Source organism: Carassius carassius, chromosome 25 (genome assembly GCF_963082965.1).
Source record: "Carassius carassius chromosome 25, fCarCar2.1, whole genome shotgun sequence".
In the NCBI taxonomy this organism is placed as follows: Eukaryota; Metazoa; Chordata; class Actinopteri; order Cypriniformes; family Cyprinidae; genus Carassius; species Carassius carassius.
The window spans coordinates 22,492,825-22,781,182 of NC_081779.1; the positions used below are offsets into that span (position 1 = coordinate 22,492,825).

General features: G+C 38.0%; 12 protein-coding genes, 1 long non-coding RNA gene and 1 pseudogene across 19 annotated transcripts in view; 11 read left to right on the forward strand and 3 right to left on the reverse strand.

The window, feature by feature from the left end:
* The first annotated feature begins 56 nt into the window (after nt 1-56).
* On the forward strand, nt 57-6,033 carry LOC132104419 (uncharacterized). The gene is made up of 2 exons (XM_059509881.1): nt 57-1,817; nt 4,720-6,033. Exon 1 carries the CDS (start codon nt 864-866, stop codon nt 1,791-1,793), a length of 930 nt encoding a protein of 309 aa, XP_059365864.1. The 5' UTR covers nt 57-863; the 3' UTR covers nt 1,794-1,817; nt 4,720-6,033.
* Nucleotides 6,034-7,698: 1,665 nt separating this feature from the next.
* Nucleotides 7,699-14,405, reverse strand: LOC132104420 (E3 ubiquitin-protein ligase PPP1R11-like). The gene is made up of 3 exons (XM_059509882.1): nt 14,017-14,405; nt 8,592-8,700; nt 7,699-8,306 (listed from the first exon to the last, which is right to left on the reverse strand). Exons 1-3 carry the CDS (start codon nt 14,092-14,094, stop codon nt 8,125-8,127), a joined length of 369 nt encoding a protein of 122 aa, XP_059365865.1. The 5' UTR covers nt 14,095-14,405; the 3' UTR covers nt 7,699-8,124.
* Nucleotides 14,406-15,363: 958 nt separating this feature from the next.
* LOC132104888 (valine--tRNA ligase, mitochondrial-like) lies at nt 15,364-26,998 on the forward strand (annotated as a pseudogene).
* A 15,645-nt stretch (nt 26,999-42,643) lies between these two features.
* On the forward strand, nt 42,644-57,083 carry LOC132104421 (alpha-1,3-mannosyl-glycoprotein 2-beta-N-acetylglucosaminyltransferase-like). 3 transcript variants are annotated; one of them, XM_059509884.1, is made up of 3 exons: nt 42,644-43,025; nt 49,675-50,588; nt 55,069-57,083. In XM_059509884.1, the coding sequence occupies exons 1-3, from the start codon at nt 43,016-43,018 to the stop codon at nt 55,768-55,770; spliced, it is 1,626 nt and encodes a 541-aa protein (XP_059365867.1). In that variant the 5' UTR covers nt 42,644-43,015; the 3' UTR covers nt 55,771-57,083. The 3 variants fall into 3 exon arrangements, with proteins under 3 accessions (XP_059365867.1, XP_059365868.1, XP_059365866.1); XM_059509885.1 differs by lacking the exon at nt 42,644-43,025 and adding an exon at nt 44,382-44,483; XM_059509883.1 differs by lacking the exon at nt 42,644-43,025 and adding an exon at nt 46,288-46,456.
* Nucleotides 57,084-59,236: 2,153 nt separating this feature from the next.
* LOC132104423 (spliceosome RNA helicase DDX39B) lies at nt 59,237-68,176 on the reverse strand. The gene is made up of 11 exons (XM_059509886.1): nt 68,038-68,176; nt 67,059-67,291; nt 66,034-66,161; nt 65,818-65,910; nt 64,690-64,873; nt 64,398-64,516; nt 61,479-61,610; nt 60,318-60,427; nt 60,096-60,240; nt 59,849-59,996; nt 59,237-59,465 (listed from the first exon to the last, which is right to left on the reverse strand). Exons 2-11 carry the CDS (start codon nt 67,288-67,290, stop codon nt 59,449-59,451), a joined length of 1,308 nt encoding a protein of 435 aa, XP_059365869.1. The 5' UTR covers nt 67,291; nt 68,038-68,176; the 3' UTR covers nt 59,237-59,448.
* Nucleotides 68,072-69,771, forward strand: LOC132104424 (DNA-directed RNA polymerase I subunit RPA12-like). Of its 2 annotated transcripts, XM_059509887.1 has the most exons (5): nt 68,072-68,226; nt 68,324-68,443; nt 68,551-68,654; nt 69,344-69,453; nt 69,626-69,771. In XM_059509887.1, exons 2-5 carry the CDS (start codon nt 68,326-68,328, stop codon nt 69,648-69,650), a joined length of 357 nt encoding a protein of 118 aa, XP_059365870.1. In that variant the 5' UTR covers nt 68,072-68,226; nt 68,324-68,325; the 3' UTR covers nt 69,651-69,771. The 2 variants fall into 2 exon arrangements, with proteins under 2 accessions (XP_059365870.1, XP_059365871.1); XM_059509888.1 differs by lacking the exon at nt 68,072-68,226 and having other exon boundaries at nt 68,233-68,443.
* Nucleotides 69,772-71,177: 1,406 nt separating this feature from the next.
* Nucleotides 71,178-77,931, forward strand: LOC132104755 (general transcription factor IIH subunit 4-like). The gene is made up of 14 exons (XM_059510305.1): nt 71,178-71,321; nt 71,559-71,674; nt 72,396-72,500; nt 72,717-72,848; nt 72,923-73,108; nt 73,206-73,314; nt 74,649-74,717; nt 74,876-74,959; nt 75,728-75,896; nt 75,995-76,125; nt 76,211-76,258; nt 76,904-76,982; nt 77,408-77,469; nt 77,577-77,931. The coding sequence occupies exons 2-14, from the start codon at nt 71,559-71,561 to the stop codon at nt 77,685-77,687; spliced, it is 1,401 nt and encodes a 466-aa protein (XP_059366288.1). The 5' UTR covers nt 71,178-71,321; the 3' UTR covers nt 77,688-77,931.
* An 832-nt stretch (nt 77,932-78,763) lies between these two features.
* Nucleotides 78,764-86,622, forward strand: LOC132104425 (SH3 domain-binding protein 5-like). Of its 2 annotated transcripts, XM_059509891.1 has the most exons (7): nt 78,764-79,009; nt 79,092-79,344; nt 79,575-79,637; nt 80,808-80,936; nt 83,478-83,639; nt 85,314-85,487; nt 85,877-86,622. In XM_059509891.1, exons 2-7 carry the CDS (start codon nt 79,099-79,101, stop codon nt 86,498-86,500), a joined length of 1,398 nt encoding a protein of 465 aa, XP_059365874.1. In that variant the 5' UTR covers nt 78,764-79,009; nt 79,092-79,098; the 3' UTR covers nt 86,501-86,622. The 2 variants fall into 2 exon arrangements, with proteins under 2 accessions (XP_059365874.1, XP_059365873.1); XM_059509890.1 differs by having other exon boundaries at nt 78,765-79,344.
* Nucleotides 86,623-105,309: 18,687 nt separating this feature from the next.
* Nucleotides 105,310-232,523, forward strand: LOC132104426 (gamma-aminobutyric acid type B receptor subunit 1-like). 2 transcript variants are annotated; one of them, XM_059509892.1, is made up of 24 exons: nt 105,310-106,085; nt 139,241-139,324; nt 144,669-144,733; nt 145,061-145,199; nt 149,319-149,504; nt 149,605-149,622; nt 170,432-170,592; nt 179,171-179,305; nt 181,179-181,349; nt 188,078-188,179; nt 189,056-189,121; nt 189,259-189,450; nt 191,162-191,407; nt 192,524-192,587; nt 202,473-202,550; nt 208,323-208,473; nt 209,145-209,277; nt 210,875-210,991; nt 214,568-214,678; nt 214,818-214,911; nt 218,367-218,494; nt 228,866-228,994; nt 229,992-230,135; nt 231,768-232,523. In XM_059509892.1, the coding sequence occupies exons 2-24, from the start codon at nt 139,249-139,251 to the stop codon at nt 232,050-232,052; spliced, it is 2,991 nt and encodes a 996-aa protein (XP_059365875.1). In that variant the 5' UTR covers nt 105,310-106,085; nt 139,241-139,248; the 3' UTR covers nt 232,053-232,523. The 2 variants fall into 2 exon arrangements, with proteins under 2 accessions (XP_059365875.1, XP_059365876.1); XM_059509893.1 differs by having other exon boundaries at nt 214,571-214,678.
* Nucleotides 172,193-174,431, forward strand: LOC132104756 (uncharacterized). The gene is made up of 3 exons (XR_009423592.1): nt 172,193-172,241; nt 173,711-173,997; nt 174,354-174,431. It is a non-coding gene; the product is annotated as an uncharacterized LOC132104756 (long non-coding RNA).
* Nucleotides 232,524-239,090: 6,567 nt separating the features above from the next.
* Nucleotides 239,091-241,272, reverse strand: LOC132104757 (tumor necrosis factor-like). The gene is made up of 4 exons (XM_059510306.1): nt 240,985-241,272; nt 240,876-240,903; nt 240,716-240,787; nt 239,091-239,568 (listed from the first exon to the last, which is right to left on the reverse strand). Exons 1-4 carry the CDS (start codon nt 241,141-241,143, stop codon nt 239,129-239,131), a joined length of 699 nt encoding a protein of 232 aa, XP_059366289.1. The 5' UTR covers nt 241,144-241,272; the 3' UTR covers nt 239,091-239,128.
* Nucleotides 241,273-256,128: 14,856 nt separating this feature from the next.
* On the forward strand, nt 256,129-266,102 carry LOC132104427 (phosphatidylinositol-3-phosphatase SAC1-A). Its single transcript, XM_059509894.1, has 20 exons — nt 256,129-256,256; nt 258,524-258,621; nt 259,660-259,734; nt 259,859-259,986; nt 261,269-261,418; nt 261,789-261,848; nt 261,922-261,955; nt 262,208-262,309; nt 262,385-262,470; nt 262,576-262,662; nt 262,835-262,903; nt 262,990-263,069; nt 263,559-263,657; nt 263,756-263,894; nt 264,155-264,224; nt 264,310-264,382; nt 264,459-264,552; nt 264,636-264,728; nt 264,898-264,955; nt 265,702-266,102. Exons 1-20 carry the CDS (start codon nt 256,228-256,230, stop codon nt 265,836-265,838), a joined length of 1,761 nt encoding a protein of 586 aa, XP_059365877.1. The 5' UTR covers nt 256,129-256,227; the 3' UTR covers nt 265,839-266,102.
* Nucleotides 266,103-271,484: 5,382 nt separating this feature from the next.
* On the forward strand, nt 271,485-282,293 carry LOC132104428 (zinc finger and BTB domain-containing protein 18-like). Of its 2 annotated transcripts, none has more exons than XM_059509895.1 (5): nt 271,485-271,753; nt 272,177-272,399; nt 276,922-277,116; nt 280,318-280,509; nt 280,707-282,293. In XM_059509895.1, the coding sequence occupies exons 2-5, from the start codon at nt 272,190-272,192 to the stop codon at nt 281,712-281,714; spliced, it is 1,605 nt and encodes a 534-aa protein (XP_059365878.1). In that variant the 5' UTR covers nt 271,485-271,753; nt 272,177-272,189; the 3' UTR covers nt 281,715-282,293. The 2 variants fall into 2 exon arrangements, with proteins under 2 accessions (XP_059365878.1, XP_059365879.1); XM_059509896.1 differs by having other exon boundaries at nt 276,925-277,116.
* A 3,997-nt stretch (nt 282,294-286,290) lies between these two features.
* Nucleotides 286,291-288,358, forward strand: part of LOC132104429 (zinc finger and BTB domain-containing protein 12-like) — a 9,659-nt gene continuing 7,591 nt past the window's right edge. The window contains exon 1 of the mRNA XM_059509899.1: nt 286,291-286,581. The gene's annotated coding sequence lies outside the window, so the exon portion shown is untranslated. The remainder of the gene's footprint in view (nt 286,582-288,358) is intronic.

The following is a 288,358-nucleotide window of genomic DNA, read 5'->3' on the forward strand; positions in this document are numbered from 1 at the left end:
ACAGCATGGATTAAGTTATCTCAGTCAATCTTTTGGACTTAAATTTTGGACTCTGAATCTTTTGGATTTAAACTGGACTGTATTTTCGCATATTGTCGAGCTGTTTACGTGCTGAAACGGTTTTTTTAAACACGTTTCTGCCGGGTGCTGATGAACAGGAATGTGAAGCTGGCTTCGATAAGTGAACTCAAATGTTGTTGTTTTTTTAAGTGAAGCAGAGAGACTGTGATGTCTGGAAGATGTATCTGCTTGTCCTGACTGCAGTCATATAAAACTGAAGATTTGGGGTCGCAGATATGTTTGATTCTCCGGTCGCTAGTGTTTCTTCGTTCAACATCGACACAGTTTAGCGTTTAAAGGTGCGGAGTCGCTCGGCTTGTTCAGACATGCTAACCGACGCCGTTTCGCCTGAGGAAAATGCTTGGAGAGCTAAAAAATAAACGAAAACCCTTTGCCGCAGTAATATTGTTTAGTTTTCTTTTTAATTAAAAATTATATAATTTTCCTGTCATTGAGTGATTTGCACAGGTGTGGCCTTCAGTTGTTTTATTTATTTGCTTTAATACAAACACGCCTTAATACAGGTCTGTTGAGGTCTCATTGTTTAGATGCCTTCTTATACTTGTGGCAGTGTAAAACTTTATATGTCTTATTAAAGGGACACTCAATGTCGTTTTTTTTTTACTTTTTAATAGCTATACCATTAGATAAAGAGGTGGCTGTGCTTATTTCTGCTTTATACTATAGTTATTAATGTGTAATTATCAATTATATCACCCTTTCCCCCCACACATTCTGAAATTGTTGTTATGTTATAACATTTTAATTTCCTTCTTTGTGCATTATATAGTAGTAGTGCAGACATGACCGCAGTTGTAGGGCGAGTTTGGGGGTGGGTCAGTCCAGCGAATCTGTACTCCTCATGGGGCAATAATGCCAAACCTGAGAAACCCACAACAACGGAGATTCAGACTAGAAGCAGATGGGGCTTATGGGGACTTACTGCCTGGGTTTGGAGGGGCAAGAACACCAAAGAGGACCAAAAGACAATCACTGAGGAATTCTGGGAGGCAGAGGAGACTATCAAGCCATTGGACATTGAAGAGCTGAGGGCTGATGTTGAGATTGAGAAAGCAGCCGCCCAAAGCCCCTCGCACTGGTGGAGCCGAATGCTTCCATCCAGATACTTTTTCTGGCCCCGATGGTCGGTGTCCTCCATGCTCCGCCAGCAGAAATGTGCCGGGTGGAGTGAAGGTACATGGGACGGTGATGTAGTCGATGGGCAATCAGACTATGGGACACCCCCTCCGTCCCCCATGCCACAGAAATCTGCATTCCAGTTCTTTTCTCACTCGTGGACGGGGGAAATCATGCCTGAGCACTACGATATTTGCTTTAATTTCCTCCGCCACTTCTTTGACTTGTTTGTGGTGGGCTTCCTGACCACCGTATCTCCTCCGACCAAGTTTACTTTGGACGTGCTGGGGGTGCAGGGCGCCCTGAAGCTGTGGCTCCATGGGATGGCCATGTTTCTGGTGTCGTCTGTTGGGATGGCCGGACTGCTGTGGGTGGTACAGGAGTACCTGCTGCTGTTTGCGCTGGTCTATGGTATCGTGCAAGCGCTGGTCATCTCTGTCAGTGTACGCCAGAGTGAGGCTTCGGCAGAGGGGGATGATGGGAAAGCTGACGGAGAAGACAGAGAGAGCGAGGAGGAACAGATTGACATTTGGGAGCAGAATGAGCCACAGCAGACAGCTGATGAAAGCAAGAAAGGAGTTACACAAAGCAGCTGATGTCCTGGGAAAAGTGTATTTTGGGTAAGTAGCAGTCTCTGCCCAAAAACCTTATGCTGTTGTCATAAGGGAAAGGGTTTCTTCTTATCAAATTACGCAAGAAATGCGTTGTATAAATCTATCCCCGAACAGTATGTAGTGAGGCACCGATATGAATTTTAACGAAAACAAAACTGAAATTAAAAGTTTTATTTAGCTGAAGACCTAATTGTTAACATATTGTTTTAATTTCATTAGAAATACTGACGGATGATTTGAAAGCTCAGACTTTTTCATAATAAAGTTGCAACGCTTATTGTGATTACTGGAATAATGTTTAGTAAAGTTTGGTTCATGCATCAACTTAAGACAGCATTGACTAAAAGATCTATGTTCATCAAAATTAAGATCTATTTCAAATGATTAACTGATATTGTTAATCCCGTCCACACAATCCAAAACTTGTATTTTCCTATTGTTTGGTGCACACTTCAAGAACATTAAAGTTATAATACCGGGTGCAAGACACCTGCATGACAGCTGACATAAAATAAGGATCGGGTTTAGGAGATCCCATACCGATTAGTAAAAAAAAAAAACATAATTGATCCCGATCCTTGAAATCAGCTCGGTACATCCATACTGTGCACAAAAAGACACTGTCACATACCATCAGAGAAGTGCTAATTAAATGTCAGTGTTTTTGGTTAATGTTTGGTCAACGAAACTGGAAAATTAATTTTCAAACAAATATTTTTGGTTGCTGGAAATTTGTGCGCTACTGCTTTCTAGTATAAAGTTTGAAAAATAAGTTTCACTTTTACTATCATAAGGATTTGAACAAACTTGTAACAGTAGGTATTGAACTTAGGTTTGTCATACGTCCAGCTTTTATACATGCATTAATATAAAATCAAATATAGCTCAGTCTGGAGGCTTGTTGAAGAAGGGTTTGCTGTTACTCTAAACCAGGGATGCTCAAAGCTTTTTGCCTAAAATATTTGCTTGAAGTATATCCTTTTAATTTAATAATTCAGTAAACACATTTGCATGTTCTTGCTTGTTTTTGACATGGTTAACTGTTGCATGTAACCAAATAAAATATATATATATTTTTTTTTAAGTATTTTTTTTTATTTTACATTATTTTAATTGTAAATTTTTATGATTATTAATAATTAAATTTTAATTAACTACGAACCCCCTTCAGTTCTCTCGCAAACCCCAGTTTTGGAAACCCTGCTCTAAAAGTTTTCGCCCCATTTACTTGTGTCGTCACAAACACAGCAAAGTGCTTAAACCCACCAAGAAAACTTAAGGTGCTTGGCAGCCACCCACAATGCCAAAATATGAGTTTTGCACTCACACCTTAATGGTTATGGATTACTGTATGATTTTTGGATGGCTATTTCTCTATCTCATGTTTTTTTTATATATATACAAGCATCCTAACCTTTGCTGTGAGGCTTGTGGTATAAATCTTTCACCCAGAGAAAAACAAGCATGACATTTTCAGAGAGCTGTGAAACCTCCTTGTGGTTTTAAACCGTCCATCATTTCCCTGCTGATATGATTTCTGTCTCTCTGAGATGCATTTTCAGATATTGTCCTCCCCAAAGTGACTCTCTATGGGGATGTCAATATATGGGGATATATAACCATTTTAATTTCTTTGTACACAAATGTATGTTTTGACCTCTTGCTTAAAGGGGTAGTTCATCCTAAAATAAAATTTTAAAAAGTTTCTACTTTTCTCTTCCATCAGTTAATAAAAAATATTTTATTTCATGACATGCAGATAAACAAATAATTATTTTTTATTTGGATTTAAAATTTAAACCACAGCCTGTGCTACTATTTCTTTTCCCTAAAATTACAAGGAATATGGATGCAAAAACACATTAAGTTTCATAAATGTAGTCCATACAACTATTTAGTTACATCTCAAGTTTTCAGAAGTAGAGCAGCGAGCAATATGGTAAAAAATATTATCAAATACTTTTTTCCATATTAGACCATATTGAAAATGTATCACAATATTCACTTAGGGGAAAAATGCTTTGCACATTTTTGTTAGACCGTGAAAATGAATGTAAACATAACTTGTTTGTTCACAGTTAAACTCTTCGCAGTAGCTACCTTTTAATTTGACATCAATTACATTTTTCCCCAAATTCTGTGTTTTCCATTTTATTAAAAATTTTTCTGGTTTATGTGCTTTATGATTCAATACAATGTTGAGCAAATTAAATGAATTAACAATTTAATCAATCTTTTAAAATGCAATCAAATTAAAATTTGAAATGAAAACATTGCATTTAATTATTTTATTTTTTTGCTAAAAAAGATGCTGCACAACAATGTATTTATTAATGAAAAAATATCTTGGTTGAATGATATTCCTCAAAAACACAAAATAATATTATGAATGAGAAATTGCATTTTAGTATACAGTAGTAATATGTTTCTGTTATAATTTAGTAGTAAGAGTAGTAATATAATTCTGTTATAAGTTAGGCCGAACAGGCGGGTTGTCATGAAGATCTCAGTGTGTATTTGGTGGTAGTTTCTCTCCGAGTAAAGCGTGTAAAGCTGGTGAAGTGATTCTCAGAGCAGCTCTGGAGATGAAGTTGATTTAGATTAATCCATATCAAGTCAAATGTCCAGGGCTTATCATCATTATCGACATAAATTATATTGCAATCTCGATATGATAGTATTTATTGCTCAGCCCTATTACGAAGTTATACAATAACTTTGTGACAAACTGTCCAAGATTTGAACCAATATTGACTTTAATCCATTCTCTCCAGCATAGCTCAACTTTAGAGTGAGTCAATTATGTCAGAATTGTCATTTTTGGATGGACTGTTAAAAGTAGAACACACAAATCTCAAGCTTTTTTTTTGTACTGCAGTGAATAAGCACTTCTGTGTTTCTATCACAGATTGTTGACATGCTGATCGTCCAGTACCCAAATCTTCCACTGAGGATTCGACCTCATGAACGATGGAAGAGCACCCTAAATCTACCAGCATCTCTTTATTACCACCTGTGGATTTTTTTTTGCTCACTTTAAAATGTACTTTTAATTTTTCCGAAAACTATTTTTTACGTAACACAACAGCAGGAGAAGTGGACGAGTAAAACAATAGAATCTACAGCCACAGCGATAAAACGACATCTGCCATCTACAAACCATGAAGAATCATGTACAGAAAACTGAGCATCCAGCAGTCACTGATTGTCTGGGAGTTTCTGAAGGCTGAACCAGTCCAACCACAATTTGTTTGTAACTAAACATTACTTTTATATGGTGATTAATAGCTTTGCGACTCCACAATGTATGTGCCGCACATCTGCATGTGACACTTTACTGAACTCATAGCTCAATGTGGCCTTTAACTTCATCTTTGGATTGTTTGTATCTGATTGTTCACATGTGCCCTTTCATCTAATGGGCTGAGTCCATTATATCGCCCATCCTTAATTAGTCCATTATACCAATCACAGGCAAACTTGCTGTTCTTTTTGAGTGCACTTATAAAGGAACTATTATATCACTTTTTTGCATACAGCAAACCTACGCATTGTTTTTCTGTACTTACGTTTTGGGTATACGTCATTAGAGCCATTCTGTGTTTGTTGTGTATTTATGTATACAGCATGTCTAGATTGATTTCTTTCTTGATTCATTTCTGTTTGAGTTGCTTATATCTTTTGTGCCTCGAAATATATGGCACTTTGGCTAGTTCACAGGGAATTATGGGCAAAGAAATTAGAAGTAATTTTGCACAAGTGCATACTGACAGCCAATGCTTAATTGCACATGCATTTCTCTCGCTTGCAAGAATAGCTTTCTCTTCCTGAATGTGTTCAACGGCGTTTTATCTATGCATGAAACTTGTGTCGTGAATTACTTTTCCTTTGTGGTACTGGTTTATACATTTCTAAGTTGTTCATGTCAGTTATTTAAGCATTAAAATGTAGTGCTAGAATTGTTTTCCCACAACCTTGACCAATGTAAGAATACGTGTGACCTTTGAAGGTTCTTTAAAATGTGTTTTTACATTTTTGCAAGCCCTGAGTCCATTGAAGTGCAGGCCACTGCTGAAACCAGACAGCTGTGAATAGAAAAGTCTGCTGTAGAGAGAAATGGATTGCAGCTCAAGGTTGTGAGATCTGCATCTACAGTTCTTAAGTGTTGCTCACTGCGTCTTTAATTGTCCTTACAGCTAAAATAAACATAATTTTCCCCATTTTTCATGTCTGGAGTATGTTTGTTTATATTAGAGCATGGATACATGTGGACACAGATTTGATCTGTTATGGGTCAGTCCATCTCAAGTATTTGAATAGTTATTTTATTTCTTCAGTTAACAAACAATTATTGTTAATAATAACACCACTGATCCACATCTCCGTTCTATGCTGCCAATTTAATTTATTTCTCACTTTCCACATGACTAATCAGAAACGTATTAGCTTCTGAACTCTTAATAAAGCACCACATGGATCATTATATTAATGCACATTCCATAAGGACTAAACAGAATCAGGATAAGAGTCAAACACAATCAGGTTGCCATTAAGCATTTAATAGATATAAACAACAATTTAACATCTTGTTTATTCATGTTAAATCCATTCTATGACCATTGCTATGTACATACAGGTGCATTCACAGTAAAGGGATGACAGAGGGATGTGAATGCTGGGATACTGATAACTGCAGTGACGGTCCTGATGGGAATCAAATGTATGTGACATCAGAGGAGAGATGATGCTATGGGTGTTTGGTCTTGGCCAGCATCTGGCCATGCACTCTCCCGTGCTCTTTATACCACAATTAATCCGTTTACACCTTAAAACTCAAGTCAAACTACATACACCTCACATGTCACAGGGTGATCCTCTTTATCACACACAAAACATTGCCCCTTTATTTTGTGAAAGGCATGCAAATGAAAGGAAAATATTCTAAATCTACACATTTTAAGATCAATTGCACTGTTTAAAGTAGAAGTAGCTCACCCAGAAATGAAAATTTGCTGAAACTTTACGCACTATCAGGTCATCCAAGATGTAGATGAGTTTGTTTCTTCATCTGAACAGATTTGGAGAAATGTAGCATTACATCACTTGCTCACCAGAGGATCCTCTGCAGTGAATGGGTGCCGTCAGAATGAGAGTCCAAACAGCTGATAAAAACATCACAATAATCCACAAGTAATCCACAACACTCCAGTCCATCAATTACTGTCTAGAGAAGTTAAAAGCTGCAAATTTCTAAGAAACAAATCCACCATGCATATTTCTCTCCTGATTCAGACAACATGACTGTTTCACTGGAGAAAGCAACATTATGGATTATGGCCTCATATTTTAGCCACAAGCAGTAGTTTGAAATAAAAAAAAAAAAGTATTAAAAAAAAAAAATCTTTTCACTTCACAAGATGTTAACGGATGGACTGGAGTATAGTATGGATTACGTGTGGATTATTATTATGTTTTTATCAGCTGTTTGGACTCATTCTATTCTTTAATTTCACTGCTGCGGTTTATTTTCGGTAATTATCAAGCTGATGTTCTCAACTCGCATTCAGAATGAAGTCAAGCATCACAGATGTTTCTCTGTCCACTTCACTAAGTTATAAACACATCGATGTCTTTGCACACATGCCGAGTCTCTGACTGTAGTCTGATTGTCTGAGGGGAGTCTCACTACAACTCAATCAAACTCATGACGGCTGATGGAGATGGTTTAATGCGCCCTTGTAAAAAATATCCAAAGGGCTGAGTTCCTGAACCTTGTCATGTTTTAAATTCACTACAGCACACAACACATATTACGCTCGAAGGGATATGAAGAAATACTGCTGCTAGAATTGTGACACAGCAAGGCAAATTATATTTGATAGAAAAGTCTGTTTTTATACTGCGTTTATTCCTTTAAAATCCGCTTGATTCAAACTAAAAAGGTATTACCCTCCTGAATCATATTTTAATCCATTAATATATTGATGGTGGACTCAAAACTGATAAGATCAAGTTGTTAAACGCAAACAAATAAATATAGATTTAACAAAAGAATTAAAAACCAATATCCTATGTACAACAAATTTTCTGCAGCATTCAGATCGCAAAAAGCATTCAGATCGTCTTCTCCTGGTCATCAAACTAATGACGGAGGAGAAAACGAATCACATTGCAATGCTCTACAAGCTTTCAATCATCAAAAAGCCTTTGACACTCAGTGATGGTGTGATGTAATCAGATGTGAGTGAGGGATTATGAATGTAGTGCCCACGCCGTCCATTACCCTTCCTCCAAACCGACTCGCCCTTAACTACTAGTGAGGGTTTGTTCCCCCAGAGCTAGGGGGCGCTGTGTTCCCTCCACCCTCCCTCTGTCCATCGCCTCTTCTCCCGTGTCCCAGAATGCAGTGCGCACTTCCGCAACCGTCCTCATCATCACCCTCGCTTTCCGAGGAAGACTCGCCGAACTGTCGAGGCTTCTGGTAAACACAGCAACCTGAACACATCAAAGCCATTGTAGAAGAACGTGAAACACAAATAAGCAGAGGACGTTCTATTTAAAGAAACGAAGCATATTTTCAACAGGCCGCTTTGAGAAAATGCAGGCCACTTAAAACCTGATTTTCAAGATCATCTTTTTCAAATCTGGCCCAAATGAAGATCCGTCCCAAACTGTTTCCAAGAAGCAGATTCTCATTTTCATAACAAATCCTCGATGATTATCCAAAGTGAAGGAGCATCCATAATGGATTCAGAGCTACAGTAACACAACAAGACTCACACTTTGAAGACCTCCGGCCCAGATGCTCATTGTCCACCGTGTCACTGGACCACTCCACTTTCTTCTCCGTCTTCCTTTTCCTGAGCTTGATGGTCAGGCTTCTGCCCTCCTGGAAGCACACACAACCAGCCCATCATACGGAGGATATTACTTACATTATTAAATGTTACTACAGATAAGAGTAAACATTAATAGTTAGACGATGATGATGATGGTGACAATGACAGCTACATTTTTCACCTCAACCATTGTTTTGGCTTTATGTTACTACTGTAAACAGCAATAAATGAACATGGGGTCTTACTAAGGAACTGTACTATGGTTACACCAACATCTGCTAGACACAGTACACCACAGCAATATCTACAATTCTTGAAATTCATGTAAAATACCATGCATGATGGTAATCCTTTAATATTATGATATGACTATTTTGTCACACCATTTCAGTATTTTTCATAAAAAATTTGAAAAATAGTAAACTTTAAATAAAATTAAACACACGCACATACATACATACATACATACATACATATATATATATATATATATATATTTTAACAACAGTACATTAACATATAGTTTTTTAACATTTGGAATTAGTTTTTATTGACATTTTTCGCTTGCATTTGAATTTCCTCTAAAGTTTTAGTAATTTTGTTGGATTTGTCATTTTTATTTTACATTATATTCATACACAAGTTTTTATTCATTTTAGTTTTCAGTTTATCAAACTTAATGAAAATGTCTACATGCAAATGAGAAAAGTTTCCTTGGCAACCAGCTAAAATGCGCATTTTATTTTAAAGGGTTAGTTCACCCAATAATCAAAATTATGTTATTAATAACTCATCCTCATGTTGTTTCAAACCCGTAAGACCACCGTTTATCTTCGGGACACAGTTTAGATATTTTAGATTTAGTCCAAGAGCTTTCTGTCCCTCCATTGAAGCTGTGTGTACGGTATACTGTCCATGTCCAGAAAGGTAAGAAAAACATCATCAAAGTAGTCCATGTGACATCAGAGGGTCAGTTAGAATATTTTGAAGCATCGAAAATACATTTTGGTCCAAAAATAGCAAAAACTACGACTTTATTCAGCATTGTCTTCTCTTCCGTGTCTGTTGTGAGAGAGTTCAAAACAAAGCAGTTTGTAAAATCCGAATTTTACGAACGAATCACGAACGAATCATTTGATGTAACCGGATCTTTTTGAACAAGTTCACCAAATCGAACTGAATCATTTTAAATGGTTCGCGTCTCCAATACGCATTAATCCACAAATTACTTAAGCTGTTAACTTTTTTAATGTGGCTGACACTCCCTCTTAGATAAAACAAACCAATATCCCGGAGTAATGCATGTACTCAAACAGTACACTGACTGAACTGCTGTGAAGAGAGAACTGAAGATGAACACCGAGCCGAGCCAGATAATGAACAAAAGATTGACTCCATCTCGAGTCATGAACCGTTTCTGTCGGACGAGTCCGATTCGAGAACCGAGGAGCTGATGATACTGCGCATGTGTGACTCAGCTTGAAGCAAACTGACACACAGAGCGTCTGAACTAAACTGATTCTTTTGGTGATTGATTCTGAACTGATTCTGTGCTAGTGTTATGAGCGCGGGTAAACCGAAGGCTTGAATCAAGGGCAATCATAGCAAATGACGCCATTTCGTCGAGCGCAAAAGAACCGGTGCACCGTTTTCTTCAACCGGTTTATTGAATCGAACTGTCCGAAAGAAGTACTGGTGATCCGAAAACCGATGCAACCGGTTCTTGACTCGTGAACGAGTCAGTCTTTTGTTCATTATCTGGCTCAGCTCTGTGTTCATCTTCAGTTCTCTCTTCACAGCAGTTCAGTCAGTGTACTGTTTGAGTAAATTAATTACTCCGGGATATTGGTTTGTTTGAACTCAGAGGGAGTGTCAGCCACATTAAAAAAGTTAACATCTTAAGTCATTTGTGGATTAATGCGTATTAGAGATGCGAACCGTTTAAAACGATTCAGTTCGATTTGGTGAACTGGTTCAAAAAGATCCGGTTACATCGAATGATTCGTTCACGAACCGGATATCACAAACTGCTTTGTTTTGAACTCTCTCTCACAACAGACACGGAAGAGAAGACAATGCTGAATAAAGTCGTAGTTTTTGCTATTTTTGGACCAAAATGCATTTTCGATGCTTCAAAATATTCTAACTGTCCCTCTGATGTCACATGGACTACTTTGATGATGTTTTTATTACCTTTCTGGACATGGACAGTATACCGTACACACAGCTTCAATGGAGGGACTGAGCTCTCGGACTAAATCTAAAATATCTTAAACTGTGTTCTGAAGATAAATGGAGGTCTCACGGGTTTGGAACGACATGAGGCTGAGTTATTAATTACATAATTATGATTTTTGGGTGAGCTATCCCTTTAACCCCTTTGCTTGCAAGCATGGCCAACGGCCCCAGTTTAATATTGTTTCACTTTCACAGCACATTAAACATCACTCTACTTGATTTGGACAAACTGTGCATCAATTGAAAGTATAAAGACTCTAGCTTCGATATTTGACCAATGTTTTGATAAAACATTGTTGCAGTGACAGTTATTTAGTAATTTATGTCAGGAGTGCAAAATAATAAATCCGTATTATGCCACATTTTGAATAGAAATTCACCACTCATTCATATTCAGTCACGTCTGCAGCGGTTTATTTGTGTTCACAGACTCACTGAAGTGAAGTGAAGTGACATTCAGCCAAGTATGGTGACCCATACTCAGAATTTGTGCTCTGCATTTAACCCATCCGAAATGCACACAGACAGAGCAGTGAACACACACACACACACACACACACTGTGAGCACACACCCGGAGCAGTGGGCAGCCATTTATGCTGCGGTGCCCGGGGAGCAGTTGGGGGTTCGATGCCTTGCTCAAGGGCACCTAAGTCGTGGTATTGTAGGTGGAGAGAGAACTGTACATGCACTCCCCCCACCTACAATTCCTGCCGGCCCGGGACTCGAACTCACAACCTTTCGATTGGGAGTCCGACTCTCTAACCATTAGGCCACGACTTCCCTAAACAGTGAACAGTGTCAATAAGGATTTATAGACCAAAGATGCATATCAGCGGGGATATATGGATATATTTACTGATGTTTACTCCATATTTCTTCAGACAGAATAGTCATTTCTATTCATTTTCTGCTGATTTACGCGATCTGATGATAAACTGCCTCTCCCAGCGCTGTCTCTCTGTGTGTTTGCTCCTCCTCAGTGCTCATGTGTGTGTCAGACAGACTCTGATTGGTCCTTCGCCTTGTCAATCTTTAGAGTGTCATAACCGGACACCGCCACATCGTGTCACATGGTTTGTGAACACTTCCTGGTAGTTATCTGGCCATAACAACACTGAAACACCTATGTACACACGAAATATCCTAATAATAAACCAGTGATTACGACAGAAAAGCTTGGTATGAGATTTTCTTGAGATCTGAGGCGTTTTTATAAAAAAGTTTGAAAATTTACATCTGAAATGCTAACTTGTGCAGTGATGTAAAAGGCTATAAATAAATAGCATATTTTTACAACAGTAAACAACCAAATTCCACCCGTGATCGCTAAAGGATGTTATTAAAAACACTCAATCTGTGTTTAAAGTGAGTTTTAAGTAAAAGTGTACTAATAATTTCATAAATTGTCTGATGTAGCTTGATGCTAACATTAGCTCTAATGCTACTAATAGCAGGTGCATTTCTTCATAATGCATTTCTGTCACAATAATTCACGTAAGGTCGTAAGAAAATGTTTTGTTGTATTTTTATAGTAAGACTTTTGATAAATAAGGACTAAATGCATACTGAGATTAAAGCGAGATTGCAGTTTAGTGGATTGTAAAGCTTGAAATAACCACAACAAAGGCTGATAAAGGTGGAATAAAAGCAAAAGAATAATGATAAAAGAATAATGCGGATAATGTGACATACCTGGCGGAGGTGTGAAAGACTAGTTTGGTGAGAACAATAGAATCACGAATGGGTTTGCAGAGACAAAAACACAGACAAAGCACACAGGAGTGTTTATATGTGAGATCTTACAGAAATGACAAGTGCCATAAATCAATCTGATTAGCCTTCTCTAAAAACACACATGACATGGCCTTAGAAAATATTTCTTAAAATTCACAGTTTTACAGATTAGATTATGAAAATTTCATTTGAAGCTTTGGTAGAATTGTGGCTTTAGCTACACTGTTTCTCTAAACTCATATCTTACATCAACAATTTTTTTAATACATTTAATAAATATGTTTTTTATTTTTATGTTTGAGCTTATATATCTCTATTATCATAACAGTCTGATTACAGAGTGATTCTGATTCCTGACCAGTAAACTTTGAAGTTTCAGCTTTGTGAACAAATTATGATTACCCTATTTTTCAAACTATAAGTCGCGTATAAGTATAAGTCGTATCAGTCCAAAAATACGTCATGACGAGGAAAAAAACATATATAAGTCGCACTGGACTATAAGTCACATTTATTTAGAACCAAGAACCAAGAGAAAACATTACCATCTACAGCCGCGAGAGGGCGCTCTATGTTTTCAGTGTAGACTACAGGAGCACTGAGCAGCATAGAGCGCCCTCTCACAGCTGTAGACGGTAATGTTTTCTCTTGGTTCATTTCAAATTAATTTTGATAAATAAGTCGCACCTGACTATAAGTCGCAGGCCCAGCCAAACTATGAAAAAAAGTGTTACTTATAGTCCGGAAAATACGGTATGTATCTAGTCAGAAAGAATCATGAGCAGAAACCTTTTTATTTTGGGTATGTCATTCCTGTCTCCATGCCAAAAAATGGGGGGTGACTGGTAAGGGGTTAAACTATGTTCCGAAGATGAATGGAGGTCTCACTGGTTTGGAACAACATGAGGGTGAGTTATTAATAACATAATTTTGATTATTGGGTGAACTAACCCTTTAAGTAACAAAAATGTTTATTTTTAAGGTTTTATATTTAGTTATCTGTAATAACCCTAATACTATCCCCTGCACTTTTTGTGCTGTAAATGTTGTAAGTGTTCAAGTGCTGTAAAAAGCTTTCATGACTGAATTTATTTTTTGACGTCAGTAATAATAACAATCGCAGTAACTAACCTAACCGCGGTTACCACGGTACATATCTCACAGAGGATGTCTGTTGTGATCATAACACACTGTCAAACCAGAAGATGAACCCTGCTGAACATGCTGCTCACTGACCAGGCCTTATGCTGCTGTCTAGACAGTCTATAAACCACTCAATGTGCGAAGCACAGAACGATGAGTTAATAACAAGAGCCCTTGGAGTTCTTGAGCCTGAGTGATTCGGTATAAGTGTGTCTCGGGGTGGTGTCTACACTAAGTAGGGCACAGTACCTGCTGGGGTGGAGGCGGTGTGCCCGTCTGAACGGTCTCCGTTATCGTCTCACTCGACGTCCTTTGCATCTCCGCCATAGCGCTGATCAAACCCCGATAAACCACGGTCGACTAAACTGATGAAAGTCTGCTCTCGGTTTAAAGGATATTAAAAACGGTTTGCGTGTCAGGATGTCGAGCTGGACCAATATGAATCAGAGACGAACGCATGAGATGAATACGCACCAGTCTAATCATTCCTCCTCGGAAGGACGCATTTACGGATGGACCGGTTCTCGAAGCTGACTGTGTTTCAAAAACAAGTCAGCTGACTACCTAGACAGGATTTTTAGACAATATAGTAGTGCTTGGAGTCAACTCAGCTGACTTGTATATTTAAATATACTGTTGACGCAAAAAACACCCACAAACGCACCGATCTCGTAACGCGCAACGCACCCTTGATGCGCACTAATGCTGTCTAGATAGTGAGCTCGTCAGATCTTGAGACGCAGCCGCTGAGTGCTCCTTTAAAAACTATCCGATAGGAAACAGCGGCAGTATAATCCAAGTACAATCCAGTGCAATTTAACTTTGATTATTTGCAGTTTTTTATTAGTCACTTATCTGCGGTTTTTATCAAAACCTTTTAAGTCAAATGGAATTTTAAACCTAAAAATATTATTGTGAAAAATCACTGCCGTATCCACAATATGTCTGTGTCCTGTGACAGCACACACTGAGTGAAGGTACATTGATTTTATACCTTTTATTTGTCTTTTTCATACTCAGCATTTCTCTGATCATATTTTTAGATGTGTATACTATAAAAGACGCATGTCATGAAGTTGCAGAGTGCGTGTATTCATAACATTTTCAAAAACACGAACCTTCATTGCAAATACATTTTACACTGTATTTAAATGTTTCATATTTTATGTATTGTTTTGCTTCGTTATACCGTTAAACTCAATGATTAGCATATTCATGTTCTATTGCATTTAGGTACTCCTAGCAGTGTTATTTTCGTATTATTTATTTGTTACAGTATTTATTAACATTTTGAATTAGCTCCCCTTTTTTATTTTTTATTACATTTTAGTTTAAGTTTTAGTCTTTTTGTTATGTGCTTTTGTCATTTTTAACTGTTTATTTTCCATTTCTATATAACTTTTATTTTTTATATTTAATTCGATTTTAGGTTTTAGTATTTGAAGTAGTTAATTAACCTAAACGTATTTCAGTTACCTGCCAGTGTGACATTGAAAAGTATTTTAAGTTTGTTTTTCAACTGATATTTATAAAACATCAGTTTAAAAAAAAAATCTATGACTGAAAATATCTTAATAAATGGACTCTTAATCCAAGATGATAATTTTATCCAGGCGCTGAATGCAGGGCTACAAGGAGCTGTGGCTTCCTGGCTGCGAACATGTTGGGATTGCAACACAGGTACCCCATCTCTTTTTCTGTTAAATGGTAAAAAAGCATGCTTAGGTGTCAGTTTGTATGAACATTAGCTGTTCCGAATGATCTGTGATGTGTCTGTGTGTAATAGTCGGTGGTTGAGAGGAAGCTGATGAGGAAGCAGAGGAAGTGCAGACAGGACTACAGTAGAGAGGAGTTCCTCAAACAGGTCTGGAGATGGAAAGATGAGTAAGTCTCTGTCTATCTGTCTTTGCTGTGCTTCTTTTGTCCTTACATTCAGAGCCTTGGAGTGGTTTAGGGCTTATGTGTGCTACTAGTGCATCTATTGTATTATTGTATGTCCAAATGGTAACTATAAGGACTGCTTTCAGTTTAATTCAACTCAACTCACCTTTTTTTTCAGAAATGAGATTTATTATCAGCTCAGAAAACTAGGTGCATCTCTTGACTGGAGCAGATCCTGTTTTATGATGGATCCGGTAATAAAAAGCTATTCTCAGTTTTCTTGCAGTATGCACAAAATGCATTTTGTCTCTGAGAATGACCATACATTCTCCTGTGATAAAAGTACACTTTAACATACAATTTTTTTTTTTAAAGTGCCTGGATTAAAGTTCCTAATATTGTTTTGGGAGTCTCCTACAGTAGGGTTTCATGCATGCATGCAAACATTACTTTTTCAGTTTGCTCTGTTTCTACAGATATAATTTTATTCATTTGGTTCTAAGGTGTGATTTATTTATTTTATATATATATATATTTAGAAGGAGAAGTTGCAGTTTCAACCACTCGTCCATAGATGATGCGGGGAGACATGGCCATTGCTGATCATCCTTATGACCCTCGATATAAAGTTAGAAAAAAATGGTTACGCTACAATGGTTTTTGAATGGATTGTTTGTTGTCTACTCTGTGCTTATGATAGGACTTTACATGATGGTACTTGTGTTCAAATAGGATATTACTGTACTACTCATACTACATGTGATTAATCTAGTATGCAATATGTCTACCATGCTAAAGTGACTTAGATGCCTGAATAGCTTTAGTTTTATCACTTTTCCCCACCATATTAATTCTTTTCTCATCAGGATCATCACAGCAAACACTGCAGGCCTCCATTTCCAGAGCACTTATGACCCATTGTCACTTACTCTATGGTGGATGTGACATTTGGCACATTTCATTCATTTGTGCATTGGGAATTTTATCTGTTGGAAAAAACTGTATCTTTTATTGTAAAATTTTTATTTTTGCTCTGCAAGCCAATGTTCCAATGTTGTTGTTGTTGTTGTTGTTTATTTTTAAGGTTGCTCATATTAACTTGACACTGATCCTTTATTATAAGGTGATTTCCGATGACAGCACTGGTCAGTGCATTTGTTGCCCCCGGCTTACAAGCGGTTTTTGAAAGTAAAAATAACTTACTTGTTTACAACCCCGTTTCAGTCTCTTTCAACATAAACGTTTTTACTGCTGACTCACTCGTAAAAACTTGCAGTAAATTTGCAGAAAGCTTTAAGATGCTGGGTCAAGGTTTAAAGTGACTTCTGTGTGAGCTGTGCTTCATACATCGCTACACTAGTGACAATAGACTGTGAACATTTTTTGCCTGTAAAATTTGTGACTGCACCTTTAGTCTCAGCTCCTGTCTTTCAACCTTCCAACTTCCTGCTCTCCCAAGCCTCACTGTGATTGGAGGATATGGGATCATTATTTTCACAAAAAAGTGGAGTGTTCCTTTAATACTTGAGACTTTTTTTCAAATGGTGGAAAAAAATACATTACTTAATACTTAATACCTGTTTAAGAACAATTAGTATTTGAGTGCCTTCACCAGTGGACAATAAAGTTTTGTTTATTACAAGCATACTATGAAGTTGGCTGTCAATGTTTTTAATCGTTCATCAGCTGGAATAATTATTCTGAAAGCGATTCCAACGATATTTTTCCACTGTTTTGTTATCGTTATGGCTGTGATGTGTTTTTCCATATTCTCAAAAAATAGAATCAAAAGTATTCAAATGATTGATGATTACAAATTTAGATTTATAGCTGTAGTTATAGTTATTGGTGTGAACATCGATCTGTGTTATTCACACAACGAAGCCCGTTCAGTCTTTTCTAGCATGTTGGAAAGACTTTTTTATAAATGTCAAAGAGACTGCAGGCATCTAAATGTATGTATTACAGGGGTCAGTGAGGTGTAGGAATATCTCAGGATTGTGTAAGAGGGCTCTGAGATGAACAAACTGAAGGTCTGTCTCAATGGAAAGACTTTTATAAAGGTCAAAGCATCTGTACTGCGGGCCTCTGCACATGCATTAGCGGTATGTATTACAGAAGGTCAGCGAGCTGTAGGAATATCTCAAGATCAATAACTACAGTGAGTACGAAAGGGCTCTGAGATCTACTCATACACATTCAGCCTCCTAAAATTGTGGGAAGTCTGGTCTAGAAAGTTAAAGCATATATAATATGCTATCCAGGTCTAAATGTGCAACCCTGCCAACTCAGCATGTTACCGAAATTCAGCCCACATGTCTAAATGTGCTTTCAGATCATTATTATATATGCTAACCATTATACTATATTATATTATTGATTCAAGTCACTGTAAATTAAATGACAGTTATATCATGAATTGCAGTTATATGCATTAGAAATAATCTCCAAAAGCAGCTGAATGATCATGACAGCTCTAGTCTTAAGATATCTACAGTATATAAGGAATCTGTAAGAGGCTCTATATTTAAAAGAATGTTTCTATGGATATTTGGCACGAAACATTTCTGTCTCTTAGGGTGTTAAGTGATTTGATGCCAGGCAATGAGTAATTACTGCACCGGTGGAGAGGAAGCTGTTCAGAGGAAAGAAGAAGCATCCTGTGTCATTACCAGTCTGCAGGTAAACTGATATAACCTGGTCCATAAGCAGTAAACCTTTCCTCGTCCTCTTACTTTGAATAGACTTACAGGCTCCTGGGTTATCTGGCTATATTACATTACATTTTTATGTACTCAGGCAGATCAGTCCTTTCAAACATTTTTGTCATGTTCCTTGGACTAAAAAATGACCTTTTGTCCTCTCTTGATTTTATTCCACCCACATAGTCGTTCTGGAGATGTCATTGAACCCTTGCTGAAGAAACCGTGGTTTGTGCGAAGAAATGAGCAGAAAAGCAATTCAAGTGAGTGAGCGTGACTTAAATGTGTGGTTGCATCAGATAGATATAGTGCAGAACTGTTAAACCACACAGGAACTCTGTCTTTCTCATAGTTATAATAACGCTCGCAATTAAATCATATTTATATATTACTTATTATCACTCACAGTGTTTTCAACACTGATAATTATCAGAAATGTTTCTTGAGCAGCAGATCAGCATATTACAATGTTTCTGAAGGATCATGTGACACTGAAGATGGGAGTAATGATGCTGAAAATTCAGCTTTGCATCACAGGAATAAATTGCATTTAAAAATGGAAAACAGTTATTTTAAATTGTAAAAATATTTCACAATGTTACTGATTTGACTGTGAGTTTGATCAAATAAATAATGCAGCCTTGGTGAGTATGAGAGACTTCTTTAAAAAACATGAATGAAAATCTTACAATCCCTAAGCATTTGAATGCTTAAGCATATCAAACATACATGCACATTCATAGTAAATGGTTAGATTGACATTATGCTGTTTTTGTTGAAGTGTGTGTGTCAATACTCCCTCAAACGCATAGCTGCTTGTCATTGGGTTATAAGCGTGTCCATCTGACCCGTCCTTCTTAGTACGACAGCCAATCAGATATTGTCTTGGGCGGGACCTACGCCCTGTTCTCCGGTTCTTGCATGTAATTAGCGTAATGTCCACGTGATCGCGTGTGTCCAAACTTCTGAGAGTTTAGTTTAAACGCTTTAATAAGCAAACTTAATAGTTTAAATATGGTGCATCCTACACACATCTACTTTATATCAAAATTCTAGAAGTCATTTACCCATCAAGTAGGTGCCAAACTTCCCATAGTTAAGGTGCAAGTAAATAAGGATTTAGCCGTGATAAGTGTTTAACACACAAAATTACCACGACTGTACTGTTTGAGTAAATGAATTACTCCGGGATATTGGTTTGTTTGAACTCAGAGGGAGTGTCAGCCACATTAAAAAAGTTAACAGCTTAAGTCATTTGTGGATTAATGCTTATTGGAGACGCGAATCGTTTAAAACGATTCAGTTCGATTTGGTGAATTGGTTCAAAAAGATCCGGTTACATCGAGTGATTCGTTCGCGAACCGGATATCACAAACTGCTTTGTTTTGAACTCTCTCTCACAACAGTCTCAAGGGTTTGGAACGACATGAGGGTGAGTTATTAATGACATAATTATAATTTTTGGGTGAACTATCCCTTTAATATTCTTGAAGTTATTTTATGTCATGTATATCTCCACTTTGCAGCGATTGGTGTATTTCCAGACAGCTTTGGTGGGGTCATCAGATATCAGATAATCATGTGACACTGCAAAACTCAAAGGACACAGAAGAGGTGGGGTACTATCATAAAATCTGTAGGCCAGAGAGGCTCTTAACGTACCTGCTACAGCATAATGCATTTATGAATTTAATTTATTTGATTATAAATACAAAAAATATAAAACTGAAATACTGTGAAATATCTGTTTTAATGTGTCGCGAAATGTAATTAATGGGTTAGTTCACCCAAAAATGAAAATTACCCCATGATTTACTCACCCTCAAGCCATCCTAGGTGTATATGACTTTTTTTTCTTTCAGATGGATACAATTGAAGTTATATTAAAAAATGTCCTGGCTCTTTCAGTCCTTATAATGTCAGTGACTGGGTGGTACAGATTTTGAAGCAAAATAAAGTGCATCCATCCATCATTACAAGTGCTCCAGATGGCTCCGGGGGGTTAATAAAGGCCTTCTGAAATGCGTTTGTGTACGAAAAATATCCATATTTAAAACTTTATAAACCATAATCTCTATCTTCTTTTAATAGTATTGTCTATTTCAATATATTTCATTGAAAGAAAGAAATTAATTATCTAAGATGTATATAGTATAGGAATCATAATTTATGTTACCAATTTATGTGTTCTTTGTGGAAACTTTTTATCTTCCGTCTAATAGTGACTCTACTAATGACTATGCACTTTTTTAAACCACATGAATGAGATTTGAGAGTGTTCAATGAATAACCTAAACACTGGTTAGTTCTTCACACAAAGCTGTTATATGTTTTCAGAATGGATGGAGTAGAATTAACTTTATTGTTGCATTCTAGGGAAATTTGTTTTAGACATCAAATGACAGCCAGTATGTAATCAGCATTAGACTCACGTAATATAATAATAATAATAACAAACTTTATTTTCTATAGCGCCTTTTAATGTAGATCTCAAAGCGCTGAACAAAAACAAATAATACACTATATAAAATAATACAACAAGCAAAGATATGAAAAGAAATACAAATCAAAACAACAAATAAAAACAATAAAAAAATAAAATATATAATAATACAAATGTTTAATTAAAAGCTACCCTAAAATTGAGTTTCAAGGCGAGATTAAAAAATGCTAAGAGTTTTGGCTTGCCTTATCTCAATAGGTAAAGAATTCCAGTTTTGGAGCTAATGAAGAAAGAGCCCTATCACCCATCAATCGTAAACGGGTTAAAGGAACAGTTAAAAGGGCAGTTTCAGATGAGCAAAGGTCACGTGTTGGAGTATAAGGAATTAAAAGCTCAGACAAATATTGAGGTGCCAACCCATGCAAAGCCTTGTAAGTAAGCATCAAAATGTTAAAATCAACCCTAAAGCTAACAGGGAGCCAATGTAAAGACTCCAAGACCGGAGTAATATGATCTCTCATCCTAGTTCTAGTAAGGATTCTAGCAGCCGAATTTTACACTACCTGCAATTTGTTTAAGGTAGCTTTTGACACCCCCGCCAACAAGGGGTTACAATAACCGATCCTGGTAAACACAAAAGTGTTAATCAGCCTTGCAGCAACAGGAAAAAACAGCATTGCACGTAGTCTGGAAATATTTCTAAGATGAAAAAAGGAGGTTTTAACAGTGTTTTGAACATGTGGCTCAAAAGTTACATTTGAATCGAAAATCACCCCTAAATTCTTTAGTTTTGGTTTAAACTCCATAATTGAACCATCAACGTAAACACACATTGCATAGATCACTACACGATAAAATGAAAATAAAAGAGTGCAACAATCCAAATATATATTACAACATACTACATACCAATGTCTTCAAAAGTTAAGAATTCTCTGTTTTTACATTGAAGAAGACTTGAAATATAATAGTTTGGGCTGCTCGTATGATACTTCTATGGCACTATTTTAGCCCCTGGTAACGGTTTATTATTAATAATAAACAGATATATTTTTTACTATTTTTAGCAAGTGATGTAGTTCAATAATGCAGGTTGTTCACTGCGCTTCTGTAGCGATGAAATCTGACTTTTTGAAATGTTTGTTTCAGACCCAGATGTGCTTGATACTCGGTTCTCTTCTGGTCTCTTCTCGTTCGCAATGCTCAGCTGGCCTCAGAAGGTTCTTCATTTTAAACTCCAGTTTTCTATCAGCTTCATAAACTCATAAAAGAGTCCAGACAAAAAAATCTATATAGAAAGTCTGTGTATTATTGACATCCTGGAGATGAACCTGCTTTGATCTGACTCTATCCTCAGACAGAAGACTTGAAACACTTCTACCCCAGTTCTATTCTGGAAACAGGAAGTGACCTCATCTTCTTCTAGGTGGCCAGGATGGTGATGCTGGGCAGAGTTGACTGGCCAGCTGCTCTTTAAACAGGTTGGGTTGATGGCTTATTGCTGAGCTCATAACTCTAAATGGCATGTAGTAAGTTTGGCAGGAACTGAAAATTTATTTTGTGATGTGCGTCGTATAACAAAAGTATCCAAAGTGTCACTGAGAAATGCTACCGTCTGTTTTGCCATCAATATGTCTCTGTTTGGTGCAGCTCTGACTGTTCTCTCTCTGCTTTATCACTGTGTCAAACAGGTGCTCTTTCACTCTCTGGTGGGAGATAAATATGGGCGGAAGATGAGTAAATCTTTAGGAAACGTCACTGACCCTCTTGATGTCATCTCAGGGGTTTCTTTGGAGGTACAGACACATATGCACTCTCAGCCTTCAGACCTGTTCCAACAGAGTACAAAACATGAAACTGATGCTGTTTCGACACATTTTTACTGTGGAAACTAGACGTTGGGGTGAGGCCAGTCAAAGAGCGTGTCTTCATTTTTAACAGCTTTTAGTGTATGCACAGCATTGATCATTATTCACTACTTAATATCGCTGGTCAGTTGCAGGGGGTATCAGTGGGAGGGGCTTTCTCATTCTAGAGAGCATTTGATTGGACAAGATCTGTATGTGCGATGAGTCATCAATATATTTGGTCCATGTTTCAAAGCTAATAGTGGGGAAGCCCAATGCATATGAACCAATAATAGAGAGTTTTAATTGATCAGTAATTGTTGATGTTGAATATTTAATTGTGCACACTCTATTTTTACATTTATATTACCTTTGCTCTCATCTAACACTCACTTAAAGTTAATCTTGAAAAATACTTATTTAATAAGAATGATAATGGTAATCTTTAAATTCTTTTATGTAAACGAAAATCTCAGAATTAATATAGATGATTTGTATTATATATAATGTTGTGCTTCTTAATTTCACTTGTTGCATTTAAACAAATTATTTTAGTATTTAGTTGTTGTTGTTTAATGTAGAAAATAAATAGTATAGAATTTTAATATCATAATTTCATGTTTATGGGCCATGAAAATAATTATTGACTTATATTTGCCAGATTTTAATATCAGTACATTGCAAACTATTACTGGACTCAAAACTTCCATTTTGAAAGAAAAATCTTTGGTAACACTCTCTATGAAGCCCGTATTTATAATACATTATAAGGGTATTCTTAAGACATTATAATGAATTCATAAAGCATTATAAAAAAAACCTTATAATATGTTGTATCATCTCATGAATATTCATAAGATCAGTTTTAATATATTATAATATTTACTTATTTGTGGTTATAGCGTTTAAGAGTATGATGATTTATAACACAATGAACACGTTGCATCCACTTTTACAATGGATTATATTTCTCACAGTTATAATGTATTATAAGTCTCTTATCTTGCCATTTTTCTGTACAATGTCAAGATATGTTACAGTCCATTATATAAGATATGTTATAGTCCATTGTTGTTATGATTATTCATGAGTAGATATAACATATTATAAGTTTTTTTTTAAAATGCATTATACATTCATTATAATGCCTTAAGAATACATTTATAATACACTATAAATACGGGCTTCATGGAAAGTGTTACCAAATATTTTTATAGCAAATTTTTAATGAATAATTGCCTACAGATTCAGTGTGACCAGTGTTGTTATTATTAACTTAAACTTTAAAAAAAAATGTTAATTAAAGTAAAGCTAAAAAAAAAATGTAAATATAAATATTCAATGAAAACTTGAACTTAAACTTTAAAAAAAAGTATAAGAAGTGTTGCCTTGAGAGCTAACAAAAGTTTAATGTGAAGTACTAAAATTACTAAAACTAAAATAGAAACTGATATTATAAAAATAAAATCTATTTATAAAAAAGTATAAATACTACACAAGCATATAAATAATACTTAAATAACACTGAAATATATTTGGGTAAAAATTTATTTTTAATACACTTCTGTAATTTCATACCATTAGACTATCATTAGACTTTTTTTTGTTTGTTTGTTTGATTTCTCTATTCCCCTTTTCACTTTCTATGAACACTGAATCCTCAGTATATTAATAAAAGACTTCATCTTCATGTCAGTCACATTCTGGTTTAATCTCTGTAGAGACTTCAAGAGAAAGTCAGAGAAGGAAACTTGGATCCGTGGAGGCACAGGTCAGCTCCAGGTTCGCTCTAATCCACTGATCCAGTCATTTCCAAATGAGCAAGTTCAGTTCAATTCCTGTGTCCTTCCTGCAGAAGACAGATTTCCCCAAAGGGATCCAGAGACGGGACAGACGCTTTGAGGTTTGCGCTCTGCTCTTATAAAGCCCAGGGTAAGTCACCCTAATTAGAGAGACCTTCAGATGTACCCAGATCTCTTCGCTCCCCCTGACGTTTTCCTCGAACCCTGTCTCAGGAGAGGACATCATCCTGTCTGTGTCTCATGTGCTGAGCTGTAGACATGTCTGTGATAAGATTTGTGCTTCACCCTCGCCACGCTGCATGATGCAAGTTTACCGACATCATGAGCAGAGGTACGGCAGCCAATATATCTTTATTAAATCAATAAAGCAACCCAGACCAAATTATAAAAAGGAGGAGAGTGCCAGTAAGAGTGACTTGTAGGAGCAAATGTCAGAAAATCAGTTTGAAGGGTGAAGTGTCAGTTCTTCAGTGAGATTGAGTTTCAGTGTGCTTGTGTCAGTTACCAAATCTACTGGAAGCCTGCTTCAAATATTTTGGAGGGAATTTTGAAGAAGTAAGAAATGGAAAGTAAAAGTTAAATATATATTTTAAAATTATATATATTTTACAATTATAATTTCAGCTGTTCGATTTGTGCCCTATTTGCTGTGTTTTTTTTATGTATACACTGTCATTCTAAGTTTTTTTTTTAGAGAAATTAATATTTAGCAAGGACACATTAAATTGATCAAAAGTAGTAAATACATTTATAGTTTTACAAAAAAATTTATATTTCCAATAAATGCTGTTCTTCACCATAGCTCATACTTTGCAGTGTTTAGTGGCGCAATGTTTAAATATTATGTATATACCATTGTACTATTTATTAATATTTTGAATTTACTTACAATTAAATCTAATCTAATCTTGACAAACTATATATCGTTGGAAAGGTCTAAGACTCCCAAATATATATTTTACCAATGTTTTTTGTTAAAAATGATGTAGGAAAAGTAATCGATTAATTTATGACAAGAGTGCACCCTAAAAAATCTACATCATAACAGGAGTTCTGCCCTTTGTTAAAAAAAAAAGACTTCTTTGTTGCCTTTTTCTCTATCACATTTTAGAAATCATCAGAAATTATATATCAACTGAAAATTTAAAATCTCAAAATTCATCCTTTAAAACTCATTTTAAAATCAGACATTGCATTACCATGTAAATGGTACATCAATATCATGTTACAAAATGTTTTATTCATGAATTATAAAAATGTAGGTTTGGATCGTGCACTACAAAGTCTATGTTCAAAAATGTGAGTGACAGTTAAGGGGTTAAATGAAAATGTAAAATATAATATTAACTGTAATTAAAAGTACCTCAATCATTAAAATAACACTGTTTTCAAACGTGTGTGCACAGGACCAGGCCGTCTGCACGCTGGGCAGGATCTCAGCGCTTCATCTACACTGTCCAGAGGCAGGCTTCTCCGACTCTCCTCCTCTACCTAAGGCCAGTGCTGTAGGGGTGGTGGATCACTCCATCTGCTTACCTCTCAGTGTTCAGGTAATGCAGTAACGATGTGTCTATATATAGACTGCTGATGGCTCTTTCTCTCTCTGTCAACCTTCAGAATGGTATTATTGCTGACAAACAGAGAGCTTTCCTCTTTCAGCGCAGAGAAACGCTGGCCTCCAAACTCAAGCAAGCCCTTGCTTACACACAGAAGCCCAGCTACACAGAAAAAGTACCTGATAAAGTCAGAAAAGACACAGAAGAAGGTGGGTACAGAGAAGAATGGGCTGATGCACTTCACTAAAAATTGTCAAAAAAATCTTATTTTACACAAAATTAAATAATATTTGATTGGAAAATATATTTAGCGTGAACAAAATAAAGCTTATTAAATATTTTTTGTCTTTTTCATTTTTGTGTTTTTTCATTTTTTCATTTTTTTGTTTCCCCCAAATTGTGATGCAAAAAAATAATAATAATAATGAAAAAAAAAAAAAAATTACATACTGGCATGCCTCATTGCACAATTCTTTACATACACTGTTGTAATTCCATTTTTAATAGAAAACCTCATTTATTTTGTGTTATTATAGTTCAACTGGAGATTAACCACATGTGTTTATGTTGATAGAAATGTTTATGCATGTACTGAATATTATTCATTCTGTATATCCCGTGAGAAAGCTTCACCCTTGTCAATACAGTAATATATTTCAGCAGCTAAAGGAGCTTGCAAGCATTTATTGTGTTCTGAAATAACAGAATGCAACTATAGAGCAGGAGCTGAAGAACATCGAGGACCAAATTTTGGCTTTGGAAGATACAAGGAAAGAAATCTAATGGACATACTGATCCGAATATTGAATCCAACCAATAACCAGTGCAAAATAATACTTTGTTCTCTTTTTATAAATCTGATAAGGATGCCTTTAAACTGACAATGAGGCACTATTTATTGAAGAAGAAGAAATAAGCTGGTGTATATTTCTGAAGTTGGTTTGAATGTAATATAGATGTAAATAAAATTTGTTTAATTATTTTCTTTCTTCCTTTAGTGTTACTTGTTTGCATCCTATACAATCATAGAAAATAAATAGAAACACTTTAAAATACACTTAAGATCTCATCTATGCTTTATTAATTAGACAGTATACTATTCTGTGCATAAAGACATGAAAGGTAAAAACAAGACAAAATGACACATTACTGTTTTTTTCTTTTAGGGTGAATCAGAAGAAAAACAAGGTTTGGCATAATGACAATGCAGCCTTTTATATTATTATGCAATATATTGTGTTAATATATGTATACATTTATATGTGTGTTTATGTATATTATACTATGTTGTTATTATTAATTACACAGGGGTTAGACAAAACAATATAAACACCTGGGTTAATATCATTTGTGCTGACTATAGTAAACAAAACAAACATTTCAATTATTCAATTATTTCAATAGACATAAATCAAGGGGGAGAAGAATTGTTGAATTAATTATTTTTTGTTTTCTTTGGGCTCAAAGTATTCTCGTAGTTTTCAGCCACTGATGTCACATGGACAGTTTAACCGATGTCCCTTACTACGTTTTTGGACCTGGGTACACTACAGTTAAGTTCCTGTCTATGCAGGGTCTGAGAGCTCTCATATTTCATCAAAAATATCTTAATTTGAGTTCTGAAGATGAACAAAGGTCTTACGGGTTTGGAATGACATGAAGGTGATTAATTAATGATAGAATTTTCATTTTTGGGTGTACTATCCCTTTAAGGCAAGTCATGTCACTTCCATGGCGGCCATCTTTGAAACGCCTCTCTCGGGCATGGAAGTGCAGGTCCTATCTCTTTAAATGAGGAATTCTCCAAAACTGTTTGCCAAGCTTACGATTCAATTTTATATTTGAAATCAGCAATAAAATCTGATAACAACAGTCTCATAAATCTTATGCTAGACCCATAGATTTACAAATGGCCATGCCCATTTTTACAGCAAGAAAAAGTTGGATAGCAACCGGGACTTCTAAAGGCAGCTTCGGTGGACTTTACCGAATAGCGATTGGCTCTTTTACTCAGGAGGTGGGGCTTCCTTCAATACAGTAGCCATATTGAGCATTGCACTTTCCCCCATTCAAAACTATATGAGTGAAATGTCTTGGGTATTCTGTAGTCTTTGATTGTGTTCAGCAGTGTTTAGGACAAGCCATGGGTGAAACAGGTCAGACTTCCAAAAATGACAAATCATTAATCACTTTAAAGAAGACACTGGTGCTGAAATGAGAAAAACATTGTGCCATAATCCTAAAACATGGAAAGCTGGAGCATGAAGATGACCTTCAACACCTGCTTGGGTCAGACAAATCCCAAGACTTAAATATCACAAAATCACTGTAGATGGCTTTGGAGAGATAAGTGAGAAGCAGATTCTCTGTTCTGACAGTTCAGTTCAATTTATTTATATAGCACATTTAAAAACAACCATGGTTGACCAAAGTGCTTAACAATGTCTAGAAAAGAAAAATAGAGAGTCACACACAAATAAGACAAATACAGTAAAAACATCCCAATGTCACAGCTCAGCTTGATATAAAAGCCAAGGAATACAAGTGTGTTCTAACAGTCTGCGCAGTTCTTATGTGTACAGGTAAACTATTCCACAAATTAGGTGCCACCACTGAAAAAGCCCGGTCACCTTTATTTTTTAACCTAGTTCTTGGAACACTGAGGAGCACCTGATTGGATGACCTCAATGCTTTAACGGGGGCATGGACATGTAAAAGCTCTGATAAATACTCAGGCGCCAACCCATTTAAAATCTTAAAAACAAACAATAAAATCTTGAAATCAATCCTGAAGCGGACAGGAAGCCAGTGTAGTGAAGCTAGGACTTTTTAGTCCCAGTCAAAAGCCGAGCTGCTGCATTTTGGACTAACTGTAAGAGTTGAAGAGATGACTTATCCAGACCAACATATAAAGAGTTACAGTAGTCTAGTCTAGATGTTATAAAAGCATGAATTACACTTTCAAACTCCTTACGTGGCAGGTAGGGCTTGACTTTAGCCAACAGTCTTAGTTGAAAGAAACTGGCTTTTACAACAATGTCAATGTCACCTTTACTTATATAGCGCTTTAAACAAAATACATTGCGTCAAAGCAACTGAACAACATTCATTAGGAAAACAGTGTCAATAATGCAAAAATGAGAGTTAAAGGCAGTTCATCATTGGATTCAGTTATGTCATCTCTGTTCAGTTAAATAGTGTCTGTGCATTTATTTGCAATCAAGTCAACGATATCGCTGTAGATGAAGTGTCCCCAACTAAGCAAGCCAGAGGCGACAGCGGCAAGGAACCGAAACTCCATCGGTGACAGAATGGAGAAAAAAACCTTGGGAGAAACCAGGCTCAGTTGGGGGGCCAGTTCTCCTCTGACCAGACGAAAACAGTAGTTCAATTCCAGACTGCAGCAAAGTCAGATTGTGCAGAAGAATCATCTGTTTCCTGTGGTCTTGTCCTGGTGCTCCTCTGAGACAAGGTCTTTACAGGGGATCTGTATCTGGGGCTCTAGTTGTCCTGGTCTCCGCTGTCTTTCAGGGATGTAGAGGTCCTTTCTAGGTGCTGATCCACCATCTGGTCTGGATACGTACTGGATCCGGGGTGACTGCAGTGACCCTCTGATCTGGACACAGACTGGATCTGGTGGCCACGGTGACCTCGGAACAAGAGAGAAACAGACAAATATTAGCGTAGATGCCATTCTTCTAATGATGTAGCAAGTACATAGGTTGTTATGGGAAGTGTTTCCGGTTCCGGTTTACCTAATTAATGCAGCCTAAAAATCCTTTAACGGATTTGGATAATAAAAGCATATTAGTATGTTATGTGTATGCCAGGTTAAAGAGATGGGTCTTTAATCTAGATTTAAACTGCAAGAGTGTGTCTGCCTCCCGAACAATGTTAGGTAGGTTATTCCAGAGTTTGGGCGCCAAATAGGAAAAGGATCTGCCGCCTGCAGTTGATTTTGATATTCTAGGTATTATCAAATTGCCTGAGTTTTGAGAACGTAGCGGACGTAGAGGATTATAATGTAAAAGGAGCTCATTCAAATACTGAGGTGCTAAACCATTCAGGGCTTTATAAGTAATAAGCAATATTTTAAAATCTATGCGATGCTTGATAGGGAGCCAGTGCAGTGTTGACAGGACCGGGCTAATATGGTCATACTTCCTGGTTCTAGTAAGAACTCTTGCTGCTGCATTTTGGACTAGCTGTAGTTTGTTTACTAAGCGTGCAGAACAACCACCCAATAAAGCATTACAATAATCTAACCTTGAGGTCATAAATGCATGGATTAACATTTCTGCATTTGACATTGAGAGCATAGGCCGTAATTTAGATATATTTTTGAGATGGAAAAATGCAGTTTTACAAATGCTAGAAACGTGGCTTTCTAAGGAAAGATTGCGATCAAGTAGCACACCTAGGTTCCTAACTGATGATGAAGAATTGACAGAGCAACCATCAAGTCTTAGACAGTGTTCTAGGTTATTACAAGCAGAGTTTTTAGGTCCTATAATTAACACCTCTGTTTTTTCAGAATTTAGCAGTAAGAAATTACTCGTCATCCAGTTTTTTATATCGACTATGCAATCCATTAGTTTTTCAAATTGGTGTGTTTCACCGGGCTGCGAAGAAATATAGAGCTGAGTATCATCAGCATAACAGTGAAAGCTAACACCATGTTTCCTGATGATATCTCCCAAGGGTAACATATAAAGCGTGAAGAGTAGCGGCCCTAGTACTGAGCCTTGAGGTACTCCATACTGCACTTGTGATCGATAGGATACATCTTCATTCACTGCTACGAACTGATGGCGGTCATAGAAGTACGATTTAAACCATGCTAATGCACTTCCACTGATGCCAACAAAGTATTCAAGTCTATGCAAAAGAATGTTGTGGTCAATTGTGTCAAACGCAGCACTAAGATCCAATAAAACCAATAGAGAGATACACCCAAGATCAGATGATAAGAGCAGATCATTTGTAACTCTAAGAAGAGCAGTCTCAGTACTATGATACGGTCTAAATCCTGACTGGAAATCCTCACATATACCATTTTTCTCTAAGAAGGAATATAATTGTGAGGATACCACCTTTTCTAGTATCTTGGATAGAAAAGGGAGATTCGAGATTGGTCTATAATTAACTAGTTCTTTGGGGTCAAGTTGTGGTTTTTTGATGAGAGGCTTAATAACAGCCAGTTTGAAGGTTTTGGGGACATGTCCTAATGACAATGAGGAATTAATAATAGTCAGAAGAGGATCTATGACTTCTGGAAGCACCTCTTTCAGGAGCTTAGATGGTATAGGGTCTAACATACATGTTGTTGGTTTAGATGATTTAACAAGTTTATACAATTCTTCCTCTCCTATGGTAGAGAATGAGTGGAACTGTTCCTCAGGGGGTCTATAGTGCACTGTCTGATGTGATACTGTAGCTGACGGCTGAATGGTTGCAATTTTATCTCTAATAGTATCGATTTTAGAAGTAAAGTAGTTCATAAAGTCATTACTGCTGTGGTGTTGGGAAATGTCAACACTTGTTGAGGCTTTATTTTTCGTTAATTTAGCCACTGTATTGAATAAATACCTGGGGTTTTGTTTGTTTTCTTCTAAAAGAGAAGAAAAGTAATCGGATCTAGCAGTTTTTAATGCTTTTCTGTAGGATATGTTACTTTCCCGCCAAGCAATACGAAATACCTCTAGTTTTGTTTTCCTCCAGCTGCGCTCCATTTTTCGGGCTGCTCTCTTTAGGGTGCGAGTATGCTCATTATACCATGGTGTCAAACTGTTTTTCTTAACCTTCCTTAAGCGTAAAGGAGCAACTTTATTTAAAGTGCTAGAAAAGAGAGAGTCCATAGTTTCTGTTACATCATCAAGTTGTTCTGAGGTTTTGGATATGCTAAGGAATTTGGATACATCAGGAAGATAACTTAAAAAGCAGTCTTTTGTGTTAGAAGTGATGGTTCTTCCATACTTGTAACAAGAAGTAGAATTTACAATTTTGGCTATATGAATTTTGCAAAGAACTAAATAATGATCTGAGATATCATCACTTGGCTGAATAATTTCAACACCATCAACATCAATTCCATGTGACAGTATTAAATCTAGAGTATGATTTCGACAATGAGTAGGTCCTGAAACGTGTTGTCTAACACCAATAGAGTTCAGAATGTCTATAAATGCTGATCCCAATGCATCGTTTTCATTATCAACATGGATATTAAAATCACCAACTATTAAAACTTTATCTGCAGCCAGAACTAACTCGGATGTAAAATCACCAAACTCTTTAATAAAGTCTGTATGGTGCCCTGGTGGCCTGTATACAGTAGCCAGTACAAACATAACAGGGGATTTATCATTAACATTTGTTTCTTTGGATAATGTTATATGAAGTACCATTACTTCAAATGAGTTATACTTGTAGCCTGCCCTCTGAGAAATCCTGAAAACGTTGTTATAAATTGAAGCAACACCTCCACCTTTGCCTTTTAGACGTGGCTCATGTTTATAACAGTAATCTTGGGGGGTGGACTCATTTAAAATAATGTAATCATCAGGTTTTAGCCAGGTTTCTGTCAAACAGAGTACATCTATATTATGATCAGTGATCATATTATTTACAAAAAGTGTTTTCGTAGAAAGGGATCTGATATTCAATAAGCCAAGCTTTATCATTTGTTTATCCATATTGCTTCTGTTTTTTATTTGTTGAACCTCAATTAAATTGTTAATCTTAACAATTTAATTGACAAACTAATCTAATCAACAAAACTAATCTGTTTTTCAAATTTAAAAGCACTGTCAAAAATCACACCGAGATTCTTGGTAAATGGACGAACATATAACCCTAAATTACCAAGTGCATCTACACAAGCACTTAAATCCCCAGGACGACCAAACACAACAATCTCAGTCTTATTTTCATTAAGACAAAGAAAGTTCTGATCCAACCATATTTTTTAATCTTTCAGGCAATTCAGTAATGACAGAAACGAAGCTTTGTCATTAGTTTAGACAGGCAAATAAATCTGTACATCATCTGCATAACAGTGAAAAGTGATATTGTGCTTTCTAAAAATATACCCCAAGGGCAGCATATACAAAGAAAACAACATAGGGCCCAATACTGACCCTTGAGGGACGCCACAAAAAAGAGGGTGGCGAAGATGGCGAAAATTCACCAAGGTGAACAGAAAAACTTCTGTCTGTCAAATATGATTGAAACCATTTAAGGGCTATGCCCTTAATGCCGACACAGTGTTCAAGTCTAGATAAAAGAATAAAGTGGTTGACCGTATCAAAGGCCGCAGTCAAATCCAAAAGGACTAAAACAGAAGAGTTACCAGTCCACAGTTAAAAGAAGATCATTAGAAACTCTTAAAAGAGCAGTTTCTGTACTGTGACGGGGCTTAAAACCAGACTGAAAATTTCCATATATACTAAATTCATTGATAAATGACTGAAGTTGATTAAAAACAACTCTCTCCAAGACTTTCGATAAAAAGGGGAGTTAAGATATAGGTGTAAAATTAGACAAATTGGAAGGATCCAAGTTATTCTTTTTCAGTAGTGGTTGTACAATGGCATGTTTAAAAACAGTTGGTACACACCCTGAGCTGAGAGATCTACTGACCAAAGATACAATGCTTTGCCCAACAGTGTCAAAGAGATCTTTAACCAAAAGTGCAGGAATACTGTCAAGGGGGCAGGTCGCAGGACGTAGCTGTTTAACTATGTCAAAAAGATAGGAGAATGTAACCGGCTCAAATGATGAAAGACAGCTGGGCAAAAAGAAAAATCGGGGGAGTTACTGATAACTGTAAAGGGTGGAAAACTGAGACCAGCAATTTTGTCCACAAAATGTTTCAGAAAGTTTTCACATAACATTAAATATGGCACAGTACAATCTGAATCACGTGGGTTAACGAGATAATTAAATACATTAAAAAGAACCTGAGGCCGCTGGCTGTTACTGGCTACGAGGTCAGAATTTTTTTTAGTTTTAGCCGATTTAACTGCTCTCTGGTATTTACATAATGCGTCCTGCATCATTTCGAACGAGATTTTAAGTTTATCTCTTTTTCCACTTTCTCTCAGCTACTCTGCAGGCACGTCTGAGAGAGCGGGTAGTGTCATTTAACCAGGGTTCTGAAAGAATTTGGGACGTTTTTTCCTCAACGGAGCGAGAGAGTCTAAAATCTCAGTACAAGTAGGGCCGTGAATTCTTCTACACTGAGATTACAGTCATCAAGATTATACAACAACGAATCCTTAAAAACATTAGAAAACTGTGAAGCAGTTAAAGGGTTAATTGCTTGCACACTAGGTTGCGCAGAAGCACAGGGCGAAATCTCAGAATTGGGAACAACCAGAGTAAATAAAATAGGCAGGTGGTCTGAAATACTTGTGTCACATATTTCAATGAGAGTAATACATAAACCATACGACAACACAAGGTTGTCTGACAGACAACATTTAAATGGAGACTAAAGCTGTATTAAAGGAAAATGGTGGTAAAATGCCTTAGTAAAGAAATTTTGTCAGCGTATGACAGCACATTCCTCCATCTTGAGTCAGTCAAAGAAGAAAAGTCATCAAAGAAATGACCACAGGTGTCTCTCTCTTAAAATCGAATACGGAATGACATCATTGCAGCCCTTGCTTTGTACATTTGAAAAGTCATACGCAGTAACTTTCCAGTTTTACTCGATGGAACCAGGGAATGTGCCCTTCAAAAGATAGTGAGTAGCACTATCAGTCGACTAAGAGACCTAAGGACTGAGGAGGAGTTCAAGAGCCACTAGCCATGCTGAAGCAGCAGGTATTGATGTTCCTGATGTCATTCCTGGGCATGGACGATGAAGAAAAATACCTGCTAAAATGTATGCAATGTTCAACATCAGCAACCGAAGATCATGAGCCACAGAGACTTGAAGAATTTTACAGGGTTAGACATCTCTACAGATTTTTGGATGTGTTTGCAAGAGCTTCAGAAGCGGTTTTGAAGGGAAAGAGAAACCAAAAATACAGATAAAGACTAACAAGATCATAAAGACACTTCATACACACAGATACAGATACATCTAACTGGAAAGGTGTTTTGGAAGATGAGGCCAAGGAAGCTGCTCATATTCTCTGCAGCTTCTATGGATTTGAGGAAGAAGAACAGCTGCTTAGGGAAGTCAGGGTGTTTCATTCTGCCTACAATTAGCCTTTCGCCGGCCCCTCCCCCAAAACGGTCATTGTCCAATCACACATCATAGCAACCGTTACTATGTGAGGCAGTTCCGACAAACTTTGACTCCAAGCAAGATGGTGAAGCAGTGCGCCCATGGCGTTTGTAAATCGGACACTAGAATAGAGCTGTAATCAGGCCTTAAAAGTTACGCCCGACAAGACCCGAGCCCGACAGATTTCGGCCAGAGTCAGACAAGTACATTTTGATTGACAGCTTTTTAAAAGCCCGAACCTGTTTACAGCCCGACATTATTCAAATGTACGCACGCACACAGCTCTTTTGCCTTTTGTCAAGAATGAGTCATTTATACATGTTTAACATAATTTATACATGACTAACGTAATAGGCCACTTGGAAGTTTGAACAAATAAATAAAATAAGTCCTCTGTGACATCGTAACATCTCAGAACTCTAAATAGCCCTAGGTATAGACTCATTTAGCCTACAAATAGGCCAACGCACCAATAAAAACGAGTCTTTCTTAAAAATTTTAATTAAGATAAATTCTAAATTAAGATGGGTATTTGGCAATAACGAAATTAATTAAGATAAAGACTCTGCCTTATTTGCTTCGCCATAGCAGCTGAAATTTATTAAAGAATAATGCCAACATTAGCCTTTATAGGCTTGCCTATATGTCTACATTATGCATTTAAGACTCAATTAGTATTTAGTTATCATTTTTAAAACCTTTACTCACCAAGATAATAATAAAAATAGCTACCCGCAAGAGACAATAATAGACCATAACATATGAAAGAGAACTTTCCCGGCAGTGCAAGAGCATGACTGGTACACAATGCTGTGCTGGTTGCATTTGAGGTACAGGTCATGGTGTTTCTTAGATTTCGCTTTTTTTACCTCCACGGCATACTGTAACCCCTTTTGCCTCGATCTGGAGGATATCGCGGAGGTATTACTCCAAAAAAGGTCACTGACACGCATGGGTATACCTCTTCCCGTCATGGCAATCTGTCGCGCTGGTCGTGTTTGACCATTTGTTTGTCGGAAGTAGCAACAGTAACTAAGGGGGGGCGTGGCTCGGCGAAAGGCTAATTGTCCAGTGAGAAGTGCCAAGGCAATGTTGGTGAGTTTTAAAGCCAACACCTTGTGTTCCTGGCCTTATATCAGCTGGTGAAAATATATGCTACACTACCAGTTTCAATTCATTCTCGAAGCTGAAACTGGTTGAGTCCATACTGAGGAGTCTCCGTGGACAGAAAAGTCTGTCTGATTTACTGCTACTTGGCAGGAAGAAAGTCATCTCTAAAGTCATCAACATCTTTGAACAAATGGTTCCCAAAAGAAGGTTAAAACTGTGAGACCAAAAAGCCAGTTAACAGTGTTACAGCAAAAATCATTTTTTGATAGTCTGTCCAGATGTGGACACGCATATGTTTTATTAGGGGCCAAGCACCGAAGGTGCGTAGGCACCTATTGTATCCGTTAGGATTCTTATTATTATTCTGCTTCTTCTTCCGCCGCAAGTCTATGGCAGCCCATAGAACCGCTTGTGGGAAAGTTGTGCAATTTGGCACACTGATAGAGGACAATATCAACATTAACCACAGCACGTTTAGAGAGTCCAACTCTCTAGCGCCACCACTTGTCCAAAGATTAAATGTTTCTATGCTAATAACTTTTGAACCGTAAGCCACAAAAGTACAATTATTTTTCCTTTGAATCCTTGGCTTATGCCAAGTCGAATGAACACCAAAATTCAAAAATCGCAAGGTTTAGTTTTTTTGCTATATTTTATTGAAGAGTCTACTGAAGAGTCTAAGGTAGCGTTCACGCTCACACTATTATCTGGCAAGGCTGCCTTATGGGGGACGGCGGTGTGGGAGAATCAACACCCGTGTTGTGCCTCGTTCCACGCTCTATCAGAAGAGATGAGGAGAGTCTTCGACCGGGCCGCGACCGGCAGGGAGGCCGCCCATCGCCTCTCGGAACTCCGGCAAGGATCTTCTTCCGTCACCGACGATCTTCTTCCTGTTGACGATCACGAGCCCATGCAGGTGGGTAGAGCTCGGCTGTCCCGGAGGGAGAAGGAACGGCGGAGGTCCCAAGGACTGTGCTTGTACTGTGGAGGCTCGGCTCATAACACTAACTCATGCCCGGTAAAAGAGCCAGCCCGATAGTAAATCTGAGGCTACTATCAGGTGGGATCTCCGCTGAGAAGTCCTCATCAACATCATCGACCCTCCTTCCGGTGAGACTGCGGTGGAGGAATCAACATTATGAGTGTCAAGCCCTTCTGGACTCCGGAGCTGAAGTTAATTTCATTGATTCCTCACTTGCACATCACCTGAACATTCCTGTCCTTCCTGTGTCTCTCCCCATCCATGTCACCGCACTCAACGGCCAGGAACTGCCTCACGTCACGCACCATACAGAACCCATCACACTGATCACGTCTGGAAACCATCAAGAAACCATATCCTTTTTTCTCATGGACTCCCCTGTTGCTCCCATTGTTTTAGGTCACCCCTGGTTGTCCAAACATAATCCACGAGTGGAATGGGGTTCTAAGACTGTCACATTGTGGAGTGAAAGTTGTCATTAGTCTTGTCTGGTTTCTGCTTGTCCTGTTGTTCCGTTTCTGTCTTTCAGAAGGAGACCATGGTTTTGCCAAACGTGCCCGTTGAGTATCTGGACCTGAAGGAAGTGTTCAGTAAGTCCCGTGCTGCTTCTCTGCCTCCGCATCGTCCCTACGACTGTGCCATAGACTTAGTGTCAGGTAAGTCTCCGCCTAAGGGCAAGTTATACTCTATTTCTATTCCTGAGAGGGAGGCCATGGAGAAATATGTTTCTGATTCCTTAGCCTCTGGGTTCATCCGTCCTTCCCCTTCTCCAGCGGGGGCGGGGTTCTTTTTTGTGGGTGAGAAGGATGGTTCGCTGCGACCTTGTATTGATTACCGAGAGTTGAACAACATTACTATTAAGAATACTTATCCTTTACCACTCATGTCTTCAGCTTTCGAGAGGTTGCAGGGAGCATCTATATTCACAAAATTGGATTTACGTAATGCTTATCATTTGGTCCGCATCAGGAAGGGGGATGAATGGAAAACCACCTTTAACACCCCTAGAGGGCACTTTGAGTACTTGGTGATGCCGTTCGGGCTCTCCAACTCGCCCGGGGTTTTCCAAGAACTCATGAATGTCGTGTTGAGAGATATGGTAGATCAGTTTATATATGTCTACCTGGATGACATACTGATTTTTTCTTCATCTCTCCAGGAACACGTTCAACACGTCAGACGAGTGCTCCAGAGGTTACTAGAGAATGGGCTTTTTGTCAAGGCGGAGAAGTGCGTATTCCATGCACAGTCTGTTCCCTTCTTAGGGTATATCGTTTCGTCCGAGGGAATACGTATGGACCCTGACAAATTTAAGGCTGTGATAGATTGGCCATCTCCAGACTCCCGTGAGGCCCTACAGCGGTTTCTGGGGTTCGCCAATTTCTATCGACGTTTCATTCGTAATTTCAGCCAACTAGCCTCACCTCTGACAGCCTTGACCTCCCCCAGTACTCCATTCAGGTGGTCAGACGCAGCTGAAGCTGCGTTCACTAACCTCAAGAACCGCTTCATTTCGGCTCCTATCCTTGTGGCCCCTGATCCCACACAGCAGTTCGTGGTGGAGGTTGACGCGTCAGAGGTGGGGGTAGGAGCAGTTTTGTCCCAACGTGCTGCTTCGGACGATAAGGTACACCCTTGCGCGTTTTTTTCACATCGATTATCTCCTGCCGAAAGTAATTATGACATTGGCAAAAGAGAGTTGTTCGCGGTCAAATTAGCGTTAGAGGAGTGGCGCCACTGGTTGGAGGGTTCAGGGGTTCCCTTTATTGTTTGGACCGATCACAAGAATTTAGAACACATCAGAACTGCCAAAAGACTCATTTCCAGGCAGGCTCGGTGGGCACTTTTTTTCGGTCATTTTGAATTTACCCTATCGTACCGCCGGGGTTCCGAAAATGTCAAACCCGATTCTTTGTCACGTCTTTTTGATCCCTCTGCCCGTCCCGTTACTCCCGAGTGTATTTTGCCTGAGAAATTAGTGGTCTCAGCACTCGTATGGGAGGTCGAGTCGAAGGTCAAGACGGCCTTAGAAGGGGTAACGCCTCCATCCGGTGCCCACCGAACCGTTTATTTGTGCCAGAGGAGTTAAGGTCTGAAGTTGTCCAGTGGGGTCATTGTTCTAACGTGGCTTGTCACCCAGGGATAAGTAGAACTAATGGGTTGGTTAGACAACGATTCTGTTGGCCACGTATGGCTCGCGATGTCCGCGATTTTGTTTTGGCTTGCTCAGTTTGTGCCAGTGGTAAGTCATCTAACCGACCTCCTGATGGGCTTCTTCAACCGCTGTCTGTCCCTTCGAGACCCTGGTCCCATATCGCTCTAGATTTTGTTACCGCCCCCCCCCCCCCCCCCCCCCCCGCCCTCTAATGGCATGACGGTCGTTTTGACCGTAGTGGACCGGTTCTCGAAGGCGGCACATTTCATTCCCTTGCCCAAATTACCAACAGCCAAGGAGACAGCGGTGACTGTTTTAGATCACGTCTTTCGGCTTCATGGCCTCCCGGTAGACGTGGTTTCGGACAGGGGATCTCAGTTTATATCCAAATTTTGGAAAGAGTTTTGCAAATTGTTAGGGGCATCAGTTAGTTTGTCGTCGGGTTATCACCCCCAAAGCAACGGACAATCGGAGCGAGCCAACCAAGATTTAGAGAGGACGTTGCGATGTTTGGTCTCCAAGAATCCTTCTTCCTGAAGTCAACAACTCTCTATGGTGGAGTACGCCAACAATTCGTTGCCAGTGTCAGCTACGGGCCTCTCTCCGTTTCAGTGTAGTGTAGGGTACCAGCCACCAGCGTTTCCCAGTCTGGAATCTGAAGTCACGGTCCCCTCCGCTCACGCGTTTGTCCAGAGGTGTCACCGCACCTGGACCAGAGCCCGCGAGACTCTGCTCCGGGTGAGGGAGCGCACTAAGGCCAAGGCCGATCGCCACCGGTCAAAGTCTCCCGTCTACGCCGTGGGTCAAAAAGTGTGGCTTTCTACCAGTAACATTCCTCTGCGATCCGTTTCTAATAAATTAGCTCCCAAATTTATCGGCCCATTCACTATCAACAAAATCATTAGTCCGGTGACAGTCCGCCTCAAACTACCTCCTGCGTACAAGAGGATACACCCCACCTTTCATGTGTCCAAATTTAAACCTGTGTTTTATGCATGTATTAATCCGCCTACTCCGGTTCCCCCGCCGCCGCGTCTCGTAGATGGGGAACCGACATATTCGGTTAATCGTATTCTGAACTCGAGACGGAGGGGACGAGGATTCCAGTATCTGGTGGACTGGGAAGGTTACGGTCCGGAGGAGAGGAGTTGGGTACCTGCTAGGGACATATTGGATCACTCCCTTATTGATGACTACAATCAGCAGGTAGGCCCTTCTGGGAGGGCCCTCCGTTTCGCGCGTTCACGTGAAGGGGTAGGGGTGTCTCGATTCTCTTTTGGTTGGAGGGTAGGGGAAAGGGGAAGGGCCAGATAGCCCTTCAAACGAAGATTTTTCTGGACCACACTTCAAACGAAGGGGTATGAATTATCTCGGAAACATGCCTGCTGAAAGGGTAAGGGCTAAGGGGTAGAATTGGGATTGGGCCTGGGCCAAATAGTGCATCAACAAATTTGCTGGAAGGGTGCCAAAATGCATTTGAGGCTATATCTCTGCAATGCTTTGACATATTTGCACCAAACTTTGTATGTGTCATCGTCACCTCACACTGACCATGCCACATAAATTTGGTAACAGCGCCACCTATTGGTCAAGAGTAATAAACCATTCCTTAATGGTTAATAATTAGACTTATTAAAATGCTAATAACATTTTATTGCATTAGCCTATTACAATGTAACTGGTCTCAAAATATTCCCTGGCTTATGCCGATACCATAGATACCTAATATGCAAGAGTAAGCAGAACATCCTGTCCGCCATTTTGGTTTATGTTGAAAACCTACTTTTGTGAACTCCTCATCAACCGTTTGTCCAATTTTCACCAAAATTTAATCAGATGATCTTTAGACTGTGCTGACAAAATGTTATAAATTTTGTACCGATACACAAAACCGTTTTCGCATACCACCGCAACGAATTTGAGGCATCATGCCAAAATGACACTTCAGCCTATATCGCTGCAATGATTTGGCATATTGACACCAAACTTTGTGTGTGCCATTGTCATCTCTCACAGAACATGCCAAAATGATTTGATAACAGCGCCACCTCTTGGTCAAAAGTGATAAGCCACTTAATTATATTACTAGTGGTTGTATTTAGCATTTTTCAGCCATTTCAATTACAATCATCCTATAATTGCTGTAATTGCTCACTGTTGCATTTGATGTGGTCCTTCATGCTATGCTTAGCTCCTAAATTTGCCGGTGGAGTGCTTGGCCCCGTAATTGCTGCTTGTTTCATAATGTTATTATAATAATTTTTTTTTTACTATAAATTCAATTCATATCTCTACTATTTTTTTCTATTTGTTGTAATTAATGTATTCTGGTCATTGAAGAAAAAGGTCTATTTCAGTAGTCTTGTATTCATTAATTGTTAACACACAATCTTTTAATGTCTACCAGGGTGATCATCTATTTTATTATTTGCAATTAAAATTAGAATTATTGCATGGTGATAGATGCCTCTTTTTTATTTATTTATTTATTTATTTTATTTTTTACATTTGAGCCACTGCCCCTGAAACACTATCTTCTTGTCCCTTACAATGCATTAATAAAAGCTATCAACTACTCTATTTTTTTTTGTTTCTGAGTTACACAAGCTTCAGTCTGGATCCAGCCTTTACAAAGATTTGAGATGACCGAATTAATATCTCTGAAGAGATGATGCCAACCTCTCAGACATCATACAAAACTACCAAATTTTGCCATAAGTTTGATCGCAACATATAATTGCTGTTAATAATGTTTACCTTCTGTTTGATTACATGACATTGATTACATAACTGCTTGATTTTTACCTGCCAAATGGACATCAACTTGAGACACTCACCAATGGTAAGCCATCACTAAATATAATGCAGAACTTTATTTTTCTGTAAAGCTGCTTTGCAACGATTTGCACTGTATAAAGCGCTAACTTATACAAATCAACTTTAATTGAATTGGATAATAACCATCATCATCCGAATGGAATAAACTATAAATATGTTTATTTACTTATTATTATAATTACCCAGACATCCACCGTTTATGGGTCTATCTAAGATAATATCAAGCATTCAGCTTCCCATAAGCGCCTCGCGACGGTTGCTAAGGCATCTTGTTGCTAGGGAAATGGCGAATGGGGCGGGTCCTACTTAATGAGTCAATCCGGAAGTGGAGAATCGCTTTGCCTGTACACACACACACACACACAGCGGTAGCGGCGTCAAATGAAAACCTCCATCAGCGCACAACCGCAAACACGGCCGTTATAAAAATCCTCCGAGACCGAGATCCCCGAGACTCTGACATCGTTGCAGACCGTACCGGATGTGACCGGGACAGAGACCGAGCGCGCGCACACACACGGGGAGTACAGGGACATGGGCGACAGCTGCAGGAGCGGAGAAAGTCAAATATTGAGAGCAGCGCCGGGTGAAGGCGACCGATGAGGATGAAGAGTGGAAAGTGAAGCGCTCGTTCGGACAGTCTGCATCTCCTCGGTCGCCGCCATCGCGCAGTTTAACTCCATCCTGTCCAGAGATGATGAAAGGTGAGAGGAGGGACAGCGGTTAGCGGTGTGTAGAAGTGTTAGCCACTCTTACATTAACAGCCAGTGTAAGTGTGAATGCGAAACTGTTTGTATTAAAAACAGAATGCACGTGTGAAAACGTCCTTTTCGGTGTGACTCTGGCATGAGGTGTAGCTTCAGGCAGGTTTAGTGCAGTGAATGAGCTCTTTTTGTGGATTAAAGGGGAAACGCGAAGCTTTAACACCCCGTCCGGTCAGTTCCGTGTGCTCTGGACCTCTGCTGGCGACAGACTTCAGCAGTGGGACCACTGGTCTATATATGAGTATCTCTATTATAGATCAGTGTGTGGGACTCACCGGTCAAACGTGGACCACCATGATGCCACGTCATCTAGCGCTGTAACTAAACACACAAACACATGAAGATCAGTCGAACAAGACTTTGAGCTTCTTAAGTGGCATGTAAAAAAAAAAAAAAAAATTAAAAAGTTGTAGTTGGTTACCCATGTTATACATATAGTTTAAAAACTAGTATAATGTATGCATTGTGCGAATGTAATGTAAAACGTGAATTAAAAAATGTTATAGTGCTTTATAAAACGTAAAACTATTACAAAAAATAATTTTAGTTAATTGAAATAATGCTGGAATAAAGTAAAATAGAAAACTAAAAAAAATAGACGAAAATGTGCTAACTAATAGAAATAGTTTTAATTTGAAGTACTAAAAATTATTAAAACTATTTTAAATAAACCTAAACACCCCATGGAATATATATTAAAAAAAATGCTAAAAAAATGACTAAAATGAAATCCGGAAATATAAAAATAAAAGCTACTTCAAAATATTCATACATAAAATAATAGTAAATAAATAATACTAAAATAACACTGACTGTACATTGACAATGCTGTAGAAACAATTTTCATTCAGAAATTGCTAGTAAATTTCATAAATATAAAGAATCCGCAAGTAACGCATTGAATTAAACACAATTACACAGTCTTTGTTTTATTTACAATGTTGCACAATATACACAATTTTTGCACCATATATATTAATGTACAATCATAATAAATGATATGGGGTCTAAAAGTTTCTGAAATCGGAAATTTTCGCTGGTTCCCACCATTTTATTTCTGACACCATAACTGTATCAAAGTCATAACAATAATTATGGTTCCCATCGAGCATTTTTGTTGGAAAATGGACTTGTAATTCTTCACTTTGACCTAACATTTCTAAACATGTGTTCTAAACACCTGAACTTCCTTCGTAATAAAGGAGTGAATGAAAGTTTCAGCGTGTCACACATGTTAAAGCCTGTGAAGGAGGGTGTTAAATGTACTTTCCATGGGCACAGTACTTCCCTCCCCTTTCCTTTCTCCTCCCCTCCTCTTTGGTTCATCTGTTTCTTGCTGATCAGCTCCTTGTGGATAGTTTGGGGAGAGACGTGGAACATAGTCTGCTCTGTGTCCAGGTAATGCTTAACAGTACTTCTTAACAGCTGCACACTGTCCACTACCAATCAAGAAACTTTGGAGCATCTTGTTTCACTTTGTGTTTGATGTGTTCTTCTTGGAACTTCATGATCTCTGGGCGTCTCTTGCTTTTTGTATATATATTGTTTTAGCCTGTTGCTCATTCGGCACACTCTTTCTTTTTATGTTTTACCGATCTTTGCATGAACAATCTTGCATTTTGCTTGTTTAAAAAGTCTTGTCTAGTGGACACCTTTGATTCCAGATGTTTTTGATGAAGCTTTATGCTTTAAAGCATATGTGCAGGCGCAATGAATTGTGTTTTTGTGACTGTTTATTCCTCAAGAAAAGCATGATGAGAAGTTTCAAACCCATCGTGGCCTAAATGGTTTGCATCCGTCCTGCTGATTGTAGATGTGTGAGTGAGGAGCACTTAGATGTCTAAAAGGGTTAAGTGGAGATTAGTTAGTTGCAGCCAGAAGATTACTGAGGTTATTAATGGCACAGCAGACACCTTTCCTGTACAAAGCACTTTATTAGGTGGTCTTTAGCACTGATTGTGTATGAAATGGAAACGTGTTTAAGGTTGAATCTGTGGCCGCTGACAGTGTTACATGTGTGGTCTTGCACAGAATGACGAGCAGTCTTATGACCCCCGTATTGACTTTTGTGTGCGGCTCGGTGTCTGTCACAAACAATGAATGGACTTTGTTATTGCAATTTTTTTTTCACTAGCTAAGCCGTAGTTCTTACTAGTGTGAGAAAGGAGAGCAGGTCGTTTTTAGTGGTAGATTTCCTGTGGAAAGTTTGTGCTTCAGTTCTTTCAGATGCTTCAGTTCTTTCAGATGCAGATGGTTACATTTTTTTTAACCTTGTTTCTTTAGTTTAACCACATGCCACCAGTTCCATAGCTGTCAATTCAGCAGTGAATAAAAAATAAGCTGTTGACTAGTTCTAAACCATGATTTCATGAATATAATATAAATATAAAACATGCACTCCCTGACAGATCATGTATTCTACATTTTTTTTGTAAAAAATATTTTAATTATAATGTAACCATTATAGACATTAATAATTATGTTGTGTAAAATAAATGATGATTTATTTTATTTTGTGTACATTTCATATGCTATCTTTAAATGTAATTGTATCTATGTACATGCACACTACTGTTCAGAAACTTGGGTTAATTTTTTGAAAGTAATTATTCCATTCAACAAGGATGCATTGAATTGATCAATTGAAAATAATCCGAAATGTTTCTTGAGCAGCAAATCATCATGTTAGAATGATTTCTGAAGGATCGTGTGACACTGAAGACTGGAGGAATGATGCTGAAAATTCAGCTTTGATCACAGGAATAAATTACATTTTAACATATATTCATTTAGAAAACAGTTATTTTAAATGGTAATAATATTTCACATTATTAATCTTTAAATAATGATTAATGTTTTGACTTCCTTCAAAAACATTATAGCTACTAAAAATAAGAACCCCCAAACTTTTGAACAGTATTGTATATCATCATCGCTGGCATGTGTATTGACCAGTGAAAACCCCATAAAGGTTGTCCACTAGTAGAAATTACAGTTAGGAATTAAATTACTAGACTTCATGTGAACTTTGCAACTAGAATTTCCTCTCAGGGATCAATACTGTCAGTCAGTCTGTCTTAATTTCAGCAGCAGCGTGGGATGTTTGGTGTTACACAACATTTGCACTAATGCCTCTATGTGCTGGAGTCCACATGGATAATACTGTTTTCCTGTGTGGATAGTGTCTGCATAATTCCCACCATTCTTCATGAGTGCCATGGGTTTTGTGTCTAATGAAAAAGAGCTTCCTCAAATAATATTTATGACCTCATAAATGCACACAGGAACCACTGGGCAATGCCACGTTTCTGTTTCAGGATGGATGTATGTTCAGTTCTGCCGGACTGTCAGCGCGCTGAGACTCTTCTTTTGTAAGTCTCAGACTTCTGTTCATTGGCCACGACGCATGGTAACATAAAACCAGACATGGCACTATGGTGCAACTAACATCATGAGACCGAATCTTTCTAAATTTCACTCTTGAGAATTGTAGGCCTTATTTAGAAGGAAATTACGGTCTGGCATACAAACTATGTTGGCTAGGCTAGCTCTTGTTCGTAGCCTGACCCTGCCATCCAAAGACTTGTGGGGTCTTGAAACGCATCATCTAATTGGGATCCAGAACTGATATCTTAGCTGTGATTTTTGGTTCAGCTCATCTAACTGTCAAAAAAAAAAAATCACCATTGACTGTCACGGTAATTACAGAGTACTCTTTTGCAATAATGGCACACGGCGGTCGGATCAAACTGTCAGTTTTAATTACTCTGGAGTGCCCTCAGCCTGCCAAGAGCTGGGTTTGCATTTTCAAAGCATGCTGGGAAGTTTGTACTTCCTAAAGCCCTCCTGTGTGGAGTGGGGTGAATGAAATGCTTTAATTTGTGTTTGAGATGAAGGCATCTGTAGTACAGATGAAATATAGGTGAGGCCAACAGGGAATAAAAGATATAAGCGCAATCATACTGTGATAAATGTCTTTATGGCCTAATATTTCCCAACCAAACCACACTACGACGAGATCTGAATGTAAAGACAAGACATGCAGTGATAAATGTAGTTGGAACCGTTACAACAGGTTGTGGATGACTTGTGGGTAACTGGCTGCAATGGGTGATTCATCATAACTACAGTCAGCAGTTTTTAAGACAAACTCTCCACTTCGGTTAAAATGACAGAAATGCTTGCTTGTACATTACTTACATCTATTGTTGTGTATTCCATCAGTAATGGACCTTAGGCAGGGTTAACAGTGACACTGTAAATCCTGACATATGAAGTAAAAATTAATATAGAAATATTATTATAATTTAAATATAATTCTTAATATTTTGAAAGAATTTTTTTTTAAATGAAGGTGTTGAACCTTGAGACAAAAATGTTTTTTTTATATTATGTTTGATGCACCAGGCTTTAATTTATTCATCAAAATTTATTAAGAAAAAAAAAACTATTTTGTACGTTAAATGCTTTTTTTAAACGTTTATATTTATTAATTCATACATGATTATGATCAACCTAGTAGTCAAACAAAGGTGCCAACAAATGATAAAACTTGGTTATATTATGAACAAATCATATATATATATATATATATATATATATATATATATATATATATATAATATAAATATTACACATTGAATGATAATAATATTAATGAAAATAATCTCACTTCACAATAACAATATAAAAATACAAATAAGTATCAAATAAGTAAATATTTTTATTAATTAACCTGCTTTATCCCAAATATAAGTTTCTTAAATGTATCAAATTATAATTGAATGATACGTTACTCTTTCCCTTACTTTATCAACATCAGTAAATATTTCATAGCAAAAAGGCGTGCATCATTTTTCAATTAAAATATCATATTTGGATAGTTTATAGTACAACCCGAATTCCGGAAAAGTTGGGACGTTTTTTTAATTTTAATAAAATGAAAACTAAAAGACTTTCAAATCACATGAGCCAATATTTTATTCACAATAGAACATAGATAACATAGCAAATGTTTAAACTGAGAAAGTTTACAATTTTATGCACAAAATGAGCTCATTTCAATTTTGATTTCTGCTACAGGTCTCAAAATAGTTGGGACGGGGCATGTTTACCATGGTGCAGCATCTCCTTTTCTTTTCAAAACAGTTTGAAGACGTCTGGGCATTGAGGCTATGAGTTGCTGGAGTTTTTGCTGTTGGAATTTGGTCCCATTCTTGCCTTATATAGATTTCCAGCTGCTGAAGAGTTCGTGGTCGTCTTTGACGTATTTTTCATTAATTGATGCGCCAAATGTTCTCTATAGGTGAAAGATCTGGACTGCAGGCAGGCCAGGTTAGCACCCAGACTCTTCTACGACGAAGCCATGCTGTTGTTATAGCTGCAGTATGTGGTTTTGCATTGTCCTGCTGAAATAAACAAGGCCTTCCCTGAAATAGACGTTGTTTAGAGGGAAGCATATGTTGCTCTAAAACCTTTATATAACTTTCAGCATTCACAGAGCCTTCCAAAACATGCAAGCTGCCCATACCGTATGCACTTATGCACCCCCATACCATCAGAGATGCTGGCTTTTGAACTGAACGCTGATAACATGCTGGAAGGTCTCCCTCCTCTTTAGCCCGGAGGACACGGCGATTTCCAACAAGAATGTCAAATTTGGACTCGTCTGACCATAAAACACTATTCCACTTTGAAATAGTCCATTTTAAATGAGCCTTGGCCCACAGGACACGACGGTGCTTCTGGACCATGTTCACATATGGCTTCCTTTTTGCATGATAGAGCTTTAGTTGGCATCTGCTGATGGCACGGCGGATTGTGTTTACCGACAGTGGTTTCTGAAAGTATTCCTGGGCCCATTTAGTAATGTCATTGACACAATCATGCCGATGAGTGATGCAGTGTCGTCTGAGAGCACGAAGACCACGGGCATCCAATAAAGGTCTCCGGCCTTGTCCCTTACGCACAGAGATTTCTCCAGTTTCTCTGAATCTTTTGATGATGTTATGCACTGTAGATGATGAGATATGCAAAGCCTTTGCAATTTGACGTTGAGGAACATTGTTTTTAAAGTTTTCCACAATTTTTTTACGCAGTCTTTCACAGATTGGAGAGCCTCTGCCCATCTTTAATTCTGAGAGACTCTGCTTCTCTAAGACAAAGCTTTTATAGCTAATCATGTTACAGACCTGATATCAATTAACTTAATTAATCACTAGATGTTCTCCCAGCTGAATCTTTTCAAAACTGCTTGCTTTTTTAGCCATTTGTTGCCCCCGTGCCAACTTTTTTGAGACCTGTAGCAGGCATTACATTTTAAATGAGCTAATTAAGTGGATAAAAGTGTAAAATTTCTCAGTTTAAACATTTGCTACGTAATCTATGTTCTATTGTGAATAAAATATTGGCTCATGTGATTTGAAATTTCTTTAGTTTTCATTTTATTAAAATTTAAAAAACGTCCCAACTTTTCCGGAATTCGGGTTGTATTTGGATATTTTCTCTACCTCACTCTTTTCTGAGATTGTTAATTTATTTCATTTTATCCATTGCTCTAAATTTACATCTTCTTTTCTCCTATTTCTAGCATTTTCTTCACTCCAGTCCCTCTTGTGGTGTCACTGGGCCATGGTTCGCAAGAAAGGATCACTTATTTTGTGTGGAGCGTTTCTATTTGTCGCCTGGAATGCCTTGCTCCTCCTCTTCTTATGGGGGAGGCCTCCCATTGGCCGACTTGGTGAGGGAGGCGGCGCTGAACCAGGGGCTGGAGAGGAGTGGGGAGACGGAAAAGCAAAAGTGGGTGGAGCTAATGGATTGGCCGGCGAAGTGATCAGATTGGCCGAAGAAGTAGAATCAGAACTGGAGACTCAGAAGAAGCTTCTCAAACAGATACAGAGTCACAGGGAACTATGGGAACAACGGAAAGAACTGGGAAAGAGGGAATCCGAGGACACAAAAGACAAAAAGAACATTGTGGAGTTTAAAAAACCTCAGCAGATTCCTGCAGTACCTCTAAATCATAAAACCGTAGATGATACAAAAACTGTTATGGAGAAACAAGAAGTTTTAAAGGTTACGCCACCTCAGCTGTTTATGAAGGAGCAGGAACCGGAACAAGAGAACAAGAAAATGGTAGAAAATGAAGTAAACCGTACTAAGCCAAGCCCTCAAATCATTATCCCAATTCTCGTTATTGCCTGTGACAGAGTAACTGTGAAGAGAAGTTTAGATAAACTTATACAGTACCGCCCTTCTGCTGAACTTTACCCAATCATTGTCAGCCAGGACTGTGGCCACGCAGATACTGCAAGGATGATTGGCTCCTATGGCAGTAAGGTAACCCATATTAGCCAACCGGATCTCGCAGATATTCCAGTGCGACCCGATCACAGGAAGTTCCAGGGTTACTACAAGATCGCCAGGCACTACCGTTGGGCCCTGAACCAAGTGTTCAATGTCTTTGCTTACTCCACAGTGGTCATTGTGGAGGATGATCTGGAGGTAATATCATGAACATGTTTTCATTTATGACTGGTATTCACTGTCGTCATATTAGTCCTGCATTTGAGCATCATTATAGGTTAACCAGATCCACATAGTGAGACTGAATCTCAAAGGAAGCCACATTTTTCCAGTTTTATAATTCATAGAGAGGAATTTTGATGAGAGCTTGTCTCTTGCTCGGAGGGAATATTTTTCATTTGCACATTTCTGAACACTTCCCTTTGAAATTCTCACAGGTGACCTGATTACAAAGTCTAATATGCACCAGAAAACCCAATAATAGGACAGCGGTAAAGCTTTAGTCTTGTTGTCGTGAGGATCAAGGTCCTTATTTAACTTTGTTATTCAGGCAAACATGTTTTTTTGCATACTTATTACTATGTCCGGTCATGGATTTGATAGCTGTCTTTGTGGTGCTGTAAAGGTGATTTACATTTTTTTTGTTTAAACAAACCACTCTACTCAAGGGGAATAAGTTACCTAAGCCCCTTTCACACTGTACGTTGGTCCTGGGAAATTGCCGGAAAATTGATGGATTGCCTTCTATGTGAACGCAAACATGTCCCAGGATTGATTCTGGTTTGATTGATTGGGTTGGGGCCTAGTAAAATTGCCGGCTTCAGTCCCGGAACGAGCTCTGTGTGAACAAAAGCCGGAACCGATGCCAAATGTGTCGTAGTGATGACTAGGGATGCATCGATCTGATACTTCGTATCGGCTCCGATACTGACATTTTCTGCCAGATCAGGTATCAGTCAGAAGAGATTGATCCAAATTCTTTTTATTCTTTAATATTGTGTGTATACTATTGTTATTGTTGAACCTCACGAAAGACACACAAACATTATAAAGCACCAAAAAGTTTTCGTGCACTATATTTCAAGTGTTCTGAAGCTGTTCCATAGTTCAATGTGAGGTACAGATTGATATTGATGCCATTCAATTCAAGTTCACATAAACTCTTCTTCCTCTGTAGCTGTCTGTCATCCTCCATTTAGCAATCAAACTGCGTCATTCGATTTAACCGGTTCTTCTTTGTAAACCGTTTGAACCAGTTCACCAAATCGAACTGAATCGTTTGAACCGGTTCGTGTCTCCAGTAGGGCTGGGATAAACGATTATTTTTTAAACGATTAATCTAGCGATTAATTTTTCGATGCATCGATTAATCTAACGATTAATTTTTCCAGACCGATTCGATTTCGATTATCTCCCCATTAATTGACTACTAACAATTTATACATGTTGATTTACATATCTGAATGAAAAAAACATGAATTCCTTAACATTGCAATATATGTTTATTGCTCTTAAAATTACAAAATAAAAGACTGACTAAGAATGCATTACTTTGCACTTGTATAGAGATAGCATTCAATAAAACCTTGAAGCCTTGAAAACACATAGCTTACTGAAACAAGCTTACTGAACACATAGGGCCTAGCTTACTGAAAAAAAGTTCTTCTTTCAGATGAAAATAACAACAACTTGATGTCTAGCATTCAATAAAAAAGGTCACCCAAAATACTTGTTTAGAGCAATTGAAATAATACAGTAACCAATGTAAACTTTAGGGCTTTAAGCTAATACAGAGAGTGCTTTTCCAAAAAATAAAAAATTAAAATTAACAGTGGGAGCCAGCAGCCTGTCAAGTAGGAAAAAAAATCTCAGAATGCTCCACGTGAAACTTTGGCGTTCTGCTCTTTTTCTATCATGTCTAATGATTTTGGTTAATATGCACGAGGGAGAGATAGAGAGAGAGAGAGAGAGAGAGAAAGAGAGAGAGAGAAAGAGAGAGAGAGCAAGACAGCGCTCGTGTAGTTTGAAGACTGTGAGTGGGCGAGCGCGTGTGAAACTTGGGTGTTTCGCCCTTTTTCTATCGTGTTTAATGATTTTGATTAATATGCACAAGGGAGAGAGAGAGAGCAAGAAGTGCTCGTGTTGTTTGGAGACTGTGAGTGCGCGCGCACAGCCGGGGCTCTCTCTCGTACGCGCCCTGTCAGGCGCAGCACATTCTATTCTACATCACTCACCGATCAAATAAGGCTTTGACAGCCGTCAAAAAAAAAGATCAATGCAGAAAAACCCCTGGATTGGTTATATAACGTTGGACAGAATGTTGATCCGGCCATCGCGTATATTCAGCGCACATAAGGTAAACGTTTTGCAAACGTTTTTTAGAGAAATAAAAACAGGTCGACGAATCGATGCGCATATTTTGCGTCGACGTATTTTTTGCGTCGACGTCATCGATGACCTCGACGCGTTGTCCCAGCCCTAGTCTCCAGTAATCATTAATCCACAAATTATTTAAGTTATTTACTTTTTTAACGTGGCTGACACTCCCTCTGAGTCTAAATTAACCAATACCCCAGAGTAATTCATTTACTCTTTGCATGTCTCCTTAATCAAACACACCTTATCCAGGTCATCAGCTCATTATTAGAGACTCAAAGACCTGAAAAGTGTGTGTCAGAGAAAGGAGACAAAATCTGCAGTGTTGGGGTGCCTCCAGGACCAGGGTTAGGAACCTGTGGCCTATTTAATAGTTTTTTCATGAATGTATTTTACAAAGATACAAAGAGTAATGTGTAACATTTTACGAATTTTAAGACTTGTTCACTTTTATTTGTAAATCAAACATTTCACTAGATTTTATAAAATTATTGTGCACCCGTGATTGTTCTAGAGTATCTTTTGCTGCTGAACAATCCACTAAGCTAGTTTAAAATAGTATTTTTGTCATAGATTATGATTATATATTTTTTCATTTGTTATTTTTCATTAAAAGTGAAAGTTTAACACACAAAAGAGTGAAAATCTGGTCAACACTGAGAAGTATAGAAATTCTACATTGATTTAAAAGAAAAAACTGTGCTGGTATCAGATTGGATCGGTATCGGCAGATACTCAGAATTTTCTGGATCGGATCGGTTCTGAAAAAATGGTATCGTTGCATCCCTAGTGATGACGCACGTTATCGTGCAAATCTTTTATTGGGTGTTTTGAAGGCAGATCAAAGCTTGTGCCGAAAAGATATGTGCAAACTGTAATGAAGAAGAAATCATGTAGTTCCTCATTATCCGCACTGAAGCTGAGATCGTAAGACAGCTTAAGTGAAAGTTAACGTGTCTAGCGTTTTCGACTCATACATTACACGTCACATGTCATTACGGGAACTTTACGGGTTGTGTGTGAAGTTGAACGCACGCACAGATTCCAGGAAATCACTGGCAGTGTGAATGAACCAAAATCTAACGATCTGGGATCAATTGCCGTGACAATACCCGTGTATTATCCGGAATCTCAGTGTGAAAGGGGCTCTAGTCATTGACAAGTTACCGTGTCCATGAACAATATATGGATAAATCCTTTCGAAATCTAGTTTAAAATTAGTTCTTAGAAGGCTTCTCTTTGTATATGTCATGTTTTAACTGGTGTTGAAAATGTTTTTTATCATTTTCAAGAAAAAAATTATTTGAATGACTGAGGTGTAACTATCAAGTAAAACGTAATACCCTGTATTCCTTACACCTTGAATAGTGTACAAATTAATTATTTTCAGAAGGTTCTTAAATACACCAATGCTAAGAAAAAATAAATCTCTAAAACAGGTGTACAAACTCAGTCTTGGCATTGGAATTGGACTAGAATTGAGAACCACTGGTCTATCTAGTCTGTTTAATATAGTTGGTTGTTGGTTGAATAGTCAACCATCTTTTTAAACCAAGTTCACACTACACGACTTTAAACGTTGGCAGATTGCTGTGCTGTTCAGACTACATGACTTAATTGTCGGTCTGAAAGACGTTGTGGTGTTCTCACTGTGAGACACTATATAAATGATCTGCAACAGGGGGTCATACACTACACGAGTGGAAACAACTCTGTCGTCCAACTACTCTGTCCCGTCCACAAAACAACTTTTTGTCATGAAAACATGCGCAAGAAGTTGAATGGGAATGACACAATACAACAAGTGAAACAGGAGTTGTTTATTTGAAAATGAACATCAGGAAGAAATTACCACTGCAACTGTTTGCGTGTCTCCAAACTTTTCTTAAAGCTGTGTTGCTGCTGCTGTTTTTCTTTTGCTGACCTCATCCCATGCCTTGATTTCTCATTGGCTGTAGCTCATCGTGACCGCTGACACCATGTTGTGTCGAGTCCCGTTATAAAGGATGTCTGTAGTGGCAGTTTGGATTATTGTTATTCTGTGGACCATTGTAATCCATGTATGATCCCTCAGATTAGCACATTTAAGTGGTCAGTGGATTAATTGTAATGGTAATGGTTGGTGCAAACACAATTTTTGGTACATTGTTATAAAACAACCAGTTGGCTTAGCAAATGTTCATCTTTGAACACATCTAGACCACCAGGGCTTTAAATAAACTAGCCATTTCTGTCCAGAGATAGATTTCTGTTTATCATTGGTTTTTCTTTGTCTTTTAACTGCTTTTGTTTTATCTTGTAGGTGGCCCCCGACTTTTTTGAGTATTTCCGTGCGCTCTACCCCATCTTGCGATCGGATCCGACTCTTTGGTGCATTTCTGCCTGGAACGATAACGGACGGGATGGGTTGGTCAACCCGGGCATGGCTGACCTCCTTTACCGAACAGATTTCTTTCCCGGCCTCGGATGGATGCTTCTGAAGGAAGTCTGGGCAGAGCTGGAGCCCAAGTGGCCCAAGGCATTCTGGGACGATTGGATGCGGCACCCAGAGCAACGGAAGGACCGCTCGTGCATTCGTCCCGAGATCTCAAGGACTATAACGTTTGGCCGGAAAGGTGTCAGTTTGGGTCAATTTTTCGACCAGTATCTGCGCTACATAAAACTCAATACTGAATTTGTGCCTTTCACTAAAGCGGACTTGTCCTACTTGGTTAGGGAGAAGTACGATGAAACCTTTGAAAAAGAAGTGTATAGCGCCCCCTTGGTGAAGGTGGAGGAACTACAGCAAGTTGGAAGCCTGAAGGGCTCCGGGCCGTATCGAGTTCAGTATTCCAGTAGAGACAACTTTAAAGTCCTGGCCCGCAACCTGGGAGTTATGGACGACTTGAAGTCAGGGGTTCCCCGTGCCGGTTACAGAGGCGTAGTCAGCTTTATTTCCCGCGGACGAAGAATTTATCTGGCTCCCCCTGAGGGCTGGACTAAATATGACACCAGCTGGAGCTGAGGAGGATGAGCTTTGAACCACAAAAGACCAGAAAGAGAAAACTCACATCTATTATTACAAGTATAGGAAGAGAGAAACGCCCTCTCAAACCAAAGAAAACAGAGGCAGGGTGTAAAAGTTTGAGGAAAGGTTAACGCCAAGATGAGAGTATAAAATAACTGCTGTTTTGTTATGGAGGAACACACAGGAATGCTGGGAACAGCACAAAGGTTGATGCATCGTATTTGCTCAGCAATCATGCAACAATCTTCCCTCAGAGAAAATAGTTACGTTCCAAACAGCTCCTATGCAGAATCGCTCATTCTGACATGGAGATAAATGATCTGATTATTTATTTTTATTCCCCCCCATTTGACGTACTGACCTTTCTGTTGGTGTAAACATCAATCCAAAAGGCATATAAAAGGTATTTTATCTCACCATAGTATCTTTTGGGTGAATCTCATGAAAACAAAACACTCAGATTTTACTCCAAAATCAATAAAAGAAATTATATTTGCTTATATGCAGACAAAAACAACAATTTTTGTAACATTATTTTCATTGCAAACTCATTTTTTCCTTAAATTATTTATGTAAGGAATCTGAAGTTTTACTTTTGTCGTTGTAATTCTCATACTTCTCACTGATGATTTTAATTATAACAGGAATTACTGTATAAATAATACATATTGCTGTAATATTTTAATAACAAGTTATGTGCTTAATTTATATTTTTTGCTAAAAAATGTTCTTGACAAGTGAGATTCAGCCTTTTAAAGACCAATCTGAGTGTTAGAAGCATTTTGCCAAGTTTTATGAGTCCCTGACATCATTATAAATGAAGATTGAGTATAATTGTAGTCTAAATTTGATCAATGCATTCATATAAAAGTGCAAACTCGTTCACTTGACTTTTATGTAGCACCATTGAATATATGAAGTTCAAGCTTGTTGCCAGAAATTATTCAATGCTCGTGTAACTGACATAACCAAAACTCTGGACAGCATCTCTTCTGTGCCATTCTTTTGAAGTACTGTACTTGAACCTGTTTTTGTTTTAACTGCTCTTCCTGGACCGGGAGAGCTCTCATTGCTTCTTAAAGATGTTGTAGGTTTGTTGCAAAACCAGTGGTCATAAAAATCACTTTAAATAAATGGATTTCAGTAGGCCGGAGGAAGCATTTTAGTTAGATGTACTGTATCTAAATATTTGGGAGAGAAATTATCTGATATTAATGCATATGCAGTATGAAGAAGTGTGAAACCACTGCCTGACATGTTTATAACTTTAATACATTGAGAATAAAACAGACTATTTTGATATTTGACAATATATTCTGTTTTTCATGTCTTTTTTTTGCCCATTTAAACATCCGTTTAGGAATCATTTTTATTTAATTACTTGTTTGGATCTTAGATGTTAAATTTTTTAAGGTCACTCATTTTGAGGTTTGTATTGTAAACGTGTTCTTTCGGTGTCCTGTTGGTTTTTAAAACTGAAATCCTAGCTGGTGGACCTTCCAGGGATCATTTGTCCAAACATTTGTCAGAACTGATCCAGGCGTCATTGTGACACCTTTGACATCTCTGACGCTCCAGATTTCCTTTTTCTCACTCCTATTGTGTCCTGTTGACTTCCTTTCTTTTTACTCTCGGTTGCTGACTTCACTGTGTTCTTTCCCTGTTCTTGTACAACCACCAGCAACTTTTGACATGCCAAAGGATGTGTTACTGATTAGAAAAATTGGACATTCATTTTGTGTTTCTTCAGCCATTAATCAGATTCATTTTTCTGGGAAATAGGCAGTGGTGAATCATACTGGAACATCTCATTCTAGCAAGATTGATTAGTTGGTTGATCATATTGCCACATCAGATCATGGACATGAGTATTAGCATAATTAAGTTGTTATACTTCTTCAGAATGTATCTAGTGTGCTTTCACACTTTCAGACTGCTAATTTGATGGACCTCTTTCAAGTCCCTTTTCCACCAACAGAGTGGAATCTGGAAACTCTTTTTTCACTTCTACAGAAAACCGGCCCAAAAGAGCAGCTGGTCTCAAACCAAGATGTTTTCAAAACAACAGCTCAGTCTGGAGAGATTTATGCAAATCTAGGTCGTCTTATACTAAAACAAAGGTGTCTATATTAGAAATGTCTTCAGTTCAGTTGACGGGCGTCCAACTCTGATGTGTGTTAAGTTAAACAGCAACTCTAACCATTTCATCTTCTCCGTCCATGAAACAAGACTTGTCATATTAGTGAATTGAAAATTATGAATTTAAATCATTTTATCTTCTGACCATTGCATCAAAAAGAACAATCAGGTGCTGGTCATATAATTAAAATATCATCTAAAAAAAGTTGATTTCACTAATTCCATTCAAAAAGTGAAACTTGTATATTCATTCATTACACCCAGACTGATATATTTCAAATGTTTATTTCTTTATATTTTGATTATTATAACTGACAACTAAGGAAAATCCCAAATTCAGTATCTCAGAAAAATTTGAATATTACTTAAAACCAACTCAAAGAAAGGATTTTTAGAAATCTTAGCCAACTGAAAAGTATGAGCATGTACAGCACTCAGTACTTAGTTGGGGCTCCTTTTGCCTGAATTACTGCAGCAATGTGGCGTGGCATGGAGTCGATCAGTCTGTGGCACTGCTCAGGTGTTATGAGAGCCCAGGTTGCTCTGATAGTGGCCTTCAGCTCTTCTGCATTCTTGGGTCTGGCATATCGCATCTTCCTCTTCACAATACCCCATAGATTTTTAAATAATGGTGTAAATGCATTCAAACTACCTCAGAGAAGCATTAAACAGTCTGTATAAATACCACTTCAGAAGTGCTTCTGGGCCACCTTTGCAGTGTAAATGACTTCTGAGGGTCTGAATTCATTAAAACCTAGGTGTCCTTCATTTTCCATGTTCCACTCTGTCTCGTGAAGGTCCAGTGAACTCTTCTTTCCAGTACGCAGTGTAATTTTTATCATTAGTACAGTCTACAGAACTGGGGAAGGGAAGTTAACTTTTGGCTTTAGAGTGTAAACCAGCAAAAAAAATCTTGCTAACCACTCTGGAACCTTTAAAAATGGACCAAATGTGAAAACACTAATGTTTAATTCATTGAAAACAAAGTGTCTGTAAATGAAACAAACATACTTTATTTGGTTAAACAAGCATAAAGTAGTTTAAACAAAGTGGCCATTTGCCTGGCAACTGAACACACACTGAATACATAGTGTTGATACCTACTTCACTGGTAACAAGCATTCAGCATATACTGCTAATATATTAAATAACTTTCCAACAATTTTACATCAATGCAATCAACTGTATGGTCCACTGTAATCCAAAGATGAAAACTCCTCTCACAACAGAAACAAAAATTATGCCTCTCCAATATAAATAACCAAAATTAAAAAAAAGCAAATTATTCATATTGAGAGGAAAAATATTAACATTCAACAATGCATTTTGTTTTTTACTCAAGCAAAATCAAAACTGAACTAGTGAGGAGGTTCAAAGAAATCCACTACAATATAAGATAACACTGTGATATGAGCTTATTTTAAGTATGCACTAACACTTAACAGTCTATGTGAAATATAAACTCTCTGTTGCTACCAAATGCTACAATGCCATGCATCCTCCGAAGAAACTGCTGCCTTTTGTGTTCTGTCATCTTTATCGTGTTTGCTCAACTAGAAGAAACAGATACACAAGGAGAAAATCATGCAAGTGCACCAATTCAGATATCAACAACTGTTTGGACTAACTCTGTCAAAACATTTTAACTAAATATTTACAATTTCAACATTTTCTATTAACAAATCCCCCAAAATGAGATTTCTCTCATTAGGTCATACAAATGTGCATACAAATGTTTTAATTTTGGAAAAGAATATATGGAAAAGAGCAACCTTGACATTCTTCAAAATATCTTCATTTGTGAGCCACAGGAAAAAAAGGTTTTTGAAATAAGGAAGAATAAATAAAAAGAGATTTGACTTTTTTTGTGAATCATTCCTTAAAAACTACTTTTGATTGGGAAACCAGCCTGTAAAGATCAAATATTATCACTCACTGTATGAAGAGATGTCAATCTCCTCTGGAAGTTCACTGATGTTCACCTCAAACCTGTCCTGGACATCGTTCAAAGTGCGAGCGTCAGTCTCATCTGACACAAAGGTGATGGCCAGACCTTTCGTTCCAAACCTGCCAGCCCTTGCAACCTGAAGGAATGAGCAAAGTTAAAGCCGTTCAGATGAATGCGTTTACATCCCATAACTTGGCTTTGTTTGACAAATCATTATCACATGAACTGAACTGACCCTGTGCAGGTATGTGTCTGAATCTTCAGGCATGTCGTAGTTAAAGGCGATGTTGACTCTTTCGATGTCCATACCTCGGCCAAACAGGTTTGTGGCCACCAGGATCCGTCTCTGGAAATCCTTGAATTGCTGATATCGAGCTAATCTGGTATAAGAAGAAGAGTCTCACATACCACGATCATAACTGCAACATTAAAGTGCATAATGTGGAAGGTTTTTTACCTCTCGTCTTGAGGCATTGCTCTATGAATGGCAATGGCGGGGAAATTTTGCTCCACCAGCAACTGAGCCAGAGCAATACAACGCTGCACGGACTTCACGAAGATCACCACCTGCAATACTAAGAGCTGTAACACTGTACCAACCAGCTGTCTTCATTAAAATGAAACATCAAATCCCAATGACCACATCAAAACAAAAGCAAAAATCCTCCCTTTGAATTCACTTTTTTCCCCATAGCTTAAATCAAACTCACCAAATATTGTTTGGGTCATCCAACAACCCAAATAAAAGCTTGAAATATAGTAAATTAAAGTTTTATTCAGCAAGGATGCATTAAATTGATCAAGCATGACAGTAAAGAGATTCACAATGTTATAAAAGATTTGTTTCAATCAAATGCTGTTCTTTTCAACTTTCAAGTCATCAGAGAATCCTGAAAAAAAGTGTATCTGTTTCCACAAAATCAACAAAAACACATTACAAAAATAATATTGATAATAATAAATGTTTCTTGAGCAGCAAATCGCCATTTTAGATTGATTTCTGAAGAATCATGTGACACTGGAGACTGGAGTAATGATGCTGAAAATACAGCTTTGCATCACAGGAATAAATTACAATTTAAAAGATATTCATTTAGAAAACAGTTACTTTAAATTAATATTTCAAAATATTCGTTTTTACCGTTTTTTTGATCAAACAAATGCAGCCTTGGTGAGAATCAGATAATAATTACTTAAAAAGCATTTGTAAAAAAATCTTATGGACCCTTAACCCTATACATTATGTAAGGATATGGTTGTAAAATTGCATAATTATGTTACATAACAACTTTATTTCTAGGTTAATCCCAGATTTTGAACTCAATTGTATTTTATCCATACAAACAATTTTACTTGTGCATTTTTTATTTTTGTTTGCATTTAATTGGATGAACAAAATCTGTATTCAAATGGGTTATGTTGAATTTTGCATTTTTTTTTTACGTTTTGAATTTTTGAAGAGTGCATGTCCCTTACAGATATGCAAACGTTTCTTAAAAAAAAGCAGCATAAAACAGTGTGGTCTCTCTCTCTCTCTCTCTCTCTCGAGTCACTCTCGGTTTGAATCGACTTAGTGTTTGGAGACTTTTGCATGTGTCCTACTGGACTCTAGAGATACCTGGTTAAACTCCAACACATCCAGGAGGTCAAAGAGCTTCCTGTTCTTCTCGTTGTCCTTCAGCTTGACGTAGTACTGCTGGAGGCCGTGAAGCGTCAGCTTGGTCTCATCGTCCACAAAAATTTCCATCGGCTAGGACAACCAGTGGAAGCAGGGGGAAGGTGAGGAGGGGTGGGAGAGGAGCGTGCAGGTTCACCGGGTTAAGATTGTGTGAAGACACAGGAAAGATGACAAAGACGAGGGTGGTGCAAATAATAATGTTACAAGGGTGTGAAAGAAGAAGTGGTGTTTATGACAGTGTGACGACATGGGTGGAAAGGGAAAGAAAGACACCAGAACAAACAAAAACAAGGACAAAAGAGGTATAACGTTTTTAGCGAAGGACAGTGGTGGGGAGGAGACGACAGTGAGAAGGAGAACATGGTGTTAGGAAGGAGAGAGTTATGAAACAGCAGGAGAAAGGGAGGGAAGAGAAGGGACGGGGGTTAGATTCACCCTCCCCTCCCGTCCCAAGCCAATGAGGACACAACACACACAGACTTACTGTCTCAACACAATGATAAATGCTACCCTGCTGTCCTAGGCTACTTTTAGCTACCAATATCAAGCCTAAAATCATATCTGTGCTATTTCTGTATAAAAGTTCAAAAACTACAGTTCTACTATAGAACAACACAAAGTAAAGCTACTTCCATTACATCAATCAATGTGTAGTTTGATGGAAAATTAAAACTCAGAAATTAGTTTTTTTTTTAAGTAGCATAAAGTCAACATGAAATCAAAACCCTACTTGCTTTCTAAATACACACTCCTGTTCATAATACGACTGATTCCCCAGTGCACATTAATCCACAGAAAAATAACATTGGTTTATTAAAATGCAACTTTGCTCTGCCTCGTTCTAGGTGAATCGAACCCCCGACCTTGCGCTTGTTAGGGCATTGCTCTACCAACTGAGCTACAGGAACACTAAAAAAAATAAAAATAAAATAAAATAAAATAAAAAGTTCATTCAAGTATGGTCTGCCCACTTTTCACCATCCAATCAAGTCCCACCCCACATTTTTTCCTTGTTTTATTCTGAAATGGTCTCTTTCTATCCAAGCAATACAAGTTATGAATGTTGTTTCATGTTGACTTTAAACACTCATTAACCACCTCACACAATACTGCAACACTGTTTAACATTTAGCAGTGGGAGGTTCAGAAGGCCTAATTCATGCTCCAGATTGCTTCATTAAATATACAGGGAACATCCTCAAGCTGATCTGATCTGTTCTATGCAGGTGGTAGACTCATGGTTTGGGATCTGGGCTACTAAAACAAAGCTTTCGGGTATAATAGCCATCAGCAATGACCATGGAAAATTACTGAGATCATACTGGGCTCTTAACAAAAGCACTAAACTGCACCTCTGACTGTGTCTGACACAGTGGCACTGCTAAATGCACATTTGCACTTACCTTAGAGATGTTTAGGCAAATCTATCTTTACTGTGTGCCAATCAATCCTCTATCTGCTGCTGAGCGGGTCTAAAACTCAATTTACTACATTGTCTTCAACCTCAAATCAGAAGAGAACATCAGGCAGCATCTCAATTCTGTTTATGTACTGTAACTCTCACTAAATAAGCACTAAAGAGTGTATGTTTGTATCTGTGTGTGTTTGAATTCAAAGTCATTAGTCATTATTTAATAGTACATTGTGGCGCAAGGGGATTTGCTCATGAATATTTAGTTAAGCCACACCCCTAGCGTGTCATTGAGCATTTTATAAGGGACTCAAAGTTTACGGTTTCCTTTTGAATCATGACTTTGTTGCTTATGGCCACCTAACGGTTCTTCAAGAGCATCTCTATCTACACCCGCGCAAGTCTCCTCTCTCTCATCTAAGTTTCTTCATCATCTCATCCCTCTCGCTCCAGTCTTCCGCAGCTTAATCCTCCCTTTCTCTTTCTCCTCTTGTCCCTAACACCCGCGCATTCTTTCTTCTCCACTTTGGGCCAGTTTTAATGCCTTGACTTTAGCTTAGTGACAGTTCGTCTTTATTCGTTGGGGGCAGACGTGGAACCCTTCTAATCATGTTCCATCATTGGGCCGATCAACCTGAACTGATTCATGCTGCCAATGACTGAATCTTTTGTTTCGTTTTATTCCTGCTGTCAGCTTTGTTAAAGAGTGATTAGCTGCAGCCCTGGAGAGCCAGTTTGCAGTGAATCGAATGTAGTTTTTAGTAGTTTGTTGGGCCATTACTTTATGGGTTTTAGTTTTGTGCCCCTTGAGAGTCTCTGGCAGTTGACAACAGAATTAATAAAGCTCCAACAAGTGCTTCTCCTCTTAATTAAATGTTATTTGAGGACAGGTCTCTAGGCTGGAATTACAACCGAGCAGGAACTAAAGCAATTTGTCTTGATTAATGGATACTGCGAGTGAAATAACATTCAAATGTGAAGGATTTGGTCTCTAAATGCCTCAATGACTTTGAAAGATGCGTTAATGCTTTGAATTTACTGCTCTGAAGTGTATTTGAAGATACACTAGATCCTTCCCTTAAAGACATCCTCTTATCCTGTTTAAAATACACTGGATGGGCTCTTCATGACTTTAGCAAAGGTTGTTAAAGGACCTATTTAAATTTATCTGTTGGCCAAACGGACGTGTGACCATGTTTGCCAAATGCCGACGCAGCGCTGCCAGCAGAGACGGGGATTAAGGACTTAACATATTTTTCACTGTGCCTCTATTAGTTAACAGTCTGTGATAATCAAACGGGCAGAAGAGAGGGGCATTTAGCGTTAGGATGTCTCAGGGAGGCCGTAAATGGATCCCACTCCTGAGCCTGCTCTTTGAGGTGTGTATGAGGTGGTCTTGTGAAAGGAAGGAGCTGCTGACATGGTAGAAGTAGGAGAGGCGTAATTACATCTTGCATGAACTTTCTGCAGACAGGACGGATCTCTTTACTCAGGGTGGCACTGAACATCATGACCTGCTTCTCGTGAGGGGTCATACGAAAGATCTCCTGGACATCACGCCGCATGTCTGCAGGAGACAGCAAAAGAACAATGCATTCATATTATAAAAATTGAATATCCTCATATCAAATCATCATAGCAATGGAACAATAGAATAATATCTAATGTTTCAACTGCTGCACAGAATTCAGTGTAATTTCATTCAGAGCACAGCCATAGTCTCATAAAGGGTCTTCTCACCAAGCTGCTCCAGCATCTTGTCACATTCGTCCAGGATGAAGTGCTTGATGTGGCGCAGGTTGAGACTCTTGTTGCGAGACAGAGCTAGAATGCGTCCAGGAGTTCCCACCACCACATGAGGGCTCTCTTTCTTCAGAACCTCCTCATCCTTCTTTATAGATAAACCACCAAAGAACACTGCCACCTGGGGAGAGAGACAGCGCAAGCAAAGCAACCTGAGAAGAGTTTGTGCACAGCAATATTGAAAGTAACAGTTTGTTAGACATAGATTATTGAAATGAGATATTATTTCTTATTTAATGTGGCAATATTTATTCTTAAAACATTATCAGAAAACAAACATTAAATGAGTCATTTTAAAGTTGAGTAAAAAATATTGTTATTAATATATACTAATAAATATTAATATTGTGAAATATTATCACAGTTTTAAATAACTATGTACTATTTGAATGTATTTTAAAATGTAATTTATTCCTGTGATGTAAAGCTGAATTTCCAGCATCATTCCTCCAGTCTTCAGTGTCACATGTTCCTTCAGAAATCATTCTAATATGTTGATTTACTCCTCAATAAACATTTCTTATTATTATCAATGTTGAAAACAGTTGTGTGGAGTAATATTTTTGTGGAAACTTATACTTTTTTTCAGGATTCTTTAATGACTATGAGATTCGAAAGAACATAATTTGTTTAAAATAAAAAAAATATATATTTTATAACACTATACGTGTTTTTTACTGTCAGCTGTGATCAATTTAATGTGTAACTGAATAAAATTATTAAATACATAAGACAACAACAGCAAAAAAAACATACTGACCCCAACATTTTGAACGTGGTGTTATTTATGCTTTATTCCAAAACCTAGACTAATGAAATTGCTTTGTGATGTGATTAATTATCATTGCATCTCATTTACAATTCAGTAAATTGCTCTTCCTGTCATTCCAATTGAAATTCCAATACAAGAATGGATAGGAAGGCCATTTTTACACCTTTTAACAGCCTCTTCTACATGACAGATCAGAACAGATTTTAAAAGTAAGTAGTTCTCATATATCCCGCTATTGTAAATCTGAAACACATGAACTAAAACTTCTTAGAAATGTAAACTTGTCTTCCTACCTTGACACTGGGCATGTATTTGGAGAAGCGCTCGTACTCTTTGCTGATCTGGAAGGCCAGCTCTCGGGTGTGACACATCACCAACACTGACACCTGGGTGAAAACACTCACTGGTCAACCCCAAAACTTGTGGAATGGCACATAAAGCACACTCAGAGACATAATTTTATGTCTTAATTCTTTGTTTTCAAAGCCTTTAAAAAGGATAGTCATTACCTGCCCTGTCACTGGCTCCAGCTGCTGAAGGGTAGCCAACACAAAGACAGCAGTCTTCCCCATTCCAGACTTGGCCTGACATAATACATCCATCCCCAGGATGGCCTGAGGAATGCATTCATGCTGAACTGAAAGAGAATAAAACACACACAAATATATCAAAGACATTTATATTTATATTTATATATATATATATATATATATATATATATATATATATATATATATATATATATAATTATTTCATAAGTGAAGTTACAAATTTTTTTTAAATATATTTATATTTCTACGTGTCTACATGTGGATATATATAATAGGGATGCACCAGTTGACCGGCCATAAATCGGATCGGGACGTTTTTTGCTTAAAATACGCGATCGGCAATCGGCCGGTTTTTGGTCTGTTCTCGGGCCGATTTTTCCGTAAGTGCACCCATGTGCACAGACTACACTTTGCATCTTTGTTTTATTCGCACCAACATTATCTGATTTTAACATTTTGGAATAATCTATTTATATAGCATACTTTTATTTAGTTTCACTGGTAAAGACCTTTTTTTTTTTTAAATCAAATATAAAAACTAAAACAAATACTGAACGCTGATTAAGAAACATCTTATTGAATGTGTGTTGATTGTGTTGTTTGGATTGTAGAACTATGCAGTTGTTGCTTTTTTATTTCACATGGTTACAGTTAATATTTTCATTTAAGGACAGTTTTATGTAGTTTCAACCCAATTCAAAAACAAAAGCTAAATGCTGATGTCTGTACCATCTATGTTTGTATTGAATGTAGGCTACTTACTGTGCAGTTACTCCCGTTAATTTTAGATGGTTACGGTTATTGTTTTCAATAGCCAAAAACCAGTTTGGCCTATTAAATACCAAATAAACATCTTGTTTATGTATACTTTCCTGCTTTCTTGAAAGAAAAAAAAAATTGGAAATCGGTATAGGAATCAGCCATGAAAAATCATGATCGGTGCATCACTAATATATAATATATCCACATGTAGAATTGCTCACCCTCCGATGGATGTTCAAAGCCACAGTCCACTATAGCTCTCAGCAGCTCTGGTTTGAGAAGAAAATCCCTAAATCCTGAGGAGTGGATGGACACATATGACCCTTTGACCCCTTCTTTCCTGATGGATATAATGCCATCGTTGTGTCCGAGTCCTGTGTCCCCGACTCCACCTGCATCAACCTCATCCTCCTCATAGTCCAACAGCTCATTCTCAACATCGTTCTCCGTCATCCTGCACAGAGATTGGGAAAAGACAACAAAGAAATACGCAATTACCTGACTGCGCCTCTTCCTGTAAATCACTATGTAATTATCACCACCATATACTATAAAAGTGCACATAAGATACTGAGGATTACATTACACATTGAAATCATGCTACTATATGTTTCATATACGTGTGCGTGTGTTAATAAAACTTGATAAAATATAATTTTATACAATTATATATGTATACAAACACATAAATTAGATTTTATAACATAATTACCATTTTTTAAATATGTGTTAATTGAAAAGTCTTTTTATCAAATAACAAAAAAACGATATACATTTCATTTTATAAAATTATTATTAATAAATAACAATACATCTTAAATTACATCAGAATTAGCTCGATTTGATGACCATAACGTTAGACTTATTAGCTTATCAAGACAATTATTGCTGTAAAACCCTGAATTAATTAATCAATCAATCAATAGCCTTATCAATGCTATAAAAAATAACAAATTCAATCATAAAATAAATTTGTTGTTTTACATTAATTAATACGCGAGTAATTAAGCGGGCAGCTCAAGCTAGCAAACTATACCAAATATATTAGCTTTAGCTTATCCATTTAGCCCCCCAGAGATGACGCGGGCCAAAGAGTGACTATAGCACAACATTCCAGTGTGTTTTCTGACGGACTATTAAATCTCTTATCACTTCGCGCGTTTATTTTGACGTTTTATAGTATTAAATAATCTCAGTTACCTCGAAATACTGTATGAAGCGGTTGAGCTTCACTGCACCTGCTGAAAAGGGTGGCGATGACGTCATCAACGCGAGACAAATCGACTACTAAACGTTTCGATGAAGGACCCAAACCACGTGAACTGCGTGAGCTGCCTTGAGAAGAGACATCTCAGATTATAGACACGAAAGACATTGTTATTAAAACAGGTTCAAGGCCATTGTGTTTGAGCTTTAATAAGTAGGTTCTGTTTATGTGGACACGCGCGTCTTTACTCGGCTGAAGGTTGTGTGTTCTTTCTTCCAGAAATGTCATGTTTTAGTGGAGATCTCAACTTCTGCCCTGAATGTGGGAATATTCTTCCAGTGCCTGGAAGGGAAAACACTATTACCTGCCCGCGGTGCTCTTTCAGAATCCCTGTTCGAGGTGAGAGACATGTTAAATGTGTTGTATATGACACTACACTCAGCAGCTGAGGTTTATAAAGCATCAGTAAGTGTGTGTTATACATTAGCTGTAGGACTCTCTCTCAGAATTCACAGGTCAAGTGATTAAATCATCAGTGGTGTTTAATCCTCTGGATCAGAGCTCCAGCACTGTTGACAGCGGAGAGGATGCTGAGCTGAAGGGGCCAGTGGTGAGTTAATAAACATACAGAGATTAAACCTTAAAGGGTTAGTTCACCCAAAAATGGAAATGATGTCATTAATGACTCACCCTCATGTCGTAACAAACCCGTAAGACCTCCATTCATCTTCAGAACATAGTTTAATATATTTTAGTCCGAGACTTAGATTTAGTCCGAGAGCTTTCTGAACCTCCATTGAAAACGTATGTACGGTATACTGTCCATGTCCAGAAAGGTAATAAAAACATTATCAAAGTAGTCCATGTGACATCAGAGGGTCAGTTAGAATTTGTTTAAGCAGAGAAAATACATTTTGGTCCAAAAATAACAAAAAAGACGACTTTATTCAGCATTGTCTTCTCTTCCGGGTCTCTTGTGAGAGAGTTCACGACGCTGCTGTGCTGACGTGTTTTCTGGTGCGCCAATAACAAAGATAACACGTCAGCAGCTTCACTGCAGTGTTGTGAACACACTCACAACAGACCCGGAAGAGAAGACAAAAGAGGGTCAGCAAGCTCTTGGACTAAATCTAAAATATCTTAAACTGTGTCCCAAAGATGAACTGAGGTCTCACGGGTTTGGAACGACATGAGGGTGAGTTATTAATTACATAATTTTCATTTTTGGGTGAACTAATCCTTTAAATACTATTGGCTCTGTTTGGAAAATCAGCCAATCTTCTGCAAACTTTCCATTAGATTGACAGGAGATGTTCCCGCTGTAATAAAGAAGGAATGGTTTATCACACAAGACAGATGAGATCTGCGGATGAAGGACAGACGGTCTTCTTCACATGCATACACTGCAGGTCATTTATATGTTATGCTCTTAAACAACCCCCTATTTTAACAATTTATACTTTTTCCAGTAGTTTGTTCTGAATTCTGTTTTAGTGTTGTTTAGACATATTGTTTTAAGTGATCATAATTGCCATTATTCTGTATTTGTACTGATGGCAGAAACTGATTTCTCTGTCACAGGTTTCAAGAAAAGGAGGATTCATGAGAAACATTGCTGCTGTTATTGACATTTAAATGTATAGGTTATCAGAATTTAAATAATGTGAAATATTAAAAAGGATTATGGACATGTCTTCAATGTTATTAAAAAGAAAAGAAAAAAATAATGTGTGCAGAAGACCTTTTTTGCAGGGCTTATTTTGAATTTAAATTATATGGGCCACTCTACAGAATTGGCGCAAATCAGATGTGAAAAAAAAACATATATGTTTACACATTGCATAATATCCACGGTAGACAATTCTAGTAATTATGCAGTTAATTCTCATATTGTATTTTAAGAAAGTTTTGAAATATATTTCCTCTCCCCAGATTTGTCACTACCAAATCATAATAATATATTATTTGTATTAAGAGGGGTTGTATTGACCTATTAGGATTTTGCTTACATCTGCTTTGTAAATATATGTCTTGCTATTTTATTAAAAAGCTTTTAGAGGTAAATCAATAACAATTACAATTTTAACATTTAAGTGTACTTTGACACTTTTTTTTATCTTTCTTTGCAAAAGGCAAAAAGTTGATCATACTGATTTCAACGTTAAGGATTCAGTAGTTTGGATATTCATTGAACCAAACACTATCATAACATCTTTGATACTTCTGTATACTTTATTTTTGACAAAACATCCCATGTTTTGGTTGTGACTGCACATTTTCGGTAATGACTTTAGCAACCACATGATATTACAGAACTTTAACTTGCATTCTAAAATATACTAACTTACTAAAATACAAAACATTTGCATAACTACTAAAATGTTGTTTATTTCCCCGAAAAAAAAGGATTATGTGTTCCCTTTTGTCACTACAGAAACAATGATGACATGTAATCGATTCGGTAGTGACAATTTTAGATACTTTTGGTCCCAACTCAAAGATGCTAATCAGCACACGGTCACCTAGCACAGTTCTGAACAGTTGTACATATATAAAAAACTAAAATGTTATGAAAAAACTGCCAGAAAAGTGTGCTTAAATGAAGAAAATATATATATATATATATATATATATATATATTTGTTAGTGATGTTCCTTAAAGTTACACACATATTTTTATCTGGACTCATAAATGTAGGGGTGTAGTTAAAAGACGAAATCATACACTTTCAGTGTCAGCTTTGGTAGTGACATTGGACACTTTTTGTTTGCATAAATACAAAGGAAATATATATATATTATTATTTTTTTTTTTTTCATAAGTTGAAATGTAGGGGTTAGGGTTCGGGACAAACACCTCCGAGTTAAAAGTAGCCTACCCAATAAATTATGATTTTATATATTTTAAGATTACTGATGTTTTAAATATTATTGTGGGTTTCGGTAGATAATAACCTCTAAGATTTAATATAATACTTAAAAGCGTTTTTGGTTGTGGGACAGTAGTCTGCACGGTTCTGTAGAATGGCCCATTTAGTTTACGTTAATGGAAAAAAACCCACCTTATATTAATACATATTTTTAAATAAAAGGTTTACAAAGAAGTAGTTTACCGAGATGACCCTCGGCACGTTAACCAATCAGACGGCCCGTTTCAGCGGTCACGTGATCATTCAACATGGCTCCTTACTGAACGCATACATGAATGCTTGTGAAGAAATAAAATGATTCACAACATTTAATGCTCTATTTTGCTCCATGACACATGTGAAGCAAGGTAAGCCCACTGGCTATTTATTAAAAATATTTTAAAGCGAAAAACATCGCCACCGAACACTTAAGTACGTTTTCTCTCTCTGTAATGTTTAATTGCACGCAACAATAAGCGCAATGATACATTAAATATAGTCTCCACTGTATTCAGTCGTTGTATTTATCATTCACCATATCCTTGCACTGCATTAATTATTTGGAGTGCAAGTCTCTTCATTCACCTCTCTGACTGTGAAAACAGATGAAGCTTCGAGTCCAGCTGCAGTGCAAGAACTTGCACGAGTATCTGAAGGAACTGAGTCCAGAGATCCTCGACAGACTCTACAATCACCCAGCGACATGTCTGGCAGTCTACAGGTCCACCTGGCTTTAATGTTTACATATACATACTACATATATACATGTATGAATTGCATTTGATTAGATAATGAAACATAACAGCATATGGCATTTGTTTAAAAGAAAGAGAGAGGAATGCACAATATACTTTTCAGGCCAACAAAATTCTTACATTAACGTTTCTTACATTTATAACATACCCTTCCAGTTAAAAGTCTTTGAACAGTGAGATTTTTTTGTTTTTTAAAGAATTCTCTTCTGCTCACCAATGCTGCATTTATTTTCTCAGAAAGAGCAAAAGCAGTAATATTGAGAAATATTTTTACCATTTAAAATGACTGCTTTCTATTTGAATGTATAGTCAAATGTAATTTATTCCTGTGATGTAAAGCTGAATTTTCAGCATCGTTACTCCAGTCTCCAGTGTCACATGATCCTTCAGAAATCATTCTGATATTCTGTTTTGCTGCTCAAAATCCTTAAACATTAAGATTATAGAAAGGAAAGAGAATTAAAATAAATGGAGAAATGAATTCTTCAAAAATCTTACTGTTCAAATCTTTTTATTGCTAGTGTGTAAAGCATATTTTGCTGTGTTGGTTTGATTGCATCTAATAATATTCATAATTTTTATATGTGGCTTAATAGTACAAATACATCTGTGGCCTATTATAATAATAAATCTGAGGTTACTCCGAGATTAATGCTGGTTGGCTCTCTCTCATTTCTCTTTGAACAGGGAACTTCCATCACTGGCAAAGAATTATGTGATGCGGATGCTGTTTTTAGACCATCCTCTTCCACAAGCTGCAGTCGCGCTGTGGGTCAAAAAAGACAGTCAAAAGTGAGTGCAATAGTTCTATCATTCTAATTCCTAAAGTTCAGCTTTGCCACCACAGTAATAAATGACATTTCACAATACATTAAAGCTGAAAATCATTATTTTGAATAATAAAATTAGTTTTTAATCAAATGAATGCAGCACTGATGAGACATCTTACCCACCCCCTGTAGGGTCATGTATCTCTTTCTTATTTATGCGTTTGTTTGCTCTTCCTAGAGACCACGATCAGTGTGTGTCGGTGTTAACCGGGCTACGGCTCTGGCACAGTCAGCACCTTCAAGGTGGACTCCAAGGCTTTGTGCTGAACCTTGTGTTTAAAGACAACCTGAGAACAGCACTTCTAGGCGGGTGAGGAACACAGTTTGGATTGAGAACCGTCGTGGTGTTGTGGCAGCAGATTTACTGGATGTTCACTTTGTCAGGGGTAAACCGTGGACAGATGAGGGCAGTAACCTGGGCCCTGATCGTCATGTGAGGGATGTAGAGAGTCTGGACCGATATGCCATGGAGCGCTGGGAGGTCATCCTTCACTTCATGGTGGGCTCTCCCAGCGCAGCCGTCAGTCAGGATCTGGCCCAGCTCCTCATACAGGCCGGGCTCATGAAGAGGTAGAGCACACCATCACTCCACTGATGCACCAGCTAAAGTAGGTCAGACATGAAGGGTAGGCCAAAAAATGATCTTGATCTGTTTTTTCTCTCTTAGCGAGACTGGTGAGGCTCCTTGTATCACATCGGCAGGGTTTCAGTTCCTGCTGCTGGACACAGCATCTCAGCTGTGGTACTTCACCCTGCAGTACCTCAAGACAGCACAGGTCAGTGCATGACATATAGAATAGAGTCTCTACATTAAATGTCAGATTTACAAACAGCTTGCGCCAGCTCAAAAACACTTTGCACTGTCAGGATTTACTAAAGCCACACAGTAAAAAAAAAAAAAAAAATAGCAATTATTTTATTGCAATTAATTGGTAGCGTCTTCCCTTTAAGACTCAAAATTTATTGGAAAAGAATATTTAGATGAATTATGCAAGGTGATTAACTAAGATTTGCAAAGTTCTCATTAATGAGTGAAGGTGAAAACATTTCAGTTTTGAATGTTACCATGTTATTACTGCATCTAAGCCTTTTTGATTCATAAAAAAAATTGAAATATTTGCAATTTTAAATTACACATAAATCACATCAAAAACTATGAAGCAAAAACGTTTTTTTCAATATTGATGAGTAGTCTTAAATGAATTTATCACTGTATGAAATCGATAAGAACATATAATATGAGAATTACCGGCATATTATTTGGAATTAATAGAATCGAATCCTTTATTTTATTTTATTTTATTTTATTTTGCACCTAATGGTAGTCCATCCATAGTCGGGTCCAAAATGGTTATATGTCTTAAAAAAAGATGTGTAATTTGAGGGTGTCTCTTGATGTGTATATTTTTATGTATCTCTTCAAACAGTCCAAACAGACCCGAATGCATTATGAGGGTTAAACCACGTTGTGCTTGCCATGGCTTTAGTATTTAGTAAATCTGGCCCTAAATATCCCCTACTTAAGGTTTACATGAACAGATTAGTCCAATTAAGGATTATGTACCCAGTTGAAATTATGAATAACATTTATGTGCATGCAAAAAATGCAATAACAGCAAGAAGCTTCGGAGTCCTGTTGGAAAAAGATAAACAACTTAGCATGGAACAACTGTGTGTTTGCCTTTCTAACATACGGAAAGACATGGCTTTTTTCTTGCTCTGCTAACTTTGCCTAACAAAAATTGAGAATTTGAAAAAGTATCCCAAAATTAAGTGTATCTTATGAAAACATACGGCCTTCAATATCTAGACATCTGAATTAGAGAAATTTGCAAAGATCACTGGGTGAGAGAATTCCTGCACTGCGAATGCGAACAAGGTGTTTTTGAATCTGATTCTGAAAGTTGTCAGATACAGATATTTTCATGGCATTTGCTCTTGAATTATTCAACACTTGCACCTCTTCTTTCAGTCTGATGTTTACATGATGACTTCATTCCAGATGAGCTATCATTCTGATTGCATTATTAGGCTGTATGTAAACGTGGTTAGTGTGATGGAAAATGTGGTTCCATCTCCTCATTAACAGTCTGATCTGTGGTCTTCATAGTCGAGAGGAATGGACCTGGTGGAGATTCTTTCCTTTTTGTTCCAGCTGAGTTTTTCCACTCTTGGCAGGGTGAGTGCTGCTTTTACAAAGCCAAGAATAACATATGAGTCATAGATAAAAGCCATTACTTATCGTAATTAAATTAAAGTCATTTGCCAGAGTCCCATGAAATAGGACTGCTCCTTAAAATGTTTTGTTTTTTAGTGTGATTGTTGTTTTTCTTGCAGGATTATTCTGTGGAGGGCATGAGTGAGTCTCTGCTCACATTTTTGCAACATTTACGAGAGTTCGGTCTGGTTTTCCAAAGAAAGGTCAGTCATCGCGTAAAAGTACTGAATAGCAGTCAAACTAATAATTGATAATAATAATAGATTTTTTTATTATTAACACGCACATACACACACACACACTACCATTTTTTGCAATAATAATTTTTTTAAAATGTTTTTTAAAAGTCTCTTCTGCTCACCAAGGCTGCATTTATTTGATTAAAAATACAGTACAAACAGTAATATTCTGAAATATCATTACAATTTAAAATACTTATTTTCTATTTGAAAATATTGTAAAATGCAATTTATTCCTGTGATGCAAAGCTGAATTTTCAGCATCCTTCAGTGTCACATGATCCTTCAGAAATAATAATAAAGAAACATTTATTATTATTATCAATGTTAAAATGTTTCATCATTTTTATGGAAACTGTGATACTCTTTTCCTCAGGATTGTTTGATGAAGATAAAATTCAAAATAAAATTCTTTCACTTTTACTTTCACTTTCAAATAACGGCATTTATTTGAAATAGAAATCTTTGCAACTGAATAAATGTCTTTATTGATACTTTTGATAGATTTAATGCATGGTTACTGAATACAAATATTTTACCGACCCCAAAGTTTTGAATGGTGGTTGTGTGTATGTAAATAATAATAATAACATTGTCAAGTTGCTTTTATAATTGCATAGTAATCTAAAATTCAGTTTTAAATTTTGTACTTGTGCAGTACTTTAAATGCTTTTTTTACTTTAAATATGCCTTAAACAAGCTCTGACACCAGTTTGCATCATCTTTTCATAGAGGAAGTCAAGGAGGTACTACCCCACCAGGTTGGCCATAACTCTAGCTGCAGGGGTCACAGTAAACCCTGCCTCTGGATCGGCTTCGACTGCACTCGGAGCCACGGCAGGAACAGGAGACACAGGCTTCATCGTTGTAGAAACAAATTACCGTCTGTATGCCTACACAAGTATGTCACACACATCACACACACTGACTTGTCTATAATGCAATACACTGTACGAGATCAGTCGAGGAAAACGCACTTCCTCCATCTCTCTCCGACAGACTCTGAGCTCCAGATTGCACTAGTAGCTCTATTTAGCGAGATGCTGTATCGGTTTCCTAACCTGGTGGTTGCACAGGTAACCAGAGAGTCAGTGCAGCAGGCCATCGCTAACGGCATTACAGCACAGCAGGTGAGAGACACACAACCTGTCGCTCTGCAGATTGGTTTGTTCTTCTAATGATAGGGTTGTTTTGACATGTATTTTGTGATTTCAGATCATTCACTTCTTAAGGACCCGAGCTCACCCAGTAATGCTTAAACAGGTAATTTAACAGGTTTAATTTTTACCATTATGCAAATAAAAAGGATTTAATTGATTTAAATCTTGCATTAACTGAACAAACTTAGTACAGTTTGAGGCTGGGGGATTAAAGCTAAGAAATTATTGCATTTAAAGCAATGCATAATTATCATTTATAATAATGAATTATTTTTACAATTGTTTTAATTAATTAAATGCAGCGCTTATAAGTATCCCGTATAGCAGTTTAATAATGGCATATTTTTTGAAAGTTCATATCAGCCTGGTTTCCTTTTAAAAAGCCAACAGGATTTTTCCATTGGGTTCTTGATTTGCAAGAAATAAGCTCTGTGACCTACAAAAGTTTACTATTCTAACACTTTTACACTTTTCATTGTGGTAATCTTCAATATAAACGAGTTTTATGAATTTTGAAGCCAAAGTACAATCCCCCGAAGTAAAAAGCTAAACATAGGCTTTAAACACACAAATGGTAGTCAGTAACTTACCATTTTATAGTAAAACACAGTCTATAGTTTCCCCTTATAGGCTTAGATGTCCCTTATGTGTCTCCCTTGTGCAATATGGTGATGTTTATCATAAAAAATTCTATAATATTCACTGCTGGATGCATGAACATGTTTCCCTGTATCATTCTGTGTTTCAGACCCCTGTCCTTCCCCCAACCATCACAGATCAGATCAGACTGTGGGAGCTCGAGAAAGATCGCTTACAGTTCACTGAGGGTGAGTCTGTCTTTGTGCATATGAGACCACTTCTGTAGTTCCAAGGCAAATTTTACATTGTTTTCCCCTCAGATAACACTGTTACAAAATACGTGATTATTTTTATACATTAGTGATTTCAGTTATTTAAATAATACGGTGTTACCGTTGCATTTAAATGTAACCTTTAGGAACATCTGTTTCCATTTTAATAAAAAAAGAAATTACATCTTGTTGATATTATGGCATAAAGAAATTGTTCCGATTCCAAGGGTGACCTGCAGGGTTTGTTCTCTCAAATGTAAATGTCAGGCTGAATAAGAAGCGTGTTAGAGAAATGCAATGCAAATAAAAAAATTAGCATTGGAATAAGGTTTGGGGTAGGGGTCAAAAACGCCTCAGTCATGCATTTTGTCTATTTTAAACCATGTTTTTCGTTCTTTCAGGAGTGTTATACAACCAGTTTCTATCCCAGGTTGATTTTGAAGTGTTGCGGGACAGGGCTCAGGTAAAGAATATAATCTTTCTATGTGTTCTCGCTGTGCTTTATTAAGCAGCAGCTCTCTGTCCTGCAGTGATGCACAGAATACTGACAGTATAAGGTCTGTCCTGCAGGGTTTAGGTGTGCTGGTTTGGCAGAACCCCGCTCACAGGGTCATGGTGGTGACGCCACATGGACACAGCGAGGTTAAGAGATTCTGGAAGAGACAAAAGAGCCATACATAGAGGAAAAAAGAAGAACAGCCCTAAAAGACTTCAAGATATATCATTCACTTGAGAATTATTCTGAAAATTACAGCTTATAGATGGAGAGAAGTTAAGTTCATCTGTCTAGAAAAAAAAAACTTTCTATACATAGTTCAAAACTGTTTACTGTTTATGAGAGGTATATGCATTATTACTTCCTTATTGACTTGCTTCATGTTTGTGTCTGAGGTAAACTGACTAAAATAAATATGGTTTACACTGATTGCGATCTCTTTTGTTTGATGATATGGAAATTTGGTCCAAGAAATTGATAACATTGAAACGTAGGCCATGAAATTTAATTGGGGGTAAAATTACAGAATTCAGTTGCAGCTTTTAGGATGATGAAGAGGAATAAATTTAAGTATTAATGGGAAATCTTATCAAAACTTCCAGTTCACATTTGCCACTATTTGTAAAGGATAAATGAATACAAATGATATCTAATAGAATTATGAATAAAAATTATATACTTATATTTAAATAAAATAAATAATGCTTATTTTTAGGGACCATTTATACATTATTTTCATGACGATTTCTGTGTCCACAACAAATTTTCATTAAAATGAATGGAATATATAATAGAAATTAAGGCTAATGAGGTATTTTCTTTGCAATATGGTAATAAGAAAAATACGAAAATGCACTTAATTATCAAAATAATGTTAATAATGTCACACGTTTTAATGTAATTTATTAAATTTGATGTTTGCAGGATAAAACTACTTTTAAACGTGAAATACTTGATGGGTTTCTCAGATTCACATATTTTACCTAAACTTACGTTGTTTTAGCTAGTATAGTGATAAGACACCACTGTTATGAAATAATAAAAAAATATATCAGGATTTTTTCTTTCCTGAGTTACTTATAGCCTACTGTTTGAAGATCCCACATTAATTTAGATTATATTATGATTATATGGTTTTACAGTAACAATAACTGGAGTAACGTAACTAAGAGGGAACTTTGGGTTAAGTGGAAAATCTTTGTAACGATCATCCTAGACCAAAATAAAAAGACAGCTAGAGAGAAGAAATAGCGAGGTTAAGAAATCACGGAAACTATTAAGAGTGTCAGTCTACTAAATTATCGCTGTGTTTGTGAGCCCTGAGCAGTGCGGTCTGGAGACTGTAGAGGCTGTGATTTCTGCAGTTAGCAGCGAAGCTAACGGTTCAGCTCGGGTCATTCCGCGCCGTCAGCTCCTCTGCGTGACGCTTCCGCTGCAAACAACACGCCTGCGCCGTTAAATGACTCTCCTTCACCGATTATGTAGCACTTTACCAGCAAAGTCTCGGGTAGATATATATTTATAGGCATGGCAAACATATAAGCACTTATACTTTCTGATTTCTAAGAACAAAACGGGTCATTCTCAAGGCCACGGATGGAACCGGGTCGTCAACGTGAGAACCCCCCCGGGTCCGGGGAGCCTGAGTCCGGGCAGTGGAGAGAGCAGAGCGCCGCGGTGGACACCGGGGAGAGGGACGACACCCTAAAAAACAGAAGCGGGGATGGAGGAAACGAGGAAATCACGAGCAAAACCGAGAGCACTGTGGTGGAAGGGAAAGATAAGGCGGAGTTTTATGAAGATAAGGAGGAATATGAGGAAGAGCTGGACCCCAGGATTCAGGTATTAGGATTTGGACCCAAAATAAACCTGATACTGTGACTATGACTCTGAACTCCGTGAACTATGACATATATTATTCACAGTTTGCTTCTATTCATAGAATGTAATAGCAAAATGTTAGAATAAGATTTGCTGGTCTGTGATTTTACCGGTTTAATATAAATTCATATGCCTCTGTCTGTTATTTAATACTTCTATTAATAGTAAATGAATGTCAACTATCTTGTCAGGAGGAGCTGGAGCACTTGAATCAGGCCAGTGATGAGATCAACAGACTGGAACTACAGCTGGATGTGAGTAATGTGTATGACACTAGGGACGTGTCTCAAAATCTAATGAGTTGCCTACTTAGACATAGACGGTGTCTTTAGATGTTATGGGTAGACATCCTGATTCGAAATGCACACGTGATGAGACACAGCCTAAGAGTTTTGAATGATATAATGTCTTGCCATTACATTCGGCAACAGTAGTTAATAATAGCACTCACTTCACACCTGTTCTATTGTCTCACCGTTTTTTTGTGAAGCCAGAATTAGCTCCAATCTTTTTCAGTGGGTGAATGACCATAAATATAATTATTTTTAATGATCAGTGGCTATACTACGTCTGGTGAGAAGAGCTGAGATAGTGATCATTTATATTCAACATAATGCAATAAAGCAATTTAACAACTGCTAATGAGATGTGCACAAAAATTGCTGAAGTGCCATGATGCAGTGTTTATAATATATGCTACTGTTCAAAACTTTGGGATCTGTAAGACATTTTTAAAAGAAATGTATTGTTCAATAAGGATGCATAAAATTGTTTAAGAGTAACAGTAAAGATGTTATCATTTTAAAAACTATTATGGCTTAAGCAGCACAATTGTTTTCAAAATTAATAATAATAATAATAATAAATGTTTATGGAGAAGCAAATCAGCATATCAGAATGATTTCTGAAGGATTGTGTATCACCTTAAGGCTGGAGTGATGGCTCCTGAAAATTAAGCTTTGCATCACAGAAATAAATTACATTTAAAAAAAATATATCCAGATTGAAAATAATAGTTTTTATTTATAATAATATTTCACAATACTGCTGTTTTGCTCTGCATTCTTGGTGAGCTTAAGGGACTTCTTTCAAAAATATTGAAAAATCATACCAACCCCAAACTTTTGAATGGTAGTGTGTATGACACAATGTTTTACACAATATTGTCTCAAAATTTATTTAAAAAAGAGAGGGAGAGAGATAAATCAAACTGGCCATGTGGGTTAGTTTGAGTTCAAGCCCTGTTTTTTTTTTTGCACTTTATTTTCTTTCTATATTGTTTAATCCGCTACTGTCTTTGTGAACCAAGTTTAAGTTGTGAGTGCTGATCAGTTGATAACCAATACATTTGAGTATTAATATATGTAATGTTTATGTGTTTTACGCAACATAAACATCTTTATCTCTGTCTAACACTCGTTTAGGAAGCGAGATCCAGCTACAGGAGGATCCTCACAGACTCAGCACGCAAACTCAACGCTCAGGGCTCTCAGCTGGGAGCCTGCATCGAGAAAGCCAGACCTTACTACGAAGCCCGTAGACTCGCTAAAGAGGTGTGTGTGTGTTTGAGAGCAAGAGAACATAATATTGCATTTTTGTGTGCTTCATATCTACTCAGATGAGTTCAAGATGTTTTTGTAGTTTGTTGATTCATTTCCAGTCTCATTATTGTGAAAAATCCTTCCGCTGAACCACTAAAAACTGTTCTCAGTGCAGTGATCATTATGGTGAAAGAGCGAGTGTGTTAATGTGATCAACCCTGATAGCACGAGATGTGATTTGCACATCACTTTTCATTAACACTTTGCAGCCAATTTCGAATATGTAAGTGAACTGATGAAAATCATTTAGCCGAGGCTATAGAGAGTGATTGAAAACACCGAATGTAAACTTTGACTTGGTCGTCGTCAGTCCTTCTCATGAGAAATTGTAAATAAGAACGAGCAGACAAGCTCAATAAATGTAGTCGTTTTCCATATTGATTAAGTTTTACAATTAGAAATAGCTGTATTTTAAAACATAATTTATTTCTGTGATGCAAAGCTAAATTTTTTTGTAACTGTCCTTAAATTATTTATTTGATGAATAACGGTAAATTTCTGCAAATCTGTGGCAGTTGCGGAGGGATTTGGGCAAGTGATAAAACTGTGGGGCCTGCGCTTTATTGCTATGAATCGTCATTATTGTTCCACATCCTCGTAGGTTTGTGGGGCTGTGGGTTATTTCATGTGCAAGAAAAGCAGCCCGTGAAATGCTTGCCAAAGCAGAAAAATGTGCTGTTGCTTCCTGATCTCGAATACTGAAAACCACATCGTATTTGATGCTTAACTCCATTAGATCAAATGGGAAAAAACATTTGATCATAAACAAATATATGTATATTTTCATCTTTTTTCTAGCAAAGCAAATTTTGAAAGTGCACTGAAAACATATTTTCATTCATTTTGGCATAGACAAACTATGTTGAAGGGACATGTTATTTGGCAACATGCTTGAGCAAAGTATTCATAGTGACTTTTTTTTTTATTGGTTTTTGCCAAATATACACTTATTGACTATTCCAGGCAACAGCCCTACTTTTAAATCAACACCTGCCATGGAGTTTCTTATTTGTGGTTTCTGATAAATTGATAAATTAGATCGCATGGGCATTTAAAGAAGTCACTGTTCACCAGCTCTGGTATATATATATGAGTGTATGTATGTGTATTAGACAGCTTGCATACTAAAACACCCTCGAAAAAGTTGCTTCTTTAAATTGATCCCCTTTAGAGCAGCGCTACTTAAGCAATACACATTCAGACAGATAGCTTTGGAATGGCAACCCACAGTCTGGTAAATTCTGAAAATATGTTTTTTGCACATACACAAATTTAAAGCAAGATCCAGTGCCTCTAATAATTTTGAATTCAGTTCCTGTATTTACGTCTTGCACCTTCTGATAGGGTTTCCTGAGAAAAATGGCATAGTTTTCTGAAAATGATGTGTGTCTGCTTTTAATAATGACCTTATGCTTTCGCAAACCCTTTTATAGGCATATTTTCTCCTCCCTAGTGATTTGAATAAATCTTTATTGGTGAATATTGTGCAAAATAATATTATATTCACAAACTTTTCAGTTATAAACAAGAGCGCCATCCTCATTTTATATTCAGACTTATCTGCCAAGATTTTCAGGTCTCAAACTGAATTTCGAGAGTGAGTTCAATTAAAATGTGCCGTACGAACTGCAATGAATCTTTTCTGCATGAATGTGTTGTTTTCTCAATTCTACTCTGTTTATTAAGCTTTGACTTGAAGAATGTAGTTCCAGTTCTGATGAGACTTTCTGGAGTTACACATGTCATCATCTTAGATATTAACTTTTGTTCCTGTCATTATGTTTAAAGGTGATATTCATGGCTATCGCAGCAATAAAAAGGGTCTTGGCTTCAGATATTCATTTATGCAGACATCATTTGTTCCCCTCCTGTAAACTGAACATTTGTAGAGGCAGCTAGCAAATGCAATTGTCGATATGAATGTAGCCAAAGTCAGATATCATCCTTGGCGAGGATGCCATATTTCCAGCAAGTTATCCCAATGAAATCTGGCCTGCCATTCCCGGTTCCTGACTTTTATTGATTGGTTTGGGTGTTCGGATTTGTGCACAGCAATTTTCACTGACAGCAAGCCAGGCTTTTTGAGCTAAACGGTTTTCAAATCCAGCCTTGTTTGTGGTATGATTGGATTGATGTCAGCTTTACAGTCCTCAACTCCTATTGGCCATTTCATCCTCATTATATAAAGTGGATGGTTATGGCTTTGTGGTTTGAGAAGTACTATACAGAGTACTTCTCTCTTATATTTTCTTTTTTATTACATAAGTAATATTGCTGTTAAATTGTTATATTCTTCCATACTGATCCCACATCCCATAGCTAGTGTTTTATTACATACATATAACCTGATATAAAGTTTGGAAGGACTTGCAGTGCCTATTCACTTTATGTCTCTCTGTAAGGTCAGCATCGCTTCTTCTGATTGGCTGCATGTTTACAGAGCTGACTGATTGATTGCTATATATGAAATATGACGGATGACCTTACCCACAGGCTCAACAGGAGACCCAGAAGGCTGCGCTGAGGTACGAGAGGGCTGTCTCCATGCACACGGCTGCCAGAGAGATGGTTTATGTGGCTGAGCAAGGTTTATTGGCTGACAGGAACACATTGGACCCTACCTGGCAAGAGATGCTAAACCACGCCACAGCCAAGGTACAACACAGTGACTCAGCATTGCTTTTTTATAATTACGGTAACAGTAAAATGCTCTTAGGTTTACAACAGGTCTTAATTGCTCAAATCAGTCCCTCATTGTTACAATTGTAGGTTTTGTTGTTAAATCTTAATGTGTCTTCTTTAAATGTGCACAGCTGGTTAGTGTGAATTTGATTGTGACAGTGGGAGCAATCAATAATGCTGATGAATACACACCTACACTTAAAGATCAAGGTTACATTTCTTCATTTATATTTTATTCAAGCCCTGCCAGTAAAATGAAGCAGCACTTTTCAGATGTGAAATTAATTATTTATAGTAATTACTTACACGCTATTAAACGGACTTCTTTATTATAATCATTGCCTTAATTCAATTAATCATTCAAGTGAACAGTCAGTAATAAATTAAAGAACAAATTACATGCAAAATAACAAAATATTACGATGGAACCAAGTTAATTTAAGTAAACACTGATTCAGATTGATAAATTAATCATTCAAAGTGAGCAGTCAGTAATAAAGTACAGAAAAATAACACGGAATAGAACAAAAATACAAATGACAGTGTTTGAAGTTTTTTAATTGATCGTTCAAGTTATTAGTCGTAATAAAAAAATAACGAAATAATGTATAATGTAATAATGTAAATAATGTAAAATAATGTAATAAAAAAATAACGAAGTAACAAAAGAATAGCAACAATAGAACAAAGCTACAAATGAGTAAACAATGCTTCAATTTTTTTTAATTAATCATTTAACTAACAATCAGTAATAAAAAAAAATCAAAGAAACTAATTACAGCAGAACATTTTATTACTGACGAAACGGTAATAAAAAATATCAAAGAAACAAATTACAACAGAATAATAACATTGGATGTGCCTCGTCTTACTGTAGATGATTTATTTGTGCACATTATTCCAAAGAATAAAATTGTCTTTGTTATCTTTAATCAAGATTTAATAACTTTCTCTGCAGTGACCTTTCTCCTGATGTCACTTAGGCTGTATGGTTTTCTGGATCGCCAAAAGGTTATTTTAACGAACTCGCATTCAGGCTGGCTCCATTCTCTTTTGTAATGCCCACTTTTAACAATTCCCAGATTGCTTTTTTTTTCTCATTCAGTATCATGTCTTACTGAAATGCATCACATTACATAAATAAACTGGGTTATTCAGGCAATTTATGCTAACTTAAAGCAAATTCTATAATTTTAGTAAACAGTAATAAAATATAGAGAAAGAAACAAATTACCAGTAATAGAACAACTTAAACAATAGAACCAAGTAAACTTTATACTGAAGTACTGTACCTTTAACATTCCTGAATGTTATCGTCCTAAGTTTCTATAAACTCTTAAGAATACTCTGTTATTGAGAAGTTGATGCGATATTGATATTATAATATATCGATTTTATGCGATAGTGTTCCTGTAGCTCAACTGGTAGAGCATTGACTTAGCAAGCGCAAGGTTGGGGGTTCAAATCCCAGGGAACACATTATAATAGAAATTGTTAGCCTGAACGCAGTGTAAGTCGCTTTGGATAAAAGCGTCTGCTAAATGCATAAATCTAAATATTGACTTGTCAAGTCTTTGTATGAATGATACAGAAAGATATGAGAATAAACAGAACAGGATATCACATTTGACATGTTGCTGTTTTCAGGTTAACGAGGCAGAAGAGGAGCGTTTGAGGAGCGAGAGGGAGCACCAGCGTGTCACTCAGCTCTGTCAGGAAGCAGAAGCGCGTGTGCAGACTTTGCAGAAGGCTCTTAAGAGGGTCATTATCAAGTCCAAGCCTTATTTTGAGCTCAAGGCTCAGTTCAACCACATCTTAGAGGTATGCATCAGAGAATGGCCTCTGCTGTAATGGTATTGAAGGTATGCTAGCCGTATCGAATTAAGTAACAAAATGAAATCCTCTATGAAATGGATTTGATTCTATGAATTTTTTGCTTGTTTGTTTTAGTCTTTTACATTTTGTAGTATAAAAAAGTAGTATGCATTTTTATAACGTCAGCCAGTTATTGGTTATTGACCATAACATGAAAATAATTGGGTTGAATATCAGTATTTGTAGTACATGCCTAATTATTCTAAAATATTTTTTTCTGATTGGATGATCCTCTGTTCATGTGATTGCTATAATGTCATTTAGATATTTCTTGCATGAATGTGACAAATTATCTTTTTATCCATTGTTTTATGATTATCATCGCTCATTTACAGGAGCACAAGTCCAAAGTCGTCCACCTGGAGGAACGGGTGGCAAAGGTGAAGACTCGATATTCTGTTGCCCTCCGCAACCTTGAGCAAATCAGCGAGCAGATACATGCGCAAAGGGGTCGCATTCGTGCTACCAGAGAGCGCAACAGAGCCTTTGGGGGGCGGAGCTCTCCGGTGGGGGCAGAGTCTGAGGGTGTAATCAAGGCAGGGGCGTATGCAGGGGTGGTGGCCAATCCTTTAATGGATAATGACTGGGCTGATCAGGAGAAAACCAGGCAGTGGGTGGAGAAACACAGGGAGGCAGGTTGGGGCCAAAGAGAGAGGGTGGAAAAGGCGGAGTCAGACTCCATGTCAATCATCAGCCTGCAAACCATCGCCTCTGACCTAGAGAAGTTTGATTCTGTGGAGCACTTGGGCGACCTTAGTGACGTCGGGAGTATAATAGGTGAGGAGAAAGAGGTGGAGAGTGAGAGAGGATTTAGGGTCAACGATAGAATAGTAGAGAGAAAGGTGGCGAACCTCTCGAGACAGGATGAAGAGAAAGGTGCCTCAGGGACGGACAGACAGCAGAGAGATAGAGAGCGTGAGAGCTTTGTGAAGCAGCACCACAGAAGTATTAGTTTGTGAGGAAACAGGAAATTAGAGTTGCCTGTTAATCCACCCCAATCTTGGAGGGCTAAAGCTTGCCTGCAGGCTTCCAGACGAGCGTCTCAACTGACTACAAATGAATCAGACTGAAAACACTCTGCATTTGCAGCGCCCCTTGTGGTCGACTAATGGGATTGCAAAACATACAGGTTTCCTGAAACACTTTCTGGTTGGTTACATAATAGAGCATCACAGTCCCGCCCACAGCCGGTGCCATAAGTAAGAATTCAATACAATTTCTGCATTCACAACTGGGGTATAAGCCATAAAAACGTAACCATACACGGTAGACTTAAAACCAGCTACGGCTGTGCTAAGCGATAGTATATGCTCATATAAACGCCAAAAGTTCATGGGGCACTAACCTTTAGCTAGGCTACTGTAGCCTTTATATGGTATGAGTCATATCAAGCATTTTATGATGGCACTGTCAAAACAATATTTAGCCTAGGCATACCTTTTTGTGCATTTACTTAAACATTTGTGTTATAATTCATGGCAACGACAAAGCACTGCACCATGTTGCTGACGTTATTGTTAACCGCTTTCACACACGCACACAATATAAAATACACGATAAAATACACAATGATAAATATGAAATTCAATACAATACCTATATAAAACACTATTTATTTACACGATTAATACTGAAAGAACTGCTATTAACTGCACATTCACTATATAAAATAAAATTCACTGGAGGAAAAAGTTTGTGCGGCTGTCGTCAGATTTGAAATATCGCGGTTGTGGCCTCAGTCGACTTCAGTGAGGCGCGGTGGTTTATGGGATTGAGTAGTTCCTTCACTCGAAATGAAAATATGTACACAGTCTTGTACCTTTGACTTTTTTTGGGATTTTCTCTTCGTTTTTTCACTCGAAAATATATGTTGTATGCTTATGAGTTCAGCCGTAGCTGGTTATCCTCACACATGCTCTAAAACTCTTTAGATACGGATTTTTCCAAAAGTCAATGGGAGAAATGAATGGGAAATTTACTTCCGGCACCTAATCTCTCTCGGGCTGTGGGCGGGACTGTGATGCTCTATTGGTTACATAAACATACAATCCCACCCCCAAACTTATGCCATTGGTTGAGCCAGTTTTGCTGTGTCGGGCTGGTCGGGACGATCAAACTAAAAAATAGAACTTTTCGGGGAAAACAACATTCTAATGGAAACATTATTGCTGCACATTAAATTTGGAGAATTGTTACAAAAATTACACACTTCATCTACTACTAACTATGGAAGCCTGTTTCCACCACAGAGTGAACATTTTTTTATAAAACGGTAATTGCAGTTCAAAATATATTGTCACAGTTAAGAGCAATAAAGTCTCGATGGGCCTCATTCATTAATCTTTCGTAAATATATGAGTGAATTTGGAGTAATTTGCACATAAAATGGACCTTCCAGAAAACTCTCATTCAGATCACAAATGTTTCAAACCTCATATTTGATAAACAAGTATTAAATGAATTTTAGAATCCACAGTTAGCATAGTTGAATTATGACATCATATTTGTTTAGATTCATGATTTGTTTTCATCTTTAATGAATAAATTTTTTATATGAAATTCCTAAACACAATTTGTGTTTATTCATGACTCTGAAAAATTACTTGAGAATGGCTTTACAAACAATTTGACACAAAATTCCTGTTCATGTTTCATGAATGAGGCCCATTGTTACATTGCAAGACCTTAGGTTGCAATTATGAGTCACATTTGCAAGTTTTGCTATTTTATGTTATATAAATTGCATGAAATAAACCTACAATAGTCTTGTTAATTTTATTATAAATATTTGTGTGTGTGTGTATATATATATATATATTTTTTTTTTTTTTTTGTGATAGTGGAAACTGGCTTCCATAACTTACAGTGCTAGACGGTTCAGATGAGCGGAGAGCTCCTCCAGGGGTGATGACTAAGATTCAGACATTATAATGCATCCATTTTTGGACATAAGAAATAGAGTAATTGAGAGGAAGTAGGATATTAACACACCTACACTGACTGACGTGGCATTATTGTAAAACTGCACTGTAGCAAAGGGGGGTTCAGATGTTCTCGGCAAATTAATGAATAACAATAAGGATGGGGGGATGGGGCCGAGGTGATCTTTTATTCAGTCCGCAGAGATTTGTAGTTCTTACGCTCTGATCCTGTCTACTTGGTTACTGTTTCACAATCGGTCAGGGATCGGGTGAAAAAAGACAGAAAAGACTTCACACAATGCGAAAGAGAGGGAAAACAAAAGAGAAATGGATTGAACACTGAAGATCAAACTCACTTGTCTTTCTGTTATCTCTTACTATACATTGCCGGTCTATGGGTACAGTTGTACACTTCCCTGATAGGCTTTCATTGTTAGTTTAACACTTTTTTTGGTTTGTTTAGGAGAATGAAATTCAACCTGACTCGAAGTCTTTTTTGTGATGATGGATAGTATGACGCTGTTGATCGAACTTAACTTGTATGTAACCTGGAATCTTTTTTTTGTAATATTGCTGTATTTGGTTCCCATCTCCAGATCTCTCTCAGTAAGTTTATATCTGGAATAAATTATTATTATTATAAATTTTTTTGACTGTCAGTTGGTATTATTTTGTGTAACATTAAGTTCTAGGTCATCAATTTGTGGCATTATGATATATTTTAGATCTAGGGTACTGTTTTGTATTGATTTTGATCTGTTTGAGAGATTTTAGGTCAGTCCAGGAATGTAAGAGGGTTTTGTCTTGACAGAAAGACAAGAAACGGTACATGTTTACAAGTGTGGCAGTTCTTCTGGATTTTTACAAGGAAAGTTGAGTAAATAATACAACAGTCGAGCGACTGAATGATGTGAACTTGAAATTGAAATCATGTAATATGCTAGCTGTTTGAACAAACAGTGCAGTATTGTTTGCAAGTTTACATCCTACTCCCTTCTCCCGAGTTTTTTGTTATTTTTAGATTTTTTTAAATGTAGTTATTGTAGTTTTTGTCCACAAATCCGGTAAATCCACCCCCCCCCCCATCATAACCTGCTGTGTACAGATTCCTCACCTCTCCTCATAGTAAATTGATGATGATCTGTAGAATTAATCCAGTATGCTGCTGTCTTATGAACTTTATGTATATACAAGCTGATTTATGAGGAATACAAATAATCCTTACGTGACTGACACTGTAACTTATTCTGTAAATGTTAATTTATTGCACACTTAGATATATTAAAACTTGAATTGAACAAATGTGCTCTTTTGTTTCTTATTTAATCTCACTTGACACAATTATAGACAGTGGCTTTATATCACGATATGACTTTATATCTCACAATGTAACTATATCTCAAAATGTTGACATTGTTTCTTGTAATGCTAGACTGTAACTCACATTGTGACTCTCTCAAAACTTTTACTTTGTCTCAACTGTAAGGATTTAGTGCTATTTTGACATTTTAATGTCATTTTAGTGCTTTTGATTTTAAATGTCACAATGTGACTGTCTCACAGCTGCAACGTTATAATTGTGACTTAGATGTAACTGTATCTCTCAATTCCAAATGTATTTCTTCTAATTATGTCTTTTTTCTTGTCATTGTAACTATGTCTTCCTGATGTGACTTTATATTTCGGAATTGCTGCTTTGCTTGTAGTAATGCAACACTATAACTCACACTGCAAGTACAAATTTATATCTCACAATTGCAAATATTTTTTTTTTTAGACAGTGTATCTAACTATTTCTGTCTGAGATTAGATCAAGAGATCGAGTCGAAACCAAGAAATATAAAGTGACTTGATTACGACTTATTTCTTCTAATTGTGGCTATTTTTACAACTTAAAATGTAACTGCATGGCTCTTTTTTTTTTCTTCTTAATTTGCAACTTTATTACTTGTAATTATGGCTTTATTTCTCATAATTGTGTCTATTATGCATGCTGTTGTAAATGAGAAAAGCAAGAAGGACAAGGACGCTTGCTGGGGCTACGACATCATGTAGGCTTATTAGAATTACAAGCCTAACGAATGAGCTCCAGTTACGCTTGGCTCAACAAACACCACTAATTACCAGTTACACTGAACGTGTCTCAATAGCTTGGTAATTGTAATCAAGAAGAATGGCGAGTTCCCAGGTTTCTCAGGTATTTTAAGCTAAATGTTGAGCTGAGAGCAGTGGGGCACTCCAGCTACTTGAAATCAATCAGATGTGCTGGAGAACAGGACTTCCATAATGAAAAGAGAAAGAGAGGAGGAGATTATCCTCTGTCTTCAGTCTTTAATTATTCAACAATTATATAAATATCGAGCAGAGAACTAACAGAAACCGGCCGCTGGGGAGAGAAAGGTGTGTGTGAGGACTAGAGCAAAGGATGAATGTGATGTAAAATGTGATAACTGTCATGTTGAAAGGGCAGTAAAAGGGAGGATGAGGGCAGTTTAAGGTGAGAGACTAATTTCTCTGTGACTGCAGAGAGTAAAGTTGGCAATAGATGTGGGAGTTTATGATAGAGACAGGCAGCCAAGATGATGACAGCTGGGTTTGAACTCAGAGATGAGGTGTCACCTACAGCAATTGTATCCAGAGCTACTCCTGCACATTTCTCTCTCTCTTTCTGGTTTTCATTATGTCAAAATTTCTCACTCGGGACTTTGTGACTCACTGATTCCACTGCTGGGATACCTGAGGGGAAACGCATCAGAAGATGCATTATTTTGATTGTCAATTTGGAGGGGTACATTTCAGACTGGAATAAGCCTTGTTCCTTCACAAAGTTCATACATCATAACTTATTCAAAGATGTAGATAAAAAATTAGTTTGAGTTGCAGCATTTATTTGTGTTAAAAGTGCCATAGAATGCATTGATACAATATTTTAAATTGATCTCTGATGTTCCCAGAGCGCGTATGCAAATTTTTGTCTCAAAACACCCCAAAGATCATTTTTTTATAGCTTGTTAATATTGCCACTTTTAGGGTAAGTAAAACGCTCTGTTAAAGTGTATGACCCTTTAAAGTATGGAAGCAGATTAATCTCAAATATAATTCACGCAAAAAACATGATTCACACATGCGTAGACAATTTTACATGCATGAAACCTAATTCACGTACACACAAAAAAATATCCACGTGCGTGAAAAAAAATATATTCACAAAAAGCAATTCACATGCGCAAAATAAAATTATATACTCATAAAATACATTTCACAAATGCAAAACACAATTCATAGATATACAACTGTGCACAAAAACCTTTGAATGTTTAAAATGTATGAGTGTATCCTTGCATTTGAATGTGCAAATCGTCATTCACGCACGAATCGCCTTAGATATGTGTGTGTGTGTGTGTGTGTGTGTGTGTGTGTTTGAGACTTTCCTGGCAGCATAACACTCGTAACACAGAGCAGTCGTACTCTTTAGCCAATCAGATTTAAGCTTATCAATCGACCAATCAGTATCACGTGAGGGCGGGCCTACCTGCGTGTTACGTCATCAGCTTTCGACCAGTTCATGGCTGAGCAGAGGTAAGTGCAGTTAATCGTTCATTTCTGTTTAGAACATCTCGGTTACGTATGTAACCTTGGTTCCCTGAATAGGGAACGAGATGCTGCGGTGACGTCACCACGTATGGGAACACCTTCGGTGTGACGAATGTCTGAAGCCCTATACCATCCCGCCAATCTTATTGGCCAAATAGCGCGTGGCACCGCCCAGCATGCGTAAGCATATATATACCTGGTGCCGCGCGCCATTTACCTCAGATTTCATGACGAAGAAGAAAGCTATCAAGGTACGGCACGGCCAGAACCGCAGCATCTCGTTCCCTATTCAGGGAACCAAGGTTACATACGTAACCGAGATGTTCCCTTTCATAGGTCACTTCGATGCTGCGGTGACGTCACCACGTATGGGAACGCTATACCATCACGCCTGACGTACCTGATAGCTTGGATCCAAGGAAGCATCTGGTCAAGCGGAGAGAACCCGGGAGCCAGAAGCCATCCTCACATCCAGACTGTAAGACCTGATAAAAGTGCTCGGTGAGGACCAGCCTGCCGCAGCACAGATATCATCCATAGAAGATCCACTGAGAAAGGCTTGAGAAGAAGCCACTGCTCTCGTGGAATGACCTTTTACTCCTAAGGGCGAAGCGAGCCCGCGCGCCTCATAGGCCAAGGAAATAGCCTGCACCAGCCAATGGGACATGCACTGTTTCGTAACTGCATGGCCTTATTCTTATGTCCAAAACAGACAAACAGCTGGTCAGACTCACGCCATGGGGCAGTACGATCCACATAAGTCTTTAACGCTCTACAGGGCAAAGACTTAGATCCCCAGACTCCGCCGCAGCAGGAGAAAAAGCCTCCAGGACCACCTGCTGAAAGCGAAAGGGATAGATGCGACCTAGGGACATAATTAGGCCTTGGTCGCAACAACACTTCCACAGAGTCTGTGCTGTAAAAGTCAGGATTTATCCGGAACAATTCCAAGGGCTCAAACAGATGCCCTGATAAACCATGCAACACAATGGAAAAACCCATGAAGCGACCCGCACGGGGCGGAAAGGCCTCAGCCGTCGCGCACCCTGTATGAAGGAGAAACAGTGGATGACGGCCCACTGAGGCACCATTTATATATTCGTGGTAAGCTGAATGGCTGCCACGTAAACCTTAGGGTAGCTGGTGTCACTCCATCCAAAAAACGTTCCTGAAGGAACTCCAGTACTGACGCCACTGGGCAGTAAACTGGATCCATATTATGAGTTTCACACCAGGCCGTAAACAGTCTCCACTTGAAAGCATATAAGCGTCTCGTAGAAGCTGCTCTAGAATTCAGTATAGTCTCTGTAGTTTCAGCAGAAAGACCGGGACATATGAACTCACTCTGCTCAGAGGCCACGCCCGCAGATTCCATAGATCTGGCCTCGGGTGCCAAATCAGTCCCTGTGCTTGTGATAATAAATCCTGTCTGAGGGGAATCTCCCATGGAGAGCCCGCTAACAGATTGATCAGATCCACAAACCACGGCTGTGTGTGTGCCACCGCGGAGCCACCAGCAGCAGCTGTTCCACCCTGTCCACCCTTATTCTGCGTAATATCGCCGAAATCAGACAGATTGGGGGAAAACGCATACAAACTGGTCCTGGGCCAGTTGTGGGCTAATGCATCTAAGCCCAGGGGTGCTGGAGGGCATAGGGAGAACCAAAGCGGGTAATGCGCAGTCGTGTTTGACGCAAACAATTCCACTTCGCTTCCCCGAAAATCTGCCATAGGAGACTCACCGATTGGGGGTGCAATCCCCACTCCGCTTGCTCCAGAGTCTGCCTGGATAGCAAATTCGCTCCAAAGTCCAACGTCCGGGGACATGAACAGCTCGGATCGATAGAATTTAGTTCTGAAAACAAAGAACATGTTTCGCCAGCCTGCACAGGGGGCGAGAGAATAATCCTCTCTGATGATTCAGGTATGACACAACCGCTGTGTTGTCTGATCTGAGCAGCACATGACGGCCGATCAGCAGATTCGAGAAATACTGGAGAGCCAGAAAAACAGCCAGTAATTTCAACCTGTTTATGTGCCAACTCCCTTGACAAACAGCTCCCCAGTCGGTCAAAGACGCATCCGTCGTGACAGTCTCTCGGGAAGCGCAAATCCCCAGCCGGACTCCGGTCAGGAGAATTCAGTCAGGAGAATTCGGTTGACATACATATTTTTAAGCGACATCACACATCGCCGTGTCACCGGAATCGTCCGATGTGGAGACAACGGGGTGAAACATTCCATACGTAAGCCCAGGCTGTTAAATGATTCAGCACAAGATCCCCATGAGAGTGTGCTTGAGTCTGCGATTGCGCTAAACACCAGCTAATCGCCTAAAATAGTTCAAACACGAACGCCCTGGTGCCGCAACGGGGCCAGAGATCCATCCATGCATTTTGAGAAATACTAATACGCTTTGCTCTCTAAAGCGAATCTGAGGAACTTCCTGAGTGCAAGATTCAGATGGTGTAAACCCAGAATGGGTCGTAATCCGTCAGTGGGTTTTTTTTTTTTTTTTTTTTTTACCACAAAATGACGGCTGTAAAAAACCCCGCCTCCATCTGAGAGGGGTGTACTTCCTCTATAGCCCCTTTGCTCAGCAGAGTTGACATCTCCTGTCGCAGCACCGCTATTTCCATCGGCTTCGCCACCGTGGAAAGAATTCTGCGGAAAGGAGGCGGGCCTTATTGAAACTGAATGGTGTATCCATGACAAATCGTGCGTAACACCCATAGAGAAATGTCGGGCAAGCGTTCACACACGGCCGAGACCATACTAGCGGTCTCAAAATTTCCGCTTCCTGCATACATGTTAAAATATCCGGGCACGAAAAGCTCGTGGCGTTCGTGCACAGGGGAAGTGTATGTATAAGAGCCGTTGCATCTCGTTGTGTATAATCCTGAAACGTGTCCACGGCAGGAATTAGGCCAACAGATTGAACATCGGGCTTTGCCGCTAGCGAAAAACGGCGGCTGTGCGAGCCGTCATAAATGGGTCGTCTGTGCAGGACCCTTGAATCGCCCCTCGAATTCTGAAAGCTGGATTGCGCAGAGTGTCTGAGGGAACGTTTGGCATTACAGCTCAATCCAATGCTGCTCGAAGCACCGTTTGCTGCGAGGCAAACAATGTAGAATGTGGGGACTGCAGTGAGAGGGTTAGATGTGCATAGCAATCCAACAGCACTCTCTGTTGGAGGGCACAGTCCCTGGCAAGCATTAAGGAAAACGCATGCATCAAACTCGCTGCGTTTCGTTGTGTATAATCCTGAAGCGTATCCACGGCAGGATTTAATCCAACAAGATAAACATTGGGCCACGCTGCTAGCGAGAACGCGGAAGCTGTGCGAGCCGTCATACACTGGCCATCTTTGCCAGCCTCCGCGCCGTCCCTCAAACTCTGAAGGCTGGATTGTGCAGAGTGTCTGAGGGGGCGCGCGAATGATAGCTCCGTTCAATGACGCTCGAGGTGCCTTTGCTGCGAGACAGTCAATGTTAGAGAACATGAAGGAAACGCATGCATCAAACTCGCTGCGTTTCGTTGTGTATAATCCTGAAGCGTATCCACGGCAGGATTTAATCCAACAAGATGAACATCGGGCCACGCCGCTAGCGAGAACGCGGCGGCTGTGTGAACCGTCATACACTGGCCATCTTTGCCAGCCTCCGCGCCGTCCCTCAAACTCTGAAGACTGGATTGTGCAGAGTGTCTGAGGGGGCGCGCGAATGATAGCTCAGTTAAATGACGCTCGAGGAGCCTTTGCTGTGAGACAGTCAAATGTTAGAGTGTGGAAACTGCAGTGAGAGGCTTAGATGTGCATTAGCAGTCCAACAGCGCTCTCTGGAGGCGGGCACAGTCCTAAGCAAACATGAAGGAAAAACGCATGCGTCACATTCGCTGCGTTTCGTTGTGTATAATCCTGAAGCGTATCCACGGCAGGATTTAATCCAACAAGATAAACATCGGGCCACGCGCTAGCGAGAACGCGGCGGCTGTGTGAACCGTCATACGCTGGCCATCTTTGCCAGCCTCCGCGCCGTCCCTCAAACTCTGAAGACTGGATTGTGCAGAGTGTCTGAGGGGGCGCGCGAATGATAGCTCAGTTCAATGACGCTCGAGGTGCCCTTGCTGCGAGACAGTCAAAGTTAGAGTATGGGGACTGCAGTGAGAGGGTAGATGTGCATTAGCAGTCTAACAGCGCTCTCAGTGAAGGGCATAGTCCCTGGCATATTAACATGAAGAAAAGCGTGTGCGTCAACTCGCTGCGTTTCGTTGTATATAATCCTGAAGCGTATCCACGGCAGGATTCAATCCAACAAGATTACATCGGGCCAAGCCGCTAGCGAAAACGCGGCGGCTGTGTGAGCCGTAATCCACCATTTGAAGAGCAAAACTGTTGATTAACGCGCTCGAGTGGGGGAGAGCGAGCACATGGAACTCCAGTGCATCACTGTATTCATATTCAAGCCGCACATATCGTCCCTAACCAACACCTCGTGCGGGGCCTCGGCGACCGCAGAAGCGAAACGGTGGGGGTTAGACGCGAGGCGACTTAAGAAATACACTCCAGAGCGCGGATACTTCCTAATGGCGTTAGTGCACAGGGGAAGTGTATGCATATTTTACTGTAGCCATAGGCTATCAAGGAGAGAACCTGTAGAGAGGCTGCAACGAACCTCTCATAAGTGCCTCCTCGTGATAACCCATCATACGGCTCCTACCTTTCGTTGACTCATCGCGTCCGCGGAGAGGAGTATACTGCTCGTAGATGATCGCTGAGAACGCGAGATAATAGGGCACAGAAGATTCGCTTCGTACTGAAGGAATGAAATCTGAGGTAAATGGCGCGCGGCACCAGGTATATATATGCTTACGCATGCTGGGCGGTGCCACGCGCTATTTGGCCAATAAGATTGGCGGGATGGTATAGGGCTTCAGACATTCGTCACACCGAAGGTGTTCCCATACGTGGTGACGTCACCGCAGCATCGAAGTGACCTATGAAAGGGAAGTTAGAGATCAGTTGAAGCAATAGTTTATTAACTGCTGTTTAGTCCACATGTGAATATAAACATTTATTTTTAGTACTGATGGATTTTCATGTCCTGTCCAGAGGTGGGTAGTAACGAGTTACATTTACTTCGTTACATTTACTTGAGTAATTTTTTGGGGTAACGAATACTTTTCGGAGTATATTTAAAGATGGGTACTTTATACTCTTACTTGAGTAATTTTTTGGGGGAAAATCTGTACTTTTACTTCGTTACTGTGGGCGACGCTCCTCTAGTTACTTTATCTTAATGCAATAAATGTTATAAATGCTTCAGTTTGTTCCAAACGCGCCGTCTACTTTTCTCTGGACAATGAGCGATGCCCATTCGCGAATGATTCATTCTTTTGAGTCAATTCTGTTCAAAGGCTTGATCAAACCAATTGGCAAACGAGTGAATTGGTTCATGAATCAGTTTGATTGAGTCGTTCAGTTCCCTGCCGCACGCGCTGAGCGTCTGAAGTGGTTCACTCGGAGTTGTAACGTTTAAGAACAGAAAGAGCGTTGAAAACGTGGCTGGAACTGCACTGAATTGAAATCTGCAAAGGTTATTATTTGCTAGCGATGGAGATCCTTATTAGATGAACACCGCGTGTGCTGTCTACTGTTTAACAGGTAATAACTTGGGCTACATTCGATTACAGTACACGATACCACTGTGACATTAGTTTGTTGTACGTGTGTGGCTTATAACAGAGGGGAGTCAAGTTGAATGCGGCTTCCAAAAGACAAAAAATAGCCGATTAAGATTTTATTAATTTTAATACAATCACACTGGTGCAAGTACGTTCAGCGAGTCATATTATCAGCTGCTAAATTCAGATCTGTGATTGCTTGCTGGCGCTTAGCCAGAGATAGATGCGTTTATACAGCGCTGCGCATTATAACAAATCACACATGATTCTTTTGAGCTTATTAAAGCATTGGCCAATCAGAGGCGTTCAGATGAGTCATCGCTAAAATGCCGGTGCTTCCTTCACTCGTTCACTGACTGAATACCTCTTTCTGGCGAATTCTCTCGTCAGAAACAACAAAGTGCAGATGTGTGTACGAATCTTTAATTAAGATATTGATTTCACAGTGTTAACAGTTTCAGTGATTTTAATGGGAGTTTCTGAGAGTGATTGAAATCTAGACTGTCAGTGAAAATGATCTTTAATAATGTAAATGTTATTTGCTCTCTTTCTGAACAATGAAAGATTAGTAGTAATATTTATATCACATTAACTTTCAATGTTAAATTCACATTTAATATAAAGTCAGTCGTATTAAAAATATGTTATGGCATGACACCTATGTCTGTTACTTAAGTAAACGCACAGGGTTTTATAATAAATTACATAAATTGGAGTAAAGGCTGATGAAATATATACATTTATACAAACACACACATAACATACATTTTATCTATATATCTAAATAAAAATAGGCTCAGTATATATGACCCAAAGTAACTAGTAACTAACTACTTGAGTAGATTTTTTATCCGATACTCTTTTACTCTTACTCAAGTAACTATTCAAGACTAGTACTTTTACTTTTACTTGAGTAAATATTTCTAGAAGTACTTTTACTTGAGTACAGTTTTTGGGTACTCTACCCACTTCTGGTCCTGTCCACCACACATTCAACTGATGATAATGTATGTAATGACGTGCATATAGGAGACATGTTTTGATCTGCATATATTATGTAGTTTTATTGTTTCAGATTTCCAAGACGGATGATATATGAAGATGCAGACAACCAGTACTGTGATCTTACCATTTCTACTGTAATTCTTTATAAAAGGTCATGTTGCAAGCAATCCATTTTGACAGTTGTTTCAACAAGTGGTTGAAAGTGATGCATTGTTACTGTATTAATTTGTCTCCTGCGGACTATATGTACACGCTTTAGGAATAAAGCCTTGCTATGCATGCATTATTAAATGTTCTTGTAAGAATTAAAAGATTCAGACATAGTTCAATTTGTACACGTTTTATTAATTTGAAAGTTTCCGAATCATTTGGGAATAAAATATATAAAATGACTTGATCATGATTAATGTTCCTGTTACATATGATCATGAACTGACAGTCTAAACTGTGAAGCACAATAGTCAGTACAGAGAAATATACGTCTCTTCAGGAGTTGTGAGATCCATTCAGAGTGTACTTTGCTTTTAAAGTATATAAATATAATTGCAATACATCAAGTGAAAAGTTAAAAAAATGAATTGTGTTCAGTCCGGTCATCAGTAGACCTCTCTGTTAGGACATATAGGACAATAAGATTGTGTCCTGATATTTAAAGTACAAGAGGTGCAGACAGAGGATATGGGAAATTAAGTGATGGTATTTGAATAGAGTTTACTGAGTAACCTTAGTCGCATAATCTTAATTGCCTCTCTATGATAAGTACCTTTGTCTTATCAGCATAAAACTTAAAACTTTACTAGGCAAAGTAAAATGAATGCTTCACAATATTGTCCTGTGAGACCTTAAGATGACAATAAAAACCTTATTTAAAAACCTTGACATTACAATACAGCATAAGGAAATTAATGTTGAATATATTGGTAACAGTCTACAATAAGGTACAATAACTAGTTAACATTAGTTCATGTATTAAATAACCATGAGCAATACATTTGTTGCTGTGTTTGTTAATCTTTGTTAATGTTTGGTAAAAATACAGCTGTTCAGTGTTGGTTTACAGTGCATTTACTAATGTTAACAAGATTTTAATGAAGTATTAGTAAATGTTAACATTAACAAAAAATAATAAAGGCTGTTCACGTGCAGTTCATTGTTAGTTCATGTTAACTAATGAAACTTTTTAATAAAGTGTTACCAATTAAGACATAAATACAAAAAAAGTATAAAAGAGAATATAAAGAAACAACATGAATTAAGATGTTCGTGACTGCTATCCAGATGTCACACCAAAGGTGAGTAATCCTGAAAAATGCAGGGAAACAGGGATCATACACAAATGGCAAAAAAACACTGGCTGCTCATTAAAATAGGTCTATTCACTATTTAAAGAACAATCTCGATGGGTATTGACCACAGATGATTGTTTTGCAATCATTAGCGTGATTGTAGCTGAGAGCTGTCTGTACCTTCAGCTAAAATACAACAAAACAAGCATCATTCTTCTTCATTTTTGACACGATACGGGACATCTGATTACAACAACACTTGCTTACATCAGTTAATAGTTCATAAACTATTGCTTCAACTGATCTCGAACTCTTTAACTTCAGTTAACACAGAAATGAACGATTAACTGCACTTACCTCTGCTCAGCCATGAACTGGTCGAAAGCTGATGACGTAACATGCAGGTAGGCCCGCCCTCACGTGATACTGATTGGTCGATTGATAAGCTTAAATCTGATTGGCTAAAGAGTACGACTGCTCTGTGTTACGAGTGTTATGCTGCCAGGAAAGTCTCAAAAACACACACACACACACATATCTAAGGCGATTCGTACGTGAATGACGATTTGCACATTCAAATGCAAGGATACACTCATACATTTTAAACATTCAAAGGTTTTTGTGCACAGTTGTATATCTACGAATTGTGGTTTGCATTTGTGAAATGTATTTTAAGAGTATATAATTTTATTTTGCGCATGTGAATTGCTTTTTGTGAATATATTTTTTTTTCACGCACGTGGATATGTTTTGTGTGTACATGAATTAGGTTTCATGCATGTAAAATTGTCTACGCATGTGTGAATCATGTTTTTTGTGTGAATTATATTTGAGATTAATCTGCTTCCATATTAAAGGGCCCCTATTGTGCCTTTTCGACTATTAACTTTCATGCAGTGTGTTATGTAGCTATATGTGAACATAAACTATTTGCAAAGTTGTCAAGCCGACAGTGCACGAGAGATAAAGTTATTGTCAGTCAAAAAGAGTTTCAATTGACTAAATGAGTCGTCAGGAATTTAAATCTTATTCTGTTAAGGCTCTACGACACTAAGTAATAAGTTTGCATAATGTCCACACCACGTTTTACGTCGCCAACTTGCCTGCCCACAAACACAGTAAAATTTCTATGTGGTTAACCATGTCAAGAAGACGATGTATCCTATGCTGTGAGGGTAAATTTGTTTGATCACATCTCATAATTACCACAAACTTGTCAACACTTGACACTTACCACTGAGAAATGTCCTGCTCCAGTCCTGCTGGTGAATCATTTCCTTGTCAATCAGCCAGTTCAACCGTTTATCATCAGACTCCTGCTCCAGTTGGTAAGCTACAAACCATATCATCAATTCTATTTTCAAGTCTCCAGAACTGTCTTTCTGTCATAGCATATGGCGTTTAGTTTCCAACACACGCTGTATGCGGTAAACCAATCCAGAGCCATAGAGAGATCGGCTCTGGACCAATCACAAAGGACTGCGCCATCTGACCAATCACAGCAGTGAGGACTCTCAGAAAGGAGGGGTTTAGAGAGACTGATTCTTTGAATCCTTTAGAAATAAGGTAAAATTAAATCTGCTTTCTGAGAAAACTAACATGTCTTTTGACCTTGCATGCATGTAAACTTGTTTTAGGAGACTTATAAAACAATATTAGCTACCTTAAAAATGGCATAATAGGGACACTTTAAATGAAAATGCGCTGGTGCTTCTGCCTCCCATCAAGTGTTGCCAAGACAACGGTTTTCCCGCGGAATTGGGCTACTTTAGCACTGTTGCCGTGGGTTACTTTTCATGTCCATGGGAGGGTTTTGTTGTGTGAAAACCTGGACAACCCTTCTCAGAAGAGTGCAGAGCTTCAAGAGCTCATGCTCGCAGGCGACCGGTGTTACAGTGACCGTGTTACTGATCCTCACACATTGCTTCCAAACGCAATTTTTAACGACCACATTCCTATTCACAATCATTCTGGTGGCACTTGAAGGCAGCATTAGTGAAAACAGGCAAAGACAATGGTAGCGTTAGCAACATTAGACTTAAGGAGTGCCAAGAAGCTCTTTTGGAAAACAAAATATGGCGTGTGATGGTTACTTTGTCTGGAGTCTGGATGTTTGTGCACAAAGCATTGGTATTGATTCCTCATTCAGAAGCAATCTTTGCACAAATCCAGCGCTGAATTGACCCTCTTTTGTGAGGCAGTCCGGTGTAAAATGTTAGCACAAAGTATAGAATTTTCCCTTTTTTTACCGGGACATTTCCTTCGAAAATGAAAGGTAACCACCATATCCTCAGTGGTCTATGGAGACTCCTATGTTCGTTGGTGCATCCCAACACACAACACTTTTAATGGCTCTTTAGCAGTGACATTGTATCTCCAGCAGCTACAGCAAGAGAACAGAGAACAGTAAAACAGCTTTGGATAAAAGCGTCAGCTAAATGAATAAATGTAAATGTAATAGCAGACCGCAGCTTCTCACTCAGGGCTGTGTATATGCTAACAGGGCTGAGAGTGTCACAAATGGGCGGGACCAACTTTGTCGTCATAGTCTGAAACTGCTCTGTGGAGAGACTGTTAATGATTTTTTGGAATTATAAAACAATGAGTGAGTCGATTGTTACCATTATAGGCTGGTTCTTTTCACACACTGCGGCCACACAACGTTGTTCAAACACCTTAAAAAAGTGATTTTTGCATTCTATGGCACCTTTAAGAAATTAGAAAGTGTTTCATCAATGCTGCATTTAATTGATGAAAAGTTCAGGAAAAACAGCAATATCATGAAATATTATTACAATTTAAACTGTTTTCAATTGTAACATATCTTAAAATGTAATTCCTGTGATGTAAAGCTGAATTTTCTGCATCATTTCTCCAGTCTTCATTGTCACATGATCCTTCAGAAATCATTCTAATATGCTATTCGATGCTCAAAATTGATTATTATTACCAATAGTATGTTCCTTATAGTATGTTTTTAAATTAAAATATAAAATTGATTCAGGTAAAGCATTGCATGCCGTGTTACGAGATGCTTCATTCATGTGCTGTCCGATACCCTCTTGCGCATCATCCCGGGATCAGAACTCAAGTGTCAAACCTGATAGAACAGATCCCAGATGAGTTAGTTGTGCTGTCACTGATCTTACCTGTCTGTGAGCAACCATGGAAAAGATCCATCTATCTATCTGGCGATCTATCTATCTATCTATCTATCTATCTATCTATCTATCTATCTATCTATCTATCTATCTATCTATCTATCTATCTATCTATCTATCTATCTATCTATCTATCTATCTATGTGTTCTATCGTTCTCTTTATCTTTAGTTCTATCATTTATCTATAGTTCTGTCTATCAATCGTTCTATCTTTAATTTATTAATAGTTCTATCTATCTGCAAGCACCATTAAAAATAATTGCTTCAAATGAATACTTCCAATTATTCATAGCCACGTAAACCAATACCGCAGAGAAAAATACATTTGGCTCTTCCAAATGAATGGTAATAGGCCTACTGGTGTGTGGAAAGAGCACCTCTTGTGTGAATACACGTCCCCTACGGTGAAACTATAGCGCTTATGGATTGATGTCAATTATTTGCCTCCACCGCATGCCGCTGTATATGTAAATGAAAACTCCTTGAAAGTGTCTGCAAAAAAACATTTGCAGCAGGGAACAATGAAGTGCTCCCTGTCCTACTGTACTCCTCTGTGTGCGCTCAGCAAGGACAATCTTTTGTCTTGAATATGACAGTGTCTGTATGAGTAATTACTGCAGCCCCCTGCACACTGTCCAGTTTCCTTTCCGTCTAATGGGAGAGCAGAGAACTAATGCTCAGAAGATTCTGAGAGTGATCCTCTGATGAAATGAGATGTGGCAGTGGTTTGGCTGTACGTATATGGCCGTCCATTTGATTACTCTGGTGCAAACATCACATTTCTTCCCAGCAAATCAGAAAGTTTTAAAGGTCATTATTGACTTTGCGAGAAAGAGACTGCTGAGCTGTTGACATTCTAATGGACTAGGTCTATAATTAAATGTTTGCCTGCACCCTTACTTATATGATAAATGCTGCTCTCATCGAATATTGAGATATCATTTTATATACACACACACACACACACACACACACACACACACACACACACACACTGAAACATATTATAAATTACATATATTAATGTAATGGGAAGTCGTGGCCTAATGGTTAGAGAGTCGGACTCCCAATCGAAAGGTTGTTAGTTCGAGTCTCGGGCTGGCAGGAATTGTGGGTGGGGGGAGTGCATGTACAGTGCTCTCTCCACCCTCAATACCATGACTTAGGTGCCCTTGAGCAAGGCATTGAACCCCCAACTGCTCCCCGGGTGCTGCAGCATAAATGGCTGCCCACTGCTCCGGGTGTGTGTTCACAGTGTGTGTGTGTGTGTGTGTGTGTGTGTGTTCACTGCTCTGTGTGTGTGCACTTCGGATGGATTAAATGCAGAGCACGAATTCTGAGTATGGGTCACCATACTTGGCTGAATGTCACGTCACTTTAATATTCAATACATTTAATAGAACTGTATGTTGTTTGAGCTTTAAAATCTTGCAGCAGCAGTAAAAGTCAAACAGAATGCTTGAATATTAACTTTAAACCAAAAAATAAATAAATAAAAAAAACAATCTGAATTATCTTTTTATCAGAAGTATCTGCAAAACGCAGCCTAATAAAAATATAGTTATCTTGTATATAAGAACTGGCTAATGAATCTGTAGATTAGATGGTACATTTATAGATGTTTGTTGCCTGAGTGAATGTGTCCACTTGCTTACAACACAGCTGAAAAAAATATATTACTGCTGCTAGTTAATGCCAGCTTGTAGCCCCCCCCCCCCCCCCCCCCCCCATTATAGGGAATACAATACTTCCTTGAAAGCACTGTAATGAGTAGTCAGGTTTGCTAGTCATAACTGGTTTATTCTCTCCCGACCCGAGGATGAAGGTTCAACTGGTCTGCCATCTAAAAAGAATCAAGATGCTCCAGTCGATGAATACATATAACAAAATGACAGAATTACTACATACATCAAAGTGACACTTCACTAGATGAGGAGGTCTGGAGACCACATTGGCTCGTGCACCCTGCGCAGGGAGGAGGTCTGCACTATTTATCTGGGATATGAGCGCACCATCTGTCTTTCCGTTAGCCAATGAGCGCTTTAATTCCCTCTCTATTCACCGGAGGTGTCTTCACACTACAGACTGCAGATGAGAGAGAGGCGCACTGCCCTGTGACGTCGCGATCGAGGGACAGTAACGTTTCCGAGAGCGCGAGGAAGGAGAGGGAGGCTCCGCGAGCCGTCGTCGTCGTCCGTGTGCAGCTACCCGTGTTTCTTTTTTTGCCGATATTACATCATATATATTCAGTCCTGACTGGCTTCCACAGAGGATACTCTCATGAGCCGTTTAATTCCCATCGATATTTGGTATTTATTTTTTACCTGCAAGTCTTTTAGGCGACGGAATCGTGGCAAGTGCGCTAGCGTCTGATGTTCGTACGATCTGCGTAAACCGACAGTCCGTCGGAGGTGTGTAAACAGTAGTGTGTCTTCGTTTACGTCTAATATAACTCGCAATCGCTTCTTTTTTGCGTGTGCGCTTTATTGTATTTGTTGTCAGTCGTTGTAATCGAGCAATACATTTACGCGAAGCACACCTGTATATCTTGTTTTATAGTTTTTATTATTTTATTGTTTTTATTTAAAAACATTCGACTGTTATTTAAGCACACGAATATTTAAAAGCAATTGTGCATGGTTAATCTCGCACACACAAGCGACGCACGCAATATTAATCGTACGAGAGCAATTTCACGCGCACGGAGACAGAAGTTTAATACCAAGCTGTGCGTAGTGAACGCCTAGCGCGAGCAATTAAAAGAGCATATTTATTTACCTGTCGTCTTACTAGTACGCACACGTGCACACGCACACACGCACAACGTCGTCTATATCAAGCATTCCTCAAGGACCACCCCCACAGACCGTACCGAAAAGAGCCTGCACGACGCAGTAAGTAATATAATTGTGTGCAGTAATTGTTCTCGTCAGAGGTCTCATCTACCTTATAGTGAAACAATTTAAATGAATGTGCTTTTATGAGGTTTCTTTGCAGTTTCGAGCCACCACACACATACGCTGTGCTCAGAAACACCAGCTGATGTAGTGTATAAATCCCACTAAAGCGTGGTTTCAGTGGGCCCTGCAGCGTAACTGAGGGGCAAGTTGGCCTGAAGTGTTTTTGAGGACTTCTCGAGTCGCTGTCCGCGGTGCTGAAACAGATGATGTAGAGCAGCGTTTCTCGATCCGGGTTCTGCGGGAGCCTCAGTACTGCACATTTTTTATGACTGCTCCAAGACCTAAATTGAGTAGCTACAATTAATTACATTGATTACATTCTGTAAATAACTGACACATTTCAAAGACAATACATATAATTTTACTGTAAAAAAAAAAAGAAAAGAGGATTTGAATTGAAAACATTTGGTTTTGCGCTGCTTTTTCACATTGTGACCTCTAAATAAAGTATTTTTTGTAAGCCACCAAAGTCATTTGTACATACCAACTCCTAAAGTATTTGGGGTGGAAATTCTGTAAAATATTGTGAATGTTTAGTAATGAGTTGTAATAAGTCTTCATTACCTTATTTAAATTTTTTATTTTATTCTATTTTTTTAAAGAGAGATTTAAAGAGATTTTAAGATTGAAGACCATGCACAGGATCTTTTGTGGTGAAATATATATATATATAAAAAATAAAAGTTGTAAATTATTGCTTTTTGTTTGAACTATTATTATTATTATTATTTACCGGTAAATACTTATGATGTTTAGTTATAGTTTATAGCATCATAGTCAGGTTGCATGATTCTTATGCACTGAAAAAAGTGCAGAAACAATTTTCACTCAGAAATTAATAGTGCATGTCACAAACAATTACTAAGTGTCAGGAAAAGTAACACATTGAATTATATGTGAAATTTTGAAGTATAAATACCAAAATTGCATTTTCCTGTAAAACATTGTATTTGTAAGTTGTATTTACAACTTAAAGAAAACAAGTCTGGGTGATCATGTGGGCTTCAGCTGTGCTGTTATCAGTACATTTTGCAGTAATTTTGCAACTCATATACATTCGTAAATTAACATTATATAATTTAACAACATTAAAAATAGGAAATGTAAATTGTATAGTCCCTAAAATAAAATAATTTAATGCTTCTACATTCCTCGCTATATTATTATTATTATTATTATTATTATTATTATTATTATTATTATTATTATTATTATTATTATTATTATTATTATGTTGAGATTAGCATAAGGGAGACAGGAAAGCCATCCAAAACATGTATTTTTCAGGAAAAGTGTTGAGAAACACATTCAATATTTCTTTATAGAGGTATTAAGGGGCCTCAACACTACACAGTTTGGATAAAACACCTGTTTTAATTGATCATTGATCAGTAAAATGCTCTATGAAGTGAAATGAGTGTGTCAAATAAAGGAGACATTTGAATGGTGCAGTGTTGGAGGGTCCTGCAACAGGAACCCTGGGGAAAAAAATGGTTGAGGAACACTATAAAAAAGAGAGGCAGATGAAGAAGAGAGAGTGGTGGTTGAGTGGTTTTGATTGTTTTTTTGTTGTGAATATTGATGTGAAACATAATGTGTGGTATTGTGCTAGAGTTGTGAATTTGATTGAAATGTATGCTATGCATGAGTGTCAGTATGTGTTTCATGCATTGTAAAGAGTGAAAATGTGCAGTTGTTACCGATATAATTAATTTGATCTGATCTGACACAAAAAATTAAGTGTATTGATGCAACCTAATATTTAGTCATCTTAAATAATACTTTTGACTTGAATAAGACCAGTCGATTTAGATATTACAGCATGAGGCAGATTGTCAGCGTGTTGAACATTTTTCAAAACATTTTACAGTGGTGTCTGGATGGCCAATTCTGAATGCCACACTATTACAAATAAAGATTCTTTATTGGCATCGATGGTTCCATGAAGATCTTAATACCCATGGAACCCATGGATTCCATTCCACAAAAGGTTCTTTGTAGTGGAAAAAGATTATTTAAAAAATGTTCTTCAAACTAAGAAAAACATGATTCTGTTAGAATGTTCATAAAAAGTCTCTTTGAGGAACTCAAAATGGCTTTCCAAAGGCATCACTGCAAAAAAAATAAATAAATAAAATAAAATAAAATAAAGTAAAACATTTTGGAACCTTTTTTTAAAGTTTTGTTGATGTTTTGTATGTATTCTTGCAAGTACTCAGAAGCTCTTATAATGAATCATTTAATTTTTGTTAAGTCATTTGTTTATTATAGGGCTGAGTAACAGAAACATTGAGGTCCTCATAAAGGGCAGGACCACTCTTAGCCTTGGCAATGGCTTCATTTCTTCTTGAATTCTGTTGAACATGTCCTAAACTGTGTGGTGTGAAATTGCACTATTTAAGAGTGTAATTTTTTGAGTAATGAAAGTGGAAACGATGTGTCAACTTCAATACAAATGGGGATATAAAAAGGGAAAGATGTCTGTGGGTGTCTGTGGGTCTTCTGAAATCTAATAGGCTATTCCTGGGCTGTTATACAACAATCCTGTGAAATCATGAGACCCAATGACCTTCATAATATCTATTATCCCATACAATTAGAGGTCCACAACCAAGTTTAACAAGTGGGTTTGTCTTTCTCCAAACATAGGCCTGTAGGTAGGAGGGTGAAAGGCCACTCATCAAGCCAAATTACTTTTGTAGGTTTTGTGCTCCTCATATACTGCCTTAACAAGCATTTTTTGAGTTGCATCTTTGTAAAATCTTCCTTTGTGAAGCGTAGCTTTGTATTCTGTCAGTTTTATTTAAGCAGTACTTTTGTGGCATTTAGTAATTAAGACAGTAAGTGCCAACATTTATTCGCTATTCTATTTCACTGACGCCGCTGGTGCATGTCTGGTATATTGTTGTTATTTCTGAGATGTTCTCCTTGACATTGTAAGTCATTTGATAGCTTTGTGACTGATGCACCTGTAATTTAAGCATAGGTTATTCAGCCTCGCTGGTACTATGTTATGTGCCTGGTATTTCTTTGAAGGCTCAAGTATCAAAATGCTAACAATCAGATCTCCTTTATAGCTGACACATACTGCAAAGTGACAATCAACCTAGTGTGTGACTCATGTTTGCAGCTTCATTTAGGGTTTTAGTGTTAAATATCCCTGTTTGTATCCATTTTGCCCATTACGTGTAGACTACTGCGCATTTCATCTATATATGTGTGTATGAGAGTGATTTCTTTTCTCACATTTGTGTTTGGATGGTATATCTTACTGGTATTATGAGGAATTTGTCTCTCTGTTTAGGTATTTTTATTGCAGTCTGTCTTCATGCAGGTGTAGAGTGTCTGGAAGCATAAATGGAGTTAATTGGCATTTCCATTGCGTACTACTTATGTGTTCATCAGCAAAATAAACCCCCCGGGGCCAGAGAGTGAGTTAACGAACACTCTTAATTAGAGGAATGATGAATAATAAAGTTTTTTTATCATGTCCATGTGGATCTCCTGATGGAATGCTATTTATGCATCTAGATCAATGGACTTGCAGCAATAAAAATACAGTTAGAGAAGAAGATATACAGAAACTTGCATTGGATGGATGGATGGATGAATGGATGGATGGATGGATGAATGGATGGATGGATAGATAGATAGATAGATAGATAGATAGATAGATAGATAGATAGATAGATAGATAGATAGGGACACAGACAGAATGTGGTTCATCAGTTTAAACAAGATGCAGCCCTGCATGTTGATTACTGTAATTGTTTGAAGAGTCAACAATATATTTGCCCAATGGTCAAACATTTTGTTTGGATTTACAGATAGTTTGTGAAAAAGATCATGGCCTGTCGAAACATGTACACAATGTCTGCTATTAATGTGAACATGAAACAGTGTTCACAAACCGCACCGTTGTCAGTTGGCTATTGAGTTTATTCATTGGCTGGATCATTAAATGTGTGCATATGGTGCCTAGCGGTTGGAGGCGAAGGGTTGAAAGTAAGAGGGATACATAGCATCATCTGAAAAGGAAAGTCATTTCAGATTCAGAGGCAGACGAGCATGTTATGACAGTTTGATGGAAGTTTACAAAGGCAAACATTTTTTTTATTATGAATAATGCACACCAGTGAATCATACACAATAAAACCAAGAATGTGCATTAAAAAGTAAATAGTGTCCATTTCAATTTGGTGTTTACTAAAAGGACTTTGCTTCAGCAAATCCCATTTTGGATCGCCTTCACGAGTGAAATGCCACCAACACAACCATGACCTCTCAAACATTCACCATTATTCAAAGTGCACACATTGAAGCTAGAGGGGCAGCAACTAGATTAATTTGAGGTTATTCAAAGGGTTTTAGGTGGAAAACATCTGAAACGCACCCACTCACTTTCTCAGTTTACTACCCTAGTTTGCTACACTAGTTTCGCTTGGTTGAAATTGCGATTGTTTTCCAGTGATCCAATACTGGCCCCCACTCAATCCCAATGCCCAGAAAAAAAGTCCAGCTGTTCCCCCTTAAGGCCCATTCACACCAAGAACTATAAAGAAAAAAAGTTCTAAAAATTGTTCTGAATTTAAGAGAACAGTGGAGTTAACACCACAACTACTGTACAGTATTACAATAACAAAATATAAGAACAATATCATAGGGATTGCTTTCAGAATTTCAGAATATATAACGATAAAACACTACTGATAGCTAATCAGAATGAGTTAAAATTAAAATAGCTCATGCATTCATAAAGGCAGATGAAGTTGCTGAGAATTTCTATACAGCAAACAGTGTAACATAAAATGTAAAATTACCTCAGGTATCCAGCGCTAGTTTTGACAACATTGTCGTGCCTCATTTGAAGTTGCAGTGAAAGAGACTGTGTTGTTTTCATTCTACTACACTGACTAAGTTAGCTAAATTCACTGTTAGATTTGAAAAAATACACAAGCTAGATTCACTGTTTAGATGATAGACATCATTCTTCTTGGTGTGAACAGGTCTTTTCCAGCAGCCCCAGTTTTAATATTGCATTGTAGAACTGTTCCATGCATGTTTTTCCCCCACTCACACTGCCTTGAAGATGGAAATGTAAAGCCATTTCAGAGGTGTAACAAGATATTAAATTTTGATTACACATTACAAAGACAAACAATCTTTCCTAATATGTCCAGGAGTGTCCTTTAAAGGTAGTGTAAGTGCTGTTTGCCATTCAAAAAAGTTCCACCAGACTAAAGTCAATTCTGATTTGCTGTCAATAATTTTATTGTTCATGAGTTGGTAAAAAATAGTTCTATAAAAGTGATTCCAATGATATCTTTCCTCTCTGTCAGTATTGTTATAGCTGTGGAGTGGACTCTGCTGTTCTAATGATTTGAACAATTATTGAAACTATAGTTAGTTGCTGTTATCCTCCTTGGTGTGAACAAACCTTTAGCCACTGAATTAGACATGCCCCCTCTTTCCCAAACTGTTGAGACCTTTATAGTTAGAAAGCAGTAGCACATTTTCTTATTTTTGCAGAAGTTGTCAAAAGCTATGGCATGAATGATTGACAGACAGAAAGTCTTCTGACTGGCTAAACAAAGATTCCATCCTCACATCTTTGTAGATACTAAGACTGTCTGAGTGATATTTCAAGACACCTAGTTCAGTGAGATCAGTAAAACAATGACATTCGCTTCCTGAAATTTCTAATAGATCCCTTAGAACTGCTTTAAGAAAGTAGTATTCCTAGCATAAACTTCAGCATAGGTATCACTTAAAGTGACTCGGCGCTTTTCAATTGTATGCAGATTAACACAGTGAGTGATTGGCCAACTCCTGCAGTAGACACACGCTGTGCTGACTGACAAGACGGATCACTGGAAGAGGACACTTCACCAGGACATCCACTCTACGTGATTGCAAACTAAAGCCAGGTGAAGATAAGGCTGAAATAACTCCTTGGATCAAGAGCTGCTTCAGCTAACATGGCCATTACAGGGGCACTTTAACAGTGAAGAAAGCCTCGCTGATAGACAGGCTAAATTAACTTGTTCCTCACCTATTTGGTTTGAGGTTTGTAACCATTGCAGAGTGGTGCGGTGAGCATTCAAATTACTGGAGGCTTGACAGATTTAACTGTGTTAAGGGTTGCAGTGCACAGCCGACAGGTAAATGCACTTTCTTGAGTGACGTGAGGTCAGGACAATGAGCCCTCAGAGGATGAGGAACAGACAGTGCCGCGATGATTCCTACACCTTTCTACCTTCTTGCCCGCCCACTCTGATTCGCGGACATATACTGTAATGCCTCATCCTTATGTGCTTTATTGTTTTCGATTTCTTACTCTGTTTATGTCACATACAGATTGACTGATATAACTCCAGGGTTGAATCTGTTTGGACGGATGCCCAGCAGGCCTCCTCGACACTCCTTATATCACTAGACATGCTTTGAGGAAGCCCTACAGGAAATGCAGTTGATGCAACCCATGCTGCTTTTGTTTTCCTGTTGTTCTGTGTGAGCTTTCACTCTCTGTGTGATGCTTGGAGGTGTGACACTGCTGATAAACCGCTCTCACTATCGTACAAGCACTGAACCTGCCTGCCGCAGGGAGGAGGAGCAACTTAGCGCATCAATGGTGCTTTGAAATCCAGGGGGTTAACTACCTAAGCCCATTCTTAGCCTTTCCCAGTGGTAATTTGTATTGCAAGCTCAGCTCGAACACTCTATTGAGACGCTAATATGATTCATATCAATGCTGTAATCCCATCCCTCATCACCTTCCATCTCTATTTCCTCTTCCACTATCTGTCGATTCCCAATTCTATTCACCATCTCCTTCCTCTCCACATCTATCTCCAGACCTGGTGTCTGGGATTTGTAGATAGTGGCTGCAAAAATAGTCTATTTCAATGTGGCATATTGATTTTTTTTTTTAAGACGGACAGTGTGAGAACATGAAAGCAGCGCTCTGTCTGTATGTTTGATCAAGCTTTTCTGTCAAAGACAAGCAAAGTCTTTACGCAAGCCTGTGGACTTTGGTTTCAGTATATGGGGGAAGAATTACTTTCTGTTTTTGGACTAGAAAAGCATACAAAAAATTTTATAAATAGGAGGAAAGTAAGCACTCTATAATATTATTTTCAAAAATCAATGGCAAGGGACAGCTTCAGTGGCAGAATTGATTGGAGTCTATCAACTATATTCAGTGTGTGGACACAGTTTAAAACGATGGAGTCGTTTCTGGTGCACAGGTCAGAAAAAGCCATTTCAGCTCAATTTTGGCCATCCTCTGAGAGTGGAGAAGAGGATGCTGTTAGGAAACTGTCCATCAGTGCTGAACCTTTACTCTAGAAGTGTTCTAGCGACTGCTAGAGTGAGAACACTTTGTCACATCAGGAGCTGATCAAACACAAAGTTCCTCTTTAATCTACAACACCACATTTCAGATCCACACTTTCAAAGCAACCACATTTCAACGAGACTAAAACCACATTTTTATATTTTCTGAAGAAGTTTGAGTTGTTCTTGCCTATGCAGTATTCACTGCCATGATGGTATGTATGCAGATGCTAACATGAATGATAACTATGAATGTTTTGGTGCATTGCTGTGGTGTCCAGGGGTGTTGCTAGGGGGTTCTTGTTGGTTACCAAGGCATTGCCTATTTGCTGTGCCGTTGTTATGGTGTTCTGCGTGGTTGTTAGGGTGTTGCTAGTATGTTTTGGGAGGTTGTTGAGACATTACTACTGTATGTTGTGTGCATTGCTACAATACATTGTTTTGTGCATTGTTGTGCAGTTGCCAGGGTGTTCTGAGTGGTTGCTCGGGTGTTTTGGTTGGTTGTCAAGGCATTTCCTTGTTGCTATGCAGTTGTTAAGGTGTGCTGTGTGGTTGCTAGTGTGTTCCCTTCTGGGTTTTGTCAAGATATTATTATGTCGCAATATGCAGTTGCTATGGTGTTTCGAGTGCTTGCCAGGAAGTGGTTACTAAGGTGTTTCTTGTGTGTTCTGGGGGTTGCCATGACATTACTGTGTAGCTATACAGATGCTGACATAATATAAATGTTTCTGTGCATTGCTGTGTGGTTGCTAGGGTGTCCAGGGAGGTTGCTAGTGTGTTCCGGTTTGTAGCCAAGACATTGTCCTGTTGCTATGCAATTGTTACAGTGTTCTTCGTGGTTGCTAAGGTGTTGCTGGTATGTTTTGGAAGGTTGTCAAGACATTAATATGTTGTGCGCATTGCTACAATACTTTGTGCATTGTTGTGCAGTTGATCGGCTGTTCTGGTTGGTTGCCAAGGCATTGTCTTGTTACTATGCAGTTGTTAAGGTGTTCTGTGTGGTTGCTACTGTGTTCTGGGTTTTGTCAAGATATAATTGTGATGCTATTCAGTTGCTGTGGCATAATTATATTTATATGCATTTGCGAACGTTATTCTGAATTTTTTTGTGGTCGCTATTATTAGTGTGACCTGGTTGGTTGCCAAGTCCTTGCCATGTTGCCGTGCAGTTGTTAAGGTATTCTCGATGATTGCTAAGGTGTTGCTAGTATGTTTTAATAGGTTGTCAAGATAATAGTAAGTTTTGTGCCTTGCTATGTGGTTGCTATGTCATTATTATATTATGTTATGCAGTTGCTAACTGTATTGTGAATGTTTTTGTGGTTGCTATGGTGTCATTAGTGTGTTCTGTTTGGCTCCCGAGGCATTGCCATGTCGCTGTGTAGTTACTAGGGTGTTGCTAGTGTGTTTTGGGGATTTTCAAGAAATTATTACGTTTTGTGCATTGCTATGCGATTGTTAGGGTGTCCTGGTTGGTCGCCAAGGCATTGCCCTGTTGCTGTGCAGTTGTTAATGTGTTCTAGGTGGTTGTTAGGGTGTAGCTAATCTCGACATTGTTATTTCTACTATACACTGCAGTTGCTAACTGTGTTATGAATGTTTTTGTGATTGCTAGGGTGTTATTAGTATGTTCAGGTTGGTTCAGACATTATTTTCCATGCAATTGCTAACATATTAGTATTTTTGTGCATTGTTCTGCAGTTGCTAAGACATTGTTAGGCTGTTATGCAGTTTCTAGTCTGTTCTGGGAGTTTGTAAAGATATTGCTATGTTGCTACGCAGTGTTCTGAGTGTCTTTGGCATGTTCTTTTTTCTTTTTTTCAACATCATCTGCAAATTGATTTAATCATTGACTTTGGGCTTACATCAAGGGAGAAAATAAACTTCTATAAGTTTAAAAATATATATATTTTATTAAATAAATATATAATTGTTTTATCATTTTTGGCACAGGTTGACCCATCTTACTATAAGAATATTTAAATGTTTTTACTGGAGAACAAGACAAAAGTACTAATTAAGAAAATTGTTTTTGTGGTTTAAGTGTTTGTTTAAATACCCAACACTATGTATTAACAACTGTAATACTCATGCTTTCCTTGGCAAACATGGCTAATGACATATTACAGGGGCTTTGCCACTTGTTTAGAGCCTTTCATTAGTATGCCTAGCCTGTGAGACACACACTGTGGTGATGTGCTCTCTTATCAGGCCCTTACACAGTGACTCAATCGTTTGTTCAGCATTATTCCCTTAAAATGGCTGATAATAGGCTTCGCTGTGTGTTTTGTAAAACTACGGTATGATTAATGGCCAGCTGTTGCAGTGGACGTTGACTCTGTGGCCAGGTTTTCTCTAACGTTATGCTAACATTATGGTTTTAAAGCTTAAAATGTGGCTGCGTTTTGCAAAGATAATGGTGTTTGTGTCCTAAGCCAGATTTGCACAAGAGGGAAGGAGAGAGAGAGTGAGTGAGAGAGTGAGAGAGAGAGAGAGAGAGAGAGAGAGAGAGAGAGAGAGAGAGAGAGCTGGCAATCGATGGTAAACCCAAGACCAGATGGAGATAAGGAGCAGCAGGAGAGAAAGAGAGCGGGCGAGAGAAACTCAGGAATAACAAGGCTCATTTTAGCCTACATTCAGTAGTAAAGGATAGTAAAACCTGAAATCACCTACGCTGAGGTGACCAGACAATTGTGTAATACCAGCAAACAGTTTATACAAAAATAGAAGATATTGTCTTTAAAAAGACATAAAAATGCTTAAGTTTGTGTGAGGGTTTGGCTTTGTGTAAAAAAAATATTATTATACACTACCGTTCAGCAGTTTTTTTTTTTTTTATGTTTTTGAAAGAAGTTTCTTATGCTCACCAAGGCTGCATTTATTTGATTAAAAAATACAGTAAAAATGAGGAATCATAAAAAGCTATGTAACTTTGATTGTCAAATTGTTGGATTCCCTAATAAAAACATTTTAAACAAAATACAGTAAAATCTGTATTCTTGTGAAATATTATTACCCTTAAAAATGGTACGTTTGTTTCAAATGTAATTTATTTTGTGATGGCAAAGCTGAATTTTCAGCAGCCATTATTCCAGTCTTTATGGAAAATATTATACTTTTTTTTTTTAATGATTCTTTGAAGATTAGAAATGGAAATGTTTTTAACATTATAAATGTCTTTACTATTATTTTTGAACAATTGACTGCATCTTTGCTGAATAAATGTAATAATGCCTTTAAAAATAAAAATCTTTCTTAGTCTTACTCAATATTTAAGTAACGGTCAACGAAAAGTCAAAGAAAAATGCATGTGTGGATGAAAGAGGGATAACTTACAGGTTTGGTTAAAGCTTAGACAAAAAAAAAATACTAAAGTATTTTACTCTGTATTTCTATGGCCTTTCTGCCAAGTATTTACCATCCATAAAGTTGGAGGATATAGATTGTGGCAGTGACCTTATATTTGAGGTACTTTGTAGTCTGAATGAACTTGCTATTTAATTGTTCCAGTAGTGGGCTCGAAATGACTGTGGGTGTGATAGACCAGCTGAGGGTAAGAAAAAGGAAGTGAGGAAGGAAGTGACTAAGCTAATAAATCTAGTGACTGAACAAATCAGCCTCTGAGCTAATAGGAAGATTTATTAGCCTGGTTTAAGTGTTAAGCACAGCACTGCAAATAGAAGCTTTGCAGCAGTTTTCAGTGTTCAGAAACAACAGAACCAACTTTTGGTTTCATTAAAATATTTAGATACAGAAACATATTTAAAAGGATTCAAGCTAGTGACTCTGTGAGGTAATAACAGTGTTATTTACGTATCATGTTTTTATAGTATATTATGTATTTGTATTGATTGAGCTTTTAATTTTATATTTTCAGTTTTCATTTTCATTTTAGTTTAAGTTGTAATCATTTTATTATGTGCTTTTAATGTATTTGAATGTCAGTTTTAGTTAGTCATTTTATTACTCCAGTTAAGCAGCATTTTTGGTTTTCATTTTAGTTTAAGTTTTTCGTCTCATATTTATATTTTATTTTTCTTCGGCTTCACAAATGTGAAAATGTCCACATTGTAGCGTATATGTTGTTGCAATATCTGTCAGGACATTTCATGTATTATATTACCCCAAAAAAGCCCAGAGGTACTTTTGTCAAACTGCTGCCTGGGTTTGGCTTTAAAAGTATTAAGGGAATTCATTTAAGACAGCATTTGTTGCACCCTCCAAATTCTTATTATCATTGGCTGGAGGCCTAATTTGACCCAGAATGCATTAGCCCCAGTTTGCTGTTTCCTTTGAGTGTGTACATTTCCCCTTATCACAGGTTTTGTTTGTTGGTTCATGTTTGTGTGTACACATAAATGTGTGCGTTGGTCACCACAAAGTCTCCACATGCCATCGTTCTCTCCGCGCATTTGAGTGGCTCACACTCTTCATTTTCATCACACACAATAGCACTGATGGCATAGCCGTGGTGGTTAAAGCTGACTGGAGCTGCCACAGTCATGCTTTTGTGTGCATCACATGCTTTCCGCTGCAGCAGTGTGAATATGGTGCTGCCTGCTCTATGCTTTGAGTTGAGGTACAATACATTCCAGGTGGCCTTTTAAAGCCTAGTGGCGGAGGAGATGAACTCAGGCAGCAGGGGCTCCGGCAGATTGTGGAGTTCCTTCAAAAGGCCTCTTTGAAGGGCTTGCCACCTGCTGGAGAGAGAAATGAAGAGGACTGTTGCTTTTATTCAGACTCACTCGGCTAGATGGAGGACAGGTGGAGTGAAGAGAAGGGTCAGGAATGACGCTCTTTATGTACGACTAGAATCTCTGTTGACAGCATGTAAATTAAAACTCTTAAAGACAAGTCAAGGAGACCCAGGAGCCCTTATTGTCAATGTTAATGTGATACTGTTGTTTTTCATCGAATTAAGCCAAAGGTGTCCAGTCCTGCTCATGGAGGGCCATGTTCCTGCTGAGTTTAGCTCCAACTCAACACACCTGTCTGGAAGTTTCTAGCAATACTGATGACCTAGGCTGAATTTGAAATTGCTATGTAGTCTGAAAAAAAAAAGGTTCTGAAGGGAGAATCCAGTGGGATTTTTACTATCCCATGAGTAGATCTGTGAATGGCAATAAAGTGACGTCACATGACATTGACAACATTGCAAATGTTGTGTATCTGGACAATGTTCGCGCTACATACATTCATACTAAATGGAACATACATTTTTAAAAAGATTCCGAAGTAATTACTTCTTCAAAAGATTTACCTACTCAGAAACTGTATCCTTTGAAGGATGTTGACTTCAAAGGCCACACCTATGAAGGCTGTGAAGGTCGAACCGAGTTAGATATTTGCTTTGAAACCCAAATACTTACATTTACAAGTATAATGTAATACAGCATTTTGTTTCTCCTGAAAAACTAAAACATGTCATCATGGGTTTGTGTTGAATTTTGGGATAGTTTGGGCTGCAAAGGAAACACTTGTTGTAATTGTGGATAATTGGAAAACAAACAATGTATTTCGAGGTAGATGAAGGGGACTTCAAATTGGGACAGCCTTCATCGTGACGCTGTGACGCATTAGGTCTTCCAATGCAGACTTCAGAGGATGCAGCCTCTAAATTGGGATGTGTGATTTCAGACACAGCCTATGATTAGCTGGTTCAGTCGTGTTTAGTTTGGACTGAAGCTGAACTCTGCAGTTTAATGGCCCTCTAGGATCAGAATTGGTCACCCTTGAAATAAACAGGCTATTTTTTTACTGCAGTGCCTTAAGAAATGCATCCTTCATATGTAAAATGAGCAATAAAGCTTCGGCCGAGCTGTGGGTTAGCTGTCAGTCCAATATAGTTTTTATCTTCATCATCCCACCCTTTTTGAAAAGCATGCATCATTGTAGCAGGATCATAAAACAATCCAAGTCAAAATGTGCCGCTCAAACTGTAAAGATCAGATGAAATGATCACTATTTTGTTAAAAGTCCTGATAGTAATGTCTTCAGAAGGAAATGCAGAACCACAGATGATTTGATGGGCTCGGAGTTTGCATACCAGCCGTAAAATGGAGTGACAGTTGTATTCTGTGACCAAAGTGACTACCTAAAATTTTCAGTGGTTCAGGCTGTACTGCTGTTTCAAGGCAACCTGAGTCAACAACAGCTTGTTTGTCTAGCCATTGTCATACTACAAAGTCTTATTCGTACATTTTTTTAAAATCTGCTCATGGTCCACAGAGGGTTATGTTTAGGGGTGGACCTTCATGCTTGATTTTCATATGAATCGATGCAGAAAAAAACACCATCATAAAATAGTTACATATTCTTATAAAACCAGGTTACACTGTACTCACGACACAAGAACACCAGTAAACCTTCTTGCATTTATACCATTATTCTCTATTTATAACAACTTTTATGTGTTTGGATGGGGGAAAAAGTATATTATTCATACATGCACAGACCTCAGTTCACCTTAACCAGGTATAGCAGGCTGCACATTCAGATTAAGTCATTCTTTTCTTGGCAAACACCCTTCCTTTTGATGCAAATGAGGCTCATTATAGAATGTGCCTGATTTACAAACATCAGCACTATTCTCCTATAAATGGGGGATTTTTGGAAGGGATGCTTTTGTAGATTTTCTAGTAATCATGGCAGCAGTAATTGTAGCTGGGCAAAGGTTTTTCAGAAGTCTTTTAAACATCCTACAGTATATAATAACCTCAACCTGAAAAAATATCCCATTCAGTCATTGTCGTGGTGCATTTCTATGTATATGGCACATTATTTTCTGATGCAAACTGCAATCATCTCTAATTCTGTGGGTGAGTTTGTTGCATTTGCATAATTCCTTTAGTAAATCAGGTGACAAAACAACACAGCACATGCATATAAGCAATATTATTAGTGGGTGCAGTGTTCCACAGTTTCACATTTTTAATTCCCCCCTGACCCGTCGCTCTTTTCCATGCAGTCACAATGAATGGAGCTCTAAACCACCATAGAAGTATCATAAAAGTGGCCTTTATGACTGGTGTGCTACAGTCTCCAAGTCTTCTTGTGTGAGAAACAGACTGAAATTTAAGCTGTTTACAATATCCTCTTAGTGAAGAATGTTCTCTTGCATATACTTTGAATTGAGGCATAAAGTCTGGTCTAGTTTGCAGGTTTTTCTGGCCAAGAACCGCCCACTTAGACAGGAAGAGACCCCCTGACAGAATGACAGATGGACTTTGTGATCAGAAATGTTATCCATCCACAAAAATTGATAATTTAGCACACATAACCAAGAAAACAAGTTGTTATATGCAATGTAGTTCTGCGGATAACTAGATTATTGACTACTTGGGACATTTTATATAGATTTCAGGCAAATTGAATGCTTGAGTGCCTTCTCAGTGCCTTCTCAGTCTCAACACATCTCTATATCCAAGTGGTCTAAAACATTGTGTGCATTTACCTCCGGAAATGGCATAGATACTGTCTAATCAGATTGAGTCAGCACTTGCCAGTTTTGTGTGTAGTGTGCATCAGACAATCACTGAACAGACTGTGGGCGTGCCATCTGAGGCTGAGACTAAATGAAGAATAACCAGAAAAACGTCTGTTTATCACATCCATTGTACTACAGCATGAACATTTGACTGCCAACCTTAATGGTATTTTAAGGCTCTTCTGATGCAAAGAATCGTAAGACACTTAAAAAAAAAAGACACAGTGGCTCGTTGATCTCTCGTTGGACTCTTTCTGTCAATCATATGCCACTGTCAAGTAACACTGCATCTGCATGTTTGGGAAGTTGTGGCCTAGTGGTTAGAGAGTTTGACTCCTAACCCTAGGCTTGCGGGTTTGAGTCTCGGGCCGGCAATACCACGACTAAGGTGCCCTTGAGCAAGGCACTGAACCCGCAGCATAAATGGCAGCTCGCAGTGTGTGTGTGTGTTCACGATGTGTGTGCACTTTGGATGGGTTAAATGCAGAGCACGAAACCTGAGTATGGGTCACCATACTTGGCTGAATACCTTCACTTTTTAATTTCAACCTTTTCAAGGCAACATTGCAAGTATCATTCATGGAAGTCAATCCCATTGACAAAAATCATGCAAGAGAAATGTTGACTCATGTACTGTACTTGCATTTCTAATTAAAAGTCAACTATTTATGTTTGTGTGTTATGCGTGGTTATGCTAAGTAAAGCATCGGGGCATTAGCTTGTTAGAATTAGCAACATGCTAACATCAGACTCTTTTAGAAAAGTGACTCTAGAGGGAAGGACACAGACCAGTTATAGAAAAATGAATTGGAGACGTTTTAATGCTGAATACATCAACAGTCCCATCTTTAAAATGGCAAATCATCTTTTTGATAGCAACACTAACTGTTTGTTTACTCTAGCAAGCATAAGTATTTAAAAGAATATACTCAAGTATGGACTGAATGTAGTGTTTTTGGACACTTACTGTACTGCAAGTTAACTGCAATTAAATTAAAATGTATTAGTTTAAATTTATATTAAATGCAATTAGCAGAACTTTAGACCCACTTAAGTAGGATTACTTTATGAATAACACGAATTGAAATTCTAAACAAGTAATTTACATGTGTTAGTAAAACTATTTAAGTGTGTTAAAAACAGCCATGAATGTGTGCTCTCTTTAAGTTTTCTTAAGTGGCTTTTTATTTCCTTTATTAAAAATACAGTTTCTAAAAAAATAAATGTGCTTTAAAGTTTTCATTTGAAGTACACTAAAAGTTCACATTCAATACAAAATATGCTTTTTCATAAGAGATGTTACCATTTCTGATTTGAAATAAATGATTGAAATCTAATCTTGACAAACATTTAAGTAGGCAGAAACTCTGCTCACACAGAAAAATAGCATTTCAGATGTGTCACCGAGATGGCCTCTGAGTAATCACACTCATTTTTGCTTTTAAGACTGGAATCCCTTGTGAAATGTCTATTAAATCTGCTTCACATAAGGATCGCTATTTCTCGTGGCACACGTTCAGTTCAGGCAATCACAAAGCTAATATAAATGACAGTTAGGATGCCTTAGAAAGAAGCTGCTTATGTAAGCACTAGACAGCATGACAGCACTCTTGTTTTTCTGTTTTGTATGCATGGTAGCACATTAAAGAATCTCCTGTTGAAATTTCACTGTGCTGTTCCTGTAGAATAGATGAATTACCAGAAATGTCAGAGAGGAAAGCGGGACACTGTCACACCCCTGTGTTAATATGTATGTGGTGTTGTGAGGCTCCGGGCTTTAGGCTTTTATGAGACACTCTGTCAATAAGCCGTCTGTTACACCTCACACTAATGCCTCATGGCACTGATTGAGGAATTACAACATTGCATCTTCTCTCTCTCTCTTCCTCTTTGCTGCCGGTGGCCTGCGTCTCTGATCTCTGTAGGCGTGTATCACAGCATGGGTTGCATGTGTCCTGTTGGGTTTCACTCGTGCGACTCCATGGGAGTCAGTTTATGTTTGTGTCGCGCTGTTTCCTAGTGTCTTTGTGCTTCATGTCTCTCCAAGTAAAGTTTTTTTTTTCTCTTTTTTGGCACTATGAGAGCTGTGTGAGCTGCACCATTGGATCTTGAAGTAGATGCCCCCCCCCCCCCCCCAACGTCTTAGTCATAAAGTACTTTCAATTTTATGATGACTCAGTCAGAAGGTTTCTAAAAATAAGCCTGTGTGCTATAGGTTTGTGATAGTACTGTATATTATGCTTTAATTACATGTTCTCCATTTAATTAAATGAAAGGGGGTTTGAGCTCAAAGAAATGAGCACTGGGTCTGAATTTTCTGAAGATTTAAACAGATATTAGACCTTAATAATTTTAATCAAAAAGTTTTTCCCAGATATGAAAATAATAAATAAATGATGTGTGACTAGTAATTCTTTTTTTTTAATTAACATATTTCTGCAGTCATCCAAATTTTTATATATTTCAGCCCAGCTATTTTAAACTCTGTTTTACACATTCTAGGGTTTCTGCGTACTGAGATAATACCGAGATAAAAGAAGAAAAAAATACAGGCATCAACATATTTAAAAATAATAATAATAATAATAATAATTCAAAATTGTTCATTTATTGTAACACATATCATAAAATTGTTATATTAGTGTTACCAGTATTACAACATCAATTTTGTTTAATTTAGTGCGACATTTATATTGGATGTATGTGTACTGTATACATAAATTATCCCAGAAGTCACTTTTGATGCAGTCAACACGATTACTCATTCCATGACCACAGTCATAAAAAAATATAGTAAATAATTGCGAATTAATATATATTTTTGCTAGACTCCATAAAGATAACGTGTACCAAAAACTTTGTCGCATCTTTAACTTAACATACTTTCTAACCTTTTGTTTTGGAGCTTTGATGCAGCCATCACCTTCTCATGGTGCAAACAGGAAGTAAACTGCTCTGGTCGTGTGGCCATTTGCACTTACCATGTGACACTGTTCATATTTAATTGACACTTTATATTTTCCATATTTGCAGAAAATGCAATAAAACACCAGTCAGTAACATTTTTAGAGCTTTATAAATGAAAACCTTCTTTATAGTGACTATTGTGGCCGATGGGATTAAATGGGTTAATGTGGTTTAGCATTAGAGCAATGTATTGGCTATGATTAAAAATACATAATTTAACTGCTTAGATTACAACTGCTTAAATTGAAGTGCACACATACAGACACACAACAAATTTGTTTGTTAGCAGAATGTTATATAAAATTAACTGTAGTCCATCTTCTAAATTACAGCTTAGAATTTATGTGAAATTGTTATAAAAATCATTTACAAAAATTCTGAAATTAGTGAAAATTCTGAAAAATGACCAGTCAGTGGTATTTTAATATTACTTAAGTATTACTTTATGATATTTAATATTATAATAATAGTATAATTTATTTATAGCATTTATTACTATTTTGAATTAGTTATTTTATATTTAAATATTTTATGTTATAATTTTGTTACTGTCAGACTTTGTTCCGTGTCTGTGTGTGTTTTCTTCCTCCCACATGCTCCATGTTTATGTTTCCACGTCCTTATTTGTTTATCTTCCTGTTCCTGCTCCTTGATTGTTTCTAATTTGAGTCCAGGTGTTCCCCATTTGGTTTATATTGTTCCCAGGTGTGTCCCATTAGTTTCTGTGCATTTAAAGGGGTCATACGATGTGATTTGAATTTTTCCTTTCTCTTTGGAGTATTACAAGCTCTTGGTGCATAAAGAAGATCTGTAAAGTTGCAGTGACTAAAGTCTCAAATCCAAAGAGCTATTCTTTATAAAAGTTAAGACTTGTCCACACCCCCCTAAAATGGCTCGTTTGAACACACCCCCACATCTCTACTTCACAATGTGTGAAGATTTGCAAAACGCCACCCAGATGTTCACACAAAGAAAGAAGGCGTACCTTTTATTCTCATTGGTAGTATTTTTGTTGCCACTGCCGCGATGTCGTATAGACGCTGTGTGTTTCACTGTGTAAGTGACACGATTTTGTTTGGCCTTCCAAAAAAAGGATGATATCTGCTTCATTATGCCTGGATCTGATCCGTGCTGGTCGCTGAGGAAATACATCAACTTTGTACAGTGGATTTGCGGATTGGCTTTCACCATGGACGAAGCAGAGTTCAGCCCAGGGTCATCACATGTGGTTGCCCCAAGACCAACGAACGCTCCTTCATAGATTCCTCTGGCCTCTGCTCACTCAAGGAGCGAGGCCTCCGAAAAGAGAACACGACTAGAAATCATATCACTTTTATAATGGGTTTATGTCTCGTTGCTTCTGCCGGAAAGGGCATCACAATAACATTTCCGTCACACGATTGAGGTATTCGGCCAATCACAATGCACTGGATAGCTGGCCAATCACAGCACACCTCACTTTTCAGACCGATAAGCTTTGTAAAAATCAACTCGTTTCAGAAGGCGGGGCATAGAGGAGAGACAATGTACAGTATGTGGAAAATAATGTTTTTTTTGTTTGTTTTTTACCTTAAACTGCATAAACACATTTCATCACACCAAATAAACCAAATAATGTTATTTTTAGCAGCATCATATGACCCCTTTAAACCCTGTGTTTCTTGTTGGCTGTTATATGTCATCTCCCTTTGCACGCCGTGTGATTCCACATCTGTGAATAAAGGACTGAATGATGGTAATACTAGTTCCTAGCTCATTTATTTTTCCAGTTTTAGTCATTTTAGTACTTAGACTTGCTTTATTTCTCGTTTTCGTTGAAGTTTTTCATGGGATATTTGTATTTTATTTTATTTCATTTCAGATTTATTGCAATGATTTTTAAGCATTTTAATTTTAGTTAATAACAGTCCTGGAACCAGTTGGCTTTGGCATCATGATTGTGTCAAACCTGGTGCAACACATGCATTATATTTAAATATATCGGTGACTGCATATGGTGTTTTTTTGGAGATTGGCCTTTGCTTGGCATTTGATTTTATTCTACCTATTTCCATCTCAATATCCCTTAAGAAACCTGATGAGGACACACAAGCAACCCATCCTGTGAGCCAGAGTCTGATGCCCAGCATTCACTGGTGTCCTACTAAACCAGTATCTGTGTGGTCTGATCATACAAAAGTACTCTGATGAGTACTTATCAGAGCACTTGGTTTTGTGTGTATATAGTGGGGTTTTGAGGTCATCACAGTCTATTTGCATATGTGCTATTATAGATCTAGGCCCAGGCGGATGATACATCAGCAAGGCTTCACCCAATAATTATTGACTGTGTTATGTGCTGTGGCTTATTGGCTTCACGTTCTGCCAGCTTGAATTACATCCCTCAATGTCTGGACACGTACTCCACCAGCAGAGCTTCTAAACTCAGACATCTCCTGTGATTTTGGAGGAATTAGAATTGACATCTTTGAACTTCCCTCTGAATCCTGCAGATTTAAGCACATTAACAGAGAAGGAAGGTGGCTTATGCTGAGATGCATCATGGAATAAAGAGTTTACCTCACTTCCGTTTGGTTTTCCTAAATGAATATGACTGTGCATAGCAGAATTGCCCCAGAGAATACGTGTCCTTTGTAAAGAGGCACACACACACACTTCCTGTGTTCCTCCCACAAAGATTTTCATCAGTCAAGTTTTCAGACCTTCATTGCTTTTATCAGTTAGCGAACAGGTCGATGGTGAGGAGGAGGTCATGGACAGTTTTCCATCATTCATTGTGCATTTCACAGGAAGTGACAGCAGACCATGTGTTGCAGTTACATTGGAGAGCGATTGTCGCTATCTAATATCTGTTTCCAAAGGGATCATCCCCATGAGGGGCATTTGATGATTCCCTGTTTGTTTTATTGAAAACCTTTGTAATTGGTGCTTTCTAAGGCATTCATCATTATTACTATGGGTCATAGATGAAACAGTTCGGTGTTAACCCCGCCCACAGCAGATTCTGTAGATTTTATTGGTCATACTGAAACAAATTCTAATCCTAACCTTAGTGTAGCCAGTGTTCAGGAAAGTTTTAAAATGCCCCTATTATGTCATTTTGAATATTGCTTTTCATGCAGTGTGTAATGTATCTGTATGTGAATGTAAAGCCGAAAGTGCAGGATAAATATAAAAGTAATTGTCTACTAAAATAAAGAATTGACTCTGAACAGCCTAAACGAGTTGTCAGTATTTCGAAACCCACTTCTATTACAGCTTCACGTCACTGGGTAACACCTTTACATAATGACCTATGTTCTACATTGGCCGGCCACGAACAACTTGACCTTTCTCTCAAACACTGTAGCTTGTTTGTGTGGTAAACATCCTCTCGAGAGGACGCTGTGTCCTATGCTCTTGAAAAATGGCTCAGTACCCACTTTATTTGGACCAGCTGGCTCTACTGATTCACATCCTGTAAGAAATGATAAATAATAGAAGTTTGTTTTTTTTGTATCGAGCTTTCAAAAGACGGAACTATGGCAATGCTCTGTACATGGTAGACCAATCACAACAGACCGGCCATCTGACCAATCAGAGCAGAGGAGGCTCATGGAAAGGAGTGGTTTAGAGAGACTGAATCTAAGAACTGCTTTGAACGAATCATTTGAGAATCGTAGGAAAATTAGATGATATCAAATGCATATTTTGAGAAAACATAAGCGTTTTTTTGACCTTGCATGCATGTAAACCTATTGTAGGAGACTCCCAAAACAATATTAGGAATTAAAAAAAATGGCATAATCGGGACACTTTAAAAGTAAAGCATTGCAAAATTGCGTTAATCCATAAAGTAACGAATTGCATTATTTTTCATTGAAAGTAATGCATCACAATTATTTTTGTTATTAATTGTTTTTATTTTATTTTTTACCTGGGCTGTGCTTGCTTATTTATTGAAAAAAAAAAAAAAAGTTTTTGGCAACTGTAAAGGCCCTTTCACATCAAAAGCCTCAGGTTGCCTCTGCACCTCATTCCCAATTTCTCTCAAATGGCAAAAAGGAAAACAAAGTAACTTGCCTTAGTTATGTGAAAACTCAGATATTTTGTTGTAAATTTAAAAGTAATGTGTAACTCACTGAAAAAGTTAACTGATTACATGACTCACGTTACTTTTAATGCATTACCCCCAACACTGAGTATAGCGTTGTGTAACACTTTATCTTTATAGTACACTTTAGACATTCTACTATATAAGTAACTTTGCAACTACATCGACAAACTCTCATTACAGTATTAGTAGACTGTTAGGTTTAGGGTTAGTAGAAGTTGACATGTACAGTACTTGCAAAGTACAACCCGAATTCCGGAAAAGTTGGGACATTTTTTTAATTTTAATAAAATAAAAACTAAAAGACTTTCAAATCACATCAGCCAGTATTTTATTCACAATAGAACATAGATAACATAGCAAATGTTTAAACTGAGAAAGTTTACAATTTTATGCACAAAATGAGCTCATTTCAATTTTGATTTCTGCTACAGGTCTCAAAATAGTTGGGACGGGGCATGTTTACCATGGTGTAGCATCTCCTTTTCTTTTCAAAACAGTTTGAAGACGTCTGGGCATTGAGGCTATGAGTTGCTGGAGTTTTGCTGTTGGAATTTGGTCCCATTCTTGCCTTATATAGATTTCCAGCTGCTGAAGAGTTCGTGGTCGTCTTTGACGTATTTTTCATTAATTGATGCGCCAAATGTTCTCTATAGGTGAAAGATCTGGACTGCAGGCAGGCCAGGTTAGCACCCAGACTCTTCTACGACGAAGCCATGCTGTTGTTATAGCTGCAGTATGTGGTTTTGCATTGTCCTGCTGAAATAAACAAGGCCTTCCCTGAAATAAACGTTGTTTGGAGGGAAGCATATGTTGCTCTAAAACCTTTATATACCTTTCAGCATTCACAGAGCCTTCCAAAACATGCAAGCTGCCCATACCGTATGCACTTATGCACCCCCATACCATCAGAGATGCTGGCTTTTGAACTGAACGCTGATAACATGCTGGAAGGTCTCCCTCCTCTTTAGCCCGGAGGACACGGCGTCCGTGATTTCCAACAAGAATGTCAAATTTGGACTCGTCTGACCATAAAACACTATTCCACTTTGAAATAGTCCATTTTAAATGAGCCTTGGCCCACAGGACACGACGGCGCTTCTGGACCATGTTCACATATGGCTTCCTTTTTGCATGATAGAGCTTTAGTTGGCATCTGCTGATGGCACGGCGGATTGTGTTTACCGACAGTGGTTTCTGAAAGAATTCCTGGGCCCATTTAGTAATGTCATTGACACAATCATGCCGATGAGTGATGCAGTGTCGTCTGAGAGCACGAAGACTACGGGCATCCAATAAAGGTCTCCGGCCTTGTCCCTTACGCACAGAGATTTCTCCAGTTTCTCTGAATCTTTTGATGATGTTATGCACTGTAGATGATGAGATTTGCAAAGCCTTTGCAATTTGACGTTGAGGAACATTGTTTTTAAAGTTTTCCACAATTTTTTTACGCAGTCTTTCACAGATTGGAGAGCCTCTGCCCATCTTTACTTCTGAGAGACTCTGCTTCTCTAAGACAAAGCTTTTATAGCTAATCATGTTACAGACCTGATATCAATTAACTTAATTAATCACTAGATGTTCTCCCAGCTGAATCTTTTCAAAACTGCTTGCTTTTTTAGCCATTTGTTGCCCCCGTGCCAACTTTTTTGAGACCTGTAGCAGGCATTAAATTTTAAATGAGCTAATTAAGTGGATAAAAGTGTAAAATTTCTCAGTTTAAACATTTGCTACGTTATCTATGTTCTATTGTGAATAAAATATTGGCTCATGTGATTTGAAATTCCTTTAGTTTTCATTTTATTAAAATTTAAAAAACGTCCCAACTTTTCCGGAATTCGGGTTGTACAAAGTACTTGCATGTCTGTTGGGGGACCATCAAAATAAAGTGTTAGATATGAAATAGACAGTCTTCTAATACTCTAATGACTGGCAGCTGGCATTTAGTTAAAAAGTTATAATAGTTCAGTGTCTACTGTTACTGCTAGTAGAATGTCTAAAGTAGACTATCAAAATAAAAAGTAACCTAGCACTGGTTGTAAATCCTGAAAAAATAGCATAACTTTTTTCACAATTAGATCCATCCATGATATTTCTGAAGTCTGAACAGAATCCATGGCATCTGAACTTTTATTCTTAGGTAACTATGTGATTGAGTTGACCTGTGAAATAAGCTGTGGGGCGGGTTTGCATCTGTTTTGGGAAGAAATCACTTTCTCACATTGTGGCTGTGACCCAAAGAGTTAGATTTATTGAGGTGAGTGTAAAATAGACCAGCTGGTAAGAGCCATGCAGGTAAATTTCATTGCCCTGCACTCAAAGAGGCAAACTAGATGCAAGAGGCTGTGGTCTTTGCTGTAATGGGTACTTTTCAGCTATTTTCACCAAGTTAAACACCTGCTTTGCCAGGGACCTGCAAACAACAGCGAAACCAGCTTGGTTTATTTTTTTGCAAGTTATCAAGAGACCAGAATATCACAGACCTAAAAGCCCAGGTGTACTTTATTTTCCATGTTCTGCTCTGTCTCTCACACAGCTGAGCACACAAGCCTTTCAAATCATACTCCATTGGCCAAGTGCGTACTAGTGGACCTTTGTTTTAAAGTGGTCAAATCACTTGCACATTCACTATTGTTGGCACAAGTCTGGACACAAAAATCGGGCTGTACACAGATGTGTGCATGGAAATCAACAGAATGTGCTGAAGATGAATTCCCACAGACTGGAACATGAACAAGGGAACTATACTTTGTCTTAGTGTGGTCTCCTTTAAACTTGGAACAGCAAGCAGTTCCACCTACTAACCACACAAAATGTCCTAAAAACCACCCAGAACCCCTTAGTAATCACATAGTATTGTGCTAAAAAAAAAAAAACTCAAAACACCTTAGCATCTGAGAAGCAAGTATTGTGCTGGAAAACACTGCTCACATTTTCTTCTGACAATGTAGAAATGAACTTTAATCCAGTCATTCGGATCTATTAGATTCAGTGTCAATGCTGCTACACTCTCAGAAAAAAAGTGTGAAAATTGTACCTTTAGAAGGACAACAGTTTATCAATGGGGAAGCATCTGTAGAAGGACAACACTGTACCTTATTTACCCCTAAAATGTTCATAATAGTACCTTAAAGGGATAATTTACACAGGCCTGGCTCCAGAATCAAATCACTCAGGTGTGATTAGTGAGGGTGCTCTAACTATATACAGTGGGTACGGAAAGTATTCAGACCCCCTTAAATTTTTCACTCTGTTATATTGCAGCCATTTGCCAAAATCATTGTATTTCATTGTATTCTTATTAATGTACACACAGCACCCCATATTGACAGAAAAACACAGAATTGTTGACATTTTTGCACATTTATTAAAAAAAAAACCCAAAAAATATCACATGGTCCTAAGTATTCAGACCCTTTTCTCAGTATTTACTGTAGTAGCACCCTTTTGATCTAATACAGCCATGAGTTTTTTTGGGAAAGATGCAACAAGTTTTTCACAACTGGGAATGCTCAGACCGTTCTCATCCCAAGGCGTCATATACTTACCCTTTTGACATTTCGTCAACATCCTACGCACATGGCACCCTCTAGCGTCAATATTAGAAGCAGATAAAAATGGGCCAGAAGGCGCCTCCTAGCGGTCTAACCCTAACCTAACCCTAACCTTAACCCATAATCTGTGTCTCATATTGACGCTAGAGGGTGCCATATGCGTAGGATGTTGACGAAATGTCAAGAGTGTCAGTATATGACGCCTTGGGATGAGAATGCGTTACAATGCTCTGCCATTCCTCCTTGCAGATCGTCTCCAGCTCTGTCAGTTTGGGCGGTAGACGTTGGTGGACAGACATTTTCAGTTTTCTCCAGAGATGCTCCGCATTGTATCTTAATGAATTTCCACACAGAGGTATGCAAAATGTAGGGAGGATGTTTCCCCATGTTTTTGATATACTACTATCCGCTGTTAAATTTGAAAAACATTAATTATATACATCTAGCCAAGCTTCGTATGCAAGTTTCCCTTACAGTCAATGCAAGCGTCGCAAGACCGGAAGTATGCACACACTCGCGTCGCTGAAGCTCACCGGCGCCATCTTGTGCACCTAGCCCATTGGGTTTAAGTCAGGGCTCTGGCTGGGCCATTCAAGAACAGTCACAGAGTTGTAACGCCACTCCTTCATTATTTTAGCTAGGGTCATTGTCTAGTTGGAAGGTGAACCTTCGGCCCAGTCTGAGGTCCTGAGCACTCTGGAGAAGGTTTTCTTCCAGGATATCCCTGTACTCCCTCGACTGCAATCAGTCATCCTGTCCCTGCAGCTGAAAAACACCCCCACAGCATGATGCTGCCACCGCCATGCTTCACTGTTGGGACTGTATTGGACAGGTGATGAGCAGTGCCTGGTTTTCTCCACACATACCGCTTAGAATTAAGGCCAAAAAGTTCCATCTTAGTCTCATCAGACCAGAGAATCCTTCAGGTGTTTTTTTTAGCAAACACCATGGGGGCTTTCATGTGTCTTGCACTGAGGAGAGGCTTCCGTCGGGCCACTCTGCCATAAAGCCCCGACTGGTGGAGGGCTGCAGTGATGGTTGACTTTCTACAACTTTCTCCCACCTCCCGACTGCATCTCTGGAGCTCAGCCACAGTGATCTTTGGGTTTTTCTTTACCTCTTTCACCAAGGCTCTTCTCCCTCAATAGCTCAGTTTGGCCGGACAGCCAACTCTAGGAAGGGTTCTGGTCGTCCCAAACGTATTCCATTTAAGGATTATAGAGGCCACTGTGCTCTTAGGAACCTTAGGTGCAGCAGAATTTTTTTGTAACCTTGGCCAGATCTGTGCCTTGCCACAATTCTGTCTCTGAGCTCTTCGGGCAGTTACTTTGACCTCATGATTCTCATTTGCTCTGACATGCACTGTGAGCTGTAAGGTCTTATATACAGGTGTGTGGCTTTCCTAATCAAGTCCAATCAGTATAATCAAACACAGCTGGACTCAAATGAATGTGTAGAACCATCTCAAGGATGATCAGAAGAAATGGACAGCACCTGAGTTAAATATAAGAGTGTCACAGCAAAGGGTCTGAATACTTAGGACCATGTGATATTTCAGTTTTTCTTTTTTAATAAATCTGCAAAAATGTCAACAATTCTGTGTTTTTCTGTCAATATGGGGTGCTGTGTGTACATTAATGAGGAAAAAAAGAACTTAAATGATGTTAGCAAATGGCTGCAATATAACAAAGAGTGAAAAAATTAAGGGTGTCTGAATACTTTCCATACCCACTGTATATACTAGTATGACTATATTGGTAGCTTTGACTGGGGGTGCTTTTGATTTCGTTTAAGGGTGCTTAGCTTACCCTCTAGCACCCCGTAGAACCAGGCCTGCATTTACGCATCCTCAAGTTGTTCAAAACCTTTATGAGTTTCTTTCTTCTGTTGAACATAAATGAATATATTTTGAAGAATGCTGATAACAAAACAGTTGATGGTAGCCAATGACTTTCATAATGTTTTTTTTTTTCATGGAAGCCAACCCTTACGAAAGGAAAATATATTTACCAATATATTTCTTAAAATATATTGTGATATATTGTAATATATTATTTTCCCTTTTTATTTTCTAATATATTATATATTTGAATACATTTAATAATATATTAATGATACATATATTATATAATATAGTGCAAAATATACAAATGATTGCCGCTTTCAATATATTGCAATATATTGGAAAAAATAAATATATATAAGAATATATGCCTAATATATTACATATTTTCCAATATACTGCAATATATTTTTGTTTCATAAGGGAATGGCTATGGGTGAACTATCACTTTAAGTATACATATTACTTCTCTAAGGTACTACTATGCACCTTTAAATAGTAGATAAGGGACAAAGTTGTCCTTTTAGTGTTACAGTGATAAGCTGCTATATACCCAAAAGGTACCATTTTGCCATTTTCTTCTGACAGTTTAAGCCATCCCCTTTTTAATTCACACATTTCATGCTAATTTACATGCTTATACTATTTCTATGGTGGGTAATATTAGCTGCACAGGTGCAAACAGCTAATCCACATATTCTCGCTAGACGAGGTGCTGAGGAGACACTGCGGCGAAACCTTCGAGTTCACTCATCACCTCTGCAGTCAGATGGGTGAGAGGGTTCTTTTACAGAGGCGTGGGGGAGACAGCGTGTCACCGGGGGTTAAAACATCAAGAAAGTCTGAGAGCAGTCAAAGAGCAAACGGAAGGAGGGTATGTGAATGGTTGCCTGGCAACAGAATTAGGCAGTTTTCAGCTTTGGTTTCTAGTCAAAAAGAGACTTGCTTTGCTTTCAGTGTCCATATAGCGATAGTCACCTGTCATTTACCGAGCGAATGTGGATGAATGTGTGCGCGCCAGGGCTGTACCCACCATAATCAAAAGCAGGAGAACGTTTACACCCCAGTTTTAGATTAGTAGGCAAACAGTATGTCTTTTTCAGTGACCAATGCCTAAAATGGTACCATTGGGTCTTATAAGGTAGTGTAAATAGAAAATGTGCAGGGGTTATGGCTGTGATTTTAGCATTGCATTGTAATCAGGCTGCACTAGATACACTATAATGAGTGTGTGGTGTGAGAAACCGTTTGAGTGAAAGATTTGTTGTTTTCATGAGACAAGCCAGTTAGAAAGATGGAGGGGGGAAAGATTGAGAGTAATTGCTCTGTAGAGAGATAAAAGAAGACAGAATAGGGAGGAAGGAGAAAGATAGCAGTGATTTTGGAAGGATGCAATAAAAGAAACAATGCTGGCCTATGAAAAAGCAAGCCAGAGAGAGAACATGTAAGAAAGAGGAGGAGATAGATGAGAAAGAGCTTGCTACCAAGCCATCAGTTTTACGGTTCAGGTGGAGTCCTGTCTTCATGCCACTGTCAGACTGTGTGTGTTTGTGTGTGTACAATACTTCCACCCCGCACTTCAAGCGCTTTTCATTAGCTTTATTGCTCCTAAATGTAATCCACAATATTATGCCTCACTTTGGGCCAATTCTTAAACATAATTACATGAATTACTACTTTACTATTATTACTATTTCAGAATGCATTGTGATAAACTCTGTGAGAAAAAAATGGTGGATGAGTCAAGAAAAAAATACATATATTTTATTCATTATTGCATAGTATTGATAAAAAAGTTAAATAAAATCAAAAGTGTACGTTTTAACCAAATATTTAGTGTGCTTTTAATGCTTATTAGAGTATCCCGTTGTTGCATGCTAACCTCAAACTCTCATGTGCTTCACGTGAGGAACTCTATGGTTTATGTAGAGGTAGGGCTGGGCGATATACAAAAAAAAAAAGATATCTCGATATTGTCAAATTTTTTACGATATTTGATATATATCTCGATATGTTTGCATTTAAATAATAAAAAATAAAACATGATTTTCTTTTGCCCATAAAAAAAAACCATTTAGATTAAACAGCTAATTTAAGCAGTTAAAAAATCTAGACCAAGAGATCACTTACTGCTTTTTATTAATGAATACATGTAGGCCTATATGTAACTGAAGCAGTGCAAATTAAGTAAGTTACAGAAAGTGCATTCTGTCAACTTTTTAGTGCATGCAATTCACAATTTAAACTATGCAACTGGGATAAGTATTTTATTTTAATTTTTTAACAAGTTTTTAAGCTAAGAACACAAGTCTGTCAACTGTCTGTGGTTTTAAGAGAAGCTCTGTGGCATGAAACTATGTTCTTACTGACACTAAAAACCCTCTTAGATGGGGAGCTAGTTGCTGAAGCACATAGCTATTTCTTATATATTAATATATATCAATGAATACCAAAGACTTTTGCATTCTCTCTGTCTATATTATGGAAACTGGTAAACATATCAGTGAAATTCCCCAATAGTAATTCCAAATGGCCATAGCCTATGTTTCTCTATTCAAACATCAGCGGTCGAGTAAGTGCATTTATTTTGCGATCACAAATGCAAACAATACAGTTGAGATCTCACGACAGAACACAGACCGGCTGAACTACGCTTTCATTAGATCGCTCAATTCCAGCTTGTTAGTGTTTTCAGATTATCGTCGGCGGCTCTTTCGCAATGAGGAGTGAGCACGTGCGCATGGTTGCCAGATTGCTTAAAATAAGCAAACACTGGGCAGAAAATGTATCCTTGTAACAGTGGAGCTCTGATTGGGAGATTTAAACTCTTGTTATCTGGCAACCGCTATCATTACAGCTCTCGTAGTAGAGGGGCGTAGAGCAGTCAGCAGTTACAGGTTCCTTTCGGCGCGTTCTTTTGGGAAAGTATGCTTGAATTTGAAATTTTCGATATTCCCGATATATTCAAATTGTACATCGTCGTCAAAATTATTCCGATAGTATCGCTAATATTCGATATATCGCCCAGCCCTATGTAGAGGGTTCTAAATCAGTCACTTATGTGGTTAGATTTCTATTAGGATGATGCCTTAGGGCCCATTCACACAGGACACATCCTAGCATCCTAGACAGAGCGTGACAGAATTGAACAGAAGTCACTTTTATAGCAGCATTAATTCCCATGCACCTTTGCTAATGGGTATCTTACTTGACATCAAATACTTTTGGCAATTCGTTTTTCTGGCATTTTGCTATTTATAATGCGTGCCGTTTTAATGAGCTGATATCATTTAAAAGACTACATGAAATATTTGTATTTTTAAAATGTTAATACGTCACCCTGCGGGACCATTTAAAATAAAACCATTAAAAGCAAAAAGTGTTTTAAAAATGATAATAAATGGCTTTCCTAAACATACTTTTCCATACACTTTTGTATAAGTTGAATCTAAAATACCTATATTAATTAAAAAACCTCATGGACATCAACTACCCAAAAACACTTGAAATTCTTATGCGTAAGCAGTGCTCATGTTCATCTGATTGTGCCATTGTTTTAAAACCGACATTGATTTACAGTGCTGCATGGTGTAAACTATTTTATCTTGACATCTTAAAAATTACACCCTTGTGGTGTGAGACGTGCTGTAACGGCCAAAGATGTTTGCCAGTTCCGTTCTTCCCGTAGACCAACAATCAGTGCAGACAAAACACAAGAAAATGTCCTGTGTGCACAGCCCCTTAGAAGACAGCTGCCAATGTAGGCAGTAGACAGCAAGGGAGCACACTAGCTCTCTTTATCTCCCTCGTTCTTTTTTTTTTTTTTCTGCCAAGGCTGTACAGCAACTCCATATGTTCACTGCATTCATGAAAATCATTCCTTGTGCTGCCTAAATCCACTAAAGTTAATCCTAACCTGCCTTTCATGTGAAGACCGTCTTTATAGTGCTCTGCGCTCCCACGACGGAAAGCCTCATCTGCTTTTATAGAGTGGGATGAAATGTGTTATGGCTCATATTCTCGTTCATACTCCTCTGAGAACAGTTAGAAGCCGTGAATAATCTCTTGAAATTGCTTCCATTGTGATTACAGCGCAGGAAGTGTAAAGCGTTCTGGTTGAGTCGAGTCTTCCTGCTTTGCTACCTGTATTTCAAATGAGCATATAATTTGTGTGAAATTAATTTATGTAGATTAGTCCTAGTTGATTGTTGGCTGTCTAATCAGATTGTGTGTGAGTGAATGTGAGCATGTGTGTGTGCGTTGGCACCAGTTCCTCATATGAAGCCGGCGGTTTACGTGCTCTACGTCTCAGATTTGTCTCTCTATAGTTTTTCAGCTCTTTGAAGCACGTTTCTCTTTTGCTTCCCTGCAATTCCACACTCATTACAGGGGCTCATGAGCATGAAAATGCCCTGTTATTACATATTGCTTTCAATGTTCCTTTTTAATGTTGTCAACAGGGTTCAAAATTTACACTTGCCAAGCTCCAACTGCAAGAAAGAAAAACAGCATTAATGAATTATTCGCCAGCTGTTAGAAAATAACACAAAATTACAATTTCATTGCTGGAAGATTTTCTTAATTCAGCCACATTTCATACACAGTATGTCTAGTTATTTTGTTTATTTTTGTTGAATGGAAATCAGAATCAACCGTCATGCATATCCGAGCACAGCATTAAGGGATTTTGTTCCTGAATGAATCAGAGTGGTTTCTGAGTCACTTAAGGGAATGATTCACTAACTCACTCATAAAGATAGTCGCTTGTTTGTACCCAAAAAAACTGATTAAGTGAAAGATAAACTGACTCAGTCATAAAGTCAGTCATCTGTTTCATTCCTGAATGAATCAGTTGAGTTAATAATTCAGTAAAGTGTAAATAAATACATTTGCTTCTTTTGTTCCTGAATTGAATCCGTGTTGTTGAAGGAATTGGTTTGAAGGAGTCAATAATTTAATGACTCACTCATAAGACAGTCCCTTGTTTCGTTCCTGAATGAATCTGTGTTACTGGATTAATCATTTGAGTCAATCATTCAATAACTCCTACTCTGAATGAGTATTGTTAAATGAATCGGTTGAGTCAATTGCCTTCTTCTGCCTTAACAATGTAATATACAAAAAGAATCACAAAAAAAAAAAAAAATCTATCGCGAACATACATTGCATTTAAAATATGTTATAATTTTAGAAAAGCTGCTCAGCTAATTAAATTCAAGGCTTAAGTGTATGTTGTATATGTATCTCAGTTGCCATACATATGCTGCTACAAATAAAATAGGACCAATGTCATCTAAAACAACACTAATAAATAAATACCCATTGACTGAAAAAACAGCTATCATTCATCTTGGCCTCCCTCATCTACGCCAGGCGTGAAGCTTGTTGGCGTGTCTGAGTCAGAAAGCAGCTAGGCGGAAAGGGAATATTGATAGGGAAGGTTGGGCAGTGCTCGCACCTTGATGCAGATATTAAGCAGATCTGTAGGCTGAGTAAGGGAAGGCACCCTGCTGCGAGTGACTCATTTGGACAGTCGTGGTAGACTAACTGTGACTCTCGAAGAGGAGATCAGCTGTTCAGAGATTTCAAAAGGGCCGTATGTCCGCAAATGCCTTTTCTGATGTGTTCCTCACTGCCCTTCTGTTTCTTCGCCCCATGCCTCCTTTTCTCAACCTCCACCAGTTTCCTTTCTCCTCTCGTCCTTCAGGAACCCCTCTCACACGCATCTCTCCCCCCTAAACAATCACTTTCTCCACCCTCTGTTTTCACAGTCTCCTCTGATAATGCCTCTCTCTTTGTCTCATTCTGCAGGTGGAAGAATGGCCCTCTGGTTTATTCTGTCACTACTCCTGGGGTCTTTTTCACTTGCTGTGGCCTCACGTAATACAACTGCAGGTAATAGAGAGAGAGTTGAAGCCTGTTTGTGAGAGCTTTGGTGTGTATGTGTGTGCTATTTTTTTAATATGTGGATTTGTGTAATTTAAAAAAAAATGATTATTTCATCTGTATTTCCTGTTTTTAGTTGTAATTTGTGTTTTTTATATATATATAATGTTACATATAGGAATTAATTTGTAATATTATATAAAATAAATATACTTAACAATACTATTTTTTGTAACATATTAAAGGGATAGTTCACCCAAATATGATAATTTCCCCATGATTTACTCTCCCTCAAGCCATCCTAGGTGTATATGACTTTCTTCTTTTAGATGAATCCAGTCAGATTTATGTATATATATAAATGTCCTGGCTCTTTCAAGCTTTATAATGGCAGTGAATGGAGGTCGAGATTTTGAAGCAAAACAAAGTGCATACATCCATTATAAAAAGTGCTCCACATGGCTCCGGGGAGTTAATAAAGGCCTTCTGAAGTGAATCCACCCACTCCATGCAACATAAAACAGGTTTTATTGCACAACTGATATGACTTTAGTATTGTTTATGTATTAAATGTGACTCTGGACCACAAAACTAGTCATGCTTTTAAAAATTTAGATTTATACGTCACCTGAAAGCTGAATAAATAAGCTTTCCATTGATGTATGGTTGTTAGTATAGGACAATACTTGGCTGAGAAATCTGGAAACTGAGGGTGCAAAAAAATCTAAATACTGAGAAAATCTCCTTTAAAGTTGTCCAGTTGAAGTTAGCAATGCATATTACTAATCAAAATGAAGTTTTGATATATTTATGGTAGGAAATTTACAAAATATCTTCATGGAACATGATCTTTACTTAATATTCGAATGATTATTGGCATAAAAGGTAAATCGATAATTTTGACCCAAACAAATGTTTTTTTTTTTCTTCTTTTTTTCGGCTATTGCTACAAATATACCCCGGTGACTTATGACTGGTTTTGTGGTACAGGGTCACATATAATGTTTATATTATGTAATATTTATTAATATTTTGAATTTGCTACTTTATAAAAACATTTCATTTTGTAATTTTGTTATGTGTTTTTATTATTATTATTATTATTATTTAAAAAATATTTCTATCCACCCTTTTTCTACAGAGCCTAAGTATGTTTTAAATTATGGGAGGCACTTTGGGTTTGGGGAAGTTCCACTTAAAAAGACTAAAACAAATAATTTCACTAAAAAATAATCCTTATTCGTCAGTTTGACTGAGGGAGCTATACATTTTCCTTCATATTCTATTTTTAGATGTCAGGAAAATAATTTAAAGCTTGGTATTTTAATGGTTGAGAGGGGGTAGAATAATGTCACCTCATCATACCCGGTTTTTGAAAATTCTTATTATTCATAATTGTTCACATAGAGCAAACAGTTAGCTGATTATTTACAGTTTAATGGAAGTTAAGCCTATATTTTAGGTTCTTCCAGTTCTATGGCCTGCTGAATAGTTATAAAAGCCTGTGGAATATCCCTTGTCATAGTGCATCTCCTGATCTGTCATTATAAAGTCACGCACATACACACTGCAAAGTTTTAGGAGCGATAACCTAACAAAGCAATAGCTATGTGTCTAGTGTAGGGCTGTAGCTATCGAATATTTTAGTAATCGAGTATTCTACCAAAAATTCCATCGATTAATCGAGTAATCGGATAAAATGTGTTTTTGCTTAATTTAAGTGCAATATTAATTATGCAAGAGAAAATAAGACTCCTGGGTCTCTTAAAATGAACAACTAAGTTTCCTTTTTTAGAAAAAAAATTTGTATTTTTTAAATGCATAGAATGCAATGCATACATCAAAAATAAACATTTAATTATAACCCATTGTTTGTCTGTCTGTACTTGTACTGTGAACAATGACAATAAAGTTGACAGATGAATTAAGTGCATTTAAGTGCCATACAGTTGGGGTTTAAATAAAGCATTTTCTGAGATGCACATTAAACATTAAAAACATAAAACATTAATTTAATTTATCTTTTAATTATTGAAAATTCAGCAAACTTAACTTTTGGGAAACAAAGGATTTACTATTAAAAATAAAACATGGAAGAAATGTTGTGTGATTAAACCTTAAAAAAGTAGTACGCCTTTTTTTAGTAGTAGGCAATGTACATTCTGCTGTACAATAGTAATACATATCTGGCAAATTTAAACTAAACCGGACTTTTATTTTGATGGGTTGACGTACCTTTACAGTCCTGTGTATGTGATGTGACGCTAGTTTTACTCAAATCAAACGGTCAAATGCTCATGAAGTGACTGTCAGAGCAGTTCTGGAGATGTTGTTCACGTCTTATTTAGTGAGACAGCAGACGCTGAAATCACCGGAGCGTCACGCGCGCTTCAGTTAGTGTAAAGTCGCGCTTCTGCTCCATTCATTAACACAGACACACAGAACATGCAGGATTCATATTTAAATAGACTGCCCCGGCTTAATATTTACAGATATTAGTCCATATCGTGATTTGATGTAAGTGTGTGAGATTTAAAATAAATTAAAAGAGGCTTCGAGGCAGAGGAATTTGCCTCGATCATTTTTTGTAATCGAGTTACTCGAGGAATCGTTTCAGCCCTAGTCTAGTGGTAGTAAACAAGTAACATGGAAGCCAACAGTTTAACCTAATAGGTGCTAACTATTTTTGACATTTGACATTAAGACTAACGATGGAGATGTATTAGTCTACTGAGGTACCAGGGACCATGTTTTGTTTATGCACTCACAGATTTCATGACACTTTAGTTGTTACTTCCTCATGCGTTTACAAGGAAATTCAATTGTGAGTTGATATTTACATTCATGTTACTCAAAGAAATGTTTGCAAAAAATCGCAAATATTTGCTAACGTCATATCATTACAGACTGCATGATAATGCCACAGCATATGTCTGATCAGGGCGATAACTGCCGTAGACATTGATGGGGGCTAATCCCCCCAAACCATTTTCTCAAATATTGCCTATTCGAGAGAGAAAAAGAGAGAGAGAGAGAGAGAGAGAGAGAGAGAGAGAAATGGAAGTTGCATGTATTCACGTCAGTGCGTTTATCTTTTTAGAGCAGCGATTGTGAAACAGCGATTGTATCCTCTCGTCGCTGGAAAATATAATGTAGCAATTCAGTATTTAAACTGTATTTAATAGAAGTCGTGGGGCAGCGTTGACAAGTTTATTTTCTTCGCGATGTGTGAGCTGCGTGTTTTTCTGATGTGTGTGTGTCAGTAAGCAGCGCATTAATACAGAATGATAATTAAAGGCTCTAATGCACACCAGCACACCAGTTTATGTGTGTATTGTAAGAGCTAGACGACGACTGATGACATGTGACGGCATAGTAGCGGGGTCCCAATCCTTAGGGGAATATTTTCTCCCCTACCCCTTGACACTCTGTTTCAAGGAACAAGGGGTAGGCGGAGGGGTAGGGAAAGGGGAAGGGGTATAAAATAGAATTGGGATTGGGCCTTACTACGCATGCGCAAGGGTTCCTCAACTGTGTGCATACATCAGTGGAACCAGACGATAGGCTTAAATATTTCCCAGCTTGACTGTTAAAAGCAGATGATTGGCTTTCCAGCAGGAGGGGCGGGACATGTGCATACAACCACCACCTTTGCCGTTACGGGTTTTCCTTATATAGTTGTATTGAGGATTGAGGAAGTGGCATGTCTCTTATAAATTGTCTCTGCCTTAACCCATTTAGTTACCTTATACTACCCAGTACTTTCTTGGGTAAGTACAGTGTAAGTATGCTGTAAGTACACATACCTTAAAATAAAGTGTAACTGTAAGGACATGGAACGTGTAACAAGGACGCTATATTACAACCTCGGATGTGTGGTATTAAATTGTGGTTTGTGGGCGTTTTCTCTCGGCTTTTTCTTTACGGCCCATTCCCACGGGGTGTCGGCGTCAACGCCTCTCCTTTTCTTTGAATGGAGTAAAGTCCAGCGCTGGCGAAATGAATTGTGGCTCCGTCGCGTAGCGTTGGGGCACTTTTCAACTTTTCAAGCGCCAACGCAGGCGTCCTCCAATCAGATCGCCTCATGCAAAAACCGTAGCACAGACGCTAGCCAATCACGTTCATGCAACACAGAAAACTAATGTGATTGGTTGTTGTCACTATGATGGTCACGTTAGCGCCAAGCTTCAGAAATGCCCTCCATCAAGCGTCAACGGCGACGCCTCGTGTGAATGTACGTTACCAACTATTGTTTTGAAATGTTATTTAATACAAATGTAAGATGTTGCATTTGTACTTTAACCCTGTAAAACCTTATGTATAAAATAATAGTATTTTTTTATGAAAAAAGATTATTATTATTAATTGTTAATTATTATTAATGTTTTGAATTAGCAAATTTTTATATTTTCAGCTTTCATTTTAATTTGAGTAATTTTGTTATAGTATGTGCTGTAGTCATTTTTTTATATTACTAGATGTATTATTTAGTTTTAAATTATTTCTAGTTCAGTTAGTAGTTTTCTTTTTCACTCCCTGTTAGTAATTCAGTTTAAACTTAAACTTATTTCAGTTATTTGTAAAGACAGCATTGCAAACGACTCTAGAGTCTCTTCAAAGCTGCGAACAGAGAGCCAATGGCAGCATTTGATTTCGATAATGCTGCTCATGTTTTTGTCCCTAAAAATGCCCTCACACACACAAAATGACACTAACAAACACACATGCACGTGTGAACACACAAGTGCACGCAGTCACGCTGGTCTGTCTTGCCCCTGGGCGCTGGGTTTGGCGATGACTGTAATTATAGCTGACACTGACACTGTAGGTGAACCAGGCTGTAATAACAGGCTACAGCAAGGCCGCTCTTTCATTCTGACAGCAAATCCACAGCATACTGAAAAATTTGTGCTCTTGGGTTTACTAGTACTATATATGGTTACATTTGTAGCTTGTGATTACAATAGGCTCCACTGGTGAAGCCACTGTGAAGGTAGTTGAATTTGAAATGTATTGTCTAAGGAAATGGAGGATTATATATATATATATATATATATATATATATATAGAGAGAGAGAGAGAGAGAGAGAGAGAGATCCTATTTAATCATAGTGACAGGAATAGCATATTGTATGAATAAAGGACTCGGGCTTCAATGGGGCTTCTGTCATGGCTGTCTCTATTGCTTCTGCTCACATGTTCAGAAAGGAGAGTCCTCCATCTAATGGACAGAATGAGTTTTGCAGTTTGTGATAAATGGTGGTAGCAATTTCTGAGTGTATTAGTATTATTTCAAAGACATCCTTCAGGAAGCATGATTATCTTTTGATTATTTTCACATCTTTTTCATCAGGTTGTGCTATCATTCGCCCGCCAAGAGACGGAGGGATCAGATACAGGGGTCTGACACAGGAACAGGTGAGAAGATTGAATTTATTAGTCATTTATTATATTAAATATGTGTTTCTGTGTGTGTCTAGGGGGATAGATGTGACAAGTGTAAACTACTGTTTAATTTATGTTTTTCAAAAATCACCAAGGCTGCATTTATTTGATTAATTGATATTATTACAATTTAAAATAACTGTTTTCTATTTTAATATATGTTAAAATGTGCAATTGCATCATTACTCCAGTCTTCAGTATCACATGATCCTTCAGAAATCCTTCTAATATGCTGATTTACCGCTGATTTATCATTATTATCAATGTTAAAAAACTGTTGTGCTGTTTAATATTTTGCAGATCCGCAGTGTTCAGGTGTTGCCGGTGGATTATGAAATCGAGTATATCTGCAGAGGGAACAGAGTGATTGTGGGACCAAAGGTCAGGAAGTGTCTCCCTGACGGCACATGGACTGACCTGAACCAGCGCAGCAAATGCTGTATGTTCAGCGCTTCCTTTTGTTATCTGCAGAGGTCTAAAATGTGTCTAGATAAAACAGACTTGAGTGAAAGCGAATTGTTTGCACAATACTTTTTTTTAGCTTTCTGTGCAATAACTTTATATGAGAGCCTGCTGTCAAGTTCATCCATTTTAACAAATAAAAATAATTAAAGCATTGCTTTAGGTCAGTGATGTGATGCCATAAACATTAATCTGTGAGCTTCATATCTTGTAAGATCACTAAAAAAAGAGGAACGTTGTGATGACATGCAAATTAGGTCTAAATGAACTAGTAAGCAGTGTAAAGTATATTTTTTGACTTGGATATGTGAAATGTGTATTGAAGAAGTATTTGATTCCATAGATCCATTGTTATGTATAAGATCCAGTTAATTATAAATATTAATTTATATTAAACACTGTTAAATCCAGTAGTCTACCTTACTTAGATTTAATTAGTTATCTTTACTTAGTTGTTATACCTACTAGGTTTTATTAAGTTACCGCTACTTTCAAGGCAAATAAAAAAAAAATCTTACTGTTTTGAGTGACATTAATAAACCAGTAAGAGGAAGCAGAGCACTAATATGTTGCTAAAGAAAAGAAAAAGAGTCTTAATAGACCATTTCCACCATGTCTGCAGTTATCTTTCACTAGTTGCATTCACTCGTTTCCCAAAGTCATTTTGAATGTTGCATTTTGAATGCAATTGAAATACTTGAGAGAACATCACATAAGCTAACTTCATTAATTGATATTGATTTTCCTAAAATGGTTTTTTATTATTATTAACTCACCATTATAGTGATAAGTGTTTCCTTTGGTTGGGCACTTGGAACTTCGTTTATGTTACTATGACTTTAATGACTATTAATGCAGCAATGCGTCATGAAATCAGAGTTATTTGATTTCAAAAGATTAATAGTAATAAATAGGTTGTTTTTAGAATGTGAACTAGAGCTGTAATCGGGCCTTAAAAGTTAGGCCCGACAGGACCCGAGCCCGACAGGTTTTGGCCCAAGTCGACAAATAAATTTTGATTGACACTTTTTTTTTAAAGCCCGAACCCGTTTACGGCCTGACATTATTCAAGTGTGCGCACACACACAGCTCTTTTTCCTTTTGTCAAGAATGAGTCATTTATACGCGTTTTAACATAATTTATTCATAACTAACGTAGACTATAGGCCACTTGGAAGTTGGAATAAAGAAATAAAATAAGTCCTCTGTGACATCGTAACATCTCAGCACTCTAAATAAGCATAGGCTCATTTAGCCTATAAATAGACCAACGCACCAATAAAACGAGTCTTTTTTAACAAATTAAATTAAGATAAATTTTAAATTAAGATGGGTATTTGGCAATAATGAAATTAAGATAAAGGCTCCGCTGGATTTGCTTCGCCACTAGCAGCTGACATTTAATAAAAGAATAATGCCAACATTAGCGTAAATACTCTGTCCACATTATGCATTTAATACTAAATGAATATTTAGTTATCATTTGAAAAACCTTTACTCACAGAGATTAGGCTAAGCCTACATGTTTTAGTGGAGGAAAATTATTGAACCACTGTAGATGGCTTCCGCGCGTTCCTGCGCTCACTGATGGTGCGTCATTATTCACTCATTATTCTCATTATAAACATGGTCAAAACTTTTCCACACTTCAGACTTTGCTTTAGTTGCCGGTGCAACCAAAACGTAATCGTCAGAGGCAAGCCTCCGTTACACCTACTCAGCATCCATTTTCGCATCTTTCTTCATTAATCGAAACACATTACATGACCGCTCGTTTACCTCACAAACCGGAGCGTAAACCTGAGCCCGACCCGAGCCCGTGTAAGATGATATAAATTAAGCCCGAACCCGACCGAACCCGTCGGGTCCCATTGGGTCCCGCCGGGTTCGAGCAAAGATCTTCAGCTCTAATGTGAACTATCGTCTAATTAAAACACTGGTGTATTTCTTTGTATGTGTTTAAAAAATGAAATTTGTGTTTCAAATTTCATTTTCATAAATACCTTGATATGCTTTCAATTGGGTTTACATAATCCTTAAATAGTGTGTGGTAATATGTTAAAGTCACACACATACTGAAACATCCAGCACGTGAATCGCAACAATGGTACAATTAAATTTAATTTACTTTCATTAATTGCAACAATAACCATTTTATTTTCTCTTTTTGTTGTGCTACTACAATGTGTACTGACACAAGACAGCAAATAAAATTGGCAAATAAAAACAACATCTGTAAAACAAAGAAACTGCTAAATTTATTCTGCCGCAATGCATTCTGGAAGTCAGTGAGTAGCTATACTAAGTCATGAGTAAACCTAAATGAAAGGATCAAGAACCCCCTACAGTTCTTTAATTGCAGTTAATAGAACTCTCGTGTAAGTAAACTATACTAAGCAATTATCAGTACAACATAACTTCCTTTTTTCAAGGCAATCGGTTTGCATGCTTTTTATAAGTAAGCCCAACTAATTCAATTTTACAGTTTATTATATTACTATTAGTTATATATACCATTATGCTATTTATTAATATATTGAATAAGCTTTTATTTTTATATTTACAGTTTTCATTTTTGTTTAGTTTAAGTTTTAGTAGTTTTGCTATGTGTTTGTCAGTTTTATTTAATTTTATTATATTTCTTTTTAGCTTTAATTTTTATTTATGCAATTTTATCTATGCTATCGTTTTAGTCTGCATCTACATTCACCCATACTCAGCACATGGCCTAGTTTTCTACATTTAGTTAGCTAGCAGCTCCGACAATTTTACAGGAGCTTTTAATATTAATACAGCTCATCCAGTAGAATTAAGTTTAATATATAATTTTTTTTTGTTGAATTCATAAAAAAAATCTGAATACGTCTGTGCTTTAATTTTGAAGAGATGTTGAAGAGCAGAGCATTTAAAACCAGAATGTGCATTAGATCACGCAAAGATGGCACCAAAGCCTACCATCGTGCATGTTGGGTGATAAATGATGTAAAAAGTAAATGATGTAGGTGATTTTTCACTGTTTTGGTGTGAACAGTAGGAAACCTGTTTATCAGGAAACCAGACAAACATGTCTTAAAATATCAGAAAATATGTTTTTTTTTTTGTAGCAAGTCACAAGTGTGTTTACCTGCCCTATCTGTCTATTTCATAACTTCTCTTTGACATCTGTTCTTGAATTAACCTAATTAAAATTACCATACATTAACAATACCTCAGAATGAAGTGACTAATGATTATGGTGATGTTTGAAATGGAATATTAGCATAATACTTAGTGTAGCCGTTTTCAAGCTGACTCTGTGGAAAAGTTCAGAGAAAAACAGTGTAAAAATAAATAAAAAATAATATTAAATCAGTAACTAAATAATTTGGTAAATATCTAAAAAAATTTCAAAGAAATAAATAAAAATACAATGCATCTAAAAAAAATAATACTATAATCATTAGAAAATATATACACGAAAGAAATGTAATATTTTCTAAATAATGTACACTTTAATTTTCACAGTCTGTATAGATATATAGCTGGCTTTTACATTTTAGGATGGGGGTCTCTCGCATTAAAATGATCATAATTGGGTGTCTGTGGCATATAAAACTTCTGGATTAGTGCATAGTGTACAGTATAAACTGTTCAGTGGCTGCTATTGTAAGAAAAGCAGAACACAGTGATAAGCATTTCAGACCAAAGTGTGCTGTCACATGACCTCATTAATTCAGCATCTATTTCAGAATCTTAAATCCGCCAAGAAGGTGGTGTGCAAAATTGCAGCTCATCTAAATCATTATACTAGGAAGGTCAAGCAGTGTTGCATTGTGGGATATAGTATCCCATGAAGTGTGCACTCATGTCTGTTGCACTTATTTGCAGATGGAGGACCCTTAACTTTTAAACATTAGTGTATCCTGGAGATACAGAAGAACAAGCAAGTTTACAGTCTGCTTACATGAAACATAGATCCTAAACAAATATAAAACACCTTTTAGCATCACGTCAACACAGCGATTTTGAAGCATCAATGAGGTGTTGAATGATCAGTTTGTGAAAAGCATGTATTTGTATAACTGACCCTTCACTGTGGTGTGTCTGTGCTCTTCAGTGCTGCCGTGTGCGCGGGTGTGGACGTCTCTGGAGAACGGCCGTGTGACGGTTCACCCTCCAGGCCCAGCGGTGGAGGGCACTATACTGCACTACAGCTGTCTGGAGGGTTTCATCCTGGTGGGCAGAAACAGCACTCAGTGCACTAAGCTGGGCAAGTGGGACTCACCCAAACCTGTCTGCCACTGTGAGTGCCTGTGTGTTTGTCTACCTTCAAACTCAGAGCAGTTTTATATTTTATTCATTACTTATAATTCTGTTTCTCTCGTGTTATGCTTCTAATGTAGATGACAGACATTATACAGGTAAGAATGTTTTGTGTTCTTATGTATAAGACCAGTATTGTAATTACTGAGGAGTCATTGTTACTTTGCAATAAACGAAATCTTTATAAAAGGACTAATAAGTCTCCAAATAGAAGAATCCCACAACTTGGCTAAGATTTCCATTTTACATCTAATTCCCTAGAGATTAAGATTTTTGTCGACAGGTGGGACATGTCCCCACAACTTTTTGCCAAAGTTGATTCTGCCCCCTCCACCCATTTGAAAACCATTGAAAAAAATAGGCAAGCGGAAGGCTTACAGTATAACACATAGCAAAAGCATCTCCAATCCATTGTACTTCATAATGTAATTCATTGATGTTACACAAAATACATTTCTGACAGTAAGACAGGCCTGATCTGTAAACCTGCTCACACACATATCAAGATTTATAAACAATATCTGACGATATTATGTGAAAAACCAATCACTCTGGACCATACACACTCTTATATTGTGGAATCGAGAGGAAGTTAAAAAAATAAATAAATAAATAAAGAAGCTTTGTATTTACACATTAAGATTAAATATACTACTCTAATGAATGAATGATTGAATGAGTTAAAGGGATAGTTCACCCAAAAATTTAAATTTGATGTCTATCTGCTTACCACCAGGGTATCCAAGATGTAGGTGACTTGTTTCAACAGTAGAACACAAAAAGAGATTTTTAACTCACCATAGCAGTCTATCAGTCTTATAATGTAAGTGAATGGGAATCACGTCTAAAACATAGAATAATACAAATAAAAAAACAAGACTTTTTGGGTGAACTATGCCGGCAGCCATAACACCCTGGAGCCCAAGACCGGTTTCCCACTGAAGCTAAGCAGGGCTGAGCCTGGTCAGTACCTGGATGGGAGACCTCCTGAGAAAACTAGGTTGCTGCTGGAAGAGGTGCTAGTGAGGCCAGCAGGGGGTGCTCACCCTGTGGTCTGTGTGGGTCCTAGCGCCCCAGTGTAGTGATGGGGACACTGTACTGTCAATAAGCACCGTCCTTCGGATGAGACGTTAAACCGAGGTCCTGACTCTCTGTGGTCATTAAAAATCCCAGGAAGTCTTTCGAAAAGAGTAGAGGTGTGACCTCGGCATCCTGGCTAAATTCGCCCATTGGCCTCTGACCATCATGGCCTCCTAACAATCCCCATATCTGCTGATTGGCTTCATCACTCTGTCTCCTCTCAACCAGTAAACTGGTGTGTGGTGGGCGTTCTGGCGCACTATGGCTACCTTCGCATCATCCAGGTAGATGCTGCACACTGGTGGTGGATGAGGAGATACCCCCTGTCTATGTAAAGCGCTTTGAGTGCCTAGAAAAGCGCTATATAAATGTAAGGAATTATTATTATTATTATCCCTTTAAGCACACAAATTACATGAAATAATTATCCAGAAGTTAACAATTTTATATATTTAAGAGGCATGAATAGAAATATGGATGCACTGCTTTTAGAATAGACATACTGTGTGTGTTAATGACAGCAAAGATTGCTTTGCTGTGAAAATTCTGCCTTAAATTGTGTTCTATTACAGAAATCAGAGAGTCTGAGCTCAAAGGAAATATTTTTATCTGAATAATGATCACTGATGTGAACTTGAGTCAGAAGATGGGTTAGCAACACACACACACTGCCGGAAACTGTTCCACACCTACTGAACCACTGCTGGACATGCAATGTTGGCATTGTGAGGCTACTGTACATAATGTGTCCAGTCATAAACAACTAACATAAAATGCACACAAATGAGTGAGCACACAAACTGACACTAAAGCCTGATGATCCGTACAAATTAATTTATATGTACATATTTCCTGCTTCTAGCTCCTTTTTCCAGTGCATCCAGTAAAGGGAATCAGGCACAATGTATCTGATAGATCTATACTTCACACCCCACCATCCTGGCCACAACCTAGTCCCCTCCAATTTTTAAGACAAAGATACACCACTGCTTTTTAGCAACTAAGAACCATTTTGAAAAAGAGGTGTGCTTAAAGGTACAGGTTGTAGGACCTGCCACTAGAGGTCGCACTACCAAAACAATAACAATCATGTGGTTTAACCACATCAACTCTGGGGACCCACCGGTGGGTCCAATATTGCATATGCCTAATTCTCAAAAAATCAAAATAACAGCTGAAGTGGTTAATGATGCTAAGAAGGAGCGTGCAGAAACTGTGATCACAAGATTAAGAATTGGACATACAGGTCTCAATCATAATCTCAGTCGTTTAGGGAAACACGTAACAGGATTATGCATAAATTGTGACAAAATAGAGACTGTACAACATGAAGCATACAGCACAGAGAGAACCATACTATTAGAAAAAGTCAAAGAAATAGGATATACACATTTGTCAATAGAGGGTTTATTTTCTTTTCATGCATCAAAACCATCAGCATGGCCAGTTCTCATGAGATACTTAAAAGAAACAGGTTTATTTGATAGAATATAAGAACAACCAAGAACAATTTGTGTGTGTGTGTGTGTGTGTGTGTGTGTGTGTGTGTGTGTGTGTGTGTGTGTGTGTGTGTGTGTGTGTTTTATATGGCATCTAAATCCTTATTGAAGCTCCACACCCCAAACAGTTGGTGGAGGTAATGCACCAAATTGGTATGCCAACCGGCAATAAATTTAAAGAAGAAGAAGAAGAAGGATCGTGGAATGATTGGATTTGTCAATGCAAAGACGCGATCAGACTATGGATCAGACGAGTCCTTGTGCGGGTCTAGAGACGCGATGCCCCGCATTTGGCATGTATGCCCCATAATACTAATCTTGTTGATCGTTATAATAGCATACGTTTTCTGTAAAGATACGAATCAAAACAACTCACCAGTCGAGTAAAACACAAGCGAGATCAACATCTCTTTCTAGTTGAAGTTTGTTGCGAAGCTCTCTACATCTAGAAAATGCAACACAGATATCGATCCTCGCTCTTTCTCTCCTGTTGTCCCAAACTCTTCTTGGTTCGTTTGGTTGGCCCATACACTTATGTTTACGGGAGCTGTCCTTGTCGACAGAACCAGCGGCAGACAGTTAACAGTAATTATGTTCCATAAATAAGTAACACCATCCACCATAAAACATACAAGAAGAATTAAATAAGGAACTGCTTGAAGCAAGCTAGTGGTTTGCTGGACGCTAGAAACTACTTGCGCATTTGTCCACGACACTGTTGTCATGTGGTTTCTACGTCAGTAAAGGCGGAAACAAAGAGTAACTAACGTCACTGACAGGCGACTGCACTGCCCCGTGTCACTGTTTAGAATGGGAATATTCTTATTATTTACAGGTAGTTGAAAACATTAGAGATATTGTTAGTAACCAGCTGGACAAAATATATAACACTAGTCTAGTGGTTTTTGGATATTTTACTGCAAATATCTTACAAATTGTACCTTTAATTGTACTGACTGTGCAACTGAGTGTAAATTATAATATTACATAATAATAATGTACATTAATGTAAAGTACATTGTTTTAATAATCATTTTGTTGTGCTTTAAAGAAATACATTTATTTTGATGTGCTGACTAGCATACTAAGGCACATGTAAAGTATAATTTCAAATGTAGTGAGTTATTCAATGTTACATTTAACATTAATATATTTTAATTGCACTTAATTGCAATTTAATCAGTACATTAATTACAAATACTCTATATTTAAATAGATGTCAAAAAAGTTTTAATATAAATTATATCAATGTACATTTTAGTTTACCACAAATGCGTCAGTACATTCGGCAGTATATTTTACTTATATTTCAAACACAGTAAAAAAAATATATATATATATATTTTGACTGTTTTTGAAATATTAAGATAAAATAATTTTTTGTTTCAATTAAGATAAAAAATATTATAAAATATTATAATTTAAATTTATAAGAAATGCAATTAGCTGAATTTTAGAGTGCTTTATGTCCCACTTAATTATACTCTGAAAAAAAAAAAAAGCTGTCACTGTACCTTTTTCCTGAGAGTGTAATTAAGTCACACACTGTAAAATTCAGCTAATTGCATTTCATATACATTTGGAAAATGATCAAATATTTTTATTTAAATGCAATTAACATTCAGTTAATTGTTGAAAATTATATTACATTCTTTTCTATTCAGTTCCTTTGCATAGAAAGTAAGCATTGTACAAATTATTTTTTACTTTTTTTATTGTAATATTATTATTTATTTTATTTTTATTTTTTTTGCTGTTTTTTTTTAACCCATTTATTTTTCCAAGGAATTTTTATGGTGTTCATCCCTACCTGACAGTGGCATTGTTGAGTGTAAAGAACTGTGAATTTCCCTGATCAAAAGAAAGAGTAAGATGAAAATCTTCTCTCCTGTCAAAAGGGGGCAGCCTTTTATTCAGCAGTCAGTGAGTTTCTTTACCAACCTGAAGGGGGCAGCATTAGACATGGTAATTTTGCTAGTACAATACAAAAATTCATGTCAGAAGATGGCAGTATTGAGTGCACAGAGAGCTGTGCATCCTGTAAATGGGACTGTCATACAGTGCTCACTGATGAAAGCCCCTGAATGCTATGCATATGCATATGCTATATATGACAAATGTATTTATTAACACAATAGGAAGTAGGATTGTATCAACCAGAGGTGCATAATGCAACACGTGACTGCTTGAGTTCACATATACTGTATATTCGCCACGGGACTGCACGACCTTGACTTCCACCGTGCTGGATCGAGGTGTATGAATTGTAGATACTCGTCCGGGATGTTTTGGCATGTGCACGTGTGCGTGACACTGTGTGCAGATCAGCCCGTGGTGTTTGCTAAATTGATTAATGGAGGTGTCACTGTCCCAATATGGCAGTGATGTCTGCACACTGAGAGAGAGGGTGATAGAGGGCCAGCCGCCAGGAAATGAGAGAGGAGAGGAGGATGAAAATGAAGGAGGGGAAATGAGATGGAGAGAGAGAGGGAGTGAAAGGAGGGTAAAGGGAAAAAAGAAGGAGAGGGGGCACAAAACTAGGGGGTTGTTGGAAAAGAGAAATAGGATGGAAGAGAAAAAGCAATTTAGGAGGAGGGATGGGAAGAGTAGATGATTTATGCACTACATCTACTCAGTAAATGGCGTTTTCTCACAGTTCTTACCTGGCTGGAAACACACTCCCAGGTTATCACATGCTTTCTGCTACCACCTGTCATGATTACCTGCACAGCAGTGGCTATACTGATCTATACGAACCTTTAAGTGTTACAGATTACATTTGTACTGGCTAATCCATATTGTGTGTCATTACTTAAGGCTACTTCGCCTACAGATGGAAATCATTTAGTTGCAAACAATGAACCAATCCATCTAAAAAGTCACATGACACAAAATGCTAATGATGCTGATGAGAATTGCTCTGTTAGCAACAAGGCAAAACACTGTAGATATGCCTAGTAACTGGCTAGAACCTGATACAACTCCCGAGCAGCCTAGTACCATCTAAAGCATCCTAACAACACATAACAACCAGAATATCAGAACAACCTTCCAACCAACAAGAACACCCTAGCAACACCAAAATGTATAAAGATATACCTAAACCAGCCAGAACACCCAAGCAACTGGTTAGATGTCCCTAACATGCCTAACAATAACAAGAACGGCCTAGTGCCATCTAGAAACAACAACAACAAGCAACTAGAAGACCTTAACAATGTCTAGCAATAAGGATACCAACTCCTTGGTTTATAGCCACTCCTTGCAACAAGACAGACCACCCTGGATGTAACTAGAAACCAGTCAGTTAAGGCTTAGATCCCTCTTTCAATGTAAATCGTTTTAATCATTATCGTCCACAAAGAAAAAATCAAGGTCTTCTTCTTTAGAAAAGTAATAGACACTCCCCAACTAGTCGCTAAATTTGATGTATAAGTTTAATACTTAGGATAGGGGCTTGTTTACATCCCTAACCCTAAGTATGAGCAATAATTATAGAGATGCTTGCCTTAACAAGCACTGTCTGGTCATGAAAAAGGAACAGGCATTGTCTGTGGATATCATTAGTCTTTAGTGGGTGAGACAGGATAATGTGGTGTATTGACTGATGAAATAGGTGGCTAAGAATGAGTGTAATGAAGGCTTGGTGTTTGTTATGGCTTTTAGTCATTAGACAAGCACACTGCTGCCCTCCAGAGACAGGACTTTAGGAAAATATCAATATAGATGTTGAAAATGAAGCTCTGTGATTGGTCCACTCTCAACGTTCAGGATGCCGCATTAGAGGATTTTAATTAAGAGAGGATTCACACAGAGCCGGTGTGATCCTGCTCTATCTCTTTCTCTTTCTCTTTCTCTTTCTCCACCTACCGATGGAGCTCACAGCATGTAAAAGGTCATCACATGAAAGCATTTCAGTGCGAATGAAAGCACAGTGCTTGTCCGAGTATGTTTTAATTCATTGTGTGTATGTGTTTCTATGTACCTTTGAATGTCTGTTTAGTGCTGCGTTTCTCTCTGTGCGTGATAATTTCACGGGTAGCCAAGAAAAAAGGTCTCCCTTTGGATTGATTTCCCCAATGGCATTTACATGATATTCACAGTGCACTGCCCAGTCAAACCTGGAACAGGTTTCTGTATCCGTGGATCTAATCTCATTCTCAACAGGAGTCTATGAAATCCGTGTGCAGTCGGGCAGGAGAATGAGACCTTAGAGAATAAACAAGGGTTAGATTGAGCTCTCCTCATTTTCTAAGTCGCATTTTATTTAAAAGTGTTGATAAATTATTTAGAAGCATTCAAAGAATGTTAGAACCTGGTTTTGCAGAAATGGCTTGCACCTACAGCAGTGTGTCAGAAAACCTCCTGTTTGCTATTTTCTTGTCCGTGTTACCCAGTCCCTGCACCTGCCACTGCACACATCACCAAAATACAACACAACCACAGCTACTGACTTGCCACATACGTTAAGACACCTGCCACACTGACTTCCAGGAAATGACACATCTGTAACACCAACCGGTGACAATCAACACGATGCCACACTCATCACAGCTGCTTCCCCGACAGCACACTCAGTATCTCATATACCATATTGGATTTTTAACCCTGGGTTATCATGTTCCATGTTGCACGCTGTTCAAGCCCTGGGTTGGTAATTAAAGCTGAAAAGGTACATTTTTTTTATGTTAAAATGTTTCCTTCAGATTAATATGTCAGTATTAATATATTAATATGCCATATACATCTATATGTTTATTTTAAAAGTGCAAAGACATCATAAAAATTCTTATATATAAGAATATATATATATATATATATATATATATATATATATATATATATATATATATATATATATATATACACACACACACACACACACACACATATAAACACACACACACACGTTAAATTGATTGAAAGTGACAGTACATTATAAAATAGTATAGAATACTTATAAAATAAATGCTGTCATGAAAGAGTCCTGAAAAAAATTATTATGGTTCCCCCAAAAATATTAAGAAACACAATTAATGTTTTTTAATCAGCAAACCAGCATATTAGAATGATTTCTGCGGGATCATGAGTCACAGAAGACTGAAGTAATGTTGCTGAAATTTCAGCTTTGCATCACTGGAATAAAATACATTTTTAAAATATATTACCAAGAAAACAGATATCTTATTGCAATCTTGGTTAGCATAAAAAAATTTTTTAAAGATGTTTTTAAAAAAACCATACCGACCACAAATATTTAAACATCCACATTGACAATCAGGAATTTAGAATTTTATTTAAACCATTTAATAAAAAACTGTTTAGGATTTTGACAAATTTAAAATAAATAAATAAAAATGAAACAATTGAAAAAAGATATTTAAGATTCTGCACTAAGAGAATCTTTTTTTCTTTAATTAATGTATAATTTTTTTCCAGTAACTTTTCACTCAAATTGTTATGCTGAATTTGTAAGAAAAAAAGAAAAAAGCAATTATAACCAGCGAATTAGTGTGAATTGTTGGTTAACCCAGGGTTAAAAGTGGCTCTAACCTAAGGTTCAGAAATACCCAGGGTTAATAGCACAGATATCCTGAAATCAGATCCACTCACCTCCACATATTGGCATGAACGACAATGATGATCCCAGATTGCGTGTTGGAAAGGCAGCAGTGGCCTGAAAGTGGGATGAAGCCGGCATCATCTGTTTTGTGATTTATCAGTGTCTCTGTTGACCTCCATCATGTCAGCTGATCTTCGGTAACGCCTAGGTTAAGTGGCTCACCTGTAGCCTGCATTTGAGAGAAATGATCCACATAGCATCCTAATCCTCGAGACCAGCTCAGCTGCCAGATCTCCCCCCTCCTTCCTCCTTCCTCCTTCCTTCTCTACGTATCCCACTCACACTTTCTCTATTACCCTGTCAAGCTCTTGTGTATGTTTAATAATGTGACCATTGATTTGAATACAAGTATTCTCTGCCTCTGAAGGCTATTTGAAAATAATGAGCTGTACTGTGCCGATCGCATGGCTGGAAGAGAAATAATGCTTAGAATGTGGCGTAAGTAGGTTTACAATATCATTTATGTGAATTTCCTTTCCCAATTATCCCTGCTGCATGTGTGTATTAGAACCAATGAGAGGAGTTTCTTTACAAGCCTCTTAATAACACGCCGCACGCTTCACGCATCACCGCAGTCGCTTGGAGGAGAAGATGCTGATGTAATCAAATCTAACTTGTTACATGGTTTATCAATGTCTTCCCTCCCTCAGGTTCTCGCTTTCCCTTTGGAGACCCTGAAAATATCTCGCCATCAATCCCGCTTATTCCCTTTCTGCCTATTCATCGAGGGTGCATAAACACAAGGGTTCTCGAACAATGAAACGAGCACTCCAATGACAAACGCATCATAAGAGATGGACCATAAACATGAGGGATGGTGGAGCCAGGAATAGCAGGGAGGGCCCAACTCTACTTATAGAGGCAGGGAGATTAGAGGGTGTTTTACTGAAGCATGGCAGATCACATTATCGCTACTACATCCAGCCAAATCAGAAGCGGAAGGAGAAGATAAAGGGAAAGGTAGGGTGAAAGTATAGGCATAAATGATGGCCGCAGAGGTGAAACTTTGAAGATTGCAGCAATGACAAAAACACTTGTGAGATCAGCATTTTTGGAATCTGATCGGGCCACTCCATATGTGGTTTTAAATCTTATATATGTCACATGATCCTTCAGAAATGATTCCAATATGCAGATTTGCTCAAGAATCATTTCCTATTATTATCAATGTAGAAAACAGTTGTGCTGATTAATATTTTGATATAAACTACATTTATCTGAAAAATAAATATTTTGTAACATTATAAATGTCTTTAGAGTGAATTTAGTAATTCTTAAAAAAAATGTTTGAATGCTTGGGTAACTGTGTTTGAATTCTTATTTTAATTCTTAGCTCTATTCATTAAGGTCATTTCGGCATTTACAGAGATTAGTGAATTATAATTATTTATAGTTCATTTTAGAGGGGTTTTCGTAAATTTTACGTGGTATTACTTATTAGTTGATAATATCAAAATGTAATATAAACAGACATTGTGCATTAGGCCTTGCAGTGTAATCCAAACCAGAAGGAGGAGGTGGAGCAGGCAGTTACAGGAGACAGTTTGGAGATCAACCAAATTCTGTAAACCACATAGTTTAATCTAGCAGGCATTCATGTCAAGTAGTTTTGTGGTCATTCTTCTCATTACAGAGTAAGTGTAGAAAAAGAATGCAACCACAGCATGCAGTGCATCAAAGGCGATGGCGAAGACAGCTGACAGTAGTGGAGCACTGGAATATTTTCTCAGCAAGACTTAAAAGACGTTGTCGGAAATTGCCGTTACCTGCTGTCCACTGTGTAGAGAGTACCAGATGCAAACAATGGAACTTACACTCTGATATGGGAACATGTGTTTGAATGAAACGAACAGACTGAGTTTAACAGTAATTTACGAGAACCACATGCTTTAGAGCACACCGCTTTTTGGCGCATTTTAGTCAGGAGCGTTAACCATCAGTGGGCTATTGGAGGATTTAGAGGGACAGACATTCAAAACATTTCACACTCCAATTCAACAGAGCAGCCAGGAGATGCGGTTGAGGCTCGCTCACTGTGCTGCAATCCCGGCATGGAGAGATTCTGACATTGCTTTGTTATCAAAGCGTCAAACACAGACATGGATTAAAACTTCTATGTCATAGAAGAACGTGGCGAGCAGTGCATTTTCCCCCATGTTTGAATGTTCCCTGGCTCCTCAGTCATCATGATGGCTGAGTGATCTGTCTCCTGATATTCTACAATTCATTTACTTCTGGGAGGCATGGGGAACAGGCGATGATGCGATCCTGAACCCTGGCATTTAGCAGTAAATTACATTTGGTGTCAAACCTAACAAATCTGTTTGGAGAACGCACTCCGTGGTGGGCAAATAAAAGGATCACTAGGGTGATGAGAGGGAAGGCTATTGCTGGATGCTGAGATCGCAGCACAAACCATCTGTAAGGGATTGGGTATTTTGTTTGTTTGTTTGTTTGTATACTTTATTGTCCTTTTTAAGGAAATTTGTCTTGGACTCAAGCTGCATTGATTCACAACATATACATACATACACATATACACACACAACCAATAAAAAGCTAAAATATTAACAGCAGCAACAGTCACCTCTTTCCACCATATAGGCAATAAAAAATAAAAAATGGATCCGATTCAACATGACTACATTACTACATCTTACCATTTAACATATTAATTGATACAGGAATAAATGACTTTTTGTAACGGTTGCTCTTACACAATGGGACTCTATACCGTCTCCCTGATGGCAGAAGCTGATACATTGGGAATAAAACATGGCTTGAATCACTCACTATTGTCTGTGCATTTTTAAAAATCAACGATTCGTAAATCGATTGAAGTGATGAGTACTCTCTTACACCCATAACTTTCATTGCAATTTTTACAAGACGAGCAAGCTGTGATTTTAATTGGACCGAAAGATTGCCATACCAAGTTTGCATCCCATAATTCAAAAGACTACACTGCGTAATAGAATAATTGCATAATTCTTTGATTTACACCAAACAGCCTAAGTCGTCTCAAAAAATATAAGCGTTGTTGAAATTTTGAACAAATGTAATCAATGTGGGCTTTCCAAGTAAATGAACGATCAATGACCACACCTAGATACTTATAGGTATCCACCTGCTCAATGATGTTATCATAGATGATTACAGGGCTATAATCACCTAATCTTTTTGGGTCTATTATCATTTCCTTCGTTTTTGATACATTTACGATAAGATGATTTACATTACACCACTGCACAAAATTCTCAATTTCAGACTGATACGCTAATATATCATGATCTTTGTCTAAGAGACTCAATATCACTGTGTCGTCAGAGTATTTGATAATATAATTATTCTTATTTATACTAAGACAGTCATTTGTATAATTGTACAACCTTGAGGCGCACCAATACTAATAGATTTAACATGAGAGAGTGTATTATTTACTTTTACATATTGAGTACGATTGGTTAAAAAAGAAAATAACCACTTAATGATAAAAGGGTTGGCATTACCTTTTACAAGCTTACCCAGGAGTAACTGCGGCTGAAGCGTATTAAAAGCGGAGCTGAAATCTACAAAGAGCAGTCGTGCATAAGCATTAGAAATTTCTAGATGTCGAAGAGTCAAATGAGTGATAGTATTAACAGCATCAACAGTCCCTCTTCCCGCCATATAGGCAAATTGAAATGGATCTACTAATGAATTTACGCAACATTTCAGTCTCGACATCATATACCTCTCCAAACATTTCATAATTACAGAAGTTATAGCAATAGGTCTAAAATCATTATTGTCAACAGCACCCGTTTTTTTAGGAACAGGTGTAATAATAGTCTTTTTCCATAAAGAAGGAACCATGTGACTGTCCAAGGATTGCTGGAAAATTGGACACCAAGCTGGGGTTAATTCTTCTGCACACTCTCGTAAAAGATAAGCGGAGATACCATCCGGCCCAGTTGATTTCTTAATGCAAGTTTTCCGAAAAAGAGAAGTAACTTCTTGAGGGTTCACAAGTAATCTAACATCCGTTGCACATTCAATGTTTTGTAGGAACTCTTCACATTCCTTAATTGAATCATTGTTATCAAAGCGAATAAAAAAAGTCATTCAATTCATTTGCTTTCTTAAAATCATCAGTAGTAATGAAACGTTGTTTTTTAGAATCCATGTTAGAGATCGTTCTCAGTGAGTTCCACAGTTTTCTGTTGTTCATAGATGCAATGTTTTGTTCAATGTAGTCCTTTTTTCGCTTCCTAGCTTCCCATAATAGTTTATTCAGTTCTTTTTGGACGACTTTTAACTCAACACGATCTTTTTTCAGAAAAGCTACTTTTTTCCTATCGATGCAGGTTTTCACTTCTTTTGTTATGTGAGGCTTGTTATCAGGGAACACCATTATCTCCTTCTTGGGTAGTATTGAATCCACACAGAAGCGAATATAGTCCGTAGTTGTTTCAGTAACTACGTTCAAATCTGTGTCGTGAAATACTGACCAGTTAGTACTTAGAAAACACCCTTTTAATGCCTCTACCTTTTCTTCCTCCCATATAGTCACTGTCTTGACCAGAGGTTTACTCCTTTTTAAAGCAGTTCTGTATGTCGGTATTAAATGAACTATATTATGGTCAGACGTGGATAAAGGGGGTTTAGTTTTTGCCTTGTAGGCATCCTTAATGTTGCCATAGCATTTATCCAAAACGTTATTATTCCTGATCGCAGATTTAACATATTGGAAATAGCCTGGTAAAAACGGCTCTAGTTTACAATGATTAAAATCGCCCAAGACAAGGACTGGAGCTCCCGGTGTTCGCTGTAGCTGTTTTTGAATACAGTCCGATATACTTAAGGCAGCTCTGGAGGCGTTACCACTGGGAGGAATATACACTACACACAATATCACGTTGCCAAACTCCCTCGGGAGATAAAAAGGTCTTAGACTTAGACAGAGGTATTCGGCGTCAGTAGTACAGCCGGATTCTTTCACTGTATATTGTGTGCACCATCCGTTACTCACGTACACACAGACTCCTCCACCTCTGACTTTCTCCGAGGACTCCCCTCTATCCGCTCGAACCAAGGAGAAAACTTCCATCTCCATAAGCGAACTGGGAATGTCCTTGTGAAGCCAAGTATTTATTTACTCAAAGTCAGGTGTCTGGTTTTGATTCTCCTCTGCATATTGAGTCGACCTTTTTTATTATTTAATTATGCCTTGTGAAAATTAACAACAGACACTTTTGTTGGTCCATTGTGCACTTCAGAATGTAATGCATATCACTGGCGCCTTACAACTGCCTGCCTGCTTTCATGTGTTTGGTGACCTAGCAAACTCAAGAACCAATCAAGCTGCCCAGCTGTGACCTGGCAACCAGAACAGCCAATCACAGTGTCCCGCTGTGACCTTGCAGCCGTGGCATGGCATGGCAACTTACGCGACCATGATCATTAGCCAGCAACCACCTGTCACTTCACATATTTACGCTGGTCTGTGAAGGTCAAAGAATCGATTGTAATTGCAGAGGATGTCTATCTTCGTAAAAATGAAAGTCTTTCTTATGAATATGATGTCAATGGGGTGTCATTTTCTTCGACACAATCTGTCTTGATGGTTGGTTACAGCAGAGCTCATTTATCAGCTTGTGCACCGGCAACCTCTCAGTATATTCTGACATTTCCCCACATTTAATGACCAGATATACACTGACAGTTGATTTGAGGTGTTTTGTGGGCCAGATAATAACAAAAACTCTTGTACAAATGTATTCTGTAATGCATGTGTGTTTTGTTATCTGTATCCCATTATGAGCACAATCCCCAATTTGGCCCAGTAGGAGAAATATTGCACAAATGCAAACCAGGTTCTTCCATTAACACCCTGCAACTCAATCCTGTAATTAAGGCTGGTTGTAATTCCAAAACCCCGGCATTTTAGTAATGCGAGTTAAATGGCTGTGAAACTGCTGCCCTACACTTAAAGGGTTAGTTCACCCAAAAAGAAAAATTATGTCATTAATAACTCACCCTCATGTCGTTCCAAACCTGTAAGACCTCCGTTCATCTTCAGAACACAGTTTAAGATATTTTAGATTTAGTCCGAGAGCTTTCTGTCCCTCCTTTGAAAGTGTGTGTATGGTATACTGTCCATGTCCAGAAAGGTAAGAAAAACATCATCAAAGTAGTCCATGTGACATCAGAGGGTCAGTTATAGTTTTTTGAACGAGTCACTCTTCCGTTCGTTATCTGGCTCAGCTCGGTGTTCATCTTCAGTTCTCTCTTCACAGCAGTTCAGTCAGTGTACTGTTTGAGTGCATGCATTACTCCGGGATATTGGTTTGTTTGAACTCAGAGGGAGTGTCAGCCACATTAAAAAAGTTAACAGCTTAAGTCATTTGTGGATTAATGTGTATTGGAGACACAAATCGTTTAAACGATTCCGTTCGATTTGGTGAATTGCTTCAAAAACATCGGTTACATTGAGTGATTCATTCGTGAACCGGATATCACAAACTGCAGTGAAGCATACAGCACAACCGGTGTGGTCTAATTGTAGTCAGTTCTTTTTAGTGAATTAAAAACATACAACTTAAGGTTAAGTTCATGAATCAATAACTTTTATGAGCCAGTTATTTCAAGTAAATCAGAAACATGCACCAAAATCAGTGAAGTCTGATTCCTGAATGAATGACTCTTATGAGTCGGTTATTTTTGGTGAATCAAAACCATACAGCACAAACAGTGTAGTCTCAAACAAATGGCACTCGAACTCATCAATCTAATCAAGTCAGTTGGTTTAGAGAATCTTATTGTTTGTTTAGTATTGTTGTTATATATATAGCAGACCAGTTAGTGGATTGCATTTATTCTTTGCCTTTAAGAAGACATCACTTCTCCCCCCAAATTATTATTCATTAAAAGAATTAAACAAGTCATTAATGGAACCATTTAGGAACCAGAAGCGGAACCAGAAACATTTAATTCATTGCAATTCCCATCTGTGTTTTTAAGGTTCAGAGAACAGGAACACAATGACAGATATTTAGATCATTCCTCCAACTGTGAGTGTGAGCCCATCAAACACAGGATATCTGGCTGCAGGTCCATTTAAACTAGGATTAGATGTCGAATTGTGCAGTTATCTTAACATCAATCCCATTTGACTGGCCACTAACCAGTAGACAGTGTGGATATGGCTGTATCTTAAAATGATCCATGCCTTTAGATCTGAAGAAAGTGACTTAATTGGTCCCATTAAGGCAGCAATGTGGTGCATCAGGTGTCTAAATTACTGGCAGAGACAGTGAAACGTGGCCCACAGGGACGTTGGCAGCCTGCTGCCAGCTCTTTGTGTTTGCAGAGGGAATGTGGGGTAGAGCTGCTGACCTCCACGTGCTACAGCTTTGAGGGGCTCTGCATGACAGCGGCAAGATTTTTGTCTTGGGGGAACTGGGGGAAGTCTTGCCTCATATTCCCCCAGTTGCTTTCAACCTTGACATTCTTCTCAAAAAGCATGTGAAGATATCCATACTAATTCTGGTGATATCCAGTCTGCTGTGTCGTGATCCTGCTCTAAGCAGCCCGGGACATTCTACTCAGTCCTCTTATTTGCAAATGCACAGAAAGACATGGCAATAGAAGGACAGTAAAAGGGAATATTTATCTCTTAGATTTTGAAAAAGATAGAATACCAGTATGGTGCTTTCTAAAGTTGCACTGTTTACCGGTACTACGGTAGTATCACGATATTAAGGCTACAAAATATTGCCGTGCCACTGTATTTGTCATCACGGTTCTACCGTAAGTAATGTATGTAGGACAGCTGCTAAAATGTTTAAACACTTGTGACTTCAAATAAGCAATACAAATGCATTATTTTTTGTCCTATCACTTTTCTCCAGTGCCCTTTAATGGCGCAAAATACTTGTTGCTTAAGGCATTGAGATTTCCGCTTTCAGTTTGTGTTGGGGGACATCAGCATATGGTTTTGTTTTGGGGGGTTATCGCTGTTTTCCCTGCTCTTATCCATGCTAGGCTGTATGGATGCACAGGGAGTTCTTGCCCAGAACAGAACCATACTCCTAATCCAAACTGTATACTAATTGTCAATCATCTTTGACAACAGTGGTCCTGACAGAAATCAGGCGTAGTTCTGTTCTGGCAGGTCACATCAGACAAGATCGTATCAGTTGAATCTCAGTTAATCCATGTCTACCAATAGGATACAATGCACCATCACAGCATCCATATATAAGCTCCTTCAGTTATTTCAACAGCTTTGTAATGGCTCAATAGCTAATTAACCTCCTCCATCCCCAGCTCCTCCTTTCGTCCATTCAGCCTTCTGATTCCCCTTTGAATCAACCTAATTTCTAAAATGTTTACATCAAATTATTGAACATTTATGATATCTGCAATGCATTTACGTTGGTTCTGCTACGTTTACCCTAGGGGCTTATGGCTGCTCTCCTTTCTGTTATCCATGTTAGGCTGCATGGAAGTGCAAGGATTTCTTGCCCAGAACAGAACTATACCAAATCCAAACTGTATGTCAATTATCAATAATTTTTGACAATAGTGGTCCTGAGAGAAATTACAAAAGGTTGTGGTAATTTTTCTTAATTTTGAACTATGATTTTTTTAATGTCTGTACAGCAAAATCACTGACTCTGTTTTGGTTTTTTGAATTATAATTAAGGTTTTAGTGAAAATGTGCACAGCGTTCCAAACAATTAGGTACATTATAAACCAGTGTAATATAATTCCTGAATGAATTAATCTTACCAGACAGTTATTAATCAAAAACATGCAGCACGATCAGTGTATTTCTATGACTATAATGAATCAGTTCTTTTTAGTGAATCATAACGGTGTTCCAGACTATTAAAACATTTGTTCGTCTTCAAAGACAAATTAAACCCAATAGATTTCTGTTCACAAATATATTGTAAAATGTATCAATATTAAATGTGCACGTCAATTCAGGTTTTCTCTTCTAAGTCTTTTAAAATAAAACCAGTTTTAAATAGTGAAGTGAAGTGACGTGACATACAGCCAAGTATGGTGACCTATATTCAGAATTTGTGCTCTGCATTTAACCCATCCAAAGTGCACACACACACACACACACACACACACTGTGAACACACACCCGGAGCAGTGGGCAGCCATTTATGCTGTGCCCGGGGAGTAGTTGGGGGTTCAGTGTCTTGCTCAAGGGCACCTCAGTCATGGAGTTGCCGGCCTAAGACTCAAACCCACAACCTTAGGGTTAGGAGTAAAACTCTCTAACCATTAGGCCACGACTTCCCCCAACGTTGGATTCAATAGAAATACATTAAAGGGGAAATCAGATGCCCATTTTCCACAAGTTGGTATGATTCTTTAGGGTCTCCATGAAATGTCTGCAACATACTTTGGTTAAAATTTGTCAATGGTCATTTAAAACGATACCCTTTTTACCTTGTCAAAAACGGCTCTGTTCACAGTGACCTATTTTGGTGCATGTCTCTTTAAATGATAATGCACTACTGCTCACCCCAAACCTCTCTTCAATATTTTTTTTTTGGTGCACTACCATGAAAAACAAATCCACTGCACCCTTTTATTGCTCACTTTTACATCCAACCTCAAAACACCTGTATTGATTGCAAGACACTGTTGTCGCTACAGCTGCTTGAGTGTGGAGAAAAAAGTGGACATTGTACAACTGGCTTAAGTGAACTTGTTTTGTTGTACCATTGCATCAATGAATCGAAATATTTATTTTATAATTTATATTCCATTTGTAGAGATTTCTGATGCACTGGTTTGTTTGCGATCAGGTGAGAAACCTAGGACTATTTCATAAAAGTCGTTTTTTGCAAAAAATTCATTATGCTGGAATTATTTTAATGATGGAAATTAAATCAGAGGTATGTGTTTTTGTGTGATCAAAAGGATTCCAATGACATAAAACACTGGAGTAAGTGACAAGGTGTTATGATGACTTTTTTGCATTTTTTTTTATTGATCACTGCCACATTTGACCATTCAGACTGAGTCCTTTTGCCTTAGATCTCAGTAAAAGTACTAAAATTCTTCATCTTTCCAGAGAATAAAAACACAATTTTAACAATGTCAAATAATTTACCATATATAATTTATACCTTCATAACTGTTATAGTGCCACCTTTTATGTCACAATAAAAGTTGGTGTGCATGTTTAGAATCGTATGTTGCATATTCTTAACTAATTTCATTAAGTTTCTTTTAGAATTTATAGGCTTTTGGGTAAATGAGTCTAGAATTGAGGGCTAGCGCCACCCTGGAGGCTAATCGCCACTCCGCATGCGCCACACATACAGGGGTGTATTTCATCTGTGGCACAACCCCAGGGCACTTGCAGCAGCTGCTAAGCTAATACCAGTTCTCTGATGTATAACCAGTGCCTGTGGGTTTTAAAATTGGAGAGAATGTGAAAATCGGAACAGTTTGTGAGAGAGAGAAGAAACCTCTGCAGCTATTCCATCTCCAGTTGAGCCTAAAGTGCTTCCCTAACAAACAAAACATTGACTCATTGTTTTAAAATATGTAGATTCCATATTCACTAATCAGCTTTGTGCTAGAATGTGAGTGAAAATATATCAGTGGAACAATCTGAATATCCCCAAGGCATCTAGAGAAAGCGATATCTCGTGTTTCTGGCTGGAATTTCATTATTCATTTCAAAGTCTGCTTGATCATGGCCCATGTCACTCCTAAATTTAAATATCAATGTGATCTATCCGTGTTTTTGCAAAAAAGAGAAGTTGCAAGATCAGCCGTGGGAATAAACGGAGCAGGAGAAAACAGATAGATTGCTGCAGCAATTCTCATCAACTCTCAGGATTAGTGAGAGGGCGAATGTGTTACCAAAACCAATGGACGTGTAGAAAAATGGCACTCAGCTCGGTGGAAAAACATTGGGTTCGGGGGAAGGTGAGGAAGAGAGAGGAAGGATCGGTGTCAGCCCATCAGTTTGGAGATACATTATTGAAGACTACAGTCGGGCACATGTAGTCAGTCCTCTATGGATCCTGTTTACCACGATGTATCTGCTGCAAGGTGCAGGATTAGTGTGAGCGGTGGCTGGGAGTTTGGAAATAGATGGTGCAGTGGAGATGAGGGTGTGTGGGAGAGAGGAACGAAGCGTGTGATTCATAATGTAGGGTATAACAGGTTTTTGTCTAGAATGGTTCAGGATACATCCAATCCTTATATTGATTGGAAAACAACAACAAAAAGTGAGTGACATGAAATCAGACTAAGCTGTGACTGAAAATGTAAGGATGCAATTGTGGGAAGGAAGACGTTATTGAATGAAAATACGTTTGTAATTAGGTTCTGAGGAATAGACAGTGAGAGAAAGAAAAATGTGGATCTGATGGTTTGGGTGTAGTTGGCGGGAAAGGAGGTGGGGAGACGGGTGGGTAATAAACCAGAGTGGTTGTGTTAAGGGATTGTAAATTCAAAGTGCTCTGTGAAACGGAGAAGGAAAATGAGCCCCACACATCTACGACTCTCTCTCTCTCTCTCACACTCGTTCTAGCTCTTTTTCTCTCACACTTTCTCTCTCTCACACGCACATACATACACATTCTCTCTCGCGCGCGCGCTCGCTGCCTCTCTATAAACCAGCACATCTCTCTCTCTCTCTCTCTCTCTCTCTCTCTCTCTCTCTCTCACTCTCACTCAGTCTCACTCAGTCTCCTGCTGCATCCAACGAACACAACACACTCACTTACTGCCGTGACTTCGTTTATCGTTTCTTTTGTTTCCAGACTGGATTTTATACCGATCAGCCACAAAGATATATCGCGCTAATCGGGTTTCACTCCGAATTGATTAAAGACGCGCGCAGAAGATTCCAGTGGATCGTGGATAACGCGACGCTTTCCGTAAACGAACACGTAACGTTCATTTCTGTGCTCTATTCGTTCCGGGTTCGGGAGAAGCGTGAGTATAGATTACAGCACGAAATACTATTGAGACAACGACAGATTGTTTTAGTTTTTAGCGCTCCCGCTCGTTAACGTTATTTCGGGTAAATGTACTCTCTTGTTACATTTTAAACCGCTTCTTTAGACTCTTTGTAACGTCACGTTAACTTTTAACGTCAGTTGCGTTCACGAGCTTAATGTCGGCTTATTTAAAACTTTGGTGAACCTTTGAAACTTACATTTTTAAGCGTACATTTGTAAACGTTCACTCGCTGTGCGCGCGCAAAAAGTTCAGTACGCGGAACCTGTTAACGCGACGCTTATAGTTTTTTTTAATTTCCTCTCCGCAGATTTGTTAGGTCAATTAGAAAAATCAAAACCACATGCCTTTGAATCGTCATCTATGTTGTGTTTAGGTTTATCTCTTAAACTCATCCAAGCTGAAAATGTAAAAGTGGATTTTAGTGCATCTAAAAGTATATTAAATATATATAGGAGTTCGCGTGAGATTTTGAATGAATAATTTCAGCATTGAAGGAGACTAAAATTTACACTATCCAATATATATACAATATATATAAGTAAAACCTTCATGTAAAACAACATCAAGAACCTAAACTGTGTTGGCACACACTCATGCCCACTATGGCCAAACTATCCTGGCATCACAGCAGAGGACGGCACTTGGTATCAACTTCCTACTTTGTTTTGGCCACCCTTACTTTACTGTTCTCCTGGTCCTGCCCGGTTCTAGGCAAGAAGAAGCTCTACATCGGAGCCCTGTTCCCGATGAGCGGCGGATGGCCGGGTGGCCAGGCTTGTCTCCCTGCTGCCCAAATGGCCCTGGATCTTGTGAACAAGAGAACGGATATTCTTCCGGATTATGAGCTTGAATTAATCTACTACGACAGTATGGTAAGTGAGCACTGCATGTGAGCCTCTTTAATTACTTTCCATTATGTAAACTGTTTGATTGCATGCAATTGAGTGTGCACCAAACTAGTCATTCCATGAGAGTGTTTGCTTGCTGTTGATGTTATTTATTCAGACAGTGTAAGTGTCATTATCAGTGGCTTGCTGAAGATTTGTGTTCACAGGAGATTTCTGAGCAAATTTACATTTTACGACAGCATATTAGGTCAGCTGTAGTATGCTAATATGGGTTTGGTGTAAGCTAATGAACATAATGTTCTTTAAATGGGAATTTGTACTTGATTCAGTGTGACTTCATTAAAACTGCACAGAGCAATGTTTTGACAGCATCATATTAGTTATGCTGTCACCTGAGGTTTGCTGGAAAATATCTATTCATAGTGGCCCAATATACCTTCCGCTTTCCCTGTTTATATCTTTCCATTGCCTTCACTCTCTCTCTACTTCTCTCCATCTTTCCCACCTGCGTCCCTCCTCCCCCGCACAAGAGATGCCAATGCATACTGCCTCTCTCTCTCACACACACACACACACACACACACATATGCAGAGTGCAAGCCAGAGTTTTAGACAGAAAAGACATACAGATACATGCAGAGCGCAAACAGTTAATTCCCTGTGACTGTTCGGTGTTGCTAAGAGCTTCACTGTGATTGGTCGGAACGGGTCTGCATTGGAACCCCGCTTCAAAGATACAGGAGAAGGAGGAAAGACTGGGGGTGGAGGTTGGCATGACAACAGTTTCCAAGACCACTGCTGTTCAAACAAACACATAAGGCCACAGATTGCTTTGACAAAAGAGAGAAAGAAGCATGGTTATTTATGATTATTGCATAAACAGAGTCAGATGGATAAATGGGAGAAATTAGCTGGCTGGTGTGAGACTATAGATGTATGAAGTCCCGTTCTTCCGTCTGCACTCGGACATATTGAGAGCATCTTTTCTGATCCCCAGCAGTCGGTGGATGTACTCAGAACCCCTGTGGATCCGAATGAATACATGCACACAGAAACACTCTCATGCAGAGAGCCGCGTCTGATTAGGATTCAGCACCAAGGACAGCTACATTTAGAGAGCAGGAAAGCGCTGTGTCATCAGGAGGCTTAAGGCGAGCAGGAACATTTCATCTGAGTTGGGTTTTAGGTATTCAGACCCAGATGTCCCTTAACCTTTTCGCACGTAAGTTCTAAAATAGTCAGACCAGCAGTCTGGCGTGAGTTTTTTTCTGCGACCGTTATTTTGCAATCAGTCGCGTTCTAATTTCCATGGAGACGCATGAACCTTGTCATGTGACATTTCAGTCAAAATGGCGCGCACACAATGGATAACCGTCTGCAGGTGAGTAACGTTAGCTTGGATATTTCGCTTTATTTAATTTTTTTATTCAAAACCTCTCAAATAATTTGTTAGCGTGTACCGACTATGGTTGAAATGGTTCTGTTTGCTGCCCCCCCCCTCCCTCCACTGCTGTGAACTTCGCTTGCACATGGTACTTTGCATCTCCCCCAGAAACGCCGCGTGACAATTGTTGCATCTCCCCCAGAAACGCCGCGTGACAATCGGTGCATCTCCCCCAGAAACGCCGCGTGACAATCGGTGCATCTCCCCCAGAAACGCCGCGTGACAATCGGTGCATCTCCCCCAGAACAGCCGCGTGACAATCGGTGCATCTCCCCCAGAAATGCCGCGTGACAATCGGTGAGTATTAGTATTTAGTTGTTAATTTTATTCTGAAGCATCTAGAATTATTTACAAGCATGCAATAAATATGAATAAAGATTTTATGTCATAAAAATTATCTTGTAAAACGGACTGCTCAAAAATGTGGTCGTTCACGTCATTACGATTTGTTTGTCTATTTTGCATAAGTTATTGCAAAAATGTTCCATAATCCGTGCATTCAGGGGGTAAAGTCAGGGTTCAGTTGAATTGATACGTTATACATAACGTGAATATAACAAAGCACATATTTGACGTTAAATCAATTTTCTTGTTTGTTTTAGTATATTGCTCACCGAGTTTTATATCTCTCAATTGCAAAGCAAATCAAAAGATGCCATGTTAAAGCAGAGTAAAGCTACATGGCATGACATTGTTAAATGATATTTTCCTAGCCTACAAAACATTTGAGTAAGCTAATAAGTGAAGTGTGACCATATAGTCTATACAATTATTATATTAATATATGTTCACACACATTTTTTTTGTTGTTGTTGTTTAAAGCGCTATATAAATAAAGGTGACACCTCACTTATCAGCTTGCTCAAATGTTTGTATAGGGAAATATAATTTGATGATGTCATACCATGTAGATTTCATACCATGTAGTGAGAGATATGTATAGCATATGCACAGCTGCACTACTTCCTGAACTTCAGCTAGCTCCTTTGTTTTCTGTCTGCCATTATTGGACAAACTGATTAATCCAGGTGTGCCTGACCTAAGGAATCACAGCAACAATAATCCGACAAACCTGGATTAATCAGTTTGTCCAATAATGACAGACCGGAAACAAAGGAGCTGGCTGAAGTTCAGGAAGTAGTGCAGCTGTGCATATAGCCCAAAAAGAATGTATGTTTTGGGCTTCATGTATGTTTTATTAAAATGTAAGGTAAATGTTTAATACAAACTATTATACAAAAACGTTTATTATTACTATTACAAAACAGAAAACAAATATATTTACAATGACTAACAATTAAAATAGTATCATAAACAAACACAAAATCTGTAAATATACTCTGACTTTTGGTAAATGTTTTTGTTTAAAACAAACTATATTATACATACTGGTACCTTTTATATTTAATAATATAATTACAATAAATTATAAAGTATCATCATAAATTCATTAATATAGGCTACTCTGACTTTTTACAGGCTTAATAATGCTTCATGAAAACCAGTCATCATATCAGCTTTGTAAACAAATATAAAAACAAATATATGTACAATAAATATTAAACAAAAAACTATAAATATACTGACTTTTAATAAATGGTTTTGTTTAAAGCAAACTATTATACACAATAATATGATTACAATAAATAATAATTAACAATGTATCATCATGAATTAATATACTCGGACTTTTTACAGGCTTAATAATGCTTCAGTGTGTGGTACTCCTCAAAACACGGGACAGCACACAAGGGAGTGTTGCATGGCACACACATGTGCTTGGTGAGGCGCCTCTGCTTGCCCTTGCGTGTGCTGGAGAGGCAGACCTTGCAGTGCCGCCTGGTCTTGCTGCCCTGGGAAGTGGTCTGAGGGACTTCAGATGGGAAATGCCTGGCTGTAAGGCGCAGAGGAGTGTCCAAGGCAGGACGCCCGCCTTTGGTTGGACCTCGCAATGTGCTGTACTCCTCCAGCAGCCCTCTCATCAGGTTGGTCCTGAATTGTAAGGAGGTGATTTCCTTTCCTACTCATAGTAGAGCACATCAATAGGAAGTGAGGAGAAAATAATAGTATGTGACCGTGTGGTCTGTTTATTATTGTGAATTTGTTAACACTTTAAATTACATTAATTAAAAATGTTAGCACTTTTTATCTTGTTTATATTTATTTGTATCCATTTCTCACCAGTAATTTGCCGGTAGACGATGTGGCTGTTGAGTAAAACCGTGTCGAGTACATGAAAAAATACTTTCTTGTACCACTTGGTAGACTTTCTGGTGCATTCATGAAAACCAGTCATCATATCAGCTTTGTCCACTGCACCCATCTTTTTGTTGTACTCCAGCACACAGACTGGCTTCATCATTGGTTGCCCAGTGAGGTGATCCAGCTTGCCTGTGGCTGCCATACCAGTTGGATGGACCGTGGTAAGGACATGAACATCCCTCTTGTCATGCCATTTTACTGCCAACTGTGACCCATTCTCTTCGAATTCCACCTCACCTTTTTTCATCTTGCAGGTGAACTTTGGCATCCCTTTTCTGTTTCCGCGCACAGTCCCACAAGCTCCAGTGCCAAGTGACAAGAGGTGCTGGAAAAGTGTGGGACTACTGTACCAGTTGTCAACATATAGAACATGACATTTGCTTACGTAAGGTGCTAAGAGTGTCATCACAACGGACCCAGAAATCCCAAGTCCTGGGTAATGTTGGATGTCAGTGGAGGATCCGGTGTAAATGATCATGTCCTCCACATAACCAGTTAGCACATCACACAAAACAAAAAACTTGATCCCAAATCTGTGCCGTTTGGATGGAATGAACTGACGAAATGCCAGCCTGCCTTTCCACTTCATCAGAGACTCATCCACACACAGATCCCTGTATGGCACAAAAATGCCACGAAAAGAGGAGGTGAGCGCAGTGAATATGTGTCTAATTTTTTTCAGCGGGTCATTGGAAACTGCTGTCGCATTGTTTGCAAAGTGAAGACAGCGGAGGAGCAGAAGGAAGCGATCCTGTGAGAACAAAGACCCAAAAAATGGGGTCAAGAGCATGGGGTCTGTGCTCCAGTAATCACGAAGTGATGGTTTTTTGATCACACCCATTAAGAGAACTGACACTAAAAATGTGTACATTTCAGGGATATTTGTTGGAACCCATTTAACCAGCTTCCCTTTCATTTCCTTCTCTTGCAAGTCAGAGGCATAGCGGTTTGTTTCCTCCACAATTTCTCCCATGACATCTTCCGTTAGAAACAATTTAAAACAATTTACCTCACTGGGTGATTCTGGTGGATTTTGCACACCACAGTGCTGGTTGTTAAAATTGCCTGGGCCAGGAGGATAAAAAAGGTTGGTTGCCTTCCACAACGAGTTTAACGTTATCTCTTCTGCCTCATTAGGAACTGGTGTCATCTCTTCATCTTCAAAGTTGTCCAGAGCTTCAAGATTTGGGGGAAGATCCTCATCACTGTCACTCTCTGCCTCGCTGTCAAAAATCTCCTCATCAGAATTAAAAAAAATGTCCTCAATTTCCTCATTTGTCAGTTTTCTTCTTTTAAATGTATTATCTGTCATTTTCTCTTATGTTGGTGAGCTGGATTAAAGTTGTGTCTTTAAATTACAACAAAGGCGATTGTGAGGTAACGGTGACGTCAGCTTTACTTCAGTTATCAGTGGGAAAAAAAGACTGCAATCCATGACAGTTAAAATATTTTTATTTTTTATACAAAATATTTACAAACTTGTAGTTATTAACATCGTTAAATATATTTAAGTTAACTCCTAATGTGGTATTAATACTTGGTGAAAAAAAACATCATGTTTGTTGATCGGTAAGTTATCACGTGACGGGCTATTGGCGCCGCCATTATTTGTTTACAACGCTGATGGAGAGTTGGACTTAGAGCCTGCTGGATTTACAACATGCAAGATCATCCATGTTTCCCGGAATAAATGACTGTAACCCCCGCTTCACTGCATCTCACGCGACGCTCCTGCTTGACGCTCACACGCTGCTCCTGGAGTGAATGCACTCATTGATTAACATGCACGCACGTCTGAAAAAATACCCGCTGTTCACGCGTTGCTGACACTTGCGGTGTGAAACAGCTGTTATCTACAAGGTATGTGTTTGACTTGAATAAATATTAATATTACATGTTTAAAATGTTCTTTTACTGTTATAAATATGAGTGTGCAATAACAACCTGTATTTCTGTTATTGTGTAGTGTAATTTAAAGTGAATGAAACATAAAATAAACATTAAAATACACTGAACAGTTGTGATAATAATTGTAGCTGAGCACGTCTGTCTCTGGCTCAGTGCCAGTCAAAGCGGGAAAGCAGTGAAAGCTAAAGTTTGAAATTTTGAATTTAGCAGTTGATCACGTGATTTACTGAACGTTCTAATCACACCGGTGTGATCGTACGCTCCAGGGACCAGCCAAGACTGATCACACCGGTGTGATCGTACGAATACATGCACACAGAAACACTCTCATGCAGAGAGCCGCGTCTGATTAGGATTCAGCACCAAGGACAGCTACATTTAGAGAGCAGGAAAGCGCTGTGTCATCAGGAGGCTTAAGGCGAGCAGGAACATTTCATCTGAGTTGGGTTTTAGGTATTCAGACCCAGATGTCCCTTAAACCTGTGCTCGGTGTAGTTCTGGGCCGTCCTTGACTGGAGCGGAGGATGGCGCTCTGCCCGGAGAGGGTACGAAGGGGGCATGCTTATTAGTATGGACTGGACCTGTAGAGTAGTGAAGAGAAACTACAACAAATATATTTGTAAAATTCCCATTTACTCTGATAGTAAAAAAAAAGAAAAGAAAAACACGTAATCTGTAAAAAGGGTCCATAGAGTTCATTTTGTCAATTGTTTTTTTGTAATTTAGTCTGGGCCTGTCTCAAATGCCCTTTTTAGTTTTTATCATATTTTGTTTTTGTTTAGACAAGTTTTAGTTGACTAAAAGTCTGAAAATTTTAGTTTTAGTCAATGAATATGTTTAATTTTAGTCATGCTACATAATGGTTAAACTGCTAATCACAATTATTTTGCTCAAAATTATAATTGTGATTACTGATCATGATTGTTGTCATTCGAGAAATGTCATCATAAATACTGCACTTTCATCTATAAGCACAAATAAAGAAAATGTTGACACATGATTTATTTTACCTCATCTAGTTTCCTGATTTATTATATTATCATATAAATTAACACAATCTCTACATTATGAAAACTAGTAAATCTCAGAAGCTTCTCTCAAAAACCAAAACACAGAAAATCCTAATATTAATTGCAATAATTCCAAATGATATTCTTGTTTTCCTATTAAAATAACAACAACAAAAACTTCATGTTTTTTGGCACCATAGTTGAGCAGAATATCACAATGGAGATCACTAAACTCCAACATTTTGTCAAGGATTTCAGTTCATCATAGTTCATCACTTTTTCCCCATTGTAGAGAGAGACCATGCGTATTGTTGCTAGATTAAAAGTAAACGCTAGGCAGAAAATGTGTCCTTTTTGGAGAAAAGCTGTGATGGGGGGATTTAAATTCTTGACATCTTGCAACCTCAAGCATGAAAACTTGCAAAGGTCTAAATTATTTCTTCTCTTTTATGTTGAAGAAAATATAAAGAGATTTTGTATATAGGGAGTTTTTAATTTTGAATCTATATTTTGCTTCGACTTTAACGAAAGTAAAACTAGTATGAAATAGGGTGGACATTGCAGGCATTACATGTTACATGTACTCCAGTCTTCTTCAGTGTCACACGATCCTTCAGAAATCATTTTAATATGCTTATTTGCTGTTCAAGAAACATTTCTGAATATTATCAATGTAGAAAACTGTTGTGCTGCTTAATATTTTTGCAGGAACTAATACAAAGAACCGCATTTTGAAATAGAAATCATTTGTAACATTATAAAAGTCTTTACTGTATAATTTAAAGATCACAAAATAGTTTTGTAGTAAAAAAATGTATTTTAATTACACAAATGTGTCTTGTTTTTTGTGTAGTTACTTAGAACCTTTTATGATCAGTCAAATATATTGTAAAATAAGGAAATGTTCTTCCTATCTTCAGGATAATCTGTATTCAGTTTTTTTTTTTTAAGAAAAAAATAGAATTCAGTTTTTGCAGTTGTTTTGATTTCGTGGAACCCAGGTGCTTTTAAAGTGTAAGGCTCACGCATGGCTTCCCTCAGGGTTGGAAAGTCAGAGCCCAAACAAAGTCTCCGTGCTGGGAATATGATTCTGCCGACGACCCCCAGGGAGTCTGGAGAGAGTCTGCTCAGAGATTGCACCAATCAAGCCTTGAATCATGTTAAACTCATGTTTGTTTTTATTCTTTATAGCTTTTGCTCCTGTTTAAGCTGTTCTTTGTTCCCAAGACAACAAAAGCCCAGCTTTAGAAATGCTGGCTGTTCTCAAGGCCACTGGCTGCAACTGTGCAAGTTTGCTCTCAACACATGATCAATTGTGGCTTTAATCTACTATTATCATTTAAATGAGATACTGATTTTTCATTGACAGTAATTTTAAGACAAATTGGGGGAAAAAAGATGCTGATTGTCAGCGTCGGGTTAAAGACTGATGAGAATCCACGTTTTGCAAACAAACATTGTTTGTTGGTCTGTGTATGAACAAATGCATGTGTCCTTGGAGGGCTTGGGCTGTTTTTTGATTGATTTCTTTATTTCTTTCACACGCGTCATCATTTTAAAGACAAAATTACAATAGTTATAGAAAGGTTAATGTGTGAAAAAAAGGGGAGACCCCAAAAAAACTATTAAAAGCTTTTAGGTGGGGGCCCAATAATACCATACAACATATAACATACAAGGACAATCAGGTTACAATCAGGTTTTCTGTAGATTACTGCTTTATCCATGTATGCTCCTTTTGTTATGCTTTCCCGTGCAGATATATCTCTACTTAAGTGATTCAGTATGAAATGAAGTCACTTTCCTATATACTGTAGCAGAGAATACAGTGTGAATGATTTTTATTTATTTATTTTTTTTTATTGAGGTGTGCAGTTTTGAGTATGGAGTGGCAAAATGCCTCATGAATAGTGACATCTGTGCTTCAAATCTGAATATAGATTATGCATTTAAAAGGGTTTTTCTCTCTGCTTTCCAGTGTGATCCTGGTGAGGCCACGAAGCTGCTGTATGACCTGCTGTACACGGAGCCCATAAAGATTGTCCTGATGCCAGGCTGCAGCTCTGTGTCCACACTGGTGGCTGAAGCCGCGCGCATGTGGAACCTCATAGTGGTGGGCTTTCCTCTTCATCAGATCTCATTCGCTTTGAATGTTCACTGATGAGATGTCAATGTAAGGATGTTGAGGAAAAACTCAAGGTTTATTAAAGTGATGACAAAATGTTATTTTCGGCAAAAAACGCTTAAAATTTCAGACAGGGGAGTGAAAGCAATTTGACTTGATATAGTTTACAGTACATGTAGGTACTGTAGAAATGAGGTGATTCAGCCTAGCGGTTAGATATCAGGGATCCAAAAAGTTATAGGTTTAATACTAAAAGATGAGATTAAAAGGATGGGAATGCATAGATTTCAACAGGGATTGTTTGTTGCATTGTTGTAGAGAAAATACACAAGAGTTATGAAATTAATTATAGCGTGTCTCACTTTCGATTGTTTTGGGAAATACAACTTTCAAAGTTTCTTTTAATTTAGAATACATGTTTCATTATTTGAAGTCTTGGAGATTCTGTGAATGCATGCATAAATTGATAAAAATGATACCTAAAACCATATACAGTACACTAGCATTCAAAAGGTTTTTTTTGTTGTTGTTGAAAGAATGCATTATTGTGAAAAGTTAATATATATATATATATATTTTTTTTTTTTTATCTCATATTATTGAACATACTGTAAGACAATCACTGAATTACAGTCCACAGCAATCCATTGAGTTTGTCTGTCCTTCTGAGATGAAGAGGACGATCAGACAGGATGTGTATGAATTATATGTACTCAGAACTAAATAAAACATATGCCCCCGGTTTCACAGACAAGGCTTAAGCCTAGTCCTAGACTAAAATGCAAGTCTGAGTTGTTTCAAATGAAAGAAACTTGTACTGATGGATCTTAAAATATATCAGTGCCTTCGTTTTGTCTCAAGATGCACACCAGTAATGTTTTTTTCTAAGGCATGTTTATAAAAATTACTTAAATGTCCTAATTGAACTATGGCCTAATCCTGGTTTAGGCTAAGCACATGATGTGTTTAGAATTAATCACACTATTAACATGTTCATTTGACATAGATAAAAAAATAAAAACATTAAAGAGGTGAACATACCTGTAGTCACCAGCATTTAGTTTTTATGACTTCTGTATGATTCTGTACATCACAAACTGAACTCTCCAACAGGTCTAATCCCTGAAAAGGTTATGCCACAGTGAAAATGAGCTATCTAAATGCATTCCCATTTCAGAACACTTCGTTCAAATTCCCGAAATCAGTGAAATGGCTTCCAGACATTTGTCATTTTATTTAGCTTTTGGCTCGTGCACTCCCACTGCCTAATCTTTCATTTTTCTTTTTTGAAAATCAGTCTCTTTATTTTTCATGCACTGCTCTATTTTTATATCTGTTGAGAGCTTTTTCTCTTCACATATGAGTTTTGACCTATATATCCCCCTGCTGGCCTCGAAACCCTCCCTTTTTCCACCCCCTCAGCAGACCTGTCACTCAACAACGTCTCACTGCATCTGTGAATGACATTGAGTTATTGGAAAAATATTTATAACCCCTCTGCTGTCTTCTGATTTGACTGCCTGATTAACATAAAACAGGAAATGTTGAAATGTCAACCTCTTTTTTCATTCATTTTACACCTGTGTTTTGGATTTTAACTTTTTATCACAGCTTTGCATGCTTTTCTTACACACTACATCCCCCAATGTTAAGTAAAGCTGTTCTCAGTGAACTGTGATTAACCTAACAGGAGATAATTTAGTGCCTTGGGTACTGGTTTTCCTGCAGGTGATTTTATCGCACATTTTCTTCACTAGCTTGTTTCTAATTTTCCTTCGAAGGTCTCAGTGTCTGTACAGTGGAAATGTGTGAATGTATTTCTAGTGCTCATTTCTCATGAACCATTGATATTTGCTTGCAGTTGTCCTACGGATCCAGTTCACCAGCACTCTCCAACCGTCAGCGTTTCCCCACCTTCTTCCGCACACACCCCTCAGCCACATTGCACAACCCCACCCGAGTGCAGCTCTTCCAGAAGTGGAAGTGGACCAAGATCGCCACCATCCAGCAGACCACTGAAGTCTTCACCTCTGTGAGTAAGATATATACAAGTACAGATGTTTTAAAAGCAGTAACCATGCAACGAAAAGCTTGCAGACTTGTGTTGGGTAGCCTCACCCACACTTAAACCCCATTGGTCCAAAGTCCTTCTCCTCATAGTTATGCATGCATACAGTTATGCAAGTGTCATTAAAGCATGAAATTACATTCAAAACCCAGTTAACTTCTATAATGCGACAAATTTAAAATGTACGTGTATTTCCAAGTGAATCAGCATATTCGGTGAAGACAAAAATGTAGGGCGTGACATGATTTCATCCTGGATCATGTCAGATCGACATTTCATACCAGAGTTTGCACTTAGTATTGTGGTTGAAAAAATAGGCAGCCTTTATGATGTCAGCAAAAAAAAGTAAATTGTTTCAGAGCTGGATTATAAAATTTTAATGCAACATTATGACAACATTTTCTTCGATTCACCATGTTTGCTATTGCAAATTCCATTTGCATTGATCTTGACCTAAAATATTAATTTTAAATCGTGAATTGTTTTGGTTGGTCTAGTGTTGTCATGGTACCAAAATTTCAGTATTCGGTACCGATACCAGTGAAAATCCACGGTTCTCGGTACAAATTTCGGTACGAAAGCAAAACACAAAAATATGCTAATGAAAAAAAAAACTTTTTAGCACTAAAAATAAAACCAATGCCATTCTTTATACTTATTTACAATTGTGTTTAAAGTTTTTCTACAAGTTATATAATTATGAAAAACAGTAAACAAGTTTCACCCAAATTTAATTTGTCTTTTAATTTATGAAATTTAAACACATTTTATTTTTGGTAAATAAAAGGGATTTGCTATTAAAATTAAAACATGGAAGAAATATTGTGATTTATTTCTTTAAAAAATAAAGTTTTATAAATTTTTCAACAGTAGTAGCAGTATCACATACATTTTACTAAATAATAGTAATATTTCTAGCACAATGCCTTTATGTAAAAATTAACTTTTAGGCCTAATGAATGCCTATTTGTCATTTTATCTGAACTTAAGACTGGTGGTGATGCTTAAGATATTTTTGGTCATTGAGGGTTTCTGTAAAAAAATAGTAATAGATCATATTAATTATTATTAAAAGATAATACTACTACTAATTCTACTATCATACTAATGTATATACAATGCGCTATGAATTGATGAGCTGCTGGGTTCATGAATATTAATCACGTTGTCTGCGTTTGGTCAAAATGATTTGCTGAAATCAAAACAGGGACGGTAAGAGATCAGCGCCAGCCAATGAAATTGCCATTTGCGCATTAGCTCCGCCCACTACCGGAGAAACCGGTATGTCTTCTGCTTGTTCGAAAATGAATATGAATAATTCTAAATGAACTCCATTATTTTGACAGGAGAAGACAACAAAGAATAGTTTACATATAGCGTGTCGATTCAGCGTGGTAAGACTCTCGCTCTCTCTCTCTTTGCATGTGTGGGAAACAGCGCTATCAGTAAAGCGACGGTGAGTCGTGCGCCTTCACAAAGAGTTTACAGAGCATCAATTACAGGTGCGGTGTGCGTCCATTGAGATGAACTGAGAAGTTCAGATCGCTTGATGGAGAGAGAACTCTGAAGCTCAGATGCTGAAATTAATGCAAGCGTCATGCGCTTCAGTCTATGTAGTAAACAAACCCGCACGTCTCTGCCATTCATTAATTCACACAGAAACACACAACATGAAGGATTCATATTTCAACCAACTTTTGCGGCTTAACATTTACAGATACTGGTCCATATGGAGATTTGATTTGATTAATTTATGCTAACTTTGACAAATTCCATGAATGTCCATATTAAAATGTAAGTTTCATTTTCATGACTGGATTTTGAGATTCCATCCTCGTTTTCTGCTTCGCGGAAATCATAGCGCTGAACCGGGTTTGAACGGGACCTCGGTACTACCGGTACTTAAAGAAACCTGGTACCGTCACATTTAAATTTTTTTAGTACCGACTTGGTACCGAAGTACCGGGTCTTTTGACAACACTAGGTTGGTCAATAATTAATTTTAAATGCTAAAACAGTTGTAGGAATCATAATGTGTTAAAGTAGTACTGTACAATAAATAAAATAAGCACATATTAAATAAATGTTTACAAGATGTAATACAAGTCTCAGTTGTCCCCAGAATGTGTCTGTGAAGTTTCAGCTCCTCTTTTCCAGAATAGGGCTGAGCCCTTACAGCTTGTGCCTCGGATAACATCTGTTTGGTTTAGATTATCATGTCTTATCATGCCGAAAGTGTATTTGCATGCTTTTTTAAACGCATATCAGTGCAAACTTCTGAAAAAGGTTTTTCTGAGCGCACACATCCGAAGCACGTGAACAGAAAGTGGCTGTCACACAGCGTTTGTGTACTAAACTAAGTTAAATTACATGTCTTATTGCACTTAAACTGTCATATACACACAAGTTTATGTCAAAAACATGATACATAAATGTCTGTGAACGTAAACAGCTGGGAAAGAAATTGCTTGTTCATATTACATCTGTATATTAAGTGACTGCAGTGTAATATACAATACTGCTGTCTACGCTGTTATATGACCCAAACAATCAAATTAAAACAGAAAATAACTCAATGGTCTGGACTGAATAACTTCTGTAGCTTTAATAAGAAGTCATTTCTTACTTGAATGCTGCTTTTAAATGCTCTAGCGTGAAGATATACATGGTGGATGGTGTGTAGCTCACTCAGGATGGGATCTATGCTAACAGATTCTGCAAACAGTTTTTTCTGAGACACTGTTTATGATTTATGGGGATTAAAAAAAAACTGTGGGAGTATATGTAAAACTAAAAATGTTAAATCACTTGATAGGTAATATAACACATAAAGAACAATGGTTCCCGGGATTTTTGAGAACTGGAGCTTGTAGCCTAGAATTTTTCTTTCTAAATTATGTGAAAATCATCTTGTTTACTCACTTACAGAAAAACAATATATTGATTTAAATTTTCTAAGACACGGTTTGTTGGTAAAAGTCATATGCGAGTAGGCGTAAACTATCATGAATATCATTGTGATTTACACCTGAGAAGACAAAGGCCTGCATAATGAGCTGCATAATGAGCCTTTCAGTCAGCTGTGTCACTGAGAGGGAGGAGTTACAAGAAAGAATGTGAGGACAAAATAAATGTATTGATTTTATGTTTGTGGTTTATTTAGAATATATTTAATTATCCCACAACTTAATTTAATATTCACTTGCGAGTGCAGTTAAACAGTTTATGAGGAACAATCTAAGCTGACTTTCAAAGCTGAATTATTTGCATCATTACTCCAGTCACACAATCCTTCAGAAATCCTTTTAACAATCTGATTTTCTACAACAACAAAAATAACAATTATTGTTATTATTATTATTATCGTTATCATTATTATTATTATTATTATTATTATTAATGTTGAAAAGAGCGGAGAATATTTTTTCATGGTTTTTTTGGGGATAAATTTAAAGAACAGCATTGTTTTTTTACATTGGTTATATTTACATTTATTTGTTACATTTATATTATTTACATCAAGCTTTTGAATGGTATAGTATCAGAATCAGAATGAGCTTTATTGCCAGGTATGTTTACACATACGAGGAATTTGTTTTCATGACAGAAGCTCCGCAGTGCAACAAAATGACAGCGACAGAACAAAAAACACAATAAAAGAAAAAAAAATACTAAAAATACAAATAAGTAGGTAAGGAATGACAATATACATCCCTTACCTACAGTAGTAGTGTATATTGTTATTAAACTTCATAATGTTTCACTTGATTATACATTTAGTCAGGAATTATAGTTTGGAAAAAGTCTAACTAGTAAAATGTTTACACGTTATGTGAAAAATAGTACAAGTATATAAATAAATATAAGGAGTCTTAATCATGTTTATGATCTCTGCTGAATAAAGCGCTTCATTCTTTTTTCTGAGGAAATCCAAATCTCAAATCCTCAGGTAATCCTCATCACATCTTTTTGGGGTGAATTATGTCTTATTCCTCTCATCGCGAAGCAAAGAGTAAAATAAAAAAACATGAAGAACAGTCTGGCTGCGTTGTCTTATGTTGTATGGGCGTATTCAAGGCACACGCTTCAGTGAAACATTAGAATCTGAATAGAGCGTTCAGCGCGGGGGCGTGGTCACATTAGAAGATAATGAAGGGAGACGTAAAAAACGGACATCGAGTTGTTTTCATATGGATTACTTTATCACAGAATATTTGTTTTCGGCAGTACTTGTTTAGTTTAAAAGTAGACATGTCAAGCTTTCTATAGATATATCTCTCATGTCTCTTCGTTGAGTATTTGCTGAATTACAGTTCATTTTAATGACGCGTTTGTAAATGAAGATCAGTGCAGACCGAGGCTGCAGACGGCACAACTTGTTTGTTATCTTTATTTTATCAAAGTTTTGTTGTTATTATGTCTGTATACAAAAAAGTAAACCCTTTACAGATTCGATTGATGTATTGCTCTTATCTGTACGATCAAAACTGAAAGTGTAATTTAAATTCTTTTCGGGGTTATCAGGAGAAAATGCCTCATAACACGTATACGCGTTAATCGACTCCAAAGGGTTAAAGTCAGTTGATATTGCTTCTCTCTTTATAATTATACAGTATGTGGCCTTAAACTGGTGTAGTTTGCCGTCTTCTTCCTGACTAAGATTAAGGCAATTAGTCACTATATTGAATTTTAATAATTTAACAGTCGCTTTATCCAAACAACTTGTAGATGAGGTAATGTTGCAATGACTTATAAATTGTATCCCTTAAAACTGAATCAAAAATGACATTATCAAAATATGACATTTAATCATAAATAACATACATAAACTTTTTTTTTTCAGTGAAAAAGTTTCTTCATGCATTTAAATGGCTTGAATATAACTCTACGCCTTTACCTCAGTCATTTAGAATAGGCAAATGAATATGCAAATTAGTCCACGCCTCCATTTAATTGCATCAGCTCGGACCTGCTCCACTTGCACTCAGTTAACTTAGGTAATAAACAATACAAAATGGCAAGTGTCAATGTAAGACTAATTAAGTCATATATGTTTGAACCAGAGACTGATCTCTTTAAAGACCACAAGGGGTCTTTAAAGGGTTAGTTTACCCAAAAATGAAAATTAGCTCATAAATTGCTCACCTTGAAGTCAGCCTAGGTGTATATGACTTTCTTCTTTCATATGAATCCAGTTAGAGTTATTTTAAAATTTGTCTTTGATCTTTCAAGCTGTTTGATGCAACTCAGCGGGTGTTGCACTCCATCAGTCCATGAGAAGTTTAATAAAGAGCACATCCATTAAAACAAAATGTCTCACATGGCTCCGGGGGGTGAACAAAGGTTTTCTGTAGTGAATCGATGGATTTTTTTAAAGAAAAATATCCATATTCAAAATGTAATGAACACTTTAATCTAGATATGTTTACATGGACACTTTTTGCTTCCATTGGAATGAATCCGAAGGTAGTGTTTACATGAACACTGAATAAGTGAATGGGTTGATATGTGCATTTATTTATATGTTAAAAGCTTCTGATCGGATTTAATTTTTTGACATGCGCAAACTGCATGAATATACAGAGTTTCCCGCTGTTGTCGCATACTGTTTTAAAAAGCACATGTGATATTTACCTACTCTGGGTTCTAATTAAGTGACGACCAGCACATGAACTGTGGTGCAGTACTGCTTACTTTATAAAACAGTAAAAGTGCCCCTTCCTGCACCCAGGAAGATGAGTGTCTTAAACAAGGACTGGTGGAATGTTGTGCTGCTCCACTTGTGAAAGGGGAGTTTTAAGATGATTAAACACTCATTTATTACAATTTATTCACCGCTTAATTTTCATTTTTGGTTGAACTAACCTTAGAATCCTATATATGCGTATAAACAAGTTGAATGGTTGTTAAACAAACCAAGTATTTTTGTGATTGATTCAGATCAATGAAATTGTGTATCAAATCAAATTTAATAATTCTGAATGAGCAAAAAAACACTTTTTGAATCAAATTGAACCCCCCCCCCCCCCTTACATTGAAACCACCCTACTTCTGGCTAATGTGATCTGATAATAGCATTTTCTTTTTACAATAAAGGATCTCCTTTGATTTAGGTTAACATCTTGGCTAGATTTCATTGCATTACACACAGCATTTTTTTCTTCTAGTGTGGGAAGACACAATCCTTCTAAAACACTATGAAGTGAATGCTTGAATGTTTTGCAACCCAGACAGGCTGTGTTTTACATAACTGAGGTTTTAGCAGTGTATAGCATGTTGTTTTGCATGCTATCTGTAATGTATCTGTGTGCTGTCGAAGACAATGTCTGGGATGTGAGATTGTGGGCTGTAGCTGATGTAAGCTCAGCTCAGTTTCTTTGTTTCCTGCTGCAGCCTGAGGTTATATCGACTTTATTAAATTTTACACGCTTGTTTTATTGATACACACAGGATGGTAAACAGTAAACAGAAATTAAATCTGCCAGTCTCTTTCTAATTTTCTTTCTTCCCTCATTTTCTTTCTCCATGCTTGTCTTATCTCTGCCTTTCTGCCGCAATAATATTCTTTCCCGTCTCTTGGTTTTTCACCTCCCGTCTATCCGCAGATGTTTTTCTCATCTCTATGCTCTTTACTTTCCTTCCCTCTGTTTCCCTGGTCTCCTTTAATCTTGTTCTTTCTCCCTCTTTCTCAGACTCTGGATGATCTAGAGCAGAGGGTGAAGGAGGCAGGCATTGAGATCAGCGTGAGGCAAAGTTTCCTCACGGATCCTGCTGTGGCCGTCAAAAACCTCAAGGTGCTTTCACTTTCACTCATCTAACAATTATCATACTGATGCCAAACACATATTTAATGTTCAGTAATATCATTAGTTTGACTGCACTGACACTAGTGGATGAGTATGTATCACTATATGATACATAATGTATCATATAGTGATTTTATTTCTTTTTTTAAACAACACAAAAGATATTAGCCTAACTAAATTTTTTTCATGTTTTCGTTTAGTTTGTTTATTTATACAGGGACATTTCACTAAATTCATTTATGTATTTTTCAGTCTTAGCTTATAGCTACATTTCAGCTGTATGAGGATTTGTGGGAAATGTGTTTAGGAAGCTGTGTTTTCTGTAAACAGTATTTATTTAGGTTTTTGTCGCTTTAAAGATTCCCCCAAAAACACAAACACACACATCTTTATTGCTATCTCTGGGTCTGTCGAGTCAAAGGACTTAATTGAAATTCCAGGAGTAAAATACAATACAATGGGATCTGATCTCATTCTTGAGGAGAATCATTTTAATTGGAACATGGGTCAGATGATATGTTCCCCCCAGTCCTCTCACCTCCCCATCCTGCTATCTCCAGTGATGGCTGGGCCCCTAGCTGCCTGTTTAGCAAAGGCCTGCCATGTGTGCCGCCCTAGTTTTGGTGCACAAGATAAATGGAGTACCACCAGAGGAACCATGGTAACCTGGAATATAGCACACCGCTGAGAGGGCAGAGTAGCACTGATTGGACTGCTTGTCCAAGCCAGAATTACTACAGTATTACTGCAGTGTTATGCACAGTAGCACTCTCAAACCTTCCTCTGATGCTAATTCACTAACTTTTGCAAATTGTTGCATTTATTGCTTTGTTCTAATCCTCAATTCTCGCTCTGCTCCTACAGCGGCAAGATGCTCGCATCATTGTGGGCCTGTTTTACGAAACGGAAGCCAGGAAAGTGTTTTGTGAGGTTGGTAATCAGCCATCCAGCTGAGCATTATTCATCTTTGTCAATGTCAAAGGGGAAACATGGTGTTTTTCTTAATTTTTTTACATTCTTGGCTCAAGTCGTTCCCTAAGCCTAAGTTTCACACAACCCAACTGCAGGTCTATAAGGAGAAGCTGTATGGGAAAAAGTATGTGTGGTTTCTGATTGGCTGGTATGCTGACAACTGGTTCAAGATCAAAGATCCATCCATCAACTGCACTGTGGAGCAGATGACAGAAGCTGTGGAGGGTCATGTGACCACTGAGATAGTCATGCTCAATCCGGAGACAGTGCGAGGGGCCTCTAACCTGGTGAGTGGGCCTGAATAATCTTTTTGTTTTCAGTTTGTGTCCTGTGGCCAGGCCCAGTCTGTGCCACATTTGTACTGTGGACTTGAATGCCATTTCAATTCGTAAAGCTATTAATCGGACTTACGATATCTTTTTTTTTTCGGATGTTAAAATGGGAAAACATTTTTTTAGCTTATATTAGAATAGCATATGTAAGCTAGTTCCGACCACTGAATAAAAAATAGAGCAGGTAATTGCAACTTTTTATCTCACAATTCTAGACTCTTTTTCTGAGAATTAAGCGAGATATAAACTCGCAGGTGCAAGAAAATGTCAGATTTGTGGAATATAAACTTGTACTGGCGAGAAAAAGGCAGAATTGCAAGATAAAAAGTCGCAAATACCTTTTTACATTTTTTTATCCCATGGCAGAACCGTGTTTCCAAAGGAACATAAGCCATATCTTCTATTGATCAGAATATAACAGAGACATATATATTAACAGTTGGGTGGGCTTTTTTGACTTGAGATAGCAAGCAACCACCTAGCTACTGGATTTTGAAGTTCCATTCTTTTTCAGTATTTCTGTATTTTCTCTTATTTGGCATCAGTGAATTACTGTATATTCTGTGTCCCATATCGTCCCATATGCTGCACGCTTTACAATGACATCATCCTCAGATTAGCGCAGCTTCATTCTGTTTAGATAACTAACTCCGTTCCCTCACTGGGAACAGCCCATAACCTACCGTCATATCTTTAGATGTGTATGCACTATTCTCAGATCTGAAAACCCGAAGAGTCACGTAGGGGTCAGTGCGCTCAGGTCCAACCGCTGTTCCCCTGGGAAAGCAGGATGGTCAAGTGTGAGCTCCGGGGGGTGCTGTCTGGAGCCCACCCAACTCCGGTGCTCTGTGCTGGGAATGGGCTTGACGCATATGTCCCTGCTGTTTTCCTGGAACCGGAGCAATCTGGGCATGTATCCAGACACCTATGCTCACATCTGACGTAAAAAACTGTCATGTTGGACAGGCCCATTTGTGATAAGATGGCCATACTAAATTGGCTCAGCATCACCATAATTTGTTCCCCTCATCGCTTCACCGTCCCCACTTTAAGGGTGTAATTTAAGAGAGCCAAAATGCTTCTTGACATGCAGTTTCTATCCGCACACATGCGCTCACTTTCTCGACTGTCCATTTGCATCAAGCAATCACCAGATGCACATCTACTGCTTGGCTCATTTCCTAAAACGCACCTGTTTGAAGTGAGGAAGGTGCCTCAGCTGTTTCTATAAGGTGTGGAAAATGTCAAGGAAATCAGTTTTCATATGCCTCCACAATAAGAGTGTGCCAACTCTATTTCTTTTCCCAGTACCTCCTTAATGACATGGAACATCTTCAGAGTGTGTGTGAAAGCGGGAGTTTATTTTTGGTGCTTCCGGTCCTGGTGTGTGTGAATGAAGATTTCACACCCAGGAGAAAAGTACCTCCGTCTATATGATGCACTCCCACGGTGATGAACTGTACTGTAACCTAACTTAACTTATCTCTCGCATTCTTGCTGTCAGTAGTCTGGCACTTTTTTGAGTCCGGTGCTTTTGTAGCGACAGTGAAGTCATGCTTAAAATCTATTAAACATGAGCTCTTGTTAGTGCACTAAGTTTATTCCAGGTGCGTATGCTTTCATATGCATGACCAGATGATACCGTGAATCCACTCTTTTGATCCAGACCTCACAGGAGTTCCTAGCACAGCTGATGTCCAAACTGGGTGGGAAGAATCCAGAGGAAACCGGAGGATTTCAGGAAGCTCCTCTGGCGTATGATGCAGTTTGGGCCCTGGCTCTGGCTCTCAATAAGACAGTGGGACCTTTGAAGGCAAAGGGACGGAGATTGGAAGATTTTAATTACAATAACAAGGACATTACTGCAGAGATCTACCGAGCCCTTAACACCAGCTCCTTCGAGGGGGTTTCGGTGAGTGACGGCTTTGTCAGTACCGATACATTTAATGATACTCAATAATACACAATTATGATACCACAGTAAAACTAACATGCTAACTAATGTTGTTATTGCAAATAAAAAAAAATAAAAAATAATTGAAATAAAGCTGAAATAAAATAAAATAAAAATATTAGATGAAAAACTTTAACTAAAAAAATAGAAATGTTATCTTTCACAACTGACTGAAATTAGAGAAGTTTGTGTGGTAAAATTACTAAAACTAAAACTGAAAAATTTAACTAGAAATATTATAATAATAAAATACAAATTGTAAAAAAAAAATAAACCAATAAAAATGGCAAGACAAAATTACTTAAACTCAATGAAGCCTACTGTTTCATTATTATTAAATATCCAAATTTCTAAATTACCGACATGATTAAAACTCTTTATTACTTTCTAATGTCTTTTACTGTACAACTTCATGCCTCTTTACTGATTTTTATAAAGTAATTATTGTTTGTTATTTTTCAGTATGAACAATTTCTAAAATGACCTAATTTAGGTTTACTTGATTATCCTAATATTTTGTTAAAATTTGAAAATCAAATATGATATATCAGGTTTATTTGTTTATCTCTGTCATCGTTATGATACATGTATAATATATTTCGCCCCCACAATAAAAACTACAGAATTTTGATCATAAAACTAAATATTTACTGTAAATATCATCTTACTAAGACATATTATTGGGAGATATTAAGTGACAGCTGATATTTCTATGCGTTTTATGTAAGAAGTCTATTATACTGTTATGAAATTCTCATTGATTTACAGTATAAGCTAACAGAATTTCATCTTACTTTTTAGCCATATTGATTTCAGCACCAAACTGCATATTTTTGCTCAGTTTGGGCCAATAAACTGAGGTGTTTTCTATTACTATATTGTACTAAATGAGCCATAAAAGCCTGATGTATCAAACCTAATGCTCAACAAAAATACACATGTAAGCACTTTTTATATATTTGTTCTAAACTGTCCCATAAAAAAAAAATATATATATATATATATATATATATATATATATATATTTAGAATATATATAGTATATAGTATAAATATGTTTCCTTTCTCTCTCAGGGTCATGTGGTGTTTGATGCCCAGGGCTCCAGAATGGCATGGACTCTCATTGAACAGCTGCAAGGTGAGCAAAATAAAAAGTAATTTTATGATTTATTTCCCCCTGAAAACTGTAAGGTACAGATATAATAAAGGGTAAATGAGAGTGAGTGTGGACAGCAGGTGTAGCCTGCATGCATGGCTGCTTCTGTGCAATTCTAAAATGATGAACGACTCTGCGATCAATGTTCTCGCTCCATTTGGAGAGTGGCATAGGTGTCAGGTAAAACACTGTTTATCCTGGTTTCAAAAGCTCCAGAGCTGTAATCATTTTTCCAAAGCCAGAGAAACGATGCTTGAATTGTTTTTTTAGCTCAGTATCTTTTTTTCTCACAGCTCTCATGCACTCTCAAAAAATGATTGAAGAGAAATTACATGTGCATGAAAACTTAATACAATTCACTGAATATTTCAGTAGACTTGGTGGTTCAGAAGAATCCACTCTTTTATCCATACTAATTTAGTTTCCATTCATTTGAACTATTTAGATCCATCATTTTGGGACATAGGTAAAAAAAAAAGAAAAAAAAAAAGAAATACATATTTACATGTTTGAATATCTATTCTTAGTGGTGCACTAAGTATTTCTTTCTCTTTTCTTTTTTCTTTTTTCATTATCTTTTTCACTATCACATGAACTGTGATATAGTGAGTAATACTCAGTTGTTAATGTGATCTTAACATGGAACCACTCTTTAAAACTGTTTCTAGGTCACTTGTATGACTGGAGTCTTCATCTCGTAGGAGCCTGTATCATTTTGATCATATTTTTCAAAAGAGCCATGGATTTCGACAGGTGTAAAACTCAGGTGTTAAAGTAGAGAAATGCACACTTAGTTCACCCTGAACAAAAGTAAGAATTCAAAAGAAGTGCGATGTAATAGTCTTCTGTGGAAGAATACCTGCTTCAGTGTACTTGTGGCAGATGTCACTTGTAGGAGTTTTAAGTCTATCTGTGCCCTACATTAAAAAATCATTGTTTTATAGTCCATGCAGAACTCTTGACTTTGTGCTTTTTTGCATGTACTGTCTGTTTCAAGTACCCACACACCACTTCTATGAGGTTTAGTTCTTGGATTTCAATCGATAGCCCAGCATTTCGTCTGTTTTGAGACTATTTTTGTGGTTTTGCTTGAGGGTTTTGAGTCATTTTATTGCATGGTCTGCTTTGTTCATGTCTACATTTCAGCTTTAGCTTTTTGACAGACTGTCTCATGTGGTTTAGTCCTCTGGTACAATGTGGGGATTCATGGTTTACCCTATGATGCCAAGCTGACAGGGCCTGAGGCAGAAAATAACCCCAAACCAATAAAGCTTCCACCAGCACACTTTATAGTTGCTGCAAGGGTCTTTTTCATCAAAGCAGTCACAGCACTTTTTGGTCTCCACGTCTGTCATTGTGGCTCTACCTTTGTCTCATCTGTGTAGGACATATTGTTCCATTCGTTTTGATTCAGAACTGTTTGTAGACAGTAAAAATTTACATTTCTTATTTGCATAAGTAATCAGGACCTTTTCTATTTTTGTGAGAAAACTGCCTCAGACACCTTAAATACCATGTCAATGATCGATGGAATCAAATTTGATTTTAGTTTATATCTTCTTTATATATTTTTTAATGAAGTTAGATTGTTTTAATGTATTTATTATATTTTATATTAATAAATGTTAATAATAACAATTTAAATACTTTTAAGTCATGCTGCAGCCCTCTTTTTGCTGAGGCCACCCCCACGGTTGAGGACCATTGATCTAGCATAACCAAGAAAATATTTAATCTCTAAGTTGAAATTGCATCATATGTTGAAACATTGGGAATTTATAAATAATTTTACTCCTTAAGGTGCCATTTTCATTCTTTCTTCCAACCGCCAAGCCTCATGCACAGATATGGGGTATCAAAGAAGGAATACATATATTCTACCTTCAAAAGCCAACTAGATGAAAGCATCTTAGTAGACGGGATGTTATGCAAAAATTGGATTCAGACGTGCCTGGCTGCTTTCTTACCTCCGTGTAGGCAGAATTTTTTTAGCCTGTGATTTACCACATTCCTGTGTGTGCAGGTCTGATGGTGAGGTGAGGTGCATGAATGAAACCAGTTTCCTTAGGAGGTCTTCTCATGCATGAAACTGGGCAGGAAACATAAAACATAGCTGCCTTTGAGCATATGAAGTATATAAAAAAGTCCCAGAGTTCACAGTGCATGACAGAGCAAAACCTGCACCAGGTTCAAATACCTCTCCATAAACCTCTGATGAAGAATTATGTCAATATAAAAAATGTGGATGCCAGTGTAAAAAAAGTGGAATTAATTAGCCAGCACCCCCCATTATGGGACTCACAGCTGAAAGTGCTCTAACTAACTTATAATTGTAACAGTTTCCTACTTCAGTGTGTTACAAACATAATTTAGGTGTCTTTGGAAAGAAGACCCTTTGGGCTTCACTTTTTATCAACCAGATTTTATAATGCTCAAAAATATTAAAAGTTATAGACACTGAAGTGCCTTGAAATTTTTTTTACCACACTTAAATATTTTTTTATTTGATATAACTTAGACATCATATAAGTGATTTATTTCAGCATTAGAAAAATACAATAAGAATAATTTGAGTAAGAATAATAAGAAAAATAAAAAAAGATTTAACTTTGTATGCCAATTACAGAAAATCCTGAGATTGCTAGAAATGCAGCATTTACAATGAATAACGATGCAAATAAGTGCTGATGTCCACTTATACAGATGGTAATAACACAAATGTGCCATTAAAGTAAATAATCCACTCTCTCTATTCATATAGACGCGTTCACTTTGATAGCCATGATCATACAGTATAGCGAGCTGATTTGGGCTGATTTGCACTCAAACAGATGGTAATCATGCAGATACATTCACATTCAACATAAAACACACTCTCACATATATAAAAACTGTTGAAAAACAACAGAAACAAAGAAAAAGGCGATCGCTATAAGTTCCGTCTCCATCAGCTGACAGGTGCGTCAGAGCGCGTCACCAGCTCTCAGGAGGGAGCGCCAAAATTCAAATAAACTATCTTTCGCCTATCTTTCATTCATTCTTTTTTCCGGTGGATCGCCTCATTCTGTTTGTGACACTGTACGCTGCAAAACCATGCCGTGTTTTTACTACCAAGACGCAGTTTCCGACCGTGAGTTATTCCATAACGGATATTCCAAACAATTCTGTCGCTAAAGAACTGAAACGTAAACAAAGGAATTATGATCCATATTCACCGTTATTGCTTCGTTGGACTAAACGTGCTTCATGAGATGTCATTCAGTGGACCCTTACCTTTCTAACTAAACTGGGATTTACAGCTGTGGATGTGTTTATGTCTCGTTATTACCACGGATCTGGTATGTACATACAGCGTTTCCATTGTAAAAATGTTTTTATGTGTACTGCTTACACAAATGTAGCAAATACAGTCTTTATAAGCTTTCCATTGAAAAACAGCGATCTGTCGTCCACGCTTGAGGCTTAGATCTTTATAATGATACATAGTTTGTCAAGATTAAATTTGTCCCTTTTCATTTAATCTATTTATAAACACTGACACGTGCGAGTTTAGGGGTTTTCAGGACGAGGGCGTCAGGGTGCTGGCTACGAGGTTAAAGGGTTCACAGATGCAAAGTGACCTCCATTATTAAGGTTTTGAAGCTGTTACAACTCTTCATGAATATGGCAGTTCAGCAAGACTGGTCATGTGGCCAAGTCTGGCAAAGATCAGCCAGGTTAACAAGAATCCAAGGCCTCACTCAGATATTTAGAGCTTTTTTGAGAATATTAGTGTTGGGGGATTGAAAGTCTAACAAGGTAAGCATCAAAAGAATGGCCGGTCAATTTCAAAACCATCTTTTGGAAAGAAAAGTTTATACCTCCAGCATCTACTGGAATACCAAAGGAAGCCACATATTCCATGCAACCTCATTTCCAGACTTAAATATTCCATTTGATCCTCACACACTGTTCCAGACATGGTGACAGGGGCATCTCTTCCCTCATTTGCTTGTTAACCTCCTCGAGTGACAAGTGCATTGTGACTGCAACCTCAACTGTCGCACGCAGATTGGATCCTTTTCTCTCTCTCCGCTGTCGTTTGTTTTCGGTCTTTGTATTGGTGTTGTTTCAGAAGCTGTCTTTTTGATCAGTGCGCCTGTGTTCCCCTGTTCAATCTGTCACATCTCTTTGTGTCTCTGCTGGTGCCCAGATCCTACGTCAATCCCTCTTTGTTTGACACAATAAAAAAATAGAACTACATTTTAACATTTTCTGAAGAAAATATGAACAGTTGCCTCTCCAGAGCACACTGCCACTCAGCTACAGTGTTCAGGTTGCAGTAGTCATCACACTGCCACTGCTAAGGAGCTGCTGTGCAGTGACCACAGTGTTTTGTGTGGTTTCTAGGTGGTTCCTTCCTGGAAAGCCCACTATAATGTACTGTAAGTTGTGCATGCCCATCAGAAGTCCCCTTCACAATGCTAGAATGGTGTAGGTGTTGTTATGCTGTTGCTAGGTGTTTGCTAGCGCATTGATATGTTGTTATATACTGGTCCAAGTCAAAAGTGTCCACCAAAGTTGCTAATGTGTTGCTTTGTTGTTGCTTTAGTTTCCAAGATGTTCAAATTAAGATGGGCAATAATAATAGCGATGTTTGCCAAAGAAAACACCACTTGAAAAAGCGATTTTAATGGCTTATTAGTGTTGTGAACGTTAAGTCCGTCACTGGATGAAATTGGTTTCAGAATGAAACTGCAGAAAGATCTACAGCCAGAGACCAAAGCAAGCTTAGAGGATATTATCTAAATGGTGGAAATTACAGTCTTTTAGGCATTTCTTCTCATGCCTGGATCATACAGTGCTCCCGGAGCCTGTCTTTCTTCCTTTATCTCTTTTCCCTCTATTTCAAGTCTCCCAGGGGAAAGCCCGAGCTGACTGGAGTAATTATGCTTAATGATCACCTGATAATTATAATGGTTCTCACTTAAGCTAATTTCTCATTGTGTTTGGGGGTGGAGGCCCTCAGAGCCCTGCACAGATCTCTGCTGTCCGCCAGTGTGTTTTTGAGAACGAGAGGGAGAGTGTGCATGAAAGAAAACAGAAATGGAGCAAAAGGGAGAGAACGTAACAGAAGATAAATTCCTCTGTCTTGCGGTTCTTGCTCGAGCACTGCTGATACGGTGGTACTCAATTACAGCACTCTCTATAAAGCTGATTTTAAAGGAGAGCGACCCTGTTGTGCTTTCTCATTTAAAGCTCAGCTGATACGCCTGCTGGAATATAAAGATTGATGATAGATCTGTTTTCAGTCTGTTTGTCTAATAGTGTTGTTTGGTCTCTAAAGGCTGCCCAAAATCAGATCCAGCCTCACCGTATTGATTTAAAACAATGTGTAGTGACATTTCTCTTTCCTTTGTTCCTCCCATAAAACTCTCCTTTTACCTGTTTTCCGCTTTCCTGCATCTCTGAAAGTCAATGTTAAATCAAAATGGACCGTTTACTTTTATAAAACATATTCCTGTTCTTTTTGTATATGATTTAAAACATGTGAACTTTTTCCACATCTGAATGAATTTCTTTTTTTTTCTTTTTTTTTTAGTTCACCAAAGCAATGCAGGCTAGTTAATGTTAGCAAACAGCTAAATAACTATTTAGTCATTGCTTTAGCCTACTGAAAACCTAGATTTAATAAAACCTTGCAAGTTTAATGCTTGTTAATTTGAATGTTAGAAAATGTTACAACAATCATAGTAAAAGATAAATTTGAAAAAGAAGCTAAATACAGGTCTTGACCCTCTGCCTCTTCAGAAGTGGGTGGAATTGGGAACCAAGAACTGATCTTTTTTGGATTCACTTTTTTTTCAACGTTTTTTGGACCTTCCACCTTCAATTGAATGTAATAAAAAAGAAACAATAAATAAAGACAATAAATAAACTGCTTTCTACCGAGTTGCACGCAAAAAATAAAATAAAAAAATGTTTAATCAAAACACATACGTAGAGGACATCAAATATGGTAAAGAGCAGAGGTGGAAAGTAACGAATTACATTTACTCGCGTTACTGTAATTGAGTAGCTTTTTTGTGTACTAATACTTTTTAAAGTAATTTTTTAAATTTGTAATTTTACTTTTACTTAAGTATATTTTGATTGAAGTATTGTACTTCACTACATTTTAAAACACATTAATTACTGAGTAAAAAAAAATAAAAATAAAAAAAATAAATCGCTCCCTGGAAACTACGGCAGTAAATAATGGGCAGGAGGGCAAACTGGCGCTAAAATCACAAGAAAGATGCAGACGGACAAAACAGGCATTAGTGGTGCAGACACCGCTGAAAACGAAACCCCGTCATATTCTGAAGTTGAACTCGAAGGAAATGAAGTGAACCCCTGGCCATATGTATGCTCTATTATGCAGTGTAAGCTGTACTTGCCTAGGAAGACCAAACTAGCGGCTTATAAAATCTCGACAAGACATCAACCCTTCGCAAGAATGTAGAGGTAAGCTAAATAATTGCATTGCTGCATTGGTGGTTAAAATGAAGCTTTGACATTTTAGCAAGAGGTTTTGCACAAATTAGCCAAAAAGACAGTGGTGAGGAGTGTGCTATTTTTGTTTTAATGATGTGCGCGCGCATTTATAGTGCGTTCTTTCACTGTGTGATTCAGTCTCCTAAAATGCATTTAGAATGATCACAAAATTGAAGATATAGGGGCAGAAAATTCACATATTTATATAATTTCATATATTAAATCAAAATCACACAAAAAATGCCATCTTTTCCTCCAAAAATCATCATGAATATATACATACATATATATAACAGTTCAGTAAACAAGTTAATTAAGAGACTTGCGTTCAGACACCATATTGCCTTTTTTAGCTCTATTTCTACAACAGAAAATAATTCCAAACACAGTCACCAAATCACAGTTTTGCATCTCTGAGCAACGTGACAGTGTTTCGTTCCTGAATGAATCAACCGTTTAAATGATTCGGTTCAATCGCATTGACTCACTTATTAACAGTGACTTGCTGACACATACAGGCCATTTTAATTTCATATTTAAAGTAGGCTATCTTTTGATTTTTTTAAATAATTAATTTCTTATCATTTCAAATGAGTATTCAACATTTTATGTCTTGTATATCAAAACATTATTCATGCATTTGTAACTGCAGGTTAAATGCATTCTTGTCCAGCACTACACAGTGTGATACATCTAAATGCCACTTCCAATGAATCTTCTGCATTTCCTCTGCATTAAAAGATGAGTTTGTTGATACTGATTTCCCTGGCAACAGCCCAAATGTATTATTATTCTAAATAACTGATTCCTTTAATTAAAAACAACTACAACCCGAATTCCGGAAAAGTTGGGACGTTTTTTAAATTTTAATAAAATGAAAACTAAAAGACTTTCAAATCACATGAGCCAATATTTTATTCACAATAGAACATAGATAACATAGCAAATGTTTAAACTGAGATGCACAAAATGAGCTCATTTCAATTTTGATTTCTGCTACAGGTCTCAAAATAGTTGGGACGGGGCATGTTTACCATGGTGTAGCATCTCCTTTTCTTTTCAAAACAGTTTGAAGACGTCTGGGCATTGAGGCTATGAGTTGCTGGAGTTTTGCTGTTGGAATTTGGTCCCATTCTTGCCTTATATAGATTTCCAGCTGCTGAAGAGTTCGTGGTCGTCTTTGACGTATTTTTCGTTTAATGATGCGCCAAATTTTCTCTATAGGTGAAAGATCTGGACTGCAGGCAGGCCAGGTTAGCACCCGGACTCTTCTACGACGAAGCCATGCTGTTGTTATAGCTGCAGTATGTGGTTTTGCATTGTCCTGCTGAAATAAACAAGGCCTTCCCTGAAATAGACGTTGTTTGGAGGGAAGCATATGTTGCTCTAAAACCTTTATATACCTTTCAGCATTCACAGAGCCTTCCAAAACATGCAAGCTGCCCATACCGTATGCACTTATGCACCCCCATACCATCAGAGATGCTGGCTTTTGAACTGAACGCTGATAACATGCTGGAAGGTCTCCCTCCTCTTTAGCCCGGAGGACACGGCGTCCGTGATTTCCAACAAGAATGTCAAATTTGGACTCGTCTGACCATAAAACACTATTTCACTTTGAAATAGTCCATTTTAAATGAGCCTTGGCCCACAGGACACGGCGGCGCTTCTGGACCATGTTCACATATGGCTTCCTTTTTGCATGATAGAGCTTTAGTTGGCATCTGCTGATGGCACGGCGGATTGTGTTTACCGACAGTGGTTTCTGAAAGTATTCCTGGGCCCATTTAGTAATGTCATTGACACAATCATGCTGATGAGTGATGCAGTGTCGTCTGAGAGCCCGAAGACCACGGGCATCCAATAAAGGTCTCCGGCCTTGTCCCTTACGCACAGAGATTTCTCCAGTTTCTCTGAATCTTTTGATGATGTTATGCACTGTAGATGATGAGATTTGCAAAGCCTTTGCAATTTGACGTTGAGGAACATTGTTTTTAAAGTTTTCCACAATTTTTTTACGCAGTCTTTCACAGATTGGAGAGCCTCTGCCCATCTTTACTTCTGAGAGACTCTGCTTCTCTAAGACAAAGCTTTTATAGCTAATCATGTTACAGACCTGATATCAAGTAACTTAATTAATCACTAGATGTTCTCCCAGCTGAATCTTTTCAAAACTGCTTGCTTTTTTAGCCATTTGTTGCCCCCGTGCCAACTTTTTTGAGACCTGTAGCAGGCATTAAATTTTAAATGAGCTAATTAAGTGGATAAAAGTGTAACATTTCTCAGTTTAAACATTTGCTACGTTATCTATGTTCTACTGTGAATAAAATATTGGCTCATGTGATTTGAAATTCCTTTAGTTTTCATTTTATTAAAATTTAAAAAACGTCCCAACTTTTCCGGAATTCGGGTTGTAGTTTGAGATTAATAGACCTATCCCAGGGGTGTCAAACTCAGTTCCTGGAGGGCCGTAGCCCTGCAGAGTTTAGTTCTAACCCTGCTCCAGCACACATATCATGTAGTTTTCAAATAAACCTAAATGATTAGATTAGCTGGATCAGGTGTGTTTAATTAGGGTTAAATCTAAACTGTGCAAAAAGTTTGACACCCTTGGCCTGTCCCATTTTTGACTCCCTCCCACTGTTAAAATGTAACTAAGTAATTTTTACTCTGAGTAAATTTTAAATGAGCTACTTTTTACTTTTACTTGAGTAGATTTTTAGACTGGTACTTTTACTTGTACTTAAGTAAAATTTCATTAATGTAATGGTACTTTTACTTGAGTAGAATATTTTTGTACTCTTTCCACCTCTGGTAAAGAGCAATGTTTATAAAAACAATGTGAGTTAAAGCATAAATTACTGGTCATGATATAAAGTGATTATGTCTCTTTAAGACTTGAAACATCTACTATTTTGGTTGGACTTTCAATGGAAGGGCAAAAATGATGAGACAATATTAAAAATGTCTTTATTTGTGTTCTGAATATTAACAAAAGTCAGGTTTTGAATGACATGAGGGTGAGTAAATGATGAGAAAATGAGAACAACATAAGGAAAATGTTGTTCGTGTTTGCATGATGTTTCAGAATGCTGAAATAAAGCGTTTTCTCATGTGTTGTCTTTCTGCGTGTTAACAGGGCCACCCTGCACTCTCACTGGTAGTCACCATTTCACACATTTGCATAAAGCTGAATTCCCAGTGGATAAAATAAAGTCAATAAAAAATTTTCCTCCTTAAATATCCTGTCCAAAAACATGTCACATTACAGAAGAAAAATGTTTTGTGAATGCCAATTAATGTTGACTCTAAACTATTTCTGAATCGCACTCTCTCCCTTTCTCTCGGCAGGAGGAAGCTACAAGAAAATTGGATACTATGATATGACCAAAGGCAATCTCTCTTGGTATGGGAATGACAGGTGGATAGGTGAGGACACATTTGTCTCTCTCATCTCCCATATATGCTCGTTTATCACTGTCTCAAGCACTCTTTTCTGTTTTAAACCTCCTCTCACACAATCACTCACATTATTACTCTTGCCACTCATCTGCATCTCTCCCAGTGACACAGCCGCACATTCTAGGCCCCGCCCCCAAAAACGAAGAGAACCGTGGACGACAGGCCGCTACAGGACGCTAATCAATCAGTCAGTCAAATTCTGTTTAGCATTCTGTCCGTGAGGGCAGCCGCGCTGCAGGAGCTCTGCATGGCTCAACAAAAAAAGACAAATGAATGCCATTAGAGAACCGCCAGGAGTTAATTCCAATCATAAATTGAGCAAGCGCACTGATAACAATTTTGTGCAATATACAATGAGTGATGGTTTCATTTAATCTTTTTAATTGTATTTGATGACCAGTTCATGCTCAGTGTTGTTGATTGTGCACTGAGAAGATGCCAACTGACAGCTGAAAACAACACAAATCAGAAACGGACCGGGCTATTCCCCAGCTGCCTCCCAGCACGTGCTAACCTTGACTGGACGAGTACGAATTGTCCAATCAAGACAGATGGCACAAACGTGCCTCAGCTGATTGTCATTGCCTGTTATTTAAACCCTCACAGGCTCTGAAAAGCGGTTGCGGTTTTGAAAAACATCCTTGAGCTTTGTGATAGCAGCCTGGGTTTGTTGGTTTATAATATCGGCGTATGACGGCACATCACCGTGCTCATTATGTGACCATTTCTATGCCTAGACATTTCCCTAGATGTGCTCTCGATGGGCTTACGTTGTTTTGAACTTGCTTATTAGCTTATTAAAAACTCACTGAAGCAGCAAGCACCATGGCAACTGTAGCACATCGGCATTGCGAAATACGCTAATTGCGTTTTTCACAAGCCCTTCCAGGTCCCTTGTAATGGAACCTTTTTTCATTTATTTACCCAGCTTGCATCTGGGAATAGTGTCCACAGCATTGTCGTGCACCCCAGGCGGCTCACACAGTCTGGCACCTTTAACTTTTGCATTAGTTGTCAATGATAGATCTCTTTGGAGGTCATCACTTTAACAGAAACCCTTGACTGTGCCAGTCTGCAGGTCGCCGTGAGTCTGCTGGTGAGGTGAAAGGTCGCCGTTTGATCATGACGAGGAGAACAGGAATGCGAGATCATCAAAGTTAGAAGATGTTAGACAGGTTACCTGTGAGGCGGCGTTGTACCATCTGGAGATGCACACACAAGTGCGACCCATCACCGCCCAACAGTGACCTTGCCGCAATGGTCCCTGACGCTCCCAGACAGTGTGTCCAAAGAGACGGCAGCGTGTAGAGATAAAAATAATCAGTGCTAAAATAAAGGCCTCTTGAAGGAGAGGGTGACTTTGCTCCAGATTGGATGCCACGTGTTGACTGATTGTCGCTCGTTAGGATATTCTCTTCATACCAACTGCAAAGTGAAGGTTATGTCCCTTCATCTCTCAGCTGAGTGGGAACATTTTTGTTTGAGTCTTTATGCTCAGTTGTTTCTCGCCGTTACCCATCCACTTCACTGGCCTCGCTCGCTCTCTCTTGCTCTCGCCAGTCGCCCCTGACAACCACTGCATCTGCGCCTTGTTCTCTCATTGCTGTGGCAACCATTATGGGTCTTGGTCGTCATGGCAACATACCGTCCCAATTCCACCATCAAGGACAAGGAGAGGTATTAAACAGCTTGAGCTCTCTGGCCCGATGGATGCACACACATTTACAAACATTTAAACCCATCACACGTTCATTGTTGACCTGATTTGCATTCAAGACACCTTGAAATCTAAATTTTACTGTATTTACTTTGTTAAACATTTCCTCATCCTCAAGTTATTCCAAACCCGTAGGAGTTTCTTTCTTCTGTTGAACACAAGAAGAACACATATTTTGAAGAATGTTGTCAACCAGACAATTGATGGTAGCCTCTGGCTATGAATACTATGAAAGTCAATGGTTATCCATATGCTTCAAAATATCTTCTACTATGTTCAAGAGGAGCTAGAAACTCATGCAGCTTTGGAACAACTTGAGGATGAGTAAATGACAGAATTAACATTTTTGGGTGAACTATCCTTTTATCAGTGCAGGTTTTCATCGTAATAATAGTGCACCACTTCTGAAATAACTTCACTTCTTGGCTGACATCACCATCTCCAGCTACGTTTTACAATCTGATCAATTCCAAATAAGATTCACATCAAGTTTCTATCAGAAATATTTCACTTCATGGAAGTAAATGGGTTTCCAACCCCATTTCATGTATAATCGACACCCGACTGACTGCAAATATCTATGATCTGTGTTATCCACCTAAATGCGTTCACTCAGTTCCTCAAGGATTGCAGCTCCACATGGATCGCAAGTTAATTCTAACACCATAGCAACACTGCAGAGTTAACATTCTGACCTGAAACACCATAGCAACCACTTTCTATTTCCACAAACCACTTAAACTCATGTGTCGTGCCATATCACATCCTGGGTCTGTCTGTTAAGATTGTTCCAGCATCAGCGCAGCTCCACGCTGCTTCCCAGCATCCCAGGATCTGTCTGTTGGCTGTATTCTGCCCCGAGCATTCACGGACCTCCCACTCTCCTTTAATCAATATCAGCGAGATCCACAAGGGAGATGGCCTCACGTGAACTTCTAATTAAGACTGACAGCTGCTGCACTTATCAGATGCTCTGGAGAGGTGTTCTGGTGGGACCGCATTGGCAATATGAGTCCTGTCAGGCTCAAGGAGCTGGGCTATATAAAAAATAATCAGCTCTACAGATAGATGTAACAAGCTGTGTGGTCCCCAGCCAATTTGTCACTCATAAAAGAATATGACATTTGTGCACGTCTTGTGTGCTGCCCACCCACTGAAGGAAGCCGACCACAGTGCACCCTGTTCTGCTTTGTTTTTTTGTTTTTTACCAATTGGCCAGTCGATTACCCATCTGGAGGCAGTGAAATCGCTTCACAGAGACCAGAGGGGGAGAAGCTTTAGTCAAATAGCAGTGAGGTGAAATTCGATAGCTATCGCTCTCTCTCTGCAGACTTTGAAATGCAGCCACTTTATAAAGAGAGAGAAAGAGAGGCAGAGAGGGAGGTAAAGTGACCCATTTCAGTCTCCGAAAACAGCAGTTCAGAGCTGCTCTCCTTTTTCTTTCTTTTGCTCTATTGTTTCATTGTTAAAAATGTTTGATTATTTATTTACAAATAAGTAAATAAAATGTAAATAAATAACAAATTCTATATAAATGTAAACTTTTTTAGTATTATTTATAGGGGTGTAACGGTTCACAAAATTCACGGTTCGGTTCGATACGATACACTGGGGTCACGGTTCGGTACGTTTTAGATACAGCAAAAAGAAAAAATTGGAAGATAAATTTCCTTGTTTTTTAAAAAATGTTTTATTTATTAAAACTAACAAAGTATGTTTTTTTTTTTTTACATTGAACAATGATGGAGCTATTCTTTACCCATCTTCTATGGTGTTTTCTTAGCAGCATACTGTATAAAACAAAAACAGCTCCTTATAAAAAAAAAAATGAAAATGTTATATTAGTTATGAACAAATACAAAGATGTAACTTTTTATATGGAACTCTATAACTCTTTATATTGAGTGTGTTTTTACTCAATTGGCTCTCTATAGGGCTTATGTTTTTTGGAACAAAGCAGGAATTACGGTCTGTCTGAAATGGGCTCGTGAAGGAATATTGTAACGGGGCTCAATTACATTAAGCATGTTCTTAAAACCTACGTTTTCCACTTCACACCAAACGCGAATAGAGCATCTGGCGCGAATGATTTCAATGTTGAGTCAATGCAAAGGCGCGTTTACGCGCGTCTGGAGGTCTCGCGGCGCGAATGGGGCGTTAAGCGCGGCACGGAAGACACGAATTCGCATCATTCGCATGTCTAGTTCGCGCGAATGACGCGAATTGACGCGCGAATAGAGCGCTTTGTGCGAAACGCACGTTAAGCGCGAATGGTGCTTTTTGTGCATAATTCGAATTCGCGTCTGCCGCCCGAGTTGAAAAAATTGCACTTTGGCGTCAATACGCGCCGCGTTAACCAATCAGGAGCCTGCTAGAAATCACTCATTCAACAGTATGTTCCTGCAGCCTCCGGTTGTGCAGGAATACCCTTCTCCACTCATTCAACAAGGAGGAACGACTGGTGTTGTCAGTGAGCAGTCAACCGGAGCTCACTCAGTATGCGCTGAAGGCTCGTTGCAAAATGGCCAATGCGTTTAACAGACCAGAAATAGAAGATCCTCCAATAACCAACAGGTCTGGTGTTTGGGTGCACTTTGGATTCCCTGTAAGCTATAATGGTGATGATAGAATCAATGGTAAATAGTAAGGTCTCATATCCGCGGCTATAACGTAAATGTAGCCTACCAATCGCCGTGGTGATGTCTTTTGCCCCGTTTGAATCCGTTGGAAATGTCTGTCTAAATTCTGCGGGGATAGTTTGTTGTGAGTATGTTTCTCCTTTTTTTCGTCTTTTCCCAGATACTGACACACTAAGGTGATGTCGGCGTAAATGAGTTGACATGTTTCAAGTATTCCCGCTGGTGTTTTTTTTTTTTTTTTGTATTCCCGCTGTTGTACCCTAGATGCGACATATCGTTGTTGTTTTTTATCCACCACTCTCTTGCCATCACAATTATAGCTTACAGGGAATCCAAAGTGCACCCAAACACCAGACCTGTTGGTTATTGGAGGATCTTCTATTTCTGGTCTGTTAACACATTGGCCATTTTGCAACGCGCCTTCAGCCTGTATTGCTGAGTGAGCGAGCGCCTAACTGAGTAGCCTAACATAAACATATAAGTTGGTGTTTTTTTCTTCTTCGGGGGTGTCAGGGGCGTTGCCTGTTACGTCGTTTGGGTTATTGGGCTACCTTGTTGAACGCATATCATTATATTTCACAAATTTTTTTTATTTTCCAAATATAATTAATTAGTCCAACGAACCGTTCGGTCCATAATGCGTACCGCGTACCGAACCGAAAGCCTCCTACCGAACGGTTCAATACGAATACGCGTATCGTTACACCCCTAATTATTTATATACTACTGTTTGTGTTTTTACTATACTACTGTTTGTGTACTTTGTGTTGTTGTAATTTATTATTGTTTGATTTCTATTTAGCTTTAACTTATTTTTCTATCAATTTTAGTTGCAATAGTTTTAGTACCTCAACTTAAAAATTATTTATTTTTGATTGGTTGCTTAGGCAACATTTCGTGTTTTTTTTTCCAGCTTTATTTAAGTGAACAAAACATATTTAAAATTGTTTTCAGTTTAGTTAACAATAACAGCACTGGGTTTAGCAGATCAGCAGTTCCTATACATCATTTTATAGTATTTATCAATTTTAATGAGCTTTTTTATATTTTCAGTTTACATTGTATATTTAGTTTAGGTTTTTGTAGATTTGTTGTGATTTTGTCATTTTAATATTTTTAAACTTTTTTTCTGCGATTTTTACATTAACTAAAATATTTTTTATAGTTTTAGTTAAAAACAACGCTCTGCTTATTAGATTAGCCGTTTATATGCATGCAAATATGTGTGACAATATTTTAATTTTTCAATGCTACTAGCTACATACTAGTCATGTGGAAGATGGAGGTTTGACCTCTAATAATGCTATTCATGAAAGTGTCGCAAAGATATTTCAATGTAATATAAAATAATAAAATGCTAAACAGCCTAATTTGTCTTTCCAGGCTCTGGTCCACCTGCTGACCAGACGGTGGTGATTCAGAAGTTCAGATATCTGTCACAAAAACTCTTTGTCTCCGTGTCTGTTTTCGCTGGCTTGGGCATTTTAATGGGGATCGTTTGCCTCACCTTTAATATCTACAACAGCAATGTCAGGTATGTTTAGTTGTGGATGGAAGTATACGCTCCTGCCTGCAGGTCTGTGTTCATTTATATTGCATACTCACATGTGAGCCAGGTGCAGAGGACAGCTTGATACATGCATACAATTAGCTGGTGTTTCCAAGGGTCACATTCACATATTTATGCATTCTCTTTGCATAGAATCACGACAGTTGCAAACAGGCTAATGCATGATGAATAATGATGGCATTTCAAACATATTCAAACTCCACAGACACATTCAGACTAATGTTAGGTGCTTCAGTCTTATTGTCTTAGTGACTCTTAGACTAGATTTTCTCAGCAGACAGCTTAAGTTAATACCCCAAACACTTACAAATCTTGCCATTCATGTGAGTGTATGTGTGAGTGCTTACCACAACTGAGGTGAGACCCTTGAGCAAGGCACCGTACCCCCAGCTGCTCCCCAGGTGCCACAGCAATATGGCTCCCCACTGCTCCAGGTGTGTGTTCACGGTGTGTGTGTGTGTGTTCACTTTGTGTGTGTGCACTTGGATGGGTTAAATGCAGAGCACAAATTCCAAGTATAGGTAACCATACTTGGCAACACGTCAATTCACTTAACTATATTAGCATCTGTTGAATGGATGAACCGTTTTTGAACATATACATATTTGCAAGATATATGTGTCTATTTTGTTAAGGTACATTCAAAACTCCCAGCCGTACCTGAATAACATGACGGCAGTGGGCTGTATGATGGCTCTGGCTGCTGTTTTTCCTCTGGGAATTGACGGACTGCATGTACGCAACTCTCAGTTTCCTGTGGTCTGTCAGGTAAGCATTCTGGGTAACACAGTTTTGTCATTTATATTTATATTCATGTTATTTATTATAGTGGTAATTGACTTTATAAAATCTCCCAGTCAGTTTTTTAAAAGAAGGGCTTTGAGGCATATAAGCTTTTTTTCTTCATTTGATTTTTTTCCCTGAGGCACACAGATAATGTTAGTCAAGGTTTCTTGCATCAAAAAAATATGAATTATTTAATTTTTCATGACCATTTTTCACCCTCTCTCAGAACCTTAATTATTAAAAAGATTTGTTTCACTGCCTTGCTTTCAGTCATCTATATATATGCCCTCTTCATTTACACTTACTCATAGATCACAGGCTTGCTGTCAGGTCCAATTTAGTTTGCACTGGTCCTTCCTTCAATAACAGTACCTTAGCAAAGCCTGAAGATCACAACGAGCTGTTTTTGCAGCTTTTATTAAACTTTTAGCTACTGGTCGACCGATATATCAGCCTTGCCGATATTTATCATTTTTCAAATATCGGCTGATGTGGTCGAGGTGGGACTTCTATTTTGACAGCGCTGAGAACGCCAGCACCAGAGTGCACGGTGCTCACATTCTCCCTCTTGTTTACTGTCGTCATTAACAGTTCTGTCTAATGATCCGATAGAATGTTTAAACAAATGAATTAATCTATACAGAAATTATTATAGCGATTGCTTATATATTATTAGTTAAAGAAAGGCAAACATTATAATGCTTTCTTGTTTGTCGTCAGCATTAAGCAAACACACATTTATATACTGTAATTTAAACAAATATTTGAATGACTAATGAACATTTCACAAATCTTGCAAACCTAGTTGAATCCAGCTGTGAGATCTTGTGAGGTGTGCATGTGACCTGCATGATTGCATGTTCTCTGTGTGATGGTCGGTCCGTTTCAATGCTTTAATCTCGTGATTTAAAATTATCCTGCACTTTATATATTCGCCCACTGTCATATTCATGTCATTTTCACTGTGTGCCGTGTGTAAAATGAGTGTTACCCTGGCTTTATTTGAAAAATATGATTCCCAAATGCACACAAACTTCCCAGAATACTGAGTGACCTGTTGGTTGCAGTGTTTACTTCCTTTTTAATTATATTTTTATTTAATATTTATTTATTTGTGGAAAATGCTTTGTCATCTAAAGTATGTTTATTTTACACATTTATTTTTTAATCCATTGTTAAATTATTTCAAATTTCTTAAATATTAATACTAATATATATATATATAAATATCGGCTATCGGCACCCCTGCTTTCCAAGATATCGGTATCGGCTGTCAAAAAAAACAACAACATCGGTCGACCACTATTTTTAGCTCTTTTCTCCAATTTTTACATTTAATTCACATTTGAGATGACAAAACAGAATACAATGAAATTAGAATTTTAGGAATTTTAATATTGAGCTTCTATAGTTTACATCCCTTAAGATTAGAATAATTAGAAGCTTATCAGTTCCGGCAAGAATTTTAATATTGGCTCATCCTTATTTCTATTGTACACTGAAGTCTTTTAAAGTTAAACACTGAAATATTGGCTAAATTGTTATTATGTTTATTATTATTTATATTTATTTTTTCTAGTTCCGTTTGTGGCTGCTTGGACTTGGCTTCAGTTTGGCTTATGGAAGTATGTTCACAAAGATCTGGTGGGTTCACACGGTGTTCACAAAAAAAGATGAGAAGAAGGACAAGAGAAAGGTGAGTGGAGAACCAGGGTTATTATACTTGTAACTTAAAAAGTTAGTTAAGCCAAGGCACCATTTCTCATTTAACTAAAACTAAAACTGAAATAAAAACTATATAGGCATATTTAAGCTTTTAAAAATTAAGCCTTAACTAAAATTAAAATAATACAAAAAATAGTAAAAAGTTTAATAGTATGTTAATATAGCTAAAATAGGACTGTGTGAGGTTAATTGGAGGTGTTTCAAATTATCTGTCCTGACACACCTTCACTTTTCTTTGTTTTCCAGACCTATTCTAGCAGTCAGCATCAAGTGCCATATATCATTATAAACAGGAGAACTTAAAGTTGATTTAAAGTCCCAATTTTTCTCTTGTTTTCTCTAAGAATTAATGAAATCTCAGAATTTTAAGAAAAACGCAATCAACAATTGGGTGTTTTGTACTGTATACTCAAACAGAAACTCCTAAAGTTTGGATATTTTTCTTTAGAAAGTTGTATCTGGGTGTTTTACACTTCCAAATAAGATATTGTTTACATATAACATTCCCCAAGCAAAACAAAACAAAAAGGTTTTTTTTTCTTCAGAGAAATATATTTTCAATCTGAGTATGAACAATAAACACAAACTGTGCAGCATGTAGTGCCGTATTTTTCGGACTATAAGTCGCACCTGAGTATAAGTCGCATCAGTTCAAAAATGCGTCATGATGAGGGAAAAAAACATATAAGTCGCACTGGACTATAAGTCGCATTTATTTAGAACCAAGAACCAAGAGAAAACATTACCATCTACAGCCGCGAGAGGGCGCTCTATGTTTTCAGTGTAGACTACAGGAGAACTGAGCAGCATAGAGCGCCCTCTCACAGCTGTAGACGGTAATGTTTTCCCTTGGTTCATTTCTCTTGGTTCATGTCAAATTAATTTTGATAAATAAGTCGCACCTGACTATAAGTTGCAGGACCAGCCAAACTATGAAAAAAGTGCGACTTATAGTCCGGAAAATACGGTAAAAACAATTGCACAAATTGTCTTCTGCAACAATACAAACACAGTGCAAATGATTCAAACTACACACAAAATGAGTGAGAAATATTCAGAGTGCAACAAAAAATAATGTGGAAACTATCTTTATGAACTATATAATAATTCTTTACTTAATATACGTAATATAAATGATCGATCCGTTGGCTGTAATCTGCGTCAGAATCCATTTTACCGGGACATGTCCTAGCGACCCGAAGACATACATTTCAGTGCTTTATCAGATATGTACCACTGTTTCATCCTTGTTTTTGATTTATTTTGTCAAAACACTCTGTCGTGTGTTTATCTGTGCTTTTTCAGAGAGTTATCTCATGCAAATGTGTTATTTTGTGACAGACTTTACTTTCACTTTGTGTTCGTTCATATTTCCAAAGACATATGTTAAATACTAGTTAAAAAGACCAAAACCTATGTTTATTGGTTGAATATGGGATAGTTTGAACCAGTCGGGGCATGGGGTGGGACTAAGCATCAAAACAATCGTTTCTGTTTGGCTCAGAATATCCAAATGAGAGAAATAGATCTCTTTTTTAAAGCATTCCGATAGGATTAGCGGTTCAAAAGTTATTAAACATTAAAGAACCACAGTTATTATTAGCCGTGGGCGGCTGTCTTGGTCTTTGAGGGTTAAACCCTCAGGGATTTTCTCTTGACTTGTGTCAAGGATGTTCAGTACGCTGCTGGAATAATCAATATATCATAGTGAAATTATTGTTTCTTTATCAAGTATATATCTTGTTCCTCTCTCTGCTATCATCTTTAGATCTCCTTCTCACTTCCACCGTCTCTCTGTCTGATCTCATAGCAATGGGTCCCCCGTTGTCCTTGAGCATCCTTAAACAGCACATCTATCATACAGCACAGCCCCATGAGCCAGCAGTCACTCCATCACCACAAACACACACAATCATTATGTTTAATTTTGTAACACTTTAAGATCCCATTTGTTAATGTATTAGTTAACACCACCTTGCAATGAGCAATATATTTCTGCAGCTTTTAATAATCTTGGGTAATGTTAGTAAATAAATATAGAATTGTTTATTGTTAATTTTAGCCCACTGTGCATAATGTAAAAGTTTTTAGGTAAATTCTGAAATTAACAACAACTAAAATGAATAAAAGCTATGTAAGTATTTATCATTGTTAGTTCTGTGCTGTATTAAGAAAGTGATGTTTTGAAGGTCAGATCACCAATCACACAAACGCACAACCATAATAACTAAAATAAGGATAGAGAAAGAGATAAAGACAGAGGAGAAAGGTATTTTCAGGATAAGTATATAATGCCTATTATTGAGTATTCTTGAACGTCCATCTAGTGCTGGAGAGGAGCTTGTCATGAGCCCCTGTGGAGAGCTCTCTCTCTCTCTCTCTCTCTCTCTCTCTATCTATCTATCTCTCTGCCTCTACTCAAAGAAAGGATTCAGAGATTGAGAAATGATCTGTGATGTGCAGTGGGGCATCAAATTGACAGCTTTGTCATTTTCAAACATGCTTCTTTGACTGATGGAGCCACTATAAAAAAAAATATGTTAGAAAATAAGTAAAAAACAAACAAACAAACAAACACAAACTGAGCATCAGTAAGTGGATTCTTCAAAGTCATTGTCAGGATACAAAAGGAAAATATGAAAAACAGAATAGTGTCAGCATTTATTATAGACCATAAATAAGACAGAATGAAATATTTGGGACAAACATTCTATTTTAAGTACAAAAGAGCTCGGGATGGGTATTTTATTGTGAGAATTGTCATGAAAATGTCCCCTTTACACATTAAATATGTCATATAATGTCAGAAAAAAAAAATGACAAAAACAAAACAGGAAATAATTTACACTTGATTCTCAGTTTGTACAAACATACATAAAGTGGAAGCCTATGGGGAAACCAGAAGCTCATTCACCCAGAAAAGTAGTTCCTTCAGTTAAAGGATGATTGAAGATGCTTTAGAGCTTAATATAAGCACTTGAACAAAAATGCAAGCATCACATTTTTGCTTGTAACCCCCCTGAAATGACTCATAGTCCTTTTCCAGTACATTCCTGGTCTTTTTTTTTTTTTCATTCGTTCGTTTTCCGTTTTGAACCCAGACAATTCCTTGAGTCAGTTGTCTGGCTATGCGTGAGTTCTTCCGTCTTCGCCGGTGTGAAGGTGTGTTTGAGGTTTATGAGCTTTCAAAAGTGATGATAAACAATACAAGTCACAAAGAACATAAACTCTTTTTATGTTGCTCTTTAAATAAATTCTTTTTATGTTTAATTGCTCACAAGCACCATCCTTGCTACAAAAAAGAACGACTATTGATTTTGCTGCAGCGTTATGGTCTCAGCCGAAATCCATTAAAGACACTTTCCTCACTTACACCATAAAGTGCAGCCACCGTGTGGAGGATTGAATTGGCATCCTGATAATGGGCCATTGTTTCCCCTTCAAGCGCTCTGCACTTACTCTCTATATGATGTTATGAATCACGGCATAGCTGTGGCTTTCACTGTCCTGGATGGAAAGTTGATTCACTGGTCCTTTTATATCCCAGCAGCACCTGGAGCCATGGAAGCTTTATGCCACCGTGGGAGTCCTGCTGGTTATCGACATCTTGTCCCTTATGATTTGGCAGATTGTGGATCCCCTGCACATCACAGTAGAGGTACGGCAGCACTCAGTTTTGATCAAGGACTGTGTTTTTTGTATATGGCATTGCTGGATTTATTGTGTTTGGCCTTAAGGTGGATAGAAACAAAATATTGAATGAACTGCTATTGTGTTTCTCTTTTGTATCTGAGCAGAAGTTCACTAAAGAAGCTCCTAAAGGTGACGTGGATCAGTTGATCGAGCCTCTGCTGCAGCACTGCAGTTCAGAGAAGATGAACACATGGCTTGGTAAGACTTCTCTGGGTTTGACACTGTATTTGTTCACAGTGCACCTAATTCTTTTTGTAAAATGTAAAAGCCTACACTATTAAAAATAAAGGTTCCTTATTGGCATCGGTTCCATTAAGAACCTCTAGCATTCAAAGAACATTTTAATTGCATTAAAGGTTCTTTATAGTGGAAAACATGTCTTTAGAATTTTTTTATTTGTTCACTGAAAGGTTCTTTGGGGAACCCAAAATGGTTCTTTTATGGCATCAATGTGAAACCCCTTGAAACCTTTATTTTTAATAGTCTACAGTTGCATTTTATACATTTTACCAGTTAATGCATTTTCTGACTTCTGTGTGCAGTATTTCCATTCAAAAACCTGCTTTTTATTTACCAACCACTCCTAATCTAGTTAAACCCGATGCTATCTGTGCTGATTTAGGCCTGCGGAAGGTATATTTCAATGAAGTTGTTTTTGTAGAAAACAGTCGGTAAACAGAATTTAGTTTGAAGGAGATGTTTGTGAACATTTATAGTAACCATGCTGGCAGTGATTCATCAAATGATGATTAAAGGATATATTATAAGCTGTGTATATCCAGATGCGCAGTGTACTCAAGCACCCTTAAGACATTTTAAAGAGACCCTGAGCTGCCTTGAACACACTAGAGGAGTATGCTTTATATTTCCAGTAAAGTATGACAGATTCCCTTGAAAAAAAAGATGTGTGCTTAACTAATTTCAATGTAGTTGTTTGAAGTATTTTGAAGTATATTTTAAATATATTTCTATTTATAAATATGTCAGTATATTTTAAGTATAAAAAATAAACTATGCATAAACAGCCACTTAATTGTACTTAGAGTAGACTTCCTTGACTGTTTCCCAACACACTCACACACACTTATAAAAAGTACTCTTTGTAATAAAGTAAATTGAAAAGTTTTACCTTAAACTACATCTTGAATAATTATATTTTAGAAACATTTTCTTATTTTGATCTGTTGACTAGCATTAAAGCACATGTGAAGTTCTTGATTATAACTGTAACCGTGTTATTCAATATTACATTTATAGTTATTATATTTTAAATGACCTACATTGCAACTTCATTACAAACGTGTAATTGCAGATATATTTAAATACACTGTGCTTCTGCTCTTGTTCGTCATGACCTTGTCATGGTGTTGGACACACAAAAAAAAGATGCAGTCTGAATAAAGCCTATAAGCCTGTGAGTGAAAGAGTGATTTAATGAAGGAACCCCGGTGGTTTCGACCTTCAGCCTCTCAACTCAGGTGTTTCCTTCTTGTAAGTGTTTAACTAATTAAACAAATTAATTGCTACCTTTATGGGACAAATTGGACTGGCCTTGCTCTTCCAGTTATGGTCAGCCTTCAATGTATTCTTCAGGCAAAGTCCTCCAGCTGGCTGTAAACAGACCTGTCTTCTGTCATAACAGTTTCTCTGCATAAACCATTTTAGACATTTGGTCCAAGGACGCATGGACAGCAGTGTCCTTTCACGACATCTGGATGAGAATATAATTGATCGAACAGAACTAAAACAAACCAAATCTAGCAGAGTTCTCAGTAATAAAGTGTGGTGTGAATGTGAGGGATGAATGGTTAGATGCAGGCAAAAGTCATGGGAGCAGACAGCGCCTGTGACTGACTGATTACCCTGTCAGAGTGATAATGTCCACCTATCATGTTTGCATCGGCCTAAATACATCAAACTGCTGGAAATGGATGGATTAATTACATAGTAAACAGCTCACCCACTCAGATAGCATCATTCTCGGTCACATCCAAAGCCAAATGAATTTGAAATGATAATCTGAGAGTGAGTTGGTTTTTAGCAAACACTCAGTTAAATTAAATTAAACACTCAGTTAAATTAAATTAAACACTCAGTTAAATTAAATCAGCCCCTGTCTGTGACCGTCATTGCACTAGCGGTGTTTATCGAGGATTTAAAGGATTAGTTCACTTTCAGAATAAACATTTCCTGATAATTTACTCACCCCCATGTAATCTAAGATGTTCATGTCTGTCTTCAGTCACAAAGAAATTAAGGATTTTGAGGAAAACATTCCACGATCTTTGTCCATATAATGGACTTCAAGAACGGGTTGAAAAGGTCCAAATTGCAGTTTCAGTGCATCTTCAAAGGGCTCTACATGATCCCAGCCGAGGAATAAGGATCTTATAGTGAAACGATGTGTCATTTCTTAAAAAATAAAAATGTGTATACTTTTTTTTACCAGAAATGCTTGTATTGCACTAACTCGACCTCACGGATTGCGAGGTCACATTGGAAAGGTCACACATGATGTAGGAAGTACTGACCCAGTGTTTACAAAGCGAACATGCAAAGTTTCGTCCTACCCAGCCTTTTTGAACCGGAGTAAACAGGCAAGGAGCTAACCACATATGGCCCTTCCAACATGATTACGTCATGCGTGAAATTGAGGACGTGCATCACAGAGCAAGACTTTTTTTTATATAAAATGACAGATCGATTTGCTAGATAAGACACTTATTCCTTGGCTGGGATTATGTAGAGCCCTTTGAAGCTGCACTGAAACTGCAATGAAGATCTTTAACCCATTGTGATCCATTGAAGTCCATTATATGGACAAAAAACCTAAAGAATTTCCTCAAAAAACGTAATTTCTATGCGACTGAACACAGGAAGACCTGAACATCTTGGATGACGTGGGTGTGAGTAAATTATCAGGACATTTTTATTCTGGAAGTGAACTAATTCTTTAATGGTCAGACAAGAGGGCGATGATAAAAAATAGACAAGCAACACCCAGTAGTAACAAATCAAAGGCTCAATGAAATATGATTGGTATTGTTGTATAATGTTTTCGAAGCATTGTAAAAATGTTTAAAAGCCCATAAACGTGCTGACAGTTTGATATGGTGGGATTTAAGAAAAATTATGATAATTCTGAAATAATACGTCTGATATTTTGAAAGATGTTCACCAAAGCTGCATTTATTTGATCAAAAATACAGTTAAAAAAGTAATAATGTAAAATATTATTACAAGTTTTCTATTGTAATGTATTTTAAAATGTAATTTATTCCTGTGCTGTGCAACTGTATTTCCAGTCTTCAGTGTCACATGATCCTTCAGAAATCAGTCTAATATGATTATTTGCTGCTCAAGAAACATTTTTATTATTATCAATGTTGAACTGAAATAGTAAAAAAAAACACATAAATAGTAGAAAACATGTAAATAGATTTTGATCAATTTGAAGAAAAAAAGGGTTTATTCCTTAAACAATATAATCTCACTGGCTCCAGTCTTTTTAATAGTAGTTTAATAGTTAACAAATATATTAATTTATTAATATCAGTAGTGAGTGTTGAGGTGATTTGAGAAGGAACAATGATGAGGACAGTAAGGTTGTTTAGAAACCTGTTCATTATTTTTGTCTCGGTTTTGTCTTGTAGGTGTCGTTTATGGCTATAAGGGTTTGCTGCTGCTTCTTGGGATTTTTCTGGCTTATGAAACGAAATCTGTCTCCACTGAAAAAATAAACGATCACCGAGCTGTTGGGATGGCCATCTACAACGTCTCTGTGAGTCTTTTCATCTTTTTATACTTGTCCCTCTGGACATTTTAAAGAGTGCCTTGGGTGACATTTGAAATGTCAGTTGTCACCCAAATATTGTCCAATTAAAAGGTAGAACTGTTCGGCTGACATGACTGAAATAGCACCGCAGAGGTTTTCTTCCTTTCGTTGCTCAAGTGTAGTTGGGAGTTGGCTTGTGAATTGGACGCAGTGTCCATCTATAGCTTTTGTGTGTCACAACACACTCATAAGCAGGAAGAACATGCCTAGAGCTCTTCAGTGTGGCTCTGCTAGATTTGATGGAAGTGAAGTGTCTGAGCCTGCCATCTCGAATGCTGTCCAGGGACCCAGAGATTTCCAGGGGACAGGGAAAAGGGGGGAAAGAGAGCTTCCCCTTATCATCAGGAATAAGCTTGCACGTCAGTTCGACTAGACTGGAGCTCTTAAGTAGTTCAAAACTAAAGTAAAGTGGTCCCTCAGTAATGTTGAAAGTTGTTTGTTTTTGCACATCATCTCGTCTGTTCCACTTTAGCATTTCAGTGCCGCCCCACGGCTCACAAGTCATGAAAGCAGCACGTACCACGCTGATAACACACTCAATGTGGAGGCTAAATACACAGGAATCTCATTTCATTTGCCATAAAGACTTCTGGTCTGTTTTCTGTGGCGAAGGTTGATTGGAAATAAAGCACAAAGCTTTTGTCCATCAGCTTTTTCATTGTAAGCTTTTAATTTGAAGCAGTGTGTTTCTCTTCATCTCGCCCTCTGAGGATTAACTGTTATACACTGAACCCTTTTTTAGCTCAAATTGAGGGAGAGACTTTAGATCAGCAAGGGGCCGTATTTGCATTTTAATCTTTTCTTCTCTCACTCTCTTTTTTCGAAGTCTCAGGCCGAGTCCTGGCCCTTAGCAAATGCCCATTCTGCTAAAGAAAGGATTTCAGATGCCATCTGCCATGCCATTACGAACTCCATCACTTTTTATAATTTGAGCTAATAAAGATGAGAGCCCTCCTGTTCACAGCAAACTGATAAGATTTATGGAATTCACTTTCTGAGGACTTGTTTAACACCAGAATCAAGAAATAGAATGGTTTTTGAAATATTACTGATTTTATTTATTTATTTATTGGGAAGCGACCATTTACAGTGTTATACAAAAATGTTTCCATTTGATGTTCCATAGATAGCCAGTGGCTAATCTTTATCTGCAGTCCTTTGGCAGGTCACCATTAATAGCCTCCTCTCAGCAAAATAACAGAACAATATCTTTCATATATTTATATGCTCATAATAAATGTGTGAGTTTAAAAGAATAGTGCACCCAGTAATAAGCCTGACGAAATAAACACGGAGTAACAACTTCAATTTAGTTTTTGTCAGCATTTACTAATCCTCAAATTGTTCCAAACCTGTTTTTTTTTATTTTCTTTTTTCTTCAGTTGAACACAAAATAAGATATTTTGAAGACTGTGGGAAACCAAACAGTCCCTGGTCATTAATAACTTCAATTTTATTTAAATTAAACATTTTCCATACTATAGAAGTCAGTTGAGACCAGCACAGGTTTTGTGTACAACACAGGTCTGGAAAAACTTGAGGATGAGTAAATGATGAAAGAATTCTAATTTTTGGGCAAACTATCCATTTAACTGTCATTATATAATCATTTAAAATTTCTCCTTTTTGTGTTCCAAAGAAGAATTGAAAGTCATATGGGTTTGAAATGACATGAGGATGACTAAATAATGACATACTGTAAAATCTGTCATCATTTACTCACCCTCATGTTATTCAGATGCCATATGACTGTCATTCTTCTTTGGAACACAAAAGAAAATATTTTAAGGATTCGCTTGCTGCTCTTTTCCACTCAGGATTCACTTATTGTTTGCATTATTTATCATGGCCAAGCATTTTATCACTATGGTCATCATTACTGCTCTGTCATGGAGTGATTCAGATGGGCTCTGTGAAAGCTGTAGGCTACTGCTGTGAGTCCAGCTGTAAACTGCTCTGATTTACAGAGACTGCTTGCACTTTTTGCCCTGTCCAAATAACTAATGACCCTGCAAAAAAAGATCACCTCTGTTTATGCCAGACAACATTTTCTTTTTGCTGGCCTGGATAAGATTTTCCTGGGTTTGTGAGAAATGACTGACTGAGGATCAATATTTATTGCTTCATGCTTCTTTCTCTCTAGGCTTCTGTTCTCCCTGCCTCTACCTTCAGAAGAAGTGTTTTCTTTTAGTTATATAAACATCACATTATAAATGATCTTGTGAATATATTAGTATGTCTTAATAATGTATTTATATAAAAAAAAAAGCTATTTTTTATCACCAAATCATAATTTAAGAATTTAGAACAGTGGTTCAGAAACATAGTATTTCAGAAGATACGACAGAACCCTCTTTTGATATTTGTTATTTTAGTATTATTTATGTACTGTTGTAGTATATATTATTATGTTAGATTAGCTTTTACTATATGTATTAGTAGGGGTGTCCCCAAATAGTCCACGATTCGATGCTTCGATTCGTGGAGCCTGATTCGATTACCAATCTCACAGTTGAATATTCGTGGGCTGTTATGATTATGCCGTTTTGACGATATGTAGGCGCTCACGTAGAACTTGCGGTTCTCTTACGAGAGCTCTCTCTTACTGCGTCTTAGCTAAGACGCTACGGGAAAAGTCTCTTTTCACGAAATACTGAAGCAAAAAATTATCCTTAATTTATCCTTAATCCTTAAAAAAGACGGCTCGTTCGCTCATTGGCTTGTTCTGCGGCAACTGCACAGCCTATCGAGCGCAGGCTGATGCAACATCAGACCAATAAGGGCGCTTCGCGCCCTTCTTGCCACTTCCGGCCGAAACGGGTGTGGCCCAACCTATAAAAGGAGCTCGAAAAGGCTGACTCACCTGATTTTTCATCTCTTCAGCGAAGCTCACGCATCGCTGGATCACGGAGGAAGCAAGCGCCGTCTGAGAAGCATATCAGCGGGACGAGCCATTCTGAAGCTGCTGGCCTTCGCCGCCTTCCACTGCCGTTCCTGCTGCGCTGTCCTGCGCCTATATCCTTTCAATTCTGTTATATCCACTGTTCTTTATGTGTGTGTGTGTTCGCTCTGCGACACACACTCGTAAAAGAGCTCGTGTCTTTTTTAAGATGCCTTCCTGCGGCTCGTCAGAGCCCCACTCAGCGAGGGAATCCGGTACGTCATCTGTGTCTCCTTCCTGGGTGAAGATCATGCAGCGCTCGCACTCGCTGACGGCGGATGCCCTCACTGCGAGCTGTTGCCATGGTGACTCTGAGGACTCGCCTGGCCTTTTTCTCTGAGCCTGCATTCTCCGCTGTGCTGAGGCGCCGTAAAAGCGTCGCTTCCAGCGGATTCCGGAACTTTAGCTCAACCGAGCTCGCCGGTTCGCCCTGCTTCACCGGCCCCCCCTGCATCGCTTCCCGGTGGGCAGCGGCCGCTGTTTGCCAGCGGGTCATCCGAGGAAGTCGATCTCAGGGCCGCGTCGGGGGAAGAGGACACGCGCTCTCTGCTAGCTTCGGGCAGTGAGGGCTGGGCGAGCTCTGAGGATCTCGCGCCTTCTGCTCAGAAGCCCAGCAGACGAGCTGACATCGAGAAGGAGCCAGGGCGAGTGCTTGTTTTGGCCGCGACGAGTCTCGGCCGCGAGTGGTCTGCACCAGCCTGCCTCATTTCTTCCTGAGCTTCACGAAGAGGTGGCGAAGGCTTGGTACGCTCCATATTCAGCGCAAACTCGTTCGTCTGTCTCACTAGCATTCTCCACACTGGATGATGCTAAAAACAGGAACGACGCACCTTTGTCCGCCCTCTGCTGGACGGCGGCAAAAGCGGTGTTGCCATCTAAAGCCTGCTGTGTGACGCTGCTGGCTGCACTACTCGCGATGGCTGCTTCATCGAAGCGCAGGTGTACGAGTTCCGCTGTGGCCGGGCTCTCACCTTAGCGCGCCGCTGTTTCAGTTCCAGAGACTGTGACTGTTTCAGCGTCTTTTGCAATGCGCAAGCCTGTACGGTTGCCCGCTTGCCTGTACACAAAAACCGTTATCACGGCTACCCAGATATTTCCCGAAAAAGGTGTAATTTCTGGTGTCCCGACCACGGCCGATGGTGCTATAAATGTAGTGACGATGCCCACTGCCCAGTGCCCATCTCCGCATATAAGCACAGCCCTTCACACAGGGCTCGCGCCCATAAAAGCAACTCAAGTCGATCGCGCACACTGCATAGTAAGCGTGCACACCCCTCAGTGCACACAATTACTATGTCACACGCGTCATGTGGTTTCTGTAAAAACGAAACCCGTGCACGCTCGTCCGGCCACGGCCGATGGTGCTATAAATGCAGTGACGATGCCCACTCCTCAGTGCCCATCTCCACATGTAAGCACAGCCCTGCACACAGGGCTCGCGCACATAAGATCGACACAGATCGGTCGAGCGCGCCGCATAGTAAACGTGCCCACTCCCCAGTGCCCACATACACTATGTCACATACAGCGCGTGGCTTCTGTAAAAACGAGGCCCGTGCACATACGCTCTGCACAGGCAGACAGCGAGTTGAAAGTGGTAAATGTGCACATATGCAGCCCACAGTTACTCGCAGACATATCGAGTCCCACGGGACATGCTCAGCCTTCCCCCAGTCGGTTAAGCACCGGGACGGGGTCGAGGAGGAGCGATCTGCCCGCTGTGATCAGCGCGCTCCCCGCCTCAAATGCGCAGCACATCCGAGCGCCGCCGTTGCCCAGTCAACAGAGCACGCTTCGCATCCAGCCCTTAGCCATTCATGCAGATGCATGGTCAGCACTTCCAGGGGTTTCGGATTGGGTGCTAGGCATTATAAAGAGAGGCTACTCGCTACGGTCAAAACAGAAGTAGCACACATACTTCGGGCTGAAATATCAAAACTGTTGAGCAAAGGGGCTGTAGAGCCTGTGTCTCAAGCTCAAAGCGAGGGGGGGCTGTACAGCAAATACTTTCTGGAGCCCTAGAGAGACGGGGGTCTCAGGCCCATACTGGATCTAAGACAGCTGAACAAGGCATTGATGAAACGCAGTTTCAAAATGCTTACGACCAGGAAGCTCCTCGCGCAGATTCGCAGAGGGGACTGGTTCATGTCAATAGTTCTGAAGGACGCGTATTTTCAAATACAGATAGCGTCAAACCACAGGCGATATTTGAGATTCGCCTTCGAGGGCCAGGCATACCAGTTTACAGTCCTGCCGTTCGGCTTGTCCGTGGCTCCTCGTACGTTTACGAGGTGCATGGATGCAGCGCTCGCTCCTCCCAGACTCAGAGGCATGCGAGTGCTGAATTATTTGGACGACTGGCTGGTTCTGGCCCGATCACGAGCGGAGCTCGTGGACCAAAGGGCCGTTTTACTCGATCACCTCGAGAAGCTCTGCCTCAGTGTCAATTAGGCGAAGAGTTCGCTGAACCCCAGTCAGACGATTCTGTTTCTGGGTATAGTTCTGAACTCGTGTTCCATGACGGCGCGGCTGTCACCACAGCGCGTGATGGGCATTCAGCACGCAGTGAGTTCTTTCCGCTGCGGCGCGACCGTGTCGCTCAAACACTGTCAGAAGATGCTGGGCCTCATGGCCTCAGCATCTCCGGCTCTGCAGCTGGGCCTGCTCCGCATGCGCCCCCTGCAGTTCTGGCTGAAGACGCTGGTGCCGCGCAGAGCGTGGGCGTCTGGCCGGCTGCATCTCAAGGTCAATCAGAGCTGTGTCACAGCTCTGGCACGTTGGACAGCGAACGGCTGGTACCGATCAGGTGTAAGCCTGGGGACTTCCCCGAATGTGAAGATGGTGTCGACGGACGCCTCCACTTCGGGATGGCGAGCGCTGCTCGAGGGCAGACCGTCCTTTGGCCTGGGCTACAGAATCTGGGTCCAGACAGGCTGTCCAGAGGCAATGTTCCTACGGGCGATTGGTCTCTACACCCGCAAACAGTCCGGCTGTTGTGGGAGAGATTTGGCAGGGCGGAGGTGGACCTCTTCGCGTCCCACAAAAACGCTCACTGCCCTGCGTTCTTTTCCAAGAACGAAAGCGCGCTGTCACGGGAATGGCCGTGCTGCCCGCTTTATGCTTTCCCTCCCGTCTCCCTCCTTCCGCAGGTGATAGAACGGGTGAGAGAAACGAGATGTTCAATACTGCTTGTAGCACCTCTTTGGAAGAACCAACCATGGTTCCCAGATTTGATGCAGTTAGCAGATGTCGCCCCGTGGCCAGTACCGTTGAGGAGGGACCTCCTCTCGCAGGCCAGGGGCCCGATTTGGCACCCTCAACCGGAGTTGTGGTCCCTCCATGTGTGGGCGCTCAACGGTTACCCACTGATCTCACAGTGGGAGTGCTGAATACCATCACTCAGGCTAGAGCTCCGTCGACACAACGTCTGTATGCCTCGAAGTGGTCGGTGTTCTCCAGCTGGTGCACAGCTCGAGGATATTTACCCCTTAGTTGTGAGGTGACGGAGGTTCTCTCCTTCCTACATATGTGGGACCTCGCGGCGGTTTTGGAGGCCATGAAGGGTCCCCCTTCTGAGCCTATCGAATCGGCATTTGTCACCTTCAGCATCTGTCGTTCAAGACAGTATTCTTGTTGGCTCTCGCTTCGGTGAAGCGTGTGGGTGATTTGCACGCGCTCTCGGTGAGCCAGTCGTGCTTGGAGTTTGGGCCTAATGACTCATGGGTCATACTCAAACCTAGGCACGGTTATGTGCCGAAATCCCTCAACACGCCGTTTCGGGCTCAGGTTATTGCCCTGTCTGCCCTGCCGGTGTCAGGAGAGGATAGAGACTCGAGTCTCTTTTGCCCTGTCAGGGTTTTAAGAGCTTATGTGTCTCGCTCTGCTGCCTTTCGGCAGACGGAGCAGCTGTTTGTCTCGTTCGGTGGACGTTCCAAGGGAATGGCTGTTTCGAGACAGACTCTATCCAGATTAATAGTTGACGCCATAGCATTAGCTTACGCTTCCAGGGGCCTTCAGTACCTGTTGGGCGTCAGAGCACACTCCACAAGAGGCGTCGCCTCATCGTGGGCGTGGTCTACTGGGATCTCCTTGCAGGATATATGTATGGCGGCAGGTTGGGCCTCGCCGTTTACATTTATCAGGTTCTATAACCTGGAGGTTCCGGCCTTGCAAGCAAGACTGCTGTCGGTATAGTCGAATCAGGGCCCTGAGGGGAATTCTGAGTTCATGCGCGCTATGCGCTGCCGACTGTTATATGGGCAGTATTGCGTAAGACCCGCATTGCCACATTGGTCAGGCTTTGCCTCGGCTGTGTGATGTCATATTGCCACATCTACGGATGCTGCTAGATATGGGACGGAGGGCTTTCCCCCTTTTCTGTCCTGGACTCTCTGTGAGTCCCTCAGGTGACTGTGCACTGTAAATCCTGGGCGTTGCTTCAGGTTTATTGGTGTGTGATCCCTGCGCGCACGGCATTTTTCATTGGGTTCCCGTAGCGTCTTAGCTAAGACGCAGTACGAGAGAGCTCTCGTAAGAGAACGTACTCGGTCACTAAACGTAACCTCGGTTCTCTCTAGAAGAGCGAACGAGTACTGCGTTCTCTGCCGTGCGCACTATTCACTCTGGTTCGCTTCGGCGATGAAATAAATCAGGTGAGTCAGCCTTTTCGAGCTCCTTTTATAGGTTGGGCCACACCCGTTTCGGCGGGAAGTGGCAAGAAGGGCGCGAAGCGCCCTTATTGGTCTGATGTTGCATCAGCCTGCGCTCGATAGGCTGTGCAGTTGCCGCAGAACAAGCCAATGAGCGAACAAGCCGTCTCGCCTATGGCTGTGTACTGCTGCAAATGCGCTTTACAAAAATACAAAATTAAGGATAATTTTTTGCTTCAGTATTTTGTGAAAAGAGACTTTTCCCGTAGCGTCTTAGCTAAGACGCAGTACTCGTTCGCTCTTCTAGAGAGAACCGAGGTTACGTTTAGTAACTGAGTATGTTTTCTCCCAATGAGTTAATATGAAGCCTATTATGATAAAGCCGTGAATAAGAATCTGAAAAGAAAGAAGCTTCAAATTAATATTTTAAAGTGCGTGAATAAATCCAGCCATGCCTATAGATTTATGTTTCACTTCCATAATCCGTGAACGACAGAGAAGCATCTTGGAGGCAGGGATTTCAAACTTTACCAAGACTCAAACTGACACAGGCAGAGACTGGATGTTTTCGAACAGGAAATGTACAAGTGATTTTAAAACATTTCAGCCGGTGTATATATATCGTGGATATATTATTTACTTGATATAAAATGCGTTTGGTTGAGTAAAGTGCTTCATTATAGTGCTATGGTGATTATCTCTTCAGCGCACAGCGTGAGCAGGACAAACAACAAAGCAGAACATTAATAACTGACTGGACTGTCACATCCATACCATGAGAACACCATTATAATAAAACGCTGTGAATTTGTTGAGTTTAGCTGCTGTGTTTCTGCACATTGTTTCTTGAAGAACGCATCCAAAATGAGTTCATTCAGAGCCACGCAGATATGTTCATGTGCATTTGGGCTCTTTTTGCAGACAGCATATAAGTCCTAATATTAATGTTATGTTGTATAAATAACGAAGCATATTCTACATTAAATTATGAGTTTAAACCTATTGATTAAAAACTTGCTATCAAATGTTCACTCTACTGGTCATCTTCAGCGCACACAGCTCAAAACAGAAATGCAGAACATTAATAACTACTGTCATATAGTCTAACTTTATAATGAGAGCACTATTGTAAAAATTGTGAATTGTTAGGGTTTCGCTGACGTTTAGTGTTAACTATCTTTTAATCAAAACATATAAACATTATTTACCCCGTTTGTATCTGCAAGACATTTGTTACACATTTTTCCTGTGTGTTAACACCAGTAATTATGGCTGTCGAATGTCTGACTTGACTCAATGTATTTTGCCCCGCCCCCAACCATATGATTCGACTATTAGTCAAATATCAGCAAGATTCGAAAATTCCGATTCAACAATGAAAATCCTTAGTCGGGGACACCCCTATAGATTAGTGCTGGGCAACGATTACATTTTCACAATTAATCGCATGGTTTTTCTATGATTAATCGCAATTTATCACATAGTTATGTGCAAAATTCAATAATGAATTTTCATTGCTTATGATGCATGATGATGCCCATCCCAAACCAAAACAGTACTGATCAGCATCCCACCCCACCTGTAACCCATGATTTGTCTGAATGTGTATTCAGAGCCAGTGAGCAACGGACCTTCAAAATAATAATAATAATACAAATTGCATTAACGTGCAATAAATTAATTGTCGCGTTAATAATGTGTAAACTTGCCCAGCCCTAATATATATATATAATACATATATAATACATATATAAATAGATTTTGTTTTATATTTCCACTTTGCTTTAATTTATTTTAATTTTAGTTTTAGTCATTTTAGTACTTCAAATAAATATGTTTTTATTTCAGTTAGTTGCGAAGGCAACATTTCTAGTTTTTAAAGAGGTAATATGGTACGATTTAAATTTTTCCTTTCTCTTTGGAATGTTACAAGCTCTTGATGCATAAAGAAGATCTGTAAAGTTGCAAAGACTAAAGTCTCAAATCCAAAGAGATATTTTTTATAAAAGTTAAGACTCATCCCATCACTCAATTCCCTGTTTTCCTGTCCTGTCTACCCCCTTGTCATATTGTATGTATGTATGTATGTGATGATTGTGGTTGCCACAAGCCCAACGAACGCTCCTTCGTAGAATCCACCAGCCGCGCCAATCACAAGCCGGCCTCCGCTCACTCAAGGCCATGGTGTGTGACGCTGAGAAAGCAAAACTACTTGGTTTGGTCTTCCAAAAGAGGAAACGACTAGAAATCATTTCTATATCATGTTTATAAACACGTTTATAATGGGGTTTAATGTTTATGTCTCGTTGCTCCAGCCGGAAAGGGCATCACAATATGTTCAGGGGCATAACATTTCCATCACACCCTTGAGGTATTTGGCCAATCACAACGCACTGGATAGCTGACCAATCACCGCACACCTCATTTTCAGGCCGACGAGCTTTGTAAAAATGTACATGTTTCAGAAGGCTGATATAGAGGAGAAACAATAGTGTACATTATGTGGAAAAGAATTTTTTTTTTAACCTTAAACTGCATAAACACATTTCATTAAACCTAACTTTTTAATTTTATTTTATTTCAAAATTAACAAACTATTTAGTTTCATTTTACTTAACAATAACAACACTGTTGGACTTTGTCAATACACAAATTAAAGAAATGGGCGTGAAAAATGTTTGTAAGTAAAGAAACACCTGTACATGTGACCGTTTGTCTCTCTTTCAGGTGTTGTGTATGATAACGGCTCCCGTCACCATGATTCTGTCGTCTAAGCAGGACGCCTCGTTCGCCTTCGCCTCGCTGGCCATCATCTTCTCCGTCTACATCACTCTGGTTGTGCTCTTCGTCCCTAAGGTACAACAGTAGATCATTTTCTCAAAACAAGAAAGAGAAGCAATGTAAATATTGTATTACAGTGATGAATATTAATGATGGATAACTAGAGTAGGGGTAAATGTGTGACATGCATCTCTCTCAGCGGTCTGTTCGTGAAATCTTAAAGCGCGCTGAGTGACGATGTTATGGAGATGTGGTGTAATCAGTGTCATCAGAGGAGACCGGTGTTATTACACATCTCTGGAGAATATGAAAGAGATGAAAGACATTAAGTGCTTTTATACAACAGCCAATAGGAGCAGTTATATATACAGAAATGAGCCACGTTGTACAGTATACACCCAGATCAGTGTTATTTTATTATTATTTTTATACTAATACAGTTTTTATTAATATTTCGAATTGGATTTTATTTTTATATTTTCATCATTTCAAATTTGTTTAATTTTAGCAATTTTGTTATGTAATTTTTATGTTTAATTTTTTATTTCTTATGTTTCCATATATTTCAAGTTAGTAACTTTAGTGGTTCATCTAATTAGTTCCCAAAACAACATTTCTAATTTTCGTTGTAAGTTTTTCATCTAAAATTTATATTTGATTTTATTTCAGCTTTAATTCAGTTAACAAAAATGTTTTAATAGTTTTAGTTTTAGTTAATAATGACCCACAATGTATCCCACAATGCACTTTACCCATCCATTTTCAGCCTGAAGAATGAATCCAAGCAATATCAAACACCATTTTTAACCAGGCTATTATAAGACTTAAGAGCAAAAATGGATAAAAATGTTCATTTCCAGCATGATAACCCTTATGACTTGATGAATACAGAGGAATTTTATTTGAAATCATAATTGCTCACTGTTTTGCCTACTATTTTTGCCTACTGCTTACCTTTCACATACTATTTAAAAAAATAGTACATAGAAGACTATGCATTCTCATATATTGTGTCAACATGAATCTTGTCTGTTGTTATACCTAGTGTGGTGTGTTTGTGTGCTTGATGCAGATGCGGAGGCTTATCACTCGTGGTGAGTGGCAGTCAGACCAGCAGGAGACCATGAAGACCGGCTCATCCACAAACAACAACGATGAAGAGAAATCCCGCCAGCTGGAGAGAGAGAACAAAGAGCTGCAGAAGATCATCCAGGAGGTTCTGTGTCAGCTTCACTTTGTCCGGCATGCTGTTGAGGATGTCTCATACTAAGATAGAGCACATTTCAGAACTGAATTGAGAATGCATTTTTTATTTTATTTGGAATGTGAGTTGGGATAGTAACAGAATGCAGATTTGCACTTGTTAAAGAAATAAAAATTCAAGGGAAATCATACATATAACTACTGTAGATGTAGTTTTCAGCAATACATTTTATTATATAGCTATACATATTATTCATTGTAATTGTATGGACCAGTGGAAGATGACTTCATTTTCTATGTATATAACTGATGCTCTTGTAAAAATCAGTGTAATAATGTATGCCACTAAGAACCAGGAAATTGAATTCACGATTGCCTTAATCTGAAAGTAAAAATACCAAACACAGTTTACAGTGATTTGTCTCTGCCTCAGAAATGTAACACTGAGATTTGATTTAGACAGGGTAATACACGTAATAATGGGATAAATTGGATTTTGTGGATGGAAAACCTTAAGATATGGTGACAATCATCAGAATGTTATCATATGAGAATATGTGACCCTGGACCACAAAACCAGACTCAAGACGCTGGGGTATATTTTTAGCAATAGACAGAAAAACATTCAAAATTATTGATGTTTCTTCTATGCCAAAAATCATTAGGATATTAAGTAAAGATAATGTTCCATGAATATATTTTGTACATTTCCTACTGTAAATATATTAAAACTTATTTTTCGATTAGTAATATGCATTGTTAACAACTTCATTTGGACAACTTTAAAGGCGATTTATATTTTTGAACCCACAGATTACAGATTTTCAACTATTTGTATCTCGGCCAAATATTGTCTGATCCTAACAAAAAAAAGAAAAAAGCTTTTATTTAGCTTTCAGATGATGTATGTGACCCTTGTGACTGGTTTTGTGGTCTAGGGTCACATATGGCTTCCAAAAATATACTCTATTTATTAATTGCAGTATATTATACAGTATATTTAATATATTTATTTAATTTTATTTTCAGGAAATGTAACAATAATTGCCATTTGACAAGGACTAAAAAAATCTCTCCAGAATTAATGGACCATGGAATTTATGACTCGAGCAGTAAAAGCTCATTAGATTATATGGATTCCATTTATTAATGATTTGATGTAAAAATATATTTTATAAGTGATCTATAAACTTTTTAGGTAACTTTGCTGTGTTAATTGAAACTTATTTTAATTCAGTTAGTTGCCCTCTTTTAGTTCTTTTACTTTATTCCAGTTTTATTTAACGCACGGAAATGATTTTTAATAGTTTTAGTTTTAGTTAACAATAGCAACCCTAAAAGGAAATTCCCCTTTGTGTGACTGAAATTTCTTTGAATTGTGATTTAGCGAAATCCTCTTCCAGTCTTTCCAGTTCAGCCTCCTGTAGGTTGTGTGGCCAGTTCTATTCAAACTGAGCTTCAAAGGGAGCTCATTCTTAAATTCTCCCCTATCCTGTTGTCTGATGCTAAATGTCATGAGAGCCGTGGCAGATTTTTGCGTTTACTTTCTTCTTCCTTTTCTAAGTGGTTTTCATATCTGCACAGATAATATTTTTGGCTCAACAGAAACGAGTTTCTCATTTAGCCTCATGTTTTCTGCCAACAGAAAGAAGAACGTGTATCAGAGCTGAGAAACCAGCTGTCAGAGCGCCAGGCCCTGCGCTCCAGGAAACGCCCCACCTCCTCCAGTCAGAACCACAGCTCTCCATCTCTCCCCGCCCCTCAGAACGATCCCAAATCTCTCCTCCCGCCACCAGGATACCCCCTCCCTGCCTCCGACAACCACTCCCTCCCTCCCACCTTCTCCAAGTCCTCCACCCTCTACCAGCCCGACGCCAAGATCAACCGCAACAACTGCCACCCCGGCCGACTGCAGCTCCTCTACAAGTGAACCGCGAGGAACTGGGATCAGATGCTAGTTGGGACTCTGTGAACTGAAAAGGGGGAGAAAAATAAGCTACCTTGATTCGCGGCCTGCAATTTTCCCCATCTATGCCCAGCAGACGGCCATGGTTGTTTCTTTTGTTTCCGACACTTGCTGTGATTCATGGGAGGTTATACACAGGAAGCTTGAGAATCTGGCTTTGATTGCATCATTTCATGTGATCACACATGCTGTGAACTATTACACCATTCAAATGAGAAACCCTCAGCTGATTTTGACTCGGAAAATTGTGGATTAACAATGACAAGCTAAAAACGTCCTTACGAAAAGATCATGAATTACACTAAATGATCCCATTATTCCCTTAAAACACAAATATTTATAAATACATATATTATAATTTTTTTAAACTTTCTTGCTTTGTATTGATGTTTTTATTTCATATTTTCTACCATTCATTCATGTCAGCTAAACACAGGCCCTGACACAGCAAGCTGACGGCCAACATCAGGCCATCATAGAGCATCAATCAGCCTAGTTTTTGTGGTGTGTCCAGAAATGTTGGCGCTAGACCCCATTGAGGGGTTTTGGCCAGTTGGCCTGTTGAATTAATGTCCGTTGGCATCGGCGCTGTCTGTGAGATTGACTCTGATTGGCTGTACGGTTTAACTAACAAGTACCTGAGAATAATAGCAAAAGTCATGAAAGCAAAGAAGCCAAGAAGGCACAGACAGAAGGCTGTATATATATCTTCCCATTTTTTAATCTGGAATTTAAAAAATGATCAACATTAGTCAAATTTAAAATGGCTTTGTTTATGGTTTGTGTGTATGCAGTCCTAATTATGGTTTCTGAATGTTAAATACAGAGTCCTGCAGTCATGGAGCATTATTTTCTCTCATGTTGACACAGGATGTACCTGCTAGTTGGCCATTGGCTGTAGTCGTCGCAGTATGTTCAAGCTCAACTTTTAGCCAAGACGTTCGAAGATGAGGCAACTAGCTTTTACCAGCTTTCGTCACTGCTAGTTCACGTTTGGTGTGTCATGGCCTTAAATTTGAACTCTGAAACTGCATTATAGAGACTGACCGATTCACACACATATTTGGTGAAGTGTCAATCGCGACCACATTTTGATATCATGACATATCTAATTGCAATATTCTGTATGTATCGCAATATTTATCATATAGTAATGTTGCCAACCGTTCGATATGTAATCGCAAATCAGTGTGGTAATGACATTATTTACATTTATTCATTTGGCAAACTCTTTTATCCATTGCATTTTACAGTACATCTGAAGTTTACATTTGATCAGTTTGTGTTCCCTGGGACCTTAGTGTTGCTGGCATCATACTTGAACTGCATTTGATTTCCGAATACTTCATATCCTGTTGTTAATCTACCTATTTTGCAATTTCATCATGAGCCCATAACCATTCTTTCCCTGATGTGCAGATGACAGTATTACGAAATGTATAACAGATTTATAGTTTCTTGTTTTATTAGACCCTTAACCTAAGTTTGAACTCACTTTTTTTTAAGGATTTCTATCTTGCATCTCAGTCATGATACCTCCAATCATGTAATTTGTTGAAGAGAGGTGTGCTATTGCTTTTCTAAGTGACCAGACTTATGATTTTTACCAGGCAGATGATAAATAATGTGTGTAATTGTTTTGTAATAAACCAACCAGAAGTCGTAGGAACTACATAGCAAAGCCCTGCCTACCTGAGATGATTTTGGCATGGACCAAAATAACTTAAAACAAAAAAAAAGTTCTAGCTTCACATTAAATTGAAATGATTAAATGAAATGATGCTGGTTTGCTTATAGCCAGCATTTCTCCCAGAGCATGCTGGGATAATATTATTAGCAGTCACAAGCTGTTGAAGGCATTTGAAGGCTTTGTACAGAGGAGATGTAATTTCATCACAGATTTGGTGGTTTTGTTTTTATTAGATCCCGTGACGCTGAAAGCTGCAGATTGAATCTCCCAGCATTATAATGCAGTTTGCTTCTAAATGGCACCTGCCATATTATATTCGTCACAGGATGCTGCTACACTGTTATGCAAATAACAATAAAATTGCATTGTGCAGCCATCTTTGTTTTGTGTTTGGTAAACAGCAATGATTTTTGAAAAGAGGAATTAGTTCATTAGATTCGCGTGCAATGCGGTACTTTACTTGGACACGCTCAGTCACACACTCATCAGCTGCTTTGTGTCACACTAACCACGTTACATTTCTGATTTAAACGAAAACTGAAAAACTATACAGTACAGTACATGATTTCTAAACAGTATATTGGAACTGTAATTCTCCATGAATAAAATTCCCCCTAAATGACAGTCTTCAATGGTAGCTTTACTCCACAGCTGTGTGACCCTTGTAAACTCTCTTGCATTATCTCGTTGTGTGCAGCTCAGATTCATCAGCAGGCCTGTACAGCAAAGTTTCCCCGGTTTCAGCTGGACTATTTATGATTCATCTCGCCTGCCTCATTTCCTTCTTTGCCGTGGCAAAGTCTCTCTCTCATTTGGAGGTATGGGATGTACAGAAAAAATCCCTACAGGGACTATGAGAGTCATTTGTCTGTTCATAAGTGCTTGTGACAATAGCACATCACTCATTATTTTGAGAACTGTTAATACCTCACAATATTTGAAATGTTGCTGGTTTTGTAAACGTAGGCTGTGTTCAGAAAAGCATGCTCGTATACTACCCTTAATGTAGTATATAGTATGTATGCTGGGTATAGTATATGTATAGTCAGTGTACAGTATCCCACAATGAAAACTTTTGTGCAATAAACATTCAGGGTCTAGGAGGTAAAAGTCCTATTCATTTTCTTGATAGTGGAATTGATTTTTAACAGTAACTTTTAGAGACAGATCTGCTCTGATCATGCTTAATGGTGGAATTGCTTGTGAAAAACTACATTACCCATGACTCTGCAGTGAATCTCCGCCAATTAGAGAATTGCATCAAGTAAATTGGCCAAAAGATCCTATTAAGCAATGCGAATGCTTTCAAGTCTATTTCCCTGCACACTTAAACTACTTAAGTGTTTGTACGTAATATGCATATTTTTTCAATAAAAGTAAAATATATTGTTTCTGTATCTTTAAATCAACAGTCAATATTTCTCCATCTTTTTAAGCCTTGGAGGTTTTGTCCAATTTTCAAATACTTTTTTGGTTCAAATAAAAAATTGTGAAATTTGTGAAAAATGTGAATCTTGTAGCTGGTTGGTTTGGTTCATGGCTTAAAACAAAGACTTTTTTGGGGGGAGATATTATTTGGAAAAATACTCAAAAATCAAACTGCTAAAAATGTTGGCAATAACTGTTGCACCAATATTAAATAATATTAAGTGCCCAAAAGTTAATTTTTTTAACTATTAAAATGCATATAAACCATATTTTTCTATGGAATGTAATTATGGAATAAAATTGAATGGTTAAGTATAGCATACACACAGTTTGAGATACTATGGCAGAATGCAGTTTATACTGACAGTGTACTATACTACTGCTGTACTATAATACAGTATACAAGCATTCCATTCTGAACACAAGACGAAGATTGAACTGCATCATGATGTTATCGATTTGATGTGTCAGAAGCACTTGTGATTGGCTAAATGGTGCTCTGGTGATTTACACAAATGCTGATAAAAGATGACTCTCCAGGAATCCTGGGGAGGATCTCGTGGACATGAGTACAAACACCACCGTGGTTTTTATTATCGGTCTACTGTAACATTTTATTCATCATTTCTCGTCAAATGGTGGTTCAATAATAATCATGATAGGGTTGTTCATGCAGACAATGATATGCACAAATGTTAATTGTGTAAATGCTAAATGTATATGATAAATGTATTCTCTTGCACAAAGTATGAAGTATATAAAGTCAAAGGTATTCGTATGTGGTATTGAAAATATATTTGTATTTCTACTATGATAGATTCTGTATAACGCTATTGGACTTGTGTCTATGGTGAAATAAATGTAGTTTTTGCTAACTTTTTTTTACAACTGTTCATCTCTTGAGTGGTTTTTGCATTTGATGAGTCAGATAGCACTCAGAGAAGCTACTTTATAATTGGAATTGCTTTATTACCCTCAGGTACAGCGTAAGGACTGCTGGTTCATTATTTTGAAGCACTTCAGTCAACTTCAGCACTGATTTAGTGAATATGAGAAAACTTAATAATAAAAGAATGTGATATGGCATCTGAAGGCATTTCAGTGGAAGTCTTGGTCGAAGGGGACTTCCAAAATTAGTGCATTTAGAGCACTGTTTAAAGGATTTTCTGTGCCATATTGAGTTTTCTTTTCTTTCTTTTTTTTTAAGTCTACTGCATTTTAAAATATTGGTGGCACTTCCAGTTTTGGTAACTGCCACTCAAAAGAAATGAAACAAATAATTTCAAATAATATTGTTAGGCTACAGATATTCAGTGTACACCAGTTTGACTGAATGAGCTGTACAATTTCTGTCATGCTCCGTTTAAATTCTTCAGGAAAGTAATGTAACTCTGGGTGTTTTTTTTGTGACATTAATATAAAATAAAATCTAATATAGAATATAGAAAAACATTCTCTCTTTTTTTCAGGCTCTTCTTTCAGTGTAAAAATATGACATACAGACAAAAATGCGACAGACACTGCACTTTTTAATGAATGATATCCCTTGAATAATTCACTGCAATGCTATACTGTAAGTATCTTTAATTTCTCTCCCAAATCCTCACTCTCACGGCTGCTTCAGAACATAATGTTCTCCCTTTTTATTTCTTATCCTTATTAGCAGTGTTTACTGGAATGTTTCCAAAATGTCAAAATGAGGGAGAGCACTTCCCTCAATGCTCCAATTATGGAACATTTCTGGTCAACGCAACAATCAGTCATGAAACTCTATTGCATTCTAATTGGTTAATTCAATTCAGTGGTCCCAGACAATCACATTTACATGCTCATTACTGTATACCTATATAATCAGGATTTATTCAGTGAATGCTATATTTACATGCTATGTGTGTCCTCATCTTATCCTACCACCTCCCCAGCACCACCTGCCTAGATCTATTACGGGGATCTTCCTCTCTTTAGCAGCAGCAGCATGTTTCCTTTTAATTCTATGATCTGAACATTTTACAAAAGCAAGTCTACTTGCTCTACAGCTGCAGCGTAGCAGATCTAGTCCACCAAGACCAAACCTATGCACACTCTATTTACATTAATAAAGATTTTACAATCTATCCTGAGAGTTGTCATGACTGAAATGTATGTTACATAATTATACTCTTGTACTACTGTACTATTTTTACATTTTTAAGTTTACTTATGATGTTCAATGGATGAAGAGAATGATGTCAGTTTAAAGAGTGCTACAGCAATGACGTATTTTTATTATCAGCCTGGTTCCCTCGATAAAAACTCAGTAGGATATTTCCATAGGCTTTCAAAAATATCTGTGACTAACAAAAGTTCAATGCGTAAATACCATAACTAGAAGTAAAAAGATAAACATAAGCTTAAATGAACTACACCTCAGTTGCATTTACCTGTCCGGTGTGATGATGTTTAATGTCCCCAACGACATCTGTAGTGCTAATTAACGACTTGTTAGCAAACGCCTTTTTTAAGACAAGTAAAACTTTTTAAAAGTCACAAAGGGGTTTTACTGATGTATTTTATGTGGTTGAATAAAGTGTGAAAATTGCTTGAGTTTGTGTTCACCAAAGACCTTATTTAAGACACTTAACCAAAAACTCATTTAAAAACCCCATAGACTTCAACCAGAAGTGCTAAAATTCTGTTTTGGTCTGCAAAAATACGTCATCCTTGCCGCGATCTATTGAATCCTGTTTATGAATATGCTTATTGCATTCATAGAGCCAACCTTTAAACTAGTTCACTGGCAGCTGTTGATTGTTTACAGTTCAACAGAAGTTACTCATGACCTCATGACCTGACCCGAGATTAATGGAAAGTACTCTTGTACGGAGAAATCAGCATTCACAGTTAACTCTCTTACGATAGACACGGACTGATTTTTGAAGCACACACCTATGAAAACATATTTTAGGCATTACTGTTTCTATAACTAGAAAACATGAACTCCAACTGATCATATATCAACAGATTATAGCAGCAGGCAAATGAGAAAATTACCCCCATGATGTACATTATCCGTCAATGCCTCAAGAGTTTTTCCAGTGTTGTGTCACAACAACCCACTGATTTTAAACATGATCATGGTTAATTAATATTATAGGCCTGAATAACCATTACAAAATTCCCACCCTGAAGTGTGACATGGTGGTGCATGTAAGGGGGTTTCCCCTCACCAAAACCACACAACTTTACCTGATGAGGAAACAGTGTCAGCGGAAACATGCACATGGAGGGGTTTGCAAATGCATGACTGATAATGCGATTTCCCTAATACCCTGCATCCTAAATTTGAATACAAATATCTTGAGGATTGAGATACTTGTGTAGCATTGCATTTTTTGCAGAGATATTTCATCACAACGGTGACCTCTACAAAACCAGTATTTATTATACGCTTTGTTCTAAGTAGCCTAAAACCAAATCTGATTAAAAGGAAAGTTGGAAATACCAGAGAAAGTGCAAATTACACATCAGAATTGATGGATTACATTGACAAATTTATTCCACGTTTGGATTAAATTACAGTAGCAGTGCAGTATTTTTATTATTTAAATTAACAGTAAAATAAATACCCATAACATTAACTTTAGCATTACATGTTCATAAAAATGAACATAATGATCTGATCCACAAAACTCGTAGAGTTATAGATTTTGAGTTTTAATATAAAACATTCCATGTGGGTCATTTCAGTTTTGGTGGGATTTTACTTTTACTTTTCAAAAAAAAATAAAAAATAGGTAAACACAAAATAAATAAATAAATAAAAAAATAAATAAAAGACATAAATAAAAAAATAACTAAAAGACACCAAAATAAATAAATAAATAAATAAGGAAAGCTCGTTGAGTATATTGTGCCCTATTTTGAAGGATTTTTAGAGCATATATCATAGAGCAAACACCCCAAAGAAGGTCTTTCCGTTGCCGCTTTCGACGCGAGGCAGGAGTGCTTTCGTCGTATAGGTGCGCAGCCTGTCTTCGGCTCGCAGGCTGAAGGCCGCACCGAGATAAATCGTGTTGTACCACAGATCGTCAGAGTCTGTCGCCTGCACGCAGGCGGAGCGGATTGCGCTGAAAAGTGGCTTGTAGCTGCTATAGGAATCAGAGTAGCGCAACACTGTGTGGCTCATTTGCACAACATCATGGTCCTCAGGAATGTCAGTCTTGCAATTGATGTGGAAAGACACCTGACTGTAGACGAAGTAAATGCCATCAGTAGGAATGATGATCTCCCTTTCCACTAATTCCAAGCCGCCTGAAGTGAAAGCCTGGTCCTGGTCCTTTTTCCAGTCCAGGGTGTCTTTGGACACTTTAGGTTCATATGCACCTGAAAGAGAACAACAAAAACATGGCCTTAGTCGGTGCTACTCAACAGGATACAGATTTTACATTGGACATCAAGTGGCAACCTTACCACAATGGCTTATTTTATGGTATTGTTTGAAGGAATAGTTCACCCAAAAAATGAAAATTCTGTCATTAATTGCTCACCCTCAAGTCGTTCCAAACCCATAAGACCTTCATTTATCTCCGGAAGACAAATAAAGATATTTTTGATGCATTTTGAGAGCTCTCTGACCCTCCCCATAGACGGAAAGTGTACTACCACGATCAGCTTCCAGAAATGTTGTTAGGACATCAGTAAAACAGTCCGTGTGACATCAACCGTAAGCTACAAAAATACTGTCTTCATTTTCAGTTTTGGGTGAACTCTCCCTTTAATACAATTCATAAATATACAAAGCTAATACATTTGTATAATTTCAAGTTGCCCAAATTAACATTAGTTAATATAATGAAAACAAACATGAATAAAAATGAACAATTGTATAGGCTATACAACATTAACCTACTGTAGATTAATAAATGCTGTAAAAATTGTTGTTCAATAATTTATGGATACATTACATTGATAACATTAACAAAGTTAACACAAATGCTCTCAAAATGAAACACTGAAGTAATATTTATTTCTAATTTAATCACTTTTAATCAATATTTCATGGTCTTTGCAGTCACTACACAAAATATCAAAACTATGTTTATTAACACTGTAAGTGAAACAATATTTACTGTAATTAGTGTCATATTTTCTCTTAGTTTGTATCTTTTCAAGGATGAGAGCATGTAATGCAAGCTGTTCATATTGTTGTCGGTATTTGATTCATTTCTAATTGACAGATTAATTCGAGTTTGAATGGTTTTTGACGACTTCTTTTAAAAGTCACTGAAAAAAGTAAAATCTGACACATATTTGTTTATCCTACATTTTTTAAAACATAACCAAATGATTAACGTTTATAGTCTAGGTAACTTTTAGACTTCATACAATCACTCCCAAAACTATTTTGACTAGATATATTTGAAATGTATTATGAAATGCAAAGCTGTATAAACTCTGAATGCATTCTGAGGTAAGGTGATGTTCAGCGTTTATTTACAGCTCACCTTAAGCACTTTTGAATGTAGCTTACCTGTTAAATGGATGGCAGCCTTGGAAGTGACTTTTTGTTTTGAAAGATGATCTCTTAATGTGAGCCTCAGCGCTGACGGGGAAAGACACAAATAACTAATTTAGCATGATTTCATTTCACAGGAAAAAAAGAGGATCTGAAACCGAGGGTCTGAACTCACCATGTCCTCCTTCCTGATTGTTCTGAGACTAAAATGAACAAGAAACGTAACAATAAGTACACTGTAACGCACAATGGCACAATGAAACACATGATGTCTTGGTTGTCACCTTGTTGAGCGTGAAGCAGACAGCCGCGGCGGCACACAGGGCCACAGCCAGCAGGACCCCACACACCCGCCAGACGCCGGACTTCCTCCACGACACGGTCACCTGGGGTGAGGGCAGCAATCCTCCTTCTTCAAGAAGCTGACTCTCAAGATCCATCATCACTGTCTATTAGTCCTCGCAAAGCTTAAGTTAAACTAGAAATTGCAATGTACAGATGCTGTCAGTACACTTTTAAATGGTCTTGTAAAGTCTCCTCGGCTCAGTTTATCACTTTAGTGTTTTTCTTTGTTGGTCTGTCGGTGTTGTGCTCAAAAAATGGTTCTTCATTCTTTTTAAAGCACGCAAAGAGGGGAAACTCCAGTGATTCAGTGTGTGGAGAAAAAATGAGCAGTAGAGGGGAGACGAGAGGAGAAACCATCAAACACCCACCCACTTACGCACACAAAATGAATTACTATTACTAAAAATAATCCAGTTGTTTTATGGACTATTGTTTACAGTTTTGTGACATTGTATCATTCTAAAAACAAAGGTTCTTTATTGATCATTCTATGAAGAACCGTTCACTTCCATAGGACCTTTTCACCGTGCAAAAGGTTATTTATAGAGGAAAAAGGTTTTAATAGGCTTTGAAGATGTTATTCACACTAAGAAAAAAAATTATGTTTAGAATTGGTTATTGAAAGGTTCTTTAAAGAACCCAAAATCACTGAAAAAAAATCATTTTTGGAACCTTGATTTCAAGACAATAAATTTTATACATGCATCGTGTGTGTGTATGTTGTGTGTATGTGTGTATGTATATACATACGCGTGTGTGTGTGTGTGTGTGTTTTCTGTGTGCAAAATACGAAAAATATTACTTAAAATGCCTTTTCTATTTTAAATTACATTGTTATATGTCATTTCTTTATTCCATCTCAACCTTTGTGGTTTTTGACTATTAGTAATATATGAATTTTCATAATTTAATTATACATTTTTATATAGATCTTTTTGTTAACTGTTCATTTGTTGTTACAGTAAATCAAATTTTAGATTTGTATTTAGTTTTTAAGCAGTTTAAACGAGACGTGTGTGATAAGACGACTTCCCTAGAATTGTGATAGAAGGCAAGCATGTTGTTACTTGTGTTTTTATTATTTAACTGAATAATTATTCATTCATGCAGTTATTGTGTAATTTTCCAAGGAATGATATTTCAAATGTCATTATTCATCATAATATAGGTTAAGTGAGTAGAATCATTAAATCTTTATAGTGTATCACTATTTCAACAATCCCTTCAATTAAAAATAAAACTCTATACATAATTCATAGAATTATATATTTCAGAATATAATTCAGAGGTCTCTCTTTCACTGGTATTCTGTTTGATTTCTCTGTAATCATTCAACCAAAATAGGCAATGCCAATTTTATATATAAAATGAAGTATTTTACGTTAATGGTACACTTTTGTAATAAATCATTACAAATAATCACATTTATAATCATATTTATTTCACATATTCTGAAAACAAATCAGATGACATTGGAGAGAGGCTTTTCCTCCTCTTACTAAGAATAAATCTAAAACTTTAGAATGGATTATTCTCTGTTTTTTTTTTTTGCAAAATTCTGCTCTGTTTTTTCCAAATTCAGTCCTCCGGTGCAAATGAGGTGAATGATGCAATTTCCTCTTTTTTGTGTGCGTGTATTCATCATGACATGACTGAAAGAGTCAAAGGAAATAAGTGCTTTTGACACTTTCATAGGCCTCTCAGCATGAACGTGTGATAGCAGAGGAATTATTCTGTCCATTTATCTCAGACAAGGCTTTTCAGACAAGTCTTACAACATCAGTGTTTTGATGACTGTGGTATGTAAGTGTAGCACTGCACACTGTTCGACAGGTAGACGCTTGTTAAAGCACAAACACATAATAGCAACAGTTGAACATCATCGCAGAAAAAAATGATTCTGCTGTATAGTTACATTTTAAAAGAAAACCTTCAAATTTTTACCATATCAAAAATTTGAGAAAAAAAAAAATTCGATGAAAAGTTTAAATTTGCCTGTAAACGTCCCATCCCCCACCCAACCATTATATATTTGATCTCTTTGTAATTGGATTATTTCTGGGTATTATGTAAATGTGTTATATATCATATAATACATTTTTCCTTAAATGTGACACTTCAAATGTATTTTCTTGGGCTGAAATATATGGAGGGCAAAATATGTATTTCAAATGCTATTTTAAATATTTAAAAAATATATTTAGGAAAAAACTGTAGAAATTGGTAGAACATATATTTACATTTTGAAACATTTTAGCCTTTTTTATATATTTATTTATGGCATGGGATAAATGAATGAAACTTCACATTTCTTTAACCAGAATGTCATAAAATGTCACGAAAGAAAGCATAAACAATATGAAATATCAAACACATCAAAGACTTGTTGACTTTTTTTAAATAAATGTTTGACTTTTTCAAATTTGGCTGATTTCAGGAGGCGGCGCTTCACTGTGACGACCTGTAGAAGGGTAATTCTACACAAATGTCCACTTTTGGTATGTCTTAAAATGTATTTATTTTTCTAAAATTTAAACTTGTCAAATGTAGACCACATTATTAGATTACCTTGACTTTATGAATACATATAAATGACAGCTTAATTTTTTTTCTATTTAGCTTTTTTGTGCAATTATTTCAAGACCACATGAACCATTTTTTGTCACTGGTATTACCTTCTTTGTCAATATAAAAAAGATTTTATTGAATATTTTTCTTGATATTTTTTTCAGCACATGTAGTCAGAGTTACAGAAGAATAATGAAAATGCAAGAAATAAGGAGATTATGTTTTATTTATTTAATTTGAAAGAAATAAACAGTACAGCAACACAGGAACACAGCATAGTAACACCAGTGACACAATGAATCACAAGTGACATACATAAGACCTGATATACTTATACTGATCTTCACTGGTGTTACCCATAAGGAAGGTAACATCAGTGACAATTTTCATGAAAAAAGCATTTTATAAAATGTTTGCTGTAAGGTATCAAACCATATGTTGTCAGTCATTGCATACTCACTAAATTAAGTAGTTTAATCCATTTTTATTATAGTTTTTTATTTTTTTTACAATTCCCTAACAATAAATGGGTCATACCAGTGACGTCAACTAAAAGCTTCATATGAAATTGTGAGTTAAATCAGAAAATTTCTGATAATTGAAAAGAAACAGTGGACTTAACATGGGCTTTTTTCATAGATCTTTAGAAAATAGGAAGGAGGAAGTCAAGTGATGTCATCAGTGTGATTTTTATTACAAAATTACAGTTTTTTTCAAACTGTAACACCAGTGACACAAATCCTGGGGACCACTGTTTTCACTATATATTTTATAATATTTATTGAGCATTATATTTTATTATGCCATTTATATCATATATTTGATAGTTAAGAATACATTTTTGTAATTTAAATGGTAGAAAACCTTGATTTTGACTGCAAAATAAAGCACTTTCCCTGTGTACATGGCTGTGGGGACAAGCAGCTGTGTGGTTCTTGGAATTCTTTATAATTAATTAAAAACAAATATTGCCACATTTATGGTGCAAGAACGTCTTATTGTTCAAATAACACATTGTTTTATTTTAAAATATAAAACAAATTGTAACCCTAATGTGTTTTTCAATTGTAATATTCCTGTAATATATTTTCTGTAGAATGACCCAAGCAGTAACCTCAACGTAGCAACACTGTTTGTTTGTTTGCGTGAGTTTGCATGAGTTCAAGTTTCTTCACTTCATTGCTTTTATTAAACCATTATGATGATGTATCACGGGGTTGTGAACTAATTCCTTTGTACCTGCTGCAATCATATTTTTAAATGACTTATTATAAATGTGTGTTTTATGTGTTTAGTGTTGCTGCTGTAAGTGCATGTATACTGCTGTCTACTTAAAGAATGGCCTTTTAAGGACAATAAAGTTAAGTAAGTAAGTACGTAAAGATTTAATTTTTGTGTGAGAGAGAAACCTGTCGCGTTAACCAGGTGGAGGTGTGGCTGTCTCCCGTGTACCGGCCATTTCCTTCTTTACATGTCGCTGTCCTGACATTTTATTCTACCCATCAGATTTTCCTACCTGGTGTTCTGTCGATTTGTCCTACGCTGTCAGATTTCCCTACCTCCCACTAAAACAGTGGGTAGTACAATTTGTCAGTATTAATGAGAAAAAGGATGCGATATTGATGTGCGCATGCGCAGTACACCCGGGTAGGAAAATCTGACGGGTAGGATAAATTGTCAGGACACCGGGTTTACTACGCATGCGCACATCAATATCGCCTTTTTTCTCATGCTAAACAACAATATTTAATGTATCTGCATTACTGTAAGGGTAGGTTTAGGGTTGGGGTAGGTGTATACTTTGTTAAAAATGCAATCTAATTGGTAGAAAATAAAGGCCAAGAGTACAGAGGTCTCAGTCTAAATGACATCCTCATCAAAGCTCCTGACGTTCTGAACCCAATCAGAGCTGTCCTGTTGAGGTTCCGAACTGGTATCTACGCTGCCCTTGGTGACATTCGCAAGATGTATAACTCTGTCTGGCTGGAAGACCGAGAGGTCCACCTGCACCGATTCCTGTGGCATGACAAACCTGCCAATTGCATAGCCCAAGTTGCCATGCGAGAGACTGCAAATTTACCTTCATTCAGTTACTTCAAAGAAGAAAGATGCGTGTTAGAAGAAGATGCCTACGTCGACGACATTCTGACTTCACACAACGACCTTGACCATCTGAAATGCCTCACAGCTAACACTGAGTACATCCTTAAAGCTGGAGGAATTTACATGAAGCCCTGGGTTTACTCTAGTCAAAGTGGGAGGAAATACCCCAAGACTGAGAGCCAAAAATTATGATCCTGCCAAACCCGCTGAGGGAAGATGACAACAAAGCCCTTGGTCTTGGTTACACCATCGACGATGACAACCTTATGTCATGGTTGCAGTGAACTTTCAAAGAAAAACAGGAAGATCCACCTTGGTCAAAACCTGTTCAGAGAAGAAGCCAGAAATCAAACTCCTGATCCACTCATTAGAAGAAAGCTGCTAAGCCAAGTCTCTGGCCTGTACGACCAACTCAGCCTTGTGACTCCTGTTAAGCAAAAAAGTGCCATTCTGGTCAGGAGAGCTTTCCAAGAAGCCAAATTGAGGTACTGCTTAGAAGACACGTGGGACACTGCCTTGTCTGAAGGTCTCCGAGAAGATGCCATAAAGCTATTAGAAGAATATGCTGACCTAAGCCAACTTTGCTTCGCCAGATCCCTGACTCCGCCAGACCTCTGTGCAAAGCTCAGTGCCATCACGTTTTCTGATGGCAGCAAACACGCATTCGGTGTGGTGATGTATCTTCGATGGAGCTGCAGCCATGGTGTCGTTGTGAGACTGGTAGAATCCAAAGCCAAGCTGACCCCTCTCGACCACAGAGGTTATCCTTTGAAAGCTGAGATGTGCAAAGCTGTATTCGCAGCTTGCCTCAAGACCTACTTCCAGAGACACTGCCGACTCCAGGTCGACAAATGGTACCATCTTGGTCCAAAGTTCCTCCAACTTCCTCACAATGAGTGGCCAAAGAAATCTGCTAGAGATGTCGCAGCCCAAGCTCGAGACAAAGTTACAAAGATCCAGAAAAAGACATTTGTAGCAGTACTTATCAGAAGTTGCCTGAAGGCTGCACACGATCCAGCATATGATCCGGCCCAGTTAGAGTCCAGAAGCCCACCACCAGGAACAGCAATTCATCAGCTCATCATTAAAAGGCACTTCAGCAACCTGAGAAGGCTGGTCGGGACCGTGGCATGGATCTGGAGAGCAGCTAAAAAGTTCCTGAGTGCCAAGATCAGAGCCCAAGAAAGTGGGAGGCAGTACGATCCTCTGGTGTCCTTACAGTCAGCGAAAGATGAGACTTGTTCTGAGACCTTTGCCTAACAGAACAAGAGGATGTCGACTTTCCAAGCACCACAATAGACAGACTAGTCATCCACAGGGACCAGACAAGTGGACTTCTGGTTTGTGGTGGCAGAGTCCAGACCTTCGGAGAAGACCACAGAGCAGTTCCTCTTCTATCTTTCCAAGCTTGGTTATCCACCCTGCTAGCCAGAGAAGCACACAGCGAGGGACATGATGGAGTGGTGGGAACTCTGCTGTGGATGAGGAAAAAGGCGTGGGTCAAAAGAGGAAGAATTATTGCCCGAAAAGTTGTGTATCGTCTGCAGGAAAGCAAAGGCAAGAACCTACATGCAGATAATGGGAAACTTACCTGAAGAGAGGTCTGCTGCATCATTCAAGTTTACATCCGTTGACCTATTTGGATATGTCCTAGTCTGATCCTGATACAAACTTTGTTGGAGCAAGACCTGTCCTAAAAGAGATTTACACTTACCTAAATCAACAGAATAAAAAGTTGCTTGAAGAGAATGCAGCCAGAAATGAGACCACCTGGACGTGGAAAATCCTTCTGTCTGATTCACCTCACCGAAACGGGGCCGCTGAAGCTGTCAGAGTCACTAAGAGAGCCCTCCAAAGTCTTGGCAATGTAGAAGGCCTTACCTTCAGTGAGTTCCTGACTGTGCTCCAGCTAGCTGCCAATCTTGCTAATGAGAGACCCAGAGTTGAGCCAGAGTTCAAAGCAGAGAAGAGCGCATCCAGTACATCACACCAAATAATCTGTTGCTTGGTCGAACCACAAAAAGTGGAGACTTCAAAACTGTCGACTACACCATTTATCCATTCAAAAGACTCAAAGAAGTACAAACTATAGTCAACAACTTCTGGAAGTCCTGGAGCCAACTCGCTGGTCCGAACCTGTTCGTTCGCAGTAAGTGACATACTGCTGAAAGTAACGTTGCCATTGGAGACATAGTTTGGCTCTGCGACCAGAACGCACTAAGAGGGCAGTTCAGACTTGCAAAAGTCATCAGTGTAAATCCTGATTCCAGAAGTGTTGTTCGAGATGTTTGTGTGAGGGTCTCTCCAAGCTCCAGTATTTCGGTGATGAATCCAAACCTGGTGCCAGAGATCCCAAATCGAGTACCATTCTGCAGCGGGACGTCCGGCGTCTTGTGGTCCTCGCACCGGTGGAAGATCAAGTCGGAGACCAGCCCACTTGAGAATGTGATCTTTCTGGGCATCGCCACATAAAAGTTTGAGTGGGAGGTGTCGCATTAACCTGGTTGAGGTGTGGCTGTCTCCTGTGTACCCGTCATTTCCTTCTTAAGAAATTAGAAGCTCATGCCCAGTTCAATCAGTGGTTTCAAAATACGTGCATCGGTCAGTTGTCTGGGGTACGACGGACAGGGAGGAAGGCAGAGGCACAAATGCATTCACTCTGAGGAACTGGGACTTTTGATCATGACGGGCTATCGGTAAGCTCACGTGGCCTCTTGTTTAACATGGACTCTTGTTTTAGATCCTTTGTCTGTTGGGTATTTAATGTGTTAATGTTGCAAAAGTAGTTGTTACTGCATGGCTTAAGAGATATTAAATCGATAAGACCAAATGCTTAGATTGGTATGGTTCTATATGGAATTCTAGTCAAATGCAGGGTAAAAGAAAACCCAAGTTATATATATATATATATATATGTTTTGCATTTAGAGCACTAAAAGCAGTTTTGGTCCTTGTCCTTGTCGTCATCACCAAATAGCTCAAACATTACAGGTTTGTGTGGGGTTAATTATATGGGGAAACTGTGGTATGCCAATATACCAACAACACTGTGTCAAAAAACTTTTTGATTTAGTTTCCAGCGCATTGCTAATGCATGAGCCAAATGATGCAAGTTTTCAGCATACCACATGAGAGGGTTTCAATATACGTAGGCTTCTACTGGAGAACTCAAAAGTAGGACATTTAAAAATAGTGTAGTGAATCTATGAGGTCACATTTCAGCGTAACTACTCAACTGAGAAACACAGAGCTCTCTTTCAGGCCTTCATTTGATCAGTGACTTTATTATAGAACAATAGATATCTGTAAAACATAATCTTTTTATTGAGATATTGTCTCTCAGGCAATAGCATATTGACCAAAACATGATACTTGTGATTGTAAATATTGACAGATTCCCCTGAAATTACTAAACTGTTTATTCATCCTCCTTCCTAATTATGACATTACATTTTTTAAATATTGTCAGCCTCTCCGAAGGAAATGAAACTGAGTCTTAGTTCAGAAGGGAAATTAAAAATAGAGCTCAAAAAGTTGGGTCATGGGATGCCGTTTTTAGAGGTACACAACACACTCATGCTCATGCCCTGAAGTAATGACATAACAACAGTGTTCATGAAATTGTCCATGTTTGGTATGTATGCCCTCACCAAAAAGTATACTTATATATATTATATGGTATACTTCAACTTTATTTTACTCAAGTTTATTTTAAACTATACTGATAGTTTGCTAATTAAAAACTTTGTACACTTTGAAATATAGTCTCAGTATGGTAGTTTTATACTGCAAATATATTCATAAGTTTTAAGGCATTATAATGAATACATAATGCATTATAAAAACGTATAATATGTTGTCTCATCTCATGAATATTCATAAGAACAGTTTTAATATTTTATAATATTTACTTATTTGTGGTTATAGCTTTTAAGAGTATGATGATTTATAACACAATGAACATGTTGCACCAACTTTTACAATGGATTATATTTCTCACAGTTATAATGTATTATAAGTCTCTTATCTTGCAATTTTTCTGATGCTACTTAAAGCGGTCAAAGACCACTTATAAGTAGTAGTAATAATAATATTAATAATATTTTTTTTCTCTCAAACAGCCATAAGATCAGATTTCAGATCAGATGAATGTGTAATATGACACATTTGCTTTGAACTATTTTAATTTTAATATAATTTTGATGGTACCCTTTAGACAGCACATATAAGAAACTCTGCAGCTACATATCAACTAGCGGTCATTAGAGTACTAGAATGTCTGCTACTGTAAATATATACTAACACTTTATTTTGATGGTCAACCAACAGATAAACAGACTATAAATGTCTTTGCAAGTACATTAACTTATTCCACCTTACAATATTCTACCATTCTTGAGCATAGTAATACTCTAATGAGAGTTAGTTGGCATGTAGTTCCAAAGCTGCTTATAGTCGATTGATTAAGGTGACAATCAAAATAAAATATAACCATATAAAACATATTATATGAGTATTAAGCTCACATCAATTAATTAACATTTGTTCCACAGGAAACAATAAAATCTCGCTTAACATCTAACCACCCACAAGCTGTAGTAAGATACTGTTACCGTCCATTATACTGTAAATGAAGTTGATTTAATATGGTGTTCATTGTGTTATAAATAATCATACTCTTAAACTTATAACCACAAATACGTATTATGGTGTATTATAATTGTTGTTATGATTATTCATGAGTTGATATAATATAGTATAATTTTTTTTATAATGCATTATGCATTCATTATAATGCCTAAAGAATACCCTTATAATGTATTATAAATACGGGCTTCATAGAAAGTGTTACCGAAATAACATTTTGAACAAAAAGCTGAATAAAGTTTTAAAACATCAAAATATAGATGGAGTCGATCAACACCCCAAAACTTGACTTAATTATTATCTCTTCATCAGTCGACATTTTATTCCATAACGTTACAGTTTTGATGCTGCTTCATGTCAGATGATCATGTTAGATTACATGTGTTAGTATCTGGTGCTGCTCTTTTCTTCTTCACTTGTGTGTGTGTGTGTGTGTGTGTGTGTGTGTGTGTGTGTGTGTGTGTGTGTGTGTGTGTGTGTGTGTGTGTGTGTGTGTGTGTGTTTTATTATTATTCTGTACAGAAGATGTGTACTAGTGCCCTCTACTGTATAATAATGAAAACACAGATTCTATGAGCACAAGTATAGCTCAAATATATGTTGAGTATACTTAAGTGTCATTTTAAGTATATTTCTGATGAGTACATAAAGCCCATTTCTGAGAAGTACATAAAAAGTAAACTAAAAGCATACGTTCCTATTTTTAGTTTAAAAGTATACTAATAGTACACATGAATTAACTTCTTTATCGTAAGGGTGACAATGAAATGTGACCCCCAGCTTCCTCCATGTGCAGCATCATGGGATAAACTGACTCCCACATATTTGTTGGCATATTTGAGTCTGACAGCGACTGAGATGTTGAAAGATAAGGGGAATTCAGACATCTGAGTAATCTAGCATTTGTCTGACTGATCTCATAAACTTGTACAATAAAAAAGCTTCCTCTTAATTTAAACTGGACGCTAATTTTTTACAGGTATTGGGGGAAAAATCATTTGTTCATTGCAGTGACATATGTATGTGCCATTGCAAAATATTGGAAGTAATTAGTAATGGAAGTAAGTATTAATAAACAAGATATTATATCATGTGTTGTTTTTTGTAAAGAAATATTGCAAATGCACAGTGGTTTTACAATTATACAACAACAGATACACTGTTCATAATAAAGTAATTTGGTCTGATAATATCTAATCCTATGACATTCAAACATTTTTAAGTGTCCAAACGCTTTTACAATAATATATACACTAATATACATTACTGTTCAAAGTTTGAGCTCGGTAAGATATTGTATAGTTTTGAAATTGTCATTTGTGCATTTATTTGATCAAAAAATTCAATCAAAACAACAATATTGTGAAATATTATTACAATTTAAAATTACTGTTTTCTATTTGAATATATATATATATAATGTAATTTATTCCTGTGATCAAAGCTGAATTTTCAGCATCATTACTCCAGCTTCAGTGTCACATGATCCTTCAGAAATCAGTCTAATATGCTGATTTGCTGCTCAATAAACATTTCCTATCATTATCAAAGTTGAAAACAGTTGTGCTAATTATTATTATTATTTAAGAAACTGTGATACATATTTTTCTTATATATATATATATATATATATATATATATATATATATATATATATATATATATACATATATATATATATATATATATATATATATATATATATATATATATATATTTCTTAGGATTCTTATAAATACATCGTTCTACAAAAGTATTAAAATATACTGTACATATTTTGTAGCATTATAAATGTCTATATTGTCAGTTTAATGCATCCTAGCTGAATAAAAGTATTAATTTCTTTGAAAAACAATCTCATTGACCTTTTGAACAGTAGTGTATATATTATGCATATGCCCCGTAAAGTCTTTGCACGTGATTCTATGCGATGCAAATATTGTTATGCCACAAGTGAGTGAATGTGATGATACTCAGTTATTGGGCCAGAGGAACATCCTTTTGTGAGTGTCTAGTTTCACAGGTGAAACAAGGTTTCCTCTGTCTCCTACATTCACCTTTTTGGGTTGGAGGCTTTACCTCTGACACATAGGGTTGAGATTGTGGGTGGGGGACTAATCACACTCCCTAAATACTTCAAGGTCTGGGATTTTTTTTTTTTAATGATTGCTCATTTTGAATAGCTGTGGAAAACACACACACACACGCACACAAAGGTGACCTTTCAACAACCTTCCAGCACACACGCACCTGCTCCATGCTTCTGCTGAATAGATATGTTGTAATCCTCAATAGACCACAATTTCCTAACTCTTCAATCTTCTTTAAAAAGAATTATCATACACAATATGTTGTGCAATACTTCATATAAATGTGTGTATTTACTTGTGGAAGGCAGTTTTTATTTTAGTTTTTTCCCATAGAACTTAAACATTTGTGTCTAGAGAATGAATATTCACCACAAAATAAAAAGGTTAAAGCTTGAGAAGTAAATAAATAGCTATATCTTAAAAAAACGGTAGACCTTAGGATCTTAGGAGCAAATGAGGTAACCTGCACCATCGCCACTCCCACATATACTTTACGGAAGATTGACCAAACCAAAATTTAGAATATTCGGTGGACAGCGACTTCCGCTGATGGATTGGCTTTTGTAGCGTAGTGACTGAAAGTAGTCAGCGCTGTTTGTGTCTACGCAGTTTGTACACTGTGGGGATTTAATTGAAATTTCCATTATTTTTGAATGATCAAAAACACTAATGTAAATTTATTTAAGCCTATGAGGCTTCCTGGAGACTGGAGTGGAGTTAATTGTTGGAAGGGACGGAGTAGGAAGTGGGGGATGGATGAATTTGAGCATGGGTTTGGAGAGGAAGGTAGGCCAAAATGCAAGAAAAAGAAATTGAATAAACCAGATGATGAGGATATGGATATCTTTGTAAGGAAGGAAATATATATGGTATTTATTTCCATGATAAAGGAGGGAGTATCTTTTGCTGATTGGAGTCCTATCCAGCTAACGAATTGTGTACATAAGGAGATAGGGGAAGTAATCAGGGCGAAGAAATTGAGGAATGGGTCACTGTTGATAGAATGCATTGATGAGGAACAACAGAAGAAAGCAGTTCAGATAAAAAAGATAAAAGGCCAGGGAGTGAGAGGTGTAATAGCCTTTGACAAGGAACTGATTAGAAGAGTTATAACTGGGATCCCAGTTAAAGATTCAATTGAAGAGTTGTTGAGAAACATAAAAAATGTGAAAAGAAAAGAAGTTAAGTGTTTGAAAATGAAAAGGGATGGTGTTTTGAGCGAAAGTCTGTCAATATTGCTAACGTTTGATGAAAACTGACTCCCTGAGAAGGTTTATATTGGGTTCATGAGCTATAATGTCAGGGTATATATCCCTCCTCCATTGAGGTGTTGCCAAAGGTATTTGCATGTGGCTGCTGTGTGCAAAGGGAAGATTAGGTGTAGTAAATGTCAAGGAGAACATAAGTACGATGAATGCAAAGAAGGGGCAACTAAAAAATTTTGCAATTGGGGTGGCGACCATAGTGCAGCATATGAGGTTTATAAACGTATGAGTGAAGTTCAGAAGATGAAAGAAGCAAGGAATGTCCTATGCAGAAGCAGTCTTAATGATGGATCTGCCTCTAGGGTAGACATTTCTAGTGAAACAGAGCCAGCAATAGATTTGACAATAGTTTCCAGGAATGTAGCTGATAAGTGTGGGAGGGAAGTTCTTAAGGATACTTCAGTTGGGAGTGACCACTACCCCATAAGAGTTCAGGTAGAGGTGTAAGTGCAAAAAGATGAAACGAGAGAAGGGAGATGGATATCAGAAAAAGCTGATTGGGAGAAGTTTAGAGAATTTAGTGATGAGTGGTTGTCAATTTTTCAAGGAAGCATGAGTGCTGAAGAGCTATGTAGGGTAATTAGCTCAAGTATAGTGGATGCAGCAGGAGCAGCTATTCTAAAGAACCCAGGCCTTTAAATAGGATAGTACCTAGGTGGTCAAAAGAGTGTCAGGAGGCAGTTAAATAAAGGAACAGTACGTTAAGGAAATTGAAGAAGTCCCATAATATTCAGTGCTCGATTGAGTATAAGAGAACTCAAGCTCTGGTGAGAAGAGCTGTTAAGAAGGCAAAAAAGGAATACCAGAGTTTTTGTGACTCTGTGGGTTGTACCAACCCTATAGAAAGGATTTGGGGTATGATCAAGAAAATGAAAGGAATACACACAAGCTATGTTTATCCCATGCTCATAGATGGAGAGGATATTGTGGTTACAAGTAAAAAATAAAGCAGAATAAAGCAGTGATTGCTAAAACATTAGCTAGAGTGCCTAGTTTTGATAACCTAAGTTTGGAGGAAAAGAAAGGAAGGGAAGAGACAGTTTTAAGATATTCTAATGTAGATGAGAGTGTGAATGAGGAAGGAGGCAGTTGTTGAAGCCCTGAGACTGGAAAGAGCGGAATCCAAATCTTCAATACTTATCTTACCTGATCTGTCAGCTGCTTTTGACATGGTAACCACCAGATCCTCCTGTCAACCCTACTGGCAAAGGGCATCTCAGGAACCGCACTCCAGTGGTTTGAGTTTCACCTATCAGATAGATCCTTCAAATTATCTTGGAGAGGTGAGGTGTCCAGGTCGCAAAACATCTAACTACTGGGGTCCCTCAAGGCTCAGTTCTTGGACCACTTCTCTTCCTCTGTCTACATGGCATCATTAGGTTCTGTCATTCAGAAACATGGCTTTTCATACCACTGCTATGCTGATGACACTCAACTCTACCTCTCATTCCATCCTGATGATCTGACGATAGCTACTCGCATCTCAGCTTGTCTAACAGACATTTCTTACTGGATGAAAGACCATCACCTTCAACTCAACCTTGCCAAGACAGAACTGCTCGTGGTTCCTGCAAACCCATCGTTTCATCACAATTTCACCATCGAGTTGGGCACATCAACCATAACTCCTTAAAAAACAGCCAGAAGCCTTGGAGTTATGATTGATGATCAGCTTACTTTCTCAGACCACATTGCTAAAACTGTCTGGTCCTGCAGATTTGCTTTCTTCAACATTAAGAAGATCAGGCCCTTTCTATCTATTCTCTATCTATTCTATCTATTTTCTTTTCACTTATTGTATAATTATAAAAAAAAGACCTCTAACACTAGCTTGCTCTATTCTTTTTCTATTCTGTTTTCTTTTTAGTTATTATATTATTTAAAAGCCCTTGCTATGTGTACTGCATTTAAGCTAACTGAGACTCATTATAGCACTTATATATCATTGCTCTTTTTTTATTTTTATTGCTTCCATTGTCCTCATTTGTAAGTCGCTTTGGATAAAAGCATCTGCTAAATGACTAAATGTAAATGTAAATGTAAAGTAAATAAGATTGCAGATTCAGGCATATAGACATGAGGAAGTGGTGTTGTCCAGGCTGAGGATTGGGCACACCAGACTTAAAAGTACCTTATTTCTGATGAAAAAGCATGTTGATGGTAACTGTGAGCATTGTCTCGGGCATACCCCAGAAACAGTAGAGCATGTATTGATTAATCATCACATATATCATCAAGATGGGCAGAAGCTTATTTCTCAAGTAGAGGCCAATTAAATTATCTTTGAATATAGAAATATTTTACAAAGAAGTGCTGGGAAGATTTTACAATTTTTTTTCTTTTTTTTTTTTTAAAGAATACAGGTCTTTTAAAAAAAATTAATTTTATGGAGAAAATGTAACCATCTTTCTACACTCCAGTCCAGCGGTGGCGGTAATGCAACAAATAGTTGTCAACCACGATTTAAAAAAAAAATAGAAGAAAAAGAAGACCAAACCCGGAAGTGAAGATGGCGACCGCCTACGAGAGGTTCAACCTGTAAGTTAAAACTTTTATTCGAGCTCAGAGAGAGATATAAACGCACACGGCGCCCGGTTTCGCTTTAATGAAGGTCGTCTCTTTTAATGGCAGTGTCTGCGGGCGCTGTCATGAAGCGTTGTTGCCAGTCCAGGGCTGTTTTCTGTTGTGGTGGAAGTGCACTGGCTTCAGCCGTTCAGACTCTGTTTAGATTGGCGGTTTCATAAGCCAGTGAGCTGCATATCTAGATTTAAACGCGAATCTTTATACTGCATTACGAGAACATAACTCGCCAAATGCTGTCTAGGAAGCTCACTGGGTTTTTTATGCATTGATTTGAGTTTGAACAGCAGCTGTGCTCATAGTTTAGTAAGTGTAAGTTACATCTAGTGGACTAGGGTGTTCATTGGACTGTTCATTAGGATGCTGAAGACAGTTGAAGCATACTGATCTGTTTTTGTATGTATAAAACGAGTGATTATATGGCATGCTGTATGATGCACAATTAATTTCTGGTTAATTGAGGAAGTGAAACTGAAGTCGAGCCACTGAGAGGGAGGTGAACCTGAGTGGAATCTCTCCAGCCCACAGCTTACATGAAGATGATTCTGATTTATCAGACACTCAGCCACTGGAATGAGTTACAGTGGTCCTATTTTCAGTTTTCTGGTCTGGCTTCTGAACATGAACAGTAGTTCTGAGAAACAAGATTTCTTTTTTTGCACTGACATTATTTATCATGACAGTTGAATGGAATGAATAGATAGTTTGAGATAAGTGTTGCAAATGTATTTAATAATAGACACTCAAATACAACTGAGTTGCATGTAAAAATTATAATAAATAAATGCAAAAATTTGACTGTTATTAAAACAGTGACTGTAACTAAAAATATTTTTTCAAATATCCGTTCATACTCACAAATGAAGTAAAAAAATACAATGAATTTATAGTGCATGTATATTCAGCAAAATGTTCCTCTCTAGAATTATTATTTTTTCTAGCTAACTAATGCGTTTATGCACATTGAATGGCTTTCCCAATGTTACATGCCATATTGTTTATAAGTTGTTTTCTAAATGTCTTCCTTTGGTTGAAACAGCGATTCAATGTTTACATAAGACATTTCAGTAAGTTGCACTTTTGATTTCAACATACATGGTGTTTATTCTTATTTTGGCAGAATACTTTTGGTTGCTGATATTTTGGCGCATCACTTTACTTTTAATTTAATATTATTATTATTATTTTTTATCGGTTTGTCAGAAACATACATCATTTGGCCTCTTTTCACCATTATGCTTACTGAATACCAAAATATAAATGATTGTTGTGTCTTCTCTAATTATCTAATTTGCCTATTTTTGTTTAGAGATACAGTAAGCCCTTCAGTTTTATGAATGGACTCTTGCCCAATAAACAGAACATTGCCAATGGTACTACAGCTGACAAAAGCTTGTCTGAACTATAATGGCATAGTTTATAATAAACCAAATCCTTGCACCGCAGTGTGTTTGCTGAGACTCTTCACCATGCACATAGTTCATGTGAATTTGTCACCATTGAAACCACAAAACTGCAGGCTAAGGTTGAACATCTGGGTTGTTTTTACTTGTGTGACCTGATCAGAAGTCTCAGAGAAAATACTAAATGTAGTTACATATATGTGTAATGAAACCAAACTGTGAGCATTCAAGGAAATTTGAGACCGATTTCTTAGACCTATTCGGCAGTCATGGGTAACGGGACAGAGGTTAGCCATGCAAAAGCTGCATGTTTTCCTATTTGCAAACTCATCCAGCGGTAAACAGAAAGTGGCAGCTCAGCATTTTGGTAAGGAAGGAAGACTCCGGTCATTAAAGTGGGACAAGCATGTGAGATGTTGTTACTGAAACCGACTCTCAAACTCCTCACATTGTGGAAACTTGCATTATGAGACAGTGTCTGTCTGTAATATTTTCTAAACTTTATTTAAAAATATGCACAACCGAAAGTGAAAAGCAGTTCTGATGCAAGACGTTGCTGAAAATCTGCTCTCTCCAGATGGTCTAAGATGAGAATTAATTTCAAGCTGTTATGTTTCAGACGCTGTTTTTGCCTTATTGATATCATCGTCACCACTTGAATGTATTGCATATACAATTCCTTTTATCCAGTGCTGTTTATCACATTCACAATAATCTAAAAGGAGAAAAGGCTCAGAATAGACTTGCTGCTGTGGTTTATCAGAAAGAGTTCGGTTTATTTGTTGAAAACAAAACGTTGTCTTTTTTTCTGCTTTTCCATAGGCATGCAACACCTGAGAAGTTCTACATTGAGGCCTGTGATGATGGAGCTAATGACGTGTTGGTTATTGATAGGGTGTCCACCGAGATGACCCTCTCAGGTACAGCTCAAATACATTATATTCCAGTCCATCTTGAATTTATACAAGCATATAAAGCAGTACAAGCATTTTAAAAAAAAATGATAATCAGAAATGTGTCAGAAATGATGCTCAAAATGTAAGCTTTGCATCACAGGAATAGATTACATTTTAACATTCAGTAAAACCAAAAATTATTCAGACATCTATAGTTCATTTATGTGAGTGAGGATAGCAAAATAAAGTAAACTGACATATTTTACCCATACAGTCTTCATACAGTGGACTACCAGTAAAATTTATGAAAAATGTGGAACCAAAAATGATTCAGACATTTTGACCTGACCATGTTTTGCTTCTGTGTTATCTGACATTATCAAAAGTTTAACTCTTGAGTTTTTGTAATATTTTTTTCTCATTTTATAAACTATAGCGAATAAACTGTGAAAATGTATGAAATGTTGAAGGTGTCTGAATACATTTTGGTTTGACTGTTGATATTTCACAATATTATTATTTTTGATCAAATAAATGCAGCCTTGTTGAGCCCGAGAGAAATCTATATTAAACTAAATTTCAATTTATCACAATTTCAGTAACATGGTTACTAAAAGTGAATAGATTAATAAAACCGCTCATATAGTTGGTCTTCCTGAGGTTGGCGATGAACATTTTCTGAAGGTTAAGCACCTCGTTTCTCTGACCGTGTGAAAAAGTACAGTGAAAGATTTATAGTTTGGGCAGCAGTGATCTGACATTTATGAACAGCTACAACTTATAATGGATTCAGACCTTTCAGAGTATACAGGAATCGCTGAAAAGTTATGGCAGCTGTATGGACTCTGTTGCAGTTCTCCGTTTTAATGGTGACTTCCTTGCAAAGGGACATTTCATCAGTATTGGCAGTGTGACATTTTATGTTTGAGGTAGTTGCTGTGTTATAGCACAGCACAGGTCTGTTACTTCCTCTCATTGAAGCAAAGAAGTATATTAAATATGCAATCTGCAAAATGGGTTACTGTGACTTGAATGGTGCATTAATGTTTTTTCCTCTTGAAGGTATTAAGGACATCCCCCCATCAGGCGTAACCAGACCCATTTGTGGAATCATGGGAACTATTCGGCTGGTGGCTGGTAGGTTCTATGTTATTACGATGTTCCGATTTTCCATAGAATTCGGAACGTTGATTGTATGACGTATACTTTTGATTACCATGATGCATGATTTTTCTTTTTTCTTTTTTTTTTGGTTCTACAGGGATGTACCTCATAGTCATCACCCGGAAAAAGAAAGTGGGCGACCTGTTTGGCCACACTGTGTGGAAAGCACTGGAGTTTGATGTGATTTCTTATAAGAAGACCATTTTGCACCTCACAGACATTCAGGTCATTAAAGTCCCTAACCTCAACCTTCAGTTTAATGCTGATGTTTGTGACACATCGAGTAAAAAGAGGGGTATAAATGTCATTCGTTGTTTGATCAGTTGCCCAATGTGCCTCTAAATCATAACCAAAGGTTTCCTGCTCTGAACTTTTAGGACTTTTTTCCATTTACAGAAGTCTTTACATTTCTTAGAAGTGCTGTAAGAACAATGCAACAGATTCACCCCCGGCTTGTGAAATTGGGTGTACTCATACAGTACATTTTTCATTTGAGCCCACGCTCAGAGCGCAGCGATATCTCATTACAGTGTTGTATACTTGCTGCATTATTTAGCAAGGATAAGACTTCGGCTGAAATGGCGTTGGATGCAGCCTGTGAGTAGACCAGTACTGGACACGTGAAGTGTTTTCGTGCTGGAGCTGAAAAAAGTACACGGGAGGCTTGACTGCAACCAGCTAGATCATTAAAGTACTCCAGACATCTCTGCTCTTATCAGAAGGTTCAGTGTAAGCGTATGAGGTCTGCAGTGGATGCTTCTTGCTACACTAGCTTGGTTTCATGCACTGTTTCCTTCCAAAAATGAATAACAAAATGCAAGTGCACTTTGCATTCTCAGCAATGTCAAAACTATTTTTCAAGCGTTTACTAATCTGCTTTCCAACATGTTTTTTGAGAAGGTGATAAATCCTTGCATGAAATGTCTATGTAATGTTTAATAATGTGAAATTTTCATAATGAAGTGCATGAAAATATAAGCTCTTTGAGATGAGCGAACTGCACTCTGCACAGTTGACACAATCAAAGCAGTGTCGCATCATCACTAAAGGTTATAATTTGCATTTCTTTTTAAGTGTTGCCAGTATTTAAACCATTCAGCACTCGCACGCTCTCCTAGAGTGAACCGAAATCCTGACTGGAGCATCACTATCAATAATTCTACATGATAAAAAGAGGCTTTAGAAAGATGAGCATCAGTGATCGTATCGGCAGAGACTGCTTCCTGTGATCGACGATAGACGAATCCTGATCGGGGCATCCACATGAATGAATGAGTTAATGCAATAATGAATGGGTTGCACTAAAGTAAGATTGCTGTGAGTGTTCTGTGATGCATTGGAGCAAATTAACCCGTGCTTGTTTTGAATATACTATATGCACTGGCTTCAACTACAAGACTTTCTTCAGCCCCAAATAAAAGAATAATTAAAACATTAACCCTAGTCTTATTTCTGTTCACATCATCTGTTGCCGCAGTCGTATTCAATGGCTGTTTCCTTCTCACAGATGCAAGACAACAAGACGTTTCTGTCTATGATCAGCAATGTACTCAACACAGACGGTTTCTACTTCTGCACGGATTATGACCTGAGCCACACCCAGCAGCGCCTGTCCAACACCAGCCCGGACTTCCAGGAGATGAGTCTGCTGGAGAGGGTGAGCAGAGCACAGTCGGGGTGATGAGAGACAGAGCTGCTTGAAGTTTCAGTGGCAGAGAGAGAAGCAGAGCGCAGCAGGGTGCAGGTTGACATCAGCGTCACATATAGAAAGCTGGTCAGCTCATTGTCTAAGACTGCATCCCTCATTTATAAAATCATCTCATTGTAAGCTAGATTTGCACAGCTCTTGTTTTACAAGCACACCTGCTGACGTGGGCAAACGCTGTGTTTTTATGTTTTTAAAGAGAGAGTTTGTGCTCTGCATTTGTGTCTGGCTTATGACACAGTTTGTAATTTTGCAGTCGTCTATCCTTGTATTCTAACCTCTTGAGTACATCTGGTTACAGTTCTATCATGTCTCCACACAGGCAGACCAGAGATTCATGTGGAATGGAAACCTTTTAAGAGAAATTATCGCACAACCTGAGGTATACAAAATATACTTAATTCATAAAACATGAAACAAATCGCACATAATAATTCACCGATTCCCCTTTTCAGCTCCACAAATTTGCATTTCCTGTCATCCACGGATGTATCCTTTGAGAAATGTCATGTTGTTCATAGTTAAGTGGCTCACTTTATTTTGCCTTGATTGTCTGGAAGAAGCAAATTATGAAGTGTACGCTGCTCTTCTTAAATAAATCACAGTATGTAACTGGTCACAATTAGGATTGTCCTTAATCTAATTATACATTTGTGCTTATAATTGCCTTAGGTGACATTGAAGAAATAAGTAGTAGTTGGCAAATGTGTGTGATTATTGTTGCTTAACCCACTGCTTCAGTTATTGTGATGAAGCCGTGCTGCATCAATGGGAAGGTGTTTGAGTGGATCCTCATCTCTAGACGGAGCTGTTTCAGAGCTGGAGTCCGATATTATGTCAGAGGTGAGATTCAAACGTATATACATATTCACACAATGGTCTTTGCTGCAGATATGACAGTTTTCCCCTGCGCCTCAGGCATTGACTCTGAAGGACATGCTGCTAACTTTGTTGAGACAGAACAGATAGTCCAGTACAATAATTCCCAGGCCTCCTTTGTGCAGGTTGGTGGAAACTACTGTTGGCCTCTATTAGAAGAATGTTTGTTTCTGACCTCCCAGAATTCACCTCAGAGGTTTAATTTGTGCTCTTTCACTCCTCTTACACAGACTCGAGGCTCCATGCCCTTTTTCTGGTCTCAAAGACCTAATCTGAGGTACAAGCCCAAGCCGCAGATAAGCACAGACACCAATCACGTAAGACCACTTATCTCTGCCACAGCAACTTTGTTCGGCTTCAGTTATCCGAGTTTGAGAAACAGCCATCACCTATCTATCTATCTATCTATCTATCTATCTATCTATCTATCTATCTATCTATCTATCCATCCATCCATCTATCCATCTATCTATCTATCTATCCTTGCAGATGGATGGATTCAGGAGGCATTTTGAGTCGCAGGTTCTTATTTATGGCAAACAAGTGGTTCTAAATTTGGTGAGTAAACTTTCAATCCACTTGTGTAGGAAATCGTAGTCGATTGTAATTGGTCACATCAGTTCAAATAATTGCTTTATCTGCAGGTGAATCAGAAAGGATCTGAACTGCCCCTTGAACAGGCCTTCGCCAAAATGGCCAGCGGCATGGAGAACGGACTCATTAAGTATTTCAGCAGTTTCTTTTCATGCCTACAAATGCATTTTTAGTGGTGTTTGTTTGCTTTGGCAACTACTATTGCTCATACTAGGAATATACTTTGAACCAACCCTTAAGACTAAGTATTGAAGTGTGTCATATAACTCATCCTACACTGTTTGTGCTACAGACATCATTAATGCCTCAAACCATGCAGCTTGTTGAGGAGAAGTGATCTGATTTCAGACGTGTGGGCTTCATTTTCACTTAATTGATCTAAAAAGTAAAAGCAGTAATATTGTGAAATACTACAAAGTTGAATAATATTTTAAAATGTCATTTATTCCTGTGATATCAAAGCTTCAGCAAAATTCCTTCAGAATATGCTAATATGCTGATTTGGGGCTCAAAAAAACTAATTTATTTACATGTTTATTTACATTACATAACATTATTATTATCAATCAATGTTGAAAACACTTGTGTTTCTATCTGCTACGCTTGCATCTCTTTTAAGGTACATAGCCTTTGACTTTCACAAAGAATGCAGTAAGATGAGATGGCATCGCCTCCAGATTCTCGTTGATGCCGTTTCTGACATGCAAGAGGAGTTTGGGTTCGTATTCATTTCTGTACCGTTCTATAGGAAAGACTGTGGTCTGTGATGCTGTCACTGATTCGCTTTGATCTGGTTCCTGAACGCTGATTCTGCAGGTATTTCATGGTGAGCTCAGACGGGAAGGTGACGTCCGAGCAGTCTGGAACCTTCCGCAGTAACTGTATGGACTGTCTGGACCGTACCAACGTCATTCAGAGCCTGCTGGCCAGACGCTCCCTACAGAGCCAGCTACAGGTGACGCCACATCACAAATAGCATATCTGACGCATCCTAACTAGGTGTGATGCAATTGAGGACACTTACGCACTCGAGAAAGCTGACTGTCTCTAATTTTGTGGCTTTGTGCTGGGGTTTTCAGTCAGTTAGGGCCACTTACTTGAAACTTGATGCATCATGTCTGTTAAGGAAGTGTAAAAATGCTTTTGTGCAGATGTTTAAAAATAAATGTGGTTAAATATCGATTTGACATCACCTTGAGCTGTATGTCATTTCAGAGGATGGGGGTCCTCCACGTAGGCCAGAAAATTGAGGAGCAGGCTGATTTTGAGAAGATTTATAAGAACGGTGTGTTCATATCGCTAGAAACTGTAAATAAATAACTGTAAATAAAAGCAAGAAACCTCATTATTTTCTTTTTTTTCTCTCTCAGCATGGGCAGACAATGCCAATGCTTGTGCTAAACAGTACGCAGGAACCGGAGCATTGAAAACCGACTTCACCAGGTATTCATCCCAGACTCCTTTCAGAATAAGCACTCTTGTGTGCGTCTACCATTGTAACCTTCACCTTTGACCTCAGAACCGGGAAGAGGACTCACTGGGGCTTGGTAATGGATGGCTGGAACTCAATGATTCGTTACTACAAGAACAATTTCTCAGACGGGTTCAGACAAGTGCGTATTATTTCTTTGTCGTATGTCTTTCAGTCAGACTCAGTTTGCTGTGTTGAGTTTTAAGTAGTTGACTTTGCCCACAGGACTCCATCGATCTCTTCCTTGGAAACTATACAGTGGATGAAACCGAAAGCTTGACGCCTCTGCATGTGCAGAAGGACTACAAGTTCCTCTTGGTCAGTGATTTTCCCATACTTCCTGTAGTGAGAGAGAATTCAAATTAAAACTGTGATGAATAAAAAAAGAGCTGCTTCATGCAGTCCTCACATTTATAATTCAACACCACCAGCTGCTGGTCATTCCCTGCTTATTTTATATTCATGTGTCTCTGTAATACTTCTGCAGCTTCCTGTTATTATGGTGGTGGCCTTCTCCATGTGCATCATCTGTCTCCTAATGGCAGGTAAGGTCTGACATTATAACACAGTGTGAAATAAAGCAATAGGTTCAATGTCATGACACGTTTTTGTCCAAATCTATAGACCTTAGTCAGGTTAGATGCCATATTGAGTTTAACACAGATGAAAACCAGGCTGTGAGGGATGGACTTACAGAGGCACACACTGGTTCATCAAAGTCATGTGATGCTACTGAGAAAGTCATGTGGTGCAAACACCATGAAAAACATTATATAATTCTATAATTCAGAGCCCTGAAGATTCTCATGACCGTGTCAAGGTCAAGGAGTCTCTTAAAATATTAGACATACTTTATTAATGCAAGGTTAGTTCAGGTTGTCAAATGTCATATGGTGCAACTCCCCAAAAACTTTATTTCTGAATTAATAAGATTTGTTTAAAAAAAAAAAACATCTTAATATATATTATGTGTGCTCACATTTATTGTATTGAATGTGTAAAGAAAATTGTAATTTTAATAATATCACTTAATATTACACCACATGACACATGAGTCATTACAATTAATTATTTTTTTAAATCCACTTGGAGCCAACATGAATACATCAAGACATGTTTTAAAACGAGATTTGTAAAATATTTTTCCTTTACGTTATTGTGGACACCATTATATGTTGCAAGATAGACAATGATTTTAATAATTATAAGGTTCCATTACTGTTGCTTCTTTAGAAAATGTACACTGTATATTTAGTTTGTGAATAATGATGGATCTGGTACTCTCTGTCAGGGGACACTTGGACAGAGACGCTGGCGTACTTGTTATTCTGGGGCATGGCCAGTGCTCTTACAGCCGCTGTCATCGTGGTCAACGGACGGGAGTTTGTAGACTCACCAAAACTGGTCCAAAAAGAGAAGATGGACTGAATATCGAGACCTCCTTCCTTCTGTTCTCTCGGTTTCCTCTTTATTTCCCTCCAATACTCTCCACACTGTCCTTAAACTTCTTCAGCAGAGCAAATATCCTGTTTCCTGCTCCTATAGATGGAGCCTCTTTGTATTACCATATAATTTCACACCAGTTACTGTCTGCACTACAAATTACCTTTGAATCATGGGACAAACTTCATGAAATTTCCTTAACATTATAGTACTTGCATCAGTTTAGAATTACTCATGGGTTTCACAACATCTCCGACATCTTGCATCGTACTTCAAAGGTTTCTGTTTTGTTACTGTTTGGCGATCGATTTAAATTGACCCATTGTGAAATTGGAGTTATTGTTGTGTCTCTAGAGCTCCTGCTTTATGATATTGGACACCAGACGTGTGTCCATGGCCCGGTCTATGGGTTGACAGATTAATGAAGGTCTATTGTAATTAGATTGTTACACAAGGGAACATTACATGATGCATTGGTGGCTCAGTCCTTGGTTATTACCATATCTGTCCCAAAATCAGCTTTACGTTTTATTTTCAGTTGTTCTTTGCAGTGACAGTTTGGGTTTTAATATCTTTTTTTTTTCTGCCAGCATATTTATGGGTTTGTGTCTCTTATAAATGATAAAATTAAACAGCTGTGGGACGCACTGGGGGAAAGAGAGGTATTAAGAACTTTCTTTATGAGTTTACAGAAAAATGTGAACAGCACTTTCCAGTGTAACTTCTGAATGTCTCTTCAAGGACCAATGAACACTAACAGATATGGCACACATAAAGTCGCTCTTTGACTGCACTTCTCTTCAGCGTTACCAATTCAGTGGCAGTATATTAGAAGGAAATAGACTTCTATCAGAATACCTGTTGAATTTCCTCACACTTTTAATTGAATTCACTTTAACTATACTGACAGTTCAGAAGGCATTCGCTTTTAACTCAATTATTTAGTGGCTTTCATGAACCTCATATTGCAGAAAAAATGTCAGTTTTATTTATGTTCACTTGCATGATGGTGCATTTCAAAATGCCTTACCTTTAACCCAACCATTTCTTTTCATTTTGACAAATTTAGACTCATTTAGCAAGGTCTTTTTTGGGGGATTAGGAGTGCACACTGATAAATGAACTGCTTAGAGGTCAGGTCTTCCTTTTAAACTGAATACAACCTTTACAAATGAATGCTCATCGGTTTGGTGACAAAGAATGTAGATTTCGATACCTTTATATGTGTGTTTTGATGTCATCTGCAAATGATAATGCAAGCTACAGAGTCATATTGGACACGTCTCAACAGGGGATTGCAAATGACAGTTTCATCATATTCATATGGGTATCGTATTTCAGAGATATTTTTGTGTGCAAGAATCAAGATTAAAATAGCTGGATGGAAACACAACACTAATAATTAAATCCTCTATGTTTGATGTTTACCTGTATAAATTTGATATGTAAACTGTACATTGGAAAGAAATTAGAATATATATACATATATATGAGTGTGTCTATGTGATCATGTACTGTACTATAAAGTGTAGTTTACAACAACATAGATTTAGCACTTTCTGTTTGAGTTATTGATCAATCAAAGTAATGTTACTATCACATTCTTCCATCACATGGCTTGAGGAATATGGCTTTCATTACTAGATTATAAACTGTTCGTTTGTTCGATCATTGTATTTCCAGGGGTTGTGTTAAATGACATATTATCAATATTAATTGTGTTTTTGGAATTGATCCTGACCATGTTTTAAATCCTGTTTAATCTCTCTCATTACAGTTGGGTAAGTTTACTGTGCTCATTCAGATGTATTCAGTATTTGCCCATGATTTCAAGGGAATGCTTTGTGAGACATCAGTTGTCTTTAGTAGTCTATCAGTCTCAAACATCTACAGTTCTAATGAAAACCACACTAGGCTAATTTAGGTTTTGAACATAGAGGTGTCATCTCATCCCTTTTAAAAGACTTCTCAACTACTGTATTTAATGGTTTCTTGATGAAATCGTGTTTAATAAATTCTACCAATAAAATGCAACTTGTCCTACTTTTTACTGACGCAAAGGCTATTAACGGGCTGACACAAACAGGCAAAATTAGATCTGCATTAGAGTGCATGAGATAAGTCTTGTGGTTTAAATGGTTCTATGGTTTAGATGCACTGATCAGCCACAACATTAAAAATGCTGACAGCTCTAACAAGGACCAAAACGCATTGGCCTGGACGACTGGCTCTGGCTCTTGTGGGGTGTTACTGGTATGCAATGGTTATTTACCAAAAGTGGTAAATAACCATCATGCCCATGATGATTCGGTCCATTACCTAAAGTAGTACAATGGCCATACAAGTGTCAGAACTGGACCATGGAGGATCTTGATTCATGTTTTCCTTTAGATCAGGTGGGAGGCCAGGTACGTGTGTGTTGTTTACATGGGAAAGTGCTTGCAGCAGGATGCACTATGGGAAGAAGGCGGACCGATGGAGGCAGTGTTGTGCTCTGGCCAGTGTCCTCCTGGAAAACCTGGATGTTATTTTGACACATGGCTCTACCTAAAGATTGTTGCAGATAGTCTTGGTGGCAGAAGCCACAGGACAAATGAATTCTTGTGGAGTCCATGCCTCGATGCAGCACGGGGGTGATCTTAATGACATTTGATCATACTATATGATGGGTGACTATATGATGGGTTTAATGTTGTGGCTGATCAGTGTATGTCCAGTCTTCAATCAGCCAGTGTAACACCATCCACGTAATAACATAAAAGCAAACACTGATATTAACTATGATTTTAACATTCCTTCCTGAGGACATAGAACAACAGAAGTATATTAGATCAAATATATTATAGTGGGCCATTTTGCTTCGTACCACGAGGTTCAGATTTGATCTCTTTTTAAATTATTGTCAACCATAAATGTATGTAACAACGAACGTAAGAGTCAGTGCTTGAGTTGGGACTTTGGCTGTTATGGTTGGCTCATGTTATATTCACTTCGCTATGTATCCGTTTGCAAATTATTGACTTTTTGGAGAACCATTGTTAATTCACAGCGCCTCCACGTGGTTACCTGCTGGATACGTAATTTTCAGTGGGTTGAAGACATTATAGTATACCTGAAGTAGTCAAATGTTCAGATTTTTTTTTCAGCACTATCAAGTTTAAAGAGTGGTAAATCTTCAACTAGACAAGACATTTTATCAGACATTTTACAAAGTTTTTCTTCAGAATAAAAACAAAAACAAATATTAATTTTGTATGGATACCTGGACATATAAGAATAGAAGGTAATGAAGTGGTGGAAAAAAAAAACTTAAAACATCCAGTAAATTAGAAATAAAAGGGGTAATTAAAAAATAATTAAAAGATATATGGCAAATTAAATGGGATGGTGAGACTAAAGGACGGCATTTATATAATATTCAAAAAACAGTTGGAAATGAGAGGAGAGTTTTGGAGAATGAAAAATAAAAATGAGTGAAAAAGAGAAAATTATCTGACGCACAAGGCAGGAAGTGACGCAAAGAGAAGCAGAAAAAAATATATCAATAAAATCACTTGTTAACGACTGTGTATTAGCTCGTGATGTTTATGTAGTACTTTGAAATAGCCTTTTTATAACATCTTAACTGGCAACACTGACACCATGAAACGTTCTTGCTTGAGTTAAATGCTTATTTAATGTTACTTTATTTCTTTAAAATAAATGTAAGCTTCTGTAATATTGTTTTAATATCTGTTACATTACTGCTTGCTTTTAATTCACCAAAAAGTGTCTTTATGTCTTTTGGGAAAGACCAGGACTAGGACTATAATCTAGAATTGAAAAGATTAAATAATTAAGTTTAAGCATTTTCCACTGTAAGCACAGAATTGAAATAAAAGGTACAGTATGGGTATGCTAATTAGACGAACTAGCTAGCTGGCTTACATGTACAAATAAAATAACAAAATGTAGCCTTTATTTTGTTGCTTTTGTTGTCTCTTAGACTACTTTAGGCATTGCATATTGCTCACATTTCCCTTAACTGTACTTGTCACAGTGCATAGTTGTGTGAGTCTATTTTATCAGATTCACTCATAAAATACCTATATACAAGGCGCTTCAACATCTCCATTTATTTATTATCACAATTGATTTACTACTTATCAGTATTTACAGTTATGGCAAAAAATAGCAGTCCCCTTGGTAAATATGATCAAAGAAGGCTGTGAAAATTAATCTGCATTATTAATCCTTTTGATCTTTTATTTTTAATAAAATGACAAAAAGCTAACCTTTCATTGGATAATACAAATTTTAAATGTGGGGAAATATAGTTATGAAATGAATTTTTTCTCAATACTCGTTGGACACAATTATTGGCACCCCTGGAAATTCTTATGAGTAAAATATCTCTGAAGTATATTCCCAATCATATTCACAATTTTGAGCACTCCAGCGTGATTAAAAACATATAATTATCCAGCCATGGCTTCCTGTTTCACAGAAATATAAATAGGAGGGGAAACAAAGCCCAAATTCCCTTAATCATCCATCAATTTCCAATCAAAGAAGACGTGTGTATATATCGTCCTAATGCATGATCGAAGGAGAGTTTGAGTGGCTAAAGACTCTCCAAGGAACACAGCTGGAGAACTGAAGAAAATAGTTGAGTCTCGGGGTCAGAAAACCTTAAAAAAAAGTGTCAAACAGCACCTACATCACCACATGTTGTATGGGAGGGATTCAGGAAAAATTATCCTAGCTCATCCAAAAACAAACTCAATATTCAGTTATCTGACATGACCGGAACTTCAAATAGGACTGGCTTCTATGGTCAAATGAAACTAAAAAATGAGCTGTTTAGCAGCAAACACTCAAGATGGGTTTGGTGAACACAGAGATAAAAAGTGAACTGAAGAGGAGAAGCTGGGAATCTAAAGGGTCTGGAGTGATTCTGGATGAAGGAATGGTCTCTGATCTCTTGTCAGGTGTTCTCTAACCTCATCAGGCATTATCGGAGAAAACTCAGAGCTGTTAAACTGGCAAATGGAGGTTTCAAAAAGCATTGAATGAAATGGTGCTGTTAATTTAAAAACATTTATTTCATAATGATATTTCCCCCCATTTTAAATTCTTATTATCCAATGAAAGGTTAGATTTTTGTGATTTTTTTTAAATAAAAGATCAGAAGGATTAACAATGCATATACATTGTCACAGCCTTCTTTGTTCATATTTACCAAGGGTGCCAATATTTTTGGCCATGACTGTATGCTATGTTATATTATAGTAAAGTTTTTTTTTTTAATCTAAAATCTTGCCTAGGGCACCAACAGAGCCTGGGCCCGCCCTATAAATGTGATTTTCCTGTAACAGTTTCCTGTAACAAATTTTAATAAAATGTAAAGGATATGACAACGAGATTACAACTTACAGAAGCACTTCATATAGAAATAAATCAGATCTCACTTCAGAAATTGTTAAATAAAGATGTGACTATAGAAATGGTTCACAGATTAAGTAAAGATACAGCGTTAATAAACAGGATTTTAAGAATTACTACTAAAGTTATTATTATTATTTAGTTAATGCTCCACACTCCATCCTAGTAGGTGGCGGTAAATGCACCTAAAGCTGGTTTGCCAGCCACCATAAAAAGTCGAAGAAGAAGACGAAGCTGAAATTGTTTTGAAACACACGGAGCACAACAGAAAAACGATGTTCTGAATGACAGAAATCAGACGCATAAAGACGGCAGACTTGTCTTGTGTTTTCCTCGAAATCCGCGCGAGTGTTTGTTTCCGTTTGCTGTTTCGTCCCGTGATGTGGATGAGCTGCACTGATCTCTAGACATCATAAACCTGATATAAGTTTCTCTGGTTTTGAGGATTGTTGATTTCTCCTCGCTAAATCACTCAAGTAAGTTCAAGTTGTTTATCAGATCAGTGATGTGTTTGTATTGTACTGAGGGCGGTGTGTTAAACAGTCTGTCTGAAACAAAAGATGCTAACAGTGCGAGCTACTTGAGCTTAACACTTATATAAAAATGCAATGACAATGATTACACAGATACTCATTTAATGGACAGTTGTGCCTCGCAATTCTTCTAAATGGCAAATGCATGGCGTTATGAGAATATTCATGGACCTATTGTTTCTGTATTTTTGTAACTTATGTTAATTTGTGAATTTCCTCCAGTGTAAATAAATAGGTCAAAATAACAGAAATATTCAGAAAGTTATTAAGAGTTACAAGCTCCATTAGGATTTTAAGTGTAGATATCTGTTGTTTGTATTAATCTAGTATTGCATTTCAAATAAATGGGTGTTTTGTTCGTTTTAGCTGTAGTGAAAGCATGGATGTGGATGTGGTGAGTTTCCGTTTGCCTGCGCATGGAGACACTGCCCTGAGTAACATGAACTTCCTGCGGACGCAGCAGCACTTCTGTGATGTCACCATCGTGGCTGGAGGCAGGGGCATGTTCAGGGGTCATAAGGTCGTACTGGCAGCTTGCTCTGCGTTTCTCAGGGACCAGTTTCTCCTGAACCCCTCATCAGAGCTACAGGTGAGCGGCTTCTCAAATTAAGTTAAATTACATAAGTTACAGCATCATCAGAAGCAAACCATTTGATCTTCTATGTTGTTATGGTCTGCCTTTTGTGTTAAGTGGATGAAATCTAATAAAATAGTATCACAATCACACAGAAGATATAATTAATTAAAATTTTCCCATTTGTTACCCCCTCCTTAAATCATGTAAAATATAATAAACTTTAGTGGATCACAATCAACTGTAATAGACCTTATGCACAAATGGAGAAAGTAAGACCATCTTATTTTGTACGTTGTAGTTGTGCATTTCAAGAAAGTCTGGAATTCCATTCTTTTCTCTGCCGGTCCAGCCAAGGATATTCTCATTTCTGAACATACAATGTAAAATTCTGAACATAAAATGACCATTGTTTGACACAACGTTCTTCTCTTAAGACCTATATCTGCTCCCAGGTGTCCCAGGGTGACAGAAGATACCCATATAGTCTTTACTCATAGGTGCTGTTTGTGAATCCCCCTGAAGACTGGTAGCAATTGGTCCTGCACGAACCGATAACAACACATACATAGACAAACATTGATCTCTGTCAAGGTCGGGTAGCTATGTTGTATTAGCTACTCTGAGAAGATGGTAGATCGACATTCACTATATATATATATATATATATATATATATATATGTAACCCTTTTCTCAACTCATTTAATTTGAAATTTCCCTAATCAAGAAAACCCTGGATTCCCGGTAGTTGAATGTTGAATTGGCCGGAGTTTTTTCCCTCTTCTCAAACTAATAATAAGCGTACGGTGCCTCCACCAGGGAATAATAAAGCAAAAATGAATTTACTTATAATTTACTTCCCCAGAATTTTAAATTCCTGTTAGTTTTCCCCCAATTTAATTGAAATAATAAATCAATACAGAAATTCCAAATAAGGGGAAAAGAATAACAATGATTTATTATTTAAACACTAATATGAAACACTTTTTGTTGGAAGAAAAAAATAAAATTAAAATAAATATACAACTGGTGTTTCAAAGCATAAAATAAGAAATGTAAACAATCTGTTTTGTTTAGTTGTATAAAAGTTTTTCACTCCTTACACCCTTTAAGTACTCGATAGCCTTAATCTCTGAGTATTCTAAATGATCACCCTCAAAAACAATATACACTCTCCCTTCTTATTTTAAGTGAGAAAGATAAATCAAATAAAATATACCGGATAATTATTGAAAACTCACAATTACTCCTTTGAATCGATTTACACACTTCACAGAATTAACACAAAATTTAGTCAGTAACAATAGATTAGTTTCGTCACGGTCTCTTATGGAAAAAAACACACACTCTTTTGGCTAGCCGTTGGGGCCCAATTGTTGGTGCACTTTCAAGGGAAATGAATTCAAGTAAAACTCAGTACATCCAGAGAATTTGTCGAAACGAATTCACTTGCATTCCATCCAGGGAAATGACGAAGCAGTGAAAAGTGATCACTTACAGCACGAGCCGCGAACAGAACACTCACGCAGTCACGCAGCGGGGTGAAAGTCCAATCCAACCGCAACAACAAAGCAGCTCGCGATGAATCTCGTTCCCCAGACACTATTACGATTCGTCTGGAAGTGCTTCTTGTAACACCGATGATTCAGTTACCGTCCTTGATGCAAATTTCTTCGTCGCAATATCTCGCACTTAACGCAACAGGCATATGACGCAACCCAACGGCAGAATGGGTTGAAATTATACTACAGTAAAATAAAATAAAAACAACACTTGAAACAAACACAATCGAGATGATGAAAGTTCTATCTGTCACTTTGGGCCTGCACTATAAGTAATGAAGTCTCCAATAATGACGTTCACTTTCAGTAACACGAGGACATGTGCTGCAGTCTCGCCATGTTGTCTCTATAACGTAACTTAAGGCAACTTGCGTCCGTAAACTTTTAAACAAGCTCAATGCTGATTGGTCAACGTTAATACACCTCAGTTCAACAGAACACCTCATTTGAATAAAGGAAAACAGTACAAATGATAAAGAACCAAAGAATGTTGGTACATTTTGTTACATCACATTATCAAATAAACAAAAACAAAAATATCAAAAGTATATATTTTAATACTCTGTAATTTTCAAAATAAGGTGTATTTTTAAGGCATATTTTAAGGGGTCCCTACATATATATATATATATATATATATATGTATATATGTGTGTATGGGGCCGTAAATGCCCTCCGAAACGCAATTGAGACTGATTTGAATCCGATCGCTCAAACCACTTCAGGAGGTGGTCTGGGCCGCATTCCAGACAAAACTAGACAAGTGTAAATGCATCTGGTTGTTAAAACCACATATGTAAATTGTACTCCTCCCCAAAATGCTAAAAAATAAACGTGTGAGGGTGTGTTATAGACGGTTTCAACGGCAACAACATAAACAAACGTTACTTTGCATGCGCGCTTTTGTGGACCTAACTTAACTTCCGGTAGACTTCCAAATAGAATCAATAACAACAGCCAAGTCCCTCTAGAGTAGATATTTTTTGATAACAAACAAAATATGTTTGCCGCGTGGATCAGGCGGACTTAATGAAAATGCAAATTCATTCTTTGCCAGCAGGAGATGTTGCATAGACATAAAGGGCGAGAAATAGAGGTTTCCCCAGTAACAGCTGTATACAAAGCAGAGCTGGTACGCTCACACGCTGCTTTATCAGGCATATAACATGCAAGTCTTCCTTCAGAAATACAGCGATATAAAAACACCTGTGCCTCGTTTTGATATTTAAACATATAAATGTAAGGAATTATTATTATTAAACGTGCAGTACATAACGTTACTCATGTTTATTCAACGAAGCCTTTTTGAAAATCGATCAGTGTTAAAATTGTGGCGAGTCTCCAAAAATAAATAAATGTATGGGAAACACATCCCGCAGCACAACCACCTGACCCCAACTTCAGTCTACTCATCACATTGACTTTAACTGCGTTTGTAGAAGGCACCGCAGCCAGACCGATATACACAACACAGACCGGAAGTTAACTTAGGTCCAGGCGCGTGCGTCCGATGAAACCGTCTATAGGCTATATGTAATGTTATAGCCAGATATGACGACGCTACTGGAACACGCACCACCAGATGAGAAGCTGAGCATATATTCATTAAACCAACGTGCAAACTATCGCAAATCAAAGTGAAAGTAAGTCGCGAACGCTTAACACACAATCATCATCATTAATAGTAGAGAAACGAAATTATCTTACCAGTGCTGTTGCCGCTCTCTCTTATTGCGGTCTTTGATTTTGAAATTTTAGCTGATGATCAATAAAATGCAGCTCATATCTGTTGCTTTCGGTGACGTGCACTCCATTAAATCTGCATATAGCACGGGAATTGAAGATCGGATTTAAATCCGTTTCGCAAAAACACATTCATGTGAACAGGTGTAAATGGAACCGTTTTGATAAATCAGATAGCTATCCGATCTGAGAAAACGCATGAAGTGGCCAGGTGTAAACAGCCCCTATGTGTGTATAAAATGTTTGAATATATGTATGTATATGAGTGTATGACCCTGGACCACAAAACCAGTCAAAAATCTTTAGGATATTAAGTAAAGATCATGTTCCATGAAGATATTTTGTAAAGTTCCTACCATAAATTTATCAAATCAAAAATAAGGTTAAGTAATATGCATTGTTTAGAACTTCATTTTGGTGATTTTCTCAATATTTCATTTTTTCTTGCACCCTCAAATTCCAGATTTTCAAATAGTTGTATCTCGACCAAATATTTTCAGATTCTATTAAATAATTTTTTCAGCTTTCAGATGATGTATAAATCAAAATTTTCCAGAAATTGACCCTTGTGACTTGTTTTGTGGTCCAGGGTCAATATATAGTGTGTGTGTGTGTGTGCGTGTGTGCGTGAAATATGGATTTGACTTGAAGGTGTTATCAAACATTATTTTATCAAAAAATGCAATGTTGACTCAATCAGTAGCATTAGGCTAGTTTGAAACCAGGGAAGTGTTCAAGAAGCCTGTTTGAAATCAATCATTATTTATGTAATTCCATTAGATGTTGATGCAAAATTTAAAGTCTGCATAAATTGAAAATTAAATTCTTTAAATGGGTGGTATTGACCTTATTGTGAATGATTCATCCATGTTTAATGTTTCTTTTTTTCTTTTTTCTTCTTCTCTTTTTTGACCTTCAAAACGTCCTAACTCAATTTTCCAGTGAAACAACAGGCTTCTCTCTGGAAGCATATGCCAGACTTCTCTAATCATTTAGTTCCCTTATCCTCTGCCCCTTTATTATGAACCGAAAGCTCATATTTAGATCTGCCTCCATCCACTCAACAACCGATTGACAGAACCAAGTCCCCACCCTACATTTTTCTTCTTTCTTCAATAATCAGTTCCGCTCTGATTTACGTCACAACACATGATCTGTTGCTACTTCCATTGCAATATTAATTTTGAAAACCATTTGTTGTTTTGATTGTCAACAAATGCTTTCTATCGAGCAGGTGTCAATGTTGCACAGCTCAGCAGTGGTATGTGAACTCCTCCAGTCCTGTTACACAGGGATGCTGCAGTTCAGTGCCAAAGAGATCGTGAACTACCTGACTGCAGCCAGCTACCTGCAGATGGAGCATGTGGTGGAGAAATGCAGAGGAGCCCTGAGCCAGTACATGCAGCCCCGCAGTCGCAGCCCCATTGTGAGTATCTCGGCCTCAAACACTGGTCACCATTGCAGACCTTGTTTCTTCATAATGAAACACTTCACCTAAATCTTTATTGAAGGAGACGTTTTGCAGGATGCTCTTTTGATTACATGCACATAGCAAACACTTTTATCCAAAGAGACTCAAAAAGAACCATCAATATTCATATTATACTCTTTATTATTAGAAAACTATATCCAGAAACAAGCTAGAGCAGAGGATAAATGTAGAAAAAAAAGAAAAAACTAGTAATTTTGGTGTGTGCATTGGTTGAAGTGCATTGGTTGAAGGTTGTTAAGCGTTTGTGGGAGCGATGTGTCTTCAGCTGCTTCTTGAAAGTTGTGAAAGTCTTATCCAGCGGCAGCCAACTTCTGTCCTGCAGTGTTTCGCTCCAGCCCTAACCAAACACACCTGAACAAGCTAATGAAGGACTAAGGGTTACAAAGGCTGCATTCCACTTCGCTTTTAGACATGCACTCACTTGTGCAATGTAATAGATGATGTACTAGTGATGTGAGAAACAAACCTTTCCGAAGCTTTGGTCTCTGTAGTTTGGTTGGAGGTTGGTGGCTCATTCCACCAAAGAGGAGTAAAGAGGGTGAAGATTTTGGAAGGCAACTTTATGCCTCATTGTGATGAAACAAGATTGATGTAGGGAGGTGCAGTTCAAGTGGCAGTCCTAAAAGCCAGCATCAAAGCCTTAAATTTCATTCTGGTCACAGCTGGGAGCTAGTGGACTGAGAACTTTTGCCATCTGGCCGGCGCTTCAGAGCCGCAGACACCAGGACAGTCAGGCACAAGAACAGTTTCTTCCCCCAGGCAATCTACCTCATGAACAGTGCATCTTACTCAATCCTATTCCATTATCATCAATAGCACAACTGTTTATACAACTTATTTATTTGCAAATTGTCTGTGTGTTTTTGTTTCTGTGTATTGGAAGCTTATGTCACTAATACAAATTCCTTGTATGCACAAGCGTGCTTGGCAATAAAGCTCTTACTGATTCTGATACTGATCAGCAGTCCTCTTTGGCTGATTGAAGACCAGATGTGCTAGTGCATTTTAGATTATCTTCAGAGGCCCATTAAAGCTACTGTTCACTATGACAGACAGGAGGCTTCTCCAAATTCCAGCAAAAGCATAGTGTCATGCTCCCAGTGTAAAACACCATAAAAGGTCCATGTGACTAGAGATTTATATTCCAAATTTTCTTGAACCATAATATTTTGTGACTATAGCAATTTTGGTATTTGCTGGAACTTGACAGCCTACGTTGATTGTTTGATTCATTTTAGTAAAAACAAACTTGACTTGAGTAATAGATAGGGTTCGCAGAGCTTTAAATGTACAGTATTAAAGTACTGGGCCGATTTTGTGTGAACTATTTCCCAGTACCATTTAAAGGGTTCCATTCACACCGACCATGTGTACTAGGACATGACGTTAGCTGGTCGACAATGATGTCATTTGTGCGCAACGTTCAACAACGTTAACAAAGAAGAACAATGTTAACAACAGGAGGATGGAGGACGCTGTGGTCGGAGCTGTGTATTTGTTGTGTATCACGGGTTTCACAATAATGGACATGGAATGTCGACGTATACGTAAAGCGATTTGAAAGACTTGAAAGGAGGATTAAGAATCTCTAACAACAACTGGCAGTGCTACATTTGCTACAAGTGCCTGCACTTCAGCGTCTGTACGTTTATTGCTGTTCATCATACTTATGAAATAAGTTGCCAAATTGTTAACAGTATGTTTACATGTTGTGACGAGTGGGGCAAGCCCGAGAGCCATGGGAGCAGAGCGAGGTCGATGGAGTAATTGAAGATGAGTGACATCTGCACCACTCACCGGTCTCGAGTCCCACAGAGGAGCTCCGGAAGGATAAAAAGAGGAGTTACGACAGTGAAGGGGGAGATGGGACCAGGCATGGGTTTTATTTTGTTTTGATTTTGTTTGTTTGTTTTGTTTATTTTATTATTAAAGTTTTATTAGATCCCTCGCCACTGTGGTGAATCCACGGTGCCATCAAGCATGGCAGAGCAGTCTGCTGCCATGGACACTCGAGGCGGTGGGCTAGAGTGAGTTGCCGGGGAGACGGATGAGCTCGCTGCCGGCTTCCCGGGATGCGGAGGGACGGCTACCATCCGTGAGGGAGCGGAGGAGTAGCCGCCGTACGCATGGAGGCTATAGCCATGATTGAGGAGAAGCAGGGAACTCCTGCCGGCTGCCCGAATCTGGAGGAGCCGTCACCATCCACCAGGCATTGGAGGAGCGTCATGCCGTCCACCGAGGGCTATCCAGTGCCACCGCTGGGCACCGCGGAAGAATTCACCCAGCTGGTGGAGGACCGAGTGCCAGTGTGTCTGGGAACTGGAATTTTTTTTTCTCCTCTCTCATCTCTGTCTCTCCTCATCCTTCCGTCTCCCTTTCTCTCGCCTCTCTGTCCATACCCCCAGGTACACCACAACTCCCCCGGAGGGGGGAGGGGGGAGTAGAGCACAGTCTCGGGAGTACCCCCCAGCCTGCAAGTGGTGATGGGGGTATGTGACGAGTGGTGCAAGGCCGAGAGCTGTGGGAACTGAGTTAGGCCGGTGGAGAAATTGAAGATGAGTGACACCTGCACCACTCACCGGTCTCAACTCCCACGGAGGAGCTCTGAAAGGATGAAGGGAGGTGTAATGACAGTGAAGGAGGAGAGAGGACCAGGCCTGGGTTTTATTTTGTTTTGATTTTTTGTTTGTTTGTTTTGTTTATTTTATTATTAAAGTTTTATTTGAATGTTCGCCGGTTCCCGACTCTGTTTTTACTGCGTTACAACGGCGATTTAAATCATGGCGGGTGAGGGTGTTTTCGAATGCGTCTGGCCAATCAGTGTCTACTTACGTCACGGTTAGTACCAGTTGTGCTGGTTAGACCCTGCTCTTGGTTCTCGAAAAAGGCAGTCCGGTACTAAAATCACACCCAGTTCCTGCGTTGTGAGGATGCCCAAAAGTGGGTAGTTCCACAATTAATTCTGGTACTAAGAAAAGGTTCCTGTGGTGCAAAAGGTCTTAATGATGACAGAATATTTATTTTTGGATGAACTGTGCCAATAAAGAAGTATAATGCAAATAAAGTAGTTTAACTATACAATTTTTACTTGCATTTTGCTTGTCTTTCTCTCTGTTTCTCCCTTTAATTATTCAGACTGTGAAATCGGAAGATCCTCAGTCTATGCCAGTGATTGTCAGTGGAAGTACCCATTCGTTGGGATCCATTTCATCCCCTTCTGATACAGCATCACTGCATCCTCACAGTTCAGGAAAGGAGCTCCAGGCTGCTGATGCCGAACTCTCCAACATCCCTCACAAAGATGACAGTCATTTGACCATACACTGTGTAAATATATGTTGGTTTTGCTTCATATGCTAAGTGCCAAAATATGTTCCTTAATTTCACGTCACAAGTAAAATCATCAAACATGGTTGCTACATTATTGCTGTCAGTTTGACTGTCCCAAATCAAAGAGGATCATATCAGCACTTATTTTGGTAGTTTCCTCGGTTGTCTAATTTTTTTTTTTTTTAACATAACAGATAAGGGGATCCGATGCATCTGGACACTTCGAGGGAGAGGACGGGCCTGAGAGTGACGTCTTTCAGGTGCAGATCAACAAAGAACAGCAAGACCCAGAGAAGACCTCTGGTGCTGAGGAGGAAGACAGAGAAGCTGTTGTCATGTTAAATGACCACGAACCGATGGACGCAGGTATAGAGGAGCCCAGTATGGAGGGGCAAGCTAAAGGCAACGACCTCAGAGGGGCAGGCCGCATGTGGAGACGACGGCATGGAGAGCACAGGGGAGGCAGAGGAAGAGGCTTTAAACACAGGAAGAGATACACTTTCAAGGACCGCAAGCTCTTGGGTAACTATCAGGAGGCTTGGCGATTTCCAACCCCTGATGAAATGATGGGTAATTTTGGAGCGGACTTTGGGGCTGATTACCTGTCCAATCAGCATCTCGCAGATGATACCGTCCGCATTGAGTACAGTCCTGGAGAAGAGATTGGCTCTGATGGAGGTCCTGCACACTTTGGTGTGGAAGCTTCCAGCAGAGAAGAGGGAATGAGAGTTAGGACACATACAAATGAGCATGGAGCTGCTGACGAGTCTGTGGCGGTGGTGGGATCCACGTCCTGTGTAGCGGGACCAGTGGTGTGTGAGCAGTGCGGACTAGCATTTTCCACAACGCAGGACTTAGCCATGCATTCCCTGTCAACTCACCGGCTGTACGTGTGTCCATGCTGCGGGAAGCACTTCAGCCACTCCAGTAACCTCAACCGCCACATGATCGTCCACCGTGGAGTTTCCAAGCTCCACTGTTGCCCCCTGTGCCACAAGACCTTCACTCAGAAGTCAACACTGTGCGATCACATGAACCTGCACAGTGGAGAGCGGCCGCATGTGTGTGCGTACTGCCACGTCAGCTTTGCCCATAAGCCTGCTTTACGCCGTCACCTGAAAGAGCAACATGGAAGGACAACGGCCCAAAACTATCTGGAGATGCAGCGAAACAATGAGGGTGGTGTTGGGGAAGGGGTTTAGATCAGATTTAAAATGTTACTCTGTTAATGAAATCAGAATTAACCCTATTTACTTTCCTAAAGGTGCCATAGAATGCACTGATACAATATTTTAAATTGTTCTCTGATGTCCCCAGGGTGTATGTGTGAAGTTTTATCTCAAAATACCCCACAGAAAAAAAATTATAGCTTGTTTCCTTTGGCACTTTTAAGTTATGAGCCAAAACGCGCTGTTTTTGTGTTTGTCCCCTTTAAATGTAAATGAGCTGGGGCTCCTGGCTCCCTTTTCAGATGAGTGCGGAGCTTCAATAGCTCATGCTCCTAGGCATGCCACCGGTGTTACGGTTTAACTGGTGGTGACCGCATTACTGACTTCACATTGCTTCCAAATGCAATTTTTAACTACTAAATTCCTATTCAAGATCATTCTGGTAGCATGTGAAGGCAGCATTAGTGCAAACAAGCAGAGACAATGGTAGCTTTAGCAACATTAGACTTACAGAGAGCCATGAAGCTCTTTTGGAAAACAAAATATTACACACAATGCTTACTTTGGCTGGAGTCTGGACGTTTGCGCACAAAGCATTGGTATCGATCCCTATTTCAGAAACAATCTTTGCACAACTGACCCTTGTTTGTGAGGCAGTCCTGTGTAAATTGTTAGAAAAAAGTATAGGACTTTTCAGTTTTTTTTCTGTGACATTTCCTTCGAAAATGAAAGGTAACCACCATGTCCCCAGCAGTCTATGGAGACTCCTATGTTCGTTGGTGCATCCCAAAACACAACACTTTTAATGGCTCTTTGGTGCTGACATTGCATCTCCAGCAACTACAGCAAGAGAACAGTAATGGTGGACCGCAGCTTCTCACTCAGGGTTGTGTATATTGCCGCGTTTCCACTGCAGGAACTTTACCCAAGAACTAGGCCTGGTACTTGGTGTGTTTCCACCGCAGGAACCAGGAACTAAATAAAGTTCAGGGTAAAAAAAATGCCCCTCAGAAAGTCCCTGCTGGTGAGGTAGTACTTTTTAAAGTTCTGGAACTTTTGGGGGTGGGACTTGGGCACTAAACATCCTGATTGGTTGAGTTCAACCACCATTTATTCGGATCATTTTCAAAATATTACTCTTATTGTGTCATGAAATGTAATTTTAAAAGTATTTCAGGCAAGAATGTAGTTGTTTAAAACTCAAATCTGTGGTTTATTTATAAAGACAGCGCCTATTTAAAAATGTAAAACGCCGATCTCGGAGAGGTGAGCTCCACGCGATCAGCGAGAGCTCAGTCCTCATGTATCCACCGAGAAGCAGCCTCACCTCGGCTAGACCTTCTGATGTGTGCCACTGGCTCTGATGTCTCTTTAGTGGTTAAACATAAAATATAATTCATTTTGGGTAAATCTAACAGTTAATCTTTGGTCTGTATTCATTTTATCTATATGTTAAAATGAAGATAAAAAGGGCAAATTTATATAATATTTCGTTTCATTGTAATGGCTGTATATATATATATATATATATATATATACACATATCCCTGAACTAAGTACATTTCTGCAGCTGTTATTATGTTTAAATGAAAACGAAAGGAGGCAGTGTTATTTGATATCCTATTTCGTTTTATTGTAAATATAGAGAGAGGAAAATTGCAGTAGCCAAGGCGAGCTGACTGATGTTATCAAGTACGCTGCTGCTTGCAGATTAAACGGATTTGCGTTGTCGCGGACATCACACTCCCGAGTCGAATGCACAAAGTCTGAACTACCAAGGATGCACGTCCAAAATCAGCGTACTTTTTATTGAGAAACGCGCGCAGACCTACGTCACCTAGGTCATCTATTTGCCTAATCTTCCCGGTACTTTACACCGCGGTGGAATCGCAGAAAGCAACAGGTCTGGGGGGAAAAGTTCCTGGTACAAATGTTCTGGGTAATTTCGGTGGAAATGCTGCATATGATAATATGGCAGAAAGCATCACAACTGGGAGGGACTTTCCCCGAGCATGACGTCATGGTAGTGAGAAATCTGGAACTGCTTGTGTGTACAGACTGTTTATGATTTATTGGGATTATAAAACAGTGAGTGGGTGGATTTTTACAATTATAGGCTGGTTGTCTTTACACACTGTGGACACAATGTTCTAACTTTAACCTTATAAAAGGGATTTTTGTATTCTATTGCACCTTTAATACACATTTCTTGGCTTATTGTGCTCCATTTATAAGTGCACATTAGGTGAAAATGTATGTCTTTGTAATCGGTATGTAATAACTGTATTGTTGCATCAAAATGATTCAGAATTGTAAATGTGGAAGCCGAACACTAGCACTGCTTAAGCATTTGAGCCTGAGAGATCTGAATAAATTTATACTCACTCATAGCAACAGTTCACCCAATAATGAAAATTCTATTATTTACTCACCTTCATGTCATTTTAAACCTCTGAGAAACACAAAATAATCAATTTTGTCTAAACAGGTAAGCGCTTTTCCACCATCAGGCCGAACCATTCTTGTTGCTTAACTGTTTCATTCCATGCTGATCTGGCCCAGCCAGTATGGATATGATTTCATTTTCCACTGTGGGGCTGACAACAAAGCTGGTTATACAAATCTACAGAGAGAAACTAGCAGCCAGAATCAGACAACAAACAAGTAACCCATGCTGAGTGGTGATGTCACTACACTCATTCGACCAACACAGTTCGGCTCAAGAGGATATCTAACTGTAACCATTACTTACTGTTCTTAGAACCATTAAACCTTACAGTGGAAAACCAGTTAATGATATTGTTTAAACCTCAATATCATAATTTGTAAAGATGACAGAATTTCCATTTTTGGATGAACCACCACATAAAAGCTTAAATACTTCCTTTTTTTGTGTTTCTTTACAGGTTAAAAGTCTTTTTACTACAAGTGATAAGACAATAACGGATACCAAATGAAGGTCTTCCATATCTATGGCTTGTAAGAGTGATAAATGTTAATATAAACAAAATAAAATGTTCATGAATTAGTACTGTTGCGTGATGAGGAAAGTAAGAAAACATGTTTGTCATTTTTGTTGTAGTGCGAGTTTAGTGTCTGTATGTTGCAACAAAGCCGTATTAAAATTGTCCCAACTGTAATTTTCTTTGTCAATTAATATTATATTTCCTAGTTTGTTTGTTTGTTTGTAAAAATAGTGTATGACATTGCATGGGATAAATAAAAAAAACAAACCTTATATGTATGGAATACAATTCAAAATTATAATGTTACTGTTCTAAAAGGGCATGCCTCTATTTTTATCTGACCAATGCAGGGGTGTGTCAAGAGCATTTTAAATGAGGGGCCCGGGCTCGAGCACTGACTCAAAAGAGGGCAGCTGCAGTCAAAGCTATTATACACTATTAAGATATATGCTATTGCTATTTTTTCTGTTAAAGTGCATAAAGTAAGATTCCTGTAAAGCTAATGTTTATTTCTCCCGTTGCCTTTTCATAAGCTACAGTATCTAACACTAGTCAGTAATGTCATTATTGATCCTAACAGACACTTTCCGTTGAATGCTTTAATTTAGGACCTAATCAATATGTAGGACCTCGGTGAACAGTCACGCCAATAAATGCAGTATCGGCTACATCTGCCGAAGGAATAAGAGTCTACTTCATCTAACTAAGTTAATGATTAGCTGAAGAGGAACAATACTTAGATTGTCTGGACCCGTTTCCTGTCAAGGAGAACTGCAAAAAAAAAAGCTATGTCGACATTAAGTGAAGTGATAATGTTATCATACAACAGAGGACAAGTCTGTTGCAAAATAGAGAAAACTAATCTTGAGCTAAACATGTGACCTCAACATCTGGGTTGGTTTCCTGTCAGCCATGTTGCTTTCCAATTAAAAGAGTTTATGACATTAACTCTTTACACGAGATACAAAGACCCTGTGTATACAGAAGCATCACATGATCATGGAAACGTCACAGGAATCGTTAATAATTAATGGACCTCAACACAAAGAACCAATACAGGACCCATCCCATGACTCTGCTTAATTCCTGCTAGCTTGAGAATCTTTCTACGAACTGAACTTTTCAACAAACTATCTCAAAAGGACGACCATTGAGAAATCTGAAGGTTTAACTGTATTCACAAATAATGTTTTATGTCTTATGTTTGATATGCTCAAGGTAATCGGTGCAACTTGAACCAATATTTTATATATGGTTTTTATAACACCTTTTGACGTTTAGTGCTATTAATGTGTGTAAGATACGTAAAGTTTAGTATTGAACGAAAGTTCACGTTATTTACCTTAATTTGGAGCTAATGAAATCTCCAGATTCTGAATTGTGTGCATATTATGACACTTTATAAGCTATTAAAAAAAGCTCCACGAAGGAGGTCATCTCACATGACGATGTCCCATGATGGTTAATAACTGTTTAATCAAGAAATAGTACGGGGCGTGTCTAAGCTCTGCAACAGCATCCCATTGGAAGATCGCATCGTGGGATGAACTAATCTGCTTCGGTAAAACCCCGATGCTTGGATTTATTCAGGGTCTCTTGTCGTCTCTTGTCTAGACTCTTGTCGAGGGTTGTGTCAGGTGTCGTGTCGCGTAAATGCGGCTCGCTGCGCTGCTCTTCCTTCTTCGCCATGGCTTGAACTACCAACTCCAACGCTGCTAGCGTTCTTGCCATACAAAACTCAAAACCACTCCGTTGAAACTTCGTGACAGCGAAACCATCCGAAACTCCGAAGTTCTACGTAACCAGGCAACCAACCAATCACCAGGAGGGTTTTCCCAAAAGTCGTCATCCAGACGTCAGATCTGCATCCAATCCGAGGCACTGGGATTCCCTCAGACGAGGCAAATCTCCAAATCCGCTCTCAGCAAATGCAAGTAAACAAACAAACTTAATTTCTTGCTGAAATAGGTGCAAATTGATCTTAAGCAGTAAAGACGAGACCCATCTCTGCTTTTGTAGTTTTCTTGGTGCGATCTAACAAATAACTTACTCCTGGGACTTCATTCAAATCCGTTATCATTATCTTCAGTAACTTTATGTGTGTGTGTGTGTGTGTGTGTGTGTGTGTGTGTGTGTGTGTCCATTAGGTTTTAGATCCATGTATTAGTTAGCTCAATAAATTCTTGTTTCATTGATAAAGAAGTATTGTCTTGTGTGGTGTATTTTTGCCCAGATCTGAGCTACCTAGCTGGTAACGTATAAATTATTATCATCCTGTTTGTATTCTAATTATCTATGAAGTAATATAAACAGAAGTGTAAAGATTTACTGATTTTAACTTTCGTTAGACAAACCGTTGATGAAGTATAAACTAATTGAATTGGGAATCGGTTCAAATAAAGCAATTCGAATCTTTAGATTTGATTCTTCTCAAAATAAATGAGCTAAATATTTCCTTACAAATATGATTCCAATATTCACAGTCAGTTTCACTTATTCTAATGAGTAAAACCTTTCAACTAAATCATCCAAGTTAAGAGACTTTTCTGTCCTCACCTTGCTTAAAGGGTTAGTTCACCCAAATAGAAAAATTATGTCATTAATAACTTACCCTCATGTTGTTCCAAACCCGTAAAACCTCAGTTTATCTTTGGAACACAGTTTAAGATATTTTAGATTTAGTCCGAGAGCTCTCAGTCCCTCCATTGAAGCTTTGTGAACCGTATACTGTCCATGTCCAGAAAGGTAAGAAAAACATCATCAAAGTGTTCATCTTCAGTTCTCTCTTCACAGCAGTTCAGTCAGTGTACTGTTTGAGTAAATGAATTACTCAGGGATATTGGCTTGTTTGAACTCAGAGGGAGTGTCAGCCACATTAAAAAAAGTTAACAGCTTAAGTCATTTGTGGATTAATGCGTATTAGAGACGCGAATCGTTTAAAACGATTCAGTTCGATTTGGTGAACTCGTTCAAAAAGATCCGGTTACATCGAGTGATTCGTTCGCGAACCGGATATCACAAACTGCTTTGTTTTGAACTCTCTCTCACAACAGACACGGAAGAGAAGACAATGCTGAATAAAGTCGTAGTTTTTGCTATTTTTGGACCAAAATGTATTTTCGATGCTTAAGAAAATTCTAACTGACCCTCTGATGATGTCACATGGACTACTTTGATGATGTTTTTCTTACCTTTCTGGACATGGACAGTAGACCGTACACACAGTTTCAGTGGAGGGACTGAGAGCTCTCGGACTAAATCTAAAATATCTTAAACTGTATTCCAAAGATAAACGGAGGTCTTACGGGTTTGGAACAACATGGGGGTAAGTTATTAACTACATAATTTTGCTATTTGGGTGAACTATCCCTTTAAGACTCCAGGGTTACCTGTTTCCAATCAGTACAGTACTTGACTCTGAATGGTCAACAACAGCATTGAGGGGTCAGTTTCCTAATTCCTGTGGAAATTTTGTAATTGGAGGTTGAGGAGCCAATGTAGCTGGAGTAGCTGAAGCATGGGCTCTGACCCTCAGGGGTGGGTGGGGCATTACATTATATAAAAAAAATTAAAAACACCAAGGTGAGTAAACTGTACCATAGGTAACATTATCGGTAATCCCAGAGATTGAAAAGGTGATCGAATATAGGGAGATGATAGGGTCTGGAGAAAGCGTAATGGTCGACTTGGATCACATGTGCCTTAATAACC

Excerpts from the sequence above, each read along its gene's own strand:
- LOC132104419 (XM_059509881.1), top strand. The coding sequence starts at position 864 with ATGACCGCAGTTGTAGGGCGAGTTTGGGGGTGGGTCAGTCCAGCGAAT.
- LOC132104420 (XM_059509882.1), bottom strand. The coding sequence starts at position 14,094 with ATGGCGGAGATGCAAAGGACGTCGAGTGAGACGATAACGGAGACCGTT. Across the intron at positions 8,701-14,016 it reads CACCGCCTCCACCCCAGCAG|GAGGGCAGAAGCCTGACCAT; the intron begins GTACTGTGCCCT and ends GTGTGCTTCCAG. Across the intron at positions 8,307-8,591 it reads GGGCCGGAGGTCTTCAAAGT|GTTGCTGTGTTTACCAGAAG; the intron begins GTGAGTCTTGTT and ends TGATGTGTTCAG.
- LOC132104421 (XM_059509883.1), top strand. The coding sequence starts at position 46,360 with ATGCACACAGGAACCACTGGGCAATGCCACGTTTCTGTTTCAGGATGG. Across the intron at positions 46,457-49,674 it reads CGCGCTGAGACTCTTCTTTT|CATTTTCTTCACTCCAGTCC; the intron begins GTAAGTCTCAGA and ends TCCTATTTCTAG. Across the intron at positions 50,589-55,068 it reads TTGTGGAGGATGATCTGGAG|GTGGCCCCCGACTTTTTTGA; the intron begins GTAATATCATGA and ends TTTATCTTGTAG.
- LOC132104423 (XM_059509886.1), bottom strand. The coding sequence starts at position 67,290 with ATGACGGAGAACGATGTTGAGAATGAGCTGTTGGACTATGAGGAGGAT. Across the intron at positions 66,162-67,058 it reads CTTTGAACATCCATCGGAGG|TTCAGCATGAATGCATTCCT; the intron begins GTGAGCAATTCT and ends ATTCTCTTTCAG. Across the intron at positions 64,517-64,689 it reads CAAGATGCTGGAGCAGCTTG|ACATGCGGCGTGATGTCCAG; the intron begins GTGAGAAGACCC and ends TGTCTCCTGCAG.
- LOC132104424 (XM_059509887.1), top strand. The coding sequence starts at position 68,326 with ATGTCATGTTTTAGTGGAGATCTCAACTTCTGCCCTGAATGTGGGAAT. Across the intron at positions 68,444-68,550 it reads TTTCAGAATCCCTGTTCGAG|AATTCACAGGTCAAGTGATT; the intron begins GTGAGAGACATG and ends ACTCTCTCTCAG. Across the intron at positions 68,655-69,343 it reads CTGAGCTGAAGGGGCCAGTG|ATTGACAGGAGATGTTCCCG; the intron begins GTGAGTTAATAA and ends ACTTTCCATTAG.
- LOC132104755 (XM_059510305.1), top strand. The coding sequence starts at position 71,559 with ATGAAGCTTCGAGTCCAGCTGCAGTGCAAGAACTTGCACGAGTATCTG. Across the intron at positions 71,675-72,395 it reads ACATGTCTGGCAGTCTACAG|GGAACTTCCATCACTGGCAA; the intron begins GTCCACCTGGCT and ends CTCTTTGAACAG. Across the intron at positions 75,897-75,994 it reads CCGTCTGTATGCCTACACAA|ACTCTGAGCTCCAGATTGCA; the intron begins GTATGTCACACA and ends TCTCTCCGACAG.
- LOC132104425 (XM_059509891.1), top strand. The coding sequence starts at position 79,099 with ATGGAACCGGGTCGTCAACGTGAGAACCCCCCCGGGTCCGGGGAGCCT. Across the intron at positions 79,345-79,574 it reads AGCTGGACCCCAGGATTCAG|GAGGAGCTGGAGCACTTGAA; the intron begins GTATTAGGATTT and ends CTATCTTGTCAG. Across the intron at positions 80,937-83,477 it reads CCCGTAGACTCGCTAAAGAG|GCTCAACAGGAGACCCAGAA; the intron begins GTGTGTGTGTGT and ends CCTTACCCACAG.
- LOC132104426 (XM_059509892.1), top strand. The coding sequence starts at position 139,249 with ATGGCCCTCTGGTTTATTCTGTCACTACTCCTGGGGTCTTTTTCACTT. Across the intron at positions 189,451-191,161 it reads TGCGAGGGGCCTCTAACCTG|ACCTCACAGGAGTTCCTAGC; the intron begins GTGAGTGGGCCT and ends CTTTTGATCCAG. Across the intron at positions 228,995-229,991 it reads TTGTGCTCTTCGTCCCTAAG|ATGCGGAGGCTTATCACTCG; the intron begins GTACAACAGTAG and ends TGCTTGATGCAG.
- LOC132104757 (XM_059510306.1), bottom strand. The coding sequence starts at position 241,143 with ATGATGGATCTTGAGAGTCAGCTTCTTGAAGAAGGAGGATTGCTGCCC. Across the intron at positions 240,904-240,984 it reads TCTGCTTCACGCTCAACAAG|TCTCAGAACAATCAGGAAGG; the intron begins GTGACAACCAAG and ends TGTTCATTTTAG. Across the intron at positions 239,569-240,715 it reads GGCTGCCATCCATTTAACAG|GTGCATATGAACCTAAAGTG; the intron begins GTAAGCTACATT and ends GTTCTCTTTCAG.
- LOC132104427 (XM_059509894.1), top strand. The coding sequence starts at position 256,228 with ATGGCGACCGCCTACGAGAGGTTCAACCT. Across the intron at positions 258,622-259,659 it reads CACCGAGATGACCCTCTCAG|GTATTAAGGACATCCCCCCA; the intron begins GTACAGCTCAAA and ends TTCCTCTTGAAG. Across the intron at positions 264,225-264,309 it reads TGAGAAGATTTATAAGAACG|CATGGGCAGACAATGCCAAT; the intron begins GTGTGTTCATAT and ends TTTCTCTCTCAG.
- LOC132104428 (XM_059509895.1), top strand. The coding sequence starts at position 272,190 with ATGGATGTGGATGTGGTGAGTTTCCGTTTGCCTGCGCATGGAGACACT. Across the intron at positions 272,400-276,921 it reads ACCCCTCATCAGAGCTACAG|CAGGTGTCAATGTTGCACAG; the intron begins GTGAGCGGCTTC and ends CTTTCTATCGAG. Across the intron at positions 277,117-280,317 it reads CCCGCAGTCGCAGCCCCATT|ACTGTGAAATCGGAAGATCC; the intron begins GTGAGTATCTCG and ends TTAATTATTCAG.